This window comes from Pelodiscus sinensis, chromosome 8 (genome assembly GCF_049634645.1).
Source record: "Pelodiscus sinensis isolate JC-2024 chromosome 8, ASM4963464v1, whole genome shotgun sequence".
In the NCBI taxonomy this organism is placed as follows: domain Eukaryota; kingdom Metazoa; phylum Chordata; order Testudines; family Trionychidae; genus Pelodiscus; species Pelodiscus sinensis.
In genome coordinates this window covers 53,186,384-53,459,832 of record NC_134718.1, presented here as the reverse complement: position 1 = coordinate 53,459,832, position 273,449 = coordinate 53,186,384, and the positions used below count along the sequence as shown (strand labels likewise).

General features: G+C 43.6%; 2 protein-coding genes and 1 long non-coding RNA gene across 6 annotated transcripts; 1 reads left to right on the top strand and 2 right to left on the bottom strand.

Moving 5' to 3' along the window:
• Nucleotides 1-153,677: 153,677 nt before the first annotated feature.
• Nucleotides 153,678-166,874, bottom strand: LOC112543561 (uncharacterized). The gene is made up of 3 exons (XR_003086789.2): nucleotides 166,557-166,874; nucleotides 158,466-158,496; nucleotides 153,678-154,126 (listed from the first exon to the last, which is right to left on the bottom strand). It is a non-coding gene; the product is annotated as an uncharacterized LOC112543561 (long non-coding RNA).
• A 12,150-nt stretch (nucleotides 166,875-179,024) lies between these two features.
• Nucleotides 179,025-200,783, bottom strand: TEX36 (testis expressed 36). The gene is made up of 4 exons (XM_075935779.1): nucleotides 200,661-200,783; nucleotides 196,608-196,739; nucleotides 183,267-183,347; nucleotides 179,025-179,560 (listed from the first exon to the last, which is right to left on the bottom strand). Exons 1-4 carry the CDS (start codon nucleotides 200,709-200,711, stop codon nucleotides 179,330-179,332), a joined length of 495 nt encoding a protein of 164 aa, XP_075791894.1. The 5' UTR covers nucleotides 200,712-200,783; the 3' UTR covers nucleotides 179,025-179,329.
• Nucleotides 200,784-215,279: 14,496 nt separating this feature from the next.
• Nucleotides 215,280-273,203, top strand: EDRF1 (erythroid differentiation regulatory factor 1). Of its 4 annotated transcripts, XM_075935282.1 has the most exons (26): nucleotides 215,356-215,477; nucleotides 218,054-218,098; nucleotides 218,372-218,580; nucleotides 221,184-221,250; nucleotides 223,001-223,126; nucleotides 224,217-224,341; nucleotides 224,771-224,930; nucleotides 227,291-227,392; nucleotides 227,689-227,810; nucleotides 229,909-230,020; nucleotides 231,362-231,509; nucleotides 231,594-231,702; nucleotides 236,442-236,553; nucleotides 241,341-241,598; nucleotides 244,167-244,238; nucleotides 244,346-244,496; nucleotides 246,902-247,090; nucleotides 248,152-248,352; nucleotides 248,784-249,002; nucleotides 253,300-253,523; nucleotides 254,427-254,585; nucleotides 254,925-255,074; nucleotides 256,453-256,606; nucleotides 267,004-267,119; nucleotides 268,748-268,914; nucleotides 272,332-273,203. In XM_075935282.1, exons 4-26 carry the CDS (start codon nucleotides 221,191-221,193, stop codon nucleotides 272,501-272,503), a joined length of 3,408 nt encoding a protein of 1,135 aa, XP_075791397.1. In that variant the 5' UTR covers nucleotides 215,356-215,477; nucleotides 218,054-218,098; nucleotides 218,372-218,580; nucleotides 221,184-221,190; the 3' UTR covers nucleotides 272,504-273,203. The 4 variants fall into 4 exon arrangements, with proteins under 4 accessions (XP_075791395.1, XP_075791396.1, XP_075791398.1 ...); XM_075935280.1 differs by lacking the exon at nucleotides 218,054-218,098 and having other exon boundaries at nucleotides 215,280-215,477; XM_075935281.1 differs by lacking the exons at nucleotides 218,054-218,098; nucleotides 227,291-227,392 and having other exon boundaries at nucleotides 215,280-215,477.
• Nucleotides 273,204-273,449: the final 246 nt, after the last annotated feature.

Sequence of the window (273,449 nt, the reverse complement as noted above, 5' to 3'; positions counted from 1 at the left end):
AGACGGGGGGGGGGGATCAAAAGCCTCACTAACGTGTCCCAAATTGAGGAGATAGACACTCCCCACATTCCCCTTGCACACCAGAGCCTAGAGAGGCCCAGCCTGTTAAATTGTGTGTGTTCCAGCCCTGCGGTAAGGTAGCGCATCCAGCCCCCAGGCCTGAGGTTCCCCACCCCTGTTCTACAAGAACTGCCTTGTTAGAGTTAGGGCTACAGGCAATAAGGAGGGCACAGTGATATGGACCTTTGATATCCCAGAAGAGATTCATCCATTGCTGACTACGTGATTTTAGCTGAAGGATGAGCCACTGAAAACCCACTTGGGAAGGTCAGCCATCTCCTGGGTGTGCCAGAAGCACCACCCCCAGCCAACAGAAGGCATACACAAGAGGCGAGTGCCCCACTGTCACAAAGCTGTCTATTAAGGACACCTGTGTTAAGCAGCAAGCACTATGGCAGTGAAAGACATCTGAGGGCACACAACCAGTCTCAAAAAAGCAGTTAACCTTGACAGGCAAACATGAAAAAACTGAAGGGCAATAAGTTTTAATTTGTAGTAATGCATGCTACAGTATCAAAAAGACGCTTACAGTATTTTCAGTAGAGAGGCCAAGTGTTTATGAAGTTTGACATGTTCCCTCTATGCTGATGCAATTGGGAATTCAGAACCTTTATAAAAACAATAATATGCAAGAGGCTACACTGAGGTTTGACTTACGCCAGATAGGTTAGAGGGCCCCAGAGTAAAGAATAAGGGCAACACAAGCTTCCCTTTAATTGTTGGGGGAACTATAACAAGCCAAAGCAACCCCCAAAGTGGTCAGGAAATGGGGTGTGGCTCCATCACTCCAGGAACTGATTCAGAGCCACCCTCAGACATTTGTCACGTGGGGCAATGACAGGGTGCTTTCACCAGCTGAACTCCCTCCTTAGCTCTTGTGTTCTCTTTCTAGGGCACATTACAACTCTGAGCCTACACATATACTGAATATACAAGAGAGTCAATATCCTTACCAGAAAAGAATACTGCCCAGTATGGCCCACTTAAATTCAGATAGTACCTTACATGCTATGAAAACAGTACCTACCCAAGAAGACTGAAACAAGGTTATTGTGTAAATCCTGCTTGTGACCATCAGGCCTTCATATTGTTACCAGGGAAGCTGAAATTTAGATGGCAAGTAAATGTGGGAAATTCTCAGAGTGCACCACCTGAGAACATGTGTGTTCATGAGTCATGAGGAAACAGACCTACACTATGGATTTTAGTTATGCCACAGGATATAGATGGGATGAATTATGCTGGGCATTGCAACATCTAAAGATCGTAGCAGTTCAACGCATATTAAAGTACCCAGTGAAACATCTCCTTTAAGTATCCTCTTGGTTCGTCTCGGTATTATTAAGCAATTGGGTGGGCATATTTTGTCTTCAAAGGTGACAGGGTACATTTGCTTCTTGCTGTTTTACACCAGGACAATGCCTTTGTCTCCAAGTCACTGCTGCTGGCTTTTGCCAAGGTAAAGAGAGAAGGTTTGTTTTGTACAGCCTCTAGCAGGGTAGTAACCTGGCCCATAACTGAGGCTGCTAGGGCTATTGCACAACAATTAAAATAACAGAGAAGATGTAAATGGTGAGGCTGTGAATGGTGTACCAAGGTCTGCCCACACATCTACGCTAGTGATGCTATCACAGAACCTAACCACATCAGCTATACCATCAAAGCCTCATTCATATTTACTAATGTAATATATGCCATCACATGCCAGCTATGCCCCTCTTCCATGTACATCGGACAAACTGAAATGTCTCTTATATCCATGTATTCCTTTGCATAATCGGACATTAAGAAAGGAAACATACAATAACCAGTGGGGGAGCACTTTGACCTCCTTGGACATACAGTTTTGGACTTCAAGTTGCCATTCTCAGGCAAAAATACTTCAGACTGCAACAAGAAATTGCTGAGCTGGAATTCATATGCAAATTTGACACCCTGAAACAAGATTTAAATAGACATGTGGAGTGGTTCACACATTACAATAGGTAATTTCCCATTTTGGTACTCTCACCTTCTCATCACTGATGGCGATGAGCCACATCCATTCTAATTCAATTAGCACTGATATCACACTCCCATATTTGTATCCCTTCCTTATTTTTTTCTTTTCTCCTCAGCATCTGAGGAAGTGAGTTGTAGCTCATAGAATCATAGAATACTAGGACTGGAAGGGACCTCGAGAGGTCATCGAGTCCAGCCCCCTGCCCTCATGGCAGGACCAAGTACTGTCTAGACCATCCCTGATTAGACATTTATCTAACCTACTCTTAAATATCTCCAGAGATGGAGATTCTACAACCTCCCTGGGCAATTTATTCCAGTGTTTGACTACCCTGACAGTTAGGAACTTTTTCCTAATGTCCAACCTAAACCTCCCTTGCTGCAGTTTAAACCCATTGCTTCTTATTTTATCCTCAGAGGCCAAGATAAACAAGTTTTCTCCTTCCTCCTTATGAAACTCTTTTAGATACCTGAAAACTGCTATCATGTCCCCCCTCAATCTTCTCTTTTCTAAACTAAACAAACCCAATTCTTTCAGCCTTTCTTCATAGGTCATGTTCTCTAAACCTTTAATCATTCTTATGCCCCAATACACTAATAAATGTGTTACTTTTTAAAGAACCACTGGACTCCTTGCTGTTTTTGATGAAACAGACTAACATGGCTACTCCTCTGAAGGTTGTGGCTACATAGCAAAAAGTGAATCTCTAACTTAGGGTAACATCTTTGCTTTGAATAGTAACTGTCAGGCACCAGACTTGGTTAATACACTTCTGCCAGTATTGAACAAGTTGCTATTCCTGTTTTCTTGAGTCTGTGCATTATGGCCTATACTCTGGAATCTATTTATTCACTAGACACAGGAGGTGCCTGATGTGGTTAGCTGGGTTTGTGTTTACTTGGTCACATTTTGGCTTGACACAGTTGTGCTAATGGATCTCTTGCTGCATGCCAGTGTCACTAATACCGGACTGTTCCTTTTCATGCATATTTACTAGAGTGTGCCTCAAGTTTGGAGGAAATGAGGGATAGTGCTTGCCTTTCGATTAGTACAGCATGTTGCTTAATGGTATTTCAATTTAGATTCTGCGTGAAGTGTTGTTCTTTGTTGTGCTTATTCTCATTACTCCCGGCACAGTTTCACCTCTGACCTTGCTAACTCATTTTTAATATGAAAAAATATGTTTGAATAGAACCTCTTAAGAAACAGTAGAAGGATGTGATAAACACGGCCTTAAGAGGCCATAGTCAGGTAGTTTTAATTCTTGGCTTTTGTCTATTATCTGTAGTCAAGGACAGATTGTGGACTCGATGGGCCAAATACATCACTGGCATAAGCTGACAAAAGAAGTTACATCAGGAATGCATTTGGTTCTGTTTATTCAAAAAACTCTAAACAGCTGGATACTTTTATGACCACTAATTATGTTTGTTGCTATGCAATCTAAAATAATGATAAGGGTAATCACATCTCATGGTTCAATGCATAGTCTCATCACCTGTGGATGTCAGGAAGGAATTATCCTTCCTCTCACCTATGTAGCTCTCTATGCAATTAGCTAGATATAATGGTGGCTAGTTTTCTACTTGCTTTCTCTTCCTCTGAAGCATCAATTAATAGCTTTTGTTAGAATCAGGATACCATTGTAGAATAACCAGTGATCTGACCCAATATGGGAATTCCTATGTTCCTTTATGGAAACCAAAATCAGCAGTGGAAGAATACTTATTCTTTTGCAACTTGGAAACAGACCGTGCACTGTTTTAAATGACTGAATAACCTGTCAGCTGCCAGAGGCTAGGATGAGTCAACACTGAGGTTTTAGCTACATGAAAACTGGCACTGAAAGTGTCCAAGTTGCATCAACGCATTACACTTCTGCTTAAACTCTATGAGCAACATCTGCATTCTAGGACTCCTGGGTCCTAAGTATTACATTTGTGGCCAACCATCATGTTACATCAGCCAAAAAAAGCAATTGAAAGGCACTGGAAATCTGCCTTGCTACTCACATCCGGGGACTAGCTCTATGATAATCCTAATAGAGAAGATCACGGTTGCCAAGAAAATAGAAGATAGTATTTTGTTTCATTCTTCACCAACTCTTTCTGCTCTATAAAAAAGATTTAATCAACAGCTAACAGTTATTAGCCTCTCTGTACAACATAGCATTATCATTCTAATACTTGGACAATTCCCAGTCTCCATGTAATATTGATTTTGCCCCTTTCCTTTCATTTGCTTCCACCTTTCCTTTTCCCACTAGTGCTTTATTTTTATCTCAAGTAAGGCAAGTCTGCCATCTAATTAATTGATTGGCCTCCACCCGAAGCCAAATGAAATGCTATTACGGCTATACAGAAGATAGAAAATGTGCTTTCTGAAGGAGTGAGCATTTCAGCATTTCTCTTCATTCTGATTAGGAATGAAATCCAATATTTAGAAATCTTATTTGAAAGAAAATTTTAAAAAGAAAAAAAATTGTCTGCGTCAATCAAAACCTTCCATTTTGACAAAAAAATGGACAGTTTGTTTCGATAGTGACTTTATTTAGAATATAATTATTTCAATGTGAAAAAAATTAAAATTTGCTCCAAAAGTGTGAAAACCAAATGATTTTACATTGTTGCATCTCTTTGGTGTTTCTCTAACAAAAGTTTTGGCATTTTTTTAAAAAGCATTTTGGTAAAGCTATCGTTGCAAATGGAAAATGGTTCCATCCGTTTTCCGACAATCTGAGACAATTTATTGGTAATTGTATGTCAGACCGGGGAGTTTCCACTCTAGTGTTGTTAATAGCAGCATGTGTGTGAGACACAGACTATTAGTTGTTCATGGAAGCTCTGACAATGCATCTTTTACAATGTTTGCTTTTTTCTTTAACATTAAATCTACATACGAAACCTGAGAAAAATGTATACAGCATAAAATTTGTTATTACAGGGACAAAATGTGAGCCTTTCCTCTTATTGATCACAATGAGAATTTTCCTGAATAAGCACTGAATAAAAACTGCAGGAGGATCTCAAGAGTTGGCCTAACATAGTTTTTTATGTTTTAATACAACTACAGGTGTGCTTTACAGACAAATGGAGTGACAGGTCAGGGCTGCAAGGAAAGATCACAAGGAATTTCATTCAGGATCCATACTGTCCCATTCCCACAAAAATTTGATGCTATCAACGTCCATTCATGCAATTATTGGGGTCAGCAAAAGTTCATTGGGTTTTTAAATCTTTCTTGATCTTTCATATGGAGACTTCCAAAATCTAAACACTTCCACTTAAAATAAAGAGGCAGACTGACTGAAGGTATATTAACAATATAGTACTACACTGGAGTGGATAAACTTTTATTCATATACGTAATCCTGATTCAAGCGGCACACAGTCTAGGATATACTGGGTCCTGACTCCTACAAAAGAAAATGGAAGTTGAAGGCACTCACCATTTCAAGGGACTGCTTAGCATCTTGCAGGACTGAGCCCCTGGAATGAAACCCTGTTCATGTCATTCATACAGTCCCATTGTACCTGTATACAAAGTGTACTGCTTTGAGGCACTGAGAATATTATTACTTGCAGAAGAGACAGAAGCAGGTGAATAACTGCATGTGTTGGGACTGCTTGCATGAGGTAAGCAGTATTTGTCCCATGGGTAGTACCAGTAAACTTCAGTGGAATTACTTGCCCAGTACAAGTAACGCACACATAATGCTCAGGGCTGTAATTTTCTATAGAATTCAAGTTAAAGAAAACATATCAAACACCATTTCACTGGTGATATAATTCTAGAGTCAGCGAAGGGAATGTTTTACTTGTCTCTTTAGCAATTATTGATGAACGGAACAAAGCTGCAGGTGAACACAGAAGATCGACTGTTTATATTTCTCCACTGCCAGCATGCCAGATTTTACAGTAAGCAAGTCATTGTGCCTGGAACTAGACCAGCACAATGCTGACAGACAGGTATTTGTGAAGGGAATTCCAGAATATGAAAATAAGCTGTCATTGATAAGTGACCTGTTCTATTCATTACAATGTAACATCTTTTTCCTTAACCTCAGTGCAAAGGACTGAGTAAGAGGTAAGAGATTTATTTATGCAATATGGATTTCATCATTTTAGATGCTGAGCACCAGGAAAGTTCAAATCCCTTGTAAAGTATATGTTGGGGACTAAAAGGACCATCTCCGGCAATCTATTGTTTGATTGCAGGAGGAGTCAGAGATAAATAACTGAAGCTGGATTTTTAAAATGGCTGTATGATTTTATGATCAGTTTATGATATAGGTAGATATTAAGAACAGTCACATCTCGTGATTCAGGCCGATTGCGGCTAGTGTCAAGGAAGACATTTCTATCTCATATACAGCCTGGCGCAAGAGCCTCATTCACTGCGATGGCTCTTGATTTTCCTCGGAAGCACAAGGTTCTGGTTTTAATGGGCCCAGCAGCAGTCTATGCCCACCTTTGTGCCACAATGGAATTGCTGTGCTCTCTTGTTCTTCCCACTTGTCTAGCTTACTAAATTTGTCTCTATCACTCGTGAACATAGTTTCTGAGCAGTGATCTAACCTAGTTTTCCTAGAGCTCATCCCACTCATTCAGCAAAGGCTGCTTTTGAAGACAGAAGGTGTGTTATTGGCTGTGGCTTGTGTTGCTGGCATGGCCTGGTGCTGCTAATAATAGCATTCCCCTTTTATGTGTTATGGGGAAATCACTGTTTCTACTGACACCTTCAGCACTATGGTTGCCATTAGTTCAAACAGAGATTGTGCTTTCATTCATTTATCAGTGCAAATGGCCTTTCTTGCCATCACCTTAACCTCAGCCTGACAGGTCAGTGAAAGTGCAGCCCTTATGGGATATCTTCCCTATAAACTTTTTCACAAAGACGAAGTTACGCTGTGCTCACATCCAACATTTTGACCCAAGATTTCATCATCTTTCCATCTTAATCAATTAATTCACATTCCTTGCTTCTTCCGGAAGCCTCACAGCACCCAACAGGAGGCAGCTCTGCAGACACTATCAGGCTGAGGTGATGGCCATGACAAGGACAGGCCATTTTCACTAAACTAATGGCAGTACAGTCAGAGAACATTGAGCAAAGCTGGGGTCCAAGGCTAGGCTTGGATCTCAAATGTGGGGATAAAGATTTTGGAGACCCTTCAGAAAATATTTCATGAGTGGGTGGGTGAAGACAGAAGGGTCCTCCATGTGGCAGGGGAAAATGCATCCAAATGGAGCTGGCGGATAGTCTTGATTATTTAAGGTGTAATATGTGGTCCTAGATAAATGGTAGTGGAGTATATACTGTGTTAACCTGATGGGAGGCACACCAGTATTGGAATCTAGACCATTCCTGAAGGCAAGTTAATCTTGTCATGTTACATCTGCTGTCCAAAAGAATCTGTTTTACTGCATCCAAACAGGTTATTTCTGAATCCTGGAGCCAGGGAGGAACCAGGCTCTGAGTTGGAGCATCTGTGGATTGGGGATGGAGGATGGACTTTGCATCCTGTGAAAGGAGCCACAACATTGGATGGAGAGAGATCAGTTGGCATGCAAGCATGCAGATGTAAGTATAACAAATCTGATGTGGCCATTTTGGAACTATAAAGATGACATAAGCTCAATCCACTTGTATCTTGCAGGGTACTCAAAACAGGAAGAGGAGGAGAAGAAAGGCATGAGTAGTGGTGCATCCCAAGTGATGAGGAATGCTTCTCCCAGAGATCCATGTCCCTGGTTCAACTTTTGAGCAGAATTGAGAGGCATTTTGTGGAGTAGCAAAAATATCTATGATGGGGAATCCCCATTGGTTGAAGATGAGCCAAAGGATCCTTGTATCCAGTTCCCACTTGAAGGCATGGGTGAGTCTACTACTTAAGGAGCCCCAGAACAGTTCTGGTGTCCAGGGAGGTATGTGGCTGAGATTGTGATGTTGTGTTCAATACACCAATTCCATAATTTCAGTGCCTCTGAACATAAGGAATGGGACACCGGTCTGCCTTGTCTGTTGATGTAAAACATGCAGACAATATTCATCGTGACTCGGATAATGTGATGGTCGAGTAGTGGGAGTAAATGCCGGCAGGCACTGCAGATCACTCATAGCTCTAGGAGATTGATGTGTAGCATGGATTAGGACAAGGACCATCTGCCCTGCATTGCATGATTGTGAAGGTGTTCTCCCCAACTGATTAAGGAGGCTTTGGTTGTGAGAATCATTGTTGATTTCACTTGAAGAAAAGGAACACAGATAGATATTCTTGGGCTGTGTCCACCATAGTAGTGATTCCTTGACCCTCATCAGCATAGATAAAGTTTTGGGGAGACTGTATTTGTGAGGGACATATTCTATATAGAACCATGCCTGAAAACATCACATGTGTAACTCTGCATGTATTATCACAACTGTGGCTGCTGCCATGTGGCCTAGTAGCTGGAGATATGTTCTGGAGAAAATCTGGGGGCAGACTTCTACCATGGATACAAGATTCACTTTAATCAAGAACCTGAGGTGGAAGGCAGATCCCAGCTTGTATGGTGTTTTGCCAATCAACTATAGGTGTTGTACCAGTGCTAAAATAGATTTGTACAAATTTATGTGGAGCCCAATGTTTGTGAAAAGATTCATTGTCACCCAGACAGTATGAAGAAGGTCAGCTTTGGATGAGGCCTTGAGGAGGCATTAATTTAAGTATAGAAAAATGATGATGCCTTGTTTTTTGAAATAGTCAGTGCTTATCGCAAGGACTTTGGAGAATACCTGTAGAGCTGTTGATAGTCCAAAAGGCAGTAACTTGTACTGAAAGTGATCAACACCCATTGTGAAAAATAAAAGCCACCTGTGGGTCTGTAATTTTGTGCTGGTGCATGAGGTACTCCAGTCAGGTTGTGGAATCATGGCCGCCATCAGAAAGTGGAGGAGACTGACTTGCAGAGGATGGAGGCCTGGTGGACTGTGCCACAAAGTGTGAGGCGGAAACCCATCAGAATGAGAAAGTGGTACCAGTGTGGTTGCACCCATGTAGTGTTTCTAATTTAGATCTGCCTTTAGAAGACCCTGAGGATGCATTCATGTGAGATAGGGAGGATGGTGATTTTATCACTGAAAGACAAATGAAGTAGTGGAGTTGAAAGAAGGTGGACCTGCTCTGTTCTGGAGACAATTAGTCTGAGAGGAGATGTCTAGGCAGAGGTGTGATTGAGTGAAAACATGCACATGTGCTCTAGAGAGGACAGAGAGGGACAAGGTGGGGCCTGCAGGAAAAGATTCTCAATTTGTTGGCAGTGAAGTAGTGCTAGAAACCTTGGGAATGGACATTGGACAACTTAGGTGATTGTCTCCCCTACATTTAAATTGAGGAGTAATTTGTTCATTGTTCTGAGACTGTAGTGACATCCAAAAGGTTAGCAGGAAAGAAATGAAGGCTTCAGTGTCTTGAGACCTGATGAAGAGCTCTGAGTAGCTTGAAAGCTTTTCTCTCTCACAAACACACATGCACACAAACAGAAATTGGCATAATAAAACATATTGCCTCACTCACCTTGTCTCTAAGGGTACGTCTACACTACAACGTTAATTCGAACTAACTTAGTTCGAATTAGTTAATTCGAACTAAGCTAATTCGAACTAACGGATCCAGACTAAAAAACTAGTTCGAATTAGCATTTTGCTAATTCGAACTAGCATGTCCACATTAAGTGGACCCTGAACCAGGCTTAAGGATGGCCGGAAGCAGTGCCAGCAGGGCATCAGAGGAGGACTTAGAGCATGGAGATGCTGTCTCAGGCTAGTCGAGGGCTGTGCTTAAAGGGTCCCGACCCCCACCCCAGACAGACAGTTCTCAGGGGGTTTCCCGCTTGCAAAGCAGTCCTGGCTTGGAGTGCCCGGAGTACCCACACTGGGCACATCACAGCACTCGGCCATCAGACCGGCTGCACTTGCCGCAGGCTGCCATCTGGGGAGGGGGGGCAATAGGGGGGCTGCAGGAGAGCTTCCACCCCCAGAAGCCCGCAGAGCCAGCCCAGTCCTCCCCATCGGGGGCACGTACCCCATTCCTCCCTCACCTCCTTCCACTTACCCTTCCCTAGCCCCTTTTCTTGATGTACAAAATAAAGGACAATTGTGTTCAAAAATGGAATCTGTCTTTATTGAACAAAACTGGGGGAGACTGGGAAAAGGAGGTGGAAGAGGGGAAGAGAGAGGCTGGGAGAGGGGAGGGCAACTAAAATGATCAGGGGTTGGGAACAGGTCCCATATGCAGAGAGGCTAAAGAGACTGGGACTTTTCAGCTTAGAAAAGAGGAGACGGAGGGGGGACAGGATAGAGGTCTCTAAAAGCAGGAGTTGGGTGGAGAGGGTGCATACAGAAAAGTTCTTCATTAGTTCCCATAAAGAAGGACTAGAGGACACCAAAGGAAAGGAATGGGTAGCAGGCTTCAAACTAGTAACAGAAAGTTGTTCTTCACAAAGCAAAGAGTCAACCTGTGGAACTCCTTGCTGCAGGAGGCTGTGAAGGCTACAACTAGAACAGAGTTTAAAGGGAAGTGAGATCAAGTGATGGAGGTTTAGTCCATGGAGTGCTATTAGCCAGGGGGTAGGAGTGGTGTCCCTGCCCAAGGTTTGTGGAAGGCTGGAGAGGGATGGCACGAGACAAATGGCTTGGTCACTGTCTTCGGTCCATCCCCTCCAGTGTCCCTAGGGTTGGCCGCTGTCGGCAGACAGGCTACTGGGCTAGATGGACCTTTGGTCTGACCCAGGACGGCCATTGTAAGCTCAGGGCTCAGGGTCGGGGGTCTCAGTGGACCCCCTTGATTTTCATGCACACCTGCTCCTGGGTGGCCAGGCTGGCAGCTCTCCTGCCCTAGACGGCCACTTTCCTGTGCCTAGTGCGGAGGTTGTGGACAAGGTCCACGATGTCCGCACTAGCCCAGGCGGGTGCCCGCCTCTTGCGGTCCCGGGCAAGCTCCCGGGAGCCGCCAGCTTGGTCCCGGGAAGAGGGGGAGGGCTGGGGGGCATCAGGTGGGTGGTTCGATCCGTGCCAGGTGCAGGGTCTGCTGGCTGGGTGCTGGCAGGCTTGCACCTGGCACGGGCACCGTAGCCAGCCCGTGCCCCTTTAAGTGGTCCGGGGCCGGGAGGGGGGCAGACGAGTTTCTCTGGTGTTGGCCAGAGTGGCCACCAGGGAAACCTGGGGAGGGCTAGCCTCCTACTAGTTCGAATTAAGGGGCTACACACCCCTTAATTCGAACTAGCTAGTTCAAACTAGGCTTAATCCTCGTAAAATGAGGTTTTCCTAGTTCGAACTAAGCGCTCCGTTAGTTCGAATTAAATTCGAACTAGCAGAGCGCTAGTGTAGCACCTATTAAAGTTAGTTCGAACTAACGTCTGTTAGTTCGAACTAACTTTGTAGTGTAGACATACCCTAATATTCTAGGACCAACACAGCTATAATACTGAAACCAAGACACATAGAAGCTAGCAAAAAGCAGCAAGACCTCCAGACTGTGCATACCACCCAGCTCAAGCAAAGTAAAAATAACCTTTTTACTGAAAGCAGCAAACAAACATCTTATCAGAAGCTGGGGAAATAAGTTCTCTCTTACACAAGGAAAGCTAACAATTGCACACAGGCTCCACTACAAAAACCGATATGCTAAATGTGACTTATGTACTATATTTCTACACACACCCACATATTACATTCTGATGTTTAATGTTCACAAGCCATTAGATACAACATGTATATTTATGGTTTGATAATCAGCTGTCATTAACAGATTAGTAAACAACATAATGTTCATATTTGGGAGGACTATGCAAACGAAAGAGAAATTGCCAACTCCAAAGAACATTTTTCTCCACACTTAAAGGGAAGGGGGGCTTGTGTGGAAGGAGGAGGAAATATTCTGTGTAAATTAATTATGAGAAATTGGCAATGCCTGCACTACTATATAACTGTAATTATCTCATCTTGATGCGTGGGACTTTAGTCATGCACCCCCAGCTATTCACATCAATGAAAGTTAAAATATACACGGATGGGTATGTTCTTAACTCATTTTTACTAGCCTCCTTTCTCTGAACTGGCAAAAATTGTTCTTTTCAAGCTATGTTTTGCCAAGATAATCTGTCCCACATCTCCCACTCACCTCTTGTGGACAAAGTGTGTCTCAAACTTTATATGGAGTCAAAAGTGCTTCTCAGAATGGGAACCTTTGTTAGAGTAAACTGGGCAGCTTGAGTCAAATGCAGTTTACCCTTCAGTTTTCATATTTCTGTGCTAACTTTCATTAAGGAAGGCTGCAAAGGCTGAAAACAAATCCTAATCTTCATCTCCTTTAGAATATGGCTAACCAGGTAAATGTTTCTGTTAATTTATAAGAGCTAGATACTATGTGGTGTTTTCTATCAGGAGGTCTCAAAACACTTTACAGGAAGATAGTAATGTGCCAGTTTCAAGGCAGGCACTGGAAAGGACCTAAGAACACACCTTACAAATAGAGATTTACAAGTGCTCACATTTGTCATTCTGTCGATGAGCAGACGTAAAAGAAGCCCCACCTTCCTCCCAAGCACTGGAACTACTGAGATGAACGGAATGGACAAGATGTAGCAAAATCATAATAGCCCATTCACTGAAAATAGAGAAACTTCAACAACAAATTGGAGCCATTCTGAAATAGAATCCTGTATCTGGAAAGCTAGAGAACTCAATAATTGACCAAACATAACAAAGGATATATGAGGCCTGCTGAGCAGATTTAATACTTGTGATGAAATACAAACCAAGCATCAAGGAGAGACCATGGAGACCTTGGAGCAAAGCAGAATGGATCTTTTTACAGCAAACCATACAGACTACCTCCTGGTTGTCTATTATAAAGAATTCAGGAAACTATATGAACAGTCAGACACTACCGCAGTGACAAAACAATGAAGCACTTCAGGAGATGTGATATCACAAACTGTAATTTCAGACAGTGGACCTCAGTTTACTTGCAGTGAGTCTATGCAGTTTACCTTGAAAGCTCATGATACCATCTACATGTTTTGTTAGTCTATAAAGTGCTACCAGACCATTAGCTTGCTGTTTTTTTCCTGTGAGGGTATGTCTACACTACAGCACTATTTCGAATTAACTTATTTCGAATTAGTTAATTCAAAATAAACTAATTCAAAATAACGCATCTATACACAAAAACTAATTCAAAATAGCGCTTTTCTAATTTGAAATATTGTGTCCACATTGAGTGGACCCTGAACCGAAGGTAAGGCTGGCTGGAACCAGTGCCGGCAGGGCATCAGGTTAGCACTTAAGTGTGTGGGGCTGCTCCCTGAGGCTAACTGAGCTCTGTGCTTAAAGGGGCCCTACCCCGACCCTGGACAGACAGTTCTCAGGGTTCCACACTTGCTTGTCTACCTTGATGAGGGACAGCAAAGCAGTCCTGTCTTGTAGTGCCCTGAGTGCCTGTACTCGGGACACCATAGCACTTGGCCACACGGAGGCAGAGCTGCCCCTGGGCATGCTGGTGCGTCTCGTGGGGTTGTTGCCATCAGCCCGGCTGCACTTGCTGCAGTCTGCCATCCGGGGGGGGGGGGGGGGTCAATCAGTGGGGTGTCAGGATCCAGGAGGCCCTGCGGGAGAGTGTCCACCCCAAGGAGCCCTCAGAGCCACCCCGGTCCTCCCCACCGGGGGCTCATGCCCCATTCCTCCCTCACGTCCTTCCACTTACCCCTCCCTAGCTCCCCTTCCTGATGTCAAATAAAAGACACAGGGTTTATTGAACAAAACTGTGGGGGGGGGGGATGAACCTCTGGGGAGACTGGGAAAAGGAGGTGGGAGAGGGGAAGAGAGAGGGTGGGAGAGGTGAGGGGGAAACCTGGGAGAAGGGACCTGGAAGGGGGAAGCAAGCAGAAGAAGGGGGAGGGGATTCTCAGGGCTCAGGGTTGGGGGGGGGGGTCTGTGACGGACCCGGCGGGGTCCGCACTGGCGCCGGGGAAGAGACTCCCCCTCCCGCCTGGGAAACCGCGTGCCACAAGTGGCGCGCAGACCGGCACCGCGGCCCCAGAGCCAGGGCATCGGGAAGCCCAAACCGGGGCGCCCCGCCGGAAGGGGGGGAGGGCGCAGACAGGGCAGAAGCGGCCGGCCTGACCACCCCGGCTTACGGCCCCGAGCAAGGCAAGCCCCGGGGCAAGCGCGGGGGCGGCGGCGCCATATGGGCGGGGCGGATCGCCCGGACGTCACTCCCCGGCGCCAATAAAGGTGGCGGCCGGGCAGCTAGAGGAGGGGGTGGGAACGAGGAGGTGGTGGCCCTGGCTTCCAGGGGCACCAAGTTCCCGGCCCCCTGGGCGACCAGGAAGGACGGCTTCGGCAACTGGCGGCTCGTGCTGGGACGGACCCGGAGACTCCGGCGCGGTGAGTGACCTCCGACCTGCCCCATCACTGGGGCGGGCCAGCAGGGAGTGGAAGGAGCCCGAGGCAGGGCCCTTTTGGCGCCCGTGGGCGGATGAGTTGAGGGCTGCCGCCCCATCCGCTGTGGAGGGCGACATTCAGGCGCCAAGCTCCACTTAGGGCCTCGGGCTGGGACCCAGTGGTGAGGGAGGGCCCAGGTCCCCCACTCCCCCATCCTCCCTGCAACACTCAAGAACTGGGACCTGGGTGGACTGGACCGTAGGAGGAACCACCCTAGGACCAACCCCCCCCCTTTCTGGCCACGCCATGACCCGCCCCCTCTCTCCGGCCGGAGGAGGGGGCCCAGACTAAGGGTTCGCTGAACCCTCTCTGCCGTCAGTGGCCGAGAGGTGATCGCACCCTCATCAGACCCCGCAGACGAACCCCGGGGTCAGGGACGAGGAGAGCAATCGAAGGCAGTGGGTTCGCGGAGCCCCGGCCCCCTCAGCTCGGTGGGAAGCCAAAAGGGGGGGGTGGCGCGAGAAGCTCGCACCCGTAAACCCGCCACAGGGTCTCACCAGACCAACTTGATTTTCATGCATACCTGCTTCTGGGTTCGCATGTGGCCTTTGGTGGCCAGGCTGGCAGCTATCCTGCCAAAGACGGCCGCATTCCTCCGTCTAGTGTGGAGATCATGGATGTTGGGGGCATCCCTCCCAACCCTGAATAAGGTCCATGATCTTCACCCTGGACCAGGAAGGCGCCCGCTTTCTCCAGCCCCTGTCAGGCTCCTGGGAGCTGGCAGACTGCTCCTGGGGAGCGGTGGAGGGTTGGCTGCCAGTGGCTTGCTGGCTCATGTTTTGGGTCCACTGGGTCAGGGGCCCCGGTGACCACTGCTGGCTCTGGGCTGGCAGGCTTGGATCTGGCACAGGCACTGTGGCCAGGTTCTACCCCTTTAATGGCTCCGGGGCTGTGGAAGAGGAGAGTAAGTTTTCCTGGTTGTGCCCAGAGTAGCCACCAGGGCTCCCTGGGAAGGGCTGGATGCCCCCTATTTCGAATTAAGTGTCTACATAGCTATTTCGAATTTGGCGTTACTCCTCTCAGAATAAGGTTTACTAAATTCGAATTAAGTGCTCCACTATTAAGCCGCAGCCCTTGCGGCTGAGCTAAGACAGTGAGGGATAAATCACGTCAACCTTGATCTTAGCTTCATGGGAAAGCTAAAAGTGGCACAGGGCCAGTTGACTGAATACTGTGTACAGATGTGGTCTCCTCACCTCAAAAAAGATATTTTGGCCTTGGAAAGGGTTCAGAAAAGGGCAACTAAAATGATTAGGGGTTTGGAACGGGTCCCATATGAGGAGAGGTTAAAGTGACTGGGACTTTTCAGTTTAGAAAAGAGGAGACTGAGGGGGGATATGATAGAGGTCTATAAAATCATGAGTGCTGTGGAGAGGGCCGATAAAGAAAAGTTATTTATTAGTTCCCTAAATAGAAGAACTAGAGGACACCAACTGAAATTAATGGGTAGCAGGTTTAAAACGAATAAAAGAAAGTTCTTCTTCACACAGCGTGTAGTCAACCTGTGGAACTCCTTGCCAGAGGAGGCTGTGAAGGCTAGGACTATAATAGAGTTTAAAGAGAAGCTAGATAATTTCATGGAGGTTAGGTCCATAAAAGGCTATTAGCCAGGGGATAAAATGGTGTCCTTGGCCTCTGTTTTTCAGAGGCTGGAGAGAGATGGCAGGAGACAAATTGCTTGATCATTGTCTTCGGTCCACCCTCTCTGGGGCACCTGGTGTTGGCCACTGTCGGTAGACAGGATACTGGGCTAGAAAGACCTTTGGTCTGACCCAGTACGGCCGTTCTTATGTTCTTATTGTTCTCTGGATTTGGCCCCAATAGAGTAGTTGGGACACAGGCATGAAAAATGAGCAAGCATTAGTTCCCTAATCTCAACTTTCAGATCTGTCACTTGCTATCACGTCAGCTGTTCTGTATATAGTGACTCGTAACCCACCAGCCTCTGCCTTAGTGATTCCCCCACCTGCTCTTAAAGTGTAGTTCATAACCTAAGTTTTCTATGTTGCCTGCAGTCAATGAAGTATTCAGTCATTCCATGAAGCAGTATCAAACCAATCCTCACAATCTACTTGCTTCTCCTTGTCTATAGTCCCCACCTCACACCTTATACTACCATTGCCAGTAGAGTAACTGCTTTTCATTGTGAGACTATGGATGATGCAGTCTAAGATTCATGTGTATTGTTGTATGAAAACTGGGTGCTATGAAGATCATATTGTAAATGGGAACAGGGTAACTCCAGGAGAATTTATAGCAGAAGTAGATGTGTTGTTAAAACTTGTTTATTACTGTCAAAGGGTCACATGCAGAAGTGTGTTACGTGCAGAACATAAAAGTGAAGTACACTATCTTAAAAAGACTCTAAACACCAAGATTGTGTGTATAATAAAATAGTATCTTAAAAAGGACTCCATAGATAAATGCTACCTATTTTCCTTTATCTGACAGTTAAACACAAAAGAGTAATAACAAAGATTTATGATAAAACAGATTGACAGACTATTCTGTGTAGTGAGATAAGCACAATTGGGACTATACTACAAAGGCATCTAAGGCAAAGAGAAGCAAGTTACATCAAATTAGAAGAGAAGGGGGGGGGTGGAAGATCACACTAAGGGGATATGCTAGTGACTTTACTTGTCACACAAGAGCTTGAATGGAGTGTCTACAGCACTCTCTCCCTATGGATGACTGAAATCTGCTTCTTGGGATAGGGCTGATTATATCTGTGACTCTGCATGAACAATACAAAGGGTCACAACAATCCAATTCTGCTGCTTTTAACTCATTCCTATGACATGCATCTGACTATCTCTTTTAAACTACTCTGGGGCTGAAAGGATTTACTTTTTTTTTTAAGCTAGCTGTTCTACCTGGGAGGTTAAAAAGCAGATGAGTTCTCCAAACAGCTTAGTAAGTTAAGATAAAATAGATACCAGCAGCATTGCTTCCCTGTAGGATGCAGTGCTCCGTGTGGGACTGCAAGTGTCAGCCTTTAGATGGACTGGGGAAATTAATGGGAGGATATAGCCAGGTCATCTGCCCATAGCATATAAGTGGTCTAGATCCAAAATTCTATATGGAAGAGAGTGCACAAGCCCAGAGGCTGCAGTTTGCTGGAAGGGTGACTCAATCCCTCTCTTTAGAACAAGAGCTTCAGAGGGGTAGCTGTGTTAGTCTGTAACTGGAAAAACTTAAAAAACAACAGTCCCTTAGGGTATGTCTACACTACCACCCTAGTCCCTGTCCCCCACTCAGCCTCTTCCCCTGAGGCCACCTTCTCTGTTCCTCTTCCTCTGAGGCCACCCCTGCCTGCTGCTCATTCCTCTTTACCACAGAGAATGGGGGGCAAGCCTCAAGGGAAAAGGCAAAGAGGAACAAGTGAGTGGACGGGCCTTGGGAAAACAGGTGTACAGCACTGAACCAGCCAGCCTCTCTTGTAAACTCCTCAGATGTCTCAGGCTCAGGGAGAGGTGCTCACAGCTGAAGCTGTGAAATTGACAATAAAGGCTGATAGGTTCCTGCTGTGAAATTGAGCTGGCACCAGGCTCAAAGCTGGGGTGTCACCCCAGGCTAGGGGGACAGAAGCTCCAGTTTTGAGCCTGGTGCTTGGCTGACATCACGGGGCTCACAGCTGGCTCCCCTTCCGCTGTGTTCAATTTCACAGTAAGGAGCCTACCAGCCTTTCTTATCCATTTCACAGCTCTAGCTATGAGTCCCATTTTAGAGTCCAGCTGTGAAATTGGTAAGAGTATGTCTACACTAGCTCGTTAGCTTGAGCTACATAGGCAAAGGACGGCAACCGGAGTTGCAAACGAAGCCCGTGATTTAAATATCCTGGGTTTCATTTGCATGTTCCCAGGTGCCACCATTTTTAAATCCCCCTTAGTCCGAACTCCATGCCAGCGGCTACACGCGGCACGGAGTAGGTAATTAGAATGAGGAGTAACGGTAGTTCGAATTAGGATCTCTAATTTGAACTACCTACTCCGTGCCACGTGTAGCCGCGGGCATGGAGTTCGGACTAAGGGGGATTTAAAAATGGCGGCACCTGGGAACATGTAAATTTAAATCCCGGGCTTCATTTGCAACTCTGGTTGCTCTCATTTGCCTACCTAGCTCGAACTAACGAGCTAGTGCAGACATACCCTAAAAGTGACAGCCAACAGCTAACATAAGTAACACAGTGTCTCCATGGACCCCTGCATCACCCTAACTATGCCGACACAAGCCCTACACCTCTCATGAAGGTGGAGTTATTATGCTGGTGTAAACTTCTACTGGTGGGAGCAAGGCTGCAGTGTAAACACTGACATAAGTTATCTTACGTTAACTAATTCTGTAGTATAGACCAGGCCTTTGGGTGCCAATTCCCCATCTGCCCATCCCATTTCCCCACATCACTGGGATGTGGAGAGCATAGTCCTTTAAGATTGCAAAATAGTGATAGTCTTTAAAGTGCTATATAATCCTGTATTTTGTTTAAGATTGCAAGGCACTCAGACTATTGTGATGGGCACCATTGGAGTATGATAGCAGCGGCCAATGCAGTTCAGTCGGCAGAATCCTTGCACAGCCTCTGTCTGCAGCAAGCCAATATTAAAACGAAAGATTGATGTTATGCTATTGCAGGGCTGGACAAAATACGGCCTGGGGGCCAGAGCTGGCCCATCAAGCCACTAGATCCAGCCCGTGAACCACCCTGCTAGGACCCTCAGTCACAGTTTAAAGTGCAATCCATGTGGCTCTCTGCTATGCACGCGGGGGAAGCTTTGTGTGATGACCCTGCCTCTAGCCCAATCCTCAGCTCCTATTGGCTGGAAACAACCAGACAACAGGAACTGAGCCCAACCAATCTCTCAGCTCCTATGGGCTGAAGATGAGAGATTAGCCTGGGGGATGAGGGACTCACAAGCCTCTTTCCCCTCCCCAGCTGAGAGCCATGTGGTGGGGAACAGCCTGCATTTTCAAACAGCCTGGGGCTGCAGCAGGCAAGAAGTCCGGCCTGCTTTGGAGAGTGCTGCAGGGCTGCTGGTCAGGAGACACTTAGGTAAGTGCCTCCCAGCCAGAGCCTTCCTCTGGCACCCCAGCTCCTTCTATGCCCCAACTCCCTCCCCCATCCAAACCCTCCGCAGCCCTTTACCCCAGGTCACAACTCTCCCTCCCAGATCCTGTACCCCCCCTACACCTCTCTCCAGGCCAGAATCCTCTCCTGCACCCAAACACCTTCCCAGACCCTCCATCCCCGTGGTCCCCAACACGGTGCCATGGCGCCCGCGGGAGTATTTGCATGCGCCCGCCAGGTGCTCGGGGCTGGCCTGGCCCCGGGCACAAGGCGCACGGCGCTTGGCGGGGGGAGCGCCAGCCCCGGCCGCGCGGCGTTTGCGGGAGGGAGGAGGGGGAGCCGGCCACGGGCATGCGGCTATGGGGGGCCCCCGCCCCCTGGCGCCCGGCGGGCGAACGGCCACGCCCCCTGGCGCCCGGCGGGCGAACGGCCACGCCCCCTGGCGCTCGACAACCTGAAAAGGTTGGGGACCACTGCTCCATCCCATTCCTCTACCCCAGGACACCAACCAAACCCTCTGCAGTCTCCACCCTCTTTTTCCCTTCTCCCAGCTCAAGACTATTGATAAAGCTGAGCTGTTTTGATTCCCCATGTGAGATCTGGCTGAAATCAAGTCTGACACAGCTTTCTTAAAAGTGCTCCATATTATCAGAGAAGGCAACTTTGATCACCCTGGAGCATTCTTTGTGTGGCCATTAGCCTGAGGGCAATACAATGAAATGTTCAGAAACGCTTGCTTACAGAAGTGAAGCTGAAGCAACAAGTGTTGAGAGATGGACTGCAGTGGAAATAACCAAGAACTCTCTGATTTAACTACCCTTGGCATCATGGAAATCATCTGGCTGGGGAGCTCTACTCAAAAAGGCAAATGGTGGCATAAGACAGCGTTTCCCAAACTATGGGCCGCGGGAAAAAAATACCGGGCCTCTGCATGGCTGGTGGCTGCTGGCAGGGCCGGCCTCAGGCCGATTCGGGCCCCGCGCCCCTGAACCTAGAAGTGCCGGCGAGTTATAGAGCCAGGGACCCTGCTCCACTAATATGTGGAGCTGGGTCTCTCCCCTGGCTCTGCCTGGAGCGGCCCCCCGGCGCGTCCTTCCACCCCACCCCTAGAGCATCCCTGACATACGCTTTTCCTCCTCACTGCCTGCTGCCACCCATGTGCAGCGTTGCATGTGGGTGGGGAGGACGCCTGGGCGTGACGTGACATCACAGCCCAGGATTTTAAAAGTCTTCGGAGGCACGTGGCGGGGCCACGCTGGCTCCGGTGGCCTCCGGCCCCGCGATGTGGAAGGCAGAAGGTAGGGAACGGGCTTGGGCGGAGGCGAGGAGGCGGCAGCGGCGGGCTTGTGCGGAGGGGGAGGAGTGGAAGGGGAAGGCACCAAGGGACTGGGTGCAGGAGAGAGAGACATATGCCAGGGGGCCAAGAGCAGACAATGAGGGAAAGGGCAGGAGGGGAGGTGACAGTGGGAGGGGAGGCACAGTGATGCTGGGAGAGGAGAAGAGAGGGGAAGGGCATTGGGGGCTGGAGGAGGAGGTGCTAGGAGAAGGCTTGAAAGAAGGGGTGGGCATGAGAGAGGTGGGGATGGAGCAAGCCATGTGTGAGGACACAGTGGGGCAGGAGGGGATGGGGCAGAGAGTGCTGAGGGGGTGGGTATCAGGGAAAGAGAGGGCAAAGGAGCAGGGGCAGTAAGGGAAGGGGGAGGCACCAGGAGGGTGCAGGGCTAAGGAAAGGTGCAGGTGCCAGGAGATTCTGGGGTGAGGAGGAGGGGAGAGTTGGCCACCGGAAGCAGCACTGGATGGAGGAATCGGGGTAGGCTGGGGAGATTAGGGGGCCGGTGGAAGCAGGGCTGCTGGGCGGTGCGAGGTTGGGGGCAGGGAGCTGGCCGGGGAAGATGGGGGGGGGAGAAGCAGCGGCCGCTGGAAGGAGGGCTGGATGCGGGCAGTGGGGCTGGCCAAGGGAGATTGGGAGGAGAAGTGGGGGGGACCTGGCTGCCCGGGAGGGGGTTGGGGGAAGTGGGGCTGGCCAGAGGCGCAGCGGGAGGAGCAGGGGGGAGGAATGAATCGGCCTGTGGGGAGTGGCACTGACCCGGCCATATGTATATCATGGGGCGCTGCCCCCGTTCCCCTCCCTTCCCCCCACAAAGCACAAAGCATGAGTTAGTCTGGCCCGTGGATTCTATTGTCCCCCCCATCCCCCATTGAGTAGTTGTGAACTGTCTGGCTGGTAGACACACTCATGCAGCCTGAGCACATTTACCCGCCAGGCAGTTCAAAACTACAAACTGATACATCTAGTAATAATACAACTTACCTAACGAGAAAATACCAGACCTGTTATATGTCTGGTATTTTCTGTTTGTTTATGTGTTTGCTGCTTTTTGAAGCCCAAAAATATATTGGAAAAAAAGGGTTCCAACTAAAGTAAAAAATTTGGGAAACCCTGGTCTAACCAGCTTTCTATCTGTCTTACAACCCATTTATCCAATCCATAATCCTTAACTTGCTGGCAAGAATATTGTGGGTGACCATATCAAAAACTTTGCTAAAGCTGGCATTGGGGGTTTTGGGAGGACCAGAAACAACTTATTGAATATTCATCATTTGATTAATGAATATGCAAATATGCAAATGGACATTACCGGTCCTCCAAAAGTTCATGAATGGATTTACTGGTCCCTGTGTCAAAAAGTTGGGGAACCCCTGGCATAAGACAAACAAATGCTGTTTCTAAGACATAGTCTAGCATCTCAGATGGACATAAATTAATATTGAACCAAACTGAAATAAATTTCAGTTCAACAAACCAAAACGAAAACTGGATTCAGGAATGTTGGAAAATTTTGTCTTGATCAACAATGTTGAAATGGGTCATCTTCCATTCTGTGATATTTTGACTTTTGTCCTGATTTGGGTTGAACATTTTTTAAATATCTTCAGTTCCTGTACTATGAAATTCTGATTTTGGGACAGCTTTACTCAGTGCCGCCCTGTTTAAGTCTCAAAACTTCAAAGCCATAATGTCTAATTCTGACAATATTTAAAATTCTACACGCTCTCAACAATATCAGTGCTGTGTCTACTGCGGCAGTATCCAGAAGTGTCTGCCTTACTCTGCCCTTTCCTGCACCAGTGCACCTCCAGAACAGTTCTATTTGCTTCATTCCTGATGGTGAAACAGAGTAGAATTTAAATCTGTTTGTCAAACAGGGAGTGTTAGTAAGGAAACATTTTATTTTCAAGCTTTGTAAAGGATTTCATAGATAAAGGAATGAGCAATGTGGAACTGAAAACGTCCTTTTAAAAAAATAGGCATTTACTGAAGATACGATCTTGGAATAATTAAGTAGTACAGTGATCAGCAGCAGAGTTACCACTGAAGCCAAGCAACAAGATTTCATTACATCCCAATAACCTATAGTCTTTGGGCTGCAGTGCTCATCAAATCAATACTTTTATCTCTATCAGCACACCGTTCATTTGTTTTGTTACACCTCTAATATCTCCAGAGAGCCTGTTTTACACAAAGAGAGTCCCAGCCTGGGCACTTTGTTGTTATAATGAATTCCTCAGAAAGAGACGTAAAGTGCTCAGAAAACTGCCAACTCCAGTTTTAGCCAGCACATTTTCCAACAGTTTTAATAAACATAAAAAAAAAACCCTAAAATCCACCCTGACCGCAAACAAAACAACTGTGTTTATCACTTCGACTGTAAAGATGTGCCTGCTCTTCAGGTAATCAATTTCCCTGAATTACTAATAACAGTTAGAAGAGCAAACAAGGCTCCTAGTCACAGCAAATCAACAAATTGTAATTTTCATTAAAAATAAAGTCAACTATCACAGGATACTTTGATGCTGTTGGCTACAAATTTAGGTATACTACCTATGATTCTAGATACAGGACTTCTGTGGCATCAAGCAGCCCACATACGGGTATGTCTACACTGAACAGTTATTTTGGAATAAGCTATTCTGGAATAGTTATTCTGAAATAGTTTATTTCAAAATAGCACATCCACTCTACAGGGAAACCTCAAAATTAGTCCAAGGCAGGCTTCCCTAATGTAGATGTGCCATCTCGATTTAGAGCCCCAGGAGGAATAACTTAGAATGACTCTGGTGAGGGGCTATTTCGAAATAGCAGAAGTGGAGTGTCTATATACACCGGCTGTGTCTACACTGGCAAGTTATTCCGGAAAATCAGCCGCTTTTCCGGAAAAACTTGCCCGCTGTCTACAGTAGCCGTTTGAATTTCCGGAAAAGCACTGACAATCTAATGTAAAATCATCAGTGCTTTTCCAGAAATACTATACTGCTCCTGTTCGGGCAAAAGTCTTTTTCCAGAAAACTGTTCCGGAAAAGGGCCAGTGTAGACAGCACAGTAGTGTTTTCCGCAAAAAAGCCCCGATCGCGAAAATGACGATCAGGGCTTTTTTGCAGAAAAGCGCGTCTGGATTGGCCACAGACGCTTTTCCGGAAAAAGGGCTTTTCCGGAAAAGCGTCCTGCCAATCTAGACGTGCTTTTCTGAAAATACTTTTAACGGAAAACTTTTCCGTTAAAAGCATTTCCGGAAAATCATGCCAGTGTAGACGTAGCCACCTTATTTTGAAATAGCTATTTCAGAATAGGCATTGTTTTTCACAGAATGAGGTTTAAAGAAGTTGGAATAAGCTCAAAATAATGGAGTTGCTGTGTAGACGCTCAAAGTTATTTCAGAATAAAAGCCATTATTCCGAAATAACTTTGCTGTGTAGACACACCCTAGAGGTCTATCAGCACTTCTCCTTTATATATCCCTATGTTTGAAGGGTTTATTGCCACTGTTATAAGGTATGTAGTATAAAAGCTCTCAAAAAGCATAGGTATTATGTACAAATTGTCCTCTCTGTGGAGATGACCCAAGTCTGGGGGACATGGTAAGGCACCTCTGAATCTCCAACCCCTTCTCTAGGCCCTGCAGAAACGTTTCTGTGTGGCCATGGATTGGGAATACCACACAAGGAGAGATGTGACCCAGGGACCACTTGGTGGCATCTGGCAAATGGCATAGGAGTGCATAATGATTACAGGAATCCCCTGGATCCATGTGGTATCTACATACTAATTCAAAGATTGTCATGTATGGTCTAACAAAAGTGTCATTTGTCCTCACTCCTTGCGAAGTGTACATACAAATATGTATGTACTAGCACAGCGGACAGGAAGGGGAAGAGCAAGCAGCCCTTTACATGTGTAAAAATTTATGCGGAGCCCCAGCGGTCCACTGATTGTATCTGTTGTACTTATGCGGCGCCCCAGCAGTCCACTGATTGTATGTGTTGTACTATCAATGTTTCCAGTTTGTCAACCTCGCAGAGCCCCTGGAGATGTCTCACAGAGCCCTGGGGCTCCACGGAGCACAGTTTGAGAAACACTGTACTAGCACATTTACCCAGGATTGCTTGGGTCCTTAAGGAGGGGCTCAGGGCAGCAATCTGGGCATTTGAGGAGGTTCAGGAATAAAGGTTGGTGGTGTGAGGAGGAGCTCTGGGCAGGGGACTAGGTGTGTATAGGAAGCAGAGAGTGGGGGGGCCAACCCACCCCCCTCCAGATTTGTACCAGGGCTGCTTGCTCTTCCCCTTCCTGTCCATGTCAGGGAGTGAGAACAAAGTGCATATCTCTCCTGCCTTCTGCGTTCCCCAGCCAGAGTGAGGAATGAAGCAAACTGTGCACTTTCCCCTCACTCCTGACAAAGGGAAATAGCCATCAATGTCCCCGTACAAATCTGGAGGCAAGGGAGCCTCAGTCCACTCCTACCCTACCTAAAGGGTGTCTTGCAGGTGGGAAGCTTGGGGCTGAGGCAGTCCCAGATGGGGGGGGGGGGGGGGGAGGCATGCCCCCAAGCAGTCCTTTTCACCTGCCTAGTGATTCTGTCTGTTTTCTATAAGGTTTTATGAGAAGCAATCCCATTCCAAGCACATCCCTTTTCCTGGTACAACCAAACCCTTATATTACTTTAAGTTATAAGAGGAAGCTGTATAGTGAATTTGGTGGTCCTAGCTCTTACCATCTAGTGGCGTTCTTGAACAAAACAGACAAACTCTCTCAAATATATAGTAGATACACTAAAAGTTGTGTTAAGGTAAGTGACTTGGGGCTGGTCATCAGAAAAGGTGGCAGAAAGATAAACATCTCTCACCTGAAAGAAATGTATCTGTTAAATGTGTATTGTGTGGTTTACAATGGCCACCTGTTTATAGTCTGAGTGAAATGCCAGTCAAGTGATTGCAAAATCCTCAGGGGAGACTACAGACAGGAAAATAAACTTCTAGTGTTACTCTGTTTACAAGTGCAGACAAAGGATTTTTGGGCTAGAACTGTAGCAACAGAGAAACTACATTTTTCCACTGAGGAGGACAGAAGACAGGGTGAGTGTTTTGTAAACTTGAGGTCTCTCCTGTCGTTGACTGAGAATGTCTTCATTACAGCACTACAGTGGCAGAGCTGTGCCAATGCAGCATTTTAAGTGTAGCCATCCCTGAGTCCAAACAAAAAGGGCCTACTGATACGGTTCCATGTTAAAATACTTGGTAAAAACAGATTTGGAACCAGAAATAATGAACCAAAACTGGGGTACTGGATGAGCAGCCTAATTGGTGCACAAAATAAGGGGATAAACTGTTTCACCTACTTTCCCCTTTGTGCAGTCCTTAAAAAGGAGTCTTTGAAAAATTCTCAGCAATTCTCCTCCTCTAACCCCAAGACAGGGGGAGCCAATCAGACAAACATTTTCTTCTTCAGAAGAAGGCCATCAGTCCATGTTCTTGTGTAAGGACTTTACTTTTGACCTAGTCCTGGAAGTCATATAACCATGGCCCACCAGTCCTCAGCCCATCAGCGAGAACACCCAATTGTCATCTGAATGCCTGTTCTGTCTCCCTTCCATTTGCCGTGCTTTTTTGCCTCTATTATTTTTTCCTCCTAACGCCTCTCTCACTCTCTCAGATTAGTCAATGGATTCTGAAACCAGTTGCATTGCATGCATTGCCACCTCCAGCGAGGCACTATCTGGGAAGAATAGGTCTAACAGGATGCCATCTCTGACTGGAATGTGAGCCTGAGTCCATTGAATAGATGTTATGGCTGACCTGCTAATCTAAAGTATCCATCCATCTGTCCATCCAGTGTGCCAAGAACACCACCAAAGGCTGTTTCCCCCCATGACAGGTAGACCAGCTCTTGCCAAGGCTCTGAGCATCAGCTGAGCACTGATAAATTCATAGACAGAAACCAGACAGCTCACGGGTATGTTAGTATTGCTGAAGATTGTGGTTAGATATATAAATCTGTGAAATGGACTCTGATATCAAGTATGCAAGTTGGATATGTAATGGCTCCTCTTTACCAGCCCTGTCACTACATCACAAATGCGGAATTCACTTCCCCTTAAAGAACTTGAAATTCCTTGAGAAATACCCAATTCTTTATTATAAAATAATTATGACATAGTATGCAGTAACTGCTGTTTGTGGCTCTTCCTCAGAACACTGGAAACATCAAATTACACATGAAGACGGATTTAATATGGTTGTCACATTAGTACTAATAGGTAACAACTTGAAGCTCTTACATTCTTTTCATTCTAAGTTTATAGGTCTGCTACTTGCCACTCCTCCTTTCCCAAAACACTTATCAAATGCTACTTGGTTATGGAAGGCAACATTGCCAAGAACAAGGTGCTGTCCTGGGACTCAGGAGACCTGGGTTCTATTCATGACTCTACCACTAATTGACTGTGTAACTTTGGACAAGTTTTTTCATGACTAAACTGTAGTTTCCCCTGTGTGGTCTGTCTTGTCTGTTTAGATCAGAAGCCCTTCAGGGGAGAGAGACTCTTTTACAGAGATCATGTCCATGCTACCACTTATATCAGCAAAACTGAGTCGCTCAAGGGTGTGAAAAAGAACGCACTCCTGAGAGACACAAGTTATGCCAGTATCAGAGGTAGTGTGCACAGTGCTATAGAGAAAGGAAAATTGCTTGTGGGTATGTCTACACTACAAAGTTAGTTCGAACTAACGGACGTTAGTTCGAACTAACTTTAATAGGTGCTACACTAGCGCTCCGCTAGTTCGAATTTGAATCGAACTAGCGGAGCGCTTAGTTCGAACTAGGTAAACCTCATTTTACGAGGACTAACGCCTAGTTCGAACTAGCTAGTTCGAACTAAGGGCTGTGTAGCCCTTTAGTTCGAACTAGTGGGAGGCTAGCCCTCCCCAGGTTTCCCTGGTGGCCACTCTGGCCAACACCAGGGAAACTCTATGCCCCCCTCCCAGCCCCGGACCCCTTAAAGGGGCACGGGCTGGCTACGGTGCCCGTGCCAGGTGCAAGCCTGCCAGCACCCAGCTAGCAGACCCTGCACCTGGCACGGCACAGAGCCACCCACCCGATGCCCCCCAGCCCACCCCCTCTTGCCGGGACCAGGCTGGCGGCTCCCGGGAGCTTGCCCTGGACCGCAAGAGGCGGGCACCTTCCTGGGCTAGTGCGGACATCGTGGACCTCGTCCACGATCTCCGCACTAGGCACAGGAAAGTGGCCGTCTAGGGCAGGAGAGCTGCCAGCCTGGCCACCCAGGACCAGGTGTGCATGAAAATCAAGGGGGTCCACTGAGACCCCCGACACTGAGCCCTGAGCTTACAATGGCCGTACTGGGTCAGACCAAAGGTCCATCTAGCCCAGTAGCCTGTCTGCCAACAGCGGCCAACCCTAGGGACCCTGGAGGGGATGGACCGAAGACAATGACCAAGCCATTTGTCTCGTGCCATCCCTCTCCAGCCTTCCACAAACTTTGGGCAGGGACACCACTCCTACCCTCTGGCTAATAGGACTCCATGGACCCAACCTCCATCACTTGATCTCACTTCCCTTTAAACTCTGTTCTAGTTGTAGCCTTCACAGCCTCCTGCAGCAAGGAGTTCCACAGGTTAACTATTTGCTTTGTCAAGAACAACTTTCTCTTACTAGTTTGAAGCCTGCTACCCATTCCTTTCCTTTGGTGTCCTCTAGTCCTTCTTTATGGGAACTCAGGAAGAACTTTTCTGAATGCACCCTCTCCACCCAACCCCTGCTTTTAGAGACCTCTATCCTGTCCCCCCTCCGTCTCCTCTTTTCTAAGCTGAACAGTCCCAGTCTCTGTAGCCTTTCTTCATCTGGGACCTGTTCCCAACCCCTGATCATGTTAGTTGCCCTCCCCTCTCCCAGCCTTTCTCTTCCCCTCTCCCACCTCCTTTTCCCAGTCTCCCCCAGTTTTTTTTCAATAAAGACAGAGTCAATGTTGGAAGAAACGTTATCTTTATTTTGTACATCAATAAGAAGGGGGGCTAAGGAAGGGTAAGTGGAAGGAATGGGGTACGAGCCCCCGATGGGGAGGACTGGGCTGGCTCTGCGGGCTTCTGGGGGTGGAAGCTCTCCTGCAGCCCCCCAATTACTCCCTCTCCCCAGATGGCAGCCTGCGGCAAGTGCAGCCGGGCTGATGGCCGAGTGGTGTGATGTGCCCAATGTGGGCACTCAGGGCACTCCAAGCCAGAACTTCTTTGCAAGCGGGGCACCCCTTAGAACTGTGTGTCCGGGGTGGGGGTCGGGACCCTTTAAGCGCAGCCCTCGGCTAGCCTGAGACAGCATCTCCATGCTCTAAGTCCTCCTTTTATGCCCTGCCGGCACTGCTTCCGGCCATCCTTAAGCCCTGTTCAGAGTCCACTCAATGTGGACTTGCTAGTTCGAACTAGCAAAACGCTAGTTCGAACTAGTTTTTAGTTCTAGATGCGTTAGTTCGAACTAGCTTAGTTCGAATTAACTAATTCGAACTAAGTTAGTTCGAACTAGCGCTGTAGTGTAGACGTACCCTGTGGGAGGTGGTGTACTTATGTAGAGGGGAGAACTATCTTCTGTTGGCATAGTTCTTACAGAGGCACAGCTTTGCTGCTGTGTAGACAGAGCCTACATGTTTGCACGCTGGGGTCTCTAGTTCTACTGTAATGACATTGGCGTTCTCCTTTTTTCCAGCAGTGCTAGGTTCTTCTCTTGTTCTGAAATGGTTAATGCAATGGTGTGCAACATTTATGGAAACAAATCAAACAACTCTGCCAGAGAACACATCAAAGCAGACATAAGCAAACAAAAAAGGGGCAGACTTAGCACCTAGTCTACCAAGGTTAATTAAAGTTGCTAAGGAGGGAGTTTAAATTAATGGGTGTTGGCTAGGCTGAAGGACTATGCATAGGAAATTTCTTACAGGACCATCAGCCATGCTCATCTGCTAAAGAGTTGAACACACACACACACACACCACCCCTATATTCCTGAGCACTAAATCATGAGAAAGACCAAGCCCTTTGATTTTTCATTCCCACAATCTATTTTCACAGGCATCACTTCTTCTCAGCTGCTGCTGTTTTTACAACTCAGACACTGTCTAGGAAAATGGAACACGCTGCTTGTTCTACGGCCACCATTTATATCACTCTGTTAATCATTCTTGATTACAGTATTCCTAGTGCTCCATCATGTATCCATGATTCTGGAATTGCAAGGTGTTGATACAGCCTGACCCAAAGTCCTTTGATGTAAAAGGGAATGTTTCTTTTGACTTCAAAGGGCTTTGCAACAGGCCCGGTAACCTACGTTTTCCTTTATCATAGTCCTTCTGTACAGATTTCTTTGTTTTCAGTGGAGCCACACTTACATCCCTATTTAAGGCAGAAGGGTTGCATGGTAGTAACTGTACCAGATGGTCTGTCAGGTTTGCCTTCATCATGCCCAATTATATTCTCTTTTTTCCTAGTGTGTGTCAACTTTGAGTGATAAACAGGTAGACAGGATTTTGCAGTGACTATTAGGAGTAATTCATGGGATAAAAGCCCTGTTGAACATCTTTTGTGTAAACTATGCACTACAAAGGGAATTGGATTAAAATGTATAAAGTTTTATTTATATAATTTAAATGTAGCCACTGTGTGCAATCATTAGCGTGAATCACAAAGTGTTACAGGGATGTTTGGGCATTTAAAAATGAAAAAAGACTTTTGTATAATGTAATAGATCATTTTCATAAGTGTAGCCCTTTTGTACAGTTGAAGGACTCTGCTTCTAGTTTGTTACTCCATACCACATTCAAATTTAATATCTTAGCAGTAAAAAATAAAGCTTATAGTACCTTTACCTGATTTCGCAAAGCTATCAACGTTATTCAGTAAGTTGGACACGTACACATTACTAAACCCTGGAGTTCACTTTAAGTATAAAAACCTTAAGTTCTATATGCAAATTTATTTACACTAGATGTGTGCACATTAGCTCTGCAATGGGAATATTAGTAACACATGAACTAGATTCTATTTTCAATGTTTAAATTTTCAACTCCAAATGATGCTCAAAGATTTAAAGCTAACAGCACAGTCAGTCCTTTTCATCATAAAACTCTTTTGCCCTGATGATTTTACAGAGCTCAGCTTGTATGCAAGCACTTAGTGGAAGACCAACTGTATAACCTTTTTCCCCTTACAAGCATTCCTCAGGCTAAATAAGACTTTACCAGCTGCAATAACATCCATCAGTTATCTATGCTGTAGTGTAAACAATGAAATTCTTATTATGTACTCAGAATTCACAGAGCCATTTCCATGGTAACTCTGTTTTCATGGCATATATTTAATGAATAGGTAATGAAAGAAATGCTGCATTTACAACTTCATTACTAGTAAAAAAAAGTAGTAAATTTGAATTATTGTTGCTGTCATTTTTAGAACATGCTGAAGATCATGCAAGAATTTCAAGGCTGTCATTCTGAAGTGACAAAGTAAATACAAGCAGAAATATATACCAGGCACTTTTGTTCTTAATTTCTCTCTTCAGCCTGCCATAATGGTAATAATTTTTTATATAGAATAAAAGTTTGAGTAACCAAAATATTCTTATTTGAAGTGCAGGGGTTCATGTAGATGGGAATAAGATGGCTGTGCCTGTGAATTTTAATTACTTGATCCATCATATTTTAATTACATAAATCACTAAAGTACTGACTTATATAGGTATTACTTTCAGGAAAGATATAAAATACATGGTATATAGGAGATGATGCTTACCTGCAAGACAGCAGAAGGAAATCACGGCCAGGCAGTTAAAGGAAAAATGCATTAAAATCTACAACAAAGATATTGTAGATATTCCATCTCTGGTTACAACATAAAGTAAATCTTAAACCAATTAAAGCAGAAGTTTCCAGCTTGACAGACTCACGTTGCAGGGTAGAACTCATGGGAAGGAAGAACTATCTGAACACTAGAAAAAAATGGAGTCTTTTAAAGTTGTTGCAAAACAAAGTTTCATTAGTTGAAAATATCTCAAGGCTAATAACAGAAACATCCTGTACCCACACGATTTTCCCTTCCACCCCAAAAGAGAATTAGAGCATGTGCATAGACACCGAAAGCCTTCTTTTGTCAGACCTCGAAAAGATGCAGCATTCCAGGGGTACTGTTCCATGCCAACAGTATCATGGCAGCTCCCACCACAAACATATTCCTACCATTCACAGTGACGGCATTAAAAAATAGACTGCGACGAGTGTTGCCAACCTCTGTGATTTTAATCACCAATCTCTTGCTATTTGGTTTTAATAAAGCTCTAGCTCCTGAACTTGTGTGAATGCATGAGAATCTCAGTGTTTATTTTTTGAAAAAGTCCTTCCATGGGGAAATGGAGAAAAGCCCAAGTGAAGCATTCCTCATGGTTCAAAAAAAGCAGAAGGCAAATAAAGAGACCCCTCTCCCCCCAACGTGGTATTGTTTTAATAAAATCTTAGGATTTGAAAGCCAATCTCATGGTTTGCTGGGGGGGAATCTCATTCATAATTTTGGACAGCAGGGGTTGGTGGTAGTGTGATAATTTTAAAGTGTGTCTTGAATGTTTATTTTACTCTCCAGGGACTCAGTCTCAGTCCTGTCTGTGGTGTCCATTTTGAGCTCTTAGGGCCACAGGCACCAGCTTCCTCCCAACCGTGGAAGTGCTCAAACTGCCACTCTTCCTTGAGCCTCCTGTGGAGCATCCCTGGAGTCAATAGTTAGAATCAGGGTAAAGCTGAGCCCAATTAGACTCTGATTCTTAACTGGGTTCCTTGGCATCTTCATTATATAAATAATAAATACTCAGAGGTACTAAGTGCCTCATCTCCTGTAGACATCACTGGGGCTTAAGGACGCATAATGCCCCACAGGATCAAATCCTAGACTCAGAGAAGTGGAGTGCCCTCAAGTCCTATTGACAGGACAGCACAGGAAACTCAATTCAGCAGCTGTAGTGGTAGCTATAAAAGTGGCAAGTGACACCTGGTATTAGCCTGTACAATCCTTTACAATACACCCTCTGGGTCAGCCTGCCTGCTCCAAGAGATGATGTTGGTCCTTACCAGATCAATCTTCTCCTCACCTGAGCACAAGGACGACAGATTTGATGGGCCCTTCTATAGACCACGTTCCATTGCCTGTGCACACTGCATAGTTAAGATCCTTCATTTTCAGTAAAAATCCTGCGTTTTACAAAAAAGTGTTCTTTTTTCTGTTTTTCAAAAAATGTAAAATGTAAAAATGTTCAGGGTTTCTGATTTTAATTCTACTTTTATATCATTTAATTATGAAAAAAATAACTTGTTTTATTAGGAAAATACAATACATTGCACGAGCTATATGTATTATGATAATATATTAGTCAGTGTGTATATGCAAGGTTGCCTGTTGAATTAAGGCTATGTATTAATCTAGATAAACACAATAAACAGATACACACTCGCAAGCTCTGAAATGCATGTGCATCTGAACATACTGATGTATCTCCTGCCCACCATGTATACATTTCAAGCTGTTAACAGATAACAGTTTAATGATCTGACGCATTCACATGGGAGGAAAACAAAAGTCTGTAGAACACCACATTTCAGAACAAGGAAATTTTAAAAAAAGAGAGCAAAAACAGGAGAAAAGAATGAAGTTACATGTATGCTTTACAAATGGTGTGGCTCAAATATTAAATGTAAATATTTATAGACTAATAGCTCTGTTAATTCAAATGAAGTTTTATTTGGGGATAAGAGATGCATTGTTTTCTTAAACTCAGATGTGGCATTGGTGAGGTGTTTTTGAGTTCTGTTTTAGTTCTGAAGAAAACCATGTTGAACTTCATTCATGAAAGCATTAATCTATTGCTTATGTTTCCCCCCTGTTCTTTTATCTACCAAAATACACCCCAGTATTTACCCTGAAAAATTATTTATACTTTTTCCACCAATTTTCACTTTTTATTGAAGAAATAAAACTGATAAATTCCCAAGAAAAATTAAATAAAAATAAAACACGACAGACCCTATTTAGAGACAGTTTCAGTTTTCCCTGAATTCAGTCAGGTGCCAGCTATGAAAAAGGACCTCACGTGGGTAGAAATAGGACCCACACAGAGGGAACAAGCAGATCTTGTTGCAGGATTAGGCCTCATTTGATTACTTCTCAATGTTTTTATTTATGTTTATGTTTCCTTCAGCAAGGAAAAAGGAAAGGAAAGCATTTTTTAAAAATAAGAAAAATGCAGATCTAAAATTCTAATATTGGCAGGGGATTCTGGAATAGGGGTAGCATTGGAAATTACACACTCCTTGTGATTTTGAGATAAACTGTGTCCTTGAGAGAGAGAGAATGAATTTAGTTCTTGAGAGTGCTGATTTGGAATAAACTACGAATGGTGAAAAGTGATCATGAAGGGAGGCAGGAGATTGAACTGGACGCAGGGATATTTTATAGCCCACCTGACCAAAAACAAACAAGTGGACTGTGAAGAGATTGAGCAAATAAAAAAAGCAATAAAGAGGCAGAGTGATAGTAATGGGAGTTTTTTTAAACTACCAGAGCAGACACTGAAGTACATTAAGAAGATGAAATAAGGCTGGAGATATGTGACTGAGTTTTTTTTTACTTAAAAATACCATTCAGTGCCCTAGCAGTACTTATCTAAGAAACAGAACAGAAAATTAATGCCCCAGAAGTACTTAAATGGGTGTTAAGAGCTGCATGTAAAGAGCTGCTTGCAAAAAGACATTTGGAGTGCACCCAACAAAAAGTTTATTGGTCCTACAAAATCCAGGAACACTGGGGCATATTTTTGAGTGACATCTATTGGCACTTTTGTCTATTAACTAATCATTAGCATCTACAGACATCTCTTTTCCTAGAGAATGGCTGTAACAGATCTTACACAACAATGCTTCAGGTTACTGAATAATTAGAACAACTGGAAATTCAGGAAGTGGAGAAAGAGTATAATGTACCAGGGTGCAATTGTAACCAGATTTGAACCTGAGACCTCAGTATAGGAGCCTCTACCTCTGAGGCAGCTGGCTCCCAGCCTATGCTGTAGAGGTCTCTTGGTCTTACCTGTTGCTGTGGTCTAGGTGCCGCTGCATGGGTCAGTGAATCACACTAGCTGTGTGGGTTACACAATACTAGAAGCTTGTTCTATCTCCTGAACCTGCTCCAAGCAATCTTTGTGCACCACTCAGCCCTCCAGCTGAGAAGCAGCTAGTCCAAAACCTTTCCAGGGTAACAAGTGTCCAATGTAGTCCATAGTTCCAAAGAATCAGCCTATCCTCCTGGCTTCCTAACCTTCAACGCCTTTACCCCAGCTCTGGTATCAAACACTGTCCTGTTCAGCCAATATCTTCCTGACCCACCCACATTCTCTGGCACTCACAGAGCTCTAGGCCCAGCTATTTTTCACCTGGAAGCAGTGGAAACATTTTGAGTTAGAGGAGGGATTTTTAACATCTGGGAGCTATAAGAGACTCTCTGCACATGTTATAGCAGGCCATGTTATGGCCTGGCAAGTGTTACAATCACCATTAAGCTTTCATTTAAAGAGACACATTCACCTCTAGCCTCTCTCATGCTAACAGAGCCTTCAAAATATAAAGCTCTATGTCTATCATGGCAATTTTTACTAAATGGCAGGAATCCTTGATGATTTTTTTTATTCTTGGGCAGGAGTGGAAAAAATATTAGTTCAACCCCATGTGCACTTTTGCCAACTTACTTTAGATGCCAGAGATCCTACCTTGAATTCTTGCCCTTGGGAGATGGCATTTTCACTTATCTCCCTTCCCAGCACATGGGAGACGGGATTCGTTAACCTTCACACTTACCTCACATAAGTACATTTTCTCTTAGCTTCATTACCATAGGAACATAATTTGCATGTCATCTGTGCAGTCACCACTGTCCCCAGCTCATGCCTAGTTCTGATATCTCCTTGATCATTAGCTGGACTGCTCACAATATGCCTCTCCCCTCCTCTTGGTCTTTTGTCAGTCTAAGCTCATCAGGGCAGGAACAGTCAATCTCTGGTATATTTTTGTACAGCTCCAAGCCTGATAGATCCATAAGCCTGTGGTCTCTAGATGCTACAGCAAAGCTACATATACACTGCAGGCTTCTTGTACAAGAATGGCCATTCTTGCACAAAAACTTGAGGAGCGTCTATACCAGGCCTGCACAACATACGGCTGGAGGGCCACATGTGGCCCGCAGAGGCTCACTGTGCGGCCTGTGCCGACTACAGGTGGTGCGGTCCCATCTGTTCTGCCGGCTGGGTGGAGGAGTGGAGCACCACCGGGGAGGGGGAAGTTCGGCAATTCTCGCTGCTGGGCTGCCTGCATGCAGCTCCGGCGCAAGGAGGTGAGGTGCGAGCCAGAGAGTGGGACGCCGGCAGATGCCCCATGGCGTCATGACGTCATGGCCAGCAAGTGCTGGATTAAAAAAGGCTCCGCAACCTGGAAAGCAGAAGCCAGGTAGGGAGGAGAAGGGGCTTGTGCTGAGGGCAGGGGGGCAGGTCAGGAGAAAGCACCTCTGCTCAACAAAAATTTTTAGTCTGCGTGTTCGGTATTTTTTGGGAGAGCATCCCTACTTGCAGCCCGCAACTGTTTTCTTTGGAATAATGTGGCACTCGCCGCTTTCCGAGTTGTGCAGGTTTGGTCTACATTGCATGCACATTCTTGCGCAAATAAATTTACAGTAAAACATCAGAAGAGAGGGTGTCTTGCACAAGAGTTATTCCTATCCCCATGAGGAATAAGCCCTCTTGCACAAGAGCTCTTGCGCAAGAGGGCAGCGTGGACGGGCAATAGGGGTTTCTTGTGCAAGAGAGTGTCCACACTGCCATGGATGCTCTTGTGCAAAAGCACATCTCTTGTGCAAAAGCACATAGCAATGTGGACACACTCTTGCACATGAACTTTTGCACAAAAACTCTTGCGCAAAGCAGTTCTTGTGCAAGAAGCCTGCAATGTAGATGTAGCCCAAATGTAATACACAACAAAATGGTGTCCATATAGATAATGTTTGTACGGACAATGTCTGTAGGCATTGGGGAAGTGTGCAGGGAGATGCCCTTCTGTGCCATCATGTTAGGTAAGTTGCTTTGGCCTCTCTCCATGCTCTGGGTCTAAGGCACCAACCCTAGAATCCATCTCCCCACAGTGAGGTCATCTTAAATGTCTCAGACATTGAGAAGTAGCTGCTGCTGTTGTTCTCTGACATTCATCTCTACAATACAGGCAGCACTGGCATTTTTCTTAATTCTGAGAAAACCAAGAAAAAAAAAGCATCATAAAAAGTCATGGGTCTTGGAGGAAAAGATGGTGGTGGTGATGGCGGGGTGGGGCGGGGGAAAGCATAGAAATTTCAATAATACAGGGAAAGGTTGGCACTGTGGTCAGTATCTGGTGAGGTGGGTCATTATTTATATGTGGCGTGGAGGGGGACTCAAAAGGAGGTAGGCCAGTGTAAAACTGCTAATGGTAGAGTATTAGGGCCCCTCAATTTTTATTTAAAAAGAATGTTGCTCCATTAACAAGGGATTTCCCTGAGCTCCCTCCAGCTCATCAGCTGTGGAAGTGAGGGAACTGTGATGGTTCCTTACATGCTTTAGGAGGTTTGGCTTATGAATATAAATATGCATAACTCAAAGATGCTTTAAACAAATACTTCATGTAACCTATCAATTTTAATGTTACAATCTACTGGAGCTATATATCCTATTTTGGTGCATGTATCATTCTTATAGGCAAAATTAGAACTACAAAGCGTTTATAGTTTTAAAAGTGCTAACGAGAGCCATTACTGGTGTCCCCTCTTCCCCACCCAGAAGCCTTAGAAACTGGGTGATCAACTTAACTTGTAAACAGCCTTGTTTCTCCTGTAAGTCCAAAGGTGATTGGAATAGTAAGACATGTGACCATACCATCTGGTACTGGGACTCCATTTTTTGACCCAGGTAATTTTTCATGGAAGGGAGAATATAAAACAAAAGATTCCTACTCTGGGGAGATTATTTAAGCAAGAGGGAATTATCAGCCTTTTGTTTTTTGTCTGGTCTGGAAATCCTGGAAGGATACAAAAAACTAGGGACCCAAGTCAAGATAAAAGAGGTTGTCTCTGACTTGAAGATTATGCCTAGAACAAGAAGAGCTCTTTAGAATAAGAATCACCTTGCAATAAGCTTATTGGTGAATTAGAACTAGCTATGCATTTTCTTTTCTCTTAAACTTAGTAACTAGCTTTGATCTGTCTGTTTTCACTTACAATCACTTAGGCTACGTTTACACTACATGCTTCTTGAACAAGAAGCCTTTTGTTCTGCTGTTTTACTCTTGATTTCCTTGCGCAAAAGTGCATTTGAGGTGTGGATGATCCACGGGTTTTTGCGCAAAAACCTTGCAGTGTAGACGTAGCCTTAAATTCTACCTTTTGTACTTAATAAAAACACTAATATCCAGCCCAGAGTAAATAACTATTACCTGCGTGTTGGGAGATAACCAGTGTGCATATCCCTCTGTCATTGATAAAGAAAACAAACATCTTCATGAGCTTTCTTTGTGTAAAACTTTTACTCAGAGAAAGAGGGATTTATTTGGGGTTTTGGTCCCTTTTCCTCCGTGCTGTGCCCTAGAAGAGCATCCTCCCCGAGCTGAGTGGTTCAGTGTCCACACTGCTCTTCTGGGGGGCAGTAATTCCAACTCTGTGCCTTGTCTGATGGAGACCAGAAGATCTGGCCCAGCAGGTCGTGGTCATGGGGAGCCCAGAGATCAAGAAGGTGGGTGTCAATGGCATGATCAACACACCAGGGAAACAATCTCAAAGGGTCTTCTGTGAATGCATCCTCTCACATGAACTTGGTTCTTCACACACTTACTTTGGTATAATTCAGTGGATCTAAAGCAGTGGTCCCCAACCTTTTTAGGTTGTCGGGCACCAGGGGGCGTGGCCGTTTGCCCGCTGGGCGTCAGGGGGCGGGGACCGGGGGCGGCCCCCCCATCCACGCGCCCGGGGGCGGGGCCCCCCCATAGCTGCACGCCCGGGGGCAGGGCCCCCTCCAAGGGCTGCGCGCCCGGGGCCGGCGCTCCCCCCCCCTCCCGCCGAGTGCCGCGTGCCCGGAGCCGGCGCTCCCCCCCTCCCGCCGAGTGCCGCGCGCCCGGAGCCGGCGCTCCCCCCCCTCCCGCCGAGTGCCGCACTCCTGGAGACGGTGCTCCCCCCCCTCCCGCCGAGTGCCGCGCGCCCGGAGCCGGCGCTCCCCCCCCCTCCCGCCGAGTGCCGCACTCCTGGAGACGGCGCTCCCCCCCCTCCCGCCGAGTGCCGCGCACCCGGAGCTGGCGCTCCCCCCCCCCGCCAAGTGCCGAGCGCCCGGCGCTCTCCCCGCCAAGCGCCAAGTGCTGCGTGCCCGGAGCTGGCGCTCCCCCCCCCCCCCGCCAAGTGCCGAGCGCCCGGCACTCTCCCCGCCAAGCGCCCGTGCGCCATGTGCCCGGGGCCAGGCCAGCCCTGAGCACCTGGCGGGCGCACTGAAATGCCCCCGAAGGCGCCGTGTTGGGGACCACGGATCTAAAGTGTACCATTTTTCTCTGCTACAAGAAAAGAGAGTTGGGGCATATGGAGGAGAAGTGGACTCTCACAGCATATAAATGGTGAATTTAAAAAATACATAAAAATGAAGTTTTCAAAAACAAAGAGAAACTTTGCTAAATGTGCATTAAGAACATGCAGATCCATTGTGACAAATATGGCAACTTCTTGCAAGGAGCCGACAAAGGTGCAGCTATTTGAGTTGCTGTACTCTGATGACCAAACAAAAAGGATAGTCCAGATCCACAGAAACATTCAGCCCACTGGCAGAGGATCCAGCACAGGTGGAAGAAATTGTGGCGCCAACTCTCCAGAAGTAAGCAGAAAAGACAACAACTATGTTCCATTGGATACAAGTAGAAAAAGAAAGTATACAATTGAGGAGGGACTGACTGTTCTTGGAAAATGAGAAGCTTGCAGACCAAAAGAAGCAGTGTCAATATGAAAGAAAAGAGGAGGAGAAACACCATCACAGCATCAGTGAAAAGATAAAAAGCAGGAGCACTGCTCACTCATGGTCTGTCTTCACTACAGCATTATTTCAAAATATCTTATTTAGAAATAGTTATTTCGAAATATCTTATTTCAAAATAACGTGTCTAGACACAAAATGCAATTCGAAATAGCGTTTTGCTATTTCGAAATAGCATGTCCACACTGATTGAATGCTGAATCGCATTTAAGGCTGACTAGAACCAGTTCTGGCAGGGCATCAGGTCAGGAGTTAGCCTCAGGCAGCAGCCACACAAGGTATCTAAGGCCTGTGCTTAAAGGGACCTCCCGGACAGTCAGTTCTCAGATTTCCCTACTTGCTTGCCTACCTCGCTGAGGGACAGCAAAGCATTTTTTTCTCTGCGTGCTCTGATTGCCCTCACTCAGGACACCACAGCACTCTACAACATGGAGACGGAGCTGCCCTTGGTCACTCTGGTGCTTCTCCTTGACGTGTTGCTGCGAGCCTGGCAGCACGTTCTGCAGGCAATAACAGTCTCCCTGGTGTGCCCCACTGGGGGCTTGTGCCTCATTCTTCCCTCACGCCCTTCCACTTACCCCTCCCTAACCCCACTTCCTACTGTACAATAAAAGACACGTGTTCATTACAACAAAGTCTCTTTATTGAACAAAACTGGGTGGGGGGGAAATGAAACTGAGGTGAGACTGGGGAAAGAAGGTGGGAGAGGGGACGGAGAAATCTGGGAGGAGGGAGCTGGCAGGGGGAGGCAAGGGGAGAAAGGAGCAGGAGACGCTCAGGGCTCAGAGTTGGGGGTCTTGCCGGCCCAACTGTTTCCCAGCACCGTGGGTGCGGGGGCTTCGGTGCCACCTTGGAGGCACAGACCATCTGCCCCTGTTTGGAAGCCCCCCCTGTGGCCCTGGCATAGGCCTGCTGCAGCTCCTTTATTTTCATCCGAACCTGCTCCTGGGTTCGGATGTGGCCTTTGGTGGCCAGGCTGGCAGCCTGCCATAGGCGGCCGTGTTCCTCTATCTAGTGCAGAGATCATGGATGTTGGAGGCATCCCTCCCAACCCTCATTCAGGTCCATGATCTCCGCACTGGACCAGGAAGGCGCCCGCCTTCTCCGGCCCCTGGCAGGCTTCTGGGAGCTGGGGGACTGGGCCCGGGGAGCGCTGGCTGGCACTGGCTGCCTGGCTCATGCTGGGGCCACTGGGTCAGGGGCAGTGAATACTGGCTCTGGGCTGGCAGGCCTGGAACTGGCACAGACACTGTGGCCAGACTCTACCCCTTTAAGGGCTCCAGGGACAGGGGGGAGGAGAGGAGTGTTCCTGGTTGGGGCCAGAGTGGCCAGCAGGGCACCCTGGGAAGGGCTGGAGGCCCCCTATTTCGAAATACCCCATTCCATGTCTACACAGTGCTTATTTCGAAATAGGTGCTATTCCTCCTTGAATGAGGTTTACCAAGTTTGAAATAAGCCCTCCGCTATTTTGAATTAATTTAGAAATAGCGGTTGGCTTGTGTAGACGCTAGTACAGTTATTTCAAAATAACAGCTGTTATTTCGAAATAACTTTGCTGTGTAGACATACCCTCATGGAGCAAGAAGGACAAGAAATATCAATGCCATCTTGAGATGGAGAGACTGCACCAGCAGAACCCTCACTTAGTTGGTGAAGCCAGACCCCAATGTACCTGTTCCAGTGGGTGGTATAGATTTGGAGTTACTTCCTCAATTTAGGGAGGAGAATGCATTTTAAATGCTTCTGATATAGGGTGTGAGTGAGCAAGGTGGGATAGGAAGACATGGTATGGCATCTGGCTCCACTATTGTCCATAAGCCTTTGTTCCTGACATTTTCAGTTATGGACAGGAAGGGCTATAAAGATTATGAGGAAATAACAAGATTTGTTGCTCAAGTGTAAAATGACCCTTGCAGCATGTAGGAGAAGGTTTCAGGGAGTTCAGAAGAGACATGATGGTCCATGCTGGTTACAACTAAACTTAAAGATTGCATAATAAAGCAGGGAGCCCCTGGACCAGACAGCTCTGGCAGGGAGCAGCTGGCTGCCAAGCCCCAGTAGCCCTGGGGTAGCAGAGCCCTGGTGGCCCCAGGGCTGGCTGTGGAGTCCTGGGGCAGTCCATGGAGCTGTGGTGGCTACGGAGTGGTGAAGCTGGCTGCAGAGCCGGGAGCCCAGTGATCTGCTGACAGACCCTGGGACAGCCCAGAGTCTGTCAGCAGAGGGACTGACCTCCCGTGGTCTGGCAAACTCCCTCCTTCAGAACCGGTCAGGGCCTGAGGGTGCCAGATCAGGGAGGTCCAACATGTTCCTCTAAATTCTAGCCTTTCATTCCTCTCTGCCTCTTCTCAGAACTGTAAAATGGGGATAATTTATTTCTCCCAACTTTTTTGTAATGTTACAGTCTAAGCGCTTCAGGGCAGGTGTTGACTCTTACTACACTTATGTACAGTGTTCTGCTCAATGAGGTCCTGACAGCTGCTGGAGCCCCTTAGGCCCTACTGTAATACAAACTGTGTGACACTATCACAGCATATGGCTCCAAATTTGTAGGTAAATATGTACAGTATTTACACCTGACTGAGGAAGGCAGATATAAAATGCTACCCTTTCCCAACATTATCTAGGGCAGTAGTTACCAAACTGTGGGGTGTGCCCCTTTAGGGGCACATGGAGGAATGTTCAGGGATGGGGTGCAGGAAGGGCAAGGCAGCCCCCATGGAGGTCAGGGAAGGAGCAACATACAACCCTGCTTTACCCCAGGTCCACCTCCAGGCACAGCTCTGACTCCCAGACAAGTGCCAGGCCCTGGCCCAGCTTCCAGACTCTGTGTGGCTCCAGCCTTGCCCCCTCAGCCTCAGGTCCCAGCTAGGGCTCAGCTCCTGGCCCCACAACTGCCCCAGCCTCAGATCCTCTATACATGTCTCTCTTTCCACCCGGCAGCCATGACTCCACTCATAGCCTTGGCTCTTGTGGGGGTACAAACAAGTGTAGGGGTGGGCAAGACCCTGAAAAGTTTGGGGGCCACTGATCTAGGGGATCAAAGCAAGGTAGGGTATGTCTATTCATGCAGCAACCACAGTACCTGATTGCAGTGTAGACATACCGTAAGTTGACCCACAGAGTCACCAAATACTTAGCTCCAATGAAGTGGTACCTCACTTTCTAATGTTTCCCACTGAAATCTGACATTTTAATGAAGTTGCAAATCTATTCTGTAAAACAAGCAAACAGAACAAAACAAAAAACAAAACAAAAAACCCAAACCCCAGCACAATAACTTTAGTACAACACTCCATATCTCAGTAACCGGGCACAGTCACCCGCCCCCCTCCCCTCCCATCAAAAATCTGATTGTCCACCCAGACTAGCATAATATTGTGGTAAATATTGATCCTTCATTGCTGAGAGCAGAATAATGAACAGCAGCCAAGATTGCATGGGTACAAAAGATTTCATTCTCTAATTGTCAAAAAGCATTAAACATCAAGTATTTATTCTATAGCAGAGGAAGAGGGAACAGACTTCAGTGTATCCCTTCACCAGAGGTTGTCCCTAATTGTCATGCATAGATTGCAACAGAGGTTACTGAGAGAAATTTGTTTGCATTTATTAATCAAAAGGAGTCAAAGGCACAAAGATATCATCAAGGCTCCCTTATGCTAGGGGAGGCAGACAACTAACATTCCTGATGAAGTGTTTGCAGAATGTTTGCAATCTGTTCACAACCTTTTTACTTTGCAGGTGCAAGCCTTTCTATCTGTTACATCAAAGAAACAATTGAAAATTAAAATATAGTAAACACTGCTGTACAGGTTTTAATCTTCCATTTTTAAAGGACAATGGGAGAGGTATAATTAATTTCAAAGCAAGGTTTGAGTTCTTTCAATATTCATTTGTGTGCATTAGCATGTCATTAACTGTGTTGTCAACACTGATCCTCATTCCTCTCCCCCCCCACTACCTTTCTTTTGCCCCTTTTGTTTAAAAAAAGTTGATCTTCTCCAGAGATGTCTTTCCTACTAAGCATCCATGCATAGATAATTATCTTGTTCAGTGAGATAGAATGGGAGAATAATGCATGGCTTTTGAGGGAAAGCCTCCCAACAGAAAATAAATTAAGAGAAAGAGTTCCTTTCAGTTATGTTAGGAACTTACAGGTGCAAAAATATTCTCAAGGAGGTCTGCTCTCATGCCTTGTGAATTACTCTATTTTATTACATCCATTGTGGTTACCTTTTAATATGTTAACACTTCTAATATCATTTTCCCTGTTCTTTTCTCTACCTTTAAAGCCCTGTCTTTTATTAAGATGCAATAAATGAAGATGCAATCAATAGACTTATTTTGTTTGGTGACTAACTACTAAAAGGATTTCATGTAGGTTTAATTTTAAGCATGGATCTGTCTGAACAATCTCTACAGGATAATTTCAACCTTCTATCAGCAGCATTTCCTGTAGCATTTCCGATTTTGCTCCTAATAACATCCTCCCCTGTATATCAATTTTATACATCCTGAATAGGAGCTTGAACAGTTCTCAGTCAGCTATGCAAGGTCACTGATATTAACAAAAATAGAACCTTTCATAATGCTTTTATCAAGTCACGCTACAGTTTACATTAACATGCGGGCTTGAATAGCCAGTGTAGTTGCAGAAGTGTAATATACAGTTGTTTTCTAGAATTGTTCCAACTCAATTTGTATTGAAAATGTGCACTGGGGAAACAATGGGCCTTTCAGATGTTTTGGCTGCCTTTTAGCTAAAACATATAATTCTAATGTTTGCAGTGAAATATAAAATGTGCTATAAACGTATGCAGGCTGTCAATCAACAAAGGAGGATAGCAGATTAGGCTGTCAAGAACCATGCAAGAATAACTAAATAATTTGATTCTATGTCTCATCCACTGGCAACCCTATCTCTAACCACATACAGCTGAGTAGACTTTAACAGGCAATGACTCAAGCCCTAAAAAGTCTAATTCTCATTGGACATCCAATATGACAAGCACTCCATTTCTCCCACTGAATGCAGTGCATGCATAGAGCCGAATCAATCACTCTTTTATTTTTTCTAAGAGTGTAAGTAGATCTGATATTGGAGGGAAATCCCACAAGGATGTGAATGTCTCTGTGAACACATGGATACAACCTAGCCCTTGAGACGGGGCAGTCAATTCAATATCTCTGCTGCTTCTTGCTCTCAGAGCTATTCACCACCTTCCAGGGCACCATTTCCAGAAACAACAGAAGATGCTAGTGGAGAATGATGATTCATTTTTTCTGCCTCATTAATGTTAGTGTCTTCATATCATGAATCAATCCGTTGCATTTAAATACAAATATTGTGCACGCACTGTCAGAGTGCTTCTCCATAATACTCCAGCAAGCAGTCATGGCAATAGTTAGTATGACTGATTCCTTTAAGTATAAGTTAGTACAAGGACAGATGACAGTGTATGTAATGGCAATACTAAATAGTAGGAAGACAAGTTGTAGTAGGACAGCCAAACATAACATGGTTAAGTAATCACCAGAACAGGTTGGCTGTGTCTAGACTGCATCCCTTTTTCGTAAAAAGGATGCAAATTAGACGTATCGCAATTGTTAATGAAGCGGAGATTTAAATCTCCCCCGCTTCATTAGCATAAAAATGGCTGCCGCTTTTTTTCGGCACGGAGCTTTGCCGGAAAAAAGATGTGGATCTTTCGGAAAATAAAGCCTTTTCCGAAAGATCTCTTATCCCTTATTTTAAGAAGGATAAGGGATCTTTCAGAAAAGGCTTTATTTTCTGAAAGATCCGCATCTAGATTGGTGCTTTTTTCTGGCAAAGCTCCGAGCCGGAAAAAAGCGGCAGCCATTTTTATGCAAATGAAGCAGGGGGGATTTAAATCCCCGCTTCATTTGCAATTGCGATGTGTCTAATTTGCATCCCTTTTACGGAAAAGGGATGTAGTCTAGATGTTTACCCAGAGCTTTTTGATAAGTATTAGGAAACACCCATGGAAATACTAATTAAGCTATGATGGAATAAGTAGAGGTGATTGATTATTACATAAGCCATGAAAAGATTTAACACTTAGGCTACATCTACACTGCGCAATTATTTCGGAATAAGCTATTCTGGAATAGCTATACTGAAATAGCTTATTTCAAAATAGCACATCTACTCTGCAGGGAAGCCTCAAAATTAGTCCAAGGTAGGCTTCCCTAATGTAGATATGCTATCTCAATTTAGAGCCTCAGGAGGAATAAGTTAGAATGGTCCTTATGAGGGGCTATTTCGAAATAGCAGAAGGGAAGTGTCTATGCACGCCTTATTTCAGAATAGCTATTTTGGAATAGGTGTTATTCTTCATAGAATGAGGTTTACAGAAGTCAGAATAAGCCATCTGTTATTTTGAAATAATTTTGAAAGAACGGAATTGCTGTGTAGATGCTCACATTGTTATTTTGGAACAACGGCCTTTATTCTGAAATAACTTGGCTGTGTAGACACACCCCTAAAGTCTTTCTGGGCTTTATATATTTTGGGAGTGGAGGGGGAAAGAAGAGTAGCTAAAGAGACAGGAATGTCCCCTTACCAAATATTTAGGATACAGTGTAATTATTCCCATCCCCACTGGTAGAAGTACTGCATACAGAAATAAGAAGCAAATACTACCATCTAGTTGCCTCTCTGTGGGGGAACTTATAACCAGCATCAAAGAGTTTCATTTTTAAAAAACAGCTATGCCCAACTATGATCACTGCCATCTTGCTACCAAGGAAACTCCCAGCATTACAGGTGCCACCAAAATCTCAATATTGTAGGTCTCTCTTCATATCTGATCACCATCAAACACATGTAAACACACACCAAAAACACTATCCAGTGTTGTGCGACTTTTGCGCCTCCTGTCTGGACTGTCAGAAGGTATCCTCCCCGGGAGTACCTTGGGCCCTTCTGGTCCTCCTCCCTGTGGTGGGCATCCCCTTCGAGAGGATAGCCCTGGATCTGGTAAGGCCCCTTGAACCATCCCAGAGCGGACTCCAGTTCATCTTAGTAATAATAGACTATGCCACGCGGTATCCAGAGGCCTTCTCCCTACGGAATACGTGGGCCTCCACGCTGGCAGCTGAGTTACTTGAACTATTTGCCCTAGTGGGGTTCCCAAAGGCGATTTTAACAGACCAGGGTACCAATGTCACCTCCTGGTTGATGAAGGAACTATGTGTCCTGTTACAGATAAAAACCCTCCGGACCTCAGTATACCACCCCCAGTCAGATAGGCTGGTGGAGAGGTTTAACCGTACCCTAAAAGACATGCTGAGGCGAATAGTACAAGAGGACCCCCCGCAATTGGGACCAAATGCTTCTGGCCCTCCTGTTTGTGATCTGGGAGGTGCCCAAGGAATCTATGGAATTCTCCCTCTTCGAACTATTGCATGGGCACCAGCCCTGGGGGATATCATAGAATCATAGAATCATAGAATAATAGGACTGGAAGGGACCTCAAGAGGTCATCGAGTCCAGCCCCCCGCCCTCAAGGCAGGACCAAGCTCCACCTACACCATCCCTGACAGATGTCTATCTAACCTGTTCTTAAATATCTCCAGAGAGGGAGTTTCCACCACCTCCCTTGGCAATTTATTCCAATATTTGACCACACTGACAGTTAGGAATTTTTTCCTAATGTCCAATCTAAACCTCCCCTGCTGCACTTAAAGCCCATTACTCCTTGTCCTGTCCTCAGAAACCAAGAGGAACAAATTTTCTCCTTCCTCCTTGTGACACCCTTTTAGATATTTGAAAACCGCTATCATGTCCCCCCTTAATCTTCTTTTTTCCAAACTAAACAAGCCCAGTTCATGAAGCCTGGCTTCATAGGTCATGTTCTCTAGACCTTTAATCATTCTTGTCGCTCTTCTCTGTACCCTTTCCAATTTCTCCACATCTTTCTTGAAATGTGGCGACCAGAACTGGACACAGTACTCCAGCTGAGGCCTAACTAGTGCAGAGTAGAGCGGCAGAACGACTTCACAAGTTTTGCTTACAACACACCTGTTGATACAACCTTGAATCATATTTGCTTTTTTTGCAACAGCATCACACTGTTGACTCATTCAACTTGTGGTCCACTATGACCCCTAGATCCCTTTCTGCCATGCTCCTTCCTAGACAGTCGCTTCCCATCTTGTATGTATGGAACTTATTGTTCCTTCCTAAGTGGAGCACTTTGCATTTCTCTTTATTAAACCTCATCCTGTTTACCTCTGACCATTTCTCTAACTTGCTAAGGTCATTTTGAATTATATCCCTATCCTCCAAAGAAGTCGCAACCCCACCCAGTTTGGTATCATCTGCAAACTTAATAAGCGTACTCTCTATCCCAATATCTACATCATTGATGAAGATATTGAACAGTACGGGTCCCAAAACAGACCCTTGAGGAACTCCACTTGTTATCCCTTTCCAGCAGGATTTAGAACCGTTAACAACAACTCTCTGACTACGGTTATCCAGCCAATTATGCACCCACCTTATCGTGGCCCTATCTAAGTTATATTTGCATAGTTTATCAATAAGAATATCATGCGAGACCGTATCAAATGCCTTACTAAAGTCTAGGTATATGACATCCACCGCTTCTCCCTTATCCACAAGGCTCGTTATCTTATCAAAGAAAGCTATCAGATTAGTTTGGCATGACTTGTTCTTCACAAACCCATGCTGGCTATTCCCTATCACTTTATTACCTTCCAAGTGTTTGCATATGATTTCCTTAATTACCTGCTCCATTATCTTCCCTGGGACAGACGTTAAACTGACCGGTCTGTAGTTTCCTGGGTTGTTCTTATTCCCCTTTTTATAGATGGGCACAATATTTGCGCTTTTCCAGTCTTCTGGAATCTCCCCTGTCTGCCATGATTTTTCAAAGATCATAGCTAAAGGCTCAGATACCTCCTCTATCAGCTCCTTGAGTATCCTGGGATGCATTTCATCAGGACCTGGTGACTTGCTGACATCTAACTTTCCTAAGTGATTTTTAACTTGTTCTTTGTGTATCCTATCTTCTAAACTTACCCTCTCTCTGCTTGTATTCACTACGTTAGGCACACCTCCAGACTTCTCGGTGAAGACCGAAACAAAGAAGTCATTGAGCATCTCTGCCATTTCCAAGTTTCCTGTTACTGCTTCTCCCTCCTCACTAAGCAGTGGGCCTACCCTGTCCTTGGTCTTCCTCTTGCTTTTAATGTATTTATAAAAGGTCTTCTTGTTTCCCTTTATGCCTGTAGCTAGTTTGATCTCATTTTGTGCCTTTGCCTTTCTAATCTTGCCCCTGCATTCCCGTGTTGCTTGCCTATATTCATCCTTTGTTAGTTGTCCTAGTTTCCATTTTTTATATGACTCCTTTTTTATTTTGAGATCGTGCAAGATCTCCTTGTTAAGCCAAGCTGGTCTTTTGCCTTATTTTCTATCTTTCCTACACAGCGGAATTGTTTGCTTTTGGGCCCTTAACAACGTCCCTTTGAAATACTTCCAACTCTTCTCAGTTGTTTTTCCCTTCAGTCTTGCTTCCCATGGGACCTTACCTACAAGTTCTCTGAGCTTATCAAAATCTGCCTTCCTGAAATCCATTACCTCAATTGTGCTGGTCTCCCTCCTACCTTTCCTTAAGATCATGAACTCTATTATTTCGTGATCACTGTCCCCTATACTGTCTTCCACTTTCAAGTTCTCAACGAGTTCCTCCCTATTTGTTAAAACCAAATCCAGAACAGCTTCTCCTCTGGTAGCTTTTTCAACCTTCTGAAACAGAAAGTTGTCTCCAATGCAGTCCAGAAACTTATTGGATAGCCTGTGCCTCGCTGTGTTAGTTTCCCAACATATGTCTGGATAGTTGAAGTCCCCCATCACCACCAAATCTTGGGCTTTGGATAGTTTTGTTAATTGTTTAAAAAAGGCCTCATCCACCTCTTCCACCTGGCTAGGTGGCCTGTAGTAGACTCCTAGCATGATATCACCCTCATTTTTTACCCCTTTTAGCTTAACCCAGAGACTCTCTACAACTCTCTATATTGGACATCCTACAGGAGGACTGGGAGGTGCAAACCACGTGGTGTCAGGGCACTGTGCAGTATATCCTGCAACTCCGAGAAAGTCTCCAGCGGGTGGGCAGCTATGCAAAATTAAACCTACTAAAGGCCCAAACAAGACAGGCCCACTACTATAACCAGACAGCGAGGGCTCGACAGTTCGAGCCCAGAGACCGAGTATTGCTACTCCTTCCCACCAAGGAGTCCAAACTCCTGGCAAAATGGCAAGGCCCGTACGAGGTGATTCGCAAGGTGGGTGACGTCGATTACGAGATACAACTTTCAGGGAGGCAGCGGGACATGCAGATTTTCCACGTTAACCTCCTCAAGAAATGGGTGGCCTGAGAAGGCCTCTTACTAGCATCCCTCAGCCCCGAAGATGACCTCGGGCCCTCAAGCGAAGAGTGTTCAGTGGAGGGGGAGGTGTCGCTAGGAGAAGAGCTGTCGGGGGAGCAGCAGCAACAAGTAAGGGAGCTGCTGCGGAGATTCCAACATGGCCTGACGGTGACACCAGGGCGGACCGAGGCAGGCAGGTACCGCATAGTCACCGAGATGGGGCGAGTAGTCTGAGAACCCCACAAACTGCTCCAACGGAAGTTGTGGGGTACCGTACAACAAGAGATCCAGCTGATGAAGCAGTGGGGGATTATCGAGGAATCACGGTGCAAAGTCCCATTGTGCTGGTTCCAAAGAGCGACGGGTCTACTCAATTTTGTATTAACTTCCAATAAGTTAACGCCATCTCCCAGTTTGATGCCTACCCTATGCCCCGGGTGGACGAATTGCTGAAGTGTCTAGTACGAACTAGATACATATCTACCCTGGACTTATCAAAGGGATATTGGCAAACCCCTAAGAACCAGGGGACAGAGAAAAGACCACCTTCTCAACCCCCTTCGGACTCTACCAATTCCGCAGGATGCCTTTCGGCCTACATGGAGCCGCCGCAACCTTCCAGAGGGTCATGGACAAGGTGCTAGACCCTCACCAGAGGTATGCGGCCGCCTATATCGATGACATCGTGATTTACAGCCTAACCTGGCAGGAACACCTGGGCCATCTGGAGGCCGTGATGCGGGCCCTATAGGACGCCGGCTTGACAGCCAAACCTAAGGAATGCCACCTTGCCCAGAAAGAGGTTTCGTATCTGGGCTACACGGTGGGGAGGGGCCAGCTGAAGCCCTTGATGGACAAGGTAGGGGCTCTGCAGAATTACCCAACGCCCAAGACCAAGTGTCAGGTATGACAGTTCCTAGGACTCGCTGGGTATTAACGGAGGTTCGTCCCAAACTTTGCAACAATAGCGGAACCTCTGACGGTACAAACAAAGAATGTGAAACCCACCAAGGTCCAGTGGAGTGGACCCCCCAAACAGATTGGGCCTTTCTGGAGCTAAAGCATAGGCTAACCCAGACCCCTGTCCTAATGCAGCCAGATTTTGAAAAACCCTTTCAGATGCCTCTGAGTACAGTCTAGGGGCAGTCTTGGTGCAGGAGCAATGAGAAGAGGAACACCGCATGCTGTACCTCAGTCGGAAGCTCCTGCCACAGGAGAGAAACTATGCGACCATTGAGAAGGAAGCCCTGGCCATAAAGTGGGCAATAGAGCTGTTAAGGTACTATTTATGGGGTAATAAATTTAGGTTGGTTATAGACCATGCACTACTAGTCTGGCTGAATTCTATGAAAAATACCAATCCCCGCATTATGTGGTGGTACCGTATTGGTTCGAGGTGGTATACCGGGCGGGGGCAAAACACCAGTACGCGGACCTTTTTTCACGGGTGTACGAGCAGGACAGAGAGGGAGGTGACCACGCCTTAAGGGGGACGGAAGGTGTGACAGGCCACCAAAGGCCTGCACGCCGGACCATCCAGGGAGGTGGGAGTGTTAGAAAAAAACCTGCCCCCCCCCCCAGTAAAAAGTTTGGCCAGGCTGCTCTTGCTATAGTGGGCTGCAGTACTCCTCCGGAGAAACCGGCCGCACCCTTCCTGCATACCATTGCCTTTAGAAAAAGGGAAGGTGTGAAAAGGGGAAAATAGCCTCAGACTCTTCCACCCGTCACCTTGGCGTGAGAACTGCGGGGCTTACCTGGTCGCATGAAACCTGCTCAGTTTTGGCCCAAACCCTGGGACACAGACTCCCTTCTTGGTGAACATTGGGCCATATATGGTAATATGCAAGTGCGGAAAAGCGATGTACAGATTTGGGGATAAATACCCATCGCACAGTTCGCTCGAGGAGGTCTTCGCAACACACGTATCACCGTGCGTGTGCCTTCCCGTATTCTTCAAAGCGCTGCCGGCCTGATCAACCGACCAGTCACCTCCCCTGACTCTCGAGCGTAACCAAGGCCTTTGCAACCGAACTGATATCTTTGAAATGTTCCGTGTGCTGTGTAAGTTGGTATGTATGATTTGATTTTTTCTTGTTGTGTAAGCTTAGTGTTGTAGTTGTTTTGGGTAGTACATAGAGTTTGCAGTTATCATTGTTATTTAATTAATGTAGCTGAATATTGTTAGAATAGAGACTATTCCCCTTGCCATTCCCATCCTTATATCTCTGACAAGTTTAACTAGAAATCATAGAATAAATATAATAAATACTGTAAATTCATAATTAACACGGTCTATTAAAAATCTCAGAATAAATACTATAAATTCATCACTGTTATAAATAAATATTTTTTATTTGGTTCTGTCCTTCCCCCCTTGGGTATGCATCATTGAACCCGTGATTCTCGCGACAGGAGGATAGCGGGGCCACGGGTGGAGTGTCGCAGTGCCCCAACGCCACCGGAGAACAGTGGTGGGGCCAGAACCTGCCCCCACGCATGCACGGCAGGGAAACTGTGGGCCCCCCCCCCGGCGCAGCACCAGGAGGGACCAGGTCCATGAGTGATGGCTGGGACGTGGTGAGGGAAGCCGCCCCGTCACAGGGGAGGCAGCACTCCCGGGCCACGTCACAACCGGTGGGCCAGTTCAAAAGGGAGGCAGTGGAGGGCCGGGCCGAGAACAGACCAGAGCTCTCCCTGAGGCCAGCAGATGGCCCGCCCCCCCCCCCAGGGTGCCCTGGGACAACCCCTGCAGGTGGCGGACGGCCAGCCTGGAGGCCGGACCCAAGCGGGGGAACTCACACCACTCGAGGAGGGTGCGATCCAGCAGGGACTTGGCGCGAGAGAGCAGAGCCCCAGGAGGAGCGACCGAGTAGAACCACAGGCACCGAGCACCAGAACCCTGGTAGGCATGGAGGGCGGGGGGGCAGAAATCGGGCCCCAAGGGCCCGTAGAGGGGAGGAAGCAGCCCAGGGTGGGGTCCTTGTGGCGCCCATGGACAGACACGTTTAGAGAACGCAACCCCATCTGTCGTGCAGGGGCAATGTGGGCCCCCTGCACTTAGGGCCCTGGGCTGGGACCCGGTGGAGAGGGTGGGCCAAGGTCCCCCTCCCCCTTTCTATCCACAACTCCCGCCAGGGGACATGCAAACGCTCTCACACATTGGCAGGCCGATCAGGCAAAAGCCGACGGGGCTAGCCCTCCCCCCCAGAGGGACCAGACTCACTAACTGAGTGGAAGGACAGTGGGTCCACTGAATCCCTCCGGCTCACCTGAGAGGAGGTGATTGCACCCAACCTATCGGCCCCGGGGTCAGGAATCCCTCCCGGGAGCCGGCAGTCGGACGAGGGTGTCTGCTGAGCCCTCCTGCCCAGCCGGCAGGGGGTGATCGGACCCCAGGATTTGTCCAAAAATGTATTCAATACAGTGTTCTTAATTACACCCAGTGCAACCCAATGTAACTGTACCATTGAGAGAATCAAATTTGCACCAAGAGTCTAAACTTCACTGTTTAGCTACTTAATTACTTGCAAGTGACTCTCGCTGTGCTCCAGATTCAGATACTCCTATTAAATAACACCTTGCTCCACAAATGGTCCCATTGATATCAACGGAATGACTTACCTGAGTCATTGCTCATGGCATGAGTATGGGCTCCACCATTTGGCCTTATATGGAGCCCCTGCTTGTGAGATAGGTTGTGAAAAAACGGTTATTTACTTTCATAAACATTGTTTTTCGAGATGTGTTGCTCATGTCCATTCCATATAGGGGTGCATGCACTGCGTGCACGGGTCATTGTAAGTTTTTCCCTTAGAAGTACCCATTGGGCCAGCAGGGGAGCCCCCTAGAGTGGCGCCATTACATCAGCTAATATATATCCCTGCTTGCCCTCCACCCTCTCAGTTCCTTCTTACCACTCATGATGGTGCTTGGAACTTGCTTTGCTCTCGCTCTGCAAGCGCTGATAGTTACTTCGGCAGAGAGCCCACTTTGCATCCCTGGTGCATGAGGTGGGGCATGCCTGGACCCTAAGGCATCAAGTCCTGTGAGAAGTATCAGAAGCCTATGCCAGTGGGGACCCCCAACTGCCTCTAGTGCCTCTGAGAAGACCATCTGTCCAAGTCATGCAAGATCTATAAGGGCTTCAAGCTATGCACCAAGTGTAAGAGAGAGTCTCCCTTGAAGATCATCCTCATGGAAGCAGTCCTTTGGCCCGGCACAGGTATCAGACCCTGCACCGGCGACTCAGAGTGCACTTGAAGAAGAAGGACGATTTTCTTTTATGAACATGCAGAAGTTAGGGGCTTTTTAAATTCTTCATTTAGATTCAGTGCACATTTCACAGACACATTCCTTTCCCCAATGTTGTGCTATGTTAGAGAACTTAATTACACAATCTCAACAGTGCTTCATTTTCATCCAGAGCAGAAGCAAATGCTTTTTTTTTTTTTTTTTTTTTTGGTCAATGGGGTGTCAGGATGATGAAATGAAATTAACTATGACAGGATTTTAACAAAAACACTTGGTTTCTTCAAAACAAAGAATTGTGTTAGCTAAAGGTGTTTAATTAGGTACAAACATCCTCAGAGACATCTTAACAAGTGGTTTTCACATCTACACATTTTAACATTTGAAGTGTAAAAGAACTGATATAAGAATCCCCCATTTTAATTCAGAAGAACCAAGCTTACTACCAAAGAATTGATCTTGAAGCATGAACCAGCTCTAGAAAATCATGGCATTTTTCTCACTGTTATACATTTTCTCCCTTCAACAGAAGAAAGTCCATTCCCCACCCCAAATATATTTTTGTTCCCAGCTGTTGGATCCAATTTCTGACAGGAGATCCCATATACTTATAAGGATAGCTTCTTTAACAATTTACAGCCACAAACAGGTCTCTTGTAACTATCTTCATTTAAATAAGTCAAATCATTTCAGAAAGTTTCATTTGTAGTTCTTGGGAAGCAGTATAATCTAGTGGATAAACACTGGCCCAGGAGCTAGGAGAATGAGGTCTATTCCCTCTTCCACAACTGATCTGCTGTGCAACTTCAGGTAGCTAATTAAACAAATGCAAGAACACCACATTCAGCACCAGAAAGAAAATGTCTACACAAAGCTTAAAGGAGCTACAAGCTGGTGGCAAAAGTTGAAGTACAGAGAAGACTCAATGATACTAAAGTTCTGTGAAAAGGCAATAAGACATGACAAAATTTTAAGAAGGGCCATAAAATGAATTAGACATGTAACATGAGCAGCGGGTAAAGGCCCAGCAGGAAAAGGCCCTTCCCCTTGAGGCCTGCCACTTGAGCCAAGCCCTGACCACTCCAGCCTTCTGGCCATCTGGAGGGCCTGGGCTGTCATGCTGAGGTGCCAGCCCTGGCTTCGGCCTCAGCTCCAGCCTTTCCCAATGGGTGGGGCATATAGGCAGTTTTGGGAAGGCAGTGCCTTCCCTTGCCCATACTACCCACTGTCCAAAGCAGTAGGCATGACTCACATGTGGCTTGTTGTCAAGTGCCATCTCATTAGCTCTCTCTGAATCCAGGAATGTAGGAAAAGGCACTCTTTTTAGGTGTTGCAGTTCATCTGCAACAAAGGAAATTGAGAGTAGAGGGGAAGTGCTAAGGAGATTGGGCCCAATCCTCCTCGTGTTGATGTAACTCAGGAGTAAATGCATTGAAGCCAAAAGAGCAGAAGACTATTTTAGATGAGCAGTTAGGTCCAGTGATTTTTCTGGGCCGCACACATGTATATTCAAAGCCTCCCTATCTTATTTTCTGCAGTGGGCATTGTAACTGAAAAAAAGGTCAGTGTTTCCCTTCCTCAGTGAACTCTCCCAGCATAGTCCATTAGCTATGTTCCTTTAACAAATCTATAAAACAAACGGAACCCCTCCTTTCTATACAACAGATACAAATTTAAGGTGCAAAAGGGATACAAAAGCTGCTCTCTACAGCCAAGGATTCTTAACACGGGTGAAGACTGTAGCTGGCATGCAACCAGTTCCTATGCCATCTGCCGCGCCAGCACCCTGCGTGTAACCAGAACAATACAGCACTCCAGCTATTTTACTCCTCAGCTACATCCCAGCTAGTCTCTACTGATGAAGTCCAAGGATGGTGTCATGGCAAGCAGGCTTACTTTACTGTAGCTTCAAGGCTGCTGTAAATATAATTTACAGCCCCTTGAAAGGTGAACACCAGCTGGTTCTTCTGCCACCCCTTAGGGTTGTCAGGTGTCCGGTATTGACCTGGACAGTCCGGTATTTTCACCTCCTGTCCAGTAAAAAAAAATTCAGAAAATACCGGACACCTAAAATGTCCGGTATTTTCTGATTTTTTTCCTGGCCAGGTGGCGAAAATCCCGGGTGCTTACCTGGTTCCGCAGGGAAGCGGTTTGGCCCGGAGAAGGAAGACAAGATGGCGGACGGCCGCCGGTAACCTGCTAGGGCCAAAAAGCCGCAAAAGCATTTCTTAAAGGGGCCATGCGGTTTTTAATTTTTTTTTTATTTATGTTTTGCTTAATAACTCAGAGTCCTTTTTTTTCCCTCAACAACTTTGGTCTCCCCCCTCTTCCCCCCCCCCCCCCTCAGCAGAATTTTTTCCCCGGTGGGTTTTTTTTGGAGGGGGTGTTTGGTATTTTTGTTTAAACCATCTGGCAACCCTAGCCACCCCATACTACACCTGTTGGATATTGGGCATGACAGGAAATTTAGGTCCTTGGCCTTTAGTCTGTATTTTCTTCTGGTCTCTTTTACAGCTCTTTTTACACTAACATAAGTTTGACTTCAGTTTTAGACCAGTGTAACTAAGATCACAGTCAGTCCCTTTACTGAATGAAAGTCTGTAGCAGAACAAAAGTCCTCTGGTACATTATATAAATCTACATAGCTCAAGAAATCAACTAACATTGATTACTGATGCTACAGCCAGTACTATGTAAAGAGAACATTATATATGGGTAAGTGCTTCAAGTTCAATCCCCATAGAAAAAATGCTGTCTGTTTGTGGAATGTTATTTACAATATAATAGCTCCTGCATAAATCTCACAGTAAAATCTATATTGTACATTGTGTTAAGTGCTCTGACATCCCATGTAAAGCAAGTGGTGAATAAATGACAACACGCAGAGAAAATCAGGAGAGAGAAGGTGCTATAAAAGTAGTTTTCAGTTTACTTCTTGATGTCAATAAATATTCTTGCAATAATTTTTAGTTTTTATTACTACAAGATGCAGTTATTTTATAAATGGCTAAATGAGGAAGGACTTCAAATAGGACATGGTAGTGATATTAATTAGTGTACCTAATTTTATGTGCAAGTCCAAACATCAACAAATCTTTTTCAAAGGTATCAATTTGATTGATTTTTAGATATACGATAGCTTGTGGGATAAAGACAAAGGCAAGTCTAGCACACTCATTGTGTAGCAAAATAAATAGCTGTAATTACTATCACACAAACTGTTTATAATAAGCATTGAGCCTTATGTGGCTCCACAAGCAGATAGTAGGAATGTTGTCATTGAACTCAATGAGAGTAGGATATGACACGTTAGGAGGAATGCTGCAGAAACGTGATCATTGACTCTTCCTGTCTGATAAAGAAATTAGCATATGAACATTAGTAGCCGTATCATAGCAAATAGTTAATAGTTAATCATAGTAGTCGATTAACTGACAGATTGATAAGCAAAAGCTTATAGGTTAATGCTCTAGATTACACTAGGGATGTTAAAAACTAGTCGACTAGTTGACTATCCAATAGTTAATCATAGTAGTCGATTAACTGACAGATTGATCAGCAAAAGCTTATAGGTTAATGCTCTAGATTACACTAGGGATTACACCTAGGCCTTAATAAGGACCCTAATTACCTTACCCATTACAAAGATAGCTTCCCCAATTATCACCTCTAATATCATTAGCTTGCAGACATTTACCTCCCCCCCCATCCCTCTTCTGTACTGAAATTTGATTTGTCCTTTTCATATGTGTTCACTTTTTTGATTGTATCCTTTGGTATATATGGTCTTGCCAATTTTCTTCCACAATTTGATCTGAGGAAGTGGGTCTGGCCCACGAAAGCGCATCACCTAATAAACCATTTTGTTAGTCTTTAAAGTGCTACATAAACTTGCTGGGAGTGAGAGGCTTACAGAAAGGAGGTTGGGTGCTGTGTGATGCTGCTACCGGCAGAAGTCAATCAAATGGTGAACAGACCATTGAAGCAATCTCTTACGTCTCGGGAATCTGCCTCACAGAAAGCTTCATGCAGCTGCTGTGCCACCCTTCTCTTCAGGTTAGCTGTCAGAGCACAGAAGGCTGACCTTCCCTGCCACTGTGCCATCACCAGGGCGAGGGGAAGACACATACCATCTCTGCCCAAAAACAAACTGCATATGGTCCCGGACAGGACATCTGGTTTACATCTGGCAGTGTAGCTGTGGCTTAAAACTTTTGTAGATCGGGGTGTGAAAAAACACCCACCCGCGAACAACAACAAAATTAACAAAGAAAAGGACTGGCATGGACAACATTTTGTAGCAGGAGACACTCTCCCAGTGACAAATCCTCTACCGTTTGTTGGGGGGGTCATTTTATTTTCTCATCAGGAGACCTCTCTCCAGGTAACCAAGAGCAGCTACACTGCTTACTTTACAACTGCATGACTGTAGCAGCACAGCTCACCATTATAAGGTGTGCAGTGTAGATGTAGCCTCAGTTTTCCATTTGTAAAATGGACATAATACTTCTCTCATCTCATCTGTTTAGATTGTTGATTCCTCCAGGCAAGGACTATCTCTTATCATACCTTTGAACAACCCTTAGCACAAACGGGTCTCTTACCTCAGTTGCAGCCTCTAAGAATTATTGTACTATAATGGAAATTCAATTGGTGGGAGTTTGTCAATCTTATTTAAATATTTAAATAACTCATTATGAGACTGTGTGCTCTTAAGTTTTGCCCAGTAGTCAGCCCATCCCATCATCTGGCATGGCCACTTAATGATTTGCAAGATCCTACAGAAATAGTGGAGGATCTAAAGGGGAATAGATGTAGAGAGGAAGAGGTCCCAAGAAGCAGCAGTGGCACTATAGATGATACCAAACTGGGTGGGGTTGCAACTTCTTTGGAGGATAGGGACATAATTCAAAATGACCTTAGCAAGTTAGAGAAATGGTCAGAGGTAAACAGGATGAGGTTTAATAAGGAGAAATGCAGAGTGCTCCACTTAGGAAGGAACAATCAGTTCCATACATACCAGATGGGAAGCGACTGTCTAGGAAGGAGCATGGCGGAAAGGGATCTAGGGGTCATAGTGGACCACAAGTTGAATATGAGTCAACAGTGTGATGCTGTTGCAAAAAAAGCAAATATGATTCTAGGTTGTATCAACAGGTGTGTTGTAAGCAAAACTCGTGAAGTCATTCTGCCGCTCTATTCTGCACTAGTTAGGCCTCAGCTGGAGTACTGTGTCCAGTTCTGGGCGCCACATTTCAAGAAAGATGTGGAGAAATTGGAAAGGGTACAGAGAAGAGCGACAAGAATGATTAAAGGTTTAGAGAACATGACCTATGAAGCCAGGCTTCATGAACTGGGCTTGTTTAGTTTGGAAAAAAGAAGATTAAGGGGGGACATGATAGCGGTTTTCAAATATCTAAAAGGGTGTCACAAGGAGGAAGGCGAAAATTTGTTCCTCTTGGTTTCTGAGGACAGGACAAGGAGTAATGGGCTTAAAGTGCAGCAGGGGAGGTTTAGATTGGACATTAGGAAAAAATTCCTAACTGTCAGGGTGGTCAAATATTGGAATAAATTGCCAAGGGAGGTGGTGGAATCTCCCTCTCTGGAGATATTTAAGAACAGGTTAGATAGACATCTGTCAGGGATGGTGTAGACGGAGCTTGGTCCTGCCTTGAGGGCGGGGGGCTGGACTCGATGACCTCTCGAGGTCCCTTCCAGTCCTATTATTCTATGATTCTATGATTCTATGATTTCTTTAAGGGCCTATGATTATGATCCTGGCAGAGGGGGTGGGGCTAGGCTCTCCTCATCAATCTGTGTCCACTCTCACAACTGGGCAGACACCAGCAGAGGAAGGCACCCTGCCTGAAATCTCTGGCAGTGGGGGTACCTTACAGCTCCCTGCCGCTGCTGGAAGAGGAGGGGCCCTACAGTTTCCACCTGCTGAGGCTTAAGTCACAAAGGCCTTTAGAAGTCACAGATTCCCTGACTTCTGTGACCTCTGCAAAAAAAAATCCTAGCTTTACTCAGGTACACAGCCTTCAAGGCTCTCATTTCTGTCCCCTGATTCTCATTTCCCATAGTGCATTATGCTCCTCTACATCATGTCTCATTGCTCCCTCAGGCTGTGTCCAGACTCAGGGTTTTTTTCGAAAAAAGTAGCCTTTTTTCGAAAAAACTTCACCTGCGTCTAGACTGCAGCCGCGTTCTTTCGAATTTAAATTGAAAGAATGTGGCTTTTCTTTCGACGGTGGTAAACCTAATTCCACGAGGAAGAACGCCTTCTTTCAAAAGTGCTCTTTCGAAAGAAGGCGTTCTTGAAAGCAAACAGGCTTTTTAGAAAGAGAGCATCCAGACTCACTGGGTGCTTTCTTTCGAAAAAGTGGCTTGCTTTTTCGAAATTCCACGTGCAGTCTAGACGCTCTCTTTCGAAAGAGGCTTGCAGTCTAGACATAGCCCCAGAGTCTTCCTACATCAGGAACAGCCTCTCACTTACTGTACATTAAGTTCCACCATTTCTTTTTTCTTCTATTCAGCCCTGTAAAGTCACTGCTTCCAAGAAACCTTTCTGTGATGATCTCCTTATGGCTAAGCTCTCCCACTAACATACAAAACATACCGAGCATGTTAGTACAGAACTTCCCATGTACTCCTGACTGCACTTCCAACAATGGCTTCAAGAGCATCTCCCTCAGTGAGATGGAATGATTTTACCACAGGACCTAGCGTCCCTTTCTAAAATATGAAACCTGGCAACCTCCATGAAATAGAGTTAGAGGCTGTTGATGAATCGTAAGAGAAAAGCAGGGCTGAGGACAGAGGGATCTGGTCCCTCCCCAGAGAGGGCTGGGTCTCAGGTAGAAGGGGCAGGGTTGGGGTTACCCTTTCCCAGCCTGCCCTTCAGCCCTGCTGGGGGTGCACCACATGGGGCTGTAGTGGCAGTTTACAGGTCCCAGAGATCCAGCTGCTGCCTAGGCGCTGGCAGTCAGGAGCCCCAGGCCCTTTTAAAATCGCTGGGCCCCAGGGCAACCTCCCTATTTACCCTCACCTGTACCCCCAGTTAGCAGCACTCCCAGTCAGCAGCATTGGAAACAAGTATTATATATAACTTGAGCAGCAGAGAAATGGATAACTGGAATATAATAAGATTAATACATTGCAAAGTTATCCTGCTAAGATAAGGACATATTTTAATGACTGCTGTGAATCACTATAGAAATGGTTAACCAATCCACCTGATTTTCTGTACCTTATGATCTGGCACATGGAGCGAGAGGAAATGCTTTGCTTCAAGCTTTTTGGATAGTTCCACATTATCCTGTGACTGAAAGGGCAGATGAATCTCAGAGCTCCATTTTAATTTCAATACAATTGACTTATTACAGTGTTGCTTTAGAAATACGCACGGAGCCCCCAAGCATTTTTCTTTTCCTGTTAAAAAAATTTTCACTCACAATTTGGACAGAACAGCCCTCTTGCTAAACTGTTCACAATGCAACTGTTATAGAATAGAAGTACCCTCCGGGCATGATTGAAATTTATGCAGGGAACAATCAGGAATGCCAAGTGCACTCGACAAACCATAGGTAGGTGGCAAAAGTCAGATAAGCAGCCTAGGAGGTTTAAGTTGCAGGATCTTAAGCAACAGAAAGATACACTCTATAATTTATCTGATAACCAGTTTCATTTGCAGACTAGACAATGAATGGCTCACAAAAATAAGTTTTTGAAGTCCATGCTTCTTAGGTGTTAAGTATCTCTGGAGAGGTGCTGAGCAACGTCAACCCTCTCTGAAGTCAGTGGGATAGTTGGGCTATTTAAAATGATCTTTGCAACACAAAGGGACTAACTCCCAAGTTAACAGCTGTTAAAAATAATCAGGAAAGGAGGAGGAGACTGGATTTCATAATATTGATCCCATGTTGACAAACTAACCTGGTACATCACAGTTATGTTATTTAAGAGGAAAACTGCATTTTAAAAATACAGATAACTTCATCTAGTTGCAACACTGTGAAAGCAGATACCTGAATTTTAAAAATTAAGTTAAAACACTTAATCACCATCAAGGGAAGTTGTATTAGATTGCTTTTTAAACTTAATAGATATAGGCTCTGATCCTGAAGAGACTTATTTTTCACTAGTTTAATATTATTCACGAGTAGTCCCATTAAAATCTAAGGCTATGTCTACACTACACAAAGATACATTGGAAAAAGAAATGCAGTTTTTGGTAGGCAAATTGGTTATCTTTTTACGATTTACTTCTGAAAGAAGCTTTTCTGAAATTTGGCCCATCTACACGGGGCCAAATTTCAGAAAAAAAACCCTCTTTCGGAACATCCCTTCTTCTTCATAAAATGAGGCCTATAGGGGGTGCTGAAAAAACATGTCTCCTTTTCTGACTTTTTTTTTGGGAAAAGTAGGCGCATTCCTTGGATGTGGCAGAATTTTTCCAGGATAATTCCAGCATCCTGGAAAAGCTCTGAAGTCTAGACATAGCCTAAGTCTCCAGCCTGGATCATACATTAGGTCTTATCTACAGGATAAGGAACGATGCAAGGTTTAACTTCAATTTAAAAAAAAACAATAGTTAGAATCAATAAAAACCCTTATCTCACTTTAAATATATTTCCAATGAGTGCTGAAGAGGAGCTCGCTCTAGTTTAACTATATTAACTTAAATTGACCACTTAGATCAGGGGTCAGCAGCCTTTTCAAACCAAAGAGCCAAACTACATCAGAGGGAACTTAGCAGTTGAAGATGGCCAAAAGAGCCATATTTGGCACTGTACTAAGCCATATTTGGCTTGCAAGTCATAGGTTGCCAACCTCTGACTTAGATTATACAGGGTCTTTCTTCAGTAGCCAATTCCTTAATCCTTAAGGATCTAGTCCTGATCTTTCAAGTTAGTCAAATTTGGCCACATGATAATAATTCCATAGCTGAAGTCTTGGTATAGTTGCTGGGATCACAGCAAGGATAAATCTGGGCGACAGAATGCAATGGGAGTTTTGCTTAAATTAAGGAATTAGGTGTCAGCGTGGCAGACTTGGCTTTCCACAGGAAAATAGCAGATATCAGCACTTGTCACAGTTAAGGAGATATAGGAGACAGACAAAGGAAGGGAGGCTATGTCTAGATTACAGGCTTCTTGTACAAGAAGCTTTTTTCAGAAGAGATCTTATGAAAAATCTTCTTGTGAAAGAGCGTCCACGCTGAAAAAGCGCATCGAAAAAGTGATGTGCTTTTTTAAAGGTAACATCCAGACTGCCTGGATGCTATCTCGCATGTAAGCAGTGATTGCTATGTACAGAATGGCCACAGGGCACCTGTGCTTTTTTCCCCTCTTCCCTCTTCTTCTGAAAAAAATCTCTCTTCGCCATCCACACATGCCTTTTTGTGAAAGAGCTCTTTCGCAAAAAGGCTTCTTCTGTTCTTTTGATTTACTTGCGAAAACACAATTGCAATATGGACATTACTCAAGTTTTGTCAGAAAAATGGCTGTTTTTCCAACAAAACTCTGAAGTGTAGACATGCCCGGAGAGTCTGGTTATGAAAAAACACCTTCGCCGCTGGGGCCAAGTTCCATTTTATCCACACCAAACTGAGGTATTTGAATTAATCACTGCAGTTACCTGTAATTTCCCCAACCTAGTAGCACCCAAGGAGAGAGAGAAAAGTAACATAGAACTCCTAAAACAACATAAAGCAGTCCAGCTTAGGAATTTAGTTAACCTACATGCTATGAAACCGGCAACAGTATTTGAAAACATTCAGTACCATTTAAATCATTTGGACATTAAGGAGTTCATTGTCTACTCTTCAAATTCCAGCAACTCTCACAAAATGGAAAAATCAAAAAGCATGCCAAAGTAGTAGGGGCTGCAGAAGGAAAGATATAAAACCTTCAACAGAAGTCCTGAACTGCCTGGCATAATAGAGGGCACAATATGTGGCAGAGAAGCTAGAAGGGAACATCAGAAGATTGAGCAAGCAGTGAGCACAGTCTATAAAGCCACAGTGAATGGTAATGACAGGCAATAAAATACTCTCTTAAAAATCCAGCAAAAGATATAAAGACTGCAGACTGCAGCACTGACTGGTGATGCTGTAGCTGCAAAACATAAAGCATGACAAGAAAGCACAACTAAAAGTTATTCAATCATACCAAATGTTTGCAGTGAATCTAGGCCAAGCAAGCAATCAAAATCAAATAGAAACAAGGTATATATAATCCTGCAGTAAAAAGATTGAAAAACAATACATTGCCAAGACATTTTAATACTCCTTAAGCTCACAATTTTTGAAAAGCATTAATAGGACTATATAAAAGTGAGGAAAGCAATTCAGAGCATTTTAAACAAATACATGGTTGTAATTCTGCCTCTAACTTACCAATATTTATATAATTTCTCTCATGTTATACAAGAATTATAGATAGAGTATCATAAAATACAGTTTTCTTTACTGGTTTACAAATGTTTCCATCTAATTATTCCTGATGTTTCCGTTATGGAAAGAAATCCACACATCCAAGCGATACAGAGATATTTTTGCCCTTAAAGTGGCATTCTATTTGGGCAAGTACCACAGTCTTATTCCAAAAACTTGCTTCCTGTGCACATTCACAGTCATATTTACATGCCTTACTTACAAAAGTCTCAATCTTTCAGACTACGCACTGTATCTAAAATTAAGCATTTGCTTAAGTCTTTAGAGCATCAGGACCTAAATAAATGATGAGTGTTTGTTGGTTTTTTTTTACAGCTTTTTATTCCTTTTAGTTATGTAGAGTCAGCACAGCTTTGGAGACCAAGTAGGAGAATTCGAAGACGTGAGTGTCAACAACATTGCTAATTAGGTTTCCACTGCAAAAAGGTTTGTTCATGGTTGTGTGAAAGAATACACTATGACCTTCATATTCTAGGTTTTGGTAGCAGGGGCAGCAGCTGGGGAAAAATCTTATTTGTAAACTCAGCAGTCTGTTTTTTTTTTTTTTTTTAAAGCAGTCACATTTCAGAGTAGGACTTAATTTTAAATAAATGAATATTAGAAGACTCAGAGGGGGTAGATGTGTTAGTCTGCAACTTTAAAAACAATGAGTAATCCTGGGTAGGGATGTTAGTGCATAGTTGAATAAATGATTAACTAATAAGCCTCGGTTAATCCTATCGACTACACTAATAGGCTATGGATACACTATAGGCTTCTTGTGCAAGAAGCTTTTTGTGGAAGAAATCTTCCGCAAAAACTTCTTGAGCAAGAGCATGTCCATACTGCAAAAGCGATTGAAAAAATGATGCACTTTTGCACAAAAAAGCGTCCAGACTGCATGGACGCTCTCAAAAGGAAACTCTGATTGCTATTTACAGAGCGGCCACCAGGTCACCTGTGCTTTTTTCCATTGTCTCTTTTTGCACACAAAAAACCCTGTTCCCTGTCCACACACACCTTTTTGTGCAAGAACTCTTGCACAAAAAGGAGTTATTCCTTGTAGAAGGAGGAATACTGGAAAAACCCCTCTGTTCTTTTGTTTTCTTGCACAAAAATACACTTGAGGTGTGGACGCTCCGTGAGTTTTTGTGCAAAAACGGCTGTTTTTGTGAAAAAACTCTGTAGAGTAGACCTAGCCATAGACTCACAGAATACTAGAACTGGAAGGGACCTTGAGAGATCATCAAGTCCAGTCCCCTGCCCTCATGGCAGGACCAAGCACAGTCTAGATCATCCCTGAGAGATATCTGTCTAACATCATCAATCAACCACCATGGGCTCAGCGCCCGTTGGTGTCCAATGCCTCTCTCACCATTTACTTCCATCTTTCACTGTCCAGTGCGGGATGGCTCAGATTCTGTAGACTAGCTCCGCACCAATCTACTATATCATCTACACATTCTCTGTGGGGTCTGTCTCTCCTATTTGGACCATCCATTATGCCACATACCAGGGTCTTAACTTTTCACTTGTTGTTCATTCTGCAGATATCCCCGAATAGCTGTAACTTCTGTTGTATAACCTTCTGCAGTAAGGTCTCTGCCTAACTTGCTTTTAAAGACCTCCGGAGATGGAGATTCCATAACTTCTGTAGGCAATTTATTTCAGTGTTTAACACCCTGACAATAAGGAAGTTTGTTCCCAATGTCCAAACTAAACTTCCCATGCTGCAGTTTAAGCCCATTGCTTCTTGTCCTATCATCAGAGACCAAGGAGAACAATTTATCCCCTCCTCCTTGTGACACCATTTTAGATACTTGAAAACTGGTATTATGTCCCCTTTCAGTCTTTTCTTTTCCAAACTAAACAAGCCCAATTCCTTCAGCTTTGCCTCATAGCTGTTTTCTAGACCTTTAATAATTTTTGTTGCTCTTCTCTGGACCTTCTCCAATTTCTCCACATCTTTCTTGAAATGTGGTACCCAGAACTCAACACAGTACTCCAACTGAGGCAGAAGAATGACTTCTCATGTCTTGCTCAGACCACTCCTGTTAATGCATGCCAGAATCATGTTTGCTTTTTTTGCAACAGTGTCACACTGTTGACTCCTATTTAGCCTGTGCTCCACCATGACTCCCTAGATCCTTTTCTGCAGTACTCCTTCCTAGACAGTCACTTCCCATTCCATATTTGTGAAATGGACTATTCCTTCCTAAGTGGAGTACTTTGCATTTGTCCTTATTAAACTTAATCTTATTTACCTCAGACCATTTCTCCTGTTTGTCCAGATCATTTTGAACTATGACCCTACCTTCCAAAGCAGTTGCAACCCTTCCCAGGTTGGTATCATCTGCACACTTAATAAGAGTAGTCTATATGCCATCATCTAAATCGTTGCTGAAGATATTGAACAGAACCAGTCCCAAAACAGATTCCTGTGGGATCCCACTTGTTATGCCCTTCCTGCATGACTGTGAACTGTTAATAACTACTTCCTGAGAATGGTTATCCAGCCAGTTATGCACCCACATTATAGTGGCCCCATCTAAGTTATATTTGCCTAATTTATTGATAAGAAGGTCATTCGAGACTGTATCAAATGCCTTACTAAATCTAGGTATACCATGTCCACTGCTTCGCCCTTATCCACAAGATTTGTTATCCTATCAAAGAAAGCTATCAGATTGGTTTGACTGGATTGGTTTGACTGGATTTGTTCTTTACAAATCCATGCTGGCTGTTACTTCTCACCTTATTTTCTTCCAGATGTTTGCAGATGAATTCCTTAATTACCTGTTCCATTGTCTTTTCTGACACAGAAGTTAAACTGACTGGTCTGTAGTTTCCTGGGTTGTTCTTATTTCCCTTTTTTATAGGTGGACAGTTTACTTTGGAGATTGCTATCTTGAAAATTTTGTATCATATACAGATTTTACCATTTTTACCCAGATTATTTATGAATTTATCAAAGTACTGATCCCAGTACAGATCCCTGTAAAACACTGCCATTTATTTATCTCCATCCCAAAACCTGGCCCTACCCTTTTGATCCTGTCTTCTAACCAGTTATTAACCTCTTATCCCATGACTGTTTACTTTGCTTAAGTGCCTCGGTTGAGGGACCTTGTCAAAGGCTTTTGAAAGTCTAAGTGCACTAAATTAACTGGCACACTCTTGTTTACATGTTTGTTGACCCCCCCAAACGATTTTAATAGATTGGTGAGGCATGTTTTCCCTTCAGAAAGGCCATGTTGCCCCAACAAATTGCATTCATTTGTATGTCTAATAATTCTGTTCTTTATTTTAATGTAATCTAATTCGCCTGGTGCATAATTGCCAGGATTACTTCCGGAGACTCTTTTGAAAATTGGCATCACATTAGCTATCCTCCAGTCATCAATTCTGTGGCTTACATCCCACATTTAGTAGGTCAGTTTAACTAATCTCCTAATGCTTGTTATTTCCGCGTTCTGAAATGAAATACCACCATGGTGGGTGTCTGTTTTTTCCTCCCATACAAGAATGTTAAATGTAATTACATTATGGTCCCTGTTAGTGAGATGGTTCAACTGTATTAATCTCTTGAACTAGATCCTGTGCTCCAATTAGGTCTAAATCAAGAATTGCCTCTCCTCTCGTAGGTTCCAGTACTAGCTACTCTGGAAAACAGTCATTAATAGTTTCTAGAATTTTTATTTCTTCATCCTGTGCTGGATATGACATGTACCCAGTGAATATGGGAATAGTTAAAATCCCCCACTATTACATTTTCTATTTTTATAGTCTCTCTAATCTCCTGGAGTATTTCATAATCCTCATTACCATCCTGGGCAGGTGGTCAGTATATTTCTACTGATATATTCTTATTATTCAAGCATGGAATTTCTATCCACAGAGATTCTATGGTACAATTGATTCATTTAAGATTTTACTATATTTAATTCTATGCTTTATTTCACATGCAGTGCCACACTCCCTCCTCCATGATCCATTCGGTCATTCCTATATATTTTGTACCCTGCTTTTACAGCATCCCATTGACTATCATTGTTCCACAAAAGTTTTGGTGATGCCTGTTTTATCAATATCCTCATTTAACAGCAGGCTCTCAAGTTCACTCATCTTACTAATTAGATTTCTAGCATTTGTATACAAGCACTTGCCAAATGTATCACCTTTTAATTGTCTGACTTCATGTGATGTAGTTGAATGGGACACACTTTCATTTGGCTGTTTCTCTTCAGTCCCTACCTGTATTTTATCATCATCTATCTTTTTCTTTTCACCAGGATCTAGAGCATCCCCATTAATAGATCCTCCTCTATGGAATGTTTCTGTTTGAATTCTGCTTTCCTTCACTTCTTTTCCTCAGTCAGAATTTAAAAACTGCTCTATAATCTTTTTAATTTTATGTGCCAACAACAATATGCTTCTGTTTTGGTTTAGATGGAGCCTAGTCCGCTTGAATAGGCTGCTCCTTTCCAAAAAGTTTCCCTAGTTCCTAATAAACCTACTCCCTACACCATCATCTGAGCTGGACATGGATATCTTGCCATTCTGCCTAACTGGTGCTTAGAATTGGAAGAACTTCAGAGAACACTGACATGGAGGTCTTTAATTTTAATCTCTTAGGGTATGAGTTAGTTAATTCGAAATAGCTTATTTCAAAATAATGCGTCTACACACAAAATGCATTTAGAAATAACATTTTTCTATTTCGAAATAGCACGTCCACACACCGAGTGGACGTTGAATCGCATCTAAGGCTGGTTGGAACCAGTTCCGGCAGGGCATCAGGTCAGAAGTTGCCTTGTGGCCAGGGCGGACAGTAGGGCGCCCTGGAAAGGGCTGGAGGCCCCCTATTTCGAAATAATCGTCTACACAGTGCTTATTTCAAAATAGTAGTTTCGAAATTGGCACTATTCCTCGTGAAACGAGGTTTACCAATTTCAAAATAAGCCCTCCGCAATTCTGAATTAGAATTTGAATTAGTAGATGCTAGGAAAGTTATATTGAAATAACTGCTGTTATTTCGAAATAACTTTGCTGTGTAGACATACCCGTAACAATCTGAATTTAGCCTTCAGAACCACTTTTCTATCTTTTTCCAGTTCCTTCATGTACCATGGCCACTTGACTCCTCCTAAGCACTGCACATAAATCAGTTTAGAGGTCTTGAGAGAGTCACAACCTTTGTACCTAGCAGACAATTCATCCCGGGGGTCTCTTGGTCTTCCCAAACCAAGCTATGTTTTTAGTGATTTGAATCCCCATTACTATTACCTGTCTTCAGGGGCATGCAATTTTTTGTGGTGCCCAGAACAGGTTTAGGTCTCTCTCCCACACCTGCCTAAGGCTCTGGGAGGGAGTTTGGGTGCGGGAGGAAAGGTTTCAGGTGTGGTTCTGGGATGGAATTTTGGTGCTGGGTGCGGGCTCGGGACCAAAGCAGGATTTTGGGGCATAGGAGGGGGTTCAGTGTTCAAGCTGTGGGAGAGAGTTTGGGTGCAGAGTCTGAGGGGTTGGGCTCTGGGTGCTGGATGCAGGCCGAGAGATGGAGTTTGGGAGGCAGAGGGTGGATGTTAGGAGGGGAAGAGGGATGAGGTACTTCGCAGGGGTGGCTCTGGTAAGGTGATCCGTAACCCTTCTAGCAGCTGCTCCTTGGCCAGGAGGGCTGGGAAGGTCTCCATGCACTGCTCCTCACAGACGCTGCCCCCACAGCTCCAACCAGCAGAAGGGGCACTCCTGGCATGGGTAGTACATGGAAACATGCCCGCCTCTCCCCACTCCATCCAGGGGCTGCAGCCACAAGGAGCACATGGGCAGAAAGCTTTTAAATCATCCAGGGCAATAGGTAGCACTGAGGGACACACTAGGGTAGGCACGCAGGTGTAGCAGTCCAGGCTGGGGGAAGAGACCCGGCCTAGCACTTTGGTGGAGTCAAATTCCAGGCCAGGAATATTTCTCGAGCTCAGGCACTATGGGCTCATACAACTTGTCACCCCACCTGTCTCTCCCTCATAACTGGGATTCCCTCTCCTGGAGAGCTGTCCTTAGCAGGAGATGGGTCCCAATAATGGGATCATTTCTTTCTGCTCCACCTTTCTTACGATTTTCATCCTGCTCAACAGCACGCAGGCTGTCAGACTGGGGGTAAGACTGCTCTCCTGGGTCCCAGAAAGTCTCATGGTGATGACAGAAACGAGCTGAGGTATATTTGTTGATAGTCGCCCATGGCACAGTCTTGAGGACTGAAGCAGCATGCTTTCAGTGAGAGGTCCTTAGCTGTGAAACTAACTCCCTCTGGTGGTCTGCCAGTGTCCTTCAGAGGTTAAGGCAAGCACTTCTTTTGGATCAGGTATTCAACATGCTTGTTGCTGGAGAAATTTTGTTTAGTGTGACAGTAAAAGGAAAAGGGCCTGTTTGTGCTATAAAATATGGGCAGTATCCTGTAATTCCTTTTAGGAGTGCAAACGCCATAGCAATAGGTGTGGCAAATAAACAGTCATTCAAATATGTATATACAATGGAGGGAAAGGAGGAGTACACATGCAGATTGCTTCTAAGAAAGCAGGGAAGCTTCTGAAGGAGGGAAGACATGTTTTTCTTTAGCTGTGAAGATGCAGACTTTTTCCTGTCTGGATCCATGCACACTGTGTACCACAAAGATCCTTCAGTGTAGAAAATCAGTGAAGACAATAACTAAATGGCAATCCCATTGAGAGTAATTACTAAATGATTAAATGTTTCAACCCCCCAATGTTTGTATGCTTTGGGCAGGGGCTTTGAAAGAACATATGCATATAAGAATTAATGTTCAGATATTCCCCAGTCTCTTAGAACCAACATGTAATTATTAAACACTGCAATGTTTTAGTTTTAAATATCTGTCTCAATTTTTCCTTGGCAAGATAAAACTGTATTTAGTTCCCCGATTTCATACATCAGAACACAAATCTTATGTCTCAAGCAACAGAACTCACCTCCCCCAACTAAGGAGAAAGCCCCTTTGAGCATGCAGATTTTTGTAGACTTTTGCCCACCCTTCATGCTAGGTCCTACAGAAAGGTCAGACTGCTGCTTGCACAGTGACACTACTCTACCACTGTCCTTGTGACAGAGAACAGGGTTTCTTCTCTGGTTGCTTTTTTATTCACTCACTCACAATCTAGAGGTGGGCCATAGCCATGGGCAGCTAATCCCCAACCTTGCCCCTTCCATATATAAACGCCTGCAAGAGCCCAGAATCCCCATGGCAGCCTCCTGCCTCCTGTCCCAAGCTGTTAAAGCCTCTCCAGCCCCAAATAATAGACAGCATGTCCCCAGCCCTAGCGTAGGCCATGGCACTGTAGAAGGGCCACAGAGTAGGAAGCAAGAGGGAGCCTGGAGATGCAGCATGGTGTTCGACAGTTTGGGGAGGCTCAGTCTCCCCCCAGCCTATGATACCTGCCACTCATGGCCCTAATCAAAATCCCAAGCCACTTGAATAACTAATGAGTGACTAATATATGCCCATCATGCTAAACCTGTGCTCATTAATCAGTAGCAGTGGATACAGGTTGAACCTCTCTAGTCTAGCCCCCTCAGAACCTGACTGGTGTTGAACCAGAGAATTTGCCAAACCATGAGAGGTCAATATCGTCTAGCAGCATTACCAACACTTCCATTGCTTACTGGGTTCTTAGAAGACATTTAGGGGTACATTAGAGCTTGTGATGGATAGGAGGAGTGCTGGCCAGCAACCAGTGCCTAAGGGGTTAAACTCAGGTAGCTAGCAAGGTGTTGGCAGGGGGCCAGAAGAATCAATGGGGTTACAGTGTTGGAATTTGAATTGGATAGAGATACCTGGTCTGCTCTTCCTTTGTGGTGATTTCTAGGAAAAGGGCTGGAGAGAGCAGATGCAGGGATCAGAATTACCAGGCCTAAAAGAAATATTGGACATGGAAGTGAACTGGACCTGGAAATACAGATCAGCATGGATCGAGAGTAGAGGGAAAAGTGTATCTAGTCACAATCAGGGTATTTTTCTTTATTTTGGTTGTTTGGTTTGAACTTCTCTGTGTGAATCCATGCCTTTCTTTCCCCATTCATGATCTAAGAGTTGTTCCCAGAGATTGTCTCTGTGTTTTAATTTGTTTTACTTAGTTGCTCTGTATACCTAGCAACCAAGTATGCTTTATCAAGTATATATTTTATTTGTTAATAAAAATCACTTTTTAAGGTGATGATTTAATTATTGTGTCCTGGAAAGTAACAGGTGGTCTGTGCATGTATTTTTCTGCCTAAGACTGGGTGGTCAGCTACCAGAGACTGCAGTTTGTTTCTCTTTTCTTTTGTCAAGCTCTTTTGCGGCAAAAGAGCTTAGGGTACCCCATGGGAAGGAATTCAAGTGTTCCCTCCTGTTTTTTAGGGTGAAATGACTTGATGGTGCCAGTTTTTTGGTTTTTTTCGCCTCAGAGCCATCTGTGACTCTGGAGAGTTTTTGTAAGCAGAGCCTATAGAAGCAAGATATTTAAGGTCTTTGCGAGCCCTTATCTTCTGCACTCAGGCTATGTCTATACTGCACTCTTCTTGCAGAAAAGCCTTTTACACAGCTCCTTTTTGCACAAAAGCCTCTTGCGCAAAAAGGCCCCTAATTAATTATGCAAATGAAGCGTGGCAATATGCTAATTTGTGCTTCATTTGCATAGGCTTTTGTGGAAGAAGAGTGCAGTATAGATGTTGCCTCGGTGTGCCAGAGTGGGGAACAGACCAGAGAGCTAAATAACAGCACAGAACACAGAGCCAGAACTAGTGGCTATAAACAAACTTTATGGGACTGCGAGAAACTTTGCCACACCCATAGTAAGTGGATGTCCAACTAACTAAAATCATGCTGGACCACGGATGTTGCTGGATCAGAGAGGTTCACTATTTCCTACCACATACTTTTTCTGCCATCAGAGATAATGAAGTAGACATTGACAAGAGCACAGCATGCAATATATATACACCTTAACTCATTGGACAAACATGCCTAGTGGCAACTCTCAACGCTACTAGCAAAAGTTGATTTAAAGACTGGATTTATTCCCAAGCTCCCTCTACTAACTCAGTCCATTGGGGAAGAGAAAATCTTATATCACTGCCCTCTGACTGGCCTACACATAGCATTTGTGTTCAACAGAGCTCATTGCATTCTCCCTGGGATAGCAGCCTGCTCAGAGAAGAAGTCTGCCAGTGAGATCCTGCATTCTATCCCCCAACACTGACTGTAGGCCATTAGGGCCGGATTCACCAAAATGCTTACTCTCATGCTTAACTTTAAAGTGCTATATTCCTATTACAGTTTCTCTAAAACAGGGATCAAACCCTGACTTATGTGGAAGGCACTAAGTGCAAGGTGGGCTGTGTGTGTGTATATATATATATATATATATATATAAATAAACAGAAAAGAAAAATAGTGAATTCTATTTCCTTCTTCCCCCCACACATTAAAAAGCATAACAGTATATATTAAGATTTAGGAAGATTGAATGGACTTTTAAACACCCATCCTAGACTCAAAAAAAATTAACTGGGACATTCGTTGCATGCACATGCAAGTGGTGACTATAGTTATGAAGAAGTTTACACAATTTCCAAGAAAACAAAAGTTAGGGACTTAAAAAAACCCCACTCCTCTTTACTATTCAAGGTCCATGAATGAAGTAGGGAATTTGCACTCTTCTTTATTAAAACTGCCATCACTTTAATGAGCAGCCTGAGGGTGGACAAAGTGCCTTGAATAGTTATGTACCATAGAGTACTTGGCATCCTCTCACTGAAACATAATGTGGGATTGCAATTGTGGGATTTTTTCAGTGAATAGGAAGTGATCAAAGATAACACTGCCCCAAAACGAATTAAAAACAGGCAACATTGCATCAAGTTACAGCCAATGCCAAGCATTATATGCCTGAATGCACACGATCCTTTAAATAACATGATGGACTTGCTGTGGCATTCAAAATAGTCACTGAATTTTAAATTAAAATGCAAAAAGCATGTGCCCCACTCTGGGCTGAACAGTGAACTCTAGGTGCTTCTTTCCAAATGTATCTGCAACATACGAGCCTTCATTTATCATCAGCTCAAGAACATACTTATTTCATGTGGGGCTGAATGACAGAAGCCAGTATTACTAAATGGATGCCAATAGACTACCTTTGGATTTTTACCTGATTGATATGAAACGCTCAGTCAGTACTAAGTATAGCTAATAAAGATTAAGTTAAAAAGAAAGGGAGGAAAAGAGGGAGGGGGAAAACCTAATTACAGAGAGATCACCTTTCTTACTGTGAAAGAAACAATGCGGGACTTGAATTCATCATTGTGTAGATGAAAGTTCCTGGCATATAATGCCAGACAGAGCTATTTACTGGGGAAAAGTGTTGCTTTATTTACATGCTAAACAGCACTATCTCTTAGATTTGATCGGGGAGGAGGGGGGGGGAGAGGCTGAGGGAGGAGCTGCAAAAGGTATTGCACATTACTCTGTTTCAACATAGGAAGGGGAAAAACAAGCTATACAATTAACAGGAGAAAATCCTCATAACATGCCACTCCAGTAAGGGGAAATGCAGTAGATTCTCCCACACATCACGGGGAGTCCAATATAATGTCTCCTTTAAAAAAAAAACAGCTCAATGAAGACATAACAGAGAGAAACTATGAGTCTAGAAATGGCAAGGGAAAAGGGGAGCACTGAACCTTGAAAACAAGTCTCAGAGGGGGGAGCCCATGTTAGTCTGTAACTTTAAAATAATGAGTAGCCCTGTGGAACCTTAGAGACTAACAAAAATATATAGTGTCATGAGCTTTGGAGGGTAAGACTCGCTTCATCAGATTCCACGTCAACTCATCTGATGAAGTGGGTCTTACCCACGAAAGTTCATGATATTATATATTTGTTAGTTTCTTAGGCTATATCTTGACTAGAGGTTGTTTTTTTTTCCGAAAAAAGTGTCCTTTTTTCAAAAAAATCTTCATCTGCATCTAGACTGCCGTCGCATTCTTTTGAAATCAAATCAAAAGAATGTGACAGTTTTTTCAACAGTGATAAACCTGCTTTTACAAGGAAGAATGCCTTTTTTCGAAAGAGCTCTATCAAAAAAGGTGTTCCTGAACAGATTGCCTGGGTGCTGTCTTTCAAAAAAAGTGGATCGCTTTTTCAAAAGTCTTGTGGCTGTCTTGACGATCTCTTTCAAAAGAGGCTTGTAGTCTAGACTTACCCTAAGATGCCACAGGACTACCTGTTGTCCATGAAAACAGAATGCAATTCAGTCTTAAGGAAAACATTAACCTCTGGCACAATTTACAGACACAAGACACGAACAAGGTAATGTACCCAGCACACTGCACAACACCTGGATTAAGCAGACACATTTGAAGTCCCTGAAGAAACAATTAGTATGTCTACAGAAAAAAGTAAAACTCATATGCACAATCACATTCACTCTGGCGCAAGTAGGCCTGTCCTGCTCTAACTCCCACAAATGTTGCCAAAGTGTAGATCAGCCCAGAATGTAGCTCAGTACTTGTCCCAAATAACCTAAATAGCCCAGGGCTGCAGAGAGACTTTCCAGGCTCCAGGGCAAAGTGGGAGGGGCCTGGCTCCATGCCAAAGGAAGGGGCAGGGATTGTTTACCCTCAGCCTGTCCATGAGGGGCGCACTGACAACAATGCATGGGGCTCTGGTGGTGATTTAGGGCTTGTGGCTCCATCTGCTGCCATTGCTTCTGTAGAAGCACTGGTGGCTAGGAATCCTGGCTGGACCCTTTTAAATCAATGGACCCCAGAGCAGCTACCCTGTTCCCCTCCTTCCCCCACCTCCGATCAGCAGCCCTGAATAGCCCACAGGCATTCCCACAATGCAGTGACAAGCCAGCATTCTATTAAGCTTTGGAAGTTAGCAGATCCTCTGGATGATTTAGAAGTAGAATGCTTTGGTCTGCAGGTTTATAGAACCTTTTCAGATATTGCTGAATATACGGAGACTTTAACGTTGCTCATCAAACCAGCGGTAAAAGTAGTTTAAAATTTCTCACTTAAAATCTCTCCTATTGCAATCCAGGTCCCTGCCAGCTCTTTAAATAGCTGCCTTCTGGCTTTTGCCGCAATTCAGCCAGCTCTTGCCGGAGCTGCACACCAGGGCGCACCTACTTACTTTCACCTCTGCATCAAACTCCAATACATTTTCCAAGTCTACAATGCATGTATAACCTAGTCTCCCTAAATGATTTATACTTACAGTAACAAACTGCATATGACAGCTAATGACCATTTATATACAGTTCTTCTTGTTTGCCACCATCTTCTGTATGGGCTTGTGGTCTCAATGGTCTTAACAGGCTTCTTCTAATCAATGACCCGGTGTCTAGGACTACTAATTTAGCATAGTTTTGGCATTTCTTTCCCTACGTTAAAGGGATGGGATTTGTTTGCAGAGATAATTGGCTCAGTTGTTGTTATAAATCTGAAAATGCTCCTTGATTTGTTTGGGTGTAAAGCTTTTATTTAATATTTGCTTAGCGTTTGAAAAATACCACTGCTTTCTATCTTATCTTCATATTTCTTTAGATTTGAAGAATTAATTTTAAAACATTCAGTAAAAGATTAGCCTTATGAATAAAACTTGGTGGCAGAAGAAAGTGGTTAATAGAGGAAAACACAGAACTGATTAAAAAAGGTTGCATGGGCTAGTAGACTGAGAGCCAGGAACTTGTAAGTTCTACCTCTAGCTCAGACAGTGACTCGCTGCTTCCCTTGGGTAAGCTACTGAACCCCTCTGCAATAGTTCAGTTTCCATATCAGATACTACTTACTTGCCAGCCATATTTCACAGGGGAGTTATGAGAATTAAATTATTTTTCTACAGCATTTCATACAGCACAATTCTCATCAAGGAAGAGCAGAAAAAATAAGATCAGCTATCTGAAGTCCACGCAGCATACCTTTAAATTTCCCAGTGCTGCTGTCACCTGTGGGGCCAGTCCCCTTGTACTGCTATTAAATGTTCTGAGGGGAATTTGTATATGAGCTTTTAGGACCCCCGAGGAGCACACTTAACTCCCTAGTGTAGACTAGGGCTATTTCAAAATAACTCCCCTTATTTCAAAATAAAAAGTGGAGTGTCCACAATACCAAGCCCATTATTTCAAAATAAGGGGCGGGTTATTTTGAAATAACTCCTGCTTTCCATGAGGAATAACTATTTCGAAGTAAGCTTTATTCCTCATGGAAAGCAGGAGTTATTTCAAAATAGCATTAGTGTGGATGCCCCACTGCTGCTACGTTTCCTCAGCTCCCGTCCCCTTTTACCCCTTCTCTACTTACGCTACATCGATGACATCTTTATGATCTGGATGCATGACCAAGAAACACTGGACACATTCCACAGAGATTTCAACAACCTACACCCCACCATTAACCTCAGCCTGGACCATTCCACACAAGAGATCCATTTCCTGGACACCACAGTACAAATCAACAATGGAAAATTAGACACCACCCTCTACAGAAAACCCACTGACTCATACAGTTACCTACATGCTTCCAGCTCCCATCCAGCACACACCATACGATCCATCATCTATAGCCAAGCCCTTCGATACAACCGCATCTGCTCTAATCTCACTGACAGAGACCAGAAACATCAGGATCTCTACCAAGCATTTATAAACCTCAACTAGCCACCCGGAGAAATAAAAAAGCAAATTGAAAGAGCCAAATGAATACCTAGAAACCATCTACTACAAGACAGACCCAAGAAAACCAACAATAGAACACCACTTGTCATCACCTACAGCCCCCAACTTAAACCTGTCCAATACATTATCAATTAATTACAGCCTATACTGGAACAGGATACTAAACTCCAAGAAGCTCTGGGAGACAGACCCATAGTCTCCTATAGACAACCACCTAACCTCAAGATGATTCTTACCAACAACCACAGGACATACCACACTAATACCAACCCTGGTACTTTCCCTTGTAACAAACCCCGTTGCCAGCTTTGTCCACATATTCACTCTGCTGATACCATTATTGGGCCTAACCAAGTGAGTTATAAGATCAAGAATACGTATTCCTGCGCATCCAGAAATATAATTTATGCTATCATGTGCCGAAAGTGTCTGTCTGCTATGTACATTGGACAAACGTCTCAGACACTTTGCTAAAGGATCAATGCCCACAAAACAGATATTAGACAGGATCACAAAGAAAAAACAGTTTCTTGCCATTTCAACCAGAAAGGACACTGTCTCAACGACCTAATCACATGCATCTTACTCCAGAAGACTTTCAAATCTGCACTTGAAAGGGAATCCTCTGAACTGTCATTCATGCTAAAATTCGACACTCTCCGCGGGGGGGAGGGGAGGGCTGAACAAAGACCCCAACTACCTTACCCATTACAAAGATAGCTTCCCCAATTATCACCTCTAATACCATTAGCTCACAGACATCTACCTTTCATTAACTCACAGACATTTACCTTCCTTCCCCCCCCCCCCCCCCCCCCGCACATTTCCCTTTTGTTCTGAAATGTGATTTGTCCTTTTCATGTGTGTTCATTTTTTTTAATTATATCCTTTGGTATATATGGTTGTGACTATTTTCTTCCACTATTTGATCTGAGGAAGTGGGTCTGGCCCACGAAAGCTCATCATCTAATAAACCATCTTGTTAGTCTTTAAAGTGCTACATAGTCCTGTATTTTGTTTCTATTTTGAAATAACTACTCCCCAGAGTCATTCAAAGTAATTACTCCACAGTGCCTCCTGGAGCTCTAAGTAAAGGTAGCATGTCCATATTAAGGGAGGCTGCCTCTGACCAATTTCGAGGCTTCCCTGTTATGTGCACATGCTATTCCAAAATAGTTATTTTGAGAGTTATTATTTTGACATAAGTTATTTTAAAACAATTTCCTAGTGTAGACATGCCCTTGTACAGGAGTGATCCTGGGGGAGTGGTGTAGGCCAGCTTTAGAACCAGACTGGGTCAGTGGTGCAGCTCAAGGTAGCCAGACCACATAGGAGAACATGCCCAAATACTGAATTCTATACCGAGGCTAGTATTTTGTGTTAATATAGAACCAATGTAGGGTTTCCAAAAGAGACAAAGGGAGTTAGGCACTCAACTTCTTCCAGTGCTTTCAGTAGGAGTTGAGAACCTACTTGACTTAAATACCTTTGAAAATCTCAGGTGGAGAGAGGAGAAAATAAAATATGGTGGAGGGGCAAATGTGGAAGATAGAGCTAAGAACATGGAAATCAAGGAAGAGAACAAAACAGCACACACAGCATCAACAAAATAGGAGGGAGCTCTCATTTCCTCCTCCACCCCCCGATTATAATTATAAGTAGCTTGGATATCTTACTGAAATAGCATATTTCATGTAGGGCACAAGTCACAATAAAAAGACAGAACACTGAGAAAAAAAACTGATCAATTCAGTTCTTAGGATCCTCCAAAAAGAGAGAATACTGACTGCATGGTCTTTTACTCTTTTCTGTATGGATCACAAGAAGAATAAACACTAAACTAGAATACAGGCAATGCAGATCCTTAATTTTATTCTCTAAATAATGGCTTTACGTTTGAAAGCTTAGTGTGACTTTACTGCACCTCAGGTCACAATTTAATCTCTCTTTAATCTTAATTTAATGCCCAATTTAATCTCAATTTGACAGCTAATATTTAAGAGGACTCATGTGGTGCTACTTAATGTTAAGTTGGCTTGGTCATGTTCAGAATTGTGTTGTTTTAGATCATGCAATTTAGGACAAAATACTACAAACTAGGAGCACCCTAAACAACCGTTTGAAGCACCTTTTAAAAGATTTCTCATCCTCTTCAGGATTAGCCCTTATATGAGCTATTAAAGGCCTGCTAAATCGAATGCTGAAGGCATCCCCAGTGGTGTCAGTATGCCTACTCTCATGAGGCATAAGGGAAATAGATGGCAGAAATGGTCCCATCAACTTCCTGCTGTGGAGATGGTGCCAAGCTCATCTTAAGGTAGGTCGACTCCAGCTCCATTTTTTATGTAGCTGGAATTGTATACCTTAAGCCAACCTTCACCACATAGTGTGGACCTGGCCTCAGTCCTTGTCCTCAAACGAAACCTACACAACCCCTTCAAAAGACAAGCGTGGGAGCTTAAATTCACAACTTTGCTAAACACTAAAAATCATGATCTTAATAAAGACATTGGATTGATGGTTTACAACCACAATCTGTAATCCATTAACCTCCCCCATCTCTGTTTGTCCTAGGACTTCACTTTGAATGGAAAAACTTAAAAAAACCACAAATAGTCTTGCAATACCTGCGAGACTAACAAAACATGTAGATGGTAACATGAGCTTTTGCAGGCACACCCATTTTTTTCAAACGAATGGAGTCATAAAAGGTCCAGTTTCTAAATAAATAGGGGATGGAGGGTGAAAGACAAGAAAAAAGGAAAAGAAGGGGGAAAAAAAGAGGGTGGGGGAAATAGTCAATTAGAGTGTCCATGCTACAGGAAGCTGATACAGAAGGTACTAACTCAGGGATGAGTAATAATTTTTGGCAGGGGGCCACTTCAAAATTTTTTGAAGTGGCCCCGGGCTGCTCCAGAAGGGACGGGGCCTAATCCAGAATGGGTGGAGCCAGAATGCTTCTGGGCTTCCCCACCCCCAGACCATAATTGGCCTGGGGGTGGGGGAGCCCCTTTGTCCTCCCTTCCCACTAGGCACCCATGCCCTTGTTGGGGGGACGGAGGAGGAAGAAGCTTTACACACTCTCCCACCCCCAGGCCCTGATTGGCCTGGGGGCGAGGGGAGCGCACAAAGCCTCCTCCCACCCTATCCCCACCCTGTGAGGAGCATGTGGCACTTCCAAGTGCCAGGTGCTGCTCGCAGGGCAGGAGAAGACATCATGCACTCCCCACCCCCCCAAGCTCTGATTGGCCTGGGGGCGGGAGAGCTGTGCGAAGCTTCCCTCGCTCTGCTCCCACCCTGCATGAGCGTACAACACTTGGAAGTGCTATGCTCTCCTCGCAGGGTGGGGGAGGGGGGAAAAGGGTGGAGAAAACTTTGCGCACTCCTCCTACCCCCAGGCCAAACAGGGCTTGAGGCGGAGGAGCGCATGACGTCTCTTCCCACCGTGCGAGCAGCCCACGGTGCTTCAAAGCGCTGTGTTAGAGAAAAGAAACTGCCCCCTCGGTAAAAAAGTTTGGCCAGGCAGCTCTTGCTATAGTGGGCTGCAGTACTCCTTGAGAGAAACCGGCCGCACCCTTTCTGCATACCATTGCCTTTAGAAAAAGGGAAGGAGTGAAAAGGGGAAAAATAGCCTCAGACTCTCCCACCCGTCACCTTGGCATGAGAACTGCGGGGCTTACCTGGTCGCATGAAGCCTGCACAGTTTTGGCCCAACCCCTGGGACACAGACCCCCCCCCATTTGGTGACCATTGGGCCATATATGGCAATATGCAAGTGCGGGAAAGCGATGTGCAGATTTGGGGATAAATACCCATCGCACAGTTCGCTCGAGTAGGTCTTCGCAACACACGTACCACCGTGCGTGTGCCTTCCCGTATACTTCAAAGCGGTGCCGGCCTGATCAACCGACCAGCCACCTCCCCCGACTCTCGGGTGTAACCAAGGCCTTCGCAACCGAACCAATATCTGTGAAATGTTCCGTGTGCTGTGTAAGTTGGTATGTATGATTTGATTTTTTTTCTTGTTGTATAAGGTTAGTGTTGTAGTTGTTTTGGGTAGTACATAGAGTTTGTAGTTATCACTGTTATTTAATTAGTGTAGCTGTATATTTAAAGATTAGAGACTATTCCCCTTGCCGTTCCCATCCTTATATCTCTGACACGTTTAACTAGAAATCATAGAATAAATATAATAAATACTGTAAATTCATTATTAACACGGTCTATTAAAAATCTTAGACTAAATACTATAAATTCATCACTGTCATAAATAAATATTTTTTATTTGATAAAACGGTCCACCTGGTTCTGTCCTTACCCCCTTGGGTATGCATCATCGGACCTGTGATTCTCGCGACACGATGCATGCTGCTCACAGGGCAGGAGGAAGCTTCGTACTCTCTCCTGCCCCCAGACTCTAATTGGCCTGGGGGCGGGCGAGCAGCAGGGCCTCCATGAGCTGGATCAACCCGCTTGGTGGGCTCGATCCAGCCCGCCGAGGCCCTTTTGCCCATCCTTGTACTAACTGTTCTTAAGTACTCATTGCTTGGTCTTTTTATGTCATTAAGCTGTGGAATGTAGTGGGCCATCCAGCCAATGTCTTTATTCATACCTCTGTTATAGGAATCAAACTTATAAGTGAAGTTAAGTTCTAAGGCTTCGCTGTGGAGCTGGCTTGTGAAATTGGCCTGAAACAACATGGTGACGTTGGACATGAATAGAAAGATTAAGGCAAGACTACACAACACGCAGGCCCCATTTAAGCCAGTTCTGCTGATATTAATAAAATGCAACATTTACCTGATTTCCATCCATAGGACAGCACTTTTAATGAGAAATGACAGTCCAGGAATTTAATTATTAAAATGCATATCAACAGAAGACCATTATACTAACGACTATTTTGTGTTGGCTCCCACCTGCAGGCTGTATGCAGAGCCCTGTGTAAACCCAAACTGCACTGTGGGCCATAGGCCAGATGGTAAGTAGCCCTGCTGTAGATATTTGTCTCTGTCTGTAGGATTGGAGAAAATCTGGTTGCATGTTAGGGCTTGGCTGTAAACAATAGATTGAGAAATATTTCTTGGATGGAAGCTAGAGGCATGAAGGTAAGTATAATGGTCTGGGTGGAAATGTGTCTGTCATGCAATTATACTGTAGTGCCAAGAAGTGGATCTCTCATGTGCACTGATCCAGGCTGAGGTTGATGGTGGTATAGAAGTTGTTGAAATCCCCGTGAAATTCTTCAAGGGTTTCTTTCCCATGGGTCACATGATGAAGATGTCATCAATGTAGCTTAATTAGAGTAAGGGTACAAGAGGGCGACTGATGAGGAAATGTTGTTCAAGTTTAGACAAAGATGTTGGCATCTCTCTCACAACTTATTCTATACAATCTGTTCCACTGCATATTTAGTTGTGACACTGAGTATCTTTCCCAGACCTGAAAGAGAGCTCTGTGCAGCTCAAAGGCTTGTCTCTCTTACCAATAGAAGTTGTCCACTAAAAGATTTAAAGATTTTATTAAAGCTAGTGTTTAAAATGTTTACATACTCCATAGTTTAAGAAAAGTCTGTGCATCTGGGTATAGTGCTTAGATTACCCACAAGTATAAAGTTTGTATTAAAAGCAAAAAATACATAAATCAGCACTAACCCAAATTTAGGGGAATAATTTTAAGAATATATTTGAGAGATTAGATGTTACCTCACTCTCCTTGTCTCTTCAATATGACAGAGTCAGAAGTCTAACCTAACTTATACAGCACATTGCCTTAGTGGCACACAGGCATTTTCAGGCTCATAGTCCATCTTGGTCAACAGCCTGTATGAGTGCCCACACCAGATATGGCACTCGTATCTCCCACAGGAAGGTGGGAGACCCTGCCTCAGGGACTGTTCCTCCTTAACTTTTTCCACTTGAATTAGAATCTGAAGCATCTCTATAGGCATTGGACTGGGATTCAGGAGACCTGGATTCTAGTCCAGGCTCTGCCCAATGTCATCCAGCAGGCCAGTCACTTCATGCCTCAGTCTTCCCATCTGTTAAAATGGGACTGGTGATGCTGACTCCCTTTGTAAAAGTCTATAAGACCTATGGACAAGAAGTGCTATTAGAGCTAGTTATTAATATAACCCACAAGAGAAAGGAGGAGACAGTCTTTCCTATTTTCTTTGTAGGATTTTGTATAGCAACTTGCCCAGCAACTTTGGCTGTGAGCTGCAATGAGAGAAATCTAAGGCAGGTACCATACAGACTCAATTTCCTTTGAGTTTTCCAAGACACTAAGCACCTCTCTTGATTGGACTTAAGTTGTGTGATGTAGTGGGGGTGCCTTGTTCGTTGCTATGCTGGGCAGTGGGCTGTGGTCGACCTCTGCTGTCTGTAACAGGAGTCATTATGCAAAGGGGGCTCCAAACCTGTCTGACCAGCTACCCCCCATGGGGAGAAACAAAGGAAGGTGGAATGCCACCCTGGCTGGGGGGCAGGGCTGGAAGTGAGTTAGTTAGTTTTCTGTCTGGGAGCATGGAGGAAGCAGCCTCAGCAACAGGCGGGGGAGGGGGGGTTTAGAAGCCGGACTCTCCCCCCCCCCAATATCAAGGGGGGCTGAGGCAACCTAGGCCTGTCCTGTAACCAGATGACATCTGTGCTGTGCTGTACCCTGGGGAGGCAATAAACTCCCTCTGTTCTACCGGCTGGTGGAGTCTGTTCATGCCATTTCGGGGGTGCAGGAGACGGGAAAACCCCAACGCGCCGTCACAAGTTGTTAGCAAATTTTCCCACAAAGGAGTTTTCATTTATTCATCTTACTTTCATCAAGAGGGCAGGTTCTGCTTTCAATTATACTGGTATAAATCCAACATTGAAGTCAACAGATTTTCCAGCAGTGTAAGTGGAAAGCACAGCTATACACTTTAAGTGCTGCAGTTTTATTTGGAAGTCACAGCTGTGTATTTTGAGAGCAACATTTGCAAGAGGGTCAAATAGTTTGAGCACTGCACGTTTCCATCAGATCCCACTGCAGAATGAGCTCCAAGTACTCAGAAGCAGCTCAATAGATGGCGCCTTCTTGTGGCTGGATGTAACACTGCTAGTCCTCCTCCTTGGTCACCGCTTCCTGTTAGCCACCTCTATCTGGTCTTCTGTGGGCTAGCCCTCCAGTAGGCCATTTACAAGTTCAATCCCTTTCCAGGATGCTCCAAGTCCAAAATAGACTATTCCCTCGTTACCACCAACAAAATGTCTTTCAGTCTTTCTGAACTGAGCTTACGGTTCTCTGCTCCTCTTACTGAATACTGGGCCTGTAGATGGCTTCTCTGGAGTATGGGTAACTCAGATAGCCATTGCCTCTCCTTCAGCTGGGACTTCCCAGCTCCAGCTCTCCTCCTGGAGCTAGCTGCACTTTAGATAGTCACTATTTCTTCTCAAGGCAGCATCCCTAGCCTTCCTGCTGGAGCTGATCAATTTAGGCAGTTAGTTCTTCCTAGGAAGTCAGAGTTAGGCTCCCAAAGGTTGTCTTTTAGCCTACTTTCGGAAAAAGAGCTCTTTCGGAAAAAGGCGTTTGTGGACGGGGAAGAGGGAGTTTTTTCAGAAGAAGAGGAAAAAGCACAGGTGGTGGCCATTCCGTCCATAGCAATCACAGCTTAAATACGAGATAGTGTCCACACTGAATGGATGCTATCTTTTGCAAAAGCAGATTGCTTTTTCAATGCACTTTGGCAATGTGGATGCTCTCTTCTGGAAAAGCTTCTTCCAAAAGAAACCTCCAGTCTAGACGTAGCCTAAGAGTAGATCCTTGCCAGTCCTCTCTGCAAGGCTCCTTGTTCTGGGCCCTTAAAGACACAGTACCCAGGTTTCCTCCAAAGCACCATTCATTCTTAGGACTGCTGCATCTCCATCTGTGACTCTCTTAGGTCCTTATATTGGACTTCCAAAACCTTTGAAAGGCCATGCCACTCGGTAGGGTGAGCTGACCACTAGGTACTACTGCCTTGAAGGGGCAGTCTGCCCTGTCACACTTGTAGTTATATTTGTACAAATGCTTCATAACGTACAGTAGTGGGACTACTTAAAATATACGTTTGTCTAAAACATGTTCCTTAGCTTTGTGCTGAGAAATATCCTAGGCTGAAAACTAGAATAAATAAAACTGCATTGTACTTAACAATCATGCCCTACAGTGATTTATACATTAAGCTATTTAATTTAAAACAAGATTAAAAATATTGCACCTCACTGAAATATTTTCCCTTACTAGAAAGCACTGAGATGGAAAATTTCATACATTGCTACTGATTTTGTGCCTGAATGGTTTTCACATATTTTTTCTAAAACCTAGTTGTGTCAAATGATTTATTCTCCTCTAATAATACAGTGCAAGTAGCTAAGAAGATGCAAGTGCTGAAATGGTTGATGGCAGCTAGCCAATTAAGTGGTCTACTGTATTCAGATTTTTTTGTGCTTGCACTCCTAATCCTTTCTTTTTTAATGGACTAATGTTAGACACAGCAGAAATAGTGTGCTAGCTTGTGAGAACTTCTAAAATCTGCAGCTATTTACTCATATCAAGGAGAGATTTACCCAAATGTGACCTGTAGGACAGTTCTAATAAAAAAATCTCAGAGGAGGGCAAAAGAAGAAAAAACACCCTACACTCTTCCCCTTTTAAGGTAATAGGTATTCTAGGCAAGATATTACATTTTGTCTTATTTAACCACCTCTAAAAACACACCTGGCACAAGGGGAAGTCCAGGGAAAGGAAAGGTACACTGCTTTACTGCCATCTAATGGTGATGGTACATTGCAATTAGCTCAAGATAACTGGCAACCTTTTATGTTTGTATAAACAAAAGGTTATAGGCAGAAAATATTCTGTTTCGCACTGCATGACCTGACTGAGAAGTACACGCTGCTGTTGCTTCAGAGTCTGGTTTTATGTTCTCTCATTACACATGTTGGCATCTTGTGATAATGAACATGGAGTGGCAGGTATTATAGGCCAGGGGAGGCTGAGCCTCTCTTGCTGCTGCCACAGCTGCCAGACCCCCAGTTGCAGGTTTAGGGGAGGGACTATGTGTTATTTATTGTGCCCCATGCAGGTTCCAGGGTGGCTGAGGATGAAGTGTGTACCACTGCCTCCTCAGGTGTCCCAGAACCTGCATGGAGCATAGTAGACATGTGTCCTGAGTTGCTGACACATGCTCTTCTCTGGGTGGCTTGGGGATGGGAGGCTGGGGGCTCCTCTAGGTAGGTGGGAGGCATGGGGCTTCTCTGGCTGAGGGGAGAGCTCAGGGCTCCACCAGCTGAGAGGTTGTCTCAGGGCTCTGACAGCAGGGATGGGGCAGGCAGAAGGGACTGGGGGGGCTCCACCTGCCACTCAGGATAATGAACTAATGGTAATACTAATATCAGTGCTGAATTTGTGGCAGGGCTTACCATGGCTGAGCCCCACCACCTCTAGGTATGGCAGTTCATGGCCCCAACACCTTTGCACTTGCTGCATCAGTTATGAATGTAAAAAAACATAATTGCTTAGTCCCCAGAATCTAATTGCTTGAGTTCCGGCACCTCTTTAATTACAAACTAAAAACTGACTAATCTACATGCTCAGAAGCAGCATGACTTCCTGGCCCGAGAGCAAAGAAGGTAATGCAAAGTTTGACGACCTACTCTTATTTTAAAGTAGTAAAAGAGACTCCTAAGAAGATATGGGTGAAGACAACGCCATATGGCCACAGAGATCACAACAATGTAGTATGATGTTAAAACAAATGAAAAGCTCAAGCATAGAGATAAGCTGCAGACTTGTGTAAATAGCAGAGCTCACTGGAGGGAGGGAGTGGAAGGGAGAAACCTATACAATTTTCCAGGAATTTTACAAACTCTTTTTACTTGATTTTTAAATTTAAAAAAAAATACACTTATATTTTGTGATTCCAGTAGAACCATGCGATCATTCCAACATTTTTGTCAGTTCTACAGCTAGCGAAAAGACAGAAAATATTAATTGAAGGGGGAATTTGGGTCAAATTCAAAATTTCAACAAAAATATCATAACTTAAAGCAAGGTAAAGGTTTGGTTGTGCCAGGACAGTGAGACGTGCCTGGAATGCAAAAAGGGGGGGAAAGGATTAAGCTGCTACCAGGGACAATTATACTGTGTAACAACCATAGGGGGCAGTAAGTGGCCAGAGATGGGGACCAGGACAGCTAATATCCCATTGGGGTAAGCTTCCCACCTGTTGGCCAGGGAGCACAGCCCCTGCCAGCAGGAGCAGCCTGAGGTGGGGCGGCCCAATTGGCGCCCCTGCCTGCACGGCCGTCAATGGCCGTGATGTCATCACGGGGTGGCCCGGCACAACATCATCGGGCGCCCGGGCCAGCGGCGCCCTAGGCAGCTGCCTAGCTTGCCTAGGCTCACGGGCCACCGGTGCCTGCCAGGCTATGGCCATGGAGCTGCTGCCAGCCAGTGCAGCCCCCATTGGTTCCTTCCCCCTGTCCCCTCCAGTCTTTCACTCTCCAACCTTGAGTCCTGCACCCCACCCCAAATACCCTCAGCCCCTTGCCTTAAGCCCCTCCTCATCCTGAGCCCTTATTCCAGCCCCCCGTCAAGGGGCAACAGGCCCTTGGAGGCACTAGAACTTACACCAGGGCTACATCTAGACTGGCATGATTTTCCGCACATGCTTTTATCGGAAAAGTTTTCTGTTAAAAAGCATTTGTGGGAAAGAGCATCTAGATTGGCACGGACGCTATTCCGCAAATTCACGATTGGGGCTTTCACGCCATTTTCACGATTGGGGCTTTTTTGCACAAAACAAATCTGAGCTGTCTACACTGGCCCTTTTGCGCAAAAGCTTTGCGCAAAAGGACTTTTGCCCGAACGGGAGCAGCATAGTATTTCTGCAAGAAGCACTGATTTCAGACAGTAGGAAGTCAGTGTTCTTGCGGAAATTCAAGCAACCAGTGTAGACAGCTGGCAAGTTTTTCCGCAAAAGCAAACTTGCCAGTCTAGACACAGCCCAGGTCACTCGATCAAGAGAGTAACTCACACACCTAGCATGGTTCCCTGTCCCATGTAGTGGCACTTAGACCACATACATTGAGAAATAAGACTGAGTGATCTCTACAGCATAAGCTGAGCCAGCAGACTTTATAGCTCAAGCTGTAGAGGCTCATACACTAAGCTCCAGGAGGTCCGAGATTCAAATCTGTCCAGTAGCAGTTACACTAGCAGCCACTGAGTCTGTTCATAGAACAGCCCAGCAGCCTCAGTCAATATGTCATAGGAAAAGCTCCCTCCACGTTGGGGGTCTCTGAGGAGGGGAACCCAGGCCCTCCACCAGGTACCAGCTCAGGGCCTTGGTGGCAGTGCTGCCACATGCTGAGCACTCAAGGAGCAATTCCCCACCCTGGGCGACTTCCTACCATACCTTGTCACAAGTCCTCTCCATCCTCACACTCAGGTCCATCAGCTTCTAACGTATCCCCTCTCTGCCAAACTGTCACCATTTGGTCTGGCTGCACTTCCTCCTCTGGAGCTCCTGCAGTACCTCCTTCCACTTCAGCAGTCAGCCTTGACTGAGCTGCTCCAGAGGCTTTTATAGCCAGCCTCCAGCTGGAGCATGCCCAGCAGGACTGTGAGGGTGGGACCCTCTCAGTCAGCTGGGCCAAGGTAACTCCATCAGCTACAGTGCAGGGGTTGATACATCCCCAGCCTCCTGCCCTCAGCCTCTCCCTAGCCCCAAACCCTGATTCCTGCACCCCCCACACTGAGCCCTTCTTCACTCTCTAACACTGATTCCTGCAGCCCCATGCCTCCCCTGCCATGAGCCCCACATTCACCCCTGCCCTGATTCCTGCATCCCCCATACTGCCAGACCCCTTCCGTGAAGGACCAGAGCAATGCTGGGTAAATCTTCTAGTAAATATATTTTTCTAAGTTCAACTTTTATGATGAAGAGATCGCACTACAGTACTTGTATTAGGTGAGTTTAAAATACTATTTCTTTTGTTTTTTACAGTACAAACATTTGTTATAAATATAAAGTGAGCACTACATGCTTTGTATTGTGTTATTTAAATCACTATATTTGAAAATGTAGACAAGAACAAAAATACTTATATAAATGGTATTCTATTATTGCTTAATAGCATGGTTAATCAAAATTAATTTTGATTAATCGCTTGACAGCGCTGCTTTTAATAGCTCACTATTTTTACAATAATCTAATGGTTTTTAAACTGTTAGGGTTGACAGTACTGAGGGAGTACATGCCAAATCTCACTCCCCTCATGGTTTAATTCCACAGTCCATTATTTACAGTGTCTACCTACAGGATTTTCAGAGATTTTTCCAACCATTGTTGCTCTAAAGTTGACAGAGCTCAAGCATTTGCATTAACATCTCATCTAATCCCATTCTGAATGGGTCTAGACAGCACCATGTTAAAGGTAATAGCAACCAGGATAGATTAATGCTTCCAACCACTGCCAGCATGGGTGGTGGACTTGAACTACTGTTATAGCAAGGTTGGGAGAACTTCAGAAAATCCTCACCCTGGAGAAGGCCAAGGAATTGCTCCTGTAATGGCAGCAGCAAGATCGGTGCTCAATAATCCAAATTACAGCTGGCTGCTAACAGAATATTAGAGATGTTTCACCTTTTTATGTCCACTGTCCAGTTGTCCATTGTCATCTTGATTTTGTTCTTATTCATGTAATCACTGACTGCAAGAGGAACAAAATTAGTCTAGCTGTTCACTGCTAAGAATTCTAGGATGATAAGCCTGCCACAGTTAAATGATGTGCATTACTAAATAAAAGGAGAGGCTTGAAATAAAGGCTTTGCATACAAATTATAATAAAAAAAATAATTTGAAGAAAAATAAATAAATAAAAGGCGACATCCCAGAACATCACTGAGCCAAAATTACATATTCAGAAAAAATTGAGCCTCTAAAAATGATTTATTAATTGTGTGTAATATGACCACAGGCAGACTGGGAATGGAATTCAGATGACAGGATGTAGAGGAGGTTAATACTGATAATGATTATGTGCAATATATCTACATTTTAGTCACAAACACTCATCAAATGATATTTATACCACATTGGGAAATGAACCATAGTTTGTCTCATAAGCATTGTAGATGCTGAAATCCTGGGGTGATAACCTTTTATGCTCACCAGACACTTTCTGCAAGATTCTTTCATTTCAATTTTTTTTTTTTATAATTGAGGGTTCCATTCCTGAGCAGGTGGTAACAAAAATGCTCATGTGATTAATAGGATGAAAGCTTTTTGCTTAAATTGATTGAAATCGGGGTCATATCAAGCCATTTTGGGGGTAAAATTCACAGAGGAAGTTAAGGAATACTCTTCCTCCAGGGAGTGTTTCCAATAAATGTTATTTTAAGGGCTATAAGTCATCACTGCATAACCCTAACCACTAACCCATGGAGTCTGTCGCCAATGGTGTTTCTGGTAAGTTTCCTACCTAATAGTGGCTGCTGCCTGACACAGGATGCTGGACTCTGATCCAATCTAGCAATACTTACGGTTTTCTGAAGAGGATGTTCTTCCCTGAAAAAGCAGAAGAAATAAGCATTGTGTCAAAAGGTGACAGGTGCTAATTATGTGCAATTCCCATTGACTCCATTTACAGATACTGTACAATGTAATTTTTAAAACTGATCTACATATGTACTCTGATCTACTACATTGTCAAGCAGATGTTACTAAACCTTCTGCCATGTTGTAGTGGGGATGGCAACTGTGTGAAATTCCATATTAAATGGCTACCATATTACTTACCCTCCCCCATAACTTGGGAAGGGTACTGAATAGAGCCTAATCCTGCACACTAGACAGACTGGAGCTCACAGTGATTTCAAGATAGGTCCACACACTAGGAATGATTTACAGATTGGTTCTTCATGGCAGATGGTAGTAAGCCCAAATCATCTTTCAACGTGTAAGGTCAGCCCTTAAACTCCCAGTCCAGAACAGGAGACTAGGACACATCTCTTACATTTAGATTATGTGACCAGCCAAGAAACATAGAAGTGACACACCATCTTTAGGTTTTTTTTCTGATTCTATTAAAATAGATGTTCTTTCTGTAGCAGGAATGAGGAATAACTGTTCATATGAAACTGTGAATTAAGCTCTCACTCTTTCAGTGTTAGATGTACCTGTTCAGGACTGTTCTGGGAGGCAGAGGTGGAATAGAAACTGCAGACTTTCAGCAAGGACCTATTTTTAGTTACTCTTGCAGCTGTTCAAAGTAGCATCATCTTTCCTTTTACAATATCAGTTAAGCAATGTTGCCAAACCCACATCAGCTTCTCTGTCAGACATGTCAGTGGAAATTTTGAAAGTTACAGTACATTCTGCCAGTGCTAGGGTCCTCCAAAAGCGGCTTTGCATTATTATGCTTAAAAGCTAAGAGGACTGTCAAATATAAATCTGTTAAACATAGTTTATGTAATTACTTTTTAATTTTCCCATTTGCCACAATGACGACTATGAACATTGTTAAAGTTTCAGAGTAACTGCACCTTTATTTTCCTCTTTGTGGTCCCTCAAGGACACTCACTTCAAGGTTTCTAGCTCCCTGGTGGAGATGCACATTTCTCTACCCTTCTGACCATGAGTTTAAGGGTACATCTACACTAAACTCTAAAATTGAAATAAGATAGGCTATTTGTGTAGCACAAATTGTGTATTTTGAAATAAAATCAAAATAAGATACGCAATTTCGAAATTTGGCATGTCTGCACAGCACCAAATTTAAAAATAAAGTGCTATTTCGAGCCATCCCTTAACCCTCGTGCAATGAGGTATACAGGGATGGCAAAATAGTGAACAGAGAACATAAGAACATAAGAACGGCCGTACTGGGTCAGACCAAAGGTCCTTCTAGCCCAGTATCCTGTCTGCCGACAGTGGCCAGCACCAGGTGCTCCAGAGAGGGTGGACTGAAGACAATGATCAAGCGATTTGTCTCCTGCCATCTCTCTCCAGCCTCTGACAAACAGAGGCCAAGGACACCATTTTATCCCCTGGCTAATAGCCTTTTATGGACCTAACCTCCATGAAATTATCTAGCTTCTCTTTAAACTCTATTATAGTCCTAGCCTTCACAGCCTCCTTTGGCAAGAAGTTCCACAGGTTGACTACACGCTGTGTGAAGAAGAACTTTCTTTTATTCGTTTTAAACCTGCTACCCATTTATTTCATTTGGTGTCCTCTCGTTCTTCTATTTAGGGAACTAATAAATAACTTTTCTTTATCGGCCCTCTTCACACCACTCATGATTTTATAGACCTCTATCATATCCCCCCTCAGTCTCCTCTTTTCTAAACTGAAAAGTCCCAGTCGCTTTAACCTCTCCTCATATGGGACCCATTCCAAAACCCTAATCATTTTAGTTGCCCTTTTCTGAACCCTTTCCAAGGCCAAAATATCTTTTTTGAGTGCATCTATTATTTCGAAAATTATTTTGAAATAGAGGACATGTTCCTTGGTACCTCTGGTATCTCAAAATAGCATTGCAGTGTAGACAGACCCTAAGTCTGTAAAGATCCCTGAGCTACACTGGGGTATCCCCAGCAAACCTGTCTGCCTAAATAGCCAGTGACTGTGATTTGCTTTATCTTCAAGGGCCATGATCAGTGTTTTGTCAGTAGTTACAAATTACCACACAGCTCCTTCTAAACAAGTACAATCATTAAGGTACAACCATTACAGAGAAAGCATATAAAAACAATAAGAGGACACACATAGTAAAATGCTTTCCAAAGGTTACCCCGCTCCCCAACTCCAGGATAGGGTTCTGGTGTCAGTCTCTCAGTCTGGTGTCAGTCTCCCAAAACTGTGTTTTCCCCTGGTTATAGCTTCACATCAGTCTTTAGATCAGGAACCAGAGCTCAGACCATTGATTTACAGATTTTGGCAACAGGTATTCACCAGTCAATGGCTTTTTCCTGTGGGTGAAACTTCTAAAGACTGGATTTCTTTTGCATAACTTGAGTCGTATGGTCCATTTTAAAAGCATTGTTCCAAAAGTCCATGTTTCTGTGGCACATTTCAATATAGTCATTTGAACCCCAGAGCTCAATACTGTCAAATATTATTTTAACCAAACTGGATCCATTCCATCCTTGTGACACAAACTTGAGATCATTGATGTTGTCTTGTATCATAAAACAGTGTTTTTAAATCCACACCCAGACTTGGATTCCAGTGAATAAGAGTTTATAAGTACTTCAGATCAAACACCTCGTCTTCTTGCTGTTTACAACACCCACTCTTGGCACTATACAAATAATAAGTAGAGCAACAATAATTAACTACTGGTATTGTATATCTTTATTCAGCATCTTTAAATATACACATTTATGAAAGATATCCATAGATTAGTCCTGGTTTCTCACACACACGCCATATCCCCATCATACATTTCTCCCCATTTTCTGTCTTATAAAACAATAAAAGCAGCCATCTGTCTTCAACAAAACTATTCACAACAATCATCAACTTATTTTGCCTTGATTCATGACAGACACTGTTGTCTAGTTTTTATTTATTCTCTTTCCAAACTCCCTAGGCAAAGCCCATCATTTAGAAACTCAATGGACTAGAACTTCAGATAGTATAAAGTGGCAAAGCTCCACTAAAGTCAAAGGAGCTAGGTCAATATACACTATCAGAGGAGCCAGTCTACAATCAAAGCCGCATTATGTATATACATGAAATTAAAAATGCAAAACGCTCACCAAACATTTCTCCTCTCCAGGACAAATCCCATTTCATTATTGCCCACACACAGCCTCCCTCCTAGTAGAAAATCTGGGAAAGAAGGAGAGCATTGCACTGAACCAAATCTGTGCTCTGGCAGACCAAAATGGGGAAGAATGTACAAATGAGGGATAGAATTCCAAAAGCTAGAGCCCCTCATGGAAAATAACCTCACCCATTTCAACTAAATCATCAGCCCTTGTGGGAAACAAAACCCTGTAGAATTTGACCAAGAAGTAAGCCATTCTACTATCGAGTTCTGTGGGATGGCCCCAAAGAGTCACATAGAAAGGCTCCCATTTTCCAGTTAAGATTCTAATTCGTATACAGCCTTATTAATGTCATCCTGATAATATTCTATAGGGTATTCCCAAAAATGTCATGGCAGGGAAACCAAATCAGGAGCTATCCGTCTAAAGCAAAAATCTCAGGCAAGGAAATATGTTTGTGCTGTTGAAGATGAAAATACAGCAGAAAAGGTGGTTTGTTTTCTATTTTTGTGCACGTGCTCCACACTCTGCCTTATGTTCTCTCCCTTATGTTTTGTGCAGGGAACCAGAATTTTTAACTTTTTAAAATCTGAGGAATCAGGTTCTGGTGCAAGCTCAGTTTAGCACGATCCTGATTTTTGACTAAAACATCCTTTATTGCACACATAAAATCCAGATGATGTCAGTGGCAAAATTCCAATCAAACTTCAGTGGGCCTGGATTTGGACTACAGGGAATGGACAGGAGCAAAGCTTCCCACCTCAGGTCCCTGGGGATCTTCCCTGTTCAACTGTAATCAAAATAATTCATTAGCAGTTCTAAGCCTCTGATGCATGACTGCTGAGACAGAAGATTTGCAAAAGCTGTGACAAACTTACACCTCAGCTTTCAAAAAACAAATTCAAATCTGCTGCTAGAATTTTTGCCAGTTTTTTTTAATTTTAGATCCTAATGCAGAGCAATCCATTTGACCATATAATTATTGCAGAGCGAAAAAGAACCAAGGAAATAAATACAATCTATGCAGAAGAATCAAGCTGCAAAACAGATGAGAAATGCTGCTGAAACACTGAAAGAAAAAAGCAAAACAAAAACCAGTAAAATCACCATATACTAGTGATTAAAATGAAGGAGTTAGAAAGGAATAGATTTTCATATACACAGATTATACTGCTAACCATTTTCTGTTGGAGCAAGAAGAATCTTGGTAATCAAGATTATCTGATAATTACCCTTCTTGATGCATTAAATTCACTCAGCTTCACCTTCAGGCATTTAACTGCAAAATAATGACACACTTCTTCATCTTTAATGGTTAAACTCTATTTCCAAGAAATCTATTACACACAATGTCAAGTAGAATCCCAAACAATAAAACAGCTTTAGAAGATGTGACAATAGGAGAAAATGCTGTTTGGAAACATAAATAGCAGTTGTTTGTACCAAACACTTTAACTCGTAGCCTTTATTAACATAAATGAAAGTTGAATTGTCTCGTTAATTACCTCCCCTCCCCACCATTGTCAGGATTAGCTACATGAACAAAAAGTTCCCAAACCATCAACTCATAATACATTAGGCCATGCTGAACTTTGTTTAAAAAAAATGTTAATTTTTTTTAGAAGTGGTTATTGTTATTTTAAATTGTGCTAGGGTTTAGAAATTAAATTTGTTTAGTTACACACCTACTAAAGAATAAATCATCATCCTGATGTACAAATATTTATACATGTAACTCCAATAGATGTTATTAGCCTGATTGATGTACAATACCAAACTCAGAGGGTGCCACAGAAGTACCCTGCTCCCATTTGGAAGACACCCACATCACATGGAACATAGCATCTGCCACTGGGTAGGGTGGGCTTTAGGGGCAGAGGAGAGAACATGCATCATCTCCCTTGTTAAATGAGCCCTGTAAAAAGCTAAATTCCAGAGGGTGCCTTTAACCTTCAGTACCCTGCTAGGTACTGGGGAAAGGTTGAGGGGATTGCAGGGGGGAGAGGTTGTCTCATGGGAAAAAAATCTGACAGCACATCCCAATGGGGCCACACTGGCAGACAATCAGGGAAATTGTTAGGCTGGGTCAACACTATCAAATTATCTCAGTATAACTAGCTTGCTCGGGTGTGTGAGCTATCCCAGGCTGTAGACACTGCTATGTCTTAGGGAGGTAGAATACCTACACCCTTGAGAGAAGCTCTTCCATGGACAAAGGCAACATCTTCACTAAGCACTACAGTGGTGTTGCAACATCACTAGTGTAGACAGGATCTATACAGCCCAACAACTGGCACAGAGAATCCTGACTTCCACTCAGAAGGTGTTGGCCAAATGCTAATCTCACGAGGATGTGTGGGGTGGAACAGCTGTGGAGAACAATAAATAGTGAAACACTCCTGAGATTCCCTTGCCCAAACTCTCATCCACTAGTAATTCCATAGAAATGGAGCATCTAGACCAGAGGTTTATGGGTGTTGCATCAGCAGAAAGACAACTGACTGTATGTATTTAAACTGAGAACTTCTGTCCCTGGTCCCAGAAGTTTTTTCTGCAACATATCCTGGCCTCTGACAAATGCTAGTGTGCACAGCCCTATGTTGATGGAAGAGCTTCTCCTGCCAATATATCTGATACTGTTCATGGGGGCATTTTTTCCATGCTGCTGGGTGAGTTCTCCTGTCAGCATGGAGGGTCTTCCCCGGACATGCAACAATAGTGCAGCTGGACTGCTGCACGTGTACACATGGCTTTAGGGTTACCTAAAATAAATACATGTTTCTTTTAAAACCATTAATCAACTTTGATTAAACAGAAATATTTATATGTAAAGCAACTAACCGTACAGGAAATAAATAATTGAAATTGCTCTTATTTCTTAAGCAGCACTGCAATCGCTTGTAGAATGGACAGACTGTGTTACTAGTGTGAACATTGTCACTGGTAAAGTTATTATAGACTTGAGTTATTTTAATGGTTTATGAGAATCTCCTAGGGCCCAGCGATTGAACTCTTCATTGATTCAGAGGTGGATCCTGCCATATTGAAATTGTTTCCAAGTGTTTTTTCATAGTCAACATGCAAATTACTACAAATTACTTGTAGAATAGAGCTGACACGTATCAGTCAGATACGTTTGTGCTTGACTCAAAAAGCAAAATTTGGCCCAAGAGATTGCTTATTAATAGTGATGTACAGCAATGATGTTAGTGACACATAGCAATAGCTTTCCCTGGGCTCCTGGGGGTTGTGCAGGCAAGTAAACTGGCCAGCACAGTTACTTCTAGTTTATGATCACAGAATATATGTATATGTGGAGATATTATATTTCTCCTGTGCAGGATTCAGAAAGAGGACCATTAAGCAATTCTTTCAATTTCCTCAGACAGAATTTTTAGATGTAAGGTCAGATTCTGTTCATCTTACTCATTTATTCAAGTAGTCCCCATTGGCTTCAATCCCAAATTGCCTTACTCCTGATGTGACCATTAAATTTTTTTTCTCTTCAGTCATTTTCCATATATAAACACAAAACATATTGCATTACATTTCTTTCCAATAGTGTGAATAGCTAGTTTTGTTCCAACCATCTTTGTAACTTAGCACAACCTACACAGAAAAAGATTAATCCTTGGATTCCAAGTACATTCTAGAATTTTGGTTGCAGAGTAGGAAACATGGACAAGGCAAAGAAAGCACTGTAACTCATTTTGTGTTTTATGCAGCAGAAATCACTATCATACATGGATGGATTTTTTCTGAAAATATTAGTAAGGTTAGTAAGTGCCTCAGAGGCAAAATTAATATACTAGAATTGATGGTATTTAATTTTCACTTTGGTATCTCTGATCTGAGAAATTAAAAGTGGTTTGTGAATTTAAGTACAGATTTAGTTTTTTCCAAACCTTCTTTGGCCCTCTTTAAAATTCAGCATAACTATATGTACATTTTGTTCTGACTATCACAATGAAGAGTGAAAAATACTTTGGTGACCATATTAATGTGTGTTATATTACATGGAGAACCACATGCCACCACTTTTCCATATAATTTATGGGGGAAAAAAATCAGAATTATGTGCAGACATAAGTCCAGGCTCCATAGGCCCTGAAGGATCAAATTAAAATTCTGATTTTGCTACTGTCTCACCTTATGACTAAGTCCAAGATAGTTTTTTTTAATAGTTCACCTAATATGAAATCATTATAATGTAGAAACTACAAAACTTTTAAATTCCTGAAGAAAATAGCAAATTAGTCCAAATTTATCTCTGGATTACACACAGGGTATCCTGTTTAATACCTTTGTTTAGAAATTTGATGCATGGCCTTGGTGCAGGAAACTACAGCAAAGAGCTAGGATACAGCTGCCCAAAGCAACTGCAATTTGACTTGTGAAGGGAGGGGTCTATTGGGAGCCAGCACAACACCCAAAGAGAGTGGCCCTGGGCCAAAAAATAAAGATATGCTGCTAGAACAGTGATAGAAATGTAGCCGTGTTAGTCTGGGGTAGTTGAAGCAAAATGCAGGACAATGTAGCACTTTAAAGACTAACAAGATGGTTTATTAGATGATGAGCTTTCGTGGGCCAGACCCACTTCCTCAGATCAAATAGTGGAAGAAAGTAGTCACAACCATATATACCAAAGGATACAATTTAAAAAAATGAACAAATATGAAAAGGACAAATCACATTGCAGAACAGAAGGAGGATGCGGGGGGGTGGGAAGGGGGAGGAAGGAAGGTAAGTGTCTGTGAATTGCTGATATTAAAGGTAGGGAGAGTGGGATGTTTGTGAGTTAATGGTATTACAGGTGATAATTGGGGAAACTGTCTTGATAATGGGTGAGAAAGTTCAAAGACTTGTTAAGTCCCTGGTGGTAAGTGTCGAATTTTAACATGAATGACAGTTCAGAGGATTCCCTTTCAAGTGCAGATGTAAAAGGTCTTTGTAGCAGAATGCAGGTGGCTAAGTCATTTAGAGAGTGTCCTTTCTGGTTAAAGTGGCAAGAAACTGTTTTCTCTTTGTGATCTTGTCTAATATCTGTTTTGTGGGCATTAATCCTTTGGCGAAGTGTCTGAGATGTTTGTCCAATGTACATAGCAGACGGACACTTTCGGCACATGATAGCGTAGATTATATTTCTGGATGCGCAGGAATATGTGTTCTTGATCTTATAACTCACTTGGTTAGGTCCAATAATGGTATCAGCAGAATGAATATGTGGACAAAGCTGGCAACGGGGTTTGTTGCAAGGGAAGGTACCAGGGTTGGTATTAGTGTGGTATGTCCTGTGGTGGTTGGTAAGAATCATCTTGAGGTTAGGTGGTTGTCTATAGGAGACTATGGGTCTGTCTCCCAGAGCCTCTTTGAGTATGGTATCCTGTTCCAATATAGGCTGTAGTTTCTTGATAATGTGTTGGACAGGTTTAAGTTGGGGGTTGTAGGTGATGACAAGTGGTGTTCTATTGTTGGTTTTCTTGGGTCTGTCTTGAAGTAGATGGTTTCTAGGTATTCGTCTGGCTCTTTCAATTTGCTTTTTTGTTTCTCTGGGTGGGTAGTTGAGATTTATAAATGCTTGGTAGAGATCCTGAAGCTTCTGGTCTCTGTCAGTGGGGTTAGAGCAGATGCGGTTGTATCGAAGGGCTTGGCTATAGACGATGGATCGTGTGGTGTGTTCTGGATGGGAGCTGGATGCATGTAGGTAACTGTATGAGTCAGTGGGTTTTCTGTAGAGAGTGGTGTCTAATTTTCCATTGTTGATTTGTACGGTGGTGTCCAGGAAGTGGATCTCTCGTGTAGAATGGTCTAGGCTGAGGTTGATGGTGGGGTGTAGGTTGTTGAAATCTCTGTGGAATATCTCCAGTGTTTCTTGGCCATGTGTCCAGATCATAAAGATGTCATCGATGTACCGTAGGTAGAGGAGGGGTGAAAGGGGACGGGAGTTGAGGAAACGTTGTTCTAGGTCAGCCATAAAGATGTTAGCATACTGTGGGGCCATGCGTGTACCCATGGCTGTGCCGCTGATCTGGAGGTATAAGTTGTTCTCAAACCGGAAATAATTGTGGGTGAGAACAAAGTTACATAGGTCTGCTATCAGGTTGGCAGTAGTGTCCTCTGGGATAGTGTTTCTAATTGCTTGTAATCCGTCTTCATGTGGGATGTTGGTATATAGAGCTTCTACATCCATGGTGGCAAGGATGGTATTATTGGGGAGGTTATCGATGTTTTGTAATTTCCTTAGGAAGTCAGTAGTGTCTCGGAGATAGCTGGGGGTATTGGTTACGAAGGGTTTGAGAAGAGTGTCTACATAGCTGGATAGACCAGTAGTGAGCGTGCCAATACCAGAGATGATGGGACGTCCGGGGTGCCCAGGTTTATGGATCTTGGGAAGTAGATAGAACAATCCTGGTCGGGGGTCAGAAGGTGATTCTGTGAGGATTTGTTCCCGAGTAGCTGTGGGGAGGCTTTTAAGGAGACAGTGTAGTTTCTTTTGGTAGTCCAAGGTGGGATCAGAGGGGAGAGGTTTGTAAAATGTGGTGTTCGAGAGTTGTCTGGTTGCCTCCTGGTTATAGTCGGCCTTATTCATAATGACCACAGCACCCCCTTTGTCAGCTGGTTTGATTACAATGTCCAGGTTGTTTTTGAGACTCTGGATGGCATGGTGTTCAGCGCGGCTAAGATTGTGTGTCGCTTGTTGTCGTTTGTGAATAATGTCAGTCTGTGCGTTGTTGCGGAAGCTGTGTATATAGAAATCCAGATTGTAATTCCGACCGTCAGGGGGAGTCCATATAGAATTATTTTTCCTTTGGTGTTGGTAGGGGGGATCTGGTAGATCAGATTGATGTTCAGTGGTGGTTTGGAAATATTCTCGGAGACGGAGGCGGCGAAAAAAAGCCTCAAGGTCACCACAAAATTGTATCCAGTTTGTGGGGGACGTGGGGCAGAAAGAGAGACCCCGGGACAAGACAGACTCTTCTGCTGGATTGAGTTTGTAGCTGGAGAGGTTAACAATATTATTCGGTGGGTTGAGGCAGTTGCTGTTGTAGCCAGTGGTATGGAGCAGGTTAGAAAATTTATTGTCTTTTCTTTGTTGTAGGGAATAGAAGTGTGTATAGTAGATTTCTTGTCTGGTGGAACAAAAGTCTTGCAAGGTGTCAGTCGGTGTGGATGTTTGTCTTGAGATGAGACGATCTAAGTTAGAAATGTCATTCTTGATGGTTTTCTGTTTCTTGTATAAAATACTTATCAGGTGGTTTCTTAATTTCTTGGATAGTGTGAGGCAGAGTCTTTCACTGTAGTCAGTGAAGTATGTTGATCTTAGTGGATTGTTCACTTTCAGTCCTTTGGGTACGATGTCCATTTTCTTGCACTTGGATAGAAAGATGATGTCTGTCTGTATCTGTGCGAGTTTCTTCATATGGTTGATGGATTTCCATTCCAAACGGCTAAATGTAGTGCCTTGCATGTAGAATAGTGATAGAAATGTAGCCGTGTTAGTCTGGGGTAGTTGAAGCAAAATGCAGGACAATGTAGCACTTTAAAGACTAACAAGATGGTTTATTAGATGATGAGCTTTCGTGGGCCAGACCCACTTCCTCAGATCAAATAGTGGAAGAAAGTAGTCACAACCATATATACCAAAGGATACAATTTAAAAAAATGAACAAATATGAAAAGGACAAATCACATTGCAGAACAGAAGGAGGATGCGGGGGGGTGGGAAGGGGGAGGAAGGAAGGTAAGTGTCTGTGAATTGCTGATATTAAAGGTAGGGAGAGTGGGATGTTTGTGAGTTAATGGTATTACAGGTGATAATTGGGGAAACTGTCTTGATAATGGGTGAGAAAGTTCAAAGACTTGTTAAGTCCCTGGTGGTAAGTGTCGAATTTTAACATGAATGACAGTTCAGAGGATTCCCTTTCAAGTGCAGATGTAAAAGGTCTTTGTAGCAGAATGCAGGTGGCTAAGTCATTTAGAGAGTGTCCTTTCTGGTTAAAGTGGCAAGAAACTGTTTTCTCTTTGTGATCTTGTCTAATATCTGTTTTGTGGGCATTAATCCTTTGGCGAAGTGTCTGAGATGTTTGTCCAATGTACATAGCAGACGGACACTTTCGGCACATGATAGCGTAGATTATATTTCTGGATGCGCAGGAATATGTGTTCTTGATCTTATAACTCACTTGGTTAGGTCCAATAATGGTATCAGCAGAATGAATATGTGGACAAAGCTGGCAACGGGGTTTGTTGCAAGGGAAGGTACCAGGGTTGGTATTAGTGTGGTATGTCCTGTGGTGGTTGGTAAGAATCATCTTGAGGTTAGGTGGTTGTCTATAGGAGACTATGGGTCTGTCTCCCAGAGCCTCTTTGAGTATGGTATCCTGTTCCAATATAGGCTGTAGTTTCTTGATAATGTGTTGGACAGGTTTAAGTTGGGGGTTGTAGGTGATGACAAGTGGTGTTCTATTGTTGGTTTTCTTGGGTCTGTCTTGAAGTAGATGGTTTCTAGGTATTCGTCTGGCTCTTTCAATTTGCTTTTTTGTTTCTCTGGGTGGGTAGTTGAGATTTATAAATGCTTGGTAGAGATCCTGAAGCTTCTGGTCTCTGTCAGTGGGGTTAGAGCAGATGCGGTTGTATCGAAGGGCTTGGCTATAGACGATGGATCGTGTGGTGTGTTCTGGATGGGAGCTGGATGCATGTAGGTAACTGTATGAGTCAGTGGGTTTTCTGTAGAGAGTGGTGTCTAATTTTCCATTGTTGATTTGTACGGTGGTGTCCAGGAAGTGGATCTCTCGTGTAGAATGGTCTAGGCTGAGGTTGATGGTGGGGTGTAGGTTGTTGAAATCTCTGTGGAATATCTCCAGTGTTTCTTGGCCATGTGTCCAGATCATAAAGATGTCATCGATGTACCGTAGGTAGAGGAGGGGTGAAAGGGGACGGGAGTTGAGGAAACGTTGTTCTAGGTCAGCCATAAAGATGTTAGCATACTGTGGGGCCATGCGTGTACCCATGGCTGTGCCGCTGATCTGGAGGTATAAGTTGTTCTCAAACCGGAAATAATTGTGGGTGAGAACAAAGTTACATAGGTCTGCTATCAGGTTGGCAGTAGTGTCCTCTGGGATAGTGTTTCTAATTGCTTGTAATCCGTCTTCATGTGGGATGTTGGTATATAGAGCTTCTACATCCATGGTGGCAAGGATGGTATTATTGGGGAGGTTATCGATGTTTTGTAATTTCCTTAGGAAGTCAGTAGTGTCTCGGAGATAGCTGGGGGTATTGGTTACGAAGGGTTTGAGAAGAGTGTCTACATAGCTGGATAGACCAGTAGTGAGCGTGCCAATACCAGAGATGATGGGACGTCCGGGGTGCCCAGGTTTATGGATCTTGGGAAGTAGATAGAACAATCCTGGTCGGGGGTCAGAAGGTGATTCTGTGAGGATTTGTTCCCGAGTAGCTGTGGGGAGGCTTTTAAGGAGACAGTGTAGTTTCTTTTGGTAGTCCAAGGTGGGATCAGAGGGGAGAGGTTTGTAAAATGTGGTGTTCGAGAGTTGTCTGGTTGCCTCCTGGTTATAGTCGGCCTTATTCATAATGACCACAGCACCCCCTTTGTCAGCTGGTTTGATTACAATGTCCAGGTTGTTTTTGAGACTCTGGATGGCATGGTGTTCAGCGCGGCTAAGATTCTAGAACAGACTCTGATAATGGGAGACTCCCCCATCAGGAATAAAAGTTGCGACCATCTGCTGTAAATTAATAGAAAATGAAAGTGGAACTACTGAGGCTAATGCCAGCTTTACTGAATTTGGACCACGGTATTTTTAATTATGATTCAGCAAGAGAAATAGTTTCTTACCGCTGTACTTATTGCTGGGTTGTTTTGTTTTGGGTTTTTTTGGGGGGAAGAGGGGAGTTTGCTGTTATCCTTATGTTCAATTCATTTAACTTTCAAACTATTTAAAATTAATTTTAAAATAATATTGTCACCCAAAAGTATTTTGCTTATGCTTTGTTTAAAATTACCTGGGTTGATAAATTTACTGTGGTCAGTTGTACCTTTCAGAAGATGTGGACTCACTGAATGTATTGGCAATATTTATTTATTCTGCCATCTGTCCCACTATCTCCATGTCTTCAACAGTTAGGCCTGGAGAAGGCCAAAAATCACCTGAGCATCATAAAATTAGTCCACGGCTGTCAGTGTAACACATTGAGAACACAGCTGCTGTCCTGCTGCCTGATTTAATGAGGTTCCTAAAGTATGTGGACAAGTATTCAGTTCTCTTGGTTACTATGGAAACAGAAGAGGGAGCTTTGAGCAGGTGTCAGCAGCATTGCAATCAATATGAATCAGCTCATAGCCCATCATCTGTGGGGAAGTGTTGTCCAGGGTACTGCAAAGATCTACTTAATTCAGTCTTCTCATTTGCCCACAGATATATCCTGTACCATACTATATAGCATCACAACTTAATCCCAACTTTACTTCACACAAATTGGGCTGCAACTCAGTTTCTTTCAGCATATAAAAGGGGAACTTGGACTTCAATTATTATTTCAAGATAAATACACAATTCCTTCTGTTGATTTTTCAGCCTCATTATTTTGTGAATCTGGTTTCTTTCATTCCAGATATATGTTCATCTACCTAACACAATTCTCTCAGGTTATTCAAAGTGATTCAAAATCAAGATGCATGAAATAAAAAGATCATCCCTTGTTAGCCAGAACAGATGCAAACATCTTGAATTTCTCACTGCTTGTAGCCAAATTTCACAACCTAATTGTTCTTGAGTACATAACATTTTGCATTTGCATTTCTGAAGTCAAATACTATTTCGCTGGTGCAATTCACTTATTTTCATGGAGTAAATAGTCTAGTGTAATCAGTAAATGTTTCACAAAAATATCCGTGCTAGATGTACATGTTTCCTTGCAGGAACTAATTTTTAAAAAGTCACAGTAGCAAAAACAAAACATATTTTCTGCCATTCAAAATGACCCAGGAATGTTTTACATCAGGGGAAGGCAAACTACAGCACACAGGCCAGATCAGGCCTGCCAAGCCTCTGGATCTGGCCCAGGGTCCAGCAGCAGCCGCCAGGTTTCCTGCCTGCCATGCCCCTGCACAGCACTCAGAGCAGTTGGCTGCAGGAGCTGTGTACTCCCCTACCCCAGGGCTCAAAGGAGAGAGGCTTCTCACATTGTGCTGGGGGGGCAGTGGCAATCTCCCAGCTCCCATTGGCCAGTTTTCAGCCAATGGGAGCTGCAGGACAGGCTTGTGACATAGCCTATGATCCCAGGGAAAGAGGCTGGGGTATGTCTAGACTGCAGGGTTATATCTGCGTATCTTTTTCTGCTTTTTTTTTGGAAGAGGTTTTTTTGAAATTTGGCCCGTGTACATGGGGTCAAATTTTGGAAAAACCTCCTCTTTCAGAACTTCCTCATTGTAAGAAGAATAAGGGAATACAGGGATGCCGAAAGAACGGGTCCGCTTTTTTGCTCTGCAGTATAGACATAGCCATAGTGTTCAGAGCACAATATGATCTCTGAAACCAGCTTTTCTGAGTGGCCTGTGGTGGCATAGAAGGCAGGCAGCCCAGCTGAGGAACTTACTAGTGAGGAGCCACCGAAATAAGTGGCCAAAGCCTGCCTTTGGCACCCAAGCCCTTACCTCACCCCACCAATCCTCTGCCCTCCCCTCCTACGCCCTTATCCCACATAACCCAAATCCTCTGCACCCCTGCACCCATACCCTCCCACAGACCTTGCACCCCAATCCTCTATCCCCCAGTCACAACCCAAATCCCTGCACCCACTCCCACCCCAGGTTACAATCCCCACACTCCCACCTATACGCCTCCTTTAGGTCAGAATCCTCTTCTGCACCCAAACTCCCTCCCAGATACTACACCCACTCCTGTATCCCAATCCCTTACCCCAAGCTCCCTTCTGCACCCAACCTCCATCTCAGACTCTTGTACCTCTTCCATTAATATCATGGAAGAGTATAGCCCTTGACCACTTACCAAATTCTTGGAATGGGTCCCCATAAAAAATTATTTCCCACTCTTCCTTTACACCAATATAGCCAGGAACATAATTTAGGAGTCCTATATATTAGAGGCCACAATTGTTTTAAAAGGCCTATATTTGATTACACCTATATGGTGTTTCTGTTCAAATACAATATGCCTGAAGGGATAGTTTTGTAGTTTAAGTAGGTCTAAAAAATACCAAGACACCCTGGAGGAACAAATTTGACTCAGCCACCCAGTTTTCCAAGAAAAAGAAAGTTTAGCAACTGGTTTCAATGGGTGGTTGAAGACCCAAATTACCGACTATTTGTTAAGGACATTAATCTTCCACTGCAAGAGGAAACTGCTTTTCTTCTCTCTTCTCTGCCCCCATCTTCTCTTACAGACATGTCCAGACTTTATATGAAAGCTAGAATAGCCCAGATAAAGAAGGTACCATATAACGAAGATTAGTCACACTTGTTTACATTACATTAGCTATTCATCCTAGCTTGAACTCAGATGGGTCTTAACAATAAAGTAAATAGTTAGGTTGTGTAACAGCCAAAGCGGATAATCAAGACCACTGAACAAAGAGAGAGAGAGAGAGAGAGAGGAAATGAAAGTGTTTTGTTTTGAGTTTAAGTAGAATAATGTATAGCACAGGATTTCATAGCAGGCTGATACAAACTGACATTTTAGATACTATCAAATGGGCCCTCAAAAGCAGTTACAAAAATTTTTTACATTAGTGTCTCCTTTTTAGCGTGTGATCCACTATAACCCCTAGATCCCGGTCTGCAATATTCTTTCCTAGGCAGTCATTTCCCATTTTGTGAGTTTGCAACGGATTGTTTCTTCCTATGTAGAGTAAGTACTTTGAATGTGTCCTTATTGAATTTCTGACTGTAAAAACAAACTTATTACTGCTTAAGATATTCAGAAAGATAATATTTTCATCCTATCCCTTGGAAGCAGTTTTGCACAAAGTGATGCACGCTACACCGCACTGTATGTGTCACTTTGGGTCATGTCACTCATATAAGTCATGGTATTTTGTAAATATGACAAATTCTAAAATTTAAGTATTTTTTATGTATTGCTGACAATTTATCATAACTATTTAACATTAAAGGAAGAGCTTTTTTTAGCTTTGTCTCTTTATTAAGGCATTACTATTTTGATGACTAATTTTAATTTTGTAGTCTTTCTTGTAAAGGTCTTAAGACACCCAGATTGGCAAGGACCAAAACACTTCCAAAGACTATTTAGTGACTTCAGAGAAATGAATCTGTGATTTTAGTCTTCTTCCTTGTAGCCAGTTGCCAAATAATAGCTGACACAGACAGACTGATTAATCAGCAGGGGAACTAAGAGTGGAATTAGCATAACCCAGAAAAACCTTCTCAGTTTTATGGACTTTCTCTACAGATTATTGCTAAGACCCATTACCAATGAATCATGAGGAAGCTCATACTGGCAATCCTATCCTATGGATACTGGCCATTCACTGTCATGACTAACAACTTGGCATCTTTCATCAACATTTAGGCCACATCTAGACTATGGAGAAGATCAACATTATAACAGTCCATCTTCTGGTGTTCAAGTGAGCAGGTCTAAGAAAGACCCGCTAAGTCAAATGCTGAGGGTGTCCCCATCAACACCAGAATTCCTACTCCTAGCAAGGAGTAAGGGAAGTTGTGAGCAGGAGAAATGCTCCTGTCAAGCTCCTGCTGGTGAGGATGATGCCAAGCTCAGCTTAAGGGACATTGATGCCAGCTATGTTTTTTACATAGCTGGAATTGCATACCTTAAGCTGACCTGCAGCTGTAGTATAGACCTGGCCACAGTAATTCATTAAATATTAAATTGTTCATTAAATGTATTGTCTTCTGGCTGAAGACCTAGGTGTGGATTAATCAGAAAGAGAATGTGCAAATGTAAAACAAATATGAACCTGTAACATTTAGAGCCAGATTGAGAAACCCTTAATGAAGGCTTGTAGTACTGTGCTACATAATTAGTCCCATTTACTTAAATGGGGCTTCACATGGAATCAGGTAGTACTTTGTACAAGTATCCCATTCTGGCCCTTAAAGATTCAATGAAAAAAAACAACAACTTTTGAATACAGCAAGGACCAGATCTGCCCACAATACTAAAATGTCTTTATTTCCCAAAGGCAGGAATAGAAGATCAGTTAATATATTGAGAACTGACATAATTATTAAGAATTATTATTTATACTGCCTTCATATATAAATTTGATTTGCTTGGCTTAGGCCTTAGAACCACTGCAGTGCTTGCATGAAGACTTGCTCATATATAAGAAAGAAAACAAAATTGAAAGAACCTGATTCTGAAGTCTTTATAAAAGTAAACTGCCATGGACTTCACCAAGAGATTTTTTTTCCCCTTGAGCAAAGACTTTGAGATAGGCCTGGCAGAACTGGTCCAGTCACCTCAGTGTTTTAGGATTCTATTGCTCTTAAAAGAAATTGAAAAACATCAGACTAGCAGGAGGCACTCAGCATCTTGTAGGATTGGATATTTGGATTAGTACATGGTCTTTGAACTGTCAGCTGTACTCCCTATTGCCGTTTCAGTGATCCCTGTAGATCTCTTAGGGCAGGGGCTCCCAAACTTTTTGACATAGGGACCAGTAAATCCATTCACAAGCTTTTGGAGGACCGGTAACATATATTTGCATATTCATTACGCAAATTATGAATATGCAAATAAGTTGTTTCTGGTCCTATCAAAGCCCCCAGTGCAAGCTTTACCAAAGCTTTTGATACGGTCACCCACAATGTTCTTGCCAGCAAGTTAAGAGAATATGGATTGGATAAATGGACTGTAAGATGGATAGAAAGCGGGCTAGACCAGGGTTTCCCAAACTTTTTACTTTAGTTGGAACCCATTTTTTTTTTGCAGCCCCAAATATAAACACATATAAAAAAATGAATAAATTTTCACTGTTTCACCCGGCTGCATCCTCCGCCCAGCCTGGGTCAGGGTTTGTGGGACTCGGTGCTGCACAGGCACTCCGCAGGAGCAGGAGCAGATTGGGGGTAGGGTATCTGGCTAGGAGGGAGGGTGCAAGGAAGGCTTGGGTAGGAGTTGGACCTCCCTGGTCTGGTACCTTCTGGACCTGATTGGTCCCAGATTAGGGATTTTTTTGGACCAGGAGAGGTCATTTCAGGGCTCCTGGTTCCCCCCTTCCCCACTAGGCTTCTTTGCACCTCTCTCCCCTGCAACCCAGCTGAGCTGCCCACCCCCACTGGTTCCCTGCACCTCCCCCAAAACATCCCCCACAATCCAAGGGAGTGCAGCACCAGTTCCCTGCAGCCCCTCGCAGCCCAGCTGAGCTGCCCTTCTGTTCCCTATGCCTTCCCCCATCTACCTCAGCCCAGTTGAGCCCTGCACTGGTTCCCTGCATGCCTCCCACACAGCACAGCTGAGCCCCACTTCTCTGCACCTCCCCCAAAGCCCCTCAAAACTGCTGAGCCCAGCTCTGATTTCCTGCCCCTCCCTCCCCTTGATTCTTGCCCCCGTTCCTGGCACCCCACTCCTCCTGCAGCCAAACTGAGCTCTGAGCTCTGCACCTCCCTCCCCCTGCAGTCCAGCCCAGCTCAGCCCAGCACCCCACACCTCTTCACTCTCGCAGCCCAGCTGAGCTCCGTTTCCCTGCACCTCCCCACAAACCACACAGACATGCTGAGCCCAGAACTGATTCCCTGCCCCTCCCTTCCTACCCTTGAGTTCAGTGCCGGGTTCCTGGCACTTCCCTCTTCCTGCAGCCCAGGTGAGCCCAGCGCCCAGCACCTCCCCGCAACCCAGCCCGTCACCCCCCTAGTGTGGCGCCCAGGGGCATCTGCCCTCCCTCTGCTCCCCCCTCGCTACGCCTCTGCTGGGAGCCCAGAACATCCGGCTGCATCCTCCGCCCAGCCCGGCCCACGACTTGGGGAACCCGGTGCCGCACGGGCACTCCGCGAGCCCGGAACACCCCGGCAGCAATGTACTTCTTAAAACAAACCAAACCCCCCCCCCCCCCCCCCCACAAAGCATTAGCTGCATTGATTCCAATGGGAAGTTCAACTTAAGTCTTGATGATACAATATGACCCAGAGTTATTTCCTTATTGGTAATTTCTGTGGTCTAAACAAGTTCACAGTTCAATTTTCTATCCCATGTGGAGTAACACTTGCACCTTTTTAAAACTTACTAAGCATTCATTTTATTTTGAGTTTGTTAGATTATGGAAAGAGAGACATCTGTTCCCATCCTCTTTATAAAGACACAATCCCAACATATCTCCCTGCTTGGATGTTAGAAGTTAACTTGACATCCCATCCTGTAATGAGAAGTTTAATCTTGTGTCTTTCTTTCCTACTTTTAGGATAGTTTATTTTACATTTCCTTCCCCCACCATAGTTATTATCTGCACTTTCAAGTTATTTGCTCTGTCTCTTCTCTCATGTACTCATTATACCCCACCAGAAATCTTTGAAGAGCTGTCTAAAAGTTCCTGTGGAGGCTAGATTTGCTATAAAACATGCTGTAATTAGTTAAGTGATATGATTCCCCAAACAGACATTGCTGAGATCAGTCCCCATGACTCTATATTAAGAGAAGCATTAGCCCATAATAAGAACATACACAACAGGGAGTGATGTGATCAGATGATGTCCTACTGAAATACTGATGTCCAAGTATTTCTTTTAAGTATTAAAAAAATACCATAATCTATTCTAGAAAGAGACTTATGAACAGAAGGGGGAAAGAATACTCTCTGATCTCTTGAGCTGAGCTTTCAAGACTTCAGTGACTGCACCCTCACTTATAATCTCCACTAATTTACTGGCTGCCCCAGAGACATACTTTGATCTTTGTGAAGATCTACTCTACTTACTTGCACCAGGCAGTAAAAATTGTGTCCCCTTATACTCTCCAGATAGAGTAGTCATAGAATCTAGCCACTAATTCCTTGAGGAATGCCCCCAACTTCCTCTCTATGTTCCTGGCATAAATTTTCATCACCAAAGTGGGAATACAGAATTGAGTATACCAGCTTTTACAATAGACTTCCTCTTGCTGACAGCATTTTTAAAAAGGTGGCCTATATATGTGTCTTCCTGAATTAAAGCCACACCTTATGATTGTGATGGGAAATAAATGTTTCCTACTTCTGACAGCTAGCTGCATGGCTAGTTTTGTCATTTCAATACAACGAGGATTACTGTTAACCAGGCTTTATAAAGCTACAGCTTTTTATATGCAGGAGAACCTCTTTATTTATTCCATATACACTACTAAACTAAGAAGTCTTCCAGATATTAATCACCCCTTTATTACAGTTTCACCTTCTAGTTAGAGGTAAAACAGTGAAACATTTACAGCAGTATGAATCACAATATTCAGCTAATCAGAGCACTTGGGTAGATGAGCATTGCATAGTCAGATGCAAGAGAATTGGATTGCACCATAGCCAGATGCAGTACAGAACAAATTTTATCACACATGGGGTTTCACCAATAGACAAATTTGAAGTGATGGTGGTGCTAGCCAGCTTGCTCTGCACTGCTAATGCTCTGTGCTTCAGTATCTCCTCATCCCGCCATATCCATGTTTAAAGAGGAGTAGCAGCAATGATGGCTGGGAGCTCCAGAACCCTTTGAAACACCAGGCGCTGGAGTAATTGCCCCCTTTCTCGCTCCCCGCCATCAATGGGCCTGATTGTGACCCAGTCATGGACCCAGATCCAATAGCACTAAGGACACATCTACACAACAGGGCTAAAGCTCAAGTTACGCAGCATATTTTGGCTATTTCAATTGCGTAGCTTAAATTGAAATAACTTATTTCTGCTTGTGGCACTGTCTACACAGCAGGAAGTCCAAGAAAGAGCACTATTCCTCCGACTTCTCTTACTCTTCCTAAAATGAGTGTTACAGGGGTCAGAGTAACAAGTCCTCCAGCTCGCCATTATTTTGACATAATGTCAAAATAACTGCTTGCTGTGTAGACACGGACTATGTTATTTCAGAATAACTAACGTTAGTTATTCAGAAATAACGCTGCTGTGTAGATGTAGCCAAAGACATCAAGAAGAGGGTGTCTGTCCCAATGAACTTACAATCCATATATTTTCATTTGTGAAAAGTTGTAGGGCATCTACAGCCACACAAAGCCATTTTAACATCTCATTCAACAAAAAGCACATCCAGCTACACAGTAGCCACTGTAGCCATTAAGGCTGTTCCCCCACTCTGGCCCTTTGAAGGTGGAGACCCCACAAGAGATTTTCAAATAGCCTGTCACTAAAGGCTTCTGCTTAAAGACTCCCCAAGGTCACAGACTCCCTGACCTTGGATGGTATGCTGCCACCATCCAAACGCAAAAACCCCTTTGAGAGCCAGGAAGATGCATCTGGGAATTTCTTCCTGCGGGGTACCCTCAAGCTCTTTAACCTCCCTCTGGAGAGAGCTTGAAAAAAAATCCAATAATTTTCTTAATAGCTGACCTTGCAGTCTTTTAGGCAAGTGCACACAACCTCCTGCCTTCTAGGACACAGCAATCAGCCCATGGTCTGAAAAATCTGATTTTTATTAGCAAAACAAAGAAAACATGCTTTATAAAGCATTATTCAGTTACTACATGTTACAGAGCAACCTCCTCCTCCCAAGAAAGATTATAGGCACAGAGAATTGCTTCCCTGGGATTCACTTTAAAAGGGACAGTGCATGGTGGGCGTGTGCTTCAAGAGAGGAGTAATACATGGGGTCAAGCCAGAGAAGTCCAACAAACTCCAAAATAAAATAACCTGACCATGTCTTACTAAATATTTCCTGTTCTACTTATATACCTGTAGTTTCAAGAATTAGTCTTTCCCTAAGCATGGATATTGCTGAATATTCCATGCCTGTTTTCCTGGCTTACCTCATGTCTGTCTAACACTGCTCTGATTAAAGACTGCCCCAGGAAGGTCCTGCTTCGAATTAAAAAAACCCACACTCAGTTTTCATTGGCTCTCCTGGCTTCCTGCCAACACTTCCTGCTTTCCTAGGATTCCTGGAGACTCTCTAGGACTATCTGTGAGTTTAAGCCTTCCAGGCAATTTAGTTAACTGATTGGCTGGGATATACCAGAAAAGGGTAGTACCCCTTCCATTCATCACAGCAATTTACTAACATTTTAACTCACAACTAGGGGTACAATCCAATTCAGTTGCCAACTCTCCTGACTGGATGGACTAGAGGCAATTTGTGGCAGTGGCATCCACTTCAGGAGAGCTGACAACCCTAAATCCAGGGAGGTGACGAGTGTCCTCATCTTTCACTAATGTCAATGGAAGGTGACAGTGCTCAACATCCCTTTAAAAAAAAAATAATCAGGCCCTACATATCCCAAGTTAGGCTCCCCCAAAAAGTGAGGCCTCCAAATTAGCAGACAATTTGGAAGAGGTTGGCTTAAATAATAGTAAAATTCTCAAACAAACAAACATAATTTAGATTAGCCAAGATTATGAATATTACAAAACTGTAAGGCAATAGAATCAAAGCCAAACTTAACAGCATTATTTAGCATATGGTATGGATCCAAACCAGATGAAGTAATTCAAAAAGCTGAATTGTCCCCCATTATAGCTTTTGAATTTTTAAGTTGTGATGAATGTTAAGCACATCAAGTGCAGAAAATAGCAGAAGGGGGTGAGAGAAAAAGAAAAATCAGCTATTTGGGTTATAAGTCCCATAGAAGGCATGCCCAGTGTTTCTAAACTTGATTCCCTCAGAAGAAAATGAATAAAATATTTTGCAGCTTTCGTGATAAGGCATAAAACAATCAAGACTCAGGCCCTTCCTCTGTATGAGCTTTGTGTAATCCAATGCCATAGGCATCTGAGTTCAGGATTGACAGTTATTCCAACATATGCTATAGGGAATCACTTGCTTAACAAAACATTAATGCACATATCTTGGCTGGCTGCTCTCAAACACATTTATTAGCTCGACAAGGTGCCCATTCACAAGCTGGTCAGTACCAAGGGCAAAGGTGCCAAGTAATGACGAGTTTAGACAACCTTTTGTAATACTGCAAGTGTCTTTTTTCCCTTCAAAAAGTCTCTTTGCCAGCAGTGGCACATTGACATCACATGCCTCTTTACACTTGACCACACCTGTTGACATTGCATGTAATACAGAACACACACACACTCAGCACATAGGGAAGAAAGGGGAATTAGTGGGCACGTCTGCATGTCAGAGAGCTTTTCTTGGAGAGGGTTTCTTGCAAATCTTCTGCTGACTGGCCAAATACATGTAACTGAAGTATACCACTGGTACAATAGGGAGTCCAGTGGCAGTTTATAGCTCAAGGGGGCAAAGTGAAATACTATGACAATCATGCAAGAGGAAGAGTACAGGTAGTGCACGTCCCAGAAAAGTGAATCTCTCCTGGAAGAGGCTTAACAAGAAGCAATGAACTCTCATGTTTATCAAAGTAAAGAGAAGTCTGTTGCATAGAACATAAGCTTGAGAAAAACCATTGACTGTTGTATGCAGAAATAAAAACTTGATAAGATCACCCAGACACCTCTGAAGTGTCAGCCCAAGAACACTACTAGATATTTTGAATCATCAGCAATGGCTGCAAGTATCTTCCAAACACAGCTGATTGTCCAGGATGAGCAGAACACCAAGGAGAGGATGGCAGCACTCCCAGGGTATTTGTCATACTATTTAAAAAACGAAATCAAACTGCTGTGTGCTCACTTTCCATGACTCCTGGCTGAGATTCACCTTACCCCACTATGTAGCATCTGATTGTTACCCTATATTAGTGGCCTTCAGCTCCTGCTCTCTGTTAGCGTGCCAACAAAGGGTTGTGGGATCATAGACAACTTTTCTTTTTAAAAGTGTTTGATGGAGACCGTACCTGGGAAGGAATAAAAACTGAATGTTGTACTGTCTTTATTTTCTTGCTGCTTATGCCTGGACACTGAACATAGGAGCCTTGATGAGCTGGATGTGGTGGACCTTGGATGAGCCCTGTATGGGAGATTTCCAAGGAAATTCTGCAGCTTCAGTAATGTTTGATCTTACTGGTTGCCTTGAGAAGCTATCTATTATAACACACTAGACAGCACAGCACCCAGAAAGACTTATGCAGACAAGACTTTCCATCACTGAGGGTATGTCTAGACTGCATCCCTCTGTTGGCAGAGGGATGCAGATTAGGCAGGACGACACTGCAAATGAAGCAGAGATTTAAATATCCCATGCTTATTTTGCATAAAAATGGCCACTGTTTTTGCCGACTCAGAACTTTGTCAGCAAAAAGCGGCAGTCTAGAGGGGGATCTGTTGAGAAATAAAGCCTTTTTGACAGATCCTGTATGCCTCCTGCAAGGCTTTCTTTCTTGACAGATCCCTCTCTAGACTGCTGCTTTTTGCCAACAAAGTGCTGAGTCGGCAAAAAAGCGGCCATTTTTATGCAAATTAAACACAGGATATTTAAATCCCTGCTTCATTTGCAATGTTGACCTGCCTAATCTGCATCCCTCTGCCGACAGAGGGATGCAGTCTAGACATACCCTGAAAGCTGGGTCCCCATGATGGAGAATTCTAAACGGCAAAAACAACAACAAACTAAGCCTGCAGTAATTTCCACCACATATTTGCGTGTGGAAAGCTTCCTGCCTCGATTGCCAGCTGACTTGGATCCCCGAGTAGCTATCATAGGGCACATCTACACAGCACGGCTAACGTCGAATTAAGCTACACAACTTCAGCTACATCAATTGCGTAGTTAAAGTAGAAATAGCTTAATTCGGCTTTTAGCGCTGTCTATACAGCAGGAAATCAAAGGAAGAACACTATTCGTTCAACTTCCCTTACACTTTATGAAATGAGGGTTACCATGCGTCAGAGTAAGAAGTCCTCCAGCTCAACATTATTTTGAAATAAAGGCTTGTGGTGTAGATGCATACAGTGTTATTTCAGAATAACGTCAGTTATTCCAAAATAATGCTGCTATGTAGACATAGCCATAGAGTGGTTTCCCTGGGCTCTTGTCAAGCTGGATTTCACCTCCCCTTGCATGCCTCTTCCTGCCAGATAGGAGTTAACTGGCAGAAGCAGGAACTCAGGGCCCTATAAATTCTTATGGGATAATAAAAAGCATCTGGGTTACATTAAAAAAAACATAAAAAAATTTTTTTAACAAGTTTACATGTGAACACTCAGTTTATGCATGAGCAAGGGGAAACAGCCTACCTACCAAAGTCATATAAAGAGAGGAGGAAGGAAACTCTTTCATAGAGTAGCAGCTTTGGCTGTCTATTGTAGTACCTAAGTACTCGTATTTGCCATGTTAGAAGTTTTATGTTTCTGCCTTGCTGCACACTAGATCACCATTCAGTAGCTGTAAACACCTCTGGTATGATATTTAAATCTCTTCACCAAAAGATCAGGAAAGAAATTTTATAACATTTTCAGAAACAGGTTTCACATCAAAACAAGTGTATGGAATATACTTCTTCCACATAAGAGAACAGAAAGAACAAACTACTAGTAGGATGAAATCACTGTGGCAGTCATGTTAAAAATTAGTGCCATTTATACTAAACACTGAGCAAAATGTCATGGTATTAAGCAATAAGTTATTGAATAAGAAAAAAAACTTTTAGAAAATGTTGCCAGCAGTTTTTATCCTAAATGAATAGTCACATATAATTGGGTTTAGGAGAAAATATGGCAACAGATTCTCATACCACAGAGCAGAGTGCTGTTAATTTTGGCTGCCTTTTCAATTTTCCATGGGCTTCATACTATAAAAAACATATTGCCTTTATAAGCAGAGAGGACCATTACCATACTTATGTCCCCTTGTGGAATATTCCAGTCATCATGCAGATCCAGGGTATATTAGCAAAGGTAAACAAATATCAGATTAATTGGTTTGATGGCATTTATTTGCTTGGAAAGACTACATACACCCTGTGAATTAAAAATGGAGTTAACATTTTTCACATAAATCATGATTATATTAAACTCACAGACTAGTATTATCGAGTATCTATCACACCAAAATCAGTATATAAAGCCACTTATTTGGGTGCATTTCATAGAATCATAGAATACTAGGACTGGAAGGGACCTTGAGAGGTCATTGAGTCCAGTCTCCTGCCCTCATGGCAGGACCCAATACTGTCTAGACCATCCCTGATAGACATTTATCTAACCTACTCTTAAATATCTCCACAGATGGAGATTCCACAAACTCCCTGGGCAATTTATTCCAGTGTTTGACTACCCTGACAGTTAGGAACTTTTTCCTAATGTCCAAACTAAACCTCCCTTGCTGCAGTTTAAGCCCATTGCTTCTGTTCTATCCCCAGAGGCCAAGATGGACAAGTTTTCTCCCTCCTCCTTATGACACCCCCTCCTCCTTATGACACCTTTTAGATATCTGAAAACTGCTATCATGTCCCCCCCTCAATCTTCTCTTTTCTAAACCAAACATACCTAATTCCTTCACCTTCCCTCATAGGTCATGTTCTCTAGACCTTTAATCATTCTCATTGCTCTTCTCTGGACCCTCTCCAATTTCTCCACATCTTTCTTGAAATGCAGTGCACAGAACTGGACACAATACTCCAATTGAGGCCTAACCAGCGCAAAGTAGAGTGGAAGAATGACTTCTCGTGTCTTGCTCACAACACACCTGTTAATGCATCAGAGAATCATGTTTGCTTTCTTTGCAACAGTATCACACTGCTGACTCATATTCAACTTATGATCCACTATAACCCCTAGATCCCTTTCTGCTGTACTCCTTCTCAGACAGTTGCTTCCCATTCTGTATGTGTGAAACTGATTTTTCCTTCCTAAGTGGAGCACTTTACATTTGTCTTTATTAAACTGCATCCTATTTACCTCAGACCATTTCACCAATTTGTCCAGGTCATTTTGAATTATGACCCTATCCTCCAGAACAGTCGCAACCCCTCCCAGCTTGGTATTATCTGCAAACTTAATAAGCGTACTTTCTATACCAATATCTAAATTGTTGATGAAGATATTGAACAGAGCCAGTCCCAAAACAGACCCCTGTGGAACCCCACTTGTTATGTCTTTCCAGCAGGATTGTGAAGCATTAACAACAACTCTCTGAGTACGGTTTTCCAGCCAGTTATGCACCCATCTTATAGTAGCCCCATCGAAGTTGTATTTACCTAGTTTATTGATAAGAATATCATGCGAGAACGTATCAAACGCCTTACTAAAGTCTAGGTATACTACATCCACCACTTCTCCCTTATCCACAAGACTCGTTATCCTATTAAGAAAGCTATCAGATTGGTTTGACATGATTTGTTCTTTACAAATCCATGCTCGCTGTTCCCTATCACCTTGCCACTTTCCAAGTGTTTACAGATGATTTCCTTAATTACTTGTTCCATTATCTTCCCTGGCATAGAAGTTAAACTAAACTTTCTTCACCACTTCGATAATTCTTTTCTAAACTGAAATAACTTTTCACTATGGTACCAAGTTTCCATTGAAAGAGACAGCAATTAGCACGAATGAATGGATGCAAATATGTTACTATTTTAAGCTCATTGGCCCAAATAATTAATTTTGCCTATGGAATTAAATTGTTTCATTTTATAGCTGTACACAAATGCAAAACCTGAAGACTACAGCTGCTGCTATTTGTGACAGACAACATTCTAGTTTCTAAGTAAATCTGTCGTATCCTCAATACTCATGCAGGACAACCTGTAAGTGTGTACTACTTGACAGGTTACTGCTCACATGTGACTTACAAACTCATTCCCTCTCCCTCCTTCCACCCCAGGATTGCCACTTAGTAATACCTATCCTCCTTCAAGGACTATAGCAAGGAATGAAGAATAGCAACAGTAATAAAAAAAATCATGCAAAACCCAACAGTATTTTTGCTAGGAGACATTGGGGGAGCAAAAACCATACCTAACAGGAGAAATGCAAATATTCAGTGCTTCTTCCAAAGTTCTGGGCATTTACTTGTAAAATATCAAAATCTATGGTGGCTCCCTTATCAGACCCTGCAATTGTCTCTTCTTATGCTGTCTACCTCCTCCAACAAGCCCCACAGCCAAGTTCTGGCTCTCCCAACAGCTTTTGATTATACACCTCTGCAATCTTTGGATTACTAGAGGAGAGGCAGATACCCCCCGCCCCCCCCAGCCACTTCTGAAGTGGATGTTGGATCCATTCTCTTCCTTATACTGGGGTTTCTTTAGCTTCTTCCATCTGGCAGAGGGGAAGTGGAAGTCTTTATGTCCTACTCGTGTGTAGTACACTAGAGAAGAGATAAGAACTATCTTCTTCCACTCCTTATAATAGGACACAGCTCTTCATATTAGAGCACATGCTCTTAACTCTGCCCAACACGGTCATGACACAAAGAGAACTCAGGCAAATTGATCCTGCTCAAACAGTAGGTTGGCTTGACCATTCAAGTCAGAACTAGCAGAGATCTGAACCAGAATGGATCCTAGGACTTTTGGTCTGTATACACATTAAATTCCCTCAGTTAAGTTTGCATTTAGGGCTCAAAAATCAAAAGCTGACCCAAAGAGCTACAGACACTCTTAGAATTTGGGATCCCATTTTATATTGATCCTTGTAGGACAATTTTTCTTTCTGTTAGGAAAAAAAATTATAGGATACTACATTTTAAAAAATATGACTGAAGGACATGCTGTAGTATAGACACTTTTAAGTAGCTAGAAAAGTCATTTTGGAAATGAAATGTAAGTTAACAAAAAGCACAGTATTATTGAGATGTAAGAGGCACTTACAGAACTGTATTTCTAGCAATGAATTTAAGTATGCTTCTTTTTTTAAAATATGTTACAAAAATATATGAAAACTGGAATTAAGTCATTCATACAATTAGTTGCCTTTGATCTTTAAGTTCTTATTGGCTTTCCTTGCCTTCTTTCCCTCCCCTCCAGCAAATAAGATAATTAGACAGAAGCAAATAAGATATAGATAGCTAGAAAATAGAACAGCCTGACATGTGTAGTACACGCTGTCAGCCATATGGCATTCTATATATATTGTTACAGATGAAAATTGCACCACACACTGTGCTGTGCATTATCACTGGAATGGTATACGGTAATTCGTGTGCATAAACCGATACTATCCTCTGTGTTGGCTAATAGATTTTTGAAGTTTTCCGCACAACATTTTATTTTAAATGACAGTGTTTTCTATTAATGGGTGGGCACTGTCAGTTACTTGACCTCGGTCAGGAAGGATGTCTTTTTGTTCAAATGGCAGCCATCATTTCTGTGAAGTGATGCATGTAAAAAAATCCAGTAAATGCAATTCACCTCACACGCAGCTGTCACTCAATTTGACATCTACATGTTGGAGTATTTTCTTAAAGTTTTCTGCATGTGACCTGCAAGTTAAAGATCAGGGAGGTTACCTTCATCCTGCCCATCCATGTGTCAATCATCCCCGCCTAAAAATGAAAGTTACAAATAAGCTGCAGCTACTATTTATACTCTGCTGCCTGTCCCATCTTTTTCACATCAATCTTGCAGTTTCTCGTTATAACTACATTATGCTTCTCCCCACACCCATCACTACCCTGCATATCACAGATTAAGTTCCTTTGTCTTTCATTATTATGTACCCTGCTGTTCTGCCAGGTTTTTAAAGTTCCTAATGCTTTAGCAATTTGATTTCCTCTAGCAAAGTTAAAAGAAAATTTTGAAAGATATTCAATATCATCTTTTAAGAAACTTCATGCTAAGGATCAATTACATACTCCCAGGATATGTCTACACAGCACGGCTATTTCAGGCTACCAGAAATAGCTATCCTGTGTCTGCACAAGCCGCTCGTTATTTCAAAATATTTCTTGAAATAACGGGTGCACTCTTTTGCCATCCTGGTAAACCTCATTGCATGAGGGTCAAGGGATAGCTCAAAATAGAGTGTTATTTAGACATTTGGCACTGTGTAAACGTGCCAAATTTCAAAATAAGCTACTTTGAAATAGATTCGAAATAAGATATGCAATTTGCATATCTTAGAATATTTTGTAGACTCACCCCCAATGCGCATGCAATGTGCTCACTTTACACTGGAACAGGCAGAGTTTGGAACAAAGGCAAGTACAGGAAGCAGATCTTGTGCACCTGCAAGACACAGAGTACACTGAGCAGCCAGTACACTGCTGTTGGTACCAAGCTTAAATGGGGAGCAGTTCACCTTTCTGTCCAATCAGGAAGCACAGTCACTTAAGCCCTGCTGTGTAGAGGCACCCTAACTCGAAATAAGCTATGTAAATTGAGCTACGTTAATTGCTTACCTTATTTCGAAATAGCTGATTTCTAAATTGGGAGTGTCTACACAGCACTTATTTCAAAATAGAGCACTCTTTCTCCAACTTCGCTTACTCCTTGTACAATGAGGGTTACAGGAATCAGAGTAAGAAGTCCTCCAGCTTCACAGTATTTTGACATTATTTTGAAATAAGTGCCTGCTGTGTAGATGCAGACTAAGTTATTTTGAAATAACAGCTACACTGCATCCTTAACTTGATATAAGATATGCAATTTGCATAGTAAAAATTGCATATCTCATTTCAATTCTATTTTCATAGTTGGAAGAGACCTCAGGAGGTCATCAAGTCCAGCCCCCTGCCCAAGGCAGGACCAATCCCAACTAAATCAACCCGGCCAGGGCTTTGTCAAGCCAAGACTTAAACACCTCTAGGGATGGAGATTCCACCACCTCCCTAGGTAACCCATTCCAGTGCTTCACCACCCTCCTAGTGAAATAGTTTTTCCTAATATCCAACCTAGACCTCCCCCACTGTAACTTGAGACCATTGCTCCTTGTTCTGCCATCCGTCACTACTGTGAACAGCTTTCTCCAGCCTCTTGGGACCTCCCTTCAGGAAGTAGAAGGCTGCTATCAAATTCCCCCTCACTCTTCTCTTCTGCAGACTAAACAAATCCAAATCCCTCAGTCTCTCCTCATAGGTCATGTGCTCCAGCTCCCTTATCATTTTGGTTGCCCTCCGCTGGACCCTCTCCAATGTGTCCACATTCTTTCTGTAGTGGGGGACCCAGAACTGGACACAATATTCCAGATGTGGCCTCACCAGAGTGGAATAAAGGGGAATAATCACTTCTCTGGATCTGCTGGCAATTCTCCTAATGCACCCTAATATGCCATTAGCCTTCTTGGCTACAAGGGCACACTGTTGACTCATATCCAGCTTCTCATCCACTGTAATCCCCATGTCCTTTTCTGCTGAACTGCTACTTAGCCATTCAGTCCCCAGCCTGTAACAATGCTTGGGATTCTTCCGTCCCAAGTGTAGGACTCAGCATTTGTCCTTGTTGAACCTCATCAGATTTCTTTTGGTCCAATCCTCTAATATGTCCAGGTCACTCTGGACCGTATTCCTGCCCTCCAACGTATCTACCTCTCCCCCTAGCTTAGTGTCATCTGCAAACATGTTGAGGGTGCAATCCATCCCCTCATCCAGGTCGTTAATAAAGATGTTGAACAAAAATGGTCCAAGAACCAATCCTTGGGGCACTCTGCTAGAAATCAACCGCCAACCTGACATCGAGCTGTTGATCACTACCTGTTTGGCCCTACAGTCTAGCCAGCTTCCTAACCACTTTACGATCCATTTATCCAATTCATACTCCCTTAACTTGCTGGCAAGAATATTGTGGGAGACCGTATCAAAAGCTTTGCTAAAGTCAAGGTATATCACATCCACTGACTTTCCCTTATCCACAGAGCCAGTTACCTCATCATAGAAGTGAATCAGATTGGTCAGGCACAACTTGCCCTTCGTGAATCCATGTTGACTATTCCTGATCACTTTCCCCTCTTCCAAGTGCTTCAAAATGGATTCCTTGAGGATCCCCTTCATGATTTTTCTGGGGACTGAGGTAAGTCTGACTGGTCTGTATTTCCCTGGATTGTCCTTCTTCCCTTTTTTAAAGATGGGCACTACATTTGCCTTTTTCCAATCATCCGGGATCTCTCCCGATCTCCACGAGTTTCCAAAGATAATGGCCAAAGGCTCCGCAATGACATTTGCCAACTCCTTCAGTACCCTCGGATACACAAATCCATGGGCCCAGATTTAATTCATGTTTAGCTTTTCTAAATAGTTCCTAACTTGTTCTTTCCCCATCAAGGGCTGTCCACCTCCTTCCCATACTCTGTTGCCTAGTGCATTTGTCTGGGAGCTGACCTTGTCCATTAAGACAGAGGCAAAGAAAGCCTTGAGTACTTCAGCTTTTCCCACATCATCTGTCACTAGGTTACCTCCCTCATACAGTAAGGGCCCCACACCCTCTGATCACTCTCTTATTGCTGACATGCCTGTAGAAACTATTCTTGTTACCCTTCACATCCCTTGCCAGCTGCAATTCCAATTGTGCTTTCACCTTCTTGATAACTCACCTGCATTCTCAAGCAATATATTTATACTCCTCCCTAGTCATCTGTCCAAGTTTCTACTTCTTGTAAACTTCCTTTTTGTGTTTAAGCTCACTATGGCTTACCAGGGACATCCAATCTGGTCACCTACCATATTTGCTTTTCTATCTGCGCATTGGGATGGTTTCTTCCTGTGCCTTTAATAAGGCTTCTTTAAAATACTGCCAGCTCTCCTGGAGTCCTTTCCCATTCATGTTAGCACCCCAGGGAATCCCGTCCATCAATTCTCTGAGGGAGTCAAAGTCTGTTCTTCTGAAGTCCAGAGTGTGTATTTTGCTACTCTCCTTTCTTCCTTTGGTCAGGATCCTAAAATCTACCGTCTCATGATCACTGCTTCCCAGGTTTTCACCAACCTCTACTTCCCCTACTAGTTCCTCCTACTAGTTTGAAATAGGCCATTTTGAAATTTGCCACATCTACACACTATTTCAAGACATCCCTTATCCCTCATGGAACGAGGTTTACAGGGATGCTGAAATAGCGGGTCAGTTATATTTCGCAATAACAGACGTGTTCAAAAGTCACAGAGTAGCTATTTCGAGATACCTCTGGTATCCTGCAACCCCAGGCTCTGGAGGCAGATACCTTATCCATTACGGCACTGGAGGACCCACCCCACCTCCCTACTTTCAGGGGTTCCCTTATCCTTCCTACCTTCCAATGGTGCCAGCTTCGACACTCAGGAATAGGGCGGTGGCTGCCCCCAGAGTGGGCAGGTCTTGAACTCTCAACCCCAGGCTGTGGCAGTACCCAGGCTTCAGGATACCAGAAATATCCCAAAATAAGGTATGTCTACATTGCAAGGCTAAGTGAGAGTTTCTTGGGCCCAACCAAGGTCATCAAGTTGGTAGGGGAGGGCACTTGGAGTCAGCGGAGTTTCTACATTTGTGCACAAACTGAATGTTGCCTGATTTGGCCCCTCTGTAGATAAAAGTAATTGGAAAGGGGAGAATGAGAAGAACAGCAGAGACTCTTCTTGCACTGTGGAAAGGTGTTATAGAAATATGGATTGAGCCCAGACTCATTTCAGAGGTCCATGGGGAAACCACACTTTCTGCACTAAATCAGGAAACATTTTGAAGCTCATTTGTTGATTTGGCAGCCTCCCTGCCATTGTGGCAGGTGCACTACCTTTTGCTGCGTCCCCCACAACTGTACAGAGTGGTCACAGAGAGAACCCAGGGACAGGAAATACTGAATTCTGTTACTTCCCGCCCTGTTTTCTTCATAGAAGCCTGAGAGCAGACACCAATGCAGAAGACAAAAGTATCTCCTTCCTTCATTCTAGAGCCACAGCTCCACCCACTTGGACCCTTGCAGAAAAGTACCATCAAGGATGTGCAGGAATTTAAAGACCACAGGGGGACTCTGCTGCAGAGGGAGAGAGACAATCAACAGAAAGGGCTTCTTTTATGTGGGTATCAATATACAGAATTCCAGCCCTTTCTACTTAAAATTCTTCCCAGACTAAGCCCTTAGCTGTTAAATTTTGCAAACAGTATATGTAGTGTTCCCATGTTATTTTCTTTAAACAAAAAGCCAGAACACTTTTTTACCATCAGGCGTATTTGCAGGAATGTGGGATATTTAGAGAAACATTTATGCAACCAGAGCCCTTACAGTAGCACCTGCCTCCCCTGGAGCAGGCAACATGCAGGACAATACACCAACAACACACTTTGCTTCATCTTCCATGCTCTCTCTTGATCCACACCCACCTGCAACTGCTACAGTGTGATGAAAAAGCCCACAGAAATCCATTCCTTCAGCTACTATGAAACAATAGTTCATTTGCAATCCTGGAAGTGTATGTGGCTCATTCAAATTCTGTTTTAATCATGATAATTATATAAATACAATCTGTAAATGTCCACACACTTTACAAAAATGGATGGACAAGCAGAGGCCTACAGAAGCTAACTTGACCATCACCACACAGCGAATAACTTAAGAGCCAAAATTAGAAACGTGTCCCCAATTCCAGTCTCTTCCCCTGTCCACTGATGCTTTGACAAAGATGATGATTAGCATTGGAATGAAATTATTTCACACACAGGGCTTTAGTGGGATTTGAGCTCAGGGCAACATTTATGGTACAATCTGTTATGTCATTACTTTATATACATGCTCTTAGAATTAGCGTCACACAAGCTGTTAGCTGTGCTACTCTTATGTTTGAAAAGGGACTTTGATGCTAATGTCTTATTTTTAGGTGCTTGAAACTTGCATGAGAAATTTCTGCTCAAAAGGTGCATCTCCAGCCAAGAAGTGAACTTTTTGGAAAATTGGTAAAATTCCTCTTTAGCTATTTCTGAGTTATAGAAAGAAGAAAGGGTCTTTTCACCTTTGCCTACTTTTTAAATGTACCGGGTGGCACTATTCTAGCTTTGCATGCAAACCTATCTTTTATCTGCATCATCTCATATAGAAACAGAGATTCACATTTATTTCAGCAAATACATATTAAAGTAAAAGATAGTCAAATTAAAACAAAACAAAACAAAAAAAAAAGGTCCAATTGTACCTAATGTTTCATACACCTGGCATTCCACTGCTTAGGGGAACTATACTGAGACATCACATTCAATGCATATTCTGAGACATGTGCAGATGCTTTGAGACAATTCCTTGTGTATACAAGGATTCTGGTATCTAGAGGCATTTGCCCAATCCCTCAAAGGCTACGTCTATACAGCACTCTTCTAGTGCAAAAGCCTATGCAAATGAAGCACAGATTAGCATATTGCCACATTTCATTTGCATAATTAATTAGGGGCCATTTTTGCATAAGAGGCTTTTGCGCAAAAAGGAGCTGTGTAGATGGTTCTTTTTGTACAAAAAATCCCTCTTGCACAAGAGCTGTTCTTCATTTTTCCTCCTGTCTACACAGTTCCTTTTTGTGCAAAAGCCGCTTATGCAAAAACGGCCCCTAATTATGCAAATGAAGCACAACAATATGCTAATCTGTGCTTCATTTGCATAGGCTTTTGCACAAGAAGAGTGCAGTATAGAAATAGCCAAAGTGCTGATTTTTTGTATATTATCAGCATCCGTGATCACTTAATTCGAACAACACATACCAGAACACCAGCATTCCCTTTTTATTTCCTCCGAAAGATACATTCAATTAAAATATTAGTATAAAATTCTGTTTGGACTTATTTTCCAGTGTTTTGCACATTAAGAAGATTCCAAAAAGAGAGGTTTAAGATTTCTGTATGTATTAGCTAAAAATATGCAAATTAGTTCAAACTATTGACCAATGTCCCACCTACGTTAAAATGGATCACCCTAATCAAGAATTGACCAAGTCCTGATAGAAAAATATTTGGTCATGTGAATCAACACAATGCCTTTTTTTCTGAATTAAGGCAATCTTCATTGGAGGAAGAATATGTTGCAGTGAAGATATTGAACTGGATGGGATGCCAAAATCTGAGTTCAATTCTATCTGACTTCTTGTGTGGTCTTGGGAAAATCTCTTCTCTCTCTGTAACTTTGTACCCTCCTGTAAAGTGAGGATGAAGACTTCTCTAGCTCACAAGTATGTTGTGTGGATAAATCTGTTAATATCTGTGAGACATTCAAACTAAGGTGAGAGGAACCATGTAGAGACCAAAGGCAGCAGCAGATTGATTTGCTTCAAAAAGGAAACAAAGCTAACCACTGTTTACTAGGTGATACATCAGACTACTTGACATTATGCATGTCAGAAGACAAAATCATTGTATATAACTGTCTGAACACATTAACTTAACAGATGTGTATATGAATTGATAAATCAGAAAAATATGTAAATCATGACATTACAAATGATAGATTCTGCAAACAAAACATGGTTACTTTTGTTTATAAGGAGGCATTAAAGCCAACAATCTATACACAACACTACTAATGCACATGGGGCTAAGCTACAAATGTTTTGGGAAACTTTTCATTTCCTGATTTTTAGGTTTAAATATCAGCCATATAGTTTTTAGAATGTAGTTTTCTGCATGTAACTGAATCTACAGCAAGAGGCAAAACATTTTATATTAAAATAGTTCTTATACAACATAGTAGTATATTTTAAAGACTGGTTTATGTTAGAGGAGGCAAATTCTGCAGCGCTTAATCAAACAAAGCTCCCATTGTAGTAAATGGGAACTTTGATCTGTTAAGAACTACAAAGTTTGAGCCCATATTTTCAGTTCATATTTACTGATTAAAGAGTCTATGCTCCAGTCAGTCCCCAGGAGAATTTACAAAACTCTCTATCACAGTAGTTACCCCAGTCATTTTCTGGTGAATCAGCTGGAGCAGAGCAATGAATTAAGAAACAGAAGGAGTAAAATACTGCAGTGAACTTTTAAACTAAAACAGCAATAGAGTTGGGTAATTAAATGGGAAACCAGATCCAAATGTCAAATAAGAAAGAAGACATCAAAGAGAAAGCAGCAATCTCTGATAAAGATCAAGAGAGAAAACTTTAAAAAAAAAGATTTGGTATCTGCTGACAAATGACTGTAGTAAAATATAACAAAGTAATTTGATTTAGCAATATTCCTACAGATTGTCTGAACTACACTGCTGCAGAGATCAAAGGCTAGAGTCAGAAACAAAATACCAAAAAGAAATGACACTTTCTTCGCCTCACTCTCCCCCCTGTTCTTTTTTTGTAATTCATATTTCAAACCATGGACAGAGGTTGAAAATGTGTGAGAGTGTCTGGAGAGGTCACTCCAACAGCTGAGCAGCCAGGAACTGTTCATTTGGAATTTCTTTTCATATCTTTTTTCCATTAAGAAGGTAGCCAGAAGAAATGTTTAGCCTGTATCTAACTCAGATCTTCTTTTGACTGAACACAATATCGTTTTCCAGGCTTCATGGTTCTCCTTTAGATTTTCTGATGAGACATTTGATCAAATGTCTCAAGTGGATAATGTTTTCTGGTATGTTCCCAACAATGTTTCCCTTGTTTTTAATGGAAGTTTTCTTCCACAGGCATGTTGAACATAGGTCTCATTATGTGCAAATTAATCTGCTAGCACTGATAACTGAGCTCCTCTATCAACAGTTGCACTTCATCAGTATTCACTCTTATGGTTTATCCTTTCTGGCTTGCAGACTTTACTATCATTTAAATGTATTTTCCTTCTGAATATTTTTGACAATCAAGGCCTTTTTAAAATAATTGTTAGTAAAGGGAATATTTATAGCTGATTAAAAGCAACATCACACAAAGCAGAAAAATAGCTCCTCCAATTGTGTGTGTTTAAATAAACTTAAAATGGGCAGGAAAAATACAAACCAACAACAAAAATGAAACTATTCCCTTGATTGGTTGGTATACAGACCTCAAGCCAGTCTTTTGATACTGTAGGAAAACAGACTAGTAGTTCTAGAATAACTGATTGTATTCTCCTACATAAGAACAAAGATGATCTATCTGAATAAAGTGCAATTCATACCTTTACTTTAAATGGAGAAGATAATTTATGGATCTCAATATAGAGGTAAGTGAAATTATAATGTCAGTGTTATACAGAAGGACAGGCCAGATGATCTAATGGTCCCTTAGTCTTAACCATTTGAAAAGTTTCTGGGTCTACAAGCAATATAACATGATACAGGTTGAACCTCTCTAGTCCAGCAACATCCATGGTCTGGCATGATTTTAGAGACCCAGGTGTCCACTTATTGTGGGTGTGGCCAAGTTTCCTGTGGTCCCATAAAGTTTGTTTTCAGCCACTATTCCTGGCTCTCAAAATTGCACTGTTATTTAACTCTAATTTACCCCTAAATGTCTTCTGTGAACCCAGCGAGTAGTGGAAGTGTTGATAATGCTGGTAGACAATATTGACCTCCCGTGGTTCGGCAAATTCTCTGGTTTGACACCAGTCAGGTCTCAAGGGTGCCGACTAGAGAAGTTTGACCTGTACAGACATGTTGCTTTTGAGAAACAGACTAAGTCTCCTGTGGCTCACCGTTCATGGTCTGTCCTTACACACAGCTCTACGTGCTACACTCTTTCTGCCAATCCATTAAAAATAGGGGAAGTTGCACACACAACTGAGGGTGCAAAATCTGGCCTGTCAAATTGAGACAAAATGTTGGCAGCTAATTTAGCTTTGCCATTTTGGGAAGCTTTACTAGTTTAGATACAGAAGATGATGATTCAAGGCCTATATGTTGAAAAACACTATTCTGTGGTGTGATGGGGCACCATCGCCTCGCACTCCGAGCTGCCTGAAGGCAGCCGTGTATGCGGCACAGGGAGCTAGATACGCGGCATGTGCAGGGTGCTCCCATGCCACAAACCAACTCCGCTGCTCCGGGACCGTGGGAACTGTGAACAGTAGCATGGCTGCGGCGGAGAAACGGCACGGGGATGACGTCGGTGTGGACGAGGGTGGAGACAGAAGTGGACGATTTAAAAAGGGGGAACAATGCGCAGGAAGGGGAAGGAAAATACGAGAAGGGAGCGCACGGGGTGTGAAATAGATGTGGCAGGTATTAGGAAGCTGGGGAGGGAGACTCATGATCGGTGGAAAGCCACTTGAAGGAGGGGAACTTCTGAGCGGTGGAACGCTACTGCAAGAGGGGAGAACGGCCATCGGGAACCAACGGGGAGAGGAAGCAGTCCAGTGCAGGGCATGTAATTGAAGCTCGTGGGCTGGTGTGTTTCGGCGGGAAGCCCTGCCAGCTGTACACAGACCAAAGATAGCACCGTCATTAGGACCCTGGGCTGGGGCCCGTGAGTGAGGGTGGGTCCAGGCCCCCCCTCACCGCCTAAGGCGAGAGTGCTGTACCCATCGACACCTCGACGAGGTCTGTATGGATGGTCTCAAGCATCAATAGAACGGTACAACCAAGACATGAGCTGGACTCAGAGACTCACAAATCGACATTAAGGAAAGGGAGGGCACGAACTAGACCCAGAGGGGGGAATAAACATGCTAGTTAACATATGGCAATAAGACTATTTGTGTTCCTGGCCACATTGAAGTCCAATGGTAAAATGCCCACTGACTTCAGTGAAGCCAGGATTTCACCCTCTCTCTGGAGAACAAGTAAGGAATGTCATGTCCAGACATGGAAACCCCCCAGGAGTAAATTAGCTTCAGGGCCAAACTCTTTCTAGTAGGACAATGTTATTAATCTTCATCCAAAGCATCCCTGTGTGCTGGGGGATATATTATATGCATCTGGATTCAATATTAATGTGAGTAGCTACTCACATTAGAGGAGCTTGAACAAGAATAGGTTTCAGGGCTGTCGTTTAGGGAATATATGCGCTGTGAAAATATAACTATAGTAGTTGCTGATTAATTCTTTAATACTATCAGATGCTCACTTTGATAGAATGCCAACTAGAATTCTTTAATTTACACATTCATACTGAACATAGTTCTCCTGGTTTAAAATGCATTGCTTTAAAAAAAAATTTAAGGTCATTTACAGACATTTCTTCCACCATTGAATTACCCTTCACTGTTCATGAGTCCTCTGTGAAGTCTTTCCTTGGTGCTTTCCCTGAAGATATTTTCATATTCATTGTTTCATTTTCTTTCCTGCTTTAGGCAGACAAAGCAAAATACAACCCCTGGCACAGCCTGCAGGAAGACAAAACTCCTATTGACTTCAATGAAGCTTTTGCCTAAGGATGGTCCCGCTCCCTTCCTATTTCTGATGGCTACTACATGAGATTTCTACTTCTATACACAAGTCCATTGTTATTCTCCAGTCTTTGTTGTTAGATATAATATTTTATTTTCCATCCTCTGTGACTTCAAAAATCCAGTTCTGTTTTGTGAACTAGTGTTTGGTTTGGCATACATTTCCTTGAATTTATTTGGAGAGAGAAAAGAGGGCTGGTACCAAAATGCAGTATTGGAGGATGTTGGATAGAGAAGTTGATCTAAAATACCTGCCTGTGTCTTCAAAAAGTATGTTTGCTACTTAATTTCTATGTCTAACAAGGAGTTTAGTATATGTATTGTGTTACAGAAAGAAAAGGTGGTAGGAAATTGTTGCTTAATGGTAGTAATTAAGTCTCCAGTTTATAAGGCAACTGATTATTAAGTGTTGATTGTCTCAGGTGAAAGAATGAATACAGCATTGTATCTGACAGATAGTTGGGAACTTGAAGTTCTAATAACCTAAGAAGCATAAGATAAAAGACAAAAAGTGGAACTGAGAAATATCTTCCAGCTTTTCTGGTGGAAACATTAGGACAGATTCTGAACTCAATTAGACTGGTATGAATACCTTCTGTACAATTTATTCCAGTATAACCAAGAACAGAATCTGAGCAATGAACCTTGCCTCCTCTCACTGCCGAGACCCAGTTTTTCCCAAATTACATATTTCCTGGTATGACTACATCCCTGATCAGTGATGAGACTCAGTTCAACCTTACCAGCTGTTATTGTCATTTTTCAAGTGGAAACAAATTGCTTTTGAAGTATCTCTCACATAGTGGCCATTGTTTCGTTAGGCCAGGATTCACCATTTCATTTCTCGCCTCCTTTAGCAACACTTCAAAATATTTTTTCCTAACAATGGATTGTAGGTTTCTGAAGTTTATTTTCAGTCACATTACAACTTTAGCTGTTGTACAGCTTCGCACAACCCTTTTGTGAAGATTGTAGCTATTTATGGAAAAAAACCATAACTACATTTGAGGTGATTAATATGGGACTGGAACAGGCTAAATGGTTCCTTAAATGAAATTGGGTTTAGATTACTTTTTCCCCAGTCCAGGCGCACTACTGTAATGAGAAGGGTGGGGCTGTCCCAGGGAGTTATAAATGAGAGCATACACACATACCAGAGGGGAATTCAGAAACCTCGGAGGGAGATATAGAACAGGAGATCATCTAGAACCTTGAGTGTGAAGAAGCACTGTAAAGAAAAGCTACACAGGGAACTTCATGGAGGGAATACACCTGAAGGAGGGAGCAGTGGAGTCAGATTAGGCTGACGAAAATAAGTAGTGAGGCTATTGCCTATGGCAGTGATCATCAACCAGTGGATGGTGATCTACTGGTAGATCTTGGAGCCTCTGACAGGAGATCCTGACATGTTTAGCCACGAAGCTATCAAACACTGGCACTTCAGCTGCCCCTCCGCCCACTGACTATGTCTCAACTACGGGGATTTTGTGGGATACCAGAGGTATCCCACAAAAAACCCCACCGCATCCTAGGAACGCATTTGCTCTTCCACTTTTTTTCATGGAAGAACAAACACGCTCTGTTGGGAGCCCTGCAAACCTCATTTCACGAAGCATAAGGGCTCTGCCAAAAGAGGAGACTTTTGCCATTTGGCCTAGTCTAGATGGGGACAAATGGCAGAAAAGCCTCTTCCGCAAAAGCAATCGGAAAAAGCAATGCAAATTGCAGAGCGCCATTTGTGTAGCTTTTCCCAATAAAGCCCCGTAGTCTAGACCTAGCCACTGTCATGCTGCTCCTGCCCTCTGCCTTGGAGATGCCCCCCAGGAGCTTCCCGCTTGGGAAGGCACTGATGTCAGAGTGTCCTGCCTCCCCCCATTTCTGCACCTTATCACAGAGAGAGGAGATGGAGGGAGCTTTGCAATGCAAACCTCTGGCACTCTCACACACTGTGGCTATGTCTATGGTATAGCCACTTGTGCAAAAACATAGGCAAATGAGGGGACGTGTGGAATATCGCTGTGCCTCATTTGCATAATTAATGAGGCTCTGTTTTTACACAAGAGGCTTTTGCACAAAAAGGAGCCATCTACATAGCTCCTTCTTGTGCAACTCCTTCCCCCCTTGCTCAAGAGCCTTTCTTCCTGAAAAAAAAAAGTGGAAGAACAGCTCCTGCACAAAAACAGAGCCTCATTAATTATGCAAGTGAAGCATGCCAATATTCCACGCTTCACCTCATTTGCATACATTTTTGTGCAAGAGGCTATGGTGTAGACAGCCTATGTGTGTGTTTGTCATCCTCACAAAGAACACTGTCTTCACTCTCATCTCCCGACCCAACACATACATTTGGGGTTATTACTTCTTTTACTGCTTGCAAAGTGTGTTATTTGTGGTTTTGATTGTCTGTGTATTTCATAATTTTCATTTCTCTTACACTTACATTTAATTCTTTGGGTAGTGAGTTCTAAAATGCCAAACCTGTTGTGGCTGGAGTAATTATCCCTGTGGTAATTGCTGCTCAAGGAAATGGCAGTCCTGCCTTTCTCAGGTCTGCCAGGACATAACAGGGGGTCTCCCCATGGTGTCCTTGCCTGCAGACACCACTCCTGCAGCTCCCATTGATCAATAATAGGGAACTGTGGCCAGTAGAAGCTGTGAGCTCAGTGCCTGTAGATGAGGGTCAGCACAGGGCCCCATGTAGACATTGCTGTACATGCCAGGCATGGTGCTGGACGAGGGCAGGAGTAAGTCTGCTTTAACTCCACTGTTCCACCACCCACAAGCCATCTCAGTTAAACAGTGCCCAGCCATACCCTGCTTCCTGAACCCCCATCCCAGCCCTGAACCTCCTCCTACACCCAATCTCTTGCCCCAACCAGATGCAAGGCCCCGGGGCACCCAAAACTTCTTCCCAGAGCTTGCACCCTTAAAACTCCTCCTGGACCCTAATCCCCTGCCCTGGGCCAAGCCCAGAGCCCCTCCCACACTCCCAACTCCTTGGCCTAAGACCAGAACCTGCACCCCAACCCTCTACCACAGCCTGGTGAAAGTGAGTGAGGACAGGGTAGAAAGGGGAATGGAGTGAGCAGGGTGAGGCTTTGGAGAAGGGGTGGATCAGGGCCCCCAAAAAGGGGTAGGAAGGAAGTGGAGCAAGGATTCTGGTTTATGGTAGTAGGATTTTGGGTAATAAACTTACCCCAGAAAAGAGGCCGTTTATAAATTCTGGATGCTATGCTGAGCTTATTTGAAGATATGCAGTAAACTGACATGAGTCACTTGGAGGCTTTCCCTGAAGCCATAAGGGGGAGTGGAAAGAGGATAGTGCCTCGGAGGAAGCCACACAATTAGAGGCACTAGTGGCACCTTGGATTTTGTCCTTTGTGTTGGAAGTGAAGCTGCCTCTGGAGGGCCAGAGAATAGAAACAGACCTGTTAAGTTATTGCTAATAGGAATAATGTCATCTAAAAAAGAACTCTCATGTACAGGCAGTCCCCGAGTTACGCGGATCCGACAAGAAAAGCTGCTCCCCGTCTCCCTGGTCTGCTGAGCAAAGCCGCGGAGGACCCGGGGCCGGACCCGCGGCGCTTCCAGCTAATCTGGAAGCGCCGCAGTCCGGCCCGGGTCCTCCGCTGCTTTGCTCCGCGTCTCCCTGGTCTGCTGGGGGGGGGGGGGCGGGGGGGGAAGATGCAGCTAGTGCCCCCCCCCCCCCCCCCAGCAGACCAAGGAGATGTGGAGCAAAGCCCGGGGCCTGTGGTAGAGCAGGTGGGGCACTGCCAGTTGGTCCCGCAGCACCACTCCTTGGCGCTACTGGACCAACCCGGCAGCACCCCAGCTGCTCTGCCCCAGGAGTCCCCAAGTCAGCTGCTGCTGAAACTGACCAGCGCTGACTACAGGAAGCCCGGGGCAGAGTTGCTCTGCCCTGGGCTTCCTGGAATCAGCTGCTGATCAGTTTCAGCAGCAGCTGACTTGGGGACGCCTGGGGTTCTTAAGTTGAATCTGTATGTAAGTCAGAACTGGCATCCAGATTCAGCTGCTGTTGAAACTGATCAGTTTCAGCAGCGGCTGAATCTGGATGCCAGTTCCAACTTACATACAGATTCAACTTAAGAACAAACCTACAGTCCCTATCTTGTACGTAACCCGGGGACTGCCTGTACATGCAATGGATCTAATAACTAAGGGCATGCAGAGGTAGGATTCCTGACAGTTCTAAAATGAAACCTACTAATGTATTTAATTCTACTTATTACCTCTGCAAACTGGAAATTAAGCAACCCCTATAAGTTACACTCACCATCTTGGCCAATAGCAGGGATTGAACCAGGGACCTCCAGGGCCAGAAGCATCAGTCTCAGTAGTTTGAGTAAAAGAGCCATGCTCTGTAATCAAGGGCAGTAACACATGCATAGCCTGTGTGGCTCAGGGACAGGATAGAACACATGGTGAAGAGGGAGCTAAGGAAAGCACACTCTGCTGAGGTAGACCCCCATAAACTCATGGCCATGTGATGCAGCCTATAGCATAATATCCTAGCTTCCCATTTCCTTCATAGGGCCCTCCTGTCACAGGGGTTTGAGAAACTTTGACCATTTCTAATACTTGTGGGTATTCAAGCAAATAAACACCAGATCTCGTGTTTGGCTAGAAGAGGATTGCCTCTAGGTCTCAGAACAGAATTTTTCCCCACAGCCATGCACAGAGCTGCTGAAGAATCTGAACACTATGGTTTATTTGGGCTTTGTTTGCTCTTTTTTTGAACCATCAAATGTTAATATCTTGCTTCTGGCAGAGGCTAACAGAATGGATCTATGGCCTATTCCATTGCAGCCATTGTAGATGTGTGTTAAAACACAGATTTAGAATGACAGCTGAAGCTAGCACTGCCAAAAGTAACTTCATACATCGATGTTGATGCAGGCAGCCAAAGAGAAGGTGGTCTGGCTTCACCTCCAGTTAATCCAGTGACTTGGTAAACTCAGCATGGTAGGAAGTAGGTATATTCTGACTATTGAGAGCTATGATTAATGTCTAACAATCAGACCAGGAACCACCCAATCAAAGATATTAAATTTCTTGCAGAGAATTCTTTTATTTTCCCCTTCTTTAGGGCCAAAAAGTATACATTACACACATGGAACAGATTCATAATCACAGCATTGCTACCCTCGAGCATTGAAAACTCAGGATTCAAAATGTGAGTGGATTATAAACCTTACATATTTGGGATTGGTTTTCTTTTCTAGTCTTTGAATCTTGTGGGTACACTCAGGACACTTTTTCCAAGATCTTCTCCACAACCATGAGTATTGAACATTTAAAATGAAAGCTGATTCTCAAATAGCATGAGAGTCCAAGGCTTAGGAATTTAAGAAAACACCAAATATTGCAAGATTCATGAGCTCTTTTGGGAGCAGGGGGCAAAAAGGGACAGATCATAAGAGCCAACCTATTGTGCAATGAAGAGGGCACTGAAACAACTCAAAAGAACCTATTCCCTCTGGAAAACAAACAAAACTAAAGCATTTAACAAGGCAATATTTACTGCTGAAAAGTTAAACTTTTTTTTTTAAAATAGGGAAGAGGAGCTGGAAGGGAAAATCAAACTTGCAGGTAAATATAACATATAGGAGCATCATGGATGCCAGGCTCTTGCTCTTTTACCTCTGCTTCTTCCCATGGATAGCAATTGTGATTAGACAACATCCCATTTACTACTAGTCACTTGCCAGTTGTGATAAGAGCTCAATAAAAACATTTGTTTAATTTTGACACACAAAAAGCAACAGAGATCTTGGCCACAATGAGAAAAAGAGTCTCACTTTCTCACAGCCTTAGGAAGTAGGTGTAATACACTAAGCAGAATTCACAGATTACTCCTAATAACAATTGTACCATTATGCATACACCTCACCCTTCCTCAATGCCCTTTATTCTAAGTCATCTTCCTCCTTCAAGCGAGCAAGCTCCCATTCTCCCCACCATTAGGCACACCAGAACCAACCAACTCACCAGCACAACTGAACCAGAAATGCTTTCATCTCCAGCCCAAAGCCATTCAAGTTAGCTTGTTACTCTCTCTCACAAGCCTAAAGCTCCCAGGTGTTTAGTGTCATTTCAGATTGCTAATTGGGTTAAAATCCAAACACCTGCACTCAGTTTCTAGCCTAGAACTAACTTACAGCAGTCACTCTGTGCAGGGACTTGTTACCAATGCCTGATTTGGAGTTCCTTAGTACCTGGGCTCAGAGGAAAGACAGAAACTCCATCCAAAACAAATACACAGTAACAGAAAGCAACTAACTGTACAAATTGTGACCCCCAGATAAGTTATAGTAAATATCTGATTTTAGGATTATTAGCACTTGATTCTATATTTCCAAAATCTCTGTCAAATCACAAAAAACTCAGGCTGTGTCTATATTGGCGCGATCTTGCGCCAAAGCGGCCACTTTTGCGCAAAAACATGCTGCCTGTCTACGCTGGCGGGGAGTTCTTGCGCAAGAACACTGACATTCAAATGCGTGAAATCAGTGCTTCTTGCGCAAGAACTATGATGCTCCCGCTCAGTAATAAGCCCTCTTGCACAACTGTTCTTGCGCAAGAGGCCAGTGTACACAGGCAACATGAATTTCTTGCACAAGAAAGCCCGATGGCTTAAATGGCCATCGGAGCTTTCTTGCTTAAGAGAGCGTCTACACTGGCACGGATGCGCTTGTGCAAAAGCACATCTCTTGCGCAAAGGCACATGCCAGTGTAGACGCTCTCTTGCACAAATACTTTAACGCAAGAACTCTTGCGTTAAAGAGTATTTGTGCAAGATCATGCCAATGTAGACGTAGCCTCGGTGTATAGTAGTCTTTCAGCTGGTCTCTATCTTTCCCAACAGTGGCTACTCTGAAGTGGCTATGTGCGGGCTTGGACTGCCTTTTAGTCCCCTGAAGATGATAGGAAAGTGAGCTCAGTTCTTGGGAGGGTTGGGGAGAGCAGCACCAGATGGAGCTTGATATGTACTGAAATCAGGACAACTTCTTTGAAATGTGATTGTGACTGTGGAACACTGTTTCCAAAGCATAATACAACTCAGAAGAGCTGGGGTGGGGAACCTAAGGCCTAGGGGCTGGATGCAGCTCCCCAGTTTGCCAGGATCCAGCCCCTGAGGCTCGGGACGCACCTTACCCCAAGGGCCATATTACTGATTGCCTTCCCATATGTGTGCAGCCCCCAACTGATTTTTCTGTGAGTAAGCGGCCCCCAGCCCAAACAAGGTTCCCCACCCCTGCACTAGAGCGTCAGTCTACTTCTGCCACAGGTTGGAAAAGAAATCACAAGGGGCCTGACTCTGCACCCATTGACTTCATTGGGAGAAGGGTTTGGGCCCATAGGCAGCTCTTCTGAAATCCCATCCTTAAATCGTTGACTGTTTCCTTTGTTCTTCTAATCCTTCTTTCTGGCTGCCTTAAAGTTTGATTCAACATTCTGAAAATGGCACCATGTGACTATCCGTTTGTGTCTCTGATTTCTGGATCAAGTGTGCTCTGTTTGCAAGTTAAAAAATGATTTTTCAGTCACCCCTGCAAACCTGCCTTTAAATTCACATTAAATTATATCCATCTTGTTCACTGCCACCAGGAATAGATTCTTGGTGACACTCGTGCGACTTCATTGCTTTCAAATGATGCTCTAGATGTCATTGCCTTAATTCTGTTGAAAATGTACAACAATGAGCTACAAGCTACCTCACTCCCTTTAAAACCAACAGGAAGTGGGCACCTAACTACGTTTTGAGTATCTGAGCCATAGACGATAGCTCTTTCTCTCCAAAGGCTTATCTTTGCTGCATTGTTAAATTGAGCTATAACTCACATTTTGCCCTTAACTCAGTTCCTGTCCAGGTGCAAATCTGTAGCTTGAATTAAGTACTGCTTTATGTTCGAGATTGTTGGCCTGTCAGGGTGGGTGGAAATGCAAATTTGAAACTCTACTAGTGCAGGCTAATAATGCGGAGAGAAGGGTCTAAATGGAGGGTAGGGTGCATGGTTCGGGTGCTGGTAGCCTCCTCTTTATTAGAAAGCTTCCACCACCCTGAATGAGAATGCAACAGCTTAAGTGACAACCCATTGCTATTAATCCAGTCACTCTCTGGTTCAAATGTTTTACAGTGTGGATTCTGTCATTCTGTTGCTTTGAGAGGAGTCAGTACACTGATTTGGACTAACTCTTGCAGTGAAAGAGACAAGGAGTCCTGATCTTTATCTTGCATCTGACGAAGTGGGTCTTTGCCCACGAAAGCTTATGCTCCAATACATCTGTCTATAAGGTGCCACAGGACTCCTTGTCGCTTTTGCAGATCCAGACTAACATGGATACCCCTCTGATTCTTGCAGTGAAGAGATCATCTAGGCATGTTGCCTTTGCAAGCCTACAAGGAATCAAAATCAGTGAAAATCCTGAAGTGCGCAAGAAGTTACTCTGCATAAGTGGATCTCTATTTTTAGGATGATAGTGTGGCTCTTCATGGACACATGAACGTGCCCCTGCAAGTATCTTGCAGGATCGGAACTTTAGCCTGTCACAGCGTAAAACATGTGATGGTCTCTCATGACTCCTTTTACTTTGGGCTATGTCTAGACTGGCTAGTTTTTCCGCAAAATCATCTGCTTTTGCAGAAAAACTTGCCAGCTGTCTACACTGGCTGCTTGAATTTCCAGAAAAGCACTGACGATCTCATGTAATATTGTCAGTGCTTTTCCGGAAATACTATGCTGCTCCCATTCGGGCAAAAGTCTTTTTCCAAAAGACTTTTGCGCAAAAGGGCCAGTGTAGACAGTACAGTATTGTTTTCTGCAAAAAAGCCCCGATCGTGAAAATGGCGATCGGGGCTTTTTTGCGGAAAACCGCGTCTAGATTGGCCACGGATGCTTTTCCACAAAAAGTGCTTTTGCGGAAAAGCATCCTGCCAATCTAGATGTGCTTTTCTGAAAATGCTTTTAACGGAAAACTTTTCCGTTAAAAGCATTTTCGGAAAATCATGCCAGTGTAGACGTAGCCTTGTTGTCTTTGTTAAAACTAGAATAACTAACTTCACAATGAAAATGTGCATTTCACACTGTGTGAGTAAAAACTCAACCACCACAACTACTTCCTCCTGGTCTTGCTCCACCAGGGTAAAGTTCCAAATGGTCTAGCACAGTTGAATTAACTTAGGGTTTGTCTACACTGCATGTTTTTTGCGCAAGTAGCTTTTTGCAGAAGAGCTCTTCCGCAAAAACTTCTTGCACAAAAGCGCGTCTATACCTCAAAAGCACATCGCAAAAGCTTTTGCACAAGAGAGAGTCCACATTACATGGATACTCTTGCGCAAGAAAGTTCTGATTGCCATTCATAGAATGGCCATCAGAGCACCTGTGCTTTTTCTGATAGACTCTTTTTGTGCAAGAAACCCCTGCTGAGTGTCCACACACACCTTTTTGTGCAAACTCTTGCACAAAAAAGAGTTATTCCTCGTAGAAAGAGGTATAGCTACATCGCAAAAAGCCCTCTGTTCTGCCGTTTTACTGTACATTTTCTTGCGCAAAACCAAAACGTTGAGCAAAAACCCTGTAGTGTAGACATAGCCTGAGAAATCTCAAGTCCAGTCTTCTGCACTCATGACAGGACCAAATACCATCCAGACCATCTGACAAGTAGAATAGTGATAGAAATGTAGCCGTGTTAGTCTCACAAACATCCCACTCTCCCTACCTTCAATATCATCAATTCACAGACACTTACCTTCCTTCCTCCCCCTCCCCCCCCCCCCCGCATCCCCCTTCTGTTCTGCAATGTGATTTGTCCTTTTCATATTTGTTCACTTTTTTTAATTGTATCCTTTGGTATATATGGTTGTGACTACTTTCTTCCACTATTTGATCTGAGGAAGTGGGTCTGGCCCACGAAAGCTCATCATCTAATAAACCATCTTGTTAGTCTTTACAGTGCTACATTGTCCTGCATTTTGCTTCATCTGACAAGTATCTGTCTAATTAGCTCTTAAACATTTCCGATGATGGAGATTCCACAACCGCCCTTAACTTAAGCAAGAGAGAAGAGTTTAGGCCAGGGAATGCATTTTAAGTGCACAACAGAGTGAGTCTAGCAGCTGTCTTGGAATTGGAGTGGAAGTCACTGTTTTAGGTGTATCCATCCATATAAATTGTTAATAAAAAAAGCCCAAATAAACTACAGGTTGGACTTCCCTGGTCTGACACATGTGGGACCTGACTGGTCCCGAACAAGGGAATTTGCCAGACCAGGGGAAGTCCTCTGCCACCAGCCCCTCCAGCCTGCTGCTGTAGCTATGTAGCTAAAATGTAGCTTTATGCAATGTAATGTGCTTCGGTGTGGGCTGACACGGTCCCAGCTCTGCTTATGGGCTACCGGTCTCCCCGGCTGGGATGCCGTTGCTGTGTTCCTGGCTCCCCTGACATGCTGCCCTGGTCCTGGCTCCACTTGCGGGCCAGTGGGCTGTGCAGCCAGCATGCCACTGCCACAGCCCTGGCTCCCCTGCCATGCTGCTGCCAGACCCACCAGCCTCCCAGCCCAGTAGGGCTCCCATCTGCTGGCCCTTCTGCTGCCCAACTCCTGGCCATTGGAGCTCTCTGGCCCAGGAACATTCATAGTCCTGCCAGACCATGGATGTTACCAGATCAGAGTGTCCCAATTTAGGGAGGTGCAATCTGGTCCTCTGCTTAAAGGAGAGAGGAAGGGACACAAAACAATGTTGTTGATCTAATTACCTTGCTCGTGGATTTCATTAATGTGGTCTCCATGGACCCCTCTTGGTGAGATGGGAGTGCAGTGCAGTGCAGTTCCTAAGAGGTGGTTTGTTTAGTGATGTATGAGGGGAACAAGGAGGGTTTATTTAAAAGTTGATTGTAGTGGTAACTTCCTATCCAAAGATGGCTTCAGCCTGATGGCAGGGATTTAAAAAATCTCCATAAACTTGCCTTTCACCTCAGTTTAGATGTGGTCCATACTTGTGGCTACAAATCCTACCTGCACTGAGGCTTCTAGCACTGACAAAGTCATATACTCCCTTAAGTCAAGGTTAAAACTCCCATTGACTACACTGGAAAAGATTTGTCTATTTATAGTAAACTACAATTCTTCAAATAGGGCTCTGTAAAAACTCTCATATTTTCCCATGACTCATGTGGCCCATGTACAGATTATTACAATATTGAAAGGAAAAAAACTCAGGAAAGAGCTTGACTTCCTAGATCCATTATACCTGTTTCTTTTTCATAGTCTAATCACACAACAGATGCCAGTAACTAATCTTAGAGACTATAAAGTACTATTATAACATCGCTTTCTCGACTTCTACACTGTGCTCATCACCATGGTATCTAAGCACCTTTACAAATGCATCACACACAGTTGTTTCTTTCTAATGGCCAGTCCAGGGTGGGGATTATTTATATTGATGTTGTGGGTTTCGATAGTAAATGAAATAGGTTTTACATTTCACTCTGACAGCCTCACAGTTCATGTTCATTCTGATCTTTCTGGAGAATAAGTGCCGGAGGCACCCCTGGGCCCATTGCTGGATAAGGTTTATTACATTGTCTTATCCCCACTTAGCAGCCTACCAGGATGTGTGGAAGGTGCCCAGATTACTTTCTGCTCTGTTCCTTAAAAATCCCAAAATGTGAAAACCCTTTGGATGACATTTGGTAAGCAAGGACTTGTGTTTTTAGCCTATGAACAAATTTCTACGGGCAGCCTTCTGTTCCCTATCCAGGGACCTTTTGCATATTGAGTAATGCAAAAGTTTACAGCAGCACCATCTACTGGGGAGCTTAATGAAATATTTTGATTGCATTGAATATCCTTTGTAAACTTAAAATTTTCAGCACACTTTTTTAAGATGAATGTTGTGCACAGAGGTTGCTATCATCCAACATGTGGGTCTCTCAAAGTCCAAGAAACAGAAAGTCGACACTTACATCTCTGTCTGTGTAGTGTCTGTGAAGTGTCTGATGAAGCTACACATGGAGCACTGGCTAAATGAAATAGATGCCTCCTCAGCCCTCCAGGCTGCCAGCAAGGAAAACAGAAAGGCATTCTTCTTTCCCTAGAGCAGTGGTTCTTAAACTTTTTAGCCTGTGGCCCACCCCGCTCAACACAAAACTTTTGGTGGATTTTGGTCAAACACACCACCCATGATGACAAGATGCCTTCCCCTATCTCTAAATACCTTAAATACTAAATTATTCATATGAGGCTAGTAGAGCATAAAAACTTAAATACGCAGCCGTAACATATGGGGATGTATATAACTGGTAAGAAAGGAAATATTATTCATCAAAATAATTAAATAGATTACGCACTTTAACTTTATCATGTTAGTTTACCAAACTTCATTTTCAATAAAGTAAAATATTAATTTATGTCCAAAACAAAAGGTTTCAACATTGTCTTTATTTATGGTAGGGGAAGGGAACCTTTTTTGGATTAAGGGCCACTGATCCACAGAAAAATCAAACTGGGGCCACACAAAAGTGAGAGGCGCAAAACATCCTCAGTGAGAGGAATAAGGGATGTTCTGAAAGAGGAGTTTTTTCCAAAATTTGTCCACCGTGTAGACCGGCCAAATTTCGGAAAAGCCTCTTTCAGAAAAAAGTGAAAAAAGATATGCAAATTGTGGTTCGCAATTGTGTATCTTTTCCCAACTTTTCTTGGCAGTATAGACATAGACTATGAAGGCAGTTAGTAGATAGCAATTTTTAAAAAATGACTTATAAAGCCCAGATAGGGGCTTTGGCTTGGAAGAAGCTACAGTGTGCACAGGAAATGAAAGTCCTCATTTTAGTTTGATGCTGTCTGTGCGAAAGTGGCCTGCTCCCCTGGTCCTTAAATAATACCAACCCACCTCCATATATATTTAATGAAATATTCTTTCCTCTGAGAAACCTAGTTGAAGTCTGAAGAAAATAGCACCAGTTTTTTGACTTGCCGTGCTCAGAGTGAGGAAAGTAGGCAACCTGGCAGAAACAAGTGCTAGAAGCGACATCCTGGAGGGGATTTTTGTTCCTATCACATAACTGTATTTGAAATCATTCCAGGATTCAAGTTCAGATCTTCGATGTGAGAATATCTATAATACTGAGTTAAAACTCCAAACCAAACTTCAATATGCTTTAAAAAAGATCACTCCTTCTTCTGTAGGATTTCTAGATGGATCTATCATAAAAAATCCAAAACCTTTTCTGAACCTAAGATTGTTTCAAGGATGTGCTTGATTATATTCAAATTCTAGTGCAAGCCTTTTTATTCATGACTTCATTATTGCTCTCTTTACATACCTACATGGTGCCTTCAAGTTCTGAACAAATTCTTCAAACTAATGCAACATTTTTCTTGTGAAAGCACAGCTAGTCAGCTGGCAGTCAGATGCTACTGGAGACAGCTAGCAGGCTACTCATCACTCTAGTAGGCACTCTAGTTTTAGGCCAACAAGGTCCTTAAAGGAATGCTTTTTCCATCTGTTCCTAAAGCAAATGCCAAGATGGTCAAGGTATTAATACATGTCCCTGGAAACAAAATAAAAGGACTGACCAGGGCTGGAGTTCTTGCATTACAGAATCTAGATAAACAAAATATTAGAGCATGTCTTCTAGATTTTTTAAAAAGTTTCAATGAAAAGGTTTTTTTTTTTTGTGTTTGAATTTAACTTTTTCTTGTGGTATGTGCAACCCACCATGCTACTAGATGAAAACCAGATAGTGAAACTAAGGGCTTGTCTACATTATGTGTCAATAGGGGCTTAAGGGACAAGATCTCTAAACCGTTGCACTCTACCTGACCCATAGAGACTTCGCTTATGTGTTCTAAAAGGTTTCTAGAGCATAATAACGTAATACTATTTCAAACCAAATTTGTAGTAGGTACCAGTTAGAGTGCATCAACAGGGTCCGTACGGGGTAGCTAGTGCTGTGTTGTAGACTAATCTACAATGTACCTGTTTGGTAAGCATTGCTTCACTGTGTCAACAGGCCCTGATTCAGAGCAATAGTGAAACGGATTAGTGTACAGGCAACTGCAAAAGTTAGCATCGGTGAAAAGTAAATTTAGATATACAAATATTCTTCCCATTTTGTTGTTACTTACTTTGTAGTAGCAACCAAATGCCATAGTTAAGAGCCCCATTGTGCCAAGACCCAAGGGTGCCATTTCATGGCGGTAGGGAGGACAGCAGTAGGGTTACCATATTTGAAAGTTCAAAAAAGAGGGCACATGCCGACCAGCAAGAACCCGCGCCCTTCTGCAGTCTGTTGCACGGGCACGCTGGAAGCCCATGTTTTAGCATCAGAACCAGAGGTTGGGAGCAAACCCAGGTCATGGTCCAGGGATTCAGGTCACCGTGCACAATGTATCGCGTGTATGCAAATGAGCACCCCTGGGTACAGCTGAGCAAGTGGAGGAGCCAGGATCTTCCCACTGTGGCTGCAGCCCCCTAGAACGCAGCTGGGCTGGGCAGGGCTCCGCGCTTCTCTTGGGCAGGGCAGACAGGCTGTTCCAACGTTCTATATAAAAGTATCTAAATTTTTTTGAAAAAGAACGAGCAGGGCAAAATCCCAGACATTTTTGTATATTTAAAAAACCCAGCCGGCCGGAGATTAAAGGACCGAAAAGGAAGACATCCCTGGGAAAACCCGGATGTATGGTAACCCCAGGCAGCAGCCCTGCGTTCTGGGATTCAGCTAGCTTTTCATCCTGTTCCCCGGATGCTAAAGGAGTGAGGAGAAGTGCATGCATTCTGTGCATGCCTCTCACACTTGGCTGGTGAAGAAGAACCACGTGTGGTCAGTAATTTTAGGAGCTAGGGACAGTAAGTGAATTCTGCCTTCACGATAAACATGGCATATTGCCTTATTCCCCAAACAAGATTCTGTTACTTCTGTTTCTACAGGTCTACCACACTGAGCAGGCTGTAAGGGTGGAGAGATGTTGGAGGCAGAACCATGCTCCAAGGATGGGGTGGGGTGACTGGGGCAGACCTAGGGTGACCACACAACACGTGTGAAAAATTGGGATGGGAGTGTGGAGTCATAGGTCTCTAAATAAAAGGCTCAACTATTGGGACTATCCCTATAAATTAGGGCCATCTGGCCACCCTAGGCAGGGTGGAAAAGAGAGATCCACACTCCAGAGGGGAGTGGGGCAAGGAAAACTGCACTCCAGAGGTAGTGGGGTGAGTGGGATGAGTGAGACAGGGCGGGGGACGGAGACCAATGCTTAGGGCAAGGAGGCGAGCGAGAGCCACCAGTACCTCTCTCCGGCTGAGCCAGTCCTGAGTGCTCCAATGCTCCTCCAGGCTCCAGCAGCAATTGCTGCTCTTCTCACCCAGCAGTGGTGGAGGCCACTTACTGAAGGTAACTGGACTTTCAGTGTTCATTCAGCAGTGCTGACCAGGTACTGCCAGGTTCTGTTTTTGACTGGACTTTCTGGTCAAAAACTAGATACCTGGCAACCCTATTTGTGCAAATAGCTAAGACTGTCTCTTCTCTGAATAACCAACCCCAAACAAAGGGTTAGGAAAGGAGGATAAACATCAGGCTGATAAGCACATGTTCCTTACTTTATTAATATTTATCAGCTCTGTTCAGTTGCCTTCTTTGCAGTTATTGTCTGTCCCTTTTAAAATTGTACTTGTTAGCCCATTGTCTACTTGTTTTTAATCTGATACAGTGGCTGCAGCTATCACCTATCAGGCCTTACTGGATAAATTAAAAAATATATACATACGGTTAAAAACACAAATTTCTCAGATGCTGGGAGGAGATGTATAAAAAGGCAGGCTGGGTGAATAGGGGAACATCAGGCACAGATGCTAACAGGAGAAAAGGACTGAAAAGAAGAAGGAGGCTGCAAGACAGGAGGGTTGGCAGGCCAGGAGGCAGTGCAAAGAGATAAGGAAGTCCTGTGAAGGGGTTGGAGCATCATCTAGAAGGCAGGGCAGGAGCACAATTGGGCTAAAGAGAACATTATTCAGAATTTGGAGGCAACTCTCTCGGAGGCAGGAATACATGCCTAGAAATGAGATCCAGGAGGGAAAGAGAATACAGATCTTTACTCACACATACAATCAGGGAAGGGATGTGAGTAGGGCTGCTTCTCAGCTCTGGGAGATTCCAATCTCTTGACAAGGCCTAGAGAGGAATGAATGAGGAACTGAGCAAGCAGGAGCCAAAGTTTGTGTCTACCTTCTTGTGAGAGAACTTCAGCCTAGGGTACCTTTGACTGCTGTCTGTCATACAGCCCAAACTGGTTCTGTCTTTGAATTATAGAGCCCACAGAGGCAAAACAGCAGTTGGTGTCGATTCGGTGGTGGTTGACAATAGTAAAAGGTTTTATAGCCATATAAATAGGAAAAAAACAAAAAAAGAAGAAGTAGAACCACTAATTACTATGGATGGAGTGGAGGTTAAGGATAATCTAGGAATGGCCCAATATTTGAACAAATACTTTGCTTCAGTTTTTAATGAGGCTAATGAAGATCTTAGGGATAATGGTAAGTTAACAACTGGGACTGAGGATAAGGAGGTAGATATTACCATATCCGAGGTGAAAGCCAAACTTGAGCAGCTTAATGGGAGTAAATCGGGGGGCCCAGATGGTCTTCATCCAAGAATATTAAAGGAACTGGCACATGAACTTGCAAGTCCATTAGCAAAAATTTTTAATAAATCTCTAAACTCAGGGGTTGTACCATTTGACTGGAGAATTGCTAATAAAGTTCCGATTTTTAACAAAGGGGAAAAAAGCGACCCGGGTAACTATAGGCCTGTTAGTTTGACATCTGTAGTATGTAAGATCCTGGAAAAAAATTTGAAGGAGAAAGTAGTTAGAGACATTGAGGCTAATGGCAATTGGGACAAATTACAACATGGTTTTACAAAAGTAACAGATTTTTTAGATAAAGGAAATGCAGTGGATCTAATCTACCTCGACTTTAGTAAGGCATTTGATACAGTACCACATGGGGAATTATTGGTTAAATTGGAAAAGATAGGGATTAATATGAAAGTTGAGAGGTGGATAAGCAACTGGTTAAAGGGGAGTCTACAGCGGGCCATACTGAAAGGTGAACTGTCAGGTTGGAGGAAGGTTACTAGCAGAGTTCCTCAGGGATCAGTTTTGGGGCCAATTTTATTTAATCTTTTTGTTGCTGATCTTGGCACCAAAAGTGGAAGTGTCCTAATAAAATTTGCAGATGACACAAAGTTGGGAGCTATTGCCAATTCAGAAAAGGATCAGGATATCATACAGGAAGATCTGGATGATCTTGTAAATTGAAGTGATAGCAATAGGATGAAATTTAATAGTGAGAAGTGTAAGGTTATGCATTTAGGGATTAATAACAAGAATTTTAGTTATAAGCTGGGGACACATCAGTTGGAAGTAACGGAGGAGGAGAAGGACCTAGGAGTCCTGGTTGATTATAGAATGACTATGAGCCGCCATTGTGACATGGCCGTGAAAAAGGCTAATACGATCTTGGGATGTATTAGGCGAGGTATTTCCAGTAGGGATAAGGAGGTGTTAGTGCCATTATACAAGGCATTGGTGAGACCCCATTTGGAATACTGTCTGCAGTTCTGGTCTCCCATGTTTAAGAAGGATGAATTCAAACTAGAACAGGTACAAAGAAAGGCCACTAGGATGATCCGAGGAATGGAAAACCTGTCTTATGAAAGGAGACTCAAGGAGCTTGGCTTGTTTACTTTAACCAAAAGAAGGCTGAGGGGGGACATGATTGCACTTTTTAAATATATTAGAGGAATAAATACCAGGGAGGGAGAGGAATTATTTAAGCTTAATACCAATGTGGACACAAGAACAAATGGATATAAACTAGGTAGTAGGAAGTTTAGACTTGAGATTAGACGAAGGTTTCTAACCATTAGAGGAGTGAAGTTCTGGAACGGCCTTCCAAGGGAAGTAGTGGGGGCAAAAGATCTATCTGGTTTCAAGATTAAATTAGATGGGTTTATGAAGGGGGTGGTTTGATGAGATAACATGATCTTGGTAATTAATTGACCATTCATTATCAGTGGGAAATAGGTCAATGGAGGGATGATAGGAGTTACTATAGAGAACTTTCTGGGTGTCTGGCTGATGAGTCTTGCCCACATGCTCAGGGTTTAGCTGATCGCCATATTTGGGGTCGGGAAGGAATTTTCCTCCAGGGTAGATTGGCAGAGGCCCTGGAGGTTTTTCGCCTTCCTCTGTAGCATGGGGTATAGATCACAGCTAGAGGATTCTCTGCATCTTGGGGTCTTCAAAGTATTTGAAGGCTTCAATATCTGAGATATAGGTGAGAGGATTATTCTAGGAGGGGTGGGTGAGATTTTGTGGCCTGCACTGTGCAGGGGGTCAGACTAGATGATCATAATGGTCCCTTCTGACCTTAAAGTCTATGAGACAAGTATGGGTTCTGGTGTGTACCTGTGACATCTTATGTGAGCAAGTTTTCAATATTTCTTCAGCAGAAAATGCCAGTGGTTTCAAAACTAATATTACAGTATAAAGCACTAAAATTCCTTGACTGACCAGAATAGGCTGTGAGAGAGTCTATGTATTCCACCAATCCAGGCACAAATAGTTTAACCTTTATCAGAAGGCATGTACGCCATTTTACTTCTAGAAAGATGAATTCATGTTAAGCAGTCAAATCAGTAACAACCTGACCTTTAAACACATCAGTGTTTCTTGGAAAATATTATGGCTGTGATGCCTACTGTGGTAAACAATATTAGCTGCTCCAACCCATTGTTGAATCATGCTGTTCTGTGGCTTATCAAAATAAGGGATTGGAAATCAGCAGGGACCAGAGATCTTCTGACAAACTCCACAGGATATGAAGAACAATGTAAATGCAACAGTGCTGGCAGATATATTTCTATATTACTGTTCCAGAGATAACAGCTAAGGTGAATCATTTCCCACCACCTACAGTACCAAATTATTTCAAATTCTGAAGGGACAGTATTTATTTCATTGGTAGCTAGCAATTTGCTTAGCTGAAGATCATTATATTTATGTGTCTGTGAAATCTTCACAATAATTATACATTTGAGCTGTCTCAGAAGTGCTATATATATTCTCATTAGTCATGTGCTTCCAAGGATATTATCATTTTTTCTCCGACAACCTTTGCAATGTGAATGTAAAGTGCTGTATGTGAAACTGGATTCTTACAGTTTTCTTAAATTTCAGTTTAATCAAACAGCAGGGTGTCCTATATACACATGCAAATGCTTAAAAGGCACTATGAAATATCTTCATTTCCTTAAATGACTTCACCACTGAGCTTATTTAAAACAAACCACAGTGTGCACTACAGAGAGATGCACATGGAAAAAAGTTCCATACAGCTTAATTAAAATTGTTCCAAAAGAGGTCATGGAACTGTTCAGAATAGGGTGAGGTGATAAAAGCATGGGAATTCCTGGGTTCTGTTCCCATTTCTACCAAATAGCTGAGTTAATATTACTTTATGGGGTGTTGAGCAGCTTAATTATTGTTTGCAAAAGTACTTTGAGATTTTCATACAAAGTATTACAGAATTACAAAGCATTATTTTAGTGGTTTAACTACATAGACAATATGTGATATTAAGAGAGAAACCCAATGAGTGTGCTTCACTGGAGTCCCATGAGGGGCTTTATGCTGGAATTCACAACCCCCTTGCCTGGAAGAAAAGATCACCCTGGTTGTAGTACTCTGCAATGGTCTTTGATCTTACCAGGCTGTGGGATAGTTCTCTTGTTTTCTTCTCTTTAATGTAATGGTCATAGAAGGTGCCAGACTGATAGTCCTGAAAACAGAAATCCTTTGCTTATGATTAATACTGTGCACTTAGATCTTTTCAGCCAAAGATTTCAAAGTGCTTTAAAAACATTAATCACTGTCACCATCCCCCCTGCACTCTCTGTTCTTACTCACTGTATCTGAGCAGCTCCCATGAGTAATAATAAAATATCAAATGATAACCACATCTTCCTTCCCTGCCAAAAACAAATAGGTCTGATGGTAACTCTGGGGAAGTTATTTGATTCCCCCCCCCCCCCTTACTCTGTTGTTTGGGCTTATGTAAACATGAAAGTGCGGGTACTTCTTCAAAAAGGAAAAGTAACACTATCCCATTTTACAAATGGGGAACTGATGCACAGAGATTGTGACCTATCCAAGATTACCGCAAGTCAGTAGAGGAATAGAAAATAAAATCCACGAGTCCTCCTAAGACTCCTGCTATAAACATGACAACTCCAGCCTCCTTTCCCAGCCCATGGAACAGATACAGCACAGTATAAGTGACAGCAATAGAACTTTCCCCTTGCTGCCCCAATGTGATTTATGGGAAAGACCTTTCAGAGTTCTATCCTAAGGTTAGATCAGTCTCCATTCCATTCATGGTGTGTCTGAGTTTGCCAGCTGTGAGGAGGATTTTTTTTTGTGAAGGCTTGAAAATAATTCACTCAATGTAGGGCTTCAAAAATGTGCACAGAGAAGCTAGTATCTGTAGAGAATTATTTTGCTTGTTAAAACGTAAACCAAATTTTTGGGAACGCCCTATTAAAAAACCCACCTCCTGCTGTGATTTGGCACATGTGGTCACAATCAGGCATTTTAATTCATAGCAATGATTCATCAGCCGGAGGGCTTTTTAGAAAGCTGGACTGTAAAATTAAGAAACAACCACCAAGCCTGAGGAGAAGAGTATACATTTTTAATTGTATATACTGGTGTGTGCTATAACAAGTAATGTTGAAGAAAGCATATTATGGCTCATTTCAAGGCATCATTTAAATTCTAGCAGCAATGTACAGTAACTACCAAATTGTAGGGGAAAAGGTTTTGGATTTAATTTAATCCTGCAATATGCAGCAAGGGATTAAATCCAAGGAGAATATAGTTCCCCTTCTTCTGTCTTTCACCAGTACTCCCCACTTCCTTCTGGGTAGTGAGGATGAAGACAAACCCTCCAGAAAGATCTGGAGTGGAAGCAGTAGGAGATGGTAATGCCTGGCTGGGGATTTCCTTTGGTTTCCAACTTCCCTATCAGAGAGTGGAGCAGCAGCAGTGACATGAGAGACAAAGCTGCCCAGCCAAGAGTCCTGTAGCTGCAGTCTCTTTTCTACAATAAGGTGACCCATCATCATCAGGGTTCTTCTCTCTTCGCTCTGACGGACAGACATATAAATAATGCATCAGTTTCTCTTGTAACCTCTTCATCTTCTGAAAAGCAGGAACTTGCATTGGCATTTTAATGTATTCCAGGGAAGCAATTTACCTCTTTAGAATTATGATGTGTAGACATGTGGTGGAGAACAATAGGAATGATTTGTCTCTGAGCTGCACACACTACATACACATGTATACACACTTTGAATCTTATGATAAACCAAAATAATCTGTCTGGAACTGTGTTTTCTAATCTATGGTAACTGCCAAATGTATAGTTTTATGGTATAATACCAATATCAGACTTAAACTTTTCACGTTATTAATACATCAGTTCAGAGGGTATTGATCTCATGAGATGGTAATTGCAGTGATTAGAAGAATCACATGGAGCCACAAAAGGCAATGCTATACTTTTGGAATGGCTTATAATTTGACTAGCAAATGTGAGGTTTCCTTGGGGACATCAAATTTATTCAACTAGCTGTGGATCACATGTAGCCCACCTTGGGTTCAGAGTAAATCAGAATTTGTATACTCTCTTCTCATTTCAGGAACTGTAGGATTAAATTATTATAGATTTGATGGCTCTCAAGCTCTCACAATAACATTTATGAGACAGTATTGGTCAAACATGGCTGAAGATCTGCTTCCATGCATTCTTCCATGCAGAAGCAGCCCTGTCCTTAAAATTGGAGTCAAAACTTTGGATGGACACTATATCAACTAAGTGACAATGATACATTTAAACCATCTGTAGATCTTCTGGAACAGTCTGGCCTGCCCCGCTCCAGAGCATGGAAATATCTCCTGTTAAAGCACTGAGAACATGTCCACACTAGAGAGAAGATCGACCAGACAATTGAACACTGGGGCAAGCCCCAAATTGGCAACTGGTACTCCTCCTTCTGCAAGGGAAGCCAACGGGAGTGTGTGCTCCCATCAGCCTTCTGCAATGCGGATGCAGCGGCAGATCAGTTTTAGATAAGCTGACTCCAGCTATTCATTTTGTGTAGCTAGAGTGGCATACCTTAAGATGACCTAACTGGTCTAGTGTAGACAAGTCATTAGTTGCTAATTTATTTGGATTGGCTGCATTGGGAGCTCTGGAACCTCCAGAACTTTTACAATTTTGGAGGAGCATCCTTGACCAGCAGTATTCTCCTATGACTTTATTGCCCAAAAAAATCAGCCAAAGACTGATAATTTGAGAGTTGCTTGGAATAGAAATTTGGGGGATACACAAGAATCTTTTACCCAATGGAGTACAACTGTATATATGATTAAGGTTTTTTTAAACATTAAACCTGAGACTAAGGCTTATTCACCTAAAGATACTTTAAATATACTTATGCCCACATAGGATAATGGTCATAGACTTCATAAATGCTAGTGGCTGTTGGAAATATAACTCTCTTGGTGCTACCTTGCTTAAGGTTTCTGAGTGCCCCTGTATCAATAATTTCTGGTATGAAGCAGGCAGAAAAAACCAATCTGATATTGAATGCTAAATTGGAGCCCTCCTCTTTAAGTTTCATTCTTGGATATATTTGGAGATTGCCTGGTCACAAGGCAGTGTGGTTCCAATATGCAGTCTTGGCCACACACAAAAATTAATCCTGTGAAAATGGAAAAGTCATTTCCCACCAAACACTGATGTCTGGTTCCGTGATATGGCTGACCTTGCAGCGAGGGAATGACTGGCATTCTGCAGAAAGAGAATGCCCTCAAAATTCAAAGAAATTGTGACTTTTTAGAGGCCCGTGATTAATGTAAAGCCTGAAGATTGGCATGTTCCTTTCTCTCCCCTTCCTTTATACTAAACTTTATTTTTTGTGTACAGGCACTCCCCAAGTTACAAACATCCGACTTACCAACATCCTCACATACAAATAAAAGCTCACCTACAGCCTCATGGAGAAGGCAAGAGCCACAGATAGTGGCTAACAGTACAAGTGCTGGAGGAGCAGGGGGCAGTCATGTAGTCAGTCTGGAGAGAAGCGGCACTTTGAAGGGGAAACCTTTCTTTTTTCCAACTGCACAGCTACTCCTGATCCTTTGGAGTCTTCCAATCCACACTCACATCTCTTGATGCATGTTGGTGAGTGGCAGCTGGGTGCAGGCCAAAGAGGGGGGTGGCTAGGGGATGTGACTGGCCTCAGGAGCCAGCGCAGAGCCCATAGAGGAAGGGGTAGCAACCGGGGGATGCCCAGAAATCCCCTTCAGAATCTCCACCTATCTTCTCATTCTCCTCTAATTAAACCTGCCTTTCCTCAAGCACTAGCCTTCAAGGTTAAATACAAAAACTATTTCTAATATTTTTCATTGCAAATATGCAGTATTTCAGCTGCATTATTGGTTAAATAGTCTTTAGTGGGCTAGCATGGGAACTTAACTACTATTATAACATTATTCTTTCTATGGGAAAATACTTTCTGAGTTCCAAACAATCAACTTACAAATGAACTTTTGGAACACAACCCATTTGTAAATTGGGGACTTCCTGTATTATGATGAATCTTGTATTTTGGCACACGTATTTGGAAATTAATAATTATAAATAAATATAAAGTGTAATTTAATAGCAGACTATCTTTTCCGCTAGTGAACTTTATTCTTCCTTCTGTTTATTTAAACTTGACGTTCATAGAATGTTTTAATCTTATCTCCTTTGCTCCCTGATAATATCATTTCTCATGTATCTGTGTACTTAGTATGTATTTCTGCAATTTATGCATTTTGAAGTCTGTATGAACAGTGGTTATTAATTAGATTTACTCTGTTCCAGCCCATTTTTTAAAAAAATTGTGATTCAAATTACTGAAATTCACAGCATTAATCTGAGCCATATTTTGGATTGTAGTGGACCTATTCTTGATTTACATCAGAGTGAGAGATCAGACTCAGGCCTCTGGCCAGACTCAGGTCATAAGCTTTTACACTCTTCTGCCAATATACTTTGATCTTGATCTGACACTCTCATAATGCATCCTCAGTAAAACTGCTAACAACTGAATCAGTTTTCTTTAACTACAGTATACATTAGGGCTACGTCTAGACTACATCCCTTTTTCGGAAAAGGGATGTAAATTAGACGTATCGCAATTGCTAATGAAGCGGGGATTTAAATCTCTTGAAATAAGGGATAAGGGATCTTTCGGAAAAGGCTTTATTTTTCGAAAGATCGGCATCTAGACTGGCGTTTTTCTCCGGCAAAACTCCGTGCCAAAAAAAAGCGGCAGCCATTTTTATGCTAATGAAGCGGGGGAGATTTAAATCCCCGCTTCATTAGCAATTACGATACGTCTAATTTACATCCCTTTTCCGAAAAAGGGATGTAGTCTAGACGTAGCCTAGATGTGCACAGGAAAAAATATAATTAAAAGGCTTGCATAGCAAATACTGCATGAAGCTTTATAACAGGGTGGACTGTCCTCCTAAATTACCAGATCCAGCTTTGAAAGGGTCATCTGATTCTTAAAAAGGGCTGAGAGCTCAGTGGAAGAGGACACTTACACCCAACAAGGTTGCTGATATTGGATGGGAGGGAAGGATGTAAGGAGAAAAAATTGCTGCAGCCTGCTTTGGGCAGGAAAATAACTTGACTTGAAAGGGCATGAAGGAAAGGCTTGGACAGACAATGGACATGGCCTCAAGTCCTTCCTGGACTAGGGTGGGTCACAGGCCAGCAGCCTACACACATACACAGAGCACAATATTATGAGAGCACCTAACTTAATTGTACTAAATATATTCTTTGTCTTAGTGTGCTACACAATCTGGGACAGTTCTGAACATTTAGTCAAGCTATAGTCTGAAAGATCCCAATGAAACAACCAACAGGCACACACCACCCCTACCCAACAGCTGTGTGATGAAGGGAGGAGAATTGGCTAAAACAGCAGAAAAGGAATTAATCTAAGTGCCAGTGGTAGAAAGTGCATTTGCCTTTCCCGGGGGGAGGTATAGCTTAGTGGTTGGAGCATTGGCCTACTAAAGCCAGCATTGTGAGTTCAATCCTTGCAGAGGCCACTTGAGGCAAATATTTGTCAGGGATGGTACTTGGTCTTGCTGTGAAAGCAGGAGACTGGACTCCATGACCTTGTCCATTCTAGGAGATAGGCAATCTCCATTAATTTAAATTTGTGCTAATCAGAAACTCCCCGTTTCTCTCCCTGACTTGTGAGACTTCCCCCTCCTCTACTTTAATTGCTGCATGAGTGTGATCTTTGCCTTTGTAGTAAATACACACAAAACATCTGAAGTGTATGTAAAAACTAGGATTATGGGTAGAGGTTATTAGTGACTCATTTTGACACTATATTGATGCTGACTTACCACAATGTCTCCTTGATCCTGATTTTAGACTCTGTAACACAAGTAATAAATACATAAGGAACATAAATCATAGCTTGTACCTGCACTATTGAACAGGATAATGGCTTTTGGATCCCCACCAGTGCTGGAAAGGTGAAAAGGACTCCATATCCTATTATCAAACCATTGAACGATCCAGACCCTATAACATTCATATAAGATTTTTATGACGTGTCTTACAGTGATGAGAGTTAATACGAACCTCAATGACAGTATTAGATATGGGAAGACAGTGGGGGAGGCGCTGCAGAAGCTGCATACACAGAAACATGGGAGGGCCAAATTCTGGTGGAAACCCATATGATTGTAATAAGAATAGCAGAGGTTCTAACCTATGTAGTGGACCTCTAATGCAAGCAGCTTCATTCTTTGCAAACCTGAATTTTCAAGGGTCATAAACATTAGCCTGAACAGAGTGAATTTTAAAGCCAACACCTTCTCTTTGGCATTTTTCATGTATTAAGTGTGTTCATCACCTGTTGAATTAGTGCTGTCAGTTTTCATTCCTTAAATGCCCAATCTTTCAATGGGAATTAAGGTTGCATGAAAGTCACTATCTTAGCTGACAGAGCAGAGACTAAACCAGCAACCTCTAAAAGTATCAGTTCTTTAAAAGTATCTAAAAGTATCAGTTGCTACAGCTTGAACTAAAAACCAACAGGCTAAGTGGAGCTGTAAGCATAGTAGGGTGACCATATTGTCCTATGCCAAACATGGGACACCTGGTAAAAATGCTCTGATTGAAGTGAGTTCAATGGCAATCAATCAGAACTATGCAGTTTAAATGTTCAAACTTGCATTAAGTTGACTGAGCCCCCATTAAAAAGACATATTGCACTATTGTCTATATATATTTTTTTAACATGTGTCTGTCTGTGAGTCTGTTTGTTCAAGAACTCCTCCTAAACGGTAAGAGCTGGGACCACCAGATTTGGTATGCAGCTTCTCCTCTCCTAAGTTAAAGCAAGGTCATAGTTTGGTTGTGCCAGGAAAAGGGGATGTGCCTACAATGTGTTTGTTTTCCACAACATGAAAGGGGGGGGGGGTGATTGGCGGAGAGATATACTGTGGAGTGATCCCTGGGGACAGCCACACCAGCAAGACAGTGGACGGCTGGGGCTGGAGCTCACCATCTTCCTGGGCAATGGACTGGGAAAATGGCCCTATTGCTCCAAACCCTTAGTCCCTGACCCTCAGCCCTTGTACCACAACCAAGGCCATACAGTTCTGCCCCAGCTCCCACACCAGGGAACACTGGGGTGGCCAGATACACCAGCCTGGTCCTGATTCCTGCAGGAGGAGAGGCCAGGGAAACTGGGAATCCTGACCTGGTCCTGGCCCTGTACTCCCAGACCTGCCTGGGCACTGGAAACCATTGCTTGGCCCTGCCCCCCCATGCTAGAGACACCAGGAGTGCTAGGAACCATGGTCTGGCCTGTACTACCCCAGGAGACACTGTGGGGAACATGTGACAGGATATTATTGGTTTTGCATTTGTCTGTTCATCAAAAAGATGATTCTCATCTATCAACCTTAGGTTGGGAATTGTTGTGTTGCAAAGGCAAGACTGCTTGGTACATTATCTCACACCAGCATGCTTCTCAACAGGATCCATTCAAGCTTTTCTGTGCACTCAAAGACAGGTTTCCAGTGTTCCAAGTACTTCAGAGATGTTGAAAAAACATTCTTTACTGCATTGTAAAATTTCTATTCCTTAATTTCCCCACCCTCAACCAAAGACTGCAGCAGGGTCTGTGTGTGTGACAAATCGGAGCCTCATGCTAAACTATTTTGAAGGGTATGAATGTGCAGTGCAACTTTTGTCACCTATGAGTCATTTCTCTCGATAGCCTCTAAAATCTTTGGCAAGGTGGCTGCTAGCTTACTGGCCAAAGGAAGCCCCAGTTTTGTGCAAGGGTCACTGAAGACTTTCTTGAACAGTGCTGGGCATGTGTTTTGACAGAGAAAATATGCCTTGTGCCCATCAAAAATCAACAATATTCTGTCTAGCACTGGTCCAAGGGAAAGAAATCGTGTGCTGCCATTCTCTATCAATTTAAAATTCTCAAGATCAACAAATTGGGAGAAGTCTTTCAGTTCTTCAACAGGAATGGTGTAAATGTGAAAGTATTCATAAACTTTCACATTAAAGGACTCCAAAACAACTGGAAGACTGACAGCTGTTGTTTGCAGCAGTTATGAGCAATGTGAGCACCACAACCAAAACCAAAGATTCTTCCCTTACTTTGACTTGCAGTTTTCACCATATGTTGTTTTTCCCAGCATGTTTAGCACCACCAGAATTTGTACTGGTATTCTCTGCACACAGCCCAACAAACTTTTTCACTAAGAGAATGTCTACACAGCAGGACTAAAGTCTAATTAAGCTACACAACTCCAGCCACATCAATTGCATAGATTAAGCTGAAATAGCTTAATTTGGCCTTTGGCGCTGTCTATACCGCAGGAAGTCAAAGGAAGAACACTCTTCCTTCGACTTCTCTTACTCCTCATGAAATGAGGATTACTGTGAGTAGGAGTAAAAAGTCCTCCAGTGCGACATTATTTCAAAATAAAGGCTTGTAGTATAGATGTGCACTATGTTATTTCAGAATAACATTAGTTATTCTGCTTCTGTGTAGATGTATCCTAAGAGAATGGTTCTCAATCAATTGATACAGAAATAATCCTCACTGCTTGTCAGATATTTCACATTGTAGAAAAGAAAACGTAATAATATTTGTGTTTACCCCATCAGAGGGAGCACTAGGGACTGTCTGTGGCCCAGGGTTAGCTCAGGGGGCAGGGAGGAGGTAACCAGGGGGTGTGATGTCCTGGAGAAGCTCAGGACTGTGTGCAGCTCGGGAGGGTACCTCAGGGTGCATAGAAGGAGTATCTACAGGCTGTGTGCCAGGAGGGCTTTGTGGTTCTCCTGTTCCTTGAGGGCTCTGCCAGACATGGAGCCAGGCCCCTCACCCCTGCAGCTCTTTTCATCTGTGTGAGTAAAGGGGGCTGGTTGCTGAGAGGCAGTTTCAATCTCTTGCACCAGCATCAGTGGCAGGAGAGGAGGGAACAGCACTACTGCCTGAGCCATGGCACCAGCCAGAAGAACATCTGTTCCACCCTGCCCGGCTCCAGCTTCCTGCCTCCAAACTGGCCAGGGGATGGGAAGAGAGGAATAGTGAGTCTGTCCCTGGGGCTGCCCTGCACTTGCACTGAAGTTTACTGGGGAGGGGTGCAAACATCCCCAGTGCTGCCCAGTTCTGCCAAGGGCTCAGGGGCTTCTGCTGCATAGGGAGCAATGGGAATACAGGATTCAGTCCTGGCACTCCCATATTCAGCTTTGTTCATGGGGGGATAGGGACTTCAGCCCCTCAGCTCCTATTTTCAGCCCTGCAGGGTTGCCAGGGCTTGTGGCTTCAGCCCTTGTGGTAGGGGGCATGTGAGGGATTGGGGCTGCTGCCCAGGGGGGAGAGGTGTGCTGAGGATCAGGTTTTCAGCCTATGTGGTACTGGAAATTCAGAGAGTGCCCCACAGGGCTTCAGCTCAAGGTGCTGGGAATTCAGTATGGGAGGGACCACCAGGGATCAAGATTTCAAGCCCCACAGTGGGTGCCGGGGAAAGGGCTGGCACACACCCCTCACTCAACCCAATACTCTTACCCTTCTATCACATACAGGCTGCCTCTCTTCCTACCGGCCTCTGAACCCTGCTTGAGAGCACCACCTGCTGGCCACCACCTGTCGCATTCACCTGCCAGTCACAAACAGGAGGCTGCTGTGGCTAGGCTGATGATGACTGATCAGAAAGGGGAGCGCTGCAGCTGAACATACGGAACAATTCACCCTTAAAAAAAAAAGTCAGGACAGCTGTAAGAGGGCCAAAATATGGGACTGTCCAGTTAAAAATGGGATGGATGGTCATCCTATGTAAGAGGCTCATGTCCTTTGCTGTCCAAGTCCAGAGGAGGACCTGTAACAGACTCACCTTTGGGTTATGGATACTTGGCACTCTGAAGGATCAGACCTCAGTTTTTTGCCTTTTGAGCAATAAGGGTAGCTGTGCCATATATTCCCCCTCCCATTATCACCTTTGTATTTCACACCTAAACCATGCATTTGTATACAAAGGCCCATATCAGGCCTGGGGAGTGATTTCTCTCTCACCCAGCAAGCATAATTATTACCATTGGGTATGAAATCATCTGCTGCTAATATGAACTATTACAACGTTGATTTTTAGGGTTTACTTTGTTTTGTTTCTTTTTCAGAGGCACCATGATGGCTGGAAAGATACACTAGAATAAAAAGGGGGTGTGTTCTAGGAAACCAATAATATGTCTTCTGTAGTACCAATAGCATATTGTGTGTGAATTGTGGGCAGTCTAAGAATACGTAATACAGGACAGGTTGGACCTCCCTGGGACGGCACCCTGGGGACCTGACCGGTTCTGGATGAGGGATTTTGCCAGACCGGGGAAGTCATTTGTGGACCCCTGGCCCTCCCAGCTGGTTCCCCACCTCCTGCTGGCCCTGCTGACCCCACTGGGCAGCCATTGCTGCCATGGCTCCAGGACCCATCCTGCAGCCGTGCCCACCTGCGGGGGCTCTGGAACCCACAGGGCAGCCGTATGTGCCACACTGGGGCTCTAGGACCTGCACGGCAGCTGCGTGCTGGGGCTTTGGGTCCCACAGGGCAGCCACACGTGCCGCAGCTCCCTGCCCCACCAAGCTACCGTGGCTCTCAGCCCCACTGGGTAGCCCCGCTACCACATGCTCGGTGGCCTTACCATCAGCTCGCTACAGGCAGCTCACTTCCCTGCCAGCCCCGTAGGGATCAGTGCTGCTGGCACTCCACCGGGACTCTCTGGTCCTGCAACATCCATGCCGGACCATGGATGTTACCAGACTAGAGAATCCCATTTAAGAGAGTTTAATCCTATGATATATTGCAATAATAATTAATCTGATTTATTTTTTACTTTATGTAATGGAAAACCATCTCTTGACCTTTGTAGAATAATTAATCCATATCCCATTTGAACATTGCCCCTGCTTAGGCAACTAATGAACGTAAGTTCACTTATTTGGATGTATCAAGGACCAAACTGTGTCTTCCTGGTTGAGTATTAGCTTCATTATCTTACAATTTAACAGGCATTTGTGATTAGCACCATGCATGCAGTTGATGATCAAATGATCAACCAACTGCTGGTATTGGGAGCCTAGAGCCCCAGTGTGGCCTTGATCCTCCAGTTGATAGTATGCACATAAGTGCAGCAATCTCTTTGCCAGTTGCAGGATTTGGGCCTTTGTGATCTATTTGTTATTGGCCTTTCGGAACACATAGCCTGTCTTTAAAGTTAGTCACAAAAAAAATCTATTAAGTGAACCATCTAACAAATATATTTTAGCTTGTTATTTGACACATGATCTTATGTTTATATTGTTTGTGCAGCAGTGCATGAAATATTAAAATTAAAAGGCTTAGGGACTGCTGAGAGAAAAGAGAACAAAACAACTTGAGACTTCAAAAAAAATCATCAATATGTAGTATATTTACATACTGGAATCAGAAAGAGCTTGATTATGCAAGTTAGAGATTCTGGGGTATTTTTGATTCATGATAAAACTATGACAGATATGTAGAGAAAGAGCAAGGCTTGTCAGAGCTTAAAATATGAAAGGTTTGTATTCTTAGAAATCTCCATTATGCAAATATGGGGCTATTCACATGGATTTTACTAGACCATGGCTGTAACAAAGCCTTAGAAACATTCTGTTGTATACTCATGATAATTTGGGGGCATGTTTAATATAAAATGCTGAATAATAATGACTTTTTCTTCATTATAATGATTTCCACTATATCATCTTGAACACAAGAACAAGCTTAAATTCCCACTGCATCTAATTTATTATTACTGCTGTAGATATTGTTTTGTGTCAGAGTGCATAAAATATTTCTAGAAACATATTGCAAAAAAACCTACAGGGGGAAATAGTAAAATATAGCTGGTTTTACAAGTTATTGAATTTTTATATTATATCAGCATGTTAGCTCTGGAGTGAAGCTGTTTAGGAAAACATGATGGAAGTTTTCATTAGCAAAGGTTTTCACAAGTACATTTTTTTACATTCTTTGTACTTTTTATGAAGAGCAAATATGTTAAGATAAGCTTGATATAGGGGTAGAATATTGTGGAGAACACCAGTAGTTGTGACAAATTCTTTCACATTGTAATTACAAGCACATAGACCACATAATGGTGAATGAGTTTGGAACTGTTGAAATCAATGGAAATTAGGAGCCTAAATACTCTTGGGATCTGGCCCTAAATCTTTATACTTTGGCAATGAGATCAGAGTCTAGACATTTTGAAATGTAAGAACAAGATGAAAAATAAACTGGATAATTCAGCTGCAGAGACTGTGATTTAGCTCAGCAGTAGAAACAACTAGCTTTTAGTAGAATTTGATAGTGCTAGATTATATCATGAGGCAATGAGGTAGAATATCATCAGCCTCTCCACCATGGAGGGTGACCCTGATGCTGGTGGCAAAGGAGGAAGTGGGTGTCTCCTTGCCATATCTCAGCAGGATCTCTCTTTTGTGGTACTTTCAGGTGGAGCCATTGGCAGGAAAGGGGTAGAATGCCAGTCTGCTGCATTACACCCCATGAATACCCACTTAGATATCTGCTCAGGAATTAATGCTGCACTAACTCTACACAGCTGGCTAGGGAATCGGCCAATATAGAGTTATACTATCAGGACAGGAAAGGCAGAGCCAATAGAACAGCAAGGACCCTAGTTCTTACACAGATGCTTCATATCTGAGAACTGGGGTTTGCCTTCTGTGTAGATTTTTTGACTCCTCAAGGTAGGAGGCTTTGTGGCTCTTACTGTCTTTACTTCCCTAAAACTCCCTTCCACCTGAGGGACTTAATTACCTGAGATCTTGGCACGGTTCACCTTATTCTTTTGATCCTCTTTTCTTCTTCTTTTCTTTTTTTCTGGAGGGGGGGAGGGGGCTTATTTCCTCAGATACATCCAGTATCCTGAAATAGCATTTTCCTCATCTTGACAGCGCGCCTGTTATTTCAAAATGTAATCAACATGACAGGCACAATATTCCAACATCCCAGTAAATCTCATTCCATGAGGATTAAGGGACTTGTCGGAATAGTGGCCTATTGTAGACAGCATCAAATTTCAAAACAGACTATCTTGAAATAAGCTCAAAATAAGGTATGCAATTTGCATAACTCAAATTGTGTAGCTTATTTTGAGCTAGTGCTGCAGTGTAGATACACCCTCATGGAGTTACCCAGCTAACAAAGAGCCTCATTCTGTAATTGAATTGGAATGGATAGGACATGTGGAGCCCAATTCACTTCAGTAATGGGAGTGTCTTCTCAGATGGGCCAAGGTGCAGGATCAATGCTTAGATGCTAATATGAAAACCTACCTTCATAGTATGTGAGTCCCTACTGCACATTTCTCTGTTAGAGGGGATCATATAGCTGACAAATATGCATAAACTGTTTTTTAATAAAAAAGTACAAAACCAGAATTAAAGCAAAGAAGCCTCTCTAGTTTTCTTGCTTGTTTGTGAAAAGGAAAATAATGCTTAGTAAGAATTCCAAATTTCACATATATTTACTTAACCTTTGACTTAAAATAGGGAATTTAGATACTTTAGAAAGGCTCTAATTTGTAATATAAGGCACACTGCAGCACCTTTAACCAATATGCAAAACAAAAAATCAAGCAAACACTGAAATAGGATTTACTGTCCATTGCTTTCTCCAAAAATCATTACACACATGATCCCATTCATTCCCATGGTTAGCACACATACAAAACTTGGAGATAAAAACATAAGTGAATGTTGAATTAGAACTAAATTCATAGCTAAATCTGTTAAAATAATTTTCTTTATACGATTTTCTCATTCTGATTCAGGTAAGTAGATGGGTCCAAGTTACAGAGCTATATCAAGACAAATATTTTGAACTGTGTAACATAATGAAAAGTAAATTTAAAAACACCTTAAAGTCTGTAAGTCTCTTATTCCATGTCTGAATCAATTTACTTGCATTCCTATGACCTGATTCTGGTCTGGATTTACACCAATGAAACCTGGACTAACTCCATTCACAAAAATAGAGTTACATTAACATACAACTGGTGTGAGATCCAAATCAAGCACTTTCCTTACTACTTAGAACTGTGGTATGCACAGCTATTTGCCCTCTTATGTTATGTAACTTTTACCAGCTACAACATATTTTAAGATAACCAAACAAGAAATGTATATTAGTTCTTAGAAATTTAGTTTCAAACAACAGTTAGCTAAGTAAGGCAGAAAATTAAATCTACATATATAGACTGGCCCCATAAGAATTGTACAATGAATATGATGCTTTGTCTAATTCTACTTTTGTTACTGGCTTTAGACACTTTTGACAAAAGGTTCTGCTCAGTAATACTACAGTCTTGTTAATGATTAGTCTTTAAACCTGGTACTTTACCCTACCCATGAAATATTATGTAATATGTTGATCATGCTGTTTTTTAATTTCTCCTTCACTGGAGAATCATTGTTAAAAAGACCCACTGTATCCCAGGAGAATCAGGAAATTAAACTTTATTGTCTTTTGACTTTCCTGATAAATTGATACAGCCATACACCATCTGACTACCATCTAAAAGGAAGCACAGCATGAAAAAAGGCACTGCCAAAGTGCCACTGATTAATTATCCAATAAGATGAGAAGCTCTGTGTACACGGGCATTAATGCATGCTTAAAATGCCTTTTGAGGTAAAAATGTCATGAAATTGTTATAGAATCCAATCCTCCAAACATTTACTAATATTGAACATAGAGTTGCCACCTTTGCAGTACAAACAATGAGGTCATCTGGGATGATCCTCAGCCCATAAAACTGGATAGCTGACAGGCATCTTTAGAGATTTCTCAGCACTCTGACCTTAAAAAAGGATGATATTGAAAATATCTGGGCAAGTGGCTGGCACTCCTAGCTGGACTGCTCACAGTAGCAGGCCCTGTGCTCTGTAGCAGTTATTGTTTGTCAATCTGGGCCTTTAATACAGACTGTTATTTCTGATATTTTTTAAATAAAAAACTTAAACAGAATTTACTTTACCCTAAGGAATTAGCAAGTTTCCACGTGTAGAAACTGCCTCTTATTTTTAAAGAACATTAAAAGGGATACTGAAATTTGTTATGAGGCTTACAGGAGCGGTCAACAAAGGCTTCCCTTGTCAACCGATCTGCGTCTAGACTGCCGCACTGTGCCAGATCAGCTGATTGTCGGCCCAGCGCAACGGCCATTTTTATTTTAATGAAGCGGTGTTATTTAAATCCCTGCTTCATTGACTATGTCGAGTAAACTACTTTACATGGCTCCATCGACGGAGCCATGTAGTCTGGACACACCTTCTTTGTGCTCTGGTTGCCCTGCTTTTGGACACCACAGCACTCTCTGCTATGGGGCTGGAGCTGCCTCCAAGCAGTCCTCAGTTCTTGCAGCTTTTGCTGAAAGTTATACAGCACTTTTTGCATGCAGACTCCCAGGCTCTGCAGTAACCCAATCCCCAGCCCTTCTGGGAGACCCTCCTTGGATCTCTGTGGGTGCGGCTCCTGCAGCTGGATCCTGTCCACCCTCCCCTGGACAGTGGGCCCTGCCACCTCTGGCATCTGAACACCAGTGCAGACTGGTGGGACCGGATTCTTTTGGAGCAGTGGGGAGACCAGCAATGGCTTCAGAACTTTAGAATGAGGAAAGACACCTTCATGGAGTTCTGTGAGTGGCCCGCCCCTGCTCTCAGGCAACAGAACACTCACTTGAAGTGCGTCGCCATAGCCCTCTGGAAGCTCTCCATGCCGGACAGCTACCGATCCATGGGGAACAAGTTCAGCATGGGGAAATCTACTGTCAGGGCCCTGATCATGCAGGTATGGTATTCTTGGGCTATTGTCCCAGGAGAGGGGGTGGACTGCAGGAATGGGAAAGGGCGGGTGGGAGTGGTGCAAGCCCCCTCCCATCTGGTCCCCCAACTACCTAGCATCTCTTTACAACAGCCACAAGAGATATTTTTCAGTGGTCCTGCAGACCATGACTGACCACCAGGGCCAGTTCACCAACATATATGTCAGGTGATCAGGGAAGGCACACGGCACACGTGTATTTAGGAACTCTGGAATGTTCCATAAGCTGCACGCTGGAACTTTCTTCCCTGACCGCACCATCAGGGTTGGGGGATGTGGAGATGCCTGTCTGCCTGGTGGGGGATGCAGCCTATCCCCTCCAGCCTTGGCTCATGAAGCCATACACCAGCCATCTCAACCCCTCTTATGAACGGTACAATGCCAGGCTCAGCAGTGCCCGCATGATCGTAGAGGGTGCCTTCAGCCATTTGAAGGTGTGCTTCAGATGCCTCCTCACCCATCTGGACCTTGGGGAGGTCACCATGTGGTGGCTGCATGTTGTATATAGCACAATGTGGCTATGTCTAGACTACATGGCTCCATCGAGGTTTACCGGAGCGGTCGACAGAGGCTTCCCTTGTCGACTGCGGCACGTCTAGACTGCCCCGCTGTGCCGGATCAGCTGATCATCGGCACAGCACGGCAGCCATGTTTATTTTAACAAAGCAGGGATTATTTAAATCCCCGCTTCTTTGCCTATGCTGAATAAACTATTTTACATGGCTCTGTTGACAGAGCCATGTAGTCTAGACATAGCTTCTGTGTGAGAGGAAGGGGGAGGCATTCCTGCCAGGGTAGGGAGTGGCGGCTAACCACATTGACAGGGCCTATGAACAGCCACATGCTTCTGCCATCCAGCAGGCCCATCAGGGGGCCGTGTGCATCCTGAGGCCCTGAGGGAGAGCTTTTCCCCGGGGGACCAGTGACACTCTCTCGTGGTCTGCCCCACTAGGGGCTTCTGCTTCATCCCTCACTGTCTTTCCTCCAGTAGCCCCTCCCTTCTCCCTTTTCCTAGTGATAAAATAAACGACACGTTGTTTTTGAAAAACTAAAAACTCTGTATTTTTTTGGTTGGGGTCAAAGACACTGGGGAGAAACTGGAGAAAGAACCTGAGAGAGGGGAGGAGAGAGGGAAAAGTTGAGGGGGGGGGAGATGGAAACCTTGGAGGAGGGATCTGGAAGGGGGAAGAGGGGTGAAGAGAGACTCAGGGCTGAGGCTGGGAGTGGCGCCTGGCTCTGTTGATCCCACTGCCGTAGGTGCAGGGGCCTCGTCGTCCACGAGGATGGGGAAGATGTTGAGGGAGAAGTGGGAGTGGGAGTGGGAGAAGGAGCAACAGCAGGAGTGGGAGCAGGAGCAGGCATCACGCTCACTATGAGGGAGTGCACATCCATGCACAGGGAGAGGCCCTGCACCAGCCAGGTCTCATGACGCAGCTGGATATCCTCCTAGAGCCTGCGGTCGATGGTCTGCTCCAGGGATTGGAAAGCTGCCAGATGCTGCCTCTGGAACTCATCCATGGGTCGGTGCCACCTGCGGATGCCTCGGGTCCAGGAGGCTGTCCCGGGTGGTGTTGACTGTCCCCCTTCTCGACGCTGGTCTGAATGTGGAGAATAGAGAGAGATGGTCAGTCATCCCAGAGGACACTGTGCCTGAAGCCTTGTCCTCATCTGTGAGCCAAGAGCAACAATTCTCAGCATAATCAAAGGAGATGTGCTTGGAGCAAGGCCATGTGCGCTATGGCCAGTGAGCCCAGATGTCCCCGGGAGTGGGTGCTGCCCCAAGAGTGTGGACATGCTCATGTGCTGTGTGCAGGACTGCTGAGTGTGTATGTGTGCGTGTGTATTTCCCCAGCCTTCTTCTAGAGCTGGCTTGTGGAAGAAGGGTGTCCCGCCCAGAAGGGAGTCCCACCCCGAGGTCAGGAGTATGGCAGGCCTCTCCAGACACCATGTGGCCAATAGCACAAGGGTCCTCTGTGGCACCCTCCTGGGGCTATGTGGCCAGGAGCGGCACAACACATGCTCCCATGTGCACAGGCTGCTGCGTGATCCCCAGGCAGCAAGGGCCAAATGAGGAGTGCCCAGCTACCCCCCGCTACCCATCCTCTCCACCCCCTGTGTGAAAGGAAAGTGATGCCACTCACATGATGTTCCTTCCCCAGATTCAGATGATGCCTGGAACATGTCCACAGGGAGGGGTTCTGGCTCCTGGGTCAGCTGGGTGTTGATGCCGGCCTCATCTGGCTCCTGCTCCTGCTCCTGCTCCTGCTCCTCCTCCACCTCCTCATCTCTTTCCCCTCACCCCTGTGAGGATGACGACAGGTGTCTCAAACCCAGAGTCTATAACCAGGGGGACTGTCCCATGCCCCAGGATGCAGTCCAAATCCTTGAAATAAGAACAGGTGTGGGGTCTGCCCCAGAGCAAGCGTTGCCCTCTCTGTCCTTGGCATATGCCTGGCAGAACTCTTTCACCTTCATCTGCACCTGCTCTTGGGTATGGATGTGCCTGTTGTTGGCCAGGCTGTCAGCCATCTGGCCATAGATGTCCGCATTCCTTCATCTGGTGCAGAGATCCTGGAGGTTGTTCCTGTCACCCCAAAGCTCAATAAGGTCCAGAATCTTCGCATCAGACGAGGAAGGCATGCGTCTTTTGTGACCATTAGCAGGCTCCTGGGAGCTATCTGACTGCTCCCTGGCAGCAGTGGAACACTGGGTAGGAGCAGCAGACTGGCTCATTTTAGGGGCCAAGTGAGTTTGTGGACAGAATGGCCAGCAGAGCATCCTGGGAAGGGCTGGAGGCCCCCTATTTGGAAAAAGCAGCTTTTCCCTGCGAAATATCTATTTTGGAATAGGCATTATTCTTCATAGAATGAGGTTTACAGAAGCTGGAATAAGCCGTCTGTTATTTTGAAATAGTGGAATTGCTGTGTAGACGCTCACAAAGTGAATTCAGAATAACGGCCATTATTCCGAAATAACTTTGCTGTGTAGACACACCCTAAGTGACCTCAGATAAGTTGTCCTTAGTCTTCTGCTAATGCATCAGTAAAATGGGAATCTACTACTTATCTACTTCATCATAGGGATATTGTGAGTCTGGAGTAAATAATGTCTCTAAAATGCTTCATGGAAATTAGATGAATTTTTACGATTCTAGAAATCTCATAGCAGGAGAAAAGCATATTCCTAATATTTCTCTTATTTTACAAGATAAGGCAGGAAGTGTGGAGCAGAAATGCATTGCTTAGAAGGATGCAGGAGACTTCTGCAGCTATTATGTGCTGCCAAACTTTTAGTAAAGGGTTCCCTTAAAAGCTTTCCATTTCATTTAACAATATGTCTCCCATAGCAGAAGAGAAAGGGGGCTACATGTCAAGCTGAAATAAACTGACCCATCTGATTGCACTTCTTCCACAGATGTTGATTTCTCCCTATGAACTTAAGTGGAATCTAGGAACTTGGGGCTCCTTTGTGTTGGAATAGAATTCTCCCCCAAATAAAAAATATTCCTCAATATTTTCTAATTTGAACTGGCACTGCTTAGCATATTCAAAAACTTTTAAAATATAAGCTAGACATTTCATTTGCAAATATATTATCATTCAGATATAAGAAATTTAGAAAACAGTCATCAGAGGAAAAATAGAGTTGACAACCTCTGCTGACTTATCATAAACATTACACAGTTACCTGGGTGAATAATAAACAGAGTATATTTTATGGTTAATCCACACACACAAGCCAAATTAAGGTCATGCAGGATTACTTTCTTGATGAATAGATTTCCCTTTAATTAGATGTTCTAGAGATAAAGCATTAGAGATCTCACTCTATTAACACTCTGTTGAGAAGGCAGACATAAAAAACAAAACCAAAAAACATGAGATGAGGGAGATTTATGTAGTCTTTTCTTTCTCCACAGTAAAATGGTTTCCCAGAGTTTGCCAGCTAGTGCATCCTGGGCAATTCAGCAGAGAGGGCGTGTCAGGAAATAAGAGAAGGTTCACAGATAGCTTGGATGCAAACATACAAATATTTTCTCCAAGGGTTCAACTTCTATTAGGAATTCTGAGATGACCAAACTAATATTAACTAGTCTAACTTGGTCCCAGGCTTGACAGATCTTGCACTGGTATGACTATGTCAGTTAGTTAGGGATATGAGAGAGCTATTTTACACTAATAAAGTTATACCAATACAAACTGTAATGTGGATACAATTATACCTGTGTAAAGGTGTCTTGTACTGGGAACAAGCTATATTACTAGAATTTCATTTATAACAAAAAAACTCCGCATCCATGTTACATTTATCCAGAACATCTTAGTTCAGTTCCTCCCACAGCCTGATGAGAAAGTATTTGAACAGCAAATTTCCTATTTCAGAGGAGAGTGCTCTAGTCACTGGTCTGTGGAAAAGTACCAGATGGGTTTCTTACAGAGGTCAAAGTAAGCTGGTGCACGCCCATGTGCTGTTCCGGCAAAAAGGAGCTGGCCAACTGGGGAGCTTGGCTGCAGGAGGCATAGTGAGCTCCCAGCCCAGCTCCTGGGGCTCCCCTGCAGGCTGCTACACTAAGCAGCAGGCAGCCAAGCAAGTTAAAGGTGTTGGCTGGCGGGCATGCCCCCCCATTGATCTGGGACTGCCCCAATTGCAAGGCTCTCACATTATAGAGCAGTGGTCCCCAACCATTTGAGGTTGCTGGGTGCCAGAGGGCGTGGCCGTTCACCCGCCGGGCGCCAGAGGGCAGGGACACTTGCGCACCCGGGGGCGGGGCCCCCACCATAGCCATATGCCCGTGGGCGGGGTCCCCCCATAGCCGCGTGCCCGGGGCCGACGCTCCCCCCTCCAAGCGCTGCACGCCCGGGGCCGGCGCTTCCCCCCCACACAAGCGCCACGCGCCCGGGGCCAGCGCCCCCTCCAAGCGCCGCGCGCCTGGGGCCAGGCCAGCCCTGAGCACTTGTCGGGCGCACACAAATGCCCCCACAGGCGCCATGGCACCCAAATTCATACCAGGACACTGCTTTCCTTTCCTTTCCTGTCACAGTCAGGGAGTGAAGGGAAATTGAACAGTTTGCTTCATTCCTCTCACTCTGGCTGGGGAGGGCAGGGAGCAGAGGAGCTATGCACTTTCCTCTTGCTCCCTGACAGTGACAGAAAGGAGAAGAGCAAGCAGCGTCCTGGTATAAATCCCCTTCTGTCCCCCAATTTCCCCCCCCCCCATCCTTTTACACACACACACACACACACACACACACACACACACACACACACACACACACACACACACCACCCTCAACCTTCTGCCTTGAACCCCCTGCACTCCACCCCACACTTAAATTTCTTATAGGTACTTTTGTACCACAACCCCTCCCCAACCTCCTGCCCTGAGGATCCCCCTGGGGGGTTGCTATAGAATAGTACTTGTAAGAAAGTCAAATTACATTTACCCCTGTCTTCTCATTCTCTTGTTAAAGTTGTTTCACTTTAATTAATGAATAACTGGTCTGGAGAGAGTGATTTGCTCTATAGCTTAGTGGTTAAGACATTCACCTTGTCCACATCTGGCAGAAGGGGAAATGAATTGGCATCTCCTACTTCCCAAGGGTATGTCTACACTACCCCGCTAGTTCGAACTAGCGGGTAATGTATGCATACCGAACTTGCTAATGAAGCCCGGGATTTGAATTTCCCGGGCTTCATTAGCATAAAGCTGGCGCCGCCATTTTTAAAAGCTGGCTAGTGCGAACCCCGTGTCGCGCGGCTATACGCAGCACGGGCTAGATAGTTCGAACTAGCTAGCTATTCTGAACTATCTCTACGCCTCGTGATACGAGGTGTACAGATAGTTCGGAATGGCTACGTAGTTCAAGCTATCTAGCCCGTGCCGCGTGTAGCCGCGCGGCAAGGGGTTCGCACTAGCCGGCTTTTAAAAATGGCGGCGCCGGCTTTATGCTAATGAAGCCCGGGAAATTCAAATCCCGGGCTTCATTAGCAAGTTCGGTATGCATACATTACCCCGCTAGTTCGAACTAGCAGGGTAGTGTAGACATACCCCAAGTGAGTAGCCTAAACAGTGGGTTAGAGGCTATGAGGTTTTCCTTTCCTTTCCCTCCACTTAGGCTATGTCTACCTTGGCGCAATCTTGTGCCAGAGATGTGCAAATGAGACTAAGCGTGGAATATTGCTGAGCCTCATTTGCATACCTAATGAACTGCTATTTTTGCAGAAGAAGCTCGTGCGCTAGAAGGAGCTGTCTACACTGCCCTTTCTTGCGCAAGAAAAACCCTCTTGTGCAATGTCGCTATGCTGATTATTTTCAGGAATAACAGCATTGTGCAAGAGGGTTTTTCTTGCCAAGAAAGGGCAGTGTAGACAGCTCCTTCTAGTGCAAGAGCCTCTTCCGTAAAATGGTGGCTCATTAGGTATGCAAATGAGTCTCGGCAATATTCCACGCTTAGCCTCATTTGCAGGGCTCAACAAATAATACAATCTACTGCGAGTAGATTGCAACCCGGAAGAGCTGGGTTCAGGCAATTTGCGCATGCGCAGAACGATCTGCGCATGTGCAGATCGCTGGACAGCACGGCTGGTGAGCAGGGCTCACCGTGGGTTGGCAAGCCCTGCTCATTTGCATACTTCTGGCACAACAACCCGCCAGTGTAGACGTAGCCTTACTGTGGAATTAGGCATCCACTGAGCACACCTATCAGATGAAGCAACATAGGCAGAAGAGCAACTATTTTCTAAGGTTTGGGCAGCTAAATTCCTAAAGGCAGCATTCACATACCCAAAGGCAGAAACATCAATGTTAAGGGACCTTTTACAATAAAAATATAGGTGGCAAGTGAGTTTAGGCATGTACTGATTAAGGCAGAGATTTGTGGATCACAGTAGCACCTAAAATTGATTGTTAAGATGCCTAAATCCCTTTGTGAATCTGGTCTCAGAAGACCAAACATTCCAACAGATTGGGCTTCTTATCAGTCATTTAAAATTAATATATCAAATTAATATAACTACAAGAATACATTTACATATATTGTCTCATATGCAAATGTATTGTTCAGAATATCAGTGGGAGTTGAGAATATCTGGGAATCACTGAAGATATTTTAGTAAGTTCAACTAAAACCATTTAAATTCCACTTTGGAAAGAGACATGTTTCCTTCACTTTTTCCTTGGAATCTTTATTACAATCCTATTTGAGAATTTACAGACAAACTAAGCCACAACTACTTTTTAAAATAGTCTAAGTCAAAATTTAAGCAGAGCAAAATGAGTTAGAGAAACAAATCTGGAATCTTTTGATTGTTGAGGGAAAAGCATAACAAACCAGAGACTCATTTCACTATATTCATTTGCAATACTAAACCACAGATACACATTCTTTCTGCATTTGTAATGCTTTTTCCCCGAGATTACACTCTTGAGTATACTGAACAGTGTGGGGTACTTCTCATACCATATGATTGGCATGAACATTGGTTCTGAATGAGTTTGGAGGTGAAATTTGTTGGCCAAAGCATTGGAAAATCTGATTTAAGAGCTGACAGACTGGTTCTATTTACTCTGAAACAAACAAACAAAATTATTCTTTTTTAATTATCTGATTTTACTTGGCCTTTTATCTGTTTTTGTCTAGTTTAATGATGTTTTGTGTTTTAAAATGTGCAGTACCTCAGTAGGGGGCACTTTAAAAATAAAATCATCATCATCATTATTATTATTATTATTATTATTTCAACATGTGCTAAGGAAATTACTACTTCTGGAAATCTTCCAATATATTTTGATGTGACATGAAGAGATTAAAAATATGTCAAAATAACTCTTGTTGCATCTTTCCAACTCAGTGAATTCAAAGTGGAAATAAATGTATTTAATAGTCACGTCAACTTTTCCTAAAAGTTTGTGCTTTAGTTGCCTGTACTACACTATTTTGCACGGTAATGTGTTTGTTTCCAGATTGTTCTAAGATGTGTACATTTTGGTTTTGTAATGATAAAATATATGAATTAAAATGGTCTGCAGAAGGAAAACATGTTATTTTTGGACCCAATCTTACAAGTCTTCTGCATGTTGCAATCCATAGTAGTTCCTTGTGCAAAGGGTTGTAGAACCAGCCTTCGTTTAACTTAATGGTTGTGGTGGTGTTTAACCATGAAAACATGAACTTTTTCCAGATCCAATTCCTGCTAAATTTAAGGAAATCCTTCACACAGCTTACCATTCTAAACCCTTTTCTGAACTATTTCCTCATGTTCTTACCACTATTGATATAATCACATACACACATTGTGACATTCCTTTATGTCAATTTCCTTTTTTTTTGTTTGTTTGTTTTTTTTGGTTATGCCTACACTTAACTATACTATTGAATTGCTTTATTATGTAGTTTCCATCATGGGTCACATACACCATGATTAAAACCTGGGTAGAGGTATGTGTGAGGAAAATAAAGAGACACTTATGACACAGCTCAGCAAAGTTCACCCCCATGTCTGAAACTACAGTGTATGATCCTGATGTGATTTGTGTCTGGAGGTGGGCCCCAAAGATCCAGCTTTACTGTATACAGCTGACTGCCCAGTCCCCATCAATTCCTGTGCATTGCCCTCCCTCCCCCCATGCTACTGGTTCCACTGCTAGAGAATCTTCTGCAGCAGCAGAGACAGGGACCCTGATTCATGCCTAAAGGCATAAATCAATTTCAAATCATACTTTACAAGTACAGTCACTGTGGCCCAGATCCACAAAAGGATTTAGGCACCTAACTCCACTTGAGGCACCTAAATTAAAAATTTAGACACCACAGACTCAAAATCCTGCTTGGTTGCTGCTTAACTCAGTTCATGCCTAAGATTGCTCATTGCTAAATTTTTGCTATCAAAGTTTGCTTGGTGCCTAAGTTTCTGCCATTGGGCATGCACAATGCCTTATGCTCTAGCCATCTGAGCAAAGCCATCCCATCCATAGGATGGTTCAGGGCCGCTGGCCCAAACCCGATGCTTTGGGGCCCCTTTGGCGGCCACTTCAACTGTCCAATGGACGGATCCCAAGGAAGCCAGGGGATTGATTACCTGCAGGGCGGGGCTTGGTGGGGGGTGACAGCAGGAGACAGCCCTACACCCCCTGGCACTCACCGCAGCAATGGGAGCTGAAGCAGCCCAGTAACCTGCTCCGCTCCAACCTGGCCTCTTCCAGCCCGCTGTGCTTGGCTTTACCGTGGCAGCGGGAAGCAGAATGCCCCAGCCCCAGGGCGCTGCACTTCGTGCTGCCATGGAGAAGAGGAACACAGTGGACTGGGAGAGGGGGAAACAGAACAGGCTGCTGGGCCACTCCAGCTCCTGCCATTGCTGTGAGCGCGGAATTGGGACCAACCCCTGCTGCCATCCTGCACCTGGGGCAGGAGGGGGGTGAAATAGGAGCAGAGCTTGGGGAAGAGATGGAGCAGGGACAGGCAGAGGTGGAGCAGGGCTGCGGACCCCTACCTCCCCCAGAGATGGCCCTACATCTTGGTGAATATGTAACTGTGAAAATGTATAACTACTAGCAGATATAAGTTGTGTTGTTTGGCTCTTTACATGAAGGGGATTTTTAAATAAATGAAAATTGTACATGCTTTATTTCAATTATTGTATTTTTGAAAATGAAGGAAAATGAAGGGTGGAGTGAAGGTTCAGGGGTAAGGAGAGGCAGGCGATGGGTGGCTTAAGGCAGAGAGTTGGGAAGCGTCCGGGAGCTCAATGCAAAGGGTGGAAGCTTCAGGGAAGGGGGAAAGAAGTGGGGGTGTATAAGTCAGGGCATGTGAGAGGTGCAGGACTCAAGGCTGGGAGCTGGGAGATAGGGGAGCTTACCGGGACAGCCCATGGCTGCAAGGGTCACATTGTTCCCCTTTCAGCAGCCTCCCATGGCCTGCAGGCTATGGATGGGCGGGGAAGGGTCAAGGCTCTGGGGGCTGCCCCCACATGGCCTGTAGGCAGTCTGGAGAAGGGCCATGCCCTGAGGGCTGCCCCCTTTTCCAGCAGGTCTTCCCGTGGCTTGCAGGCTATCTGGGGGTGGGTGCATGGCTCTGGGGGCTGACCCTTCCTCTAGCACCTCCGCCTGCAGCCTGTAGGTTCTCCACGGGGCAGGGCGGGCTCCAAGTTTGTGGCAGGGAGACTCCTTTCTTGGTCTGGTAGCAGGCAAGTTGGCAGAGCCCCAGCCCTGCTAGCTGTTCTCTTTGTGCTGCAGTTGCCCCCAGTGGCCACTCTCAGTATCATATCCCTCCTCTCTGTGCCCCTCCCTTTCCATGTTATGGATAACAGTCCCATTCCTGGCATCTCCATTTTCTAGGCATATCCAAACCCTGACCTTGGTTTAACTTAGGGTAAGAGGAAGCTGCCCACCAAACATGGTGGTCCTAGCTCTTACAGTTTAGGAGTTCTTGAACAAATGGACTCACAGACGCCCAGACAGATGTACTCTAAAATATATAGATAAATAAAACTATGCAAAGACAACCGTATTTTACTTCCCAATGTTATTGTGATTCATTACAACTTACTTTATTGTAACTTACATTTTCATAGTAATTTTAGTTTTTAGTAAAGCTAAAGAATTTGCAAACAGCAAGACAATTGCTAATTTCAATCAACCTGCCAACTGTAAATCAGACCTATTTGCAACTTGTATTGCAGTATCCATTTTACACAGATGTTTATTCCATCATGTTTTTGAGGGATAAAAGTAGTTCGGATTCAGAGAAAGGATATTAATCAGTCTCAGTAGTTACTAAAGAAGGAGTCCTGCAATTAACATGGTGGTTAGACTACATTTGTTTTTCATTCTCGGGAATAGATTTATAAATATAGCACCTTTCTAAGTGCTGCTTTGGATATCGTCTACAAAAAGGACGCTCCGTCTCTTGGTGCCCTATGAATGATGTTTGATAAATGGTAAAACCATCATGATTGCTAGGAATATATTCATGTGCCCATAGACAAAAGTTTTGTGAAGTCTGTTGGCTTCTTTCCGGTTCAATCTTCTTTCGTCCTAAACTCTAGGAAAAAAATTTGAAGAAAAAACTGATGAAAATGTACATTTCAGAACCACAGTTTCACTGTTAAAGTTTGGAACATTGGGCAAGAAATCCACTACTTTGTCATTTAATAAAAATTAAAGAAGCACTTATCAAAATAATTATCAGAACCACCTCTAATCTGCTGCAAGCAGTTAGGTCATAAATACTATTCTCAGACTTACCAATATATTCCTTTCTAGTAGCAGAGTTAACTATTCTGTTGCACAGACAAAAAAAGAAAACCAGAAATAGACATACTTACTTTTGATCTATTATTTTGAATAAAATAATTGTTTAATTGTTATAGCACTTTATATATTCAAAGTGCAGTACTAAATAAATGAAGCCTCACAAAAATTCAGCAAAGTAGGTAAATAATGTGATTTTTGACCTACAGATAAACATACAGGCTACGTCTACACTGGCATGATTTTCCGGAAATGCTTTTAACGGAAAACTTTTCTGTTAAAAGCATTTTCGGAAAAGCGCGTCTAGATTGGCAGGATGCTTTTCTGCAAAAGCACTTTTTGGGGAAAAGTGTCCGTGGCCAATCTAGATGCGCTTTTCTGCAAAAAAAACCCAATCGCCATTTTCGCAATCGGGGCTTTTTTGCGGAAAACAGTACTGTGCTGTCTACACTGGCCCTTTTGCGCAAAAGTCTTTCGGAAAAAGACTTTTGCCCGAACGGGAGCAGCATAGTATTTCCGGAAAAGCACTGACGATCTTACATGAGATTGTCAGTGGTTTTCCAGAAATTCAAGCGGCCAGTGTAGACAGCTGGCAAGTTTTTCCGGAAAAGCGGCTGATTTTCCGGAAAAACTTGCCAGTCTAGACACAGCCATCAAGTATAAAACCAAGTTTTTCAAAAGTGTCCCTTATTTTTGTATGCCAAATCTGAGACCCACAGAGTGAATTTTCTTAGGTGAGGAACCCATAGGTCCTACTGAACTCCTGGAGTTCTACATGATCAACATCCCTGAAAATTATCAGGCATCGAGTATATCACACTGGACAAGAAAACAGAGGATTCTTACATCTAATGAATGCTTTTGGAAATATGGGTCTAAGAGTTGCCCAAGGTCACAAAGGGATTCAGTACCAGAGCAGGAATCAGAACACAGGAGTTCCTGACTCCCTGTTCTACGTACTCTCTAGGGGTATGTCTACACTACCCTCCTAGTTCGAACTAGGAGGGTAATGTAGGCATACCACACTTGCAAATGAAGCCCGGGATTTGAATTTCCTGGGCTTCATTTGCATAAGCGGGGAGCCGCCATTTTTAAAACCCCGCTGGTTCGAACCCCGTGCAGCGCGGCTACACGGGGCTCGAACTAGGTAGTTCGGACTAGGCTTCCTATTCCGAACTACCGGTACACCTCATTCCACGGTAGGTTTACTGGTAGTTTGGAATAGGAAGCCTAGTCCGAACTACCTAGTTCGAGCCCCGTGTAGCCGCGCTGCACGGGGTTCGAACCAGTGGGGTTTTAAAAATGGCGGCTCCCCGCTTATGCAAATGAAGCCCGGGAAATTCAAATCCCGGGCTTCATTTGCAAGTGCGGTATACCTACATTACCCCGCTAATTCGAACTAGCGGGGTAGTGTAGACATACCCTAGTAGACTGTGCTGTCTTTTGTTGCCACAGAAACATATCAACATTCCAAAATGGAAAAAAAAATCAAAATTGAAATTATTAGGCATGCAAATATAAAAGGCAAAAGAAGAAATTTTAAAATTTGCTCAGAGTGGTCATTCATGTAGGACAGTGATTCTCAACTGGGGATCAGAGGTCTTCCAGGCTATATAATAACTCATCTAGATATTTGCTTAGTTTTACAAGAGTCTACACAAAAAACACTAATGATACCAGTCAAAACTAAAATTTCATAGATAGGCCCACCAATGGGAGGGGGGCAACTGCCCCAGAGCCCAGCAATACAAAAGGGCCTGGACTTCCTGGATGCCACCACTACTGTGGCAGCGGCTGAAGCCCCGGGCTCTTTAAATCGCTGCCGGAATGTGCTCTAGATAGCACTGAGGGCTACCTGGGGGAGGCACAGCATTCTTTGGGCAGTGCTTAGGAATGCCTAGCTCATACCCTACCCCTTTTGCATGAGGCCCCACCTCTTCTGGAGGCACGGAGCAGGGCCCAGCCCCATCTTGCCAGGGGCTGAACGAGGCTATCGCCCCATTGTCATAGAAACAAAATGAGAAACTAAGCAATTTTTTCAGTAAGTGTGTGCTGTGACACTGTATTTTAATGTTTGATTTTATAAACATGTAGCTGTTTAAGTGAGATGAAATGTGGGATATGCAAGACAAATCAGATTCCTGAAAGGCTGAAATCTACTCTTATACAATACTTTTAAACACATAACCCTATAAGATCCCCTACTAAACTTCCAGGCAGACCAGCTACATATGGAGGCCTCTGTAAGTACCATACTAGTTCCAAATAACCTGAAGAGATGGGGTTGTGCCAGGGGAGCACACAATCTATGCTTGCGCAGATCCAGAGCCTATGATAGCAGGACAGCCTTTATTTCAGCCCCACAGCCTGTAACAGGGTATGATACTATCAAAGGAGGGTAGATTAAAATACAATATGGACACTTAGTGCAAAGCTGGCTAGTGCATTATAGATTTACACCCCAGCGTGCCATGCACTAACTGTTCGTATTGACATGTGCAGAAAGGCTGTGCTGCAATCCCGAAGTTTGCTCATGAGTTGTTTATTACAATCACTACTTAACTGCCTGCAAAAAGACCATTTATACTAACTTTTTATAAAAAGAGATGAATTTCACCAGCACAGCAGTGTGAGATTAGCACTTCCAAAATGGAATGCCAGATTTATATTTGTACACTAAGCAATCATTGTGTCCAGATTTAAACTCCATATAAAAAACACTTTTTCAAGTGGCTAATCCATAAACCAGCAGATTAAGGTAAAGTGATATGATTTGGGCCACTATGGCTATGTCTACACTACAGAGTTTTTCTGAAAAAACTTCACTTGGGTCTACACTGCAATCATGTTCTTTCAGGAAAAAAAAATTGAAAGAACAGAGTGGTTTTTCCGACATTGGTAAATCTCTTTCTACAAGGAAAAAGCCTTTTTTCAAAAGAGCTCTTTCAGAAAAAGGAAAGTGTGGACGGGGAAGAGGGAGTTCTTTCAAAAGAAGAGGAAAGAAGAAAAAGCACGGGTGCTCTGGTGGCCACTCCATCCATAGTAATCACAGCTGAAATGCAAGATAGCGTCCATTCAGCGTGGATGCTATAGTTCAAAAAAGCAGATCGCTTTTTTGATGTGCTTTGGCAGTGTGGACACTCTCTATCAGAAGAAGTTTTTTCAGAAGATCTGTTCCGGAAAAGCTTCTTCCAAAAGAAGCCTGCAGTGTAGATGTAGACCCAGTTCCGCAAGAAGTCAACTAAGGATTTACCAGTCTTGCCAGACCCTAAATACTATTCTAGATATCTGTAAATGCTATGTTACACTGTTACGAGGATTGAGAAGACATGTCAGCACACATAAGAAGTTACGTCCCAACAATATGCACGTTATCATTGCTGTGCATTTTCTCTCATCACCTTTTTGAGCACCCATGAATTTTACAAGAATATTGTCTTTAATCTGTGGCAGGTTGAGAGATGAATTTGCAGATTTTCTTAGTGCTGGATACTTACAAAATCAAAGTACTCTCCTACATTCTGTAAACAATGCCTGTTGTCATGGGTTGAAAATGGAAAGTGTTTTTTTACTGCTTTCTGAAAAAGAGATAAAGAAAATACCAGCTATAATGTACCTTACTAAGTGTGTATGCCATCTATGTATGCTTTAATCTTAGTGCCTACTTTCTGACAGATGCAAAACTTATGTTTTTTAACAGAGGTATTATCTGTTAAATCTTCTTGCACATGGTTTATTCCTGCAAACTGGTTCTCTATTTTTCTCCAAAATCACTAGAATTTAATATAAAAACTTATTAAACATGTACATGATTAAATGCAAACTTCCAAATCAGAGAAACCATATTCTCTATAGAAGCACCAAGATATTACAGAAATGTCAAGACTTTTTTGTATAGCTCATTAGTGATTCCCTACTAATTAAAGTTGAATTTAATGATGTTAAGAGGCAGGTAACTGACTGATTTTGTAGTCAATACAATTTGTATTGACTACACGATTAGTCGATAAGGGACCCTGCTGCAGCTCTGCAGTTTAAATGTAGTAGGAGTTGGGTGCGCATGCAGCCCGGCTCCTACTACATTTAAACTGCAGAGTCGCAGCAGGGGTAGGTCCCAGTCCTGGCTCTGCTGGTCCTGGACTGCTGCGCCTATGCCTCTACTGCCTCCCCATGCCACACACTGGGGAGATGGTGCTGGGGGGAACCATCTTTTAAGCCAGCTCCCCCCAGCACCAGCTCCTGCTTCCTCCCCTTGCTATATCTGTATCTAAGAGTCAATTCTGTATCAGAGGCAGCGGAGGGGAGAGGAAGGGAAGTGAGTAGTCGAGTAGTGACTCGACTAATTGCTTACATCCCTAGCTGAATTATAAAAGAGAACACAAAACTGAGTTAATCTGAGATTTAGGTGTTGACTACCATCCAGTAACCAGGTCTGGGAATCTATTAACACAGAATTAGTTATTAAACTCACTTTTTATACATACTTTTCATCCATTTTGTCAAATTAAATCACTATATTAACAAAAGCCTCTGAAACTGCATAAACAGAGTTGTAGGGAAGTAATACATTTAATAATTTAGAAATTAATTGTTTAATTTATATTTTCAGTCCTATCAATGTAAAATGGTTAAAATATGAAATTCTAAAAACTACTAGTCTCATCCATTTTGTTTTTCCGAGCTCCATCTTTCTGACTTGTATAGATAACTTGTGCATTTTTACAACCTCTCTAATTATTTTTACACTTAATATGAAGGCAGGAATATTTCAATTTATAACTATAGATCTTCATCTCTAGAGGGTGTATCTAGTTCTATTGTGCTATAATACAAAAATTATTAAAAATAAATGGTGGTTTGTAAAGCGAAGTTACTCACCTCAGTGCAGTAACTGTAGTTCCTCAAGATGTGTGTCCCCGTGGGTGCTCCACTGCAGGTGCTGGGTTCGCCCCGGCATCTCAAAATGGAAATTTTTCCCGTAGCAGTATGTGGCCAGACTGTGCACGCGTGGCGGCATCTCGTGGCATTCGCACTCTTTTGTGCGGTTGCATGATCCAGCCCCTGCCAGTTCCTCGAAACTGCCTCTGAATCTGGAAGACACAAATGGAGAGAGACTCCGAAGCGGGGAGGAGGGCAGGTAGTGGAGCACACACAGGGTCACACATCTCGAAGAACGACAGTTACTGCACCAAGTTGAGTAACTTCGCTTTCTTCTTCGAGTGATGTCTCTGTGGGTGCTCCACCGCAGGTGACTGAGCAACAGTACCCCGGTGAGCAGGAAGGTGGGACTCGGAGTCCCTATTTGTCTGCTGATGCGAGCACTGCTGATGCCACTGCAGTATCTGAGAGCCCCCTCTGCTGTATTGTGTAATGTTTTACAAACGTGTCATGGGATAACCAGGTGGCTGCTCTACAAATGTCTTTGAGGGAGACACCCTCGAGGAAGGCTGCTGATGCTACCATTGCTCTCGTGGAATATGCTCGAGGTTGCGTTGGAAATGGTACACATCTGGCTGCGTAGCACTCTGTTGTGCATACGGTTATGATTTCTGAGATGCGCTGAGATGATATTGGCTGTCCTTTTGATCTCTCACCCAGAGAAACGATTAGTCGATCCATTTTTCTGAAGGGTCTTGTGCGTTCTAAATAAAACGCACGGGCTCTACAAATATCGACTGTGTGGAGAGATGCTTCATGCAATGAAGCATGAGATTTCGGGTAAAAGGATGGAAGGATAATTGGTTTGCTGACATGAAAGGTGGAACAAACTTTGGGGATAAATGCTGGGTGAAGCCTTAGGAGTACCCCATCCTTACTGAACATGGTGTATGGGGGTGTTGCCATAAGCGCGGATAACTCACTGACCCTATGTGCGGACGTAATGGCGAGGAGGAAAACCATCTTCATAGTTAACGTCTGTAATGGTATAGTTACCAACGGTTCAAATGGTGGTATGGTTAGAGCCCCAAGTACGATATCTAGGTTCCATGCTGGAGGAACGGGTTTGCGAAGGGGGCTTAAGTTTATAAGGCCTTTCATGAATCTCTTGGTAACTGGGCTGGCAAACAGGGAGGTGCCTTCAATAGGCTGTCTGAAAGCGGAAATCACCGCTAGATGAACTCTGAGAGTAGCTAAGGTTAACCCCGTATATTTTAGGTACAGCACGTAGTCGAGGATAATGTGAAGTGGAGCTGAATGTGGAAGCAGCTGCTGTATGGAACACCAAGAGATGAACCTGCACCATTTTGAAAGGTAAGTGGTTCTGGTCATTTGTCTTCTATAGCGGATTAATTTCTCTCTGACTTGTGTAGAGCAGAGGGATTTGGACAGTTTGAGCCAACTAGGAGCCATGCAGTAAGCTGCAAGGTGTGTATCTGGGGGTGTCGTAGTGCCCCTTGGTTCTGAGTGAGAAGGTTCGGGAGGGCTGAAAGTGGATACAGTCTGCATGGTGACATACGTCGAAGGAAGGGGAACCAGTGCTGATGCACCCATGCTAGTGCTATTAGTATGACTGTGGCACTGTCCATTTTGACTTTTTGCGGTACTTTGGGAATGAGAACTGTGTGTGGAAAGGCATACTGGAGAGGTCCGTTCCAATTGAGGAGAAACGCGTCACCTAGAGAGCCAGTGCCGAGTCAGGCTCTGGAGCAGTATTTTCTGCATTTCTTGTTGTGACAGGTGGCAAACAGATATATGAGGGGGGTGCCCCAACGCTGGAAGAGAAGGTGGAGGACTCCATCGTGCAGCTCCCATTTGTGATCCAGGGTGAAGTGATTGCTCAGGAAATCTGCCACAACGTTCATGGTGCCAGGTAAGTAAGATGCCATACGTGTGATGCCATGCTGAAAGCACCAGTTCCAAAAATGGATTGCCTCCACCCATAGGGAGTGGACGCGGGCTCCGCCTTGATGGTTTATATAATACATTGCTGTGACATTGTCTGTGAGGATTCTCACCGTAGTATTGTGAATGTGGCTGTGGAAATATCTGCAGGCATTGAAGATCACCCAGAGTTCTAAAAGGTTTACGTGGAGCCGTGTCTTGGGGGGTGACCATTGGCCCTGGGCAGATATAGTACCCATTTGCCCTCCCCACCACTGATGATATGATGAGAGGGTTGCTGTTGGTGAAAGGGCACACTGCAGAGAAGATTTGTTCGAGTCATCCACCAGTTGAGAGACTGGAGGACAGATTGCAGCGGGGTCACTGATCTGTATATGTCATGTCTTGTGTGGTTGTACACTGACACTAGCCAGTATTGAAGGCTGTGAAAGTGTAGTCTGGCATGGTGTACCACGTAAGTTATAGCAGCCATGTGACCCATGAGCTTTAAACAAGTGATTATCTGGACGGTAGGACTGCCTCGAATGACTTCTATCAATTCTAGAATAGCCTGGAATCTCTGGAGGGGTAAGTATGCTCTTGCGGTGATCGCATCTAGCTGGGCACCGATGAATTCCAGCTCTTAAGTAGGGTGAAAAGTGGACTTTTGGTCATTGATGAGTAGTCCAAGGGTATGGAAGGTTCTTGTAGTAATGTGGACCATATCAAGGACTTCGGTACATGACCAGTCCTTCAGTAGGCAGTCGTCGAGGTAAGGGAATATAATCATTCCTTGTCAACTGAGGTGTGCCGTGACCACTACCAGGATTTTTTAAAATACTCTGGGGGCAGTGGAGAGGCCGAAAGGTAAGACTTTGTAATGGAAGTGGTCCATGCCAACTGTGAACCATAGGAATCTCCTGTATTCTGGATGGATTGTGACGTGAAAATATGTATCCTTAAGGTTGAGGGCAGCAAACCAGTTGTCGCGATCCAATGTGGGTATTATAGAAGCAAGGGTCACCATTTTGAATCGTTGCTTTAGGAGAAACTTGTTCAATTTCCGGAGATCTAACATAGGTTGCCAACCGCCCGACTGCTTTTGAGTGAGAAAAGAATGGGAGTAGAAGCCCCTTCCTTTGAACTCATCTGGGACTGGTTCTACTGCACCCATGGAGAGTAGGTGGTTGACTTCGGTGCATAGCAAGGCCTCATGAGATGGGTCCCTGAAGAGGGGTGGAGGAGAAAATGGGGGGGGGGGGTATGGCGAGGAAGGGTATGGAGTATCCGGATTGAACTATCTCCAACACCCACTTGTCTGCAGTGATTGAGGCCCATTGGTGTTAAAAGGGCCTCAGGCGATGATGGAACAGGTGAATGTGGTGACTCTTGTTGATGTAGAAGACTGTCTGCATACCCTCGACCAAGGCATCAAACCTGCTGTTTGTTGTTCAGTGGGGTCTGCATACGGTTCCCCTGGTTTTGACGCCTCTGAGGTCTTTGCCACATATGTTGCTGATCAAGGGTCCACTGTTGGTGCTGCCATTGCTGCCTAACATATGAGTAATTGTAACATCATTGGTAGGGAAGGTAACAACGTCGTCTGTATGGAGGGGTGTACATACCCAATGTTCGGAGGGTTGTGCGTGAGTCCTTAGATGAATGTAATATACTGTCTGTCTTTTCAGCGAATAGTTTGTTTCTGTCGAACGGTAAGTCCTCTACTTTGTTTTGTAGGTCTTTGGGCACACCGGCCGACTGGAGGTAGGATGCTCGCCTCATGATGTGGACCGGGCCGCTGTATCCACCACATCCATTGCTATCTGGAGTGCTGTTCTCGCTGAGGTGTAGCCCTCCTGCATGACTGCTTTTAATATGGGTCTTTTTTACTCCGGTAGGTGATCCAAAAGTGGCGTCAGCTTTGTAAACTGATCAAAGATGTGATTGGAGAGATGTGCAGTGTAATTAGCTATCCTGAACATGAGAATTGCGGATGTGTATACTTTTCCACCCAATAACTCAAGCCTTTTTGTGTCTGTGTCGGAAGAAACGTGTCTGTACTGCGGCATTTTTTATCTTTGCTGGGCCGCGTCCATCACTAAAGAGTTGTACTGGGGATGGGTAAAGAGGAACTCCATCCCTTTAGGCGGCACAAAATACTTTTTGTTGGCTTTCTTACTAGTAGGTGGTACTGAGGCCAGGATTTGCCAGATTTCTGCAGTGACCTCAAGTATGGCCTCATCTAGGGGTATGGCTATTTTTGATCTATGTTGGGGCTGGAGATTCTTGAGGAGGAGGTGTTGTGTCTCCTTTATTTCATTCAGCTGTATCTCTTGGCTTACTGCTACCTTTTTAAAGAGCTCCTGGAATTGCCTGAGGTTGTCAGGTGGAGAGATATCTCCAGGGATAACGGCTTCATCCGGGGAAGAAGAAGAATGCTCAGTAGGGGATACTTCTGGTGGTTGCTCCTCGGAAGCAGAAAGTTGCATGTCATCTGGCTCCGAGAGATGGTGTTGTGGAGATACAGGCTGCTCTGTTGGAGTGGGAGGGGCTGGGGTTGAAGAGTGTCTGGACAATGAGCAGTCATAGTATGATCTTCCATGAGAACTGGCTCTATAGTGGTATGAATGCCTATGATGTGAGTAATGACGGTAACGGTCATCATGGTAGTAGAGTCTGTCAAATGGTGATCGCCTGTCGGAATAAGTATGCCGAGCATGTTCCCAATGACTTGTGTGAGGTGAACGTGGAGAATGGGAACGAACGTATGAGGCTCTGGAGGATGCCAGAGACATGGAGAAGCAGCGGTGATGGTACTGGTGATGCTCCCTGCGGGCTGCTAGGAATGGAGAGGGCAGCCTCTGGTGTGGAAAGTACTGGGAGCGGCACCGGCTCGCACCGTGAGATCTTGGGGACCTCGGTGCCGGTGGGGAAGGTGCCGGTGCCGATGAGAATACTAATGACTGCGAGTGAGAAAGGCTTCGGTGCCGAGGGGAACTCGGCTCCAGGTCATTTGCATTGGTGCCACACGTATACAGTCGGTACCATCGGTGGTGGGAGAGTGGAGCTCGGTGCTGAGCCCCACGCTGAAGCGGGCACTGGTGGTGAAGTCGGTGCCGCCAGTGCCGATGATGATTTCGGCACGGAGGAATTCTTCAGTGCTAGTGGTTTATTGGTGGACCTCAATTCCGTTGTTGCTGCTGCTTCCGCCAGCCTTTTCGTTTTCGATATCGCAGAGGTTTTTAAACGTGGGTTTTGTGGTGCCCGAGTTACCGGGCTTATTTGCCGTACTGACTCTTCTCTACAACATAGCAGGTAGAGAGAGACCTGGTTGATGACGCCCTAGGTCTTTTGGGCAGAACGGTCGTAGGATATGAGGTCCTACGCTTGGGAGGCTGGTTTGAGGAGGCTGAGCACTCAGAGCCCGCCAGCTGGAGGGCTTTGACAAATAAGATCATCTGGACCCTCATTTCTCTGTCCTGTCGGACCCTTGCAGTCAACTTTGTGCAGTGTGGGCACTTTTGTGGGACATGAGCTTCACCGAGGCAACAGATGCATAAGGAGTGGCCGTCGGATGCGGGTGTTGCCTCCCGGTAAGTGTTGCACTTCTTAAAGCTGGGTGAAGCTGGCATTTTGAATCTTTAAGTTTTAAGTTTTGTTTTTTGGGTTTTTTTTTTTTTATAACTAGGAAGAATGAGGGAAGGAGCTTATAACAGGAAGAATAGTAACTATTAACAAGAACAATCTTACGACTGAAGTGGTAAAGGAGGGAAGTTGAGGAGACCAGTTCACTCCGTCTGCAGCCTGAGGTGGTTGAGAGGAACTGGCAGGGGCCGGACCGCACGACTGCACAAAAGAGCGCAAATGCTGTGAGACACCACCGCACATGTGCGGTCCAGCCAAGTACTGCTACGGGAAAAATCTTCATTCTGCGACGCCAGGGCGAGCCTAGCACCTGCAGTGGAGCACCCACGGGGACATCACTTTAAGAAGAACAGGCAAATATAAATCAATTATAAAGAAAAATATAAATATGGTTCTAAAAGAACAGATTCTGCCTGCCTGGAGTCAGCTGCAGGATCCGGACCTAGGTTGTAATGGAAGAGCTCTATTTAATATACTTTATAGATGTTGGTTTGGTCTTGTGCTGTGTACCTCATGATGATGTAATCTCTTACACAAACTCAGTCTGCTGTAGGGGTGATAGACATTGATTAATTGAATAATCGTGTAACCGCATCAAATTTTAGAAGTTACATGACTATTTGATAGTCCCCGGAGGTGGGGCCAGCAGCCAGTGCACTGCAGACCCAGTCCCAGGGACCCTGCAACCACACACTGCTGCTTCTCTATTAGGCTCCCCTTGCATATCTGCTCCTGTCTGCCACCCTGTGCTGCTCTTCTGATACAGAGACAGCATGATGGGGCAGCCCCTGTCTATCGGGGGCCCGAGTTCCCCACAGACAGAGCTGCACCAGCATCCCATGGAACAGCCTCTGTCCGTGGCAAGCCTGGGCTCACCATGGACAAAGGCTGCTCTGCATTAGCCAATATGCATGGGCAGCTGGCTTGAAAGATGGCTTTCTGCATGTACTGGCTCTCACCTGCTCCCCTCACCCTCTGCACTACTGCCATTCTATCAGCGGCAGCAGCATGGGGTGAGGAGGCAGCAGCTCCGCAGTGTAACCAGTTTAAAAGCTAGCTTCTTATAGGTACTGGCTCCCCTCCTTTGCTGCCTCTAATACAGAAGCAATGGGCAGCAAAATGCATGTAGTCAATAGGATTAACCCTAGTCTGTAGTCATGTGTTTTTACTTAATTATAGCTCTGTCTAGGTTGAACCTGGGGATCTGACTGGTGCCAAACCAGAGGAGGTCATTATTGTCTAGCAGCATTACCAATACTTCCACTGCTTATTGGGCTCTTAGAAGACATTTAGGGTTGAATTAGCGCTAAATAACAGCACAGAGCCCTGAGAGCCAGGACTGGTGACTGTAAACAAACTTATGGGACCACAGGAAAGTTGTCCACACCCATGATAAGTGGACATCCCGCTAACTAAAATCATGCTGAACCACAGATGTTGTTGGACCAGAAAGTGCCAGACTAGAGAGATTCAACTTTTCAAGGGTCCAATTCTACAGCTATTCCATACATAGAACTCCTACTGAAATCAGTGGGATTTTTATAAGCAGGTCAGCTACACTATAAATATAACTCTATGACCCAATTCTGCAAATAGTTATGCACCGGAGTTTCTTTATGCATGTGAGTCATCCCACTGAGTTCCGTGGGACTATGCACTTGCTTACGGGATTAGGGCCTAAGGTAATGTCTCCTGTATTGACAAAATGCACAGAGCTGCCACTGAAACACATCAGTGTGGTTAAGATCCAGTTGCTTGCATCTTAAAAAAGGAATAAATAGTGAGTTTATAGTTTTTGTGAGCTGCTGGAAAATTGAAAAACACAAATTATGATATCTTGACATATTTCTGGGAACTATTTAACAAATTATCTACAGTAAAAAAGCTACAGTAAAATGGTTTTAAGATTACAGCAAAGTAAGGACAATGAATAATATAATCTAAGAAAGAACTATAATCCTGTCTCTGAGAAAAGTAATTAACCTCACAGTCAGGGAGTTTCCTCACACTGAGAGATTAGACAGTCAGCTCTGGCACACATTGACCTTCCAAATCCTTTCAAACTGAAACAGTTTTCATCTGCAGTTTTGTTTAAAGTCAAAGCAACACAAACTTTCTCAAACTGTGTGTCTATGACATCACATTCCAGTCTCTTTAATATATCTTCCTGCTCTTTTTGCTGACATTGTTCTAATCCGTCATAAATGGTCATCATTAATTCTTCCAGGCAGGAAAAACAGCTATGCAAAATAAATGGATGCCACAACATAAGAAAGGGCATATGAGTATGGACCAATGGCCTATCTAGCCTAGTATTCTTTCGCTAACAACAGCCAATGCCACATGCTCCAGAGAAAGGCATAAAATACTCATAGGGTATGTCTACACTACAGCGTTATTTCGAAATAACTTATTTCAAAATAGTTAATTTGAAATAAGATATTTCGAAATAATGCGTCTACACACAAAATGCATTTTGAAATAGCATTTTGCTATTTTGAAATAGCGCGTCCACACTGAGTGGACTCTGAACCACATTTAAGGCTGGCCGGAACCAGTTCCGGCAGGGAACCAGATCAGGACTTACTGTGTGGGCCTGCTGCCTAAGGCTAACTGAGGTCTGTACTTAAAGGGCCCTGCTGCTCCTGGACAGCCAGTTCTCAGGTTTCCCTGCTTGCTTGTCTACCTCGATGAGGGACAGCAAAGCATTTTTGTCTCCGTGTGCTCTGGTTGCCCTCACTCGGGACATCACAGCACTCTGCAACATGGAGCTAGAGCTGCTCCTGGGCACTCTGGTGCTCCTCTTGGGACGTGTTGCTGCGAGCCTGGATGCACTTGCTGCAGGCTTCCATCCAGGAGGTCCATCGGGGGGCTGTCAGTATCCAGGAGGCCCTGCGGGAGAGCATCCACTCTGAGGAGCACTAACAGTTTCCCTGGTGTGCTCCACTGGGGACTTGTGCCTCATTCCTCCCTCACATCCTTCCACTTACCCCTCCCTAATCCCCTTCCTGGTGTAAAATAAAATACAGATATTTTCATAAATACAAACTCTCTTTATTTAACAAAATGGGGGGAGGGGAGGAATGAAACTCTGGTGAGACTGGGGAAAGGAGGCGGGAGAAGGGAGAGGGAGGGTAATAGAAGGGAGGGGGAAACCTGGGAGGAGGGAGCTAGAAGGGGGAAGCAAGGGGAAGAAGGGGGAGGGGAAGCTCAGGGCTTACAGTTGGGGGTCTTGCCGGGGCCAACTGTCTCCCAGCACCGCAGGTGCAGGGGACTCGGCGTCCCCGGGTGATGGGAAGGGGGTGGAGGAGGTGGTGGGAGAAGTGGGAGAGGGAGAAGGAGGAGGAGTAGGAGCGGTAGCTGGGGAGGCAGCAAGTGCTGGAGTGGCAGGAAGCAGCACGCTCTGCACCAGGGTCTGCAGCTGCTGGCAAATGGCTTGGCCTTGGGCAAGCTGCTCCCGCCAGAACTGCAGGTCTTCTTGCACCCAGTGCTGGAGGGTGTGGTGCAGGGATCGCAGTGCCCCCAGGTGCTGCTGTTGGTACCCCTCCACTGCACAGGTGAGCCTGCGGAGCTCTTGGATGCAGGAGCATGTCCCAGGGGGGGTAGTGCGCCCTGCACATGCAGCTGGTGCAGCTGTGGATAAACAAGAGAAGTGGTCAGTTATCCCTGGGGGGACAGTGAGTGAAGCCCAGCCCCTCTCTGCAAAGTGAGGATGACCATTCCCTGCATCATCAGAGCCGCTGTGCTTGCACACAGGCCATGTTCGGAATGTCCTGCTATCCCCAGGAGTGGGACCTGCCTCGAGACCACACCCGTACCCCTGTGGTGTATATAGTGTGTGGGAGGGGGGAGAAGAGGGGAGAGATGTCCCGTGCCTCTGTGTAGAGTGGCCTTGTGGAGGGAGAGTGTCCTGCTGTGTCCCACCCCAGAGTCAGGAGAATGTCATGCCTCCTCACACACGTGTGTGGCTAGCAAGGTAAGACCCCTTTGTGGCAGCCAGCTTGGGCCACATGCTCAGGGGTGGCATGACACATGCTCATACATGCACAGGTTGCTGCATGATCCGTGGACAGCAAGACCCACACATGCAGTCCGTTCCCTCCCTCCCCCATATAAGGGGACAGTGATGGCACTCACATGTTGTTGTCTCCCTGGCCTGAGATGGCACCAGTGACAGGTCCGCTGGGGCAGCTTGGGGGTCCTAGCTCATCTGAGTGGTGATGATGGCCTCCTCTGGTCCTGGCTCTCCTCTTCCTCATCCTCGATGTCCTGGTCAGGGCCCTCTGCCCCAGGGTTGATGACCACCTTGGGGGCATGGACCGTCCTGCCCCCCCAGGTTGCGGTCCATAGTGTCAAAATAGGGGCAGGTGTGTGGGTCTGCCCCTGGTTGGGAACTGCCCCCTGTGGCCCTGGCATATGCCTGCCAAAGCCCTTTATTTTCATCCGCACCTGCTCCTGGGTACGGATGTAGCCTTTGCTTGCCATGCTGGCATCTATCCTGCCATAGATGGCCACATTCCTCAGTCTGAAGCGGAGATCATGGATGTTGGGGGCATCCCCCCAAACCTGAATCCATGGTCCTTGATCTCCGCCCTGGACCAGGAAGGCGCCTGCCTTTTCCAGCCCCTGGCAGGCTCCTGGGAGCTGAGGGACTGGTCTTGGGGATGGGGGAGGGCTGGCTGCCAGTGGCGTGCTGGCTCATGTTTTGCGGCCACTGGGTCAAGGGCAGTGACTGCTGGCTCTGGGCTGGCAGGCCTGGAGCTGGCACAGGCACTGTAGCCAGACTCTACCACTTTAAGGGCTCGGGGTTGGGGAGGGGAGGGAGAGGAGTTTTCCTGGTTGTGTCTAGAGTGGCCACCAGGGCACCCTGGGAAGAGCTGGAGGCCCCCTATTTCGAAATAAGCGTCTACACAGCACTTATTTCAATTTAGCTATTTCGAATTTGGCATTATTCCTCGTGGAATGAGGCTTACCAAATTCGAAATAAGCGCTCCGCTATTTTGATTTAATTTCGTAATAGCGGTTTGGCTGTGTAGATGCTAGTAAAGTTATTTTGAAATAACGGCTGTTATTTTGAAATAACTTTGCTGTGTAGACATACCCATAATTCATTGTAACCTTATATTCCTCTGCTCACCATTCCCAAACTTCCCTCCTAATTACTCCCTTTCAGCAAAATTCTGCTCTTAGTACACAGTGAATGAAGTTACTCTGATTTGAAAACCAGTATAAATAAAATAAAATTTGGCCTCTGGTCTCATGTGATTGTAAAAGTGATTTTAAGATGCCACCTCATCAGAAAGGAAAGGAGAATTCTCCAAAAGAACTGCAGTTGTTTGGTAGAGGCATTTCAATCTATGGCAGCCAGAGAGAAACTGACCACCTTAAGGAGAGAATTGATTGTCTCTCCCAAACTAAATGTGCCAACTTCCAAGAAAGCAAACTGGATAAACCCAAAGGCTACGTCTACATTGGCCCCTTCTCCAGAAGAGGCATGTTAATTTCCAACTTCAGAATAGGGAAATCCGCGGGGGATTTAAATATCCACCGCGGGATTTAAATAAACATGTCCGCCGCTTTTTTTCCGGCTTGGGGAAAAGCCGGAAAAAAGCGTCTAGACTGGCCCGATCCTCCGGAATAAAGCCCTTTTCCGGAGGATCTCTTATTCCTACTTTGAATGTTTAGAATACAACTTTAACTTTGGAATTTGCTGCATTTTGAGTGCACAATATTGCAACTTTTGAGTTGCAGAACACTTCTTTTAAAATTCAGTTTCCATAGTCTTTTAAAAGAAAGGGAAAAAGCAAAGATCTGTAAGCCTGGTTCCACTTGTAGTAGGATCAGTGTGCATGCATGAAAACTGACACATGTAAATGTTCATAACTTTAAAAACATTGCACTGATTAATTTCAAACTTGATTTGATTTCTAACTCTCAGTGAAGCCTAGAAAATAAAAAGGAAGTCAAGTTTGACATTTTTGGCTTTAACTGTTTCAGTCATCAACGCAAACTTCCTTAAGAGAACATTTATGTCCCATTTTCAATTCAAAATTGCTTACAAAATTTCAATTAAACCTTCATAAAAATAGTTTATCCACATTTGTTAGACTGGGACCAATTATAGCATATTTCAGCACTTAATTTGTTTTAGAAAGTTATCAGTAACTAACAAAAATAGTTATAACTGAGCAACAGTGCATCTTGAGATAATTTTTTTCTTAAGATTGATGGCAAACAACTTACTCTCTACAGCATGAAGCCATTATATTTTTTAATTTTAGTTTTTAGTAAGGTAATTTAGTACACATTTATTCAATAACATCTTGTAGGAAGGAGTTTGATGAGTCAATTATATATCCATAACAACTAACCTGTTCTCGAATTTTGTATACTAGAGGCAATCTCTTCTCAATATACTGAACCTCTTCTGGATTTTGTACTTGTTTTAGCATGCAGTCTGTGATTGATTCATGTTGACTTTGGAATATTCCAAGATGTGGGAACTAGAAAATATGAATGTTTTGATCCAAAGAACAAACACATCGGCATCAGAGAAGCAATTATTTTTACTATTTTCATTTTCAATTATTTTTATTATTTGTATTAAGTAGCACTTGGGGGAATCAGTGAGAATCAGGGTCCCATCACACAAAACAAATCACAATCCCTGTCTTGAGGAACTTCTGATGAGGAGACAAAATTAATGAAGAAGAGACATAACATACAAAGAGCATATTTAGAATGATGGGTTGCAAACATGTTAGTTCTGCAGGGGGGTTTCTGAAAATCGATTAGGTAGGATAATGACATTATAACATTAAAAGCTGTTTATGTTGCTGTCTTAGACTATGTCTACACTACAACGAAAAGTCAGAAAAAAGATATGTAAATTGCAAACTGCAATTTGCATATTTTTTTCCACTTTTCTTCTGAAAGAGGCTTTTCCGACAATTGGTTCATCTATACAGAGCCAAATGTCGGAAAAAATCCTTCTTTCATAACATCCCTTCTTCCTCGTAGATTGAGGTTTACAGGGATGCTGAAAAAATGCATCTGCTTTTCCAAATTTTTTTTTTGGAAAAGCAGACACGTTCCTTGGACATGGCAGAGGTTTTCCGGAAAACCTCTGGTATCCCGGAAAAGCTGTGCAGTGTACATATAGTCTTATTGATGAAAACACTACAAAAAGTTTCCAGAGGGAAAGGTGAAGCACTTTTAAAAAAAAGTTTCATTTTTATTAGCATATAACTTGATAATACCCTTGTCACCACAAACTAATTACAAATAGAAATTAATAATAATCACTTCACTTGGGGAAACTTTTTGAAAAAGTAAACTAATTAATCCATACAATAATGCTGAGTTGTAGGGAAATAATCATGATTATCCTCATTCAAAGAAGTAGAAACAGAGAGAAATTAAAGGTGATCTAAAAAGAAAAAAACTGAAGTTGTGTTTCTATTTCTTTATCACCTATAAAAAGATCTGAGCACACCAGAAACATCAGTAATATCAGGTTTTCTCTTCTTTTTTTGTTTGATAAATTTGTTTGACTCAGAAATGTATACTGTGAGCCAAGTCTTTATAGTTAGAAGGAATAGAACAGTGGGCACAAGATCACTTTTTGAATTTAAGTGCAATCCAAGATTAACCTCAAATGTAAATACCCTTGCCCCACCTCCTTCCTGCCCCTTCTCTGAGGCCCCGCCCCTGCTCACTCTATCTTCCCTCTGTTGCCCTTCCTCACTTCCATCAGGCTGGGCCAGAGGGTTGGGTGCAAGCTCTGGTCTTGGATTAAGGGATCTGGAGTGTGAGAGGGGCTCTGAATTGATCTTAGAGAAGGCTATTGGGATGTAGGAGAGGGTTTTAGGTGCAGGCTCTGGGAAGGTGTTGGGCTGCAGGGGTGCTCGGGGCTAGGACAGGGACTTGGGATGCACGAGGGGGATCATGACTGGGGTAGGAGTTTGGGATGTGGGTTCCAGCTGAGCACTGTTGGTGGTTCCTGGTTGTTGGTGTAGTGGGGCTAAGGCAGGCTCACCCTGGCCCTGGCCCACTCCCTAAAGCAGCCAGCAAATTCCATCCCAAATCCTGTTGTGCCCCCTCTCTGCTCTGTGGAGAAAGGATACAGAGTGGGAAGGGCACTTTGACAGCAGCACCATGCACTCCCTACCCTTCCCAGCGTAGAAAGCAGGAGGCTCCCCAGTGGTAGGAGCAGTTCCAAGGAAAAGGGCAGGAGATGAGCAGCAGTGGGGAGGGGCAGCTAAAGTGCAGGCACTTGATAGCCTTTTGGCCAAACCAGTTAGGATCACCTGTCAGAGGCTCCAAGATCTACCAGTAGATCCCCATCTACTGGCTGGTGACCACTGCGATAGAGAAACTGAATACTCCAGTATCTTTTCCTTAGAAAAAATTTCAGTTAAACAAGTATTCACAAAAATAAAGTTAGGCATATAGGGCACAATTTTAGTCAAAGTACAGGTTGTACCTCTTTGGTCCTGCAACCTCAGGACATGACCTGGGAATCTGCAAAACCAGAGTAGATCAATGCCAGCCCTTCTGCTGCTGCTGGAGTGGGACCACAGCCAGCAACAGTAGGGGTATGTCTACACTACCCCGCTAGTTCGAACTAGTGGGGTAATGTAGGCATACCGCACTTGCAAATGAAGCCCGGGATTTGAATTTCCCGGGCTTCATTTGCATAAGCGGGGAGCTGCCATTTTTAAAACCCCGCTAGTTCGAACCCCGTGCAGCGCGGCTACACGGGGCACGAACTAGGTAGTTCGAACTAGGCTTCCTAGTTCAAACTACCGTTACTCCTCATTTCACGAGGAGTAACGGTAGTTTGAACTAGGAAGCCTAGAGGAGCTGGTACTCATCAGGTGGGGACTGAGGAAGGGAGGGTGCTCAAGGAAGAGGCAGAGTGGCTCTGGAGCTCCATGGCCAGGAGCACAGCCCCATGAAACTCCACAGCCACCCTGCTTCTTCCCTCGAGTACCCCCCACTCCTGCACCTCCTCCTCCTCTCTCCCTAAGGCTAAGTACTACAAATGAGCTATTTGCTGCAGTTCTTGGAAGGCAGGGAAGGAGTTGCATAGTGAGGGGCCTGGCTTTTCCCAGTCAGTGCTCCAGCCTGGGAGCACCCACAGGGATGCCTGATACATGTTATCAGACTATGGAAGTCCAGACTAGAGAGGTCCAACCTACATCTCAAGTAATTAGGTTTTATTTTTTTGGTAGCGGTAATGACAATATCCTAGACCACAGAGTAGGACTGTTTGAAAATTTTCCAACCAAACTTTTTAAAATGGAAAATAGGGTTTGGGATTAAATAAAAAGTGTTGCAAGAAGTGTTTCCTTTCCACAGAATATTTTGTTTTATCGTTAAATTATTTTAACCAAAATCTCTTTGGTTAGTAAGTTTTCTACTGAAAACTGGAATTTTTCTAGTGGATATGTCAATGAGAACAAAAGGCTTGTTTTTGTTTCTTTCCATCAAAAAAAATCGTGGGGGTAAGGAAAGGAAACAATCAGATCGATTTTATCAGGAGCGGCTGATTTTCCGGAATAAGTGGCCCAGTGTAGACACAGCCTAAGCCTCTTTCAAAAGAGGCTTTTTCGAAAGATACTTTCGAAAGCCTCTTTCGAAAAAGAGCGTCTAGACTGCAAGCGGAACTTTCGAAAAAGCAAGCCGCTTTTTCGAAAGAAAGCAGCGAGTGAGTCTGGATGCTCTCTTTCTAAAAAGCCCTGTTGGCGTTCAAGAACACCTTTTTTCGAAAGAGCACTTTCGAAAAAAGGCGTTCTTCCTCATGAAATGAGGTTTACCGCCGTCGAAAGAAAAGCCGCGTTCTTTTGATTTAATTTTGAAAGAACGCGGTTGCAGTCTAGACGCAGGTGAAGTTTTTTCGAAAAAAACCGTGAGTCTGGCCACAGCCCTGGAGGAAGGAGGCCACTGCCCCAGGGCCAGCGATCCAAAAGGGCCCGGGGCCACCACCGCAGGCGCTGGAACAATTTGTACAGTGGGGCGTGCTGAGAGTCCTGGAACCAAACTAAACCCCCTTCAAGCCGGGTGGTGCGGCCTCAGCACCCCCCCCCCCCCCCCCCCCCGCTCCAGCGCCTCCTGGCCCGCGCGCTTTCACGCCAGCAGGTGGGAAGCAACCAGGGCCAACCCCTCCGTTGACGGGGCGCTTTGCCACCCCAGTGCTGTAGCTAGGCGGCCCCTCCGCATACGCTGCCCCTGCCGGGACCGGCGCGTTTGCCCGTGTCCCTCGAGCCACGGCACCGGGCCGGGGGTGGGTGCGCTGACGGGCGTTCCTGCCCGACGCTAGGGGGCTGGCTCGGATCCTAGTTGGCCGGGGACAGAAGCCGGGTCACGTACCCACCCCCCGTTTCCCCACCCGCCGCGGGAGCCCGCCTCAGGTCTCTCACCCAAGCGCCGTCCCGCTCGGTGCTGGGCTTGGCCAACCTGCCTTTGGGCATCCCTGCGGCCGGCCTGCTGCCTCAGTGGTTGCCATAGACACCGCCCCGCCCCGCGCCCCCTGAAACTCCGGCGCCCGCCAGCCATTCCGCCAGCGACACGCCCCCCCTTCCCCCCCGCCGGCCGGAGGAGGGGATTCTCTCAGTGGGACCCCGCGACGGATTGGGGAGACCCCCCCTTTGTAAGGGATGGGGGAAAGAGGAGACCTCCATAGATTGGGGGACCCAGCTCTTTTAAAGGGATGGAGGAGATGCCCAGTGGGTGAGAGAGACCCTCATTTAAGGGCATTGGAGAGGCCCTGTACCTGGGGCTGCCTGAGATCTCATGCTTGGGGAGACCCAAATCTCATTCTGGCTCAGGGAGAGACACCCTGCTATTCAGGGAGCCTAGGTTGCCCTATTCTGAGGGAGGGGACGTACCTGTGAAGACTCCATTACCTGAAGGATGGGAGCGCCTCCCCCTGGATGTGCAGATGCCTTCCCCAAAGTGAAGGATCAGGGAGAATGTTTGAGGGTGGGGGTGGTGTTTAACCATACAAGGAGGTTTCCCTGCTTCAGTTCCAGAGACATTCTGAATTCTTCTCCTTTCCAAAAGGAAAGTAGTTATAGCTTCCTTTTAAATAAATTCAGGAATCAGCTAAGAAAATATCAGCAGTATCTGCTTCCTTTGTTTTTGTGTGTATACTATGATATGAGTCTATGTAAAAATGTAAGTGGTTCGAGCTTTGTGTAAAATTAACTAAGTTGTATTATGACTCCCCTGCCTGGTCATTTACTTAAATCAAGCTGTCATGTGGTTCTCATATTATAATAAAGTCCCAACAAAAGCCACTCTTTCCTGCACTCCAATAGAGCCAGAAAAAAATGGGGCAAAGAAACAAAATCTTGGACAGTCTGCCTTAAAAACATGTTTAATTTGTTTAGAACCAATAAAATATTTCAAAACAAGCATTTCAATAACATTTTACAATATGCATAATAATAATATCCGTGGAAAAAAGAATTCCAACAATAAAAACCAAGGACACTTGAAAGCAGTATGGCTAACACAATGTTAGGATACCATTACTGAAACAGATAAAACCCCTACAAAAATTCCAATTAAACTATTACTTGAGTTAGGAAAATTATCGCTGTAACAATGATCAGAATTAAAAATCAACATCGAGCTTTTTTAAAAATGATATATAAGCAGAATATTAGCAGTGGAAATAAACCCTTTCTCCTTCTTCTTTCCCCATAAGTGTTTGTGCACTCAGCTATGACTATTTCCACACTTAAACATTGTTATACTAATTGTTGCCATAGGATAGTGCTTTGTGTAAAACAGCTGTTTTCTCATCAGTGCATTCTCTGCAAGATATTGTTGAGTACTAACATTGAATTATTTTAGACTTACTGTACATACATCTTAACTGATTACATAATATACAGTGGTCACTTGTAAAAAAATCCCAGTTTTTTAGATGTGCAAAAAATGAACAACCAGTTTATAATGCAGATGAATAAACAAGGCTACCTGCCCGGAAAAAAAATGCAAACGATTACTGTAAAAGATGACATACCAGATATCAGTATTAACAGAAGTGAAGGAATATATTACATACTATAGCCCCAATTCTACAAGAATTTATGCACATGTTTAACTTAATGCATTGTGAATAGTCTCAGAGTTCAGTGGGACAACTCCAGTATCATCAAATCCAAGTGTTCAAAAATCACGAGTAAGGCACACCAAAAATCATGATATTGACTTATCATCTCTAATATCATTAGCTCACAGACATTTACCTCCCCCCCCCCCATCCCTCCTGTGATTTGTCCTTTTCATATGTGTTCACTTTTTTTTATTGTATCCCTTTGGTATATACGGTCATGCCAGTTTTCTTCCACAATTTGATCTGAGGAAGTGGGTCTGGCCCACAAAAGCTCATCACCTAATAAACCATCTTATTAGTCTTTAAAGTGCTACATAGTCCTGTTTTTTGTTTCAGCTAGACTAGACTAATACGGCTATATTTCTATTAGGATTATAAGGAATAATTCAAGGGCCTCTTATTTGCCTTCTAATGTTTTCAGGCTGTTCTTTGGAACTATGAGGTCTAGAAACTTATTTAAAAATATATAAAAACTAAGAGTCTCAGAAAATAACAGGACTTCAGCAGCTGGTATTTTAAGAAAGACTCAAATTTAGGGATGTAATAATGTAGTTGATTAACCAATTAACCAATAAGCAAAAGCTTATTGGTTAATGCTATCGTCTACATACATTTCTTCCCCCCCCTCCACCAGCCATTACATTTTCTAGCAGGCTGACCTGCAGCCCATCTCAGTCCCAGTTTGCACCAGGTCCTGGACCTACCTCCACTGCAGCTCTGCATTTAAAATGTATTAGGATCTGGGCGAGCATGCAGCCTGGCTCAGTCCTGGCTTGCGCCGGGTCTGGGACCTACTCAGGGGCTGAGTCAGGCTGCTCGCCTGCCTGGCTCATAATATATTTTAAATGCAGACCTGCAATCGGGGTAGGTCTCCAACCTGGCGTGAGCTGGGACTGAGTGCTTTAATTGCCTTCCCTTACTCAGTAATTGTATTGTCAATAAAAATTCTATCAACTACACGATTAGCAAATTACCCACTTCTTAACATCCCTACACCAAATATCACATATCTTGTGATTAAAATTGTGAAATTATGTCATTGTTCATAGTCAACCATGTGCATAGTTTTGTAAGACCAGGACCTAAATAAATACTCAGCACCCAGTATAGAGGTTATCATACTCAACTATTTATCAGTTCAGGTTGATAGGAAATAAATAATATTTTGAACAACCACTCCTTTTAGAACAATTGTCAGAAAAGTGTTCAAATTAGATTATAAATGCTCATCACATTGTTATGAACAATGGCATAACTAAGTTATGAATTTAACAATTTAGTTAAGTCAAGTGAGCAGTTAGCCAAAGATCTACATTGTGAATATTAACATTAATGAGATTTTAGTGATTTTGAGATTATTATTATTATAGCCATGAAGCAAATGGGGAAAGTCAGTTTTATCTTACGTGGTTTTTTCTATATCTTTGATTTGAATATTTTCTTTCCTTGTTTTCCAACACCACTTTATGTATGTTTATGTGAAGCTTTTTATACGGTTTAATCAACAGTATAAAAGATTTATCTAGACATTCTTCCATTTATTCATAAGTTTTAGGAATACTTTGTGCACTACAAATTAAATTTAAACCTTCACCATTCGACTTACCTATTTTTCATTAGTGCAAGTTTTTTTTAAATAGCTTTGCAATGTACAATCACATCTTAAGTTTTCCCTCATTGATTCTGGCAGAATAAAATTTTTACTGTCCTCTTCGTAAAACTGAATTTAGGTGATATATAGTTTTAAAGTTATAGTCAAAATAAAATATCCTTTCATTACTGGGTAAAATTTGTTCCCTACTTTGTATATTAGTCTGCCATTCTGTTGTCAAAAGCTATAACTACTGCATTACTTTTTGTGAAAATGTACCTTGGTAAAGTTGTTAAAAGTGTTGTAAAAAGTCTGCTTAAATGGTAAAACAACTTGATAGAAGGCAGTGATTGGTTTCCCCATCCAGCCAATAGTTTTATCACCCAAGGTGGATCCTTCAAACAAATTGCTAAGCAACTCTAATGGCTGTAAGAACTGTTAATGCTATCATGAACGACTCAGCTCCTGATTAGTTCATTATTTCTGTTTAGGCAATTCAAATTTGGCATCCAAAAACATATCATGCAATCTCTCTTTAAACCTGTGAATAAAAACAAAAGCTTGCACCTGTTTTAAAAATGTCACTCAATTTACTGGAAAAATATAACTCTGGCAAAGCTTGCACAAGTTAATCACAGGAAGACACTCATTATAAAACTCATCGTCAGAGTGGGCATCCGTGAGACAATGCTGATCTTGAAGGCTAAGGATAATGAATGAACACTCATCACAGAAAAGCCAATGAGATCTTGTCACACTGCCTGTGGTGTAAGTGTTAAAAGCAGAACAAGAAAGGACTTCAGTTTCTTTACTTTTGGAATGAAATATTTCCTGTGCACCATAATCACTTTAAAAACAAATTATTCATACTCTGTAGCAGAATTTATGCAACATGAAGGTCCCTCTTCTGAAGCATGATTTTTGGCATTGTAACAGCATGGCACTCACCTCCTGAAAGCGCCACCGTCTGGCCAAGTTCATGTGCCTGCATTCCTTCAATACATCAGCCTTTTTGGCTACTCAGTCCTCTGGTCGAGTCACATCCCTGTGTGAAATACAAACCCCTGTGTTCTCTTGTTCCTTCAAGTTGTGTTGGTTATGGTGGTGCTTTGAAAAAAATCTGTCTGAACAAGGGAAATGTGGTCAGGATGACTCCAACAGCACTGCTCATGCCTGCTGCAGAACAGTGCAATACGGGCTCTTTCACCTGTGTTTAGGCACACAAGGGAGGTTGACCTCACCAATTTAGGGGCCTTGGAGATTCATTAAGTGCACTAGCCATATCTCCTTGTATGCTCAGGAAGTGCTATCTCATCTGCATTGTCTCTTTGTCATATATGAATTTATTGTGGGAAAAAACTTCCTATATTCTCATATAGTTTTAGTACACTCACACAAGACTATCAAGAAGCTATCCCCAGATTGAACAGAAATGTAAAGAACTCTTTATTTTATTGAACTCATTCACTCTGGCTGGACAGTGCCATAGAATATCAGGCAGATCCAATGCTAACTGAAGGCACCTCCACAGCAATCAGTGGACCCTAGGTAAGACCTAGTAGAGATTTCTGAAGGCCTGTTTATTCTTAATTTTTCCCCCAAGCTGGTGGATTGGTTCACAGAGATCCCCTTAAAACTGTTACCTGATGAGTTGATCATACCCTGAGCTTGCCTATTTGCCCTCTGGGTCAGAAGTTCTGGTCTCCCCCCAACAAAAGCACAGAATTGGGGTAACAGCCCTCCAGTAAAGTAATATGGACACTGATAACAGCTCAGCTCTGGGAGGGCTCAGCAGGGACTTGACTGCACCTAGGAGCACAGATCCAAATAGGGACCAAAAACTGCAATAAATCTATCTTACTCTCTATAAAAGTTTTACACAGAGAGTTCATAAATTTCACTCTCTTTATCAATGAAAGAGATATGCTCAGTTGTCCCCCCACCCCTGCACCAGTAACAATCATTTACATTAGGTTTGATAATAAACAAAAGTGATTTTATGAAGTATAAAAAGCAGCATTTGTATGGCTGCAAATGGTGACAGTCAGATCAAGTAAATTACTAAGCTAAAAGAAACAAAGCATACCAGCTAAGCTTAATACCCCAAGAGAAATTGTTATACAACGTAATTCCTCATCCTAGACCTTATTTCAGGTAAAATTGTTTAAGCCAGAGATGATCCTTTCTCTGAACGGGATCTAACAGCTTCTCTCCTTATTGATGCTCTTTGTTTCGAGGTCTCTTCATGGGTCCACTTGTGGAGGCAAGCAGTTTGTTAATCCATCTGAGGATAATCATTGTTTGCTCCCCCTCCTTTGTTGTTATCAGGAATCCTTTGTTCCATTTCCCTTCTCTGCCTCCTCTTAGAAGAGTACAAAATTCAAGATGAATTCCAGCACCAGGTGTCATGGGCACATGTCTTTGTAGGACCAGTTTGGGCTTCAGTTTGGGCTTACAGGAAAAACAAAACTATTTAGAGATCATTGTCTTGAGCACCAGACCATTAAATTCCTTAAGCACCACTAATGGCTTTCAATATAAGACCTAGATTAATAAGATTTACACTTAATATTTCTAACTTCACAAACAAGAACAATACATGCACACAAACAGAATATACACATTCAGTAGATTACAGACTTTTCAACGAGAGGTTACATGCCACATTTTTCATAAAGCATATTTAAGTTATGCATATTCATATTCAAACATATTTCCATAAATATGTGGGTGCATAGTGTCACACCCATCATCCTAGCTATGGATATGGAGGCTTCTTTCTAAATTTTACAGGCTACCCCTAAGCAGAAACTACAGATCATGCTCAATTATGATGATTTCATTATGTGGACAAATGTCTACTTGGAGAATCATGGAGACCTCAAAAGTCAATTCACACACAAGCTAATTAACAGCAAAATATATTCATAATTTCACTGCTTCTCCCCTGCCATAGGGATATATTTAAATAATGCTATTTTTGAGTATTCAAATTAAAATATATCTTTTCCAGAAAACATAGAGCAATATTTCCTCACGTTCTTCACAATGATCCAACATTTCTCTACCCTCTTTATACATGCCCCAATGTATTTTGTCACTTCTGAGATGATCAAATTAAAACAGAAGGAAGGAGAGGCTAACAAAATGACATCTGCGTAGGAATGCATTTTCTGTGAAGTTAAAACTAAACTTTAAAAAATGAGCAAACAAGGTACAATATTGTTTTTATTGTGAAGCTATTCATGTTATAATTTTAAATTACATTTTGAGCTTAAACTGAGACAGCTTGCACCACCTATTGGTTTACATTGCTTACACTCAATCTTGAAACATCTGAGAAACTACTTCCATTTCCAGATCTTAAATAATCCTTAGGATCTCAATTTGTTTCAGAAACCATTTCCTAATACAAGATGCTTGGAAGGCATCTAACAACATTAATACATTGTACAGATTGCTTCTGAAATTCAGTAATGATAAAAACAATAGTGCCAGCCAATGAGATACAAATATAGGTTTTCAAAAGCACTCATTACTGGCATAACTCTGCTCCCATTTAAATCAGGTTTCACTGAAAGTGTTTTAGGCCACTGCTGAGCACCACCTGCATATCAACAGGAATACAGGAATCAATATACAGTATATTGTCAGTTGTTAAAATAAAATACTCAGCTAGGCAACTAGAAAATTACAAGAACCCTAAGCAAACAGGATAGTACTTTCACTACAGATGGACAATTGTATTTTTTGCTTGATTTGGCTTTGACATGTAGGAAATGCATTTTAATTTATGTATTTATATTGTAAAGGAAAAGAACCTAATGAATATTTTGTGTTTCCACGACATGGCTTGAATTAAGTCATGTTAAAGTTGATTACTTTTAACATCAAAATATTATATTTCCAGTGGGTGATACCTACACAAAGAATGAACGGGTGACAAGAACCTTTTCCTGGCTGCATCCAGCCTTGACAGGAGAGTATTACAATCTCAGTCTTTGCCCACCTATCATGAAATGACAAGAAATGTCTACCTTCAGCGGCACTAGACCGTTCAAAGATATAGGAAGCAGATGGGTGTATCATGAGCTTACCTATTCAGAAACGCGAGCTGAGCTAAGGGAGCTGATCCAGAGTTGGAAGGAAAACACATGGCTCTCTATTAATGTTAATGCAGAGTCAACCCTGTGCACTTCCACAAGTAATTGGGCAGAAGCAGTAAGAATTCTTTTGCCTATTTAAATAAATTATATTCTTCCATCTTGGCAGTATCTAAGCTCCACCTAAACATTAATGTATTGATCCTTATAAACATGGTAAATCAAGGTGTGCCTATATAGCACCTTTACTTCAAAATAGCTTATTTCGACAAGACCCTTAACCTGCGTGGAACGAGGGTTACAGGGGTGCCGGAACAGCATGCCTGTTATTTTGAAATAATGGGTGTATTTAAAAACGCGGAATTGCTATTTCGGGTTACTTCTAGTATCCCAAAATAGCTCCACTGTCTACACGTAGCCTCAGTGAAGTATTTTCTCCCATTTTACAAATGGGACATTGAAGCACAAGAATGGTAGATTCTGCTCCTTTTAGGATACGCTGCCATTTTACTGTGCTGCAACTTTCTGGCTCAGGGGTGTGAAAAAACACACACACCTACGCTGAGTGCAGCAAGTTACAGTGCTGTAAAGCACCAGTGTAAATAGGCTCCCAGTGTTAGGAGCCATGTTCCCAGCACTGTTAGCTACTTCCCTTGTGGAGGTGGTTTACATTAAGGATGTTACGTAATGGTTAATTTCCATCGACTACTCGTGTTTCTCAACCTTTTTTTTTATAAAGTAACCCTTTTAAAAAAATTATAAGTACCCCCAGTACCTACAGTTTTCAGATACACAACATTTTTTTCTACCGTTGCAACACATTTGTTTAAACAATTTAATTGTAGCCAGATGGGTGATAACATTTTTCAAATTTCAGGCTAAGATGTTCAGCTCTGTCGCTTTCAAATGCTGAGGCAGCATTTCAAAGGGGCAGTGCTGCACAGCTGATCATGGGCTCATCTGTGAAACACTGCCCTTTGAAGTACCTCCTCTCCTCCAGACCCCCAGCTTGCTGCCTCTATCTGATAGAGGCAGAGAGGGGTATAGACTAGTTAACTGACTATCCAATAAGCATTTGCTTATCTGATAGTCAACTAGTCCTTAACATCCCTAGTTTACATAGAGTGCTGGGAGACCTCTCTTCCACTGCTCTTTCCATGGACACACTTTCACTTTCAAAGGCTGTTGCAGGTCTAATTTTTGAAGTGTAGACAAAGCCTTATTCTTGTAGAGTAGCACCTGGAATAAGGATGACAGAATCTTCCCCTACGGTATGTCTACACATTTGGAGCAAGCCTCCCCGCTAGTTCCCCCACTGGCTGCTGGCCAGCCCTTTGCCCCTCCCACACATGGTGTTTTGGGCATGTACCCTCACAAGCCACCCCCACTCTTTACCTGTGATTTTCATAGTGCTAGTGGGAGCCCACTGTCTGTTACTCCCAGCAGGGGAAAGGGGATCTGGTACCCGCAGCAGGGTACTCCAGACTGGTAGTGGCAGTGGAAATGGAATTGCATCTCTTGGAGGAGGTGCAGGTTCACCTCACACTTGCAGCTAGGAAAGCAAAGTGAGCTGCGGCTATGTTTCTCTGCTTGCCCTGCTGTTGCTGGTGAGTGGAGAGTTGGACCCTTGCTGCTTGTGCTGGCCCCGTTAGTTCCTGGAAATGCATCACTCAGAGGAGGAGGAAGAGGCAGGGAGGAGGCGGAGCAGGAAGGTGAGAGGTGGAGGTTGGGGCACATAGCCAGTGGTCCCCCTGCCCTCCAGTACTCCCTTTCATCAGTTGCCTCTGCTGAAATTAGCTATATAGATAGCACTTTGAAGTTGCAGTGACTTTCTAATTCTGCTGAAGAATGTCTGAGAGTTAAATATCTCTAATGAAGTCCATCATGGAGCCAGAAATTGATCTTAGTCTGGTTCTCTACCTACAAATCTCACTAACCTTCCTTCTTATTTTCCATTTGGTGTTGTACTCCTCTGAATCACTTCTTCCCTCTATTCACCCTCATGAGTGAAGGTTTCAAAGGTTCACACAACATGAAATCCATAATATCTTACTGACCTAAAAGTTACTAGAGGCTAGAAAAAATTCTACAGACACTGCAGGGAGGCCTAATAAAACTAGATGAATGGGGAACATGTCAGTATCTGTTCTCTGAAACATGTAAAGAGAAACTGCACCTATCATAGATGATACATATGAGATTCAGCTTGGAATTAATGTTTATGACAAACATTTTATATGCATTCAAGCTGGGACTTACAGTTAAAAACCTTAGAGAACGTCACAAATAATGGAATAACTATTGTTAACAATACATAATGGCTACGTCTACACTGGCAGCTTCTTGCGCAAAAACTCTTCCACAAGAGAGTGTCTACACTGGCACGTGCCTTTGTGCAAGAGATGTGCTTTTGCACTAGAGCAGGGGTCTCCAAACTACGGCCCGGGGGCCGGATGCGGCCCGCGAGGCCCTCTCATCCGGCCCGTGGAGACCTTTTTGGATTCAAAGGCAGAAGAAGTGAGATTGTTTCAAAACCCATTTGAAGCAGATGTGGCCAGTTGCCCAGATGAACTGCAGCTGGAAGTCATTGAGTTGCAAGCAAATGACCTCCTTAGGGACAAGTTCAAAATAGGACTGGTGGGTTTCTACCAGTTTTTGCCCAAGGAAGACTTTCCTAATGTCAAAACTTTTGCATCAAGGTACCTTTCAATCTTTGGAACAACATACCTATGTGAACAAACATTTTCAAGAATGAAATACGTGAAGAACAATTTGAGAACAAACTTGTCCGATGATAATCTCAGGTCACTGTTGATGTTAGGGACAACAAATCTAAAGCCAGAAATGTCTGCTATTTTGGCATCCAGGAAACAATTTCACCATTCACACTAATACAGGTGTTCATGTGTGGTGTATGAATGTGTTATTAAATAATAACTGAATAAAATAATATTAAATAAATAATTAAAAACAACATCCATGTATGGATTGTTTTTTATTTGGACCTCAAGTGTGTAGTCGGCCCCCGAACTGCTGTTTGATAGTTAATGCGGCCCTCGGGCTGAAAAGTTTGGAGACCCCTGCGCTAGAGCATCCATGCCAGTGTAGACGCTCTCTTGCACAAGAAAGCTCTGATGGCCATTTTAGCCATAGGGCTTTCTTATGCAAGAAATTCATGTTGCCTGTCTACAGTGGCCTCTTGTGCAAGAAGAGTTACCAAGAGGGCTTATTCCTGAGCGGAAGCATCATAATTCTTGCACAAGAAGCACTGATTTCATACATTAGAACGTCAGTGTTCTTGCACAAGAACTCACGGCCAGTGTAGACAGGCAGCAAGTTTTTTGCGCAAAAGTGACTGCTTTTGCGCAAGATCGTGCCAATGTAGACACAGCCTACATGAACGATACCTAAAGTTAACAAATGCTTTATTTAAAATTCTAGTTTTTATAAACAATTGGAATTTCCATTATCTTTATTTTAAATGAAGAACACCAATTCCCTAGGAATTAAACATATAGGAAAAGAGTTAAGATAAGTATTACATGTTTCTTGCTTTCATGGGTACTTCAGAAGTCTATTAAATCTTCCTAGTAAATCTTTGGGTAATAGTACTAGTGAACCAATGTAGCAAACCTGTCATTAGTTGGCTTGGTTTGCTAAAAATAGCCCCCTGAAATCACAGGGCACAAATTAGGCTACAAGGAAAGAGCTATCAATGAGAAATTCAAAGAAACAAATGATGAAATTGTCATATGACAGTGGGATATAGTTTGCAGTATCTCTCTTTGGAAAGAATCTGTAAACAGTGAGATCACTTCATCCTGTTGCCCCTCACCCACCCTGAGGTGGACATGGCAACCAGTTTTTTTTTTGTTTCAAAACATTTCACAATACTTTTTTGTGAAGGGAAATGAAGAATAACAGTCAAATGAATATTAGGATTGCTTTGCCCATTTTACAGAGAGAGAAATGAGGCACAGAGAGGTGACATAATTGCTAAAGATCACAGTGAATCTTGATATAAGCTATAGGTAGAATCCAGAACTCCTGACTAATCTAGATGCTAGACCAGGGGTGGGCAAATTCTGGCCCATGGGCTGGATCCAGTACACAGAGTTAGTCCCTGGTGGGCTCACACCTCCATGTTTACCTGCGTTTCCACAGATATTGAAGGATCGCAGCTCTCGTTGGCTACAAATCACGGCAATTTTCAGCCAACCAGAGTTGTGATCTTCCAATACCCGCAGAGACGCAGGTAAACATAGCGTCGGCAGCCGCCCACCAGAGACTAACCCTTCAGGCTGCCATTTTTTTTATTGCCCACCTTGTACTCAACAACACTTGTCCTTCTTACTGCTTATAAACTGTTCAGAGAGTGCCATTTGCAATTTAGATGATGCTGGCATAGTTTACAAAATGTGGACAGGTTAGTCTAACTTTAAAGGAAGTCAAATGCCATGATGGCAAAAAGCTGACACTAAATATGAATGTCAAGTATCAGAGGGGTAGCCGTGTTAGTCTGAATCTGCAAAAGCGGCGAGAAGTCCTGTGGCACCTTATAGACTAACTGAAGCGTTGGAGCGCAAGCTTTCGTGGGCAAAGACCCACTTTGTCAGATGCATTGTCCATGAAAGCTTATGCTCCAACACTTCAGTTAGTCTATAAGGTGCCACAGGACTCCTCACCGCTTTTAAATATGAATGGTTTGAAGCATCACAAGCCATATGTTGCAGGCAATTACAAAAAATGTCCAGATCCTCAAGGATATTTAGACAACTGCCATTTATTTTAATGAGAGCAGTATCCCTGAATACTTTGAGTTTCTGGGCCAAAGCTCCTGATGCTTTAATATTCTGTATCTCATCTGACTAATTAGCTAACAAAAGAACACACATGTATAGTTAGATCTGTGAATACTAACTGCATTAAATTAAAGAGAAAATGAAAATAAGAGTGCAAAAATTTGCCATTTGCCTCCTAAGCTCATCCAGGTGTCAAAAAGCTGCCATTCAACTTTGAATTTATACTACCAAACTTATCTCCAGGCTTTAGTCCCCGCACAATTGAAACTAACTAATCAGAGTACATAAGCATCTGATAAAGAAAGTCTGGTAATTACAGATCAAAGATGCTAAGGAAGTTATGGGTATAGTTTTACTGTAAGAACAGCTATACTAAGGGTACGTCTAGACTACATGCCTCTGTCGCCAGAGGCATGTAGATTAGGCTACCCGACAGAGTAAAATGAAGCGGCGATTTAAATAATCGCCGCTTCATTTAAATTTACATGGCTGCCGCTTTGAGCCGACAAACAGCCGATCAGCTGTTTGTCGGCTCAGCGCGATAGTCTGGACGCTCCCCTGCCGACATCAAAGGGAGCTGTCGACAACCCAGGTATGCCTCCTGGGATGAGGCATACCTGGGTTGTCGACAGCTCCCTTTGATGTCGGCAGGGGAGCGTCCAGACTATCGCGCTGAGCCGACAAACAGCTGATCGGCTGTTTGTCGGCTCAAAGCGGCAGCCATGTAAATTTAAATGAAGCGGCGATTATTTAAATCGCCGCTTCATTTTACTCTGTCGGGTAGCCTAATCTACATGCCTCTGGCGACAGAGGCATGTAGTCTAGACGTACCCTTAGTTAGACCAATTGACTGTCTAGCTCAGTTTCTTGTTTTCCAACAAGAGCCAGTGCCAGATATTTCAGAAGGAATTAACTGAACAGCACTATTATCACTTGATCCTTTCCCTGTTGTCAGTCCTTCAGCTGAGAGCCAGTGACTTAAGAAGACTGGGAGCAATGAGGTTGCCATCCTGCCTAGCAGCCACTGGCAGACTCACCTTTGATTAATGTATCTATTTTTTTTTAAACTCAGTTATACTTTCGGCCATCACATCCGCTAGCAATGAGTTCAAGTAAATTTTTTCCTCATTTGTTTTACACCTGCTGCCATTGGGTGACGCTTGGTTCATGTGTTATGTGGTAAATAACAGTCCCCTCTTCACAGCATTCATTACTGTTTAGCAACCATTTATCATAGTCACCTCTTTACTAACAGGAGCAGTTCCAGTCTTATTAAATATGAGTCAGCAGTGTGATGCTGTTGCAAAGAAAGCAAACATGATTCTGGGATGTATTAACAGGTGTGTTGTGAGCAAGACATAAGAAGTCATTCTTCCGCTCTACTCTGCGCTGGGTTAGGCATCAGTTGGAGTATTGTGTCCAGTTCTGGGCACCGCATTTCAAGAAAGATGTGGAAAAATTGGAGAGGGTCCAGAGAAGAGCAACGAGAATGATTAAAGGTCTAGAGAACATGACCTATGACGGAAGGCTGAAGGAATTGGGTTTGTTTGATAGCAGTTTTCAGATATCTAAAAGGGTGTCATAAGGAGGAGGGAGAAAACTTGTTCATCTTGGCCTCTGAGGATAGAACAAGAAGCAATGGGCTTAAACTGCAGCAAGGGAGGTTTAGGTAGGACATTAGGAAAAAGTTCCTGTCAGGGTGATCAAACACTGGAATAAATTGCCTAGGGAGGTTGTGGAATCTCCATCTATGGAGATATTTAAGAGCAGGTTAGATAAAAGTCTATCAGCGATGGTCTAGACAGTATTTGGTCCTGCTATGAGGGTAGGGGACTGGACTTGATGACCTCTCAGGGCCCTTCCAGTCCTAGTATTCGATGATTAATCTCATCTCGCACAGAGGCCGCCCCACACCCAGGGACTTGTCTTCCCCCTGCTCTGTACTCCCCCCAGTTCTCATATGCCTCTTTGTGGAGCCGACCAGAACACCCGGCAGTATTCCAGGCGCGGGCTAGGGTGCACCATGGCTCTGTGTTTCCTCATGGTCTGTCCCTCCGCAAGGATCCCTAACAAGCCTCTGAGCTTGGATGGCTGCTGCACGCTTCGCCCGAGCGCCAGGTACCGCGTAGCAGCAGGCAACGGATACGCTGCTGCTGCTGCTGCTGCTACTATTAGGAGGGCCACAGGCAGTGGCAGGCGACCCGCGCCGCTCCCCACCCTGGAGCCTCAGCGAAAGCGAAAGCGCGAGCGCCAACAGCCTCGACCAGATACTCGCGCTAACTGCCAAGGCACGTTGTCGAGCGCGCACGGCCCGCAGCCAGCCGCTGCTCGGCAAGTCCCGCGGGAAGAGGCTTTCTCCGCGAGATTTCCGCGAGCCCCTCCCCCGCCCCGATTTCTTTGGCTGCTATTGGCAGCCGCGATCTCACGCTCCTTCCGGTTCTGTCTGCCGGAGCCTGTGCCCCTGCGCCGGGTCGGGGGTGGCTGCCGGGGCAGAGCCAATGGAGGGCACCGGGGACTCCCTGCCTCGGGGAGCCGCAGCCGAGGCGAGCCCCGCCGGGGGAGGTGACCCGGGGGTGCTCGCCCCGCTGAAGGGAGACTCGGAGGAGCTCAAGCAGGTAACCGCCCCCTCCCTCGGGGCTGCGAGCCGTTCGGTGGAGCTGCAGCAACGGGCGTCCCGGCCGCGTGTGGGCTCCGTTGCCGCTCCCCCTCACACGGGGACATGCAGCCGGGTGCCCGCTCCTCCCCCCTCACGCGCCGGGGTGTCTGCTGTCCCTGCGGGTATCGCCAACGTTACCCCTTCTGCTGCCAGCGCGCCCGCCGCTTTGCGCCTGTTCGCACTGGCCGGGGCTCAGTCGCATACTGACAGGGTGCCCGTGTCCCAGGGTCTCGGTGCCTGGCTCGCATTAGCCTTCAACTTTTCATGCCTACAGTTAGAGACGGAGTGCGCTCTGACGTGAATGTCTCGCCCAGCCCGGGGGCTTGCTTTTGACCCATGGAGTGGGCTGCCACTTAGGGAGGGTCTGCACCAGAAGGGGTGCAGCCCCGCTGATTGTGGCTGTGACTCGCGAGCCCCTCTGGTGAAGACACACTATGCTGATAGTAGAGAGCTGGCTTATTCACATCCCTGAGTGACAGATAACTTGTACCACGTGGTATAAGTGGTATGTGTACAAAGGTAAACTGCAAAGTAGGGAAGAGGAGCATAATCTGAGCACAGTCCTGGATGTCAGGCGCACTCACATTCTAATTCTTTCTTGGCACTGGAACGCTCTTATTTTGGGAAATAGGTTTAACCGCTTGTGTTTTCTTGTCCCTATCTTGAAGAGGGGAAACAAATATGGGTCAGCTCCCGTGGACTTGCTAGGAATATTTCCTGTGGATTAGGTAGTGTGTGTAATCTACTTTGATAAAATAGACATATTTTTATCTTGTCAGTATTGCACCTTGTAAATACAATGGTTACTACTAAGTTCAAATTTTTTCATTGTATTCTGCTTCATAGAGGTGACCTGGTTTCAGTGTAAACACATAAAGGGGCCTCCTTAAACACTGACAATTATTAATAAGATTCCTATATACTATAAGAGAGGGTGCATCAACCACCCTCTTTCTGTGTAACTCATGACTAGGGATGTGAATGACTAGTTGCTCCCCCTCTCTTGCTGCCTTTATCAGAAAGAGGGGGCGGAAGGAGGGCATGCTTCAAAGCAGCGGTGCCATGTGGAGCCTGGAGTTTGCTGCTTTGAAATGCCATGTGCAACCCATGCTCCCTGCGGTGTTTCAAAGTGGCAGCACCATGTGGAGCCTAGGGTCATCTGGGGACTCCCCTGCTGACCCCGTGCTACCCGTAGCGCTTTAACCATTGAAGTGTAGCTACAGTCCTGGGGCTGTTGTTACACTTCAGAGGTAGAGGTGCCCATATCAACTAATTGAAGTCGATGCAATTATCCAGTTATGAAATTTTGCATCCCTGCTCATAACATCACACTTCTAGCTTCAGTTTCTCTTTTATCACAATAGGAATGGCTTTTAGAGAAACCCCTTAAGTACAGTAGGTAAGTGTAGCAGTTTGACATCTGATCAACTTTGTATTTAGCTGTCACACACTGAATGGCTTTTTCAGACCTGTGGAAGAGCTCTGTATAGCTTGAAAGGTTAATTCTTTCACCAAGAGAGGGTGATCCAGTAAAAGAGATTACCTCACCCTTCTTGAGTCCTAGAATCCTGATGAGATCCTAGCATGTCAAATTGATCCATGTAATGATGTGGTGCCTGATCTGGGGGGAGAACAAGAGTTCTCCAGAGCCATTGTTTAGAATAGATGCTTTTCAATAAAGAAACTAGAATAGCCTTGAATTCTCTCTCCTCCTTCAAACCATTTCTATTTCTCCTTCTTGTCTGTTTTCCTTCTCCCTGCGCTGATGTTCCCTCTTTCTTTTTCTCTCCCACCCAAAAATCCTGCACTCCTTTATATTTCTTTGGTATTTTAATGCAATAACCAAAACTAGAGTTTGGGGTGGTGATGGGTAACTAAGATTAGTGAGTGGGCTGCATGAGTGGCCTTTGTTCATCTCAGTGGGCTGCATGATTGCTAGTGGTGGACAACCTGTGGCCTCGACCCATTGGGTTCGACCCATGGCCTGTGCACTCCATTTCTGCCCCCTTTTCCCATGCTTCTCGTGCACTGGTGTACTCGAGCCCTGTGCTTCCTACTCCTCCCTTTGATTCATGGTGTTCAAGCTATGGGAGGGAGGAGGAGCAGGGATAGAGTGCGCATCAGTGGATTTGTGGCACACTGCAAATGTTGGGAGGGAGGGGAAGAAGTAGAAAGTGTGGGGCTCCAGTGCACAAGGGGCACGTCAGTGAGGGGGCAGACAAGGGTCCATAAGCCACAGGTTGCTCACCACAGGTTTGGGGCATGGCTATTGAATTTTTCAATCCGAGGCAGCAGCGGGCTGGCGGACGATGACGGGAGGTTGCTGTGAAGCAGCCTCTGTCTGCAGCAGGCCTGAGCTCCCGACGGGGGGGCGGGGGGGGATGGAGCAGCCTCTGTCTACAGGGAGCTCAGACCCCTCTGTGGACAAGGGCTGCCACCACCCCTTGCTGCTGCCTCTGTATCAGAAGCAGTAGTGCGGGGCGCAGGCAGCCGATCTGTGCGGGGAGCTGATTTTTTAACTGTCTCCCCTCACAGACTGGCTTCCGCCTGGCACCCTGAGCTACTGCCTCTGATTCAGAGGTGAGTTCTACTGACTTCAGTAGTGTTCCTCACCGTGTATAAAGCACGTGATTTTGTAGTATTCTTAAGTCAGTGGAATTTATCACAATGTCTGAAGTTAAACGTATGTAAGTCTTTACAGGGGTAGGCCTTAATTAAGTTGGGTAGAAATGGCCTGTTAATTGTATTCCTAGTATAGTCCGTTAATGGAATTAAACTTCACTTGTTAGTTCATTAACTTTTAAAGAAACTAGTTTATGAATGAAGGACTCTAATTTATGTTGTGCAAACTAGGGATCAGTGTTATTTCTTGGAGGCAATGAAGTAAAGAGCAGTGCGGTGGTGAAATACTCATCTGCCCCACCACAAGCAGCATTTTCCCGTCTTCAAGAAAAGACTGATTTGAAACTTCCACCTGCCAATTGGTTACGTGAAAGCGCCAAGCTGGGCCCTGCAGGAACAACTATTCTTGGCAACAGTAAGAAAAGCAAACCATTTTCAAGGTAAACACTGAAATTACTATAAATTCTTCTATTCTCTGTTATCCTTTCTGCTCTCCTTTCTTTGTCTTTTCACTCTCCTTTACCTTCTCTCATTCAGTATGCTTTCATCCCTCTTGTTTAGAAGGTGATGAAGAATTCCAGTTATGATGGTAGATTTTTGGATTTGTATGCTGGCAACTCAATCAAAATCCATGTTGACTACAGGCCTGCAACTGGATGGTCAGGATAGATTGAGTGAATAGTACAGTAAAACTCCAATTGTCCGGCATCCAGTGGTCTGGCACTCCTGATAGTCCGACACCAACTGGAACCTGGAAGTGCTCCGGCCAGCCGGACAATTGGAGCTGCTCCGCGCTGCTTCCCCAAGTCCACTGTTGCCGCTGCTGAAACTGACCGGTGACGGACTTGAAGAAGAGGCGCAGAGCAGCTGAGGTGCTGCCGGGTTGGTCCCACAGTGCCGCCCCTCACCCCCCTGCTCGGCACCCAGCAGTACCCTAGCTGCTCTGGTCTGCGCCGCAGCTGAAACTGATAAGCAGTGGACTTAGGGAAGCTGCAAAGCAGAGCAGCTGGGTTGCTGCTGGGTGCCGAACAGGGGGGTGAGGAGCGGTGCTGCGGGACCAACCCAGCAGCACCCCAGCTGCTCTGCCCCACTGCTTCCCCAAGTCGCCGTTGCCCCTTGCAGCCCCAGCTGGCCTTTCGCTGGTGGCTGCGCGTGGCTTCCCCTGCCACCCTGCATAATGGCGGAGGGTTCGCCCCACGCCGTGCCATTTCCCGCCAACCCCTCTTCCCTCCCCCTCCCCCCCACAACTCCCCTTCTGGAGTACCTCCTGATACTCCGGCATAGCTGATAATCCGGCGCCCCCTGGGGCCCAAAGGTGCCAGATTATCCGAAGTTTGCTGTAATAGGAATTCTGTTCTTTGATTACATAAGGAAATGGAATAGTGTTCTGAAACCACTTTGTAGCCTTATTACTGTTAGTCAGGAATCAGCTTCCAGTTTGGAAATTCAAGAATAAGAATGGACACGTTTTTGTAAAGTGGCATTTTCTTGTCATGCTTACAATAAATGTATGTCTTACAAATAAAAATAAGTGGAAAATACCCAAGGGAAATAATTAAGAAATTGGATATTTTAGAAATTGGACAAAGAAAATTCAGCAATGAAAAAAATGGGTGTTTCATGTGACACTGCCAGAATCAAGTCTGGGATAATCTGTTGAAGGCATGGAAGTCACTCAAACCAGATTAGCATGCGAGATGAAAATCAATACTATGAACAAGGCTCAGACCTCTTAAATCGCCAAATTAGGATTTAAGTGGTGTTTACTTCTTATGGAGCCTGTGCATAGCAGGGGATTTAGTGTCTAAACTTTAAAAAAATATTAAATAGTGGGCAGAATTAATACAAGTGTTTTGGTTAGTTTGGGGAGTTTCTGTTTTTACTTTGTGCCTTTTTTATTTTGGAATTGTTCACAGATGGAAATGCAAAAACTTCCAAGAGAAACACCATGTTCTAGTTAAAGCACCAGTTCAGGGCTATGTGAATGTCTCTAGTCATGCTGAGATGAATATGCCATGTAGCTTAATTTGAAGAAGTGGTCTATACAGAAAACTTTTTTTCTTTGAAATACAGATAACTTAGAGAAATACAGGTTTTAAATAAGGCAAACAGTAAGGATATTGTGTTCATTTAAAATGATGTTGTTTTGTTGCTGAGTAATCTTCCATATAACTAATTGAAGTTTTAAAAATAATATATTTGATATTACCTTAAATGGAAATGAAGGGATGGAAGAGGTCTAGCTCTTAAACAGTTTAGCCAGAAATCATTACTTTAAAGAATAGAAATGCTTGGAAAATGAATTTTTATTCCCATCTGGCAAATAGCATATCATGAAACACAGTTATTACATTTATTGCAATTTGCCTCCTTTCCATTACAAAACATATAAAATATTTTTTATGGTTGCCTTCATCTCTCTAAAATATACTGTTTTGTAATGATTGAAACTGAATTTCAAAAACAATTTAAAGATTGTTTCTTTGAAGCCACTAATAACTTTTAAAATTATTTTGTAGTGTTTAAAGCTCAGATCCCATTGTACTTTGTAATGGCCTGCTACAGTCTCCTTTTTATGAAAGAATGGGTTTTCTTTAAGATGGGTGTTCTCAACTTTTTTCTTTCTAAGACCCACCCCTCTCCCTTTCCATGCTATGAAAATTCAATGGTCTAGCTGTGCTACAACTTTTTTTCTGCATATAAAAGCCATGGTCAGTGTTAGGGGGTAGTAAGCAGGGCAATTGCCTGGAACCCCACACCACAGGGCACCACAAAGTGAATTTACTCAGGCTTTGGCTTTAGCCCCAGGCAGTGGGTTTTGGTGCGGACTGCTGACCTTTGTAGCAGGACTTTGGTTTTCTGCCCTGGGCCTTAGCTAGTCTAATGCCTGCCATGCTTCGCAGACCCCCTGAAACCTGCTTGAGAGCCCTGGAGTCCTGGTTGAGAGCCATTGCTTTAAGACACACCTAGTAATCTGAGGAACAAATAGTTATGCTGTAAATGTCAAAATGCAATGGTTTAAATATCTAATGTTTTTCAACAGCTTTGGCATGGCATACGACTTTATTGACTCAGTTGGAAATGATGTGGATGTTGTGTCTGATTCTGAGGTATGTGCAGTTTATAGTTCAATAATTCTCAGTTTTGCAATGGTATCTTGATTAAGAAAATGGCTTGTGCTACTTTGTGTGATTTTTGTTCTATTTAATGATCTCTTATTTAGTTAAATTATTTAAGAAAGTCAAAGGGAATTGAGGTTGCTTGCTTATAGTTTAAAGGAAATGATGACAACTGAATGAATAAAGTACAAATAGCTGCTGGTTTTTATTTAAAGTGTAGATATACCCAAAGATATAGATGGACAGAAGAGTATTGAGGAATGGTAAGAAGCAAAGAGTATAGGAAAAGAAAATTGGGGGTTCCCAGATAATTCTACATTTGGAAAAATTAGTTCCCAGGGTCAGCATCCTCAGTCTGAGATTCCACCCAGCCACCACCAGCCCCTCTCTACTAGGGTTCCTGACATAAGAAAAGCATAAGTGTGTGGAGAGGGGTGTTGCGTGTAACCATGAAGGCTGACCAAGAAACCCATTTGGTTATCAGTGAAACTGTAATAGCAATCACAACTTCCATTTGCAGAGTAAATTAGAATCCAGTGGCTTAATGATCCACTTCAACTGTACTAGTTTGAAGAAAGATTTGTGTGGGCAGTGATTTAATTTAATAAATAAGCAATTCTGATCTTTTGTGCTTGATAACCCATTGAGGGCAGCATGGTGTACTTCCCCAGAGGGAACAACAGAATTATAGCTAAAATCAGAAGCTGCAAGGCTTGGTCAGAGGAGCAGGAAGAAGAGAAGGAAAGCCAAGAGGAGAGAAACAGAAGATGGGAAACAGAAGCAGGGATACAAGAAGGTCTTTTTGCCATCAGAAATTGTGCCTTTTATCAATGTCAGATAAGAACTAGGCTTTCAGAAAGCCTAGTTTAAGTATACTTAGTTCAGGAGACTTAGGAAATGGTTGAATGAAGGTACATGTTGAACCTCAGAAATCTGGAATTCTCTGGTCCAGCAACATCTGTGGTCTGGAAGGAAGGACCACAGATGTTGCTGGACAAGAGCCGCAGACATGAAGAGCATAAGTCAGCTGGGAGTCTTGCAGGGGCTGGGGAACCCCAGCTGGGCTGTCATGAGCTGGGGAGTACAGCCTTGGGGAACCCTAGGCTGGGGAGTACCTGTAGCAGCTGAAATGAATCCCCAGTTCCAGCCAGGAACCCTGGTGGCAGCAAGGCTGGTGCCGGTTGGGAGAAATCCCCACCCCAGCTGGGAGCCCAGGCAGCAACTGAGCCAGTGGCAGGTGTCGAGAATCCTCAGCTGGGATCCCCGGTGGAAGTGGGGCCAGTGGCGGGCCAGTGAGGGGAATCCCCAGCCCCAGTCTGGAACTCCAGCAGCAGTGGGGCCAGTGGGAAGCCCTGGCTTGGCCGGGAAGCCTGGTGGAGAGAGACTGGCAGCCACTGGGTAGAATCCCAGCCTGAGGATGGTGATCCTGGGAGCCCCAGATTGAGGCTAGTAGCAGGGCATGAAGCCCAGGTTCTGGGGATGCACACAGCCCAGAGAGGAGCCTTGACTTCCCCTGGTTCAGTAAACTCTGTGGTTTGGGACCACCCAGGTCCCAAGAGTGCTGGACCAGGAATGTCCAACCTGTATTTTAAAAAAAGTGGCTTCTCTCAAATGTTGCTGTCTTCCCCTCCCCCCCACTCATAAGTTGTATTTATTTCTGAAGAATGCTCTAATTATTAAATCTTCTCTTATGTTCCCTACAAATACACTGCATTATTTTTCTGTGTTTTTACTTTTCAAGAACATTAAAAAACTTCTGAAGATACCATACAGCAAGTCACATGTGAGCATGGCAGTGCACCGTATTGGACGAACCCTTTTACTGGATGAGCTAGATATTCAGGAGCTCTTCATGAGATCATCTCAGGTTAACCATTTGTTTTGTTAATACGTTTGGCCACCTGGCATGTATATTTCAGGTGCAATATTGTCAGCACAAAGGCATAGCAAATGTAGCAAAATTGATGAGAACTATATACAAGGACAAAACTATCATCACAAAGCGCCTTATTCGGGGCTGGGCAAAATACAGCTTGTGGACCAGATCCCGCCTGCCAAGCCACTGGATCCAGCCTGTGGGCACAGCGGGAGCCTCAGTCAGGTTCTCTGCCTGCCCTGCCCCTGCATGCCACTTACAAAAGCTAGCTGTGGGGCCCTATTTATCTGTGAAGAGTTGCGAACCCGAGGGGAACGGTGGAGAGGCTTTGCACGCTGCCCCCATCACCAGCACAATCTTGCAGCTCCCTTTGGCTGGTTTCCCTTCCATCCTTTCCTGTATCCCAGTCCCCTGCCCTAGTATAGAACCCAAATTCCTACACCCCAGTCCTCTGCCCCCTGCTAACCAAGGTCATAACCCAAACTCCTGAACTTCAGCGCACTTCTCCAGGTCACAGTCTGCTCCTTCACCTAAACTACCTCCCAGATCCCTTCTGCTCCCTTCTGCACCCAACCTCCACCCCAGACCCTTCACCATTAATATCATGGAAGAGTGCAGTCCTTGACCACTTATCGAATTCTTGGAGTGACCTCCCATCAAAAATTATTGCCCACCCCGACCAAGTTGTTGTGGATTCTCTCGACTTGCTATAGAGCTACAAGTTGCACTACGAGTTCAGGTCAGACATCTCTTTAACTGTGAACATGTGCTTAAGACCTCCTCTCATCTTTTAATTTAATATCTTCGGTATTGGTGGACAGTTCTACAAATCTGTTACTCAATTTTTTAACAGTGCATGAAACTACAATTCCATTTTGAAGAGCAGATTTCACTGAAATATGTGTTAAGAATAACTTGACTTGGAATTCAGATGTGAAGACACTGTTGTGAAAACTTATATCTTTTAACTGAATCTTTTACTTTATGCCATTTCATGATGAATGTGTATATTGTATCTGCTAAATGTTTAACTTAGATTATTTTGTTTGCATGCAATTTCATGCTTATTTATGCTGCTTAGACAGGGGACTGGACATGGCTAAAAGAATTCTATCAAAGACTAATAGATCAGAAGTGGCAAAGAAAGAAGAAGAGTAAAGAACACTGGTACCAGAAAGCTATACTTTCCAAGTTTTTATATTACAGGTAGTTTGACTGTATTAATTTTATTTGTGACTTTTACCCCACTTACTTTTTTCTGATTCATTATATTAAATTAGTTAGATATGAAATTCTCTTTATCTTAAAACAAAATTCAGAGTGTATGTAGCTTTAAGAATATAACACTGATAGAAATAAGTTCCTTATTTAAAATCTCTTAATATCTAAGCATGATTAACTCAAAACACATTATAGTACTGCTCTCTGTAGAAAAACACACAGTTTTCAAGGATTTTTAATAAGATCCTGGACACCCATCTTTCTGCTCTAGTAAATGGATTTACAAGATGGATAGTGCTAAGTAGTTTTATAACTAAATCAGCATTTGTCTCTTAATAAATGCAGTAATTCTCAGCTAGGTATTAAATATTGTAATAACTTCAAATTCAATCTTTTTGAATTTGTCTTTGTCAGCATTAATGGAGATGGAGCTGCTCAACCAGTTCCTTCCACTGCAGAACAACATCATGAAGATCCAGCTCCTGATGAAAGTGATGAGGCAGGAAGGGCTTCCTGGCCAGCTCCTTTTGAAATGCCTTCTTCAGTATCAGAGGATCCAGGTTCTTCTAATCAGGTTAGTATGGGTGAAATCTAACAGACCTTAATTTTTGTGAGAGAGAGGTGTTTGGTATCTAATATAAGATGTAAAAATGTAGCAGTCAAGAATCATTCTATTATCCAAAGAAGCAGAATCTAACCGATAAAAGAAGCCTTCTTGATCAGTAATATATGGTATCTAATGCTTTATGAGCTGTATTCAGATAGTCATCCAAAAACTAATTTTGCCTATAGTTGACTTTACTTAAATAGGATTAATGTGTTTCTGTATATAATTTTAATAGGTTTTATTTGAGGATGAGCAGTTTCCCTTAACTTGTGGCTCCATTTTAGTATACTAGGTACAAAAAACTGGAATAAAAATAGCTATATAAATGTAAGTTGACCATCCTGCCTGCTACTAGACAACAAAAATATGGGAGGCTCTGAGAAGTGTTTCCCTCCCCTCCCCCCATAGGCTGTGTTGCAGATTTGCAGTACTGAGTGTGAAAAATTGTATTTGCACTTTTTTTTGTTCTTTGTTGGTTTGTGCCAATCAGAATCTTAAAGGAATGGCATTTTGACAGTTGCTATTTCTTCAACAGGTGTGTCTTTCCTTACTGTTTCCTGTGTTGTTTCCACTGAGCTTCTATTATTGCCTTTTTGCTAGTACTGTTAGGATGTGCCAAAGCTGGAATGGATGAACTGGAAATCTAGAAGAATTTCAGAATACTTTGCACAGTGCCTGTTAATATTAATCCGATATTTATTTAGGTTGAAGCAAACGGCCAGACTTACTGAAGCAAAATTTTGATTCAACTGTGTTTATGGTAAAGAACAGGAAATCTTTATGATCATCAAAAGAGTGTATGTAGCCAGGTAGTTTTTAAGTCTAGTAATTGAAAATGTATTAAACAGCCACAAAGTATTCTAAAATTCTTCCAGATTTCAGGTTCACCCATTTCAGCTCATGTCAGTGCAACAAAAGATGAAGATCACCAAGCCCCTTGCACATCCTGACTGTACTAGCAAAAAGGCTAAAATAGGAGCTCAGTGGAAACAACACAGGAAACAGTAAGGGAAGACACACCATTTTTTCAGTTTTTAAATCAGTCATTAAGAATGTATTAAACATATCTGGAATCTTCTGTATGGTGGTTATTAATGTATTAAGTGTAGTAGAATTTATATTAATGAATAAGCAAGAAATTTAGGAGCCCGGAAAAATGCTGTTGACCTCTAATAACCCCAAAAAAGGTATTTGCATATATTGTTTGACTATCTTAATCAAAGTAAACCAATATCATATGGTATTGGCTATGCTACTGAACTCATACAATATAATACAAGCAATTGCATATGCATTTTAATTAGTTAGTGTTGCTTCATACCTCAGCATAAATGCTCACTAAGGCTATGTCTACTCTCGCGGCTTCTCGTGCGAGAAATATGCAAACAAGGCTAAGTGTGGAATATTGCTGAGCCCTCTTGCTCAATGTCGCTATGCCAATTATTTTCAGGAATAACAGCATTGCGCAAGAGGGCTTTTTTTTGTGCAAGAAGGGGCAGTGTAGACCACTCCTTCTGGCGCAAGAACCTCTTCTGCAAAAATGGCGGCTCATTAGGTATGCAGATGAGGCTCGGTGATATTCTACGCTTAGCCTCATTTGCATATTTCTTGTGCAAGAAGCCGTGAGTGTAGACATAGCCCTCCGGGCCAGAAAGATTGACTTGCTGTACACATGTCAGCCACATATGAGCCAGGTTTTCTTTATCTTGTTATCAGAAAGTGGAATTGAACTTTTTCTGAAGTTAGAAGGACTTTGTACAAAGTTTTAAGAGCTTAGTCTATACAATGAATGTTTAAATTCATGAAGAAAAGTGGTGTTTCTTGTGCATGTAGCCTCATAATTAATGTAAATTTAAAAACTCTAGTATTCTGTTTATTCAGATATTAATGATCACCACTGGGTAGAAATACTACCACTGTTAGGGACACTGGATGATTCAGATGGTTGCCAAAGAATTAGGAAGGCTCTCTGCTCTAGATCACCACAGACTCTCTATTACATTGGTGAATTCTGTGTGCTTTGAATTGGAACCATACTTGTAATCCTTTCAGAGCTGAGAGCCACCTCAACGTCTATATGGGCACTGAACTCCTCCTGCTCTCTTCCACTGAATTATTGTTTCCAGGTTACAGCTCAGGCATACTGTAAAATGGAGAAAACCCTGCACTGCTCCAAGAAAGTTGAACATATTTATTATAAACAAAAGTTGGAATTAAAGTTATAACTTTTTATGCCTCTGATGTTCAGGATATATATACATTTTTGAAAATGGCCTGACTTTACCTCAGCAACAGAATCACTCCTTATGTCCTTGTGCTTTTCACAGGGGAGTGTGCCTCTTGAACCCTCATATATAGTGGGGCATGTGGCCTCAGCCCACAAAGAACAAAACCTGAGTACTTTGTTCAATGACGGGGAAAACAGTCAGGTATGCTTTATGTGAAATCTGAGCTGAAACACAATCCCCAGTTTAATACATTGTTTTAAATTTGGACCAAATTGGATTTGGGTTGGTGGCAAGGGGAGAGAAATCATTTGTGGAATTAGTCTTGTGACATCTGTGATCTTGGTGTTTAAAGTTATTGTGAATGTGTAGTATAGTATTTGTGTTGTCCTTTATTTGCTTTTTTCCATTTGCTTTCTCAAAGTAATTCTGCAGATTGTGATGGAGAAAATAATTAATGGGAATGTATTACTTATAAACACTTTCTTTTTTAAACAAAGGGACTTAAAAATGACTTTGTTCGGAACATCTTGTGGACCTTTGAGGATATTCACATGTTAGTAGGATCAAATATGCCTATATTTGGAGGTGGAAGATACCCTGCTGTGAGCTTGCGTCTAAGGTGAATTCTTAAACTAATGTGATGTGTATCCCAACCTTGTTGTTTGTTTCATGTTCAGTTGTGTACATATTATTTTGTAGGATAATTTAATTCTTTATCTGAGTTGACAAATGGGGTATAACAAGTTGTTTTCCACAGGGGTCTATTTTGGGGCCAGTTCTGTTTAATATTTTCATCAATGATTTAGATAATGGCATAGAGTATGATTATCAAGTTTGCAGATGATACCGAGCTGAGAGTGATTGCAAGTGCTTCGGAGCATAGCGTCATAATTCAAAATGATCTGGACAAACTAGAGAAATGGTCTGAAGTAAATAGCACAATGGTTAATAAGGACAAATGCAAAGTACTCCACTTAAGAAGGAACAATTAGTTTCACACATTCAGAATGGGAAGCAACTGTCTAGGAAGGAGTACTGGAGAAAGGAATCTAGGGGTCATAGTGGAACATAAGCTAAATATGAGTCAACAGTGTGATGCTGTTGCAAAAAAGAAAACATGATTCTGGGATGCATTAACAGGAGTGCTGTGACCAAGGCATGCAAAGTCAATCTTCTGCTTTACTCTGCATTGATTAGGCCTCAGTTGGAGTATTGTGTCCAGTTCTGGGCACCATATTTCAACAAAGATGTGGAGAAATTAGAGAAGGTCCAAAGAAGAGCTACAAAAATGATCAAAGGTCTTGAAAACCTGAGCTATGAGGGAAGACTGAAAGAATTGGGTTTGTTGAATTTACAAAAGAGAAAACTGAGAGGGGACATATCAGTTTTCAAGTATCAAAAAGGGTGTCACAAGAAGGAGGGGAGAAATTGTTCTTCTTGGTCTCGGATGATACCATAAGAAGCAATGGGCTTAAACTGCAGCATGGCAGGTTTAGTTTGGACAGTAGGAAAAACTTCCTTATTGTCAAGGTGGTTAAACACTGGAATAAATTGCCTAAAGAGGTTGTGGAATCTCCATCACTGGAGATATTTAAGAGCAGGTTGGATAGACATCTATCAGAGATGAGCTGGAATAGGGGTGGGTAATAATTTTTGATTGGGGGGGGCACGCCAAGATTTTGGAAAGTGGTCGATGGCTGCACTTTTCCATTATATTGGAGGAGGTGTGGGGTCTGGGATGGAGGTTGGCTGCAGAAGGGTGCTTGGGGTAAGGGATTGGAGTGCAGGAGGGAGAGTGGGGTCTGGCAGGAAGTTCAGGTGATGGAGGCAGTTGTGACCTAGGGCAGAGGACTGAGGTACATGGGTTTGGTTTGTGACCTAGGGGGAGAGACTGGGTGCAAGAGTTTGGGTTGTGAGCTAGGATAGGAAGGGATTGTGATCTCGGGTAGGAGGTTGGGGTGCCAGATCTGGGAGGGGGCAGAGGGTTTGAATATGTTGAATAGGGGAGCAGAAGGTTGGAGAAGGGAGGGGCTGGGATGCCAGACACAGGCCCTGGCCAGGAGACTTAGCAGTAAGCAGCCCAACCAGCCTTCTTGTCTGCAGAGCTAAATGCTTATAGATCTTAAAGATTTTCTCAGCCTTCCTGGCTGCCTGCCCCACATGTGCACAGCTGTGTGCTTGTGTGAATAACAGCCAGAGAAGTGGCAGGGGTGTATGTGTGCTTCATGTGCTGCCTGTTAGTCAATCAGACAGCTCCCACTGGCCAGGTTTTGGCCAGAAACCAGCCAATGGGATTGTGCTGGGGGTGGGAACAGTGCCCAAAACCTTCTCCCCCTCCCCTTCTGGGATCACAGCTTTGAAAGAGAAATAGCTGGGTAGCTGCTTTTCTAAGCAGTGTGAGGGGTTGCAGGGCAAGCAGGGGAACTTGCTTGGGGCTCCCTGATGTGTTCGATGGCTTGATGGACTGGATCTGGCCGCGGGTCGTATCTTGCCCAGGTCTGATCTAGATGGTGTTTGGTCCTGCTGTGAGGGCTGAGTGCTGGACTAGATGATCTCTCGAGGTCTCTTCCAGTTCTAGTATTCTTTGATTTAAAGATTCATTTTATGCTCTGTGATAATGGCTTCATAAGGTATTAGAACGTGTACTAGATGTACTGATGACTTAAAAAAAAAATCTTCATTAGTTCCAAGTAATATCAGAAATATTTTTGTTGTAGGGACAACAACAAGCCAATAAACGTGCTAACTGGAATTGACTATTGGTTGGACAACTTAATATGTAATGTCCCAGAACTTGTGATGTGTTTTCATGTTAATGGAATTGTTCAGGTAAGCCCTGGAATCTTGTACTATGTGCACTTCACTACTTCTTTGATTAATTCAACTTACCCATTCATAACAGTGAGGTTGTTAGCAGAGAACTGGTAGCAATATTGCACTAGGAAAGTTCTTACAACCCTTATTTTGAGAAGCTCTAATACTTCCATTGTTTGTCCCTGCCACATTTTAAAGACTTGCTGCAAACCAGGTCGTGGGACTAGAGATATCACTTCTGCTAGTTCCATGAAATTCTGCACAAATGTGGCTAAACTGAGGAACAATTTAAAAAAAAAAGCCCCATCCCCCTTCACCCATAAATGGCTTAACAGCTGTCTCCTGCTACCAGCTAATGTATTTAGTCCTGTCCTTAAAGTGGTAGAAGTATGTGGTGTAATGGTGAAGTTTTTCAGAATTCTAGCCCCATTGAAGATGCATGATTATATGATTGAATGTGTAGTTCATTTACACAAGGCTCCTGACTCATTTAGTATACAGGTGGCTGCACAAAGAAGTAAAATTAAGGATACATGAGCAATTGTAACTCTTGGATTTTTTTTTTCAAAGTCTTGAGTGCTAAGTAATGTTCTTTTCCATAGTCTTTATATTTTGGATTTCTATTGTGATAGCACATATAAGCCAGCTAGGCTGGGTCTTGTTATGTGAAGAGCTCAGCAAATGTGAAAGGGCCCAGTATCAGCATATCCACTTTAAACTATCATTTGTTGGTTTTAAAAGTGTCTTGTAACCATCACCATATTTTAAGAGCTGTATAATTCTAGCCTCACTGCAAACTTAATTTTGCAGATTCGAAAAATCTTGAATTATACAGCAATCTTGAAATTTGTAAAGAAAATACAGAAATGTAGCTATAAACTAGTACGCAGTAAAAATACAGATCTGCCATCCAGTCTGTACAGACTTTATTTAAATTACTAATATATGTTGAGGCAACAGAGCTGTTAATCTGAACTGTTTACAATTAATTAGGCAAATTTATTCAGCATAACCACACTCGCTCTATCATTTTATTGAGATTACTGCATGTGTTAAATGCGAGTCCACAATATTTCACTTTGGTCCTGAAAGTAGGTTCTTTTATTAAAATATTATAGAATCCAGAGTAATTAATTTACTGTACATAGGGTAACAGTAGTAAAATTACACAGATATAATTGGAAGCAGTACTAACTTCATAGTTTTATAATTTTGAGGCCTGTCCCTATTAGGAAACGTTAATAATGAAATTCCTGTTTTCAGTTTAATGGGTGATGAAAAGGTTCTTTGGTTGTATAGCCATCTTTAGTGTATATTATAAGATTTTTCAATGTGTTTACAATGCATTCTATTCAGAAGTATGAAATGATCAAGACTGAGGATATTCCCAATTTGGAAAACTCCAATTTTTCTACCAAAGTGATAAAGGATATTGCTCAAAATATCTTATCCTTTCTGAAATCTAACTGCACCAAAGAAGGACACACTTATTGGCTATTTAAAGGTAAGCAACTCCTTGGTTAGGTTAATAAATACTATTTGAGACATATGTATTATCAGGTTGGCTGATGGAAAAATCTTCTTTCAGCAAGTGGAAGCGATATAGTAAAGCTTTATGACCTCACCACTCTTTGTGAAGAAACCGAAGATAAATACCAAAACCCTTTCACAATGCCAGTGGCAATTCTTCTGTACAAGTAAGTGTTTCTTACAGAAGCAAAAAACTGTTGCAATATGTTGTTTACTTAAATTTAGGGTGACCGTATTTCCCTATGCTCATTACGGGATACCTGGTAAAATTACTCGTATTCAAGTGAGTTCAGTGGCAATCGAGGCAGTTAGAACTATGTAATACAAACATTCAGTTTTATCATCAAGTTGACTGTCTCTGTTACAAAGGAATACTGAGTAGCTGGAACCTTTTTAGTTACCTTCTTATCTTTAAGGTTTCCATGGGGAGAACACACATACTTACCTACCTATTTACCTACAACTGACTGGACCCAACCTATCTAGGTTGAGATAGATGATGAAAGGCCTTGAAAGTGAAGACCCAACCTTCCCTGCCCAGTGCTCTCCATGCCTGGCTGGGCCCCCAAGATAAACCTGCCTCTCCTGGTATTTGGTACTTTTTTCTCAAGGCAGCATATGGTGGGGAATACAGGGTCACAGCCCCCTGCTCCCTCCAGATTTCTGCCAGGATTCTCAGCAGAACATGGCCAGCAGCAGCCTTTCAGCATTGTGCAGAAGGAAAGGGACAGGGACTGTTTCCAGCCACAGGGGGAAGGAGAGAAGGGATGACTTGGCTCATGTCTCTGTAGAGATTATCTCTTCACTCCTCCGCTTGAACTCATTCCCATGTGGCTGGAAGCAGTTTGTTCCTTTCTGCCTGTAGACAGCTAACACCTCCAGGCTTCTGCTGGTCACTGCAGTAACTTCCTGTCTCCTGCCTACAGCATGGGCTGGAAGGGATTAATCCCTAAGGATGCACCAGGGTCCAAGGAACCTGACTGCAGTGAGTTCAGCCAACTTGGCCAGAGTGGTGGCTCAGCAGGGGAAGGTGCGTCTGCACTACCCGTGAGCAGGACCTAGTTCAGGGGCAGTGTGTGAAGAGGGTGATAATTCCCTGCCCTGGGGAGTGGGGGTGAGGGGGAGAGGGCACAAATAGGTTGGAACTAACAAGACGTCTGGTGGCACTTTTTCTCCGAACTAGTGATGTTAAATTCTCGTGAATAAACTTTCAGAGAATGTTCTTGAGAATATTCTCCAATGCGAGAATTTTTGAGAATTTTCTCTTAAATGCTTGTTAAATAGTTTTTAAAGAATTTACTATTTATAATAATTTCTTTCTTTAATAAAACTTCAAGAATCATGAAAGTTTCCATTGTTAAAATGAAAGTTCGGGAAAGTAAAGAAAAAAAGACAGGTTTAAATTACTAGAACTTTTATAACAAATCTTCTGTTGCAGGATACAAATATTTTTAATTTTCTGGATTGAATACAAGTCTAATCAGAATCTGCACTTTCCAAATCTGACCCATCTATTTCTCTCTTCTTTTTCCTCATACATACCCTCTTCTTTGACTACTTCTTTCTCTTCAGCATCATCAATTTCTTCTTCCTCATTTCTCTGGTTCTGTTTCCTTTTTTCTCTTGGGGATTTCAATGGAGCATCATTTGGGGTTTTTAAGAAGGTTTATATTATGGGCCATGAATGTCAGTTTCCCTGCCCTTTCTTGTGTTAACTTGTTTCTTTTTGCATTATGAATGATACTGTAAAGTACTAAAACGTCTTTCAGTTGCTGCCGTTGTTGGTGGCATATTCAATAAGTTGATTGCTGCTTTCCCTAATTTTGATCCATAGCAAATACTTTTCCACCATGTTACTGCATCTACTGAGCCAGCTGATTTTGTTACATGTGATTTTTTTTTTTCCAAAAAACCTTCTTTAACACAATACTCTGCAAGCTCTGCAATGACTTTTGCTGAGTGATCAGTGCCATACATTCTTCTGACTAATTTATCGATGAATTCAGTTCCTTGTATTTTTTCATTTCTAGTAAGGCACTCACCATTGAATTTTGGATCTAGAATATTTGCAGCATAATGAATGTCTTTGAACCATATCTTTTCTCTTTTTTTCAAAACTTTTCATCACATCCTGTTTTTCTTATTTGGTAAGTAGACTTTCGGGAAGTAGCCTATCAAAATGATTGCTTAATTCTCTGAAACATTCAGGAACTTTGCTCATTTTTGGCTGGTCAGATTCGAGCAGCTTAATCCATTTAACAACAGGACTTATCAGTGCATGAAGTTTTTGGACCCGTACCCAAAAAACATCTTCATCCAGGATTGAATTCCTGGTACCTTTGCTTAGTTTAGTCTGTAAATCTTCATGGACAGCAAGGCATTTTAAGACATTTTTTTTATTTCAATAAACTTTTCAAACAATATAAAATGGAACCCAACCTAGTTTTAACTGGCAATTTAAGTGCACAAGTTTGATTTTTCTCTTTTTGAAATGTAGTAAAATGAGCTTGTAAAACTTGCAACTTGTTAATTTCCTTCACCATAGTTTTACAGGGAGCTTCAGTTTCTTGAACAGATTTTAAGTTACTGATGTCACCAATTAACAAAATTAGTGTATGAGCAGCACAAGTGTACATAGTAATGTGATTGTATTTTTCATTAAGAATTGATAAGGATTTCACCATTGCTGCAGCATTATCAGTGACAATGGCACCAAATTTTTCAGTGCCTATTTCTGACATTATTTCTTCCATATGGAATGCCATATACTCAGCAGCATGGCGTTCGACATCGGTTGCCACTGTCTTGTAAAACACTGGTTGGGGTGTTGATATAATAACATTTATAATAGATTCATTTCTTCGGTTACTCCAAGCATCACACTACAGTGCAAAAGAAGAGGCTTCAGCAATTTTTGTGTTTTATAAGAGCATCAACACATTGATATTCAGCTTCCAAAAGTTTGTTAGAAAGTGTGTACCTAGATGGCATCTTGTAAGATGGTCTTAATTTTTGCATGAAAGTAATCCAATCTTCGTTTTCATCCAGTGAAAGAGGCGATCCCGATGAGACTATAGCTTGTGCAAAAAATTCATCCAAAATTTTATTTTCAGTTTCATTCATAGAATCAAAGTAGCAACTTATAGAGTGAGACATCTTAGCTGAACTAGATGTGAAAGGTAGTGGTGTAAATTCACTAGCACTATCACAGTGTTCTATAGATGTTGATGGTTGAGGTGATCTGCTTCTGGACTCTGAGAATTTTGTTGTTTTTTCCTTAATGTAAGCAGGAGTCGTCAGACAATTGGAAATATGCTTTCTCATCCTTGTCGCATTTCTGATGTATTCAGCCTTGCACTACTTACATTCATATAACACTTTAACTGTTTTATGAAGGAAATAATCCCACACATCACTTTTAAGCTTAGTTCTTCTTTTCATGCTGATGAAAACACAATTACACATTTCACAAAAGAGAATAAATGTGTTATTGTCTCTTTATATACTTTCTGTGATGCTTCCAGGAAGTTCCATAACAGTCAGAATTCCCGACTCATGAATGTTCTAGAAAGTTCCATAACATTGGAACATAGCAGCAGGGCTGAGGGAGTGAAGGGGTACAATAGGGAGAGAACAATGAGGGGCGCATATGTAATGGGCCGATGGGTGGGCAGCAGAGGCAACACCAAGGGTGGGCAGAAGGGCCTCCGTGGGCCGGATCCGGCTTGCAGAGGCCCTGTTGCTCCCCTGCCCTCAGGCCAGTTAGGGCCTTCTCCTGTCCTACTAGTAGCATGTGGTGCTTTGAAGCGCCACGCACTGCTCGCAGGGTTGGGGGGAGAGTGGAGAAGGCTTCGTGTGCTACCCCGCCGGCAGGCCAATCAGGGTCTGGGGGTGGGGGAGCTGTGTGAAACTTCCTTCATCCTGCCCTGGCACTGAGAGGAGCCTGTGTCACTGTACGCCTCGCAGGGTGGGAAGAGATTTCCTGCGCTCTCCCACCCCCAGGCCCTGATTGGCACGCTCCCCCAGGCCAAGCCTCTTCCAGAGCATGGGTGCCTAGTGGGAAGAGGGGGATAAAGGGGCTCCCCCACCCCCAGACCAATCATGGTCTGGGGTGGAGTAGCCTGCCTCTTCCCTTTTAGGCCCTTCCAGGGAGGCCCAGGGCTACTTCAAATTTTTGAATTGGCCCCTGGGCAAAAATTATTGTCGACCCCTGGGAAACACTTAACCAGCCACTGCCTGCTTGCACTGACCAGTAAGCAGTCAGTGTTGTCTGGACAAGGACAGAGGGTAAGAGGGACCCAAGAGGAGGCAAGTATCAAGGACTGTACTGATGGATCAGCAGGGGGAGTGGCTGGCCCTGCATACTGCAACTTTGCTAGAATACCCCCAGCCTTGCACACCCACCCTATTGTTAGCCACTGGATTCCTACCACTTTCCACTGATGGATAGTCAGTTGGCAAGTAAAGATCCAGCCAGCGGTAGGACCCATCAATACTGATGGGAGGGGACAGTCAGAAAATATGGGACAACTTGCCTGCTTTTAAGAAAAAGTAGAGACACTTGCAGGAGGGCTTCAATACGGGACTTAAAACAGGACATCTGGTCACCCTACTTAGATTTAAATTCAGATACACAAGTGTCTCTCATGGGTGCTACATACTCTGGCCATCAGTTAAAAATGCAGTCATAAAATCATCATCACGCTCCCCTTTTCTGTATAACAGTCAGTCAAATCATTGTATTAACTGAATTGCAGTCTACTCATTTCTTAAACTCTGTCACCTGAGTCCGAAAAGATGAGCTTTTCAGAATGCTTAGATGTGGAAGAAATAATAAGAAAAAAATGATGTAATAGATGTTTCAATTACATTTCTGTGTCTGTTATTTTATTTAACTTTTTTGTAGAGTTGCCTGCAATATGATGATGAAAAAAAATCAGAACAAGAAATACTATGGCACTATCAGAACATTGCTTCTTAATTGTGTTAAGTTATTGGATAAAGCCAGACATCCTCAAGTAAGAATTATATTTTAATACATTTTTTTCAGTGCAGAGGCATATAGCTTGTATGCAACAATAATACACTGTGGTTGTTCTTTGTTTTCATGTCCCAAAGCATGAATAATGACTACTGTTTCCTGAAGTACCCGGGCTTCAGTTTTCACAGATGCCCATTAACTACAAAACCTTTCTTGAGCAGTGAAAAATTAATTGTGGGGATTAGGAGGGGAGCAAAAAAATCAGATATAATAGGTGAGGCTTTCAACCTGTTTCACAAGAGATTTCATAGTAGTGTTGTTAATGACTTTTTTACAGCCTTCCTACAAATGAAGTATTTAGACTGCTGAACAGACAAAATACAATTCAAGTCCAAAATAAAATAAACTGAGAGCTAATATAAGCTTTTTTTCATGAACGCTCCCTGGCTTTAAAAAAATTAAATGGAGTTAACTGACTAGTACATACATAGATCACCTAAAAATGTCTTGTCATCTGTCTCTCTAGGGTTTAATACTGCCATCATGATAGTGGTTTGCAGGTGATTTATGCCAATAAGTAAATTAAACTTTTATAAAGCCAGACAATTAGCCAGAAGCTCCACTGATGTATCCAGAGATTTACCTCATCATAACTGTTGACTTACTTACGTGGCTGATAAAATGTGGACATATGTGGAATTTTATTAGATGAATTTTCAAATGTTGCTATGATCAGAAAACAGTTTGGCTTATTAAATAAAACAGAAGAGTATATGATAGAAAATACAAATATAGTATTTTGTTATAAATTTGTGGTATTGTACAAAGAATCCCTGTAATGAACCTCTTAGTCACTGCAAAAAAACACAGAATCAAAAGCCAGTCCTTGCCTCAAAGATCTTTCAGTCTACTAAGATTAAGATCCAACAGATCAATGGAGACCAAGGAAACAATGAGACAGTAGCAATAAATATAATAGGCTGTGCTCCTCACACTAACAATTTAGCACTTGTCAAGTTTTTTGTAGGCCACATAAGAAAGGAGGGTTTTGAAAGAGAATATGATTTCATGGGAAGCTTCTCTCCAGCATGAAAGAAGCATAGTAGAAAGAATGAAGGTGCCAGCTTGAAAAATTTAAAAATGGGTGATGGAGACTGAGGAATGGGCCAACTGGAGGTGAGAGCTGATCTTTCAGCGTGAGAGCGGTTAGGTTGAGATAGATGATGAAAGGCCTTGAAAGTGAAGACAGGTAGCTTGATATGGTAAAGGAGGCATTATAAAAAGGACCTAAAGGGTACGTCTAAACTACGTGCCTCTGGTGACAGAGGCATGTAGTTAGGCTACCCGGCATAGGAAAATGAAGCAGCAATTTAAATAATTGCCGCTTCATTTAAATTTAAATGGCTGCCGTGCTGAGCCAATCAGCTGTTTGTCGGCTCAGCGCAGTAGTCTGGATGCTCTGCGGTCGACATCAAAGGCATTTGTCAACCTCCCAGGTATGCCTCCTGGGATAAGGTTTACCTGGGAGGTCAACAAATGCCTTTGATGTTGACTGCGGAGCATCCAGACTACCGCGCTGAGCCGACAAACAGCTGATCGGCTCAGCGCGGCAGCCATTTAAATTTAAATGAAGTGGCGATTATTTAAATCGCCGCTTCATTTTCCTATGCCGGGTAGCCTAATCTACATTCCTCTGTCGCCAGAGAGAGGGATGACATAGTCAAAGCAACAGGCTAAATTTTTTTCCTTTTGCAGCAGCATTCTGAATCGGTATCAGTGAGTCACAATTACATTTGTCAAGCCGAGATAGAAGGGTGTTGCAGTAATGAAGATATGAGATGAGGAGAGCCTGGCTGTGAGTTTTAGCTATCATGGGTAGGAAAGGACATATTGCTGGGCATGTCTGTATGTACTCTTCCCTATGTAAAACTGCTCTAAATCTATAGCACTCTAGTGTGTTGTACCCTGAGTGTGAGCAAGCTACTCCTATGCATTAAAGGTTCACTAGTGTGTGACATATAAGAGTGCTGTAGATTAACACTTTAGCTTGCCATGCAGTAAATGTTTGTGTAAGTATACTTTTAGAGATGCAATTATTGCAATTTTGGCGGCCCATTTTCCTTATATAAAACAGCCACCCCATTGGTTATTGTCAATGGGGCTGAAGCTGGCAAGATGGCTTCCATTTCTCTATAGTCTGTCTGTGGGGAAGTGATGCTGCCCTAAGTAAAATGGTTGACATCTGCCAGTGTTCTCAATGAGGCTGAAGCTACACTGACAGGCAAAATGGCTGATGTGCTATGGTTCCAGGAGCTAGACAGGACAGGGGCTGTATCTTGCACAGTGTCTCTGCTGAGATCAGATGGACAGAATGAGTAGGAGTGAGATGCTATGGGAACCAGAAGGCAGTTTTTGGAATAGTAGTGCTCCTCATTCCTCTACTTCCAGGACTCTGTGGCTGTGCACTTGACTACATTTAAAGTGCAGATCTGCAGCAGGATTAGCTTCTGGGGGTAGTGCGGGCTGGGATTGAACAGTCCTGGCTTGCACTGCTCCCCCTCCCTTTGCTGTCTCTGATATAGACCATTACTGTTTTACTGTAGTGGCAGTCTTTTGGTTGGTCATAACCTTTCAAGCATATTAATATCTATTTGCACATACCGGTTAGGGATTTTGCAGACACCTGTACAGTCTTTTGAGTGTTCATTTATTGGACCTTTTCTAAACTTTTTTTATCTCAGCGAGGAAAGATGCACATTTTTCCTTGGGTAGCCTATTTAAAAACTTATTAATAATAAACAAGAGAGAGCTTTTCTTCACACAGTGTACAGTCAACCTCTGGAACTCCTTGCCAGAGAATGTTGTGAAAGCTAGGACTTTAATAGGGTTCAGAAAAGAGTTAGATAAATTCATGGATAGCCAGGATGGGTAGAAATGGTGTCCTTAGCCTCTGTTTGTCTGGAAATGGGTGACGGGAGGGATCACATGATGATTAGCTTTTGTGTTAACTCCCTCTGGGGCATCTGGCATTGGCCACTGTCAGCAGACAGGATACTGGACTAGATGGACCTTTGGTCTCACCCAGTATGTCCATTCTTATGTTCTAACTTGCAGCACTTGGATACTCTAAAACAGGGTGGCCACTAAGCTGCATGCCTGCTCGGCTGCACAAAAGAAATTTTAGGCCCACCCGCCTCATTTGCAGAGCTGCGCAGCTGCACTCACTACCACTCACTTTCCGGCTGGAATGGAATGTGAGTGCTGGTGATAGCCTGGTGGGTTCTGGCCAAGCGCATGGCAGTGTGAGGCTATCCGTGCTGGAGCTGGGGTGCGTGCTGTGAGACTGTCTCTGAAGGACTGGGGCAGTCGCACCAGTCCCTGTCCCAGGTCCAGCAGTGAAATGTGGCAGCGGGCAGCTGCCCCCTTTGCTCTGGCTGGAGCTGGGGCACGCGTGGTGAGGCTGTCCCTGCTGGCTTGGGGCAGCCTCACCAGCCCCAGTTCCAGGTCTGGTAGTGGAATATAGCGGTAGGCGGCTGCCCCCTTTGCTCCGTGGGGTGGTGTCACCAGCCCCATTCCAGATCCAGCGGATGAGTCATCTCTCTCACTTCAGTGAGGACATAATTTGAACTCAAATGCATTGTGGTTTGAGTTTCTCTGTTTTCTTTGCCTTAATTAACCATCTTTAATTCATGAACTGGTTCTATTAAAATAACTGAAGAAATTCAGACATGTCAAACTCAGTAAGATCTCTCATTTTAATTAGTATTAATTAGACAGATTGCCTGCCTTTAAATATTTAAAAAATCATATTTAATCTAAACCGTTTTAATGCTACATTTTCAAATAGCCAAAAGTTACAATCAAAGATCTAAAACTAATAGTATCTTTTCTGTATATTCTTTTAACTTATAATCTACTGACTCATCACAACATGAGGAAGATGTGGTATAGAGCAAGGCAACTATAATTGATGTCAGGGCTGACCAAGATATAATAGCTGAAGAAATCAGAAGACAAACCATCAAGCATGTAATTCACAAATTCAAGAGCCCAAAAAGGACTATTTTACTAGATCAGTGACTTTGAAGACTACTATATCCCTTCTCAGGAGTCTGATTTATCTTATGTACCCCCAAGTTAAAAAACCTAGTTGCTTACAAAATCAGCTATTATCAGTGAAACATGTGACTCAGGTGCAAACTCAATCCCAGCACAAAATTCACTGAATGAAGGTGGGTGGGTGGGTGTGCGAGAGAGGGAGAGAGAAAGTAGTGTGTATGGAGGCAGGCAGATGTATGAGGGCAGTTTAAAAAAAACAAAAAAACACGTATATCAATTAATGAATTACTCCAACTATTGCTCTCCTGAGGATCTCCCTTTATTCGTGATTATAGCTTCTTTGATGTTGGAAGTGAAGAAGTCCAATGTGTTTTCAGTTGTAGGATTTTGAGTCAGTGTCAGAAAACTTAATATAACTGACTCTTCAGACTGAACATATTTGTAATTCCCATTGTCTGGCAGACATGTAGTTTCCTTCATGGCTACTGAACATTTTGCAGTATTAACTCGATTCATTTAATTTCTTATTACTTAGTCAGACACCTTGTTAATTATCCCTTGTTTTAATATTCTTCTTACTTTATATATTTAAATGTTCTAGAATTTGTTAGTAACTGGTAGGTACCACTGTGGCACACATCCAGAGAAGCTCACATGACCCCAATATTGGTGCACATGACAAAACTCACTCTGCTCATGGATGGAAAATCTTAGAGGGAACCCTGCTCTAAAGTCCCTTTTTTCTTCTTTTTTTTTTTAAATAAGATTATTGCTTCAGCAAATTACATGCTCTCAGAACTCTTCCAGTTAGATGAGCCTAAAAAAGAAGGTGCAGAGTTTCCTTTAAATGGGAACTCTGATGAAAGTTATAGTGAAGAGGAAGAAGAAATGCCGGATAGCGATGAAAATGGTTCCTACAGCACCAGCTCGGATCCGCCAGATGACAACAAAGCAGTAGCTGTAATCAAATCTGTTGGAGAGTTATCTGTACCAGAAAAATATAAATCTATTCACCAAATACGAGTAAGTGACTAACAAGATATACTGAGGCTTTTTAAAAAAAGGTTGAAATGAATATAGTGCAGCTTGTTTATCAAAATATAGTTAACTGTGAGCAATTTTTTAAAATAAGGAATTGGGTAAAGATCTTTATGCCATCAGTTATTTGTGTACTTTAGATGAATTGGAATATGGGGTGAAAGGAAATAAAATCTTTGGGCAAAATTGCAGCTCTCTGAGTTTTATCCTATTGCAGATGCAAATTAATATAGTTTTTACTTTACTATACTATACTGTGTTTGTGCTACTTGTCTGTTTCTGCACAGCCACCTCTAGAGAAAGTACTCATCGTTATTGTAGGAATAAGCTGAATATAGAAAGGTATTGAACTGCTGTGGAGAATTAAGGATGGTTTATATCTCCTGCCCCACTTATGTGTATGAAAAAATGCTTCTAATTAGGCAGTGGTAATATAAACCATAATGCTGTCTGCATTCACCTAAAAGTCATAACGTTTTGAAAAACTTGTCTGGTATATCTTCCATACTATATAGATGAGCAAAATTATGGCACAATTACTTCGTTAGAATTTACCAAAGCAGCTTTCGTTTAGTACAATATGTAAAACAACTAAATAATGTGAAACTGAGTTCTGTCATTTATCTCCCAAATGTTAACAGTGTTTCACTTTGCCTCTTGACAGTTAAATAATCAAGTGAAGGGCTTGATTGCCTCATATTGAGTTCTCCTTCTGCAATGTATCATTCCAGTCCTTATGCCAGATTGATATACAGGCAGTCCCCGGGTTACATACAAGATAGGGACTGTAGGTTTGTTCTTAAGTTGAATCTGTATGTAAGTCGGAACTGGCGTCAGCCGCTGCTGAAACTGATCAGTTTCAACCGCGGCTGAATCTGGATGCCAGTTCTGACTTACATACAGATTCAACTTAAGAAACCCAGGCGTCCCCAAGTCAGCTGCTGCTGAAACTGATCAGCGGCTGATTCCAGGAAGCCTGGGGCAGAGCAACTCTGCCTCGGGCTTCCTGTAGTCAGCGCTGGTCAGTTTCAGCAGCGGCTGACTTGGGGATGCCTGGGGCAGAGCAGCTGGGGTGCTGCTGGGTTGCTCCAGTAGCGCGGCTCCTCGGCGCTACTGGACCAACCCAGCAGCACCCCAGCTGCTCTGCCCCAGGCGTCCTGATTCAGCCGCTGCTGAAACTGACCAGCAGCGGCTGAATCAGGATGCCTGGCCCAGAGCAGCTGGGGTGCTGCTGGGTTGGTCCGGAGCGGCGCTGCGGGACCAACCCGCCAGCCCCCAGCTGCTTTACCCCAGGGGTAGGCAGGAAAAGCCTGGTCTGCTGGGGGGGGGGGGGCACGCCCGCAGCGGGACAGCCCATGCAGACCAGGGAGACGGGGGTGGCGGGACCTCCCAAGTCCTCCACGGCTTTGCTCCATCTCCCTGTTCTGCTGACCTGGGAGACGCGGAGCAAAGCTGCAGAGCACGCGGGCAGGGGGACAGCTGAAGCGCGCCCGGGCTGTCCCGCTGCGGGCGTGCTCTGCGGCTTTGCTCTCCGTCTCCCTGGTCTGCAGGGAGACGGGGTCTGCATGGAGACGGGGAGCAAAGCCTTGGAGCACGCCCGCAGGGGGACAGCTCAAGCGCGCCTGGGCTGTCCCGCTGCGGGCGTGCTCCGCGGCTTTGCTCTCCGTCTCCCTGGTCTGCTGGGGGGGGTCCAGCAAAGCCGCTAGACCTCCCCAGCAGACCAGGGAGAGCGGGAGAAGCTTTTCTCGCTCTGGGGGACACGGGTGGTGACCCGCCGCCTGTGAGCTCCGGGGCGAGAAAAGCCCCGTTCGTAAGTGCAGATCAGACGTAAGTCGGATCCCGCGTAAGTCGGGGACTGCCTGTACTGCAAAACCTGTTTTATGCTCTTTGATATCCTGCAAGCTTTAGTATCTCAAGGCTTCTCTGCTGAAAATATAGTGCACTGTCTGTGCTGGAAACCCTATGCTGATTTTTCTTCTTAAAGCTCCAGCTTCATTACTGGAGAGTTCTGCACTTCTGTTTGCAGAACAGGGACTATACTGGCAGGATTTCATCTTTCTCCCATACTAAATGTTGGTCAGTGTAGATTGTTCCTGTCGTTCAGAAAGTGATTAGGTGCTTGCACAGAATTAAGTAATGAGTTATGTGGAAGGAAATAGAATTACATGCCTGCCCACCTGCTCCCTCCCCCATCTCCTTCTAGAGTGTGGAACCACATTGCAACTATTCTGTGGCTGTTTTTTGGGAAAAGAGGTGGCTACCCTTCTGTGTCCCTTACTTTAGGATTTTGTGTCACTAGAAGAGGCTGATTTTGATCAGTTTAGGTAAATAATCCAGTTAAAGCCTACAGTGAAGACCATTAGTATCAGCACTTGGTGAAATAAACAAAAGAAACTTGTGGTCCACATAGTATGAAGTTTAACATACTCTGTTAATGGCCTCCATTGTAGTCTGTTGACTGTATCCCCTTAAACTGATTCTGCTGTCTGTCTTTTAAAGCTTTGTAGTCTGTTTTTTAAGTGGGTCTGCCTTTTTATGTTTCTTTTTATTAAGCCTAGTTGTGCATTTCCTGTTTGCCATGACACTGAGGAACGATGTAGACTTGTGCTCAGCTATGTTCTAGAGGTAAGTTTCCTAATGCTATTCTATCCTGGTCAAAATGTGGTTTTTGGCATGTTTGTTTTGTTTACCTCCCAAATAAATACTCACTGAAAGGCCTTTTCTTTTTAAAGGGCTTGAAATCTGTTGACAGCAGCATTAAAAAAGATGGTGACCTTCCTGCAGCCAACCCCAACACTCCAATCCCATTAAAATATGAAGATGAGTCCACAAGTGGTGGTCCTGAGTGTCTGGAAAAACAGATGGCTTTGTTTCTAGACAAAAGTAAGCTGAATTGTTTTGCAAATAGGACCTTTTCAATAGCACAGCACACTGCTGCTACTTTATTTTAATTGTCTAAACAATGTACTTGTAAATCATCAATTATGCCATGCATTGAAAAAAGAAGAAAAACTGATCATTGCACACAAAAAGAAGTGGAGAATATAGGCCTTTCCTTTTTAAATATGAAAAGCAGGATGGTAGGGATTCTTTGGGGTTATTAAATATTCTTTTATTGTAAGTACATAAGGTTACTGTATTTTATTTAGATGTGACTTATTACTGGCTTCCATAAGGATTTCATTTTGTTCATAGATTGTGATGTAGTGCCCCCTTCAGATTTTTTGGGCATTGTTAGATTTTTGACACTTGGAGAAATTATTTTTATAACACTAGATTTTGGCAATAATTTATTTAGTGTCGACATCATGCTCGTTTCCTTGCTACACGCTTGTATGACACCAACATAGAAAATGTTAACCAGGATAGTCTTTGCTTGCCTTAGTTATAATTCTGCCTTTTATGCAAGAACAGTAGGAAATGTTTGAACAAAAAATGTCTTATTTGAGTGTACTGTATTTAAATCACTAAAGCTGCAGTAGCCTGCGTTTACTGTTTCACCATAATATCTGAGCCACCTGTTGTAGTAGGCAGCCCTGATAATCAATACCTGCTGCCTAGGGGTTGCCCAGACTTTCCCTGGGAGATGAGGTGAGAATGTTCTCATGTGTGGGATTCCTTGCGTTAATCAGTGTGGGCACCAAGCCAGCAATTTGTATTATTTTTGCCCTTGGAGAGGAGGAAATAGGGCATTTATGTCCCTGATGCTCTGTAAAATAGCAATAAGACACTGTTATCCTATAACCATAAATTGGAAAAAAAAACACATTTCGGATTCTTATATGTGTAATTAAAATTTAATTTCTAGTTGGCGATTCGTCTATTAATTCAGTAGTTAGTTGAGAGCTGAATTGGCTGCTAAATACTTTTTTTTCCTTGGAGGTGAAAAGGTATATTCACTGGAGGGCAGCTTCTTTTTCTATCCTTTTCTTAAGTGTTATCTTTTTTTAATGGATTTCAATATTTAATATGGGTATAAATAGCTATATTGTGGTGGTTGAAATAAGGTTATTGCCATGAAGGTAAATAGTGACTCTTGCTTCTAAATTATAAAATCATTTTGCTAAGCTTTGTCAACTCTGACCAAAATAGTATATTAAAATTTCATTGAAAGGGTCTACTGTTTCCCTTCTAGCTTTAATTTACAATAGATGATGTCACTTGAAAGTCAGTGATTTATAAATCTGCAAAGGACACATTGGGTTTTTTCCCAATAATTGGCCCAAAATGTAAGACTGAATACACCAACAAACAGCTGCATTACATTCTGAGCTAGGATAAACACCTAAGCAGTACCTTTGAATTCAGTCTCTCCTTTTGATTTTTGGTAGCAGCAAAAGGAAATAATTCTAGTCTTTCAGGGTACCTAGTTTTTGATATATGGAGATTGAATTTAAACTAGACTGAGACAATTCAAAGATGAGAAAGAAACAAAGTTTCTTCCTTTATTCCACTAATGTTTTGTTTTATAAAATATTTGTAGTGTTGTGTTCTGAAATCTTCCCGTACATGGAAAAAGAGTAAAGGGAGAGGCAGAATTCATGGCAATTTTCCTGAAATGTAATGTTTTAAAAAGAACCTTTGCTGACACCAAGTGAACTGTGTCTGAACTGTTTAGGTTGTCTCTATGATATATCATATTTGTCCAGCAAGAGGGAGGTGCTCTTCTCCAGCCTGACTTACTGATGATGGTCTTATAAGCCAGACCATAGGTCTGCCTTCCTTTACAGAAATGAGTGTCTCTCCTGAACATTGTAGATCTTTGTCCACTTCAAAGTCCCCTAAAGCAGAAGCTGTTGGTGTGGGTGCCAAGATTAGGACCTTTGGCTTCAAGCAAGTGGCACGTTCTGTCTAGTTCTCGGGCTATTCCAGCATCAAGGAAACAGTCTAATCCTAGGAGTCTAAGGATGCCCTGGCACTAGTAGTGTGAAAAATTTCAACAGTTTCTTCTGCCATGAAGAAATTGGACAGTAGTTTCCTCATTGCTGGAGATTCATCTCAGAACTGGGGAAGCCTCCACCTATTGGCTCTTGTTGGTTCTAAGTTAGGAGTTGTAAGAATTCAGTGCAAACCCAAAAAGCCCACATTTGTATATCCTTGTCCAAGCCCCAGCCATTGGGCAAGGGGCGCATACTGTCCTAGCTACAGCCCCTGCTTCGTCTGCTGAAATCAAATAAATCACAAAGGTCTGGATAAAGTCTAGAATCCATGACTGCTGTGACTTCTGTGACTAAATCGTATCCTTATGGATGAGAGTTAAGATTTACTCATTTGATTTTGTATTATAGTGGGCTCCTTTCAAAAGGATAAACATTCAAGTCAATCAGGAATGATTCCTGGGTCCTGGCAGTATAAAATGAAACTGCAGCTGATTCTGAAGTCATCTAAGGCTTATTATGTTCTATCCGATGCTGCTATGAGTCTTCAGAAATATGGAAGAGCATTACGATACATTAAATTAGCTTTACAGTGCCATGGTAAGTAACTGGAGTATTTTGTTCTTAAATAGCACACGTCATAGACAAACAATGGCAATACTTTTGGCACACATTGTAAAAGTCTTTAGTAACTGCAGACTGAATTTGGTGTATCAATCCCATACTTTTAATAAATATAGCAAAGAACTGGCTTGGGTGGGCTTGATGCAGGGAAACCTTTTAGTTTGGATCATAGATTTTCTTTGTCTCATTCCTATTGTCCCCAATACAAAATGATCACAAGTGTCCGTTTCACTTTGAAGGCAGGGCTCAGTGTATAGAGGACAGAACTCAGAGAATTGACTGGGACTTCATGTCTGGTGCCAGGAATGTGTGGGAAAGCTAACATAGCACCTTTATTCATTATACAGTACTTGGTTTGAGTTATTCTTATATGTACTTTGTTTTCCGATTCTCCATAGAGTGGAGTGCATCCCCAAGTAATACTGAGGCTTTGTGATTAGAATAATAGTGACTATTCTGTTTCTGTTTTCTAGTTATAACATGGAAAGCTTGAATAATTAGAAAGTATAATGACTTTAAAGTGAAATTCTGCTCTGTTTTTAAAAGTGCATCATTGCCTTTCAAAAATCAGTGATCAAGCTCTGTTCATTAGTAAAAATATTTGAGTAGAGCAGTTTCCAGTTGTCTTTCCTAGAAAATCCACTTGAGATCTGAAGTCAAACTGTTCTTCTTGATTCATATCATCATGACCAAATCCTGCCCTCAGTTATATTTGTGAAAATCCTATTGTCTTCAGTGGTTTCAAACAGTTATAACTGAGGGTTCGATTAGCCCTTCCATTTCTATATGAGCAAGGTTAGAATTCCCTTCATCCTCCTTATCTGTAACAGTTGTATGGTGTTAATAGTGATTAAAAAGTAGTAAAAATATATTCTTCCAAGTTAGATATGACTCAGACTACATACAGAGATCAGAACTGTTGAGTAACAGGTCACCAGTTTTACATGGTCACTGTTCTAAGAATAGTTAGGTAGAATCCAAATTTATCTCAAATCTTACAGCTTAATTTTGCTTTCTTGTGTTTTTCCCCCTATCAGATACTTATTGTTGCCTCTGCACCAATATGCCCGCAGAAGTGCTATTGTTTCTTTGTCAGTGTTTAACTCTTTGTGGTGATATCCAGCTAATGCTTGCCCAGAATGCAAATAACAGAGCAGCATATCTTGAAGAATATAACTACCAAACAAAAGAAGATCATGAAATATTGCACAGTCTTCATAGAGAATCCAGCTGTCAAGGTATAACATTGAAATAATAATATATTTGGCTGAATTAGTGTGGTCTTATCAGCCAATACTAATTCCACAGTGTTTCCTTGGATTCTGGAAAAAAGTAGGGTACACCATTCCTGGAGGTGGGGGAACTATGTTGCTATTTCTTGTAAAAAGAAAGCTGAATATGGAAATTAAAATAATTTTTTAAGAATATGGCTTTTCTGGAGAGTACAGAATAAAATCATGTACTTTAAGTGTATCGAGGGAATATTTGTGTTTTTAAAAATTCTTGTTCATCTTTCAAGTAATGGTCAAATTCTCCCTTTCTTTAGGCTCTATGGAATCCATTTGATTTTTTTATGAGCACAAATTAGTCATTTTTATAGTTCTTAAATATAAATTTATTTTGAGAGAATTTATTATTTGAAATACAGTTTTTGCTATTTGTTTTCCAGTATTTGTGTGGGCTACTGACTTGTCTACAGACTTGGAATGTCAGCTTTCGGTTAGCTGCAAATGCTATGAGGCAGCTAATGAAATCTTGCTTTTTAGTAATTTAAAAAAACAAAATCCAGAGCAACATATACAAGTACTGAAGCGGATGGGTAACGTCAGAAATGAAATTGGAGTATTTTACATGAACCAGGCTGCTGCAGTACAGACTGAGAGAGTGGGCAAGTATTTTTTCTTCATTTTTTCACTTTTTACATACGTTGTTTCATTGATGTAAGCCTCTGAATAGAATAGTGTAACAGTGATTATCATCTTCAGCAACAGTGTTTGAGATGCCTCCTGAATTCTTTGTTCCAGGAAGAAAGGGAATTTCAAGAGTGCCTTTAATAAATACTCTCCTGTAGTTAATAGTATGTCAATTCTTCCATAGTAAGCAGTAACCACAAGGAATCCTGTGGTACCTTAAAGACTAACCGATTTATTTGGGCATAAGCTTTCATGGGCAAAGGCCCACTTTTTCAGATTAATATTTTAGGTGCTATAGGACTCCTGGATGCAGACTAATATGGTTACCCCTCTGATATTTGTCTCTAAAGTAGTGTTTTTCAGGGTAATCTAACATAGTGGTTTTCAAAGTTGGGTTGCTCCCATTAGCTGTGGTTTGACATTGTGAGCTGCAGGAAGCATTGACCCAGGCCAAAGCTGGAAACAACAAACTACAGCCAATGGGGGCTTACATGGGCGGGCCTGTGACCCAACTTTGAAAATCACTGCTCTCACTGACATGCGAACTCCTTAGAATTTCATATTTTAGTACAGATTAACAGATTTACCCATCATTGCTTGGATGCTTAATTCCTTTTTTTTAAATAAAAGGAAAATGCACATGCTTTATTTAAATGATTGTATTATTAAAAAGTAGTAGTATTTTTATGAAGATAATTTTTATTTTGAATTTCTTAAAGGGATTGTTAAAATTTTTCCATTTAATTTTTTTAAATGGAATTCCATCAAGAGTATTTGTCTTCATCCATATACACTCTTATCATTTTGCTATGTTTTAACAAAAAAGAGCTATAATCAGTTTGGTTTCCATTAACATTTTTTTTCTAGTTTTTAAACTTTAATTAATTTTGCTATGCCAAAACAGAGCACTACTCCAAATTCTTCCATTTTTATCTTTTCTGTAAGGTTTATTGAGACACAATCTTATTGCAGGTTCCTCCTATTTTTCTGGCTTACATTGGTTCAGTCACTTTCAACATTCGCTCAGTTATGTCAATTTTGAGGACTATACTTGATTTGATAATTCAGTCTTTTCTTTTCTTTTTTTGAGATGCACATCTTGTTTTCCTGGCGCAACTAAACCTTTATGTTGCTTTATGTTATAATAAGAGGAAGCTGAATTAGGAGGAGTTCTTGACCAGTCAGACAAACTTTTTAAAATATATAGCAGATAAGACTCCGGAGAACCTTTATAGCAGCTGTAATTCCCTGGAAAAATATAAGAACTACAGGTTGGACCTCTCTGGTCCACCATCATCTGGAGTTGACTGATCTAAGGATGTTAAATATTGACTAACTAATTGAATAGTCAAATGCATTTTGCATCGACTATTTGATTAGTCGATAGGGCACCTCCACCTTTGAAATGTAGCAACAGCCTTAGGGGTCAGCCTGATGCCAGGCTCCTAGTGGTGTTTCAAAGTGGCAGCACCACAAGGCGCCCTTGGTCAGTGGTGGTGTCCCTAAGTGATCCCAGGCTCAATGCAGCACTGCCGCTATGAAATGCCGCGTACAGCTTGGGAGCACCACAACTGGTCCCGGGCTGCATGTGGTATTTCAAAGCAGCAGTGCCGTATGGAGCCCAGGGTCTGGCCCCAGGCTTCAAGCGGCGCTGCCACTTTGAAGTACCCCTTCCTCTTCCCCTCCCCCCATCTTGCTGCCTCTTTGTGATAGAGGTAGCAAGGGGTGGAAGTGACTAGCCTGTTGACTATCCAATAAGCATTTGACTTCCAAGCCTGTCTCCCACTGCTGATAGGCTGCCCCAGAAGGCAGTCCTGCCTTGCTCCCCCTTCCAAGCCTGGCTGGGCTGCTTGCCCAGCTACTGCTGGCTCCCTGGAGGACACAGGTTCCAGCTCCTGCTGCAGGGCTCCGTTCCTGGGCAGCCACAGGGCTGGGGCTCCAACCCCTGCCTCTCACGGCCCTGGCCTCGCGCAGCTGGGAGAAGCTTTGGGGCTCTGACCGCGGTCCTATGCAGCCCTCAGCCAGGCTGCTGACTCTGATGTCCTGTCTGGATGGCCCTCCTGCCCTTAGGCTCCAAGGCTCTCTGCTCCAGGAGCATCCCTGGTCCTGCCAGACTGTGGATGTCGCCAGACTAGAGAGTCCCAGATTTTGGAGGTATTACCTGTATTACCACAATTGTCTTTGCAATAGGCTTCATTTTTGCATCTCATTCTAATATTAGGCAATGTTCCTGCAAAAGAATTAACATGTACTTAATTTTATGTATTGCCCATAATTATCGTAAAGGCAATAGGACTGTACGTGGTGCACAGAGCTCACTGTTAGTAAATCTTTGCGGGAGTGGGCCATATACAGGCAGTCCCCGGGTTACGTACAAGATAGGGACTGTAGGTTTGTTCTTAAGTTGGATTTGTATGTAAGTCGGAACTGGTACATATTGTAGGGGAAACTCTAGCCAAACATTTCTCCAGAGCTCAGTTTTATTCTCCCACACCTCACTTCCCTCAGTCCTTTATTCTCAAGCTGAGGTGTCTGCTGAGAAAAGCCGCTCCGCGTCTCCCTGGTCTGCTGGGGGAGGTGCTAGCTTCGCGTCTCTGTGGTCTGCTGGGGGGAAGCAGCTAGTGCGGGGTTGCCTCACCCCGTTTGTAAGTAGGGATCTGATGTAAGTCGGATCCATGTAACCCGGGGACTGCCTGTATGTGAGCATGAGAACACATGCCTCAGCAGAATTGATTTTAACAGAAGTGTCCTTAGATTTATTTATTTATTTATTTATTTATTTTTTTTTTGGAAAGTCTCTTGTTTTGGAGGTTCAGGGGGTAGCTGAGTTACTCTGTTACAGGAAAAAAACAACAAATGATCTGGTAGCACTTTATAGACTAACGAAACATGTAGATGGTATCATGAGTTTTTGTGGGCACAGCCCACTTCTTCAGATGACCAGAATTATGAGTTGGGGATATGAAAACTCGAAATAAATAGGAGAGGGGAGAGAGAAAAAGGGAGGCAGATGGGAGACAGAGCATCATTAAGTATCTGGAGAATGGGTACTTAAACCTAAGCAGATAAAAATCAAAGTCAATAGACAGATTCCTAAAACAGCAAGGATACCACTCTGGGAGCTGTTAGCACCTTCAGTGGTTAAGTAGGTAGAGTCCCCACCAGCCCATATCAGGATTAAGTCCATTAGCATGTGAATTGAATTTGTGGATGAACTGGAATTCCAGGGCTTCTCTGTGTATTTGGTTTATAGAGCTGGTTTGTGACAAGACAGCTACTTGCAGGTCTGTCAGACTGGTTAGGCAAGCTGAAATGCTCACCAACATGGTTTTGTATATTCCCTTTACGTATATCCGATTTGTGTCCATTGATTCTTTCCCAAAGAGACAGTCAAATGACCCTTTCATTTTGTGGCTTATGTTAGGGGGTTGTCTGTAAGCAAGAATGCATTATACACAATCGACAACCCATCTTGGAAAATGATCCCTCACTCTGAGGCCTTAGGAGAAAAACCTGTTCTTGCTTACAGACAACCCCCTAACCTGAAATGTATTCTTTCTGATAACCATGCCACACAACCACATCATAAACCTCCAGGAACCCAGCCCTGCAACCAAAAAAGATGCCAACTCTGCCCACATCTACACTGGCGAATTCATCACTGGAGCAAACAACATAAGCCACAAAATCAAAGGGTCATTTGACTGTACATCCAGTAATTGATCTATACCATCAAATGCCAGCAGTGCCCCGCTGCTATATATATATATATTGGACAAACTGGATGGTCTCTGCAGGAAAGAATCTGGACACATTGGATATATGTCTTTTTAAAAAACATTGTCTTTTTAATGATGGGCATTGTTTTACCAGCTCTCTGTTAACGTTCATTGTTTTTAAACTTAATGTGTCACAAGACACTAACTGTTTTCAGCAGTACAGCTCAGGCTAGTATTTATTGGCTTATTCAAAAAGTCTACCCGTTTCTGAGGCTAATTACAATCAACATTATCTCTAGTTATCGCTATATAATGGATTAAGTTTTCCTTCATTCTGGCCAGGACCAACAACTCTCGGTGAACTGCTAAGTCTTCATCTTGGTTTAAAGATTGATTTAAATCTAGTCTTAAATTCCAGAAAAGCATATGTAGAAATACTAGAACAATGAGACTATTAATTTAATGTAGATGATGATGCATTAAATATCTTTAACAAGTTTGAGTGAAATTGTAAGACCTCTTTTTTTTTTTTTCTTCTTCTTCTTTGATTTAGTGATCAAAAGTGTATCTGCAATAGAGCAGCAACTGTGGAAGAAAAGCTTCTCTTGCTTTGAAGAAGGGATTCATAATTTTGAATCAATTGATGATTCAACTAATTCTGCGCTTCTGTTATGTAACACTGGAAGACTGATGCGAATTTGTGCTCAAGCACATTGTGCTGCTGGAGGAGATTTTAAACGAGAATTTTCCCCAGAAGAGGCCCTTTATTATAATAAGGTACCAGCAATGTTGATCAGATCTCAGTTCCACTCTGAAAAGAATAGGCTTTGCTATTTGGCGGTGACGTCCCACTAAGCGTATACATAAAACACAGGGACACTCTGTACGCTTCTCTGGATGAATCATTTACTTGTGGTTCAGCATTTTTAAATTAAACTATATTGTGGGGGAACCTTTGAATTTAGATAGACTGATTTCTAAGCACTTTGAAATGGCAGAAACTCTTATAAATAATACTACAAAATGTTTATTATCTGTATAAATAAGACCTCAGTGTGTTTGTCTTGGGCAGAAATCCTCCTGGCCCTTAGTGGTCTCAAAATACCTGAACTGGACAGTTCATTTGTAGCCTTTGAAGCCTTCTGTGCGCTGCCAGCCAAGTTTTGTAGTATTTTTGCAATATGTTGGAAATAAGCTTTTGAATAGGGATGCTGGATGGACCCTGGCTAGTGAATATCTAAAGTAAATAATATATTCCATGTTATGGGGCTAGCTGGTCATTGTATAACGTACTTTGCTTCCAGTATTGTCCCTGCCCTCAAGTAGCTCCCTTCTATCAAGCCCTCCTTTTACACTCGAATTGAGAATTTCATTCTTACTGCTTAACTTTGCTTCAATTTCCATATCTCCATGCTGTTGTAATATATAAACTAATTTGAGTTTACTTGTAGTGTGAATTAAACTTCTATTTTGTATTTGCGTGGTATTGCCTGTTGCTAGATGTAGCAGATGTATGATTTAAATAATTACAAAAATGATAGAGGAAAATGCTAAGAAAGTCCAGATCAGTTATGAAATGCGTCCATATTAGAATGAGTAGAGGATAATGGATTGTTACGATTTATTATGCTATAAACTTGTGTCAATAACTACTGCTTTACTACATATTATATTCTATAGGCTATTGATTACTATCTGAAAGCTTTAAGATCACTGGGCAAAAGAGAGATGCACCCAGCCGTTTGGGATTCTGTGAATTGGGAACTGTCCACTACCTATTTTACCATGGCAACTTTGCAGCAGGATTATGCACCATTATCCCGAAAGGCTCAGGAACAGGTAATGAGAGGATTTATAAACAATGTACACTAAAACAAATTGTTCTGTTTTTTTTTTTTTTGAAGAACAAACAATAGTAAAGAACTCTTGCTCTGACACACAGCGTATACATAATTTGTAAATTTTTTATAGGATTAAAAACTGTTGTGTAGCAGTTATTGCTAACAGAATATGGCATGTTAAGACAATTTCACCATAAATGCTTACATATTGTCAATCTAGATTTTAGTTTCTACAAAAGAAAAAAAGCAAAGTGCTGTGTGAACATCTACAACCCATTCTTTCATATTGGGATTCTTCATTTCAAAGTAAATGCATTATGAAATCTTTCTTTTGTAGATAGAGAAAGAAGTTAGTGAAGCAATGATGAAATCTTTGAAATACTGTGATATTGATACAGAGTCTGCACGACAACCCCTCTGCCAGTATCGGGCTGCTACCATTCACCACAGACTGGCTTCCATGTATCATAGTTGCTTGAGAAACCAGGTAGTAGTCCAGAAAATTGAGATGCTTTGTAGCTGTTTTTCTTTTGTGCTGCAGTTTATGCTCAGTATCTTCTTAGCATATGTGCAACATGCCTCAGGTGGCATGTCATCAGGATTCCTCACCAAATATGGTCCACTGGGGGAGAGGGGGAGAGATTTCTGTATACTTGAAACTCCTGTTTAGCCGAACCCCTGTTATTGAAACATCTGCATTATTGAATCCTTTTCTAGTCCTCTATATATCTTATGCTGGAGGACAAAGAAGGGATTTGGATCGTGAGGCATTTTGGATTGAGCAAACATCGCTGTCCAGGCCTATGAGGAGGACAATGAGCCAGGTCATGGGGAGTGGTCTCTCTGCTGCTAAAAGGCTCCTGCAGCAGCACTGGGAGCCCTCTGCAGCCCTGCTGTTACAGAAGTGAATCAGTAAGGCCATGACAGCAGAGCTGTAGAGGGCTCCCTGCCCTACCCAGGGCTGGTAACAGCCGAAACCTGCAGGCACAAGATGCGGTGGGAGAGGCTCTGGTCCTGGGAGAGTCAGAGTCCTGGCTAGGCATGAGAGGGACTCTGTTCTGCACCACACCCGGTGTGTACAGGGATCTCATGTCACTGCCAGCACAGAGATCCCTCAGCAGTCTTGCTGTTATGGAAGTGAGTGATCTGGGTAGAGCAGAAAACCTGGGGCAAACTGCAAGGAGGATGAAGAGCCCCCAGTTCAGGGGTGGTTTCCTTGCTGCTAAATGGCTCTTGCTTTCTCAATTATCTGAACACCTAATTATCCTAATAAAATAAGTGTCCTCAGTGCTACTTGGGTAATAGGGAATATGCATTATATGTATACTTGTTATATTTGTAATGATTGTAAAATGAAGTAGACTTTTGCCTACAAATCCTGACCTATGAAATTTACTAGCTCTTTGAAGTGAGGGTTATCACTGTGTTTGCATACTGCCTAATGTTATGGGGGCAAATATGATTGTGGCCTCTAGCGTTACCAGGGTATAAATGTTTAATAGGACATTGCCAGTTTTCAAAGAAGGCAGAGTTTCTTCATTTTCATGGCATTCATCCAGTTTTTTGCTGAAGGTTTGTATTCATAGTAGGGATGTGAATGGGTAATGCTTACCGGGTAACAGTTAACCAGTGCTCAGGAGCCAGCAGCTGGGGTGGAGTGCCCCCCTCTTACCCTCCCGGATCCCACTTAGTCAGTTAACCAGTTAAGCGTTTTATCAAATAGCTAAGTAATTTTCTGTCATTTAAACTAGTATTCTAAAAACAATCTCCCTCCCCTCGCCCCACCCTCCGGTTTAAGTAGGTATTTACTAGCTTTTCCTAGGAAATTGCCAATCCTGCATTGATTTTGTTATGTTCGCTTACAGGTTGGTGATGAGCATCTAAGGAAACAGCATCGGGTACTAGCTGAACTTCATTACAGTAAAGCAGTGAAGCTTTTTCAACTCCTAAAGGATGCACCCTGTGAGCTCCTTCGTGTGCAGTTGGAAAGAGTAGCGTTTGCAGAGTTTCAGATGTCAAGTAAGTTGTGCTACAAATAAAGAATATGGGAAGTAACTTAACCAAATTATCTCAAAAGAGTAAAATTGTTGCTGAGACAAGGTGGTTACGGTAATATCTTTTACTGGGCCATCTTCTGTTGATGACTGAGACAAGCTTTTGAGCTCAGACCTGAAGAAGACCCCTGTGTGAGCCTGAAAGCTTGTTTCTTCTTCGAGTGGTTTGTCATGTCCATTCGAATCAGGTGTGCGCACCTCGTCTTCCGGAGCGTTTTCCCTAGCGGTACCCGTAGCGCTGGAATGGCGCCACTATTGTGGAGCATAAGTACCCATGCCGGTGTTCCCCCGCCTCAGTTCCTTCTTACTGCCCGTGACGGTCGTTGGAGCGTGTCTCTCTGTTAGAGTAGTTAATGGTTCCCGTTTCTCTTAGGCTGTGTCTAGACTACATGCCTCTGTCGGCAGAGGCATGTAGATTAGACACATAGGCAAAGGCAAATGAAGCCGCGATTTAAATGATCGCGGCTTCATTTACATTTACATGGCTGCCGCGCTGAGCCGACAAACAGCTGATCAGCTGTTTGTCGGCTTGCACGCTAGTCTGAACGCTCCCCTGCTGACATCAAAGCCCTTTGTCGGCAGCCCCGTTATTCCTCGTGGAATGAGGTTTACCGGGGCTGCCGACAAAGGGTTTTGATGTCGACAGGGGGAACGTCCAGACTAGTGCACCAACCTGATCAGCTGTTTGTTGGCTCAGCGCGGCAGCCATGTAAATGTAAATGAAGCCGCGATCATTTAAATCGCGGCTTCATTTGCCTTTGCCAAAAAAACAAATCTACATGCCTCTGCCGACAGAGGCATGTAGTTTAGACGTACCCCCTGTGTTGTAGATAGTTGTAAATAGTTCAAATTAGTTAGATACTTAGCAGTTCTTTGTTTTTCTCCTTCTCCCCCTTCGGGGGTGAGGAATGCCTGAGCCGCAAGGCTTTAAGGCTTGCACTGTATGCGCTAAATTCATGCCCAAGGGAGACCGTCATGATAGCTGTTTGAAGTGTTTGGGTGAGGGTCACCTAGCAGACGCCTGTAAGATCTGCAGGTTGTTCAAGCCGCGCACAAAGAGGGAGCGGGACTCTGGTTTGAAGCTTCTCCTCATGGAGGTGGCTTTACAGCCGGCACCGACCAGACGTTCCGCGGTGTGCCGGTGTCGACGTGTGATGCTCCATCCCTTGGGTGGACTTCGGTACTGAGGCCTCAGCACCACTCTCACTCCCCAGCGCCAAAGAAGTTAAGATCTTCACAGGGTAGGTCTCTGAGCCAGAAGTCTAGGTCCGGCCTACACCGTTGCCTCGAATCCCTGGTGCAGATGTCTCCGAGTGTTGCGGTGCGGCGTAAGAGAGCTGGACAACCATCAAGTCCAGGTCAGCGACCCTCACATCACCCTTCGACGCCAGACACTTTTGAGGTGGTTCAGGACCTGATTAGCCTCACTACATCCCTCCATCGTCGGTTGAGGCAGAGAGGTTGAGGTCTTTGACACCGGGAGCCATGTTGGCACCGGTTTCTCCTCTGCACCCGTTGGATCGGTCGGCACCGGTTGCACATGCAGCGGGACCATAACCTGTGGGACCAGTACCGCTTGCCCCTACCTTGGTGCCAGCTTCGACATAGGCTGGCTGGCCTCATGCGGTGCCCAACTGGCCTCAACCCTTGTTGGTGCTGAGATCTCTTCCAGAACCGGTCTTGGCTGCTCCGTTGCCGTATTACTCAGGCCTTGTGGCACCGTCAACGGCTCTGTCAACGACCCTCTTGGCCGGGGTGCCACTTCAGTCTTCGGCACGGGGCTCTTCGGCACCAATACGAGCACAGGCACCGGGCTCTTCGGCACCGCTACAGGTTCTGGCATCGGCCCCGTGGGCCATGCTGGTACCACCGACGCCGATCTCTTCGGTGACCTCTACGGCTCCAGCGCCTTCCGTCCTGCCTGCTGTGGTGTCCATGGGGGCAACGATAGGGGCGCTGCCTTTGGGGCACGGGACTTGGCAGTTCCACACCCGCAACCGGCATCGACTTTGGCACCGCAGTCCGCATGCACTTGGTCCTGTCTTCCCGGCACTGGTACTGGTACGCCATCACCGCGTACATGCAGGCAAGCCGGAATCTATGGCCAGGTTCACCCCTCCGATGGTGACAGGGCACTCGTCATCGGCACCACCCTGGCCTGAGTCTGACTACTCTTCAGATTTTGATGTGGGCTTTTTCAGGTCAGAGTCCTTAGCAGCTTCGTTGCATCATAGATCCCGTTCCCGGCACCGGTGCAGCAGACTTGGCCGCCTCAGCCGCATTAGCCTTTTTGGACGCCGTGGGCATACCACCAGTGACAAGGGCTTGCGCCCCCCTCCGCAGTGTTGAGTGTTTCCGGGCATCGGGCTCCTCTGTCGGTGTTGCTGTGACGACCCCCTCCCTTGTCCCAGAGGGTTGCTACTATCGATGCTGTTGCAGATCCACAGGCTTCGGTGCCGGACCCGCTTCTGCACACTGTGCCGCCTGCCCAGCTGCCCCTTCCGTCAGGCCCTACACTGGATCCGGTGCCGCTCCAGGAGTCATCGTCCTCGTCTCCTGATGAAGCGTTAGCGGATCCTGCACCGGCGATGCTGACGATGGATGCTCGGTTGCATCAAGATCTGCTCCGGTGTCTGGCTTCCAGCCTGGGTGTCCCAGTGGAACCAGTAGTGGAGGACACGGATCCCATGATAGACATCCTGTCCGACGATGCGCAGGCCCGTTTGGCTTTGCCACTCAACAAGACTGTGGCTAAGATCACTAATGCCCTGTGGCAGACCCCGGCTTCTTTAACCCCTACCTTAAAGGGAGTCGAGAGGTGCTATTATGTCCCGTAGTCGGGGCACGAGCACCTATATTCCCAGCCTGTCCTGGGGTCCTTGGTAGTCCACGCTGCGGCCCAGAAGGAGAGACTTCCACAGCCAGGGCCATCCCCAAAGGCTAGAGAGCCCAAATGCCTTGACCTGATGGGACGTAAGGTGTATGCAACTGGTGGGGTGCAGTTCCGCATTGCAAACCAGGAAGCAGTGCTAAGCCGATATGCCTATAACACATGGCAGGCGATGGATAAGTTTAAGGATAGGCTTCCCGCCGAGGCACATCAGGAGTTTGTGGCTATGCCCACAGAGGGCAGGACTATTGCCCGTACAGCTCTTCAGGCTTCCCTGGACGTTGTTGACTCTGCAGCCCGCACCATGGCGTTGGGTGTAGTTATGCGCCGTCGTGCTTGGCTGCAGTTGTCTGGAATACCTCCTGATGTCTAGTCTACTATTCAGGATCTGCTTTTTAATGGCAAGGCGTTATTCTCGGAGCATACGGACTCGAGGCTCCATACGCTCAAGGACACAAGGTCTACTCTCCGGTCCCTGGGGATCCACATGCCAGCTCTTCAGCGACGTCAGCTTCCCTACAGACAGCAGGGGAGAATGCAGTCCCAGATCCGCCGTGGGGATTGCTGGAGATGCCGTCCTTGTGTTCCCAGTGGAGGTGCGGGGGCAGCTGTGGCCCTGTCGGCCAGAGTTCGTTGTCGCCGCCCGAGAGGGGACAACCCTCATGGGGTCGGACAGGGCCCCTCTCAACAGTCCAAGCATCCGTTTTGACGGTCCTCTAGAGTGTTGCGCACCAGTTTCCCCTCCAGCCCCGTTTGGGGCCAGGTTATCCCATTTTGCCTGCACCTGGGCAGAAATCATCTCCGACGCCTGGGTTCTGAGAAGTCAGAGATGGCTATACTATCCCCTTCCTGGGTTCACCCCCTTCCAACCCGCCCGCCCTGTCCCTTTTCAGGGACACCTCTCACGAAGGCATTCTCCGTTGAGGTGTCGGTGCTCCTCTAAAAGGGAGCAGTAGAGAGGGTTTCTCCACTTTTAAGGGGCAGGGGGTTTTGTTCCCGGTATTTTATTGTCCCAAAACCCAAGGGCGGGGTTTGTCCCATTCTAGACCTCAGGGACCTCAACAAGACGGTGGTAAAATCCAAATTCAGAATGGTAACCCTGGCTTCTGTTATCCCGGTATTACAGTTAGGAGACTGGTACGCAACTCTCGATCTCAAGGACGCATACTTCCATGTGGCAGTAAGACCCAGCCACAGGAGTTTTCTCCACTTTATTGTATCCCGCTGTCACTTCCAGTTTATGGTGCTCCTGTTTGGTCTCTCGACAGCACCCAGGGTCTTCGCAAAATGCATGACTATCGTAATGGCTTTCCTCCCCAAAAAAGGGGTACACATCTTTCCATACCTAGACGACTGGCTGATTCGTGGTCGATCCTACCAACAAGTGGAGGCTCATGTTTCCCTTACAAGAACTCTCTTCAGAAGACTGGGTCTCATGCTCAATGAGAAAAAGTCACTGTTGACTCCCTCTCAGTGCCTCGAATTCGAGGGGGCTCTCTTGGCGAGAGCATTCCTCCCCAGGAACAGATTTCTGGCCATAGTGGAGCTGGTCTCTGAGTTAACCCGGTTCCCCATTACGACTGCCCGAGTCTGTTTGAGACTGCTGGGCCACATGGCAACATGCACGTATGTGGTACGCCATGCTTGAATGAGGCTCAGACCCCTGCAAGCCTGGTTAGCAAAGTCATTCATCCAGTCCAGGGGTCTCTGGGACATGGTTCTCACGGTGCCTCCAGAGATAATCGCCACCTTACAGTGGTGGACTCAGGAGGCTGTGGTGGGCAGCGGGGTTCTGTTTACTGTGCCTCCCTCCTCAATCACACTGGTGACAGATGCCTCGGACCTGGGTTGGGGAGCGCACCTGGGGCATCACAGGACCCAGGGCTTGTGGTCTCCGGCAGAGCGAGCCCTGCACATAAATGTCCGGGAGCTCAGGGCAGTCAGGAGTGCCTGCGAGACCTTCCTGTCGAAGTTGTCCCACCACTCCGTCCTGATGCACCTGGACAACACAGCAGCTGTTGTTTACCGTAACAGTTGCCTTCCCTCTGCTGTGAGGCTTTGTGGCTGTGGGACTTGTGCATAGCGCACAATATAGCTTTGCAGGCAGAGTACCTGCCGGGGTGCAAAAACTTGCTGGCCGATGCTCTGAGCAGGTCCTTCGGAGCCCACAAATGGTCCCCCAAGGATTCTGCCCTTCGTCTGGTCTTCCACAGGTGGGGCTGTCCCCTACTAGACCTGTTTGCCTCGGCACACAACACCAAGTGCCAGAATTACTGCTCCCTGTTGGGCCTGGGGGATCTCTCCAGGGGAGATGCCATGACCATACTGTGGCCAGCAGGCATCCTCTATGCATTCCCTCCGTTCCCCCTAATTCCCGGGGTTCTGACCAGGGTCAGGACCTTCAGGTCCACGGTCATCCTGATAGCCCCTCGGTGGCCCAGGCAGTTCTGGTTCCCAAGCCTGGTGGATATGCTCACCGAGGCGCCTATAACGTTCCTGCTGGTTCGGGATCTCCTCACCCAACCTTGGGACGGGGGGCTCATGGTTCACCTGAATCTCAGCTCTCTCCACCTGACGGCCTGGTTTATCTGTGGCTGACCCAACCAGAAAGGGAATGTTCCCAGGAAGTGCAGATGGTGCTCCTAGGTAGCAGGAAGCAGTCCATCAGGCGGTCCTATGCAGCCAAGTGGCGGCGGTTCTTGTCTTGGGTGTCCAGAAGGGGGGTGCACCCGTCTTGTGAACCTGTCCCGTCCATTCTGGACTACCTTTTTGAGTTTAGGTCTGGTGGCCTCTCTACCTCTTCTATCAAAGTCCATGTGGCATCACTCTCTGCCTTCCATGTTGGATCGGCAGGAGTCTCTCTGTTCTCTGACCCTGTCGTCAAAAGGTTCCTTAAGGGTTTGGATAAGTTATACCCCTCGGTTACACCCCCTCTCCCCGCTTGGGACCTTAACCTTGTGTTGTCTAGACTTGTGTCATCCCCTTTTGAGCCGCTGGCCACGTGCTCTTTGAAGCACCTCTCTATGAAGGTTGCATTCATTGTAGCCATTACGTCGGCTCGCAGGGTCTCCAAGCTGAGGGCGCTAACTGTAAACTCGCCCTACCTAGTGTTCTCAGAGAATAATGTGAGGCTTCGTCCTCATCCGGCCTTTCTCCCCAAGGTGGTGTCACCGTTCCATCTGTCCCAAGAAATTTACCTCCCAGTTTTCTTTCCAAACCCCCATGCCTCTTCTAGGGAGCAAGTACTCCACTCCCTAGATGCTAGGCGGGCGTTAGCCTTTTATGTTGATAGAACGAAACCCTCTCGCAAGTCCACGCAACTGTTTGTGGCTTTTGCGGACAGAATGAAAGGGCTCCCTATCTTGACCCAGAGGTTGTCCAGTTGGGTCGCGGGGTGTATCAGGGAGTCTTATGTCCTGGCCAGGAAGGTCCCGCCCCGGGTTACAGCATGTTCTACCATGATGCAGGTGTCCTTTGTAGCTTTTGGGGGGCAGGTTCCCATTACAGAAATCTGCAGGGAGGCCACGTGGTTGTCAGTGCATACCTTTATGGCACACTATGCGCTGACACAGCAGGCCAAGGAGGACGCAGGGTTGGGCTCTGTGGTCCTCAGCTCTGTGTTGTAAATGTTTATTTTTCCTTTGTATCACATTGCACTTTAGTCAACAGTTCTCTGTGTTATGTTGCTGGAATAAATACGTTCTGGGTTGTTCAACTTTCGTGGACTTCTCTTTCTTAGTGCTCTGACCCCTCCTCCGTAAATGGGGTTGGCTTGGAAGTCACCTGATTCAAATGGACATGAGCAACCACTTGAAGAAGAAAAGAATGGTTACTTACCTGTAACTGTTGTTCTTCGAGATGTGTTGCTCATGTCCATTCGATTTTCCCCCCCTACCTCCACTTCATCGGAACATCCAGCAAGAAGAAACTGAGGAGGGGGAGCGCCAGCAGGGGTACTTACGCTCTGCTATAGCGGTGCCGCTCCAGGGGGCGCCCTGCCAGCGCTACAGGTACTGCTAGGAAAAACGCTCCAGAAGATGCGGTGCGCACACCTGATTTGAATGGACATGAACAACACATCTCAAAGAACAACAGTTTACAGGTAAGTAACCGTTCTTTTCCTTCACCAAATGACGAGGATACGGCAAAAGTATTACTTTACCTGCCTTTTCTTGTATTCTGGAAACAGTGTTCCCTCTAACAGTTTCCATCCTTGGGTGGGTTAAATTTTATTTTGGGAGGGTTGAAATTTCTTATGTGCAACACCAATGTTGAGAGAGTGTGTGGATATGCAACATCAATTACAAACAAACCTAGATATAAATATTGTGATAGAGCAGGTTAAAGGGCTTGGTGGAAGGGGAGAGAAGCAGCTCTTGCAGAAAGAGGCAGCAATCCTGGCTAATTAGGGGCAGCTGAGACAAGGTGGCTGCAAATCAATTAAGGTCCAGGTGAAGCTGATTGGGGCTTCCACGAGGCCTCTTCGAAAACCCTCCCTGTGGGTGGAGGCGGGGAGAGAGTGAAGGAGGAGTTTGGAGAGTGAAGAAGAAGTTTGGAGTGTGGAGAGAGACAACTGATAAGGGGACCGGAAGAGCCAGATAGAGCAGCAGCAGCAGGCCTGATAAAGGCTGCAGGGAGATGCCAAACACCAAAACAAGGCGAAGTGAATCTTATACTGCGACTCCTAAATTGTGGAACAGTGGCTTGATTGGGGCCAGAGGCCCAGGAGTAGGATTGACTCTGCCACAATATATATTTTAAACACTCCATAGGTGTGGAAGAAAATATATTCAAACAAGGGACAATTAACAAGGAGCAATGCTTACTATGTATATTTAATATGAAATCAAATAAAAAGAAAATTAACACTACTCTTGGAGTATATGTATTATCATCCTTTATAACAACTCAAGCTAGTAAATAATCCAAAATGCATATTATCCACACGTAGCTCTGCTTTAAGTTGCTAAACCGATCTGAGTCAACTAGAAATAGTCATGCTCTCCTTTCAAATATTAACATAATATTTACTGAAAGGAGAGTAAAAGGCATTCACTCAGGCTTGTACAGTTTCTCTGAGGAATGTTTAGGATCCATGCTATACAAATACAAGTGAAACAGAGACCTATAAAAACAGATAAGTTCTCTTGGTTTGAAACTTTCACTTTGTGTGGTCACCAACTCGAAGAGTAAAAGCCTCAAAGCAAATTAACACATGGCTTCAGAGTTTGCAGACAGATCCAAAGAGCTTGCAGGTAAAGTTTCATCCTACAAAACAGCTATCATCACACCTAGTACTTGCTACTTCTGACTCATAAAAGCCACAACTCTACCAGATAGCAAAGATCTGGCCTTAATGCAATACAGTTTGTTGTATTAATGAGTAACACAGGATTTAAAAATCAGAATTTTAGATATCTGCATCACTCCAAAAAAATACTGTTTAAAAGTATTCCTTTCTTACCTTAACCATTAACACCTATGTAAACTTTGAATGAAATTTAATCATGCAAGTGTCCTGGTACACCCCCACATCCACCCCCCCCCCTTATGCAGCCTTCTTCCTGCACTTGCCTCCAACCCAGACAGAAAGAAAGGGTCTCATTCGCCCATCTGGAATGCAGCAAGTGATTCAGGACATCTCAAACAGACTCCCACCCCGCCTCCACGTCACTGCATAGATGATAGCCCCCACCCACCAACTTTTTCCCCCACCTATCCCTGTGCAGTCTGCTCCCATAAGCCCAGCCAGGGCTGATTTAAAGGATAGATTCCAGATCACAGTTAACAGTTCAGCAATTTCCCATTTGAGTTCTTTTAGAACCATTGGGTGACTGCCATCTGGTCCCAGTGATTTGTTAATGTTAAGTTTTTCTATTTGTTCCAAAACCTCCTCTAATGACACTTCAATCCAGGACAGTTCCTCAGATTCATCTTCCACAAAGGACGGTGCAGGTTTGGGAATCTCCCCAACATCCTCAGCTGTGAAGACTGATGCAAAGAAATCATTTAGCTTCTTTGCAATGGCTTTATCGTCCTTGATTGCTCCTTTTGTATCTCGATCGTCTAGGGGACCCACTGGTTTTTAGCAGGCTTCCTGCTTCTAATGTACTTAAAAATCATTTTGCTATTGTTTTTTGAGTTTTTGGCTAGCTGTTCCTCAATCTTTTTTTGCTTTTCTTATTACATTTTTACACTTAATTTGACAGTGTTTATGTTCCTTTCTATTTATCTCCCTGGGATTGGACTTCCATTTCTTGAAAGATGCCTTTTTGTCCCTCACTGCTTCTTTTACATGGTGGGTAAGCCATGGTGACTCTTGTTTAGGTCTATTACCATGTTTTTAAATTTGGGGTATACTTTTAAGTTGGGCCTCTATTATGGTGTCTTTAAAAAGTTTCCATGCAGCTTGCAGGGATTTAGCTCTCGTCACTGTGCCTTTTAATTTCTGTTTAACTAACCTGCTCATTTTTATGTAATTCCCCTTTTTGAAATTAAATGCCAGAGTGCTGGACTGCTGAGGTGTTCTTCCCACCACAGGAATGTTGAATGTTATTATATTATGGTCACTATTCCCAAGCGGTCCTGTAACGGTTATATCCTGGACCTGATCCTGCACTCCACTCAGGACTAAACCGAGAATTGCCTCATCCTTATGGATTCCTGTACCAGCTGCTCCAAGAAGCAGTCATTTAAGCCATTGAGAAATTTGATCTCTGCATCTCTTCCTGGGGTGATATGTATCCCGTCAATATGGGGATAATTGAAATCCCCAATTATTATAGAGTTTTTTATTTTGGTAGCCTCTCTAATCTCCTCTAGCATTTAAATGTCACTATCACTGTCCTGGTCAGATGGTCAATAATATATCCCTACTGTTATATTCTTCTTATTGGAGCATGGAATTAGTATCCATAGTGATTCTATTGAACATGTTGATTCATTTAAGATTTTTTTCATTTGATTCTACGTTATCTTTCACATACAGTGCCACTCCGCCACCCACACTGCCTGTTCTATCCTTCCAATATATTTTATATCCCGGTATGATCGTGCTTTCTCCTCTGCTGTGCTTACCCATTTGGGAGGCACTCCCCATAAGTATTATCCACCTTTAAATCCCTCGTTAGAGCTCTCTTTCCACAATGCTTATAAAAACCCACACAAAACAAACAAGACTTAACAGTGAGGCTGTTGGAGTGTTGAGAACATGGTCTGTCATGCTGACAAATCTTGTCACATTGTGTACTTCCTAGTCTGTGTCCATCTGTTGTCTCGTCTTATACTTCATCTGTAAGTGCCTTCAAACGTGTGTGTGTGTGTGTGTGTGTGTGTGTGTGTGTGTACACATGTGTACAGTGCCATCCTGGTCCTTGAGTAAGGCTCTGAGGTGCTACAGTAATACAAATAATACCTTTGTAAGACACTCTGAGATCCTTGCATGAAAGTAGCTCGCATCTTTCTAATTTTAGGTCAAAACAGTAGTGCTGGAAAATTAAAGACTCTCTCTGGGGCTCTGGACATATTGATAAAGACTCAGTGTGCATTCCAGCTTATCAGAAAGGAGCTTTTAGCTGAACATGAACAGGTAAGCAAATAGACAAGTGGTCTGATTATTTGTTGCTCTGCACCTTATGCAGTCACTTACACCTGTTAATTTGTGAATAAAATACTGTTTTTTAAATCTTTTATTTATTATTTAAAGAATAGTTCACTATCCTAGCCTGGGCTTGTTGGTTAACCCTCTCGGTTACATGCTCCTGCCTTTCCCCATTGCCTCTGTACCAGAGGCAGAAGGGGGCGGGGAAAGGCAAGCCGATGCATGTGGGGAGCCAGCTTTTAAATAGGGATGTTAGATAGCATGTAATTGAATAGTTATGTGTCCGCATGAAATTTTAGCAGTTACACGACTATTCAATAGTCCCCAGGGGCAGGGACAGCAGCCAGTGTGCTCTCATTCTCATTCCTGGGAAGCGAACTGCTATCCTGTGAGCCAGTTTAAAAACCGGCTTCCCCCACAAAGTGGCTCCCACCTGCCGCCCTGCACTGCTGCCTCTATGCGGGGGTGGGGTGGCAAGAGACAGTGTTTGTAGGGAGCTGGCAGCAGTACGGGGGGAGAGGAGGAAAACATGAGCCAGTGCTGGCAGGGAGCTGGCTTAAAAGCTCTCTGTGAATACTGCCCTTGCGCGTCCCTCCCCACACACACGTGTAAATGTGTAACTGCTGAAAAATTTTAACAGCATTTTAACATCCCTAATAAGCATACATGTGCTAGACATGCCCTCTCTTTGTGCCTATCGAAGGAATACATCCACTGGCCAGAAAGAGGTACAAGTCCATCGTCTGTTTTGAGGTTAAACCTGTTTTGGAATCCTGTTAAGTTCTGCCTTGTCAAACAGCACCACAATAGTTGGAGATCTAAGTAGAACCATTGTTCTGCATTTAAAATGTTGAGGACAAAAATAGTATATCTAAACATCATTATATATTATTAGCATGACATATTATAACTTGGTCAGATGAATTCAAGCTTGTAAGTTTTAATGTAATCCTAGTAACACTAGACCTAACTCTGGTGGTGTTAAAGCTAATTGCCATCATTTCAGAGAAATAGAATTCTGAATCTCATAGTTCTCCAGAAATTGACTAAAACTCATGTATTTCTGCATAATGGGACATAGTGAGTCCTTCCTTTCTGGCAGTAGTAGTCCGTCTTACATGTACAGATCATGTGAAATCTTTGAGAGCTGCATGTATGCTTCTTTTAAATAAATATAAACAAGCTTTATATTTTCCCATCAAGATTCACCATGTAGCTAAAGTGTTAAGCATTTAGGTCATTTGTAGTTGAGTCCTGTCAGAGATCCTGATGGTTGAATCAGTAAGTAATGCTGCAATACATTTGTCATTATCAAATGGCACTGGTAATCTGAGCAACAGTTATCAAGCTTTTCCATTATTTTCATAATTAAATTTGATGAAGTACGTGGAACATATTAAAGTTACTTTGCAAGACTTCATAGCCAGCCTTCTCTAACTGGTATACATTGCTGATATAAATTATTACCAAAACAATTTCATAAACAGGATGGAATAATAACCTTGACATTAACACTGTATATTTTAAAGAGTGGAGTAAATTTAAATGGTAGTATTTAAACCTAATTTTAAAATACAGTTTTTTAGCTGAGTTGGGTGAAATACTTTTATTTCTAGATAAATGAGGATGTCAAAAGTAATGATGAGAAGACAATACCTGGCGAATCCACTTCTAACCTTAATAAAGATGAAATAATAAAACTCCTTGGTATATTTGAATCTCGATTGTCATTCCTCCTCCTCCAATCAATTAAATTATTAACATCAACAAAAAAGAAAATTGGGTAAGTCAAGACTTGTTAAGCTTTGGTAAGGTGCATTTTGAATGATATGCATTCTAATGTGCATCTCTGTGTATTACGCACATGCAGTATTTGTATATGCAATTTGTATTCTTTGCAAAAGGTGTATGTGATCAAGCTTCATAAGAACAACCATACTAGGTGAGACCAAAGGTCCATCTACATCTCAACTCTGACTTACTCTTCTTAGTATATAGTGTTTTGTTATTTATTTAACTGAGGGAATGACCTACAACTTGTTTGCTCCTTATGTTTGGACAGCTTCTTTTATCTATTGTTTCCGAAGAACTGCATAAGATTTTGAGAAGAGAAAATAAAAACAACCTATGAATAGCCATAACAAAAGGATGAATTATCAAAACTTTATCTCTATTAGATTGGAGGGGGTGTGTCTGGTTGATCATATTTAATGATGTCTGTCTGCCCCTCATTATGCACAGGTGCATACACATGTACAGAAGTCATCTTTAACTTTCACAGCAATCATTTATTGGCAGGTAACCTAAAATCTCTCCAGCTTTGGCATTATCTTTCCATCAGGATATATTTGTGCAGCATGTTAGGTGGATGTACTTGCCTTTGACATGGGTGGGTCTCTCTTATGTTTTCACCTATGATAGAACATTGCTAACAGACACGAATGACTGAGACCCATTGCAAATTACTACAGATTTGCAGATGACTGTAGTTTGAAGTATGACATTTATGGTATGTCCCCACTAAGTTAAAAACAAAAAGAAAAAGCGAAGAGTGATGTTTTTATGTGCAAATCTTGGACTCATGCTTAGCAAAGCTGAATAGTATGTTTTCTAAAATACGTATTGGAGTGGCACTCTAAGTGATTATCCTTTTTTGTGTAAGCATTTCCTTATTTTCTCCTATAGTGTCTGCCAAGATTTAATTCAAAACAAGAACATGGCCTCTCTTTTTTTCCTTTATTTTCTTTTTGTGTTGACCTTGAAGTGTTCTTTCAAATAGTCATGGCAGTGTAATAATTGCATATACCAGTTTCACTCCTCTTGGATGTAATTATATTTACTCTTGCCTAGTGAGAGCCAGAAAATACATTTTATCCCATCAGCTACAACAATGTGGTGACCCCATCAGCTGAGACTGTGTAGACAAGACAACTTGTACTCCATCAGAAATAGCATAAATATCAGCCAAACTCCCTTCTTTGGAGTTGTTTACAAAACTTGTTCTTCTGCCTTATTCCAGTGTTGTGTATATATTGCCAGAGGTTTTTTTTCTTTATTGCTGAATGCTGTATTAACTGCACAATTGGCATCAAGATCAATGTACTATTGTCTATATTGTCACACTGGAGTACAGTCACTGGCTACGGTTTAAACAGCTGCCATACTATTATGTTGGCTGCTACTATCTAAATGCAATTTAGTGAAAGCATCCATCCTCCTGTGTACAAGGACGATAAAGCAGAGCGAGGAGAGCTGTATAAATGGAAGGAGAAAGATTAAAAGACTTTCTCTATGTAGAAGCAATAAGGTGCCTTTAATTTTTAAAAAAGCTTCCACAAGGTGGCAGTGTAAATATACACAATGCCAAGGACCAGAGAACATTCCATCTTTTTAAACAAATTGACATGTAAAATAATTGACTAACACTAGTAATTGTATTGGTTCTGTTCTATCATACTTCATAGTCTTAAAGAGAGTGTCATGTCAGAGTAGAATATTTAGACTTTCTTTTCCAATCTACTGGTGTAATCACTAATATTCTGTTTAAATTGATTTTATAGTGAAGGCTGTATACATAGTATACACATTTAAATTGAACTGTTAGTGTTCAATTTTTCAAGGCCTGCAAAATAAATGCAGAATGCTATTGTCATACAAAATTAATTCACCTAATGTGTATCATTCAAAAACTGTAGAAGTACTTTCAAGGTAAGTTAAATTCCCTTTCTCTCTCTCTAACCTTCTTACATGAACTGGGCAAATAATATTTGCATATTACATTTTCTGCCCATCGGGTGAGGGGGAGATGCCTACCTTCCCCCGAGCCTCCACTGCAATGGTTAGCTTGGCCACAGTGGGAATTAGTAATTGCTTTTGTTGATGCATGGTGGTAGATGCACTCATTCAAAGGGAATGCAGAAGGGAAATTTAACCCCATGTTTGACACAGCAGCTCTCATGCCACAACAGTTGCAATCTGGATTATTAACCTGTATGAAAGCAGGACATCTCTAAAAATTAAGTGCTTAAGCAGAACTGAATTTGGCTGTCTAAAATTTGCATGGTTGAGTGTGGGAGAGAGAGTAATTCAAAGTGGTGTTTCATCTTGGGAATTTGTGTAATTTATCCTCAAAACAGTTTGCATTTCATTGGATTTTTATTGAATACCTATTCTCTCTGTTAAATAACCCTGCCATAGCATTGTGCCAAATGTTATGAACTAATTGCTGCTTTGTTTCTTGTCAGTTCTTGATAGATTTACAATTAAACCAAGTAGTCACATTTTAAAAACATTTCCTGTAATAGGAAAGTGGCAACTTTGTTATTTTTCAGAGATTTTAAAAACTGGCCTTTGTAGTTTTATTTCCTAAAGTGGCATAAATGCACCAGAGAAGAGGAAGCCAGTTTAGGGATTCAGAGACCCTGGTAATATAGTTGAAGTGATAGCCAGCAAAATTACCTTAGCATGAGTGTTTTGATGGGCTAAATGGGGCAAGATGATGAGCGACTGGATGATATATATATATATATATATATATATATATATATATATATATATATAGCTGTGTGGATGGAGAGGAAAGGCCAGATCCTAAAGATGTTATGCAGGAAAAAGTTGCCAGACCATAGCTGAGGTCTGAGGATCTAGAGAAAGATCCATAGCAAAGATGATGCTCAGATTATAGGCCTGAGTGACAAAGAGAATGTCACCATGGATGACGCCACCAAAGAAAGCAGAAGGCCTTGTGTAGGGAAAGATTAAGAGTTTTGTGGCATTCCTGTTGAGTTTAGACTGGTGGCTCAATAGTCCATGAAGAGATATCAGAAAGGCAGCCATAGAGTTCAGAGAAGGGAGACAGGTATAGCATGGATAAATAAATCTGGGAGTTAACATACAGAGATAGTACTTGAAACCTTGTTTTGAATATGCTGCCGAGAGGGTGTAAAGGAAGATGACAGAGTGAGGCTCAGGACCCCATGAGATTCTTTTAGAAAAAGCTAGAGTAGGGATAAGGAGGACAATTTCAAAGAAACAATGAAGCAGTGATTAGAGAGAGTGTGAGAACCAAAAGACATGCCCGAGGAGGGCAAGATTCTGATGGTGGGGGAGTCATTGTTTTAATAAATCAATATTTGCACTGTGTAATTGTTTATGCTTTGATACAGGGTAATAGTTCATGGTACCTATGTTTCCTTTTCAGTGGCAGTAATGAAGAGGAGGAAGTTCTTAAGACCAACAAGCAAGTTTACTCCCTTTTATTGCGTGCAACTGCCAACAAAAGTGTAACTCTGCTAGCAAGAATAGAAGTCATTTTAAATTTGTTAGAGCAGCTGACTCAGAACAGTGAAGCTGATAAGATGGGAATTCGGTGACCTAATAAATAAAAAATTGCTACAGGTAGCAGAAATATCAGTGCCTTGTTAAATATGGGGTCAGTGGCTTTGTCCTATGTGGTGCCTAGCTTTATGGAAGTTGAGGTAAACATTACCTATTTATAACATGGTACAGCTGGGAAAGAACAGGAGTTCAGCACTATCCCATACCAGCTCGATTATGATTTGGTTGCTGATGGTTTTTCATTTATGAAGTGCTGAAATTGAAATCTAGATGTGACGCTTCCAATCTTTTACATTTAAGAAATACAGTTGATTTTTCTGAAAAATAGTGGGCTTTGCAGTGATGCAAAAGAGAATATTTAGCATAAAAATGTAATCTGTTACAGTTGGACCCGTTTGATATTTTTATATAAAAGTTACTTTGTAAGCAAAGTTGTATTGCAAGGTTTTCCAGTAACGTTAACTGAAACTACAAAGGAATTTCCCTTTTATATGAAAACCTATTTCCTTTTTAACTACAGTTAATACCATGTGCAAAAATAAATGTGTACCTTTTTAGCTTCAGTACAAGATTTTTTCAAAGATATTAGCGTTTGCTGGAATCTCGTTTTCATCACAACGTGAAACAGATTTAAATGTTTTTGATTAAGAATATGTGCTTTTCTTCAAACTTGAAACTGTGAATAAATGATAAAGCATATTTTAAATAAATTTTATTTATTAAAATTATGACGTACATATCTGAGTCTGAAACTTTTTGATTCCTGAATCTTTTTGACATAAACTGCCCAGATGCATTGAAAACAGGTTAAAAAACATGGGCCTCATTTTTATATATGCTGAGCACATGCGCTAATTAACTTAGGTCTGATTTTCAGATTTCCAATCTGAGTCCCATGTCAATATGTTGGCACTTAAAACATGAATCTACCTCTCCCAGAATGTCAATGGGACATTCAGAAGCATGAGATCTATAGGTTTT

Coding starts and splice junctions, on each gene's coding strand:
- TEX36 (XM_075935779.1), bottom strand. CDS start 200,711: ATGCCCAAAGGCAGGTTGGCCAAGCCCAGCACCGAGCGGGACGGCGCT. Junction 196,740..200,660: donor CCGAGCGGGACGGCGCTTGG/GTGAGAGACCTG, acceptor CATATTTTCTAG/TTCCCACATCTTGGAATATT. Junction 183,348..196,607: donor TATACAAAATTCGAGAACAG/GTTAGTTGTTAT, acceptor TCTCTTTTTCAG/AAAGCAGTAAAAAAACACTT.
- EDRF1 (XM_075935280.1), top strand. CDS start 215,361: ATGGAGGGCACCGGGGACTCCCTGCCTCGGGGAGCCGCAGCCGAGGCG. Junction 255,075..256,452: donor ATAGTTGCTTGAGAAACCAG/GTAGTAGTCCAG, acceptor GTTCGCTTACAG/GTTGGTGATGAGCATCTAAG. Junction 267,120..268,747: donor TTTTAGCTGAACATGAACAG/GTAAGCAAATAG, acceptor TTTTATTTCTAG/ATAAATGAGGATGTCAAAAG.